The sequence below is a fragment of the Rana temporaria genome, chromosome 13 (genome assembly GCF_905171775.1).
Source record: "Rana temporaria chromosome 13, aRanTem1.1, whole genome shotgun sequence".
Taxonomy (NCBI): domain Eukaryota; kingdom Metazoa; phylum Chordata; class Amphibia; order Anura; family Ranidae; genus Rana; species Rana temporaria.
The window spans coordinates 86570382-86844209 of record NC_053501.1 but is presented as its reverse complement, the minus strand read 5'-3'; the positions used below and the strand labels follow the sequence as shown (position 1 = coordinate 86844209).

The following is a 273828-nucleotide window of genomic DNA, read 5'->3' as shown; positions in this document are numbered from 1 at the left end:
CCATTAACCACTTCCCAGCTACACCTTGGTAGACTGGACTAACAGCCCCTTCAGAACCCATACCACCTCTGGGTAATGGCATCCACTTTAGGATAATTTATTCTCCTGCAAAGTCCAAAACAACCGCCACCAGCAACCAAAGGTAACTCCTTACCTTTGGGCGCACCTCCACACCCTCAATGCTCGCTGGATCCCGTCTTGCAGGCCCAACACCCACATGTCAATCCCCACGTCCGTCAAGTGTACTCCATCTCTCAGCTGATACCTCCACGTATCCACCTCCAACTCAGGATGTCTAACCACCAACCCACCATTCCTGATCACAAACTTAGCCACGTCCCGATTGATCTTTCTCCTGGCCCTGTTCACACCTTCCCACGATCTGGCCATCCGCCATGATGACCTACCCACAATGTCGGACCATATCACTACTGTTTCCGGGTAGGACATGCAAATTCTCAAAAAATCGAACTTGATGTCACGTGCGACATCCAACATAGTACGAACCCCAAGGTCATTACCCCCCGCATGTATCAACAAAACATCCGGCGGTCGATCCAACCGTGCAAACTTGTGCACTTCCGGCACCACCCTGCTCCACAACATCCCCGGGAACCCCAACCACCGCACCATCGCTTCCTGTCTTGGGACCCCCAGCTGGCGACCGTCCGGTCGCATATCCGCTCTCTTAGCCCCCCTATGAACGAAGGAGTGGCCCATTATCCAGACCAGTCCTTGTCCCGCACCTGAAAGACAGTAAGTAAGAAATCCATCACAAACAAGCCCATCGGGAGACGCTCCCATCCCCGACCACCAACATGTTCCCTTAACCAAAAACCCCGGCCCACTCCCCACTAACATTGGAGGTGCCCCTTAACTTTTCCTGGGATGCCTATTTGCCTGCACCACCACTCACCCCTAATTCTACCATGAGCTGAGGTCTAACATATAGTCGAAACCTCCTCAACTCCCATCTGCCAATCCTCTTCACCAATTCATCATCCAAGCCACTACGTGCCGCTTCCGTCGCAGCCCCAATCCGAAAAGAATGCGCCGAGAACTCCTGCGCCACAAGGCCCAATGCCCCCAGACACCTTCTGAACACCGTCACAAACTGATACCGCGACAAAGCTGTCCCATCCTCATGCAGCAAAAATGATCCGCCCAACTTTGGTCGTACTTCCAAAAATTCCTGCACCACCCTAACCGGGCATAATTCCGACCCCTCAATAAGTAAAACTCGCACCACTTTTCCCTTACCTTTCTGATCCGTCTTGGACCGACGTAGCAACAATGCGACCCCCTCTCGTGTCCACACCACATCACCGGCTAACATGCCACCCTGTACTGTCTTCGAGGGGCTAACCAACTCCCCCACTCGAAAAGCTCCAAAAAACGCCAGCGCGAACGCCACCCGAAACAACACCTCAAACCGGGACGAACACAATGTCCCCAACTCCCCCATAATACCCCTCAATATTTCAAACGACACTGGGCGCCGGGAATCCGCCCGACGCCCCTGCTTCCTGTAACCTTTAAGAGCCTGCCGGACACAAATTTCCTTAGTAAAGTCCGGACACCCTTGCCACTTAAACAGGAAGGCCAAACCAGCCAACTTTTTGTCCAACATGGAATGAGACACCCCGGCCTCCATGTTCCTGGCCAAGAAATAAATCACCAATCCCCTGACCTCGGGACCGGCCGGGTCCACCTCGGCCTCCCTCACCAGAGCCTGCCATTCCGACCAGACCTTCTCATACGCTCTCCAAGTGTTCACACTTACCGACTTTCTGATCCAATTGGAGACGATTCCAACGGAATCCTCCAAAGCCACTCCGGACAGGGGACCCCTTGCTCCTCTGCCTCTGGCACCAGCTCCCGGAACCTGTCCCACTGAAAGCGAGACAGAGCGTCAGCCACTACATTTTCCACCCCCGGTAAATGCACCGCATACACAAATATGTTCATCTGCAAACAGCGCAGCACCAGGTGCCGTAATAGCCAAATAACTGGAGGAGAGGACGCCGTAACTCTGTTGATCACCTGGACCACCCCCAGATTATCACCATGGAACCGCACCTTCCGGTCCCGGAAGGCCGAACCCCACAATTCCACTGCCAGCACCACCGGAAACAGTTCCAACAGCACCAAGTTCTTCGTGAACCCCGCCTCCAACCAGGCCTGAGGCCAAGGGCCTGCACTCCACTGCCCCTGAAAATACGCCCCAAAACCTGTGCCTCCGGCTGCATCCGTGAACAACTCCATGTCGAAGTTACTAACCGGACCGGACATCCACAAGGCCCTGCCGTTGAAGGACTCCAAAAAGGAGTGCCACACCAACAAATCCTCCCTATGGTCCTTCCCCAAGCGCACATAGTGCCTAGGTGACCTGACCCCCGCTGTGCTCGCCGAGAGGTGCCTGCAAAAGACCCTCCCCATCGGGAGAATGCGGCACGCAAAATTTAGCTTCCCCAGGAGCGACTGCAGCGCTCGAAGTTGCACCTTCCGCAAACCCACCATCTCTTGAATCTCGGCCTTGAGGCCCTCCAACTTGCGGTAACCTACATTCCATCACCTCCGAATCGATCACGATGCCCAAGAATTGGATGACCGACCTCGGTCCTTCCGTTTTCTCGGGCGCCAGCGGCACACCAAATCGCTCCGCAACGTGCTCCAACGTGGCCAACAACACTGCGCAAATCCGCGACCCCGCCGGGTCAACACAGAGGAAGTCGTCCAGATAGTGGATCACGGAGCTCACTCCGGACACATCCCGAACCACCCACTCTAGGAAAGAACTGAACCGTTCAAACAGCGCGCAGGAAATGGAGCAGCCCATCGGCAGACACTTGTCCACGTAGAACTCCCCACCCCAATGGCAGCCCAAAAGCCGAAAACTATCCGGGTGGACCGGCAGGAGACGAAAAGCCGCCTCGATGTCCGACTTGGCCATCAAGGCCCCCCGGCGATACCGCCTAACCCAGCCCACCGCAGCATCAAAAGAGGTGTAACTCACCGTACACTCCTCCATGCTGATAGCGTCGTTGACCGACCCCCCCCTTGGAAACGACAAATGATGAATAAGCCGGAATTTGTTCGGCTCCTTCTTAGGCACCACCCCCAAGGGGGAAACCGCCAAGTCGTCCAAGGGGGGTGAGACAAATGGGCCCCCCATCCGACCCAAAGCCACTTCCTTCCTCAGTTTCTCCGAAACCACATCCGGGTGTTGTAATGCAGAACGCAAATTCTTAGCCACCAGGGGGGACCACCAACAACTTGCACGGAATGCTAAAACCCACCGAGAAGCCCCTTTTCAATGACAGGGCGGCCGCCCTGTCAGGATATCTACCGAGAAACGGTCGAATCCTTTCCACCATCACCGGAGTCCTCCCTCTTACTTGCAGAATCTCCGGAACGTCCCTTGCCCTGCTTAAAACAACGGGAAGAGGGGTGATTGCCACCACAGCCGGAGCACTCGTGCTTGAACCGGCAAGACCCTCCGAACTTGCAGTTTCCTTCGTTGAACTGCCAGCAGACCCCCTTTTTCTTTCCGGCCGACTGTCCTGGGGAAGAGGTTCCACTGGCCCCCCCCTGAAAAAACGGCGTGGCAGTCCGTGGGGCCGACATAAGCCACATCCAAAGGCCGATGTCTTTAGTGTCCCACCTAATATCCGGCCTAATAGCCCGGCGTTGCGGGACTGCTCATCATACCGGAGCCACCCCATGCCCCCGTAACACCGGTAGGCCTCACTAATCGCCTCCTGATAGCTGAAAAGCGCCTAACAATGTTCTGGGTTTTTCTCACCGATCACGCTTGCCATGATCGAGTACGCCTGCGACCAGTTCGCAAAAGTCCTAGGTATAAGTCTATACCTCCTCTTCTCCTCGTCCTCTTTCTTGGACTCCTCCGGCTTAACCCTATTAAGGTTAAACTTTTCCAGCGGTAACAACACGAATATCTCCACATATTCACTTTTCCAGATCTTTTCCCGCACCTCCGGCTTCAAATGCGAACCCAGCGGTGCCTCATAACACGTATAAACCTCCCCTTTTGCCGCGTCCGCCAACCGGACCAAATCCCTCTTCTTCACGAAATCGACCCCCGCATCCCCCTTTTCCGTAGGCGGCACCGCAGTACCTGCCGCCACCGCCCCTACATTTTGCCCCTTGTCCACGGGCACCACAGCCCCCGACACCGCGACTGCCACTGCAGGTGACGTCACCCCGGATCCCCCCACCGGACCCCATGCTGCCGCCGGGCTAACGGCGGGGCTGACCCCCCCCTTCAGCTGGCTCACCAACGCCTCCAGACCAGCCAGAAACTGGTGCAAACCCGCATCCTCCCCCGACTGTTCCCCCTGGGCACCAGACCTACCCCCACTCACCCCCGCCACGGCGGGCACCACTAACCGACTACGGGGACCCCCCCCCGTCCCCCCACTGACACCCCCACATTTTTTACTGTAGAAGAAAAAGACAAAAGCGACTCACCGGGCTGTCTGGAAGCAATCCCACCAGCCGACCGGCTTGACTCCCACGCTGCGACCTCCGTCCTGGGCACGACTTCCTCCTCCAACAGCTCCCCTTCCGACCGATCTCCAGGCCGACCCTCCTCACCGGATAAAAGCCCACCAGGTGACTCGGGCCTGGCTGCCCCGCGGCTGGACTCGCTCTCGCTGCGCACCCTGGACGCGTGCACCGACTTCCTCGTCGCTTTCCTTGGTGCCTCGTACCCTCTGCCATCTTCCCCTCGCTCCCTCACCACGGGGCTGGATTGGAGGTGGCTAGCCGCGGATGCTGGAGAGCTAGCCACCGCAGGGACAGATGGTTTTTGCCGAGGCTCCCGGCCCTCCGGTGCAAAACCGGGGTTGGAGCCCGCATCCCTCTGATCCTCTCGTCGAGCGGACCTGGCCGCCGCATTGGAGCCCCCTGGCCGCCCCCTCCCTGACCCACGCTGCCGGTCGGTGGCCTTCTCCTGGCGCCCCGCCGCCGCTGACACTGTACGTTTTGCGGGGGGGATCGGATGGGGCTGCCCTCCCTTCTATGGGACCGGGTGGATGGTCCCGGAGATTAGCAGTCGGGAGGCCGCGATAGCCGCGCTCGCGGGGTTCCCCCCCCCCCCCGGACAGGGGAATCCTCCAACGTGTCCCCGGGCTTTAGGAGCGGCCCCAGCATGGACTGCAGCCACCCCTCACCGTGGCGATCGGCCTCCTGCCTAAGCTGGGCAAGCATGGCCTCGACCCCAGACATGATCTGGCAGAGCAAGAAAAGTTTCCCCAGCAGCTCACTAACTGACAAAACCCCCGCAAGACGCACCCCACCGGACGAGCGGACTATGCCCAAGCAGTGTAAAACACTGAAATTCTTCCCCTTCTGACAGAGCCGACAAAACCCCCAGCAGCGTGCCTACCTCAAACTTCGCCCCTCGTGCGTTAACCCGGGAAGCGTGGGGAGGGGGAACTTATAACCTCCCCTCCCTCCGCTCTTCTTCCTTGCTGACCACTCCCCCCGACCATGGCAGGGTTTTTCTTTAACCCCGTCATGGCCGGCCCTGCGCTTATGGCATTCTGTTTTTGCTCCGGGCCTCTCTTTATAGTATCAGTGAGTGCACTGAGTTAACTACATACTATATACACAAGTAGGATTTTTGTTTTGTGGAACATCCTTACTTTTACCTTGGGAGAAACCCTCCTGGAATATTTTTGATCTAGTGGGGGGGTCAGCAGCAGACTGGAGGAAACCCTCTAAGCATGTAAAAGTACATTTTTCCACAAGTCATCAATTTCTAACAAATGAAATGAATGGGTATAGTGATAAAATAGGCCATTATGTTACTTAAAAAGTTTTTATGCATTTCCATAGAGTTGCCTGGTGTAATGGATATTTTGAAAACAACAAGAGCGTAGCTAATAGCACTGAAGAATGATTGTGGAAGTTCATCCTGTGTGGGTGTATCGTGTGCATCACCTTCTGTCCCGTCTGAAGAGTTGGTTTCTTTTTTTTTTTTTTTTTCTTTTAAGTGTATTTTGTGCGTGTACACGAGAGAGGAGCCGGACTGCAGGAGTTGGGAGTAGGCAGGCCTCCCCCAGAGGCAATCTGCCACCTTTCTCCATTCCCCGGGTGGCAATGGCAGGTGTGTGAGGGGGTCCTCCCACACAGCCCGCCCTACCTGCTCCGCTTTGAAGCCCAACGGGGCAGAGGGACTCCCTATAAGGGAGTGAGAGGATTTAGCCCGCTCAACCAGCCCCGTTAGTCCTTCGCCTCTCTTTTTAGAGACCGCGTGGTCAAAGTACCTGATGTTAACCCAATTTCGAGTGCGTGTAAGTGTGGTGGTTTTTGTGGGATGGGGGTGGGCATACTCAGCGCAGGCTTACCTCACATAGCACACCCACCGGGAGTCGGGCTGAGACCACCAAACTCAATTCACATGTAGCCGAGACCAGGATCCGAACCCCTAGCTGCAGAGGTGAATGGCTTGTCAGCACAGTGCCAATCGCGTTGAGCCACCGCAGCTCCCCCGTCTGAAGAGTTGAGCTCATCTCCTTGTCAAGTGTCGTACTCAAGGCCTAAACAGGTAGGTTTTCTTTTGGTATCGAAACATTAAAACGTTGTCTTTTTTTAAATATCAAACATGGCCCAGATTCAGGTAGATCCGCGCAATATTTGCGTGGGCAAAGGGCAACGATTTTTGCTCTGCGCCCACGCAAATATTTCGATTTGCCGCGATTCACGGAGCAGTAGCTCCGTAAATGCTAATTAGCCCGGCGTAAGGGCGCCTAATGTAAATGATCCCGCCGGGGGTGGGAATCATTTAAATTAGGCGCGCTCCCGCGCCGAGCGAACAGCGCATGCTCCGTCGGGAAACTTTCCCGACGTGCATTGCGGCAAATGACGTCGCAAGGACGTCATTTGCTTCTAAGTGAACGTGAATGGCGTCCAGCGCCATTCACGAATCACTTACGTAAACGACGTGAAATTTAAATTTCACGAGCGGGAAGGGCGGCTATACTTTAGCATTGGCTGCTCCTACTATTAGCAGGAGCAGCCTTGCGCTAAAGTCGCCGTACGGAAACTCCGTACCTTGCGTGCGCAGGGCCCGCGCAACTTTTGTGAATCGGTGGTAGTATGCAATTTGCATACTATACGCCGATCACAATGGCCGCGCCCCCTAGCGGCCAACGCAAGAATGCAGCCTGAGATATGAAGGCATAAGGAGGCTTATGTCTGTCATATCCTAGGCTGCAGTCCGTGTAGCGATGTTCCTGAATCAGGGGCATTCGCTACGCGGGAGCAAAACAGCTATTGCGCCGCGCAACCTATGGTTGCGCGGGCGCAATAGCTTCTTGAATCTGGGCCATGTCCTACTCCTATTTACCTGCTCTGTGTATAGGTTTTTGTACAGAGCAGCTCAGATCCTTCTCTTCTCAGGTCCCATGCCGGTGCTCCTGAACCAGAGCTCTGTGTGTCCAATCACACACTGAGCCTTGCCTTGACCCCATCTCCTAATTAGCTCACTGGCTGTGATTGACAGCACCGTGAGCCAATAGCTCCCACCACTACAGAAAGCCAATCAGCAGTGCAAGTCCCTGGAGAGACAAGGCTCTCGTGGACATCGCTGGATTGAGAGGGGGCTCATGTAAGTATAGGGGGGCTGCTGCACACAGAAGTTTTTTTTACATTCATGCATAGAATACATGAAGGTAAAAACCCTTGTACCTTTACAACCACTTCAATAAAAAGTAACCTTTAAGGTGGTGTCTCCAAGCGGCTGGCAGATGGAGAGAAGCAGGTACAGTTAGACCCTATGAAAACATTAGCTTTGACATGTAGACTGTAAGCCAATTTGACTGTTGTGTCAAAATAAGATATCTTGCTCAGTCTGGTAGTAGTCTGAACTAATAAGGCAAGTTGTAGGCAAGATGTTCATTTTTATACAATATTTTGATGTTTTTATACATGCTTAATTTTGTTAGTTTTATTTACTCAGCTGCATCTATTAGACCCCTTTCACACTGAGGCCGTTTTCAGGCGTTTTAGCACTAGAAATAGCCTCTAAAAAGCTCATTTAACTGCATCCCTTTCAGTGCAATGAGTACTTTCACACTGGGGCGATGCGCTTGCGGAACATTAGAAAGAGTCCTGCAAGCAGCATCTGGGGAGGGTTGGGAGCGCTATAAATAGCGCTCCTAAAACGCACCTGCCTATTGAAATTAATGGGCAGCACTTCCAAAGCACTTTAAAAACTGTACTTTTGCCCTTTTCAAAAAAACGCCTAAAAAAAGAGCTTTAGCAGCGCTGCAGTGTGAAAAGGGTCTTATATGGCTTTTGATTCACAGGGAAAATCTAATAAGTCTAATATTTTCCATTTACTTTTTAAAGCTGCCACTTTGGCAAAGTTTCCTGGGACTTCAAAAGGTGTGATCAGTGACGCTGTTACGAGAAAAATTCTGGCGTTGAAATATCACCTGAAGGGAAACATCAGGAACCTCATCAGAATACCACAAATAAACTTTTATGTCATTAGTGTCATTTACCACAGTTAACCCCACTTTCTATTCTCTGTGTTGTAGTTTTTGTATATTTACATGATAATAAAGTTGTGTGTATTGTACTGTGTTATTGTTTTTATTTCCAAACATTTGCTGGTTTTATAGGCCTACAATATATAAAATACAATATATAAATGCACAGCATTTCAAAATGTAATAGGAATGTATTTTTTTTTTATTTTGCATTCAGTACATTTACATTTATATTTAAAATATATTTTAAAAAAACATTCTTAATATATTTTTCCCAAATATATTGCCATATATTTGAAATGCTACAATTTTGGCCATATTCAATATATTTCAAAAATATATTTCAATATATTTGTCAATATATTATTGAATGTATTGGGAAATGCATTGTGATGCATTTAGCATTTAGCATTTAGCAATATATTTTTGCAGCCATAAATATATTACAAAGTGCATTTTGGAATGCATTGTGAATGTATTCAGAAATATATGTTAAATGTACTTCTGAATGCATTTAGCAATATTTTTCTGAATATATTCACAATGCATTCCAAAATGCACCTTGCAATATATTTATGGCTGCATAAATATATTGCTAAATGCATTCAGAAGTACATTTAACATATATGTATAAATATATTTGCAACATATTGCACAATGCATTCCCCAATATATTCAATATTATTGAAATATATTTTTGAAATATATTGAATCTGGCCAAAATTGTAGCATTTCAAATATATGGCAATATGTTTGGGAAAAATATATTAAGAATGTTTTTTTAAAATATATTTAAAATATATTTTTCTTCCACATGGGTATGAATTGCATGGGCTAGTAACATTTATAAAGTAATATGCACAGAGATTGATTGATTCAAGGATTGCCTTTGCCTTCTTCTGGATCAATTGTGGGTATAAAATTCCAGATATGGACAGCTTCTATTTATTTTATTCATTTTTCTATACCTTGAACTCAATGACATGTCACATCTTGAGTGCATTACTCTGCATTATGCCTTCGAACAAGCCTTAGCCTAGGTTCACACTGCTGCGAATTCAAAATCGCGGTAAAATGCGCGATTTTACCGCGATTTCGCGGCTGCGATTTTGCGGCTGCGATTTTGCCGCGATTTTGCCGCGATTTCAGCCGCAATTTAATGTAAATCGCGGCCCGAAATCGCAAAAAGTAGTACAGGAACTACTTTTTGAAATCGCAGATGCGGCGTCGCACTGATTAGGACAGTGCCATTGCCGACATTTGCTGCCGATTTGAGATGCGATTTGACATGTCAAATCGCATCTCAAATCGTTCCAAATCGTACCCAGTGTGAACCAGGGCTGAAAGTGGTTGTAAACCCTCCTGAAAAAAAACACCCTGCAAGATAATGGAATAATGAGCTAGTTTGCATAGCATACTAGCTTATTATGAATTACTTACCCGAGAACAAAGCCCCCACAGCCGTCCTTGTCGCACCCTCCGTCTGGCAACATCTATCCAGGAGGTTATTTCCGGGTATCGCGGCTCCGGCGCTGTGATTGGCCGGAGCCGCAATGACGTCCCTACCGCACATGCGCGGGAGCTGCCGGGAACGGCACAGTACAACTGAAGAAATGGCACGTACGTGCCATTGCTTTAGTTGGCTTAAGTGCGCATGTGCCGCATGACGTTGGCACATTCAAATACAGGGATATCTCCTAAACCATGCAGTGCAGCTGCCATTGCTTTAGTTGGCTTAAGTGCGCATGTGCCGCATGACGTTGGCACATGCAAATACAGGGATATCTCCTAAACCATGCAGTGCAGCTACAGGTAAGCCTAATTATAGGCTTGCCTGTAGTTTAAAGTGGTTGTAAAGGGTTTACAACCACTTTAAAAGATTAGAAATTAGTCCACAGATGGTTGCAAATAAAGCAGACTGTATGCTGTAAGCAGCAGTTTAGTTTGTTTTGTGTGATTACAGCTTTGTAAAATGGTTGCTGACTAAAGGCATAGATACTGCATACAAATACATCATCACTTTTATGTGCTCAGTGCACCATGACTTCTAGAATTGGCCCTGGTGCTATACTGTTATGCTATAAACTTTATTATAAGGTCGTATTACTAGATAAGTTTGTGTACTAGACAAGTTAAAAAAGATGAAACTCATGGCTTGTACAATATTTTACATATATATATATATATATATATATATATATATATATATATACATACATACACTGCTCAAAAAAATTAAACACTTTGAAAACACATTAAATCTCAATGGGGAGGGCGTGGCCTGGAGCGGCATGGGATAGGACGCTATCTTGCTGAGCTCCGCCGGCCGTTTATCCTAATTACCCTATCCTGCATATACACCCGAATCGGTCCAGCGGACATGGCCCCACCTAAGGCGAACAAGTCAGCAGGCCCGAAAATAGACCAATACCTCCGTCAGGAGAAGGCCCCCCCGGCGCAAGATGGCGGCGCCACGAGGGCGGAGGAGACAGCGGTCGGTGCAGATATAGCCAAGGTGCTTCTGGCTATCACCTCCTGCAGAAAAGCAGTGGCAGCTTGCCAAACCACCCTCACAGTGAAGATAGAGGAGGTGAAGGTGGACATATCGCTAGTGCGCCAGGACATGCAGAAATTGAGGGAGCGGGTGTCCGAGGCAGAGGTGAGACTGGGCGCCGTGGAGGACTCCCTCCCCCCTATCCAGCAATCCTCGGAGGCCATGCAGCTTCTGCAGAAGCAAGACGACCTCGAGAATAGAAGCCGCAGGTGTAACTTGCGGTTTGTTGGCCTGCCTGAGGGGGTGGAGGGGAGAGATCCCCAGGACTTTCTGGAAAAGCTGCTCCAGGATACTTATGGCAGAGAGGCCTTCTCCCCCATGTTCGCCGTGGAGCGCACTCACCGCATGTCAGGCAGGCCGCCACCACCCGGGGCACCCCCCCGCACGTTTATAGCCAAATTCCTGAACTACAGGGACAGAGACGCTATCCTTCGGCTGAGCAGAGAGAGGGGTAATATCCCGTATGACAACAAGATGGTGGCCGCCTTTCCAGATTTTTCGGCTGAGGTCCAGCGCAGGAGGAAGACCTTCATGGAGGCCAAGCGGCGTCTCGGGGCAAGCACATAAAGTATGCCATGCTATTCCCGGCCCATTTGCGCGTGGAGGGTGAAGACAGAGCTCACTTCTTTGAGGACCCGGAGGAGGTGCTGGCCTGGTTGGAGCGCCAAGACAGACACAGATAAGTACTATGTCTCCCTCTGCTGTATTACTGTCTCTGGCGCCCTAGGCCTACAGTTTGTTTCGGTTATCCTTGTGGGGGTCCCGGGGCCCCAGCCACCTCCATACCCCGGGGGTCTCCCCTCATCTCTCCCCATGTTGTACTCCTGTGGGGTGCCTGATCCCGACACCCTGTGTCCCCTGGTCTTCCTTGGTCGGGCGCTCACCCCCTCCCTATGCGGTGTAATGGGCTCCGAACTGCATCCTGAACATTGCTCTCTGTCATCCGGAGCCCCAAGACACCCGGGGCACCCCTGCGGGATGTGACCCCCCCCCCACTGGGGGATACGGTTTGCGGGAAGCTGGGAACCTTAACTTCTCACATGGATGGATCCTTCCTGGGGAGATGAGCTGCTCACTGAAATGGCTGGGCAGGATGATTACTTGTTTTATTGGGGGGGTTCTCTTTATTTTTTCCCTTTTCTTTGTGGGGTTTTTTGTTTTTTTAACTCCTATGGATGCTGGACTCTTTCGGTTAAAGGCCTTATTCACCTAAAAACTTTTTCGCCTTTTGCTGAGCTGACAGATATATAGTCATTTCTACACTGCAATCCCTCCTCTCCGGCGGAGGGAGGTACACTACTCAGGGGCTCGCGATGGACAGCGGGCAGAGTCCTACACTGTGCTTGTGTATGCAGCGGACTTCTGCCCCACCTGCAGCAACCCACATCCATGCCTGGGTGGCTGCCGCTGCACGGTCACACTTCGGGACTGTGCTGGTAGTTTACCTATGTGAATTCCTGTTTATCGCATTATTTTCCAATATGCATAGGGTGCTGCTTATGCCACGTTGGCAGTTCAGGGTTCAAGCCCGCACCAGTTGGGGTCAGTGCAGGGCAGGGAGGGGGGAGGGAGGGATACAAGGGTTTTGGGTTATTGTTGTTTTTCATTTATTTTATGTCTTATTTGAGCAAAACATGTGTAGAGGGTATCTCACTAAGCCACTACTGGCGTATGGGGCTATGTACTTGTATAGTCATGGGGGAATGTGGTGTGTAACTGAAAATTGCCTGAATCCTGGGGCTCTGTGTCATTTCTGGTTCATCCCATGGCCACGCTAAAGTTATTGACTTGGAATGTACGCGGGATGAGGGACTCCATTAAGCGCTCTGCAATATTTGCAATACTTAAAAAACTGAGGGCGGATGTTGTAGTCCTGGTGGAGACGCATGCGGAGGGCCTGGCCCAACGGGCGCTCGGGCGACCGTGGGTGGGCTGGGGATTCCACTCGGTCCACACCTCGCACTCCAGAGGGGTCTCTATACTGATCGCCAAAGCGGCGCACTTTGAGCTCCAGGATTCAGTGCTGGATCCGCAAGGCAGGTATGTCTTCTTAAAAGCTAAACTGTATGGGGACCTGGTCCTCCTAATGGCGTTCTACGTCCCACCTCCGTTTCAGTCTACTATTTTAATTTCAGGCTTTGATTTCATGGCCCTACACCCTGACACACCGGCAATTTGGCTGGGTGATTTTAATAACGTGCTAGACCCCTCCCTGGATAGGGATCAGCCTGTATCTGCGGGGTCGCGCCCCACGAGATTCGCGAGACTTCTCGCGGATTTTAACCTTGTAGATACCTGGAGATATGGTCACCCCACAGACAGGGCGTTCTCTTGCTTCTCGGGCTCACACCGCTCGATGTCCCGAATAGACCTAATATTGGTTTCTAAAGTCCTTCTCCCCAGAGTGAGGGACGCGGGTTTCTCCCCCCGGTCCCTCTCTGACCACTGTCCGTGCTGGGTGGAGTTGTCCCTGCCCCGGGCTCGTCCACCCCATTCGTGGCAGTTAAACCCATTCTGGCTGACCCTGCTCCCGGAGGATGCGGATCTGGCAGGAGAGTGGGAGCGATACTTCGCTGATAACTCTGGCTCCGCTTCTCCCTGAGCAGTCGGGGAGGCCTTTAAGCTACATGCCCGCATGACGCTATCGTCCCGCATAAACTCCATCAAGGCCACTTCTGCGGAGGCATTAGAGAGGGCTATGGAACTTACTGCGGCAAAGGAGAGGGAGTACACGGCCAACCCATCGGCTGACCTGGCTGCCGAACTTAAGCTCTGCACTAGGGCAGCCGATCAACTACACTATGAGAAGTCGAGGCGGAAGCTCTTCTTTCTTAGACAACGGACGTTTGAGTATGGGGAGAGAGCGGGGAAGTTACTTGCCTATTTGGTACACTGCGAGGAGAGACCTCCAGTGGTGATATCCCTGCGCTCTCCAACTGGGGACCTAATCACTGACCCGAAGAGGGTGACCGATATGTTCCAAGACTTCTTTTCTTCTTTGTACGACACGGTAGCCCCTGATACTGACTCTCTATCGGAAGACTTCTTAGCAGACCTACTGATCCCCCGACTGACTGAACAGCAGACCCAAACACTCGAGGAACCACTGACGGCGGAGGAAATATCCGCCGCTCTAGCTGGTCTCCCAAAGTCCAAGGCACCAGGGTCGGATGGTTTATCAACCGAGTTCTACTCCACCTATGCCGAAACACTGGTTCCCAGACTTCTCGCCCTCTATAACTCCATCTTCGAGGGCTCAGAGCTCCCGCCCTCGATGAGGGAAGCCACCATAGTTCTAATCCCCAAGCCAGGAAAGGACCCTCACCTACCGGAATCGTATCGCCCCATTTCCCTTTTACAAGTGGACATCAAGATTCTAGCTAAAGTGCTCTCAGCCCGCCTTAACACCGTGATCCTTTCCTTAGTACATGCAGATCAGGCAGGCTTTATGCCCGGCCGGAACACCTCCTTTAACCTCAGGAGGCTGTTCATTAACCTCCAGGCCAACCATGACAACCCAGGGTCTAGAATAATTGTCGCCTTGGACACCGCCAAGGCGTTCGACTCGGTGGAATGGCGGTACCTGTGGACATGTCTGGCTAAATTTGGGATGGGCCCCAGATTCATCCATTGGGTGAAACTCCTCTACCAGGCCCCAGTGGCTAGAGTCCTGGCCAATGGGTGTCTCTCAGATCAATTTCCCCTGCGATGCGGCACGAGGCAGGGCTGCCCCCTGTCGCCGCTGCTGTATGCCCTGGCGGCAGAACCGTTGGCAATTGCCATACGCACGCACCCAGGTATAGCGGGCTTGCGGAGGGGTGACGTTGAGGAGAGAATAAGCACATACGCGGACGACACACTTCTGTACCTGGACGATTCCACTGACTCCCTCTCACTGGCACTGGCCCTGATAGAGCGCTTTGGCGCTTTCTCGGGACTCAGGATCAACTGGGACAAGTCCCGAATACTCCCACTAGATAGCTACCCGGTGACGAGGGCTGGGGCCCTTCTCCCATTGCAGAGAGTGGCTGAGATTAAGTATTTGGGGATTCGGACCACCAGAGACCCGGCCGACTATACCTCACTGAATGTCACGCCACTGTATGATATGCTGAAGTTGAGAACTCAGGCTTGGGCCCGACTCCCATTGGGAGTCACGGGTCGCATAAATTTAATAAAAATGGTCCTGCTGCCTAAGATTCTCTACATGGTGTGGCATTCACGGTGTATCTGGTGCTCAGATGCTTCAGAATTATGGAAACCCTTCTCAAGCCATTTGTGTGGGGCGCCGCGAGACACAAACTCCCCTGGCACGGACTTAAAAACCCGACTGACCTAGCTGGACTGGCGCTACCTGACTTTAATGCATATTACTTGGCTGCCCAGCTATCACAACTGTTTCACGTGGATAAGGTAGACAGGACTAGATTCCTCCGCCTCCTTTGCCCTGCATGGACCCAGTCAATAGGCGACCCTTTGGTGACAATAGCAGGGGGGGTGAGGTTGGTGGAGGGACGTCACTCCCTGCTGTATCATTACAGGAGGATATGGAGAGTAGTTTCGGACAGGCTGGGCATTTCGCCCCTGCACGGCTACACCTCCTTGTGGCATAACCCTGCCCTGCCGGAGCTAGAGCATCGAGGTGTGGAGTACCAGGGGAATATACTACTTGTCCCATGTTACCAGACGCGGAAGACTAAAACCCTTCGATGTGTTACAGACTGAATACGACCTACCTGACCACATGTTATTCCGTTACGCCCAACTACGACACGCCTTTCAGACTCAATTCCCCCAGGATGACCTGGCCCTAGCTGATAACCCTCTCATGGCAGCAGTTAGATACCCCGACCCCAAAAAACTAATCACTCAATTCCACACTATGATCACACTCCCGACTGCAACAATGTCTGCTTACGCCCTAAAGTCCAGGTGGGAGGGAGAGGTGGGCCCACTAGAAGATGACGAGTGGAGTGACGCTCTCGATGCTTGTAAACTTGTATCCCCAAAAATGTCGGACCGCCTTACACAAACCTTCATTATAAATAGAGCATATCTTACGCCCCTCAGGATCTCCAGGTACAGGAGGGACTCCCCGGCCACGTGCCCAATGTGTACTCGAGACACGGGCACCTTCTTCCATTTAATCTGGCAGTGCGCTAGGATTCAGACCTTCTGGGAACAGGTGGTGAAATTCCTCCATGACAAAATGGGGTCCCCTATTGCTCTACAGCCCAAACCGTGTCTGCTGGGTATTTTCCCAGATGTTGGCATCAATAAATTCCTAAAAGTTTTTTTGCACGAGACACTTTTTATGGGCCGAAAGTTGATAGCGCGGGTGTGGATGCGATCGGAGCCCCCAGAGCTGCCCCACTGGCTGGCAGAGGTCAACAGCGTACTACCGTATAAAAAACTGATGTATTCGCATAGGGGCTGTCCGGCCAAATACGAAAAAGTTTGGGGAAAATGGCTGGACTCATCAGCGACCTGTATTTAGGGGGGACAGATGAGCTCAAGGGGTTCACGGTCTCGCGGGTGGGACTGGGAGACGGGAGGGATGCGGGTGGACTGACAACTAACCCTGCTACATTCTGCTCACATTCCGGGGTAACTAGGTTCGAAAGTGGTTGTACTCTAAGTCACCTGTTTTATGCTACCCACTGTTAACACACTTGTACCTACATTCTATCCACGATCAATGGACATGTGCTGTATCTGTACGCTGTATGTATGCCCTCTGGGTTGTTGTTTTGCTCCAATAAAAACTTTTGATTGAAAAAAAAAATCTCAATGGGGAAAAATATCATGCTAGATATCTATACGATATGGACTGGATAATGTGTTGGGAATGAAAGGATGCCACCATGGGGCCCCCTCCAGCCCTATACCTGGTTCCTCAATCGGCCCCACCCTTAGCCCCTTCAAGGCTTTCAGTGGCTGCAGAAGGAAAAATTAGAGAGACCGGTTCCTCTAGATCAAAATTTCTCAACATTGTTCCGGTCATGGCAAAATATATTCCCTTTTCACTGCCTGTCAACTGCCTCTGAAAAGCGATCCGAGTCTGGATTGCTTTTCAGAGGAATGGTATTTTCTTGTTGATATTATGATCATAATTATGACCCGCTCTGATCGTACAGAAAAAGAGCGTCAGGTTTAAAAGTAACGTGTATACACAAACACACATGCATGTAAACACATGTACGCACATATACACATGTAGGCAGCTGTCAGTGATAGGGCAGCCTAGCTAGCTGCAAGAGCAAGTAGTTTAGTAATCATATGCATTAACACTAAAGTCGTGTTGTTATGTTTATGTCTCCAACACTATTTTGGAGGAGCCCTGTGTCCTAATAGGCCGCACGAGATCTCGAGAGATTTGGGCGGCCATTTTGGGGTGGTTTATTTATATAGGAAAGCTCAGGCACGTTTTAGGAGAACACGTGTGGATGCAGATAGGGACAGATACCCTGCTTGTGAGGGAGAGATAGGAGGAGTCAGGGAGAGTGTTCCGGCCTGTGAGGGATAGTTCAGGGGTCCTACGGAGTCCTGCAGTGGTAACCTTGGTCGGATGAAAGACTCCCAGCTGCTACGGGTAACGTGTTTCCAGTAGGGTGACCACGTGTCCCGGATTGCACGGGACAGTCCCGCATTCTGCAGGTCTGTCCCGGGCACCTTCACTCTGGGACAATACAGTGTCCCGGAATTTTTTTTTTTTAGAAAGGGGGGGTGTCCCTGAATGGCAGTTTGGAAATGTGGTCACCCTAACTATAAGGGCCCTTTCACACTTACTGACCGTATGTCCGCATTTTCATCCGTCCGTTGCGGATGAAAACGGGACATACATGGGTCCCTATGTGATTACGGGTGTCAGCGGATGAACATCCACTGACACCCGTAATCGTCCGCCTCCGCAAAGTGTGCGGGGACCGCCCTGTCAGCTGCCAGCTCAGCGGGGATTTTACGTAGGATCCCCGCTGAGCTTTTGCGGACACACGGAGGCGGATCATTACTGATCCGCCCGTGTGAAAGGGCCCTAAGTCATGGGTACAAACATGTGGAAAAGTCCTCTGAAAAACCCATCTACGCTTGCACCGACACCAGACCTTGCTGGCCCTCTGAAAAGTGACCGCTCTTCAGAGGGCAGGTGACAGGCAGATAGGAGACAAAGAAAGGCGATTGTAGAAAAATTACCCCATGGTCCATGGAGTATGCCCCCCCTTATTTTTTTTGTCGACATGTCACCGCCTCTTTTAGGCACTTCCATACCCGCCCATTGTCATATGACGTCCACAGATGGGATCTCCCATCCTGGGCTTCCCGGCCGCCTGGGGAGGGGGGCGGCATAGTTCGGGACCCGGTGTCTGGCGGCCGCGATGTTCGCCGGGCACCCGCGATTGCCCACGATTACGGCAGGACAGTGGATCTGTGTGTGTAAACGGTCCTGTCAGGTGAGGAGACCGATGTGTGTTCCCAGCACAGAGGAACACACATCGGTCTCCTCCCCTTGTGAGTACCCTCCCCCTACAGCTAAAATCAGTCACTAGGGAACATATTTAACCCCCTTGTGTTAACCCCTTCCCTGCCAGTCACATTTACACAGTAATCAGTGCAGTTTTATAGCACTAATCGCTGTACAAATTTGAATGGTCCCAAAAATGTGTCAAAAGTGTCCGATATGTCCGCCGCAATGTCACGGTCACAATAAAAATCGCAGATGGCCGCCATTACTAGTAAAAAAAAACAAATTCAATAAATCTATCCCCTATTTTGTAGACGCTATAACTTTTGCGCAAACCAATCATTATACGCCTATTGCGATTTTTTTTTTACCAAAAGTATGTAGCAGAATACCTATCGGCCTAAACTGTGTAAAAAAAAATATTTTATCGATTTTTTGGGGGGATATTTGTTGTAGCAAAAAGAAAAAAAATTAAATTATTGATAATTTTTTCAAAATTGTGGCTCTATTTTTGTTTATAGCGCAACTAAAGCACTAAAAGAAAGGTCTATTTGGGTGTAAAAAAAGGAGGTGAATTTTGTTTGGGAGCCACGTGGCTCCCAAACACGTGCGTATTTTTGTTGTGAAAATGTGTGATTTTGTCGTATTTTGTGTAATTTTGTGGAACTAGTGTGAATTTGGGCAAAAAGGGTAGGTTTAAAAAAAAAAAGGGAGAGATGGCAACGTCACAAGTGACGCTGACTACATGGACCTTCTGGGGGTTGAACCCAGAGGCTGGTGCATGAAGGGCAGGCACCATACCGCAGAGCCATAACCTCTCCAAAGCTATGACAGTGCTCCGGGTAATTATGACATGTTATTTTAGCGTGAATCTGTTTTATCTATATTTAGCTATATAGATATATCATCTATGTCATCTCTGGCCTTGACTACTGTAACTCGGTCGTCATTGGCCTTCCTCTCGATAGGCTATCCCCTCTTCAGCCAATCATGAAAGCTGCTGCCAGATTCATGTACCTTAGCGTTCAGTGTCTCCCCATTGCTCTCTGCCAATCACTCCACTTGCTTCCCATTGCCCAACAAATACAATTCAAAACCTTAGCAATAACATACAAAGCCCTTTACAACTCTTCCCTGAGCTATATCACCAATCTTGTCTTGAAATATCATCCAAACCTCTTTGCTCCTCCCAAGACCTCCCGCTCTCTAGCTCCCTTGTCTTCTCCCCCCATGCTTGCCTCCAGGACTTCTCCATAGCCTCTCCCATCCTCTGGAACTCCCTACCCCAATCTGTCCAGCCATCTCCTACTCTCTCCACTTTTAGGCGATCCCTGAAAACTCATCTCTTCAGGGAAGCCTATCCTGCCTTCAGCTAATAACAGAATCTTCTATTTCTCCCATCAGTTCATCCCTCAGTTACTACCTTTTGTTCCATCAGTCCCTCCCTATTAGATTGTAAGCTCCCAGGAGCAGGGCCCCCCTAAACCTCTTGTATTGAATTGTATTGTTTCTGTATCGTCTCCCTTTATATTGTAAAGCGATGCGCAAACTGTTGGCGCTATATAAATCCTGTATAATAATAATAATAAGTTGTTATGGGTAAAGTTCTGCTTTAACCACTTGCCGCCCGCCGTATAGCAAAATGACAGCGGCAAAGTGGTTGTATTATCCTGACCGGAAGTCATATGATGTGATCAGGATAACAGAGATGGCGAGGGCGCGATCGGAGGTGCGGTGTGTTACTCCAATCGTGGTATGGAGCCTCTGACAGAGGCTTCTTACCACATGATCAGCTGTGACCAATCACAGCTGATCATCGCGTGAAGTGCCAGTTACCGGCTTTCCTCCGTTTACGCTGACAGGGAGAGCTGATCTGCGGCTCTCCCTGATTATCAGCACAGCACTAGGGTAGGGTGACCACGTGTCTGCAGGTCTGTCCCGGGCACCTTCACTCTGGGACAATACAGTGTCCCGGAATGAAACTGACACAGGTCCCAGCATGAACCTCTCAGAGCTTAAGATGTGACACCCCCCCAAACTAGTGAAGAACTACAGGTCCCAGCATAGATCTGTGAAATCTATGGGGTCACACCCTTAGATCTCATGGGTTCATGCGGGGAGTTTCAAAATGGGGGGGGTCACATCTTTAGATATCATCGGTTCATGCTGGGATTTGTAGTCCTTTACTTTGGGGGGGGGTGACCTCCCCAAAGTTAAGGACTACAGGTCCCAGCATGAACCCCCCCCAACTAGTGAAGAACTACAGTTCCCAGCATGAACCGGTGAAAACCATGGGGGGGGTCACAATTTTTTTTTTATAAAAAGTTATCTTTTTTTAGAAAGGGGGGGTGTCCCTGAATGGCAGTTTGGAAATGTGGTCACCCTAGTTTCCAGCCTCTTTTTCAATACCCATTGTGTGCTGGGGTATATAGTGTGCCATTAAGTGGGAAGTGCCTGTGATACTCAGAAATCCACATCGCTTAGAACAACAGTATCTGTACTGCATATTTGTGCCTCCATGCCTGGAGAGGAACCATTTGCTGTTCGATTGTAAAGACTGTTACTACTACCGCCTCTCGGTAATAAACGTTACCTTGTTCAAAGAACTTTACGTGTGTCTCCCTCTGTGAATCGCCACACCCTCAGCCCGCTTACACACATATATAAATATACACACACAAACATGCAAACAGACACACATCAGTAGCTGTCTGCTAAGGGAGGGACCTGCAGTTACACGTGGCATTACAAGAAAAAAAAAAAGCAGACTGATTGATTAGCCCTAACAAGGGCTGTTTGGGGTGCTGTTCTAACAGCAGAGATCAGATGAGTCTTTCAGGACTGGAGTACAATGCTTACAATACAATGAAGTACTAGCGCTTTCCCTATGAAATCTGCAGCAGCAACACTGTCCATCCTCTCACTAAGAATGCAAGTTCAGAATGAATCTAAAATGGATGCTGCCCGAGAGGTGGGAGGGTCAGGGAGGGAGGGTATGCTGTTGATTGGCTGCAATGTGTCTGCTGACTGTGAGGTAGAGGGTCAAAGTATGCTCAATGTTAATTAATAAGAGGCAGATCGAACATCGCATATGTTCGCCCGCGGCGGCGAACAAGCGAAAATCGCCGTGAACTATTCGCCGGCAAACAGTTCTGTACATCTCTAATGGCCAACTAGGTGCCACTGTGTTCTTGTGTGGCTGATTGTTTGTCACTGAGGTGTGTTTTCAAGTTTAGTTTGTATTCGGGTTTGCATGTGGTGCGTGCTGCAAAGTGTTTTATACTACTGCAGACAATATTGTGTGGTTGCAAGGGTGTCAGTGAGTGTCAGGTTGCTGGGATGATGTTGTGTGGTTGCAGGGGCCTCGAGTATGAAGGTTTGTTTTGAGACGGCATTGCGTGGTTGCAAGGGTCTCAGTCTGGTTTGCTGAGATGATATTGCGTGGTTGCAAAGGTCTAGATGATTATGTTTTGAGATGGCCTTGTGTGGTTGCACGGGTTTTAACAAGTGAGGGGTTGCTGAGACGATGTTGCTTTTTGCAAGTGTCTCAAGTGAGTGTCGGGCTGCTGATATGACTTTGTATGGCTGCAAAGGTCTCAACGGGTGTCAGGTTGCTGAGACGGTATTGCGTTGGCAATGGTCTCAAATGAGTGTCAGGCTGCTCAGACGACTTTGTATGGCTGCAAAGGTCTGAATGGGTGTCAGGTTGCTGAGACGAGATTGTGTGGTTGCAAAGGTCTAGATGAGTGTGAGGTAGCTGAGATGATATTACATTTTGCAAGGGTCTCAAATGATTGTCAAGTTGCTGAGACAATATTCCTTTTTTAAATTTATTTTTTATGAAAACGACTGTGAATGAAACACTGGTAAACATGAGTTACCGCGTATGGCAGTGTTTACAAGCTGTTACAGGCATTGGCGTTTCGAATGCCTCTGAACATCCGTCTGAACCCATTTTTATTTTTTATTTTTTTTATCGGGAAGGTTTCTAGCTCAACTGCCTAGAAACGACTATAAATGATCCTGTGTGGATGTACTGATAAGATAACATAGAGGAGAGATTGGGGATCCTGTGTAGATGTACTGGTAAGATAACATAGAGGAGAGATTGGGGGCGGCTAAAAAATCACCCAACTGTTCCTAAACGTCCGTTTACCAACAGCAGTGTACATGAGGCATAAGACGATTTGTCTGGCTGCAAGGGTCTCTATGAATGGCAGGTTGCTGGGGCGAGACTGCGTGGTCACAAAGGTCTTTAACGAGTGTGAGGTTGCTCGAGACGGTATTGCGTGGTTGCAAGGGTCTTGATGAGTGTGGGGCTGCTGAGACAGTATTGCGTTTGCAAGGGTCTCAACAGGTGTCAGTTTGCTGGGCCGAGATTGTGTGGTGGCAATTTTTTTTGTGTTTTTATAAAAAAAAATATTCTCTTTGCGTTTTTTTACGTTATATATATATATATATATATATATATATATATTTTTAAGGGTCTTAACAAGGGTGTCGGGCTGCTGAGATGATTTTGCGTGGTTGCAAGGGTCTCGATGAGTGTGGGGCTGCTGAGACGTTATTGCATTTGCAAGGGTCTCAACAAGGGTGTCAGGCTGCTGAGACGATTTTGCGTGGTTGCAACGGTCTCGTCAGGTGTCAGGTTGCTGGGCCGAGATTGCGTGGTTGCAAAGTTTTTTTTTTTTTTTGCAGGTTTTTTTTGCGTTATGTATATTTTTTATTTTATTTTTGCGTTTTGTAAAGGTCATGTGTTGCAAGGGTCTTAACAAGGGTGTCAGGCTGCTGAGACGATTTGCATGGTTGCAAGGTCTCAATCAATAAGAATTGGGTTACTGAGAAATGATAGAAACGCCTGGTTTGTTTGTACCTTTAAGCGAGCAGCAAAAGGTAGAAGGACAACGTCCGTTTGATTCGTAGGTTCCATAGGGGCCACTAACGAACCATATGGGAGACAACGAATGGTAGAAAATTGATAGGACATAAAGAATGTAATAACAAATCTTACTTGCGACAGTGGGCCATGTGAGTGAGTTTGTGGCGGACTGTGGCTTGAGTGAAACATATCGGGAAGGTGTAGCGTGATGAGTGAGTGAGTAAAAAACGTATATATCGCAACAAATGCGAACTGAATCGCCTCTGGGCGCTGTAACCATTCCGTGGGTAAAACCCATTGACCTCAGAAGAGATGGGTTTTAATCTTTCTCCTGAAGGCCAAGTGGTCCACCTCCAGACGGATGGCTGTTGGTAGAGCGTTCCACAGTCGTGGTCCCTGGACTGCAAACCTTCGATCTCCTTTGGACTTGTACCTGGCCTTGGGTATCTGGACAAGGTTTTGATTGGTGGATCGCAGAATATGATTGGGTTATGGGCTTTTATTTTTTTGGATAGATTTTGGGGGGCGTTTCCTTGAATACACTTATGCATTAGGCAGAGTGCCTTGAAGGAGATTCTGTCTTTTACAACCAATGAAAGGATCTCAGAGAAGGTGAGATTGATTCCGTGCCGTGCATGGGGCAAAACAACAAGGTTTGGTGTAGAAAATAGAACACGAGAAGTGTGTACGAATGATTTGTAAGCTCCACTGCGGGAACCGAACATATGGTACGGGTGACACCATGAGTGGTCACGAATTTGACATGACAAACAAGCTAACGAATCCTACCTGGGCCAGTGAACGTGCGACTGGGTTTGCTTAGGTCTGGAGTGGGTGTGCAACACTTCCAAAGAGTGTGGTGTGGCGCCATGCATGACGCACAGGCATTAACTTTGGTAAATAAATGACAGAGAATAACTATGTATAAACAATTCATAAGTTCCGCTGCAGGAACTAAAACACACGGCATGGGGGAAACAACGAATGGCAACGGTAGAAAGTATGTAATGTATCTGATACAAAACGGTTGTAAAATGCATGAAACAAATCCGATACGAATCGGTAGTAAGGAGTATTGAACAAATCTGATATGAATTGGTTGTGTATGCTACCCCTTGCTGTGAAACCAAACACCTACCAACCACCCATCCCCCCAGGCTAATTAAGTGCAGACAAGGCACCAGGTGAGTCCAATTACCTCCTCAATCTGAACCCAAAGAACCCATACAAACAATACATGCTAATCTCCAAATGAATGAGACAGCAACCATGTAGAGTGAATTTTATAACCAGTGAAGCCTTGGATTTACAAATGAATCGTACGTTTGGCAGGAGGAAGTTACAAATGTACTACGCCTGTACCGAATGATGTTGGAACATGAGCAACAATGACTCAGAGGCAGGTTTTTTACAAAAGAAATGCAGGATAGGAAGCATAATGAATTGCAAGATTGCACATGATACGAAAAGGTTTGAATCCTACCTGCGACAGTAAGGACCCATACACACGAGAGAATTTATCCGCGGATACGGTCCAGCGGACCGTATCCGCGGATAAATCCTCTCGAGGATTTCAGCAGATTTCTATGCGATGGCGTGTACACACCATCGCATTAAAATCCGTGCGGAAATCCTCTGGCGATGACGTGTCGCGCCGTCGCCGCTATTATGACGCGGCGACGGGCGCGACGCTGTCATATAAGGAATTCCACGCATGCGTCAAATCATTACGACGCGTGCGGGGAATCCCTTTGGACGGATGGATCCGGTGAGTCTGTACAGACAAGCGGATCCATCCGTTGGGATGGACTTCAGCAGATGGATTTGTTGTGCATGTCAGCAAATATCCGATCTGCTGGAATCCATCCCAGGGGAGATTTATCCGCGGAAAAAGATCCGTTGGCGTGTACACACCATAGGATCTATCCGCTGAAACCCATTTGCTGGGATTTATCTGCGGATGGATTCTATGGTGTGTACGGGGCCTTAGAGGGAACCGCCGTCAAAAGACCATGAACGGAGAAGCCGCAATGCGCTTGTGATGTCGAATGCGATTGAATGCGCAGACTCACGGACATGAGGTGAGCTGGGAAGCGTCGGCCCAGTGACGTGTAGTACTGAACCGACAAAGAGCATGTGTGAGTGAACTGCTTAACCACTACCCAACGGCCGTACGACTTTATATGGCCGCGGGGTGGTTGTGAATCTCTAACAGGCCGTAAAAACACGGCCTGCGCGCGCATCCAGCGGCGCGGGCGCGCACGTCAGGCGGCGCGCGTGCTCGCCGCATCGCTGAGATGCCAATGCGAGTGCTTGGCGGCTGTGATGTCCGCCAGGCACTCGGGATCGGCGGCTACAGGGACAAGACGTGGAGCTCTGTGTGTAAACACAGAGATCCATGTCCTGTCAGGGGAGGGAGGAGACCGATCTGTGTCCCTTGTACATAGGGACATAGATCGGTCACCTCCCCCAGTCACCCCCCCTCCACACCCAGTTAGAACACAATTTAGGGAAACACATTTAACCCCTTCCTCACCCCCTAGTGTTAACCCCTTCAATGCCAGTCACATTTATACAGTAATTAGTGCATATTTATAGCACTGATCGCTGTATAAATGTGAATGGCACCAAAAATGTGTCAAAAGTGTCCGATGTGTCCGCCATAATGTCGCAGTCACGAAAAAAATGCTGATCGCCGCCATTAGTAGTAAAAAAAAATAATAAAAAATAATAATAATTCTGTCCCCTATTTTGTAAGCGCAATAACCTTTGCGCAAACCAGACGCTTCTTGCGATTTTTTTTTTTTTTTACCAAAAATATGTAGAAGAATACGTATTGCCTAGACTGAGAAAAAAAAGTTTTTTTAAAAAAATTGGGCTATTTATTACAGCAACAAGTAAAAAATATTGTTTTTTTTTTTTTCAAAATTGTCGCTCTATTTTTGTTTATAGCGCAAAAAATAAAAACCGCAGAGGCAACCAAAAGAAAGCTCTATTTGTGGGGGAAAAAAGGACGTCAATTTTATTTGGGAGCCACATCGCACGACCGCGCAATTGTCAGTTAAAGTGACGCAGTGCCAAAAGCTGAAATTTCACCTGGTCAGGAAGGGGTATATGTGCCCAGTAAGGAAGTGGTTAAATACCCTCCAGGCTCCTCCCATAAACTCAGGCCACCATACTGGCCTTCTTATTTGTAAAAGTTAAAAAATTTGAATCCTGACTTTTACTATTACAATTCTGAGTTTCAAAGTCAATTTTGAGATTAAAAATCAATTATGAGATTAAGCCCTGATTCACGCTGACTGCGAGAATGAAATTTTGTCAGTTCAGCTGAACTCGCACGATTTCATTCCTGCATGTCAGTGCCAACTTCAGGGGCAATTTTAGAGACATCTATGCGGGTTTCTGCACAGATGTCAATGGAAATCGCGCCCTGAAATTCTCAAAAGTAGTACAGAAACTACTTTGGGGAATCTGTGTGGAGTAGCAAATGCGGAGTCTGCCATTGGATTTGGACGCTGCCATTGCCAGGAACCAGGGCTGAAAAAAGTCAGAGTTTTGAGAGAGATAACATGGACAGATTAGGTATAGTAGGGTGCATGGAGATACAGGAGTTGATTTTATAAGGGAAAACAGGCTGTTTATTTTGCAAGGGAACTTTTCCTTAGTTTAGAAGATGTGATGAAACTTCACTTTGCAAGAATAATCAATATGATAGGAAATCTAAAAATAACAGTATTATTGCTGGCATATAATTGGACGATGGAAGTCGACAGAGCTTTACCTCACTAAGCTAAGAGAAAATTCCTTGCAAATAAATAGCCTATATTCCTATAATAAATTAGTGCCACGGAAGGTAAAGTATGTAGGATGAGATCTAAGATGGACAGATGAGATGTACATGTATTAACAAGCTGAAATATACAAAGGGGATGGGAAGAAAGAAGAGAGATAAGATTGACAGATTAGATAAGGTAGGGGTGCTTGGCAATATGGGTAAAGGGTGTATTTAATAATAATAATAATAATAATAATAATAATAATAATAATAACAGCAAATAGGCTGTTAACTTTGCAAGGGAATTTCCACTTTTTAAGGGTATTTTCTCTTAGCTTAGTAAATGTAGTGAAAATTCACTATAACATGTAGAAAACTCACTATAAAACAGTAAAGTAAAAAAAAAAAAAAATACTTTTGCTCGCATCTGATTGGATGATGGAAGTCGTCAGCAGAGCTTCACCTGATTCCATAAGCTAACAAAAATTCCTTTGCAAACTGAACAGCATACTTGCCGTTAGTAATTCAATCCAACTGAGGGTAAAGTAAGTAAGAAAAGATATAGGATGGACAGATTACATGTACATGTAATAACAAGATGAAACATACAGAAAGAATGGGATGTAGAAAGCAAGATAAGGTGGACAGGTTCGGAATGTTTTACCATCACTTGAGCAACTAAAGCATACACGGGCCAAATGTCAGGAGTCAACAGCCGGTTCAAAAATAAAACATGCGACAATCGGCCCGTGTGTATGACTGTCTGTCCGAAAACCAGCATCCAACTGACTCCCGATCAGCACTCTCAGCCAATGGCAGAGAGCGCTGATCGGATCGCTGAACTAACCTTGCATGCAACTTATACTGTGTACCCAGCTTAAACAATCATTTCTTACCTTATAGCAGAGTGAAATCATTCAATAAAAATATGCATGATGTACTTCCAACAAAATTTGAAATAATAAAATGCTGCTAAGGTTTAATACTGTGTGGTCGACAATTTGTTATTGCAAGACAATAAACACGACGGGTAAAACCTTCCTCTTCATACAGCTTATAAAAACATTTGATTTAAAATAATAAAAGATTAAATACAATTTCTTTGATCTATGCTGCAATGCACTGTACCTACTTTTACAGTAAATCCTTGACAGCCTTTTTATATAAGGTATGTTCCAGTGACAGTTTGTGTGCAGATGATTTTACTAAATGATAAGTTTCATTAAAATAATGGGTCTGACCATGTTATTATGCAAAACCATTATAATTATCACTACAGTAGGGTGTAATTTTGGAAAGATCTACAGAGGATGCATGAATTTGATGACGTGGTTGATTTTGGTTGTGGTGTATTCACAGAGCTGAGTAAGCTCTTTGTTTTGCAGGTAATTAGATGTTGCAGGAGGAAGCTTAAAGTATGCTCAAGGGAAGTCCTATCTGATTCCTCAAGGCCACAGTCAATGCAGGAATTAAAGGTAAACTCTTGGTTGTAAAGTTATTTTCCATTGATGCTAAATAAAATAAAATATCTATTCCTTGCCATCACAGCAGCAATATTTTATTTTGAGATTTCCCAGAATCCTCTCTCCTTAGCTTAGCAAATTGGTTCATTGCCTCTTTCAGATTACTGGACAGAGCTTGAAGGAAAGACGTCATGCAAGAGATATAAATAGACTTTCATTGGTCATCTTCATTGTCTTCTAAAATTGCTAGTTGCAAGATTAGTGATCTACAAAATTGTTCTGGATGAGTAACCAAGAATGTTTTATTGGCAGATAAAGCAGACAGCAGGCCACATATTTATTAAACATGTGCACAAGGAAATATTTTGTTTCGGAATTTGTTTTTTTTTTTGTCCGAAAAATTTATTTAGTTACTCCCGAAATTAGTTTTTATTTATTTTGTTTCGTTATAAAATGCATTAGTCCGAAAATCAGAACTAATTAAGGTCAAATCTGTCATTGAAGGCTTATGGTGTCTGTCGAATGTTCTAAGAAGATTTGACGGAGCAGCTAAACTGTACGACACCGCAATTGTAAATTTCCGGTCGAATGTTCAGCCTACAAGCTATAGAAGAATTCTAATGTTGTATGACACTAGTAATAATTATATTTATCAATTATCATTACTAGTCAACCAACATACAAATTCTTCTATAGAATATGGGCCGAGCATTCGTCCGGAAATGTACAAGTGCGGTGTCGTACAGTTCAGCTGCTTGTCTAATCTTTTTAGAACTTTCGACAGACACCATAAGCCTTCAATGACAAAGTCGACATTTGTATGTTTTTCGCTGCTTCATCGAATCTTCTTCGTACATGTCGATTGGTCTACCCCAACACTGTCTCTATAATGTTAAATCTTTTCTCTCTATGTCGAATCTTTCCTCTCTATGTAGAATAATCTTGGACTAATAGAGTTATGGTTAGGCACATTCGACCGCAGGTTCGATAGACACAGATTGCTATTGTCAGCATCATGTCGAATCTTCTATCTATATCGAACTGTTGTAGCAACGAAAACTAAAATAAATCATTTTTTATGTCAGATCTTTCGGATTCTGCACGTTGCTTTTCGTTTGTTAACCGATAACGAAAATACCCGAAATTCGGACAAAAATGCATTCGGACGAAAACGAATGCACATGTCTAATATTTATCTCATAAAAGATCTTCATCAATAGTGATAAGCCAATGATTTGGTCCGAGCCTAGGTTTGAACCCAACTTTAGTTGTTTTTGTGTTTGGAAATTTTTTTGCCTGTTCCGCCCCCTGTTCAGGAGGATCCAAACATCATATATTGAAGCTGCTTCTGGCCTTCATTATTAAGGAAGCAGTGGGTGCTGGCACCTTCTGCATCCCTAGCAAAAGCTGACCATCCCTGGCACCAGTATCTCCCAGCTATGTAAGCAAAGGGGCGGGGATAGCCGTGACATCACTGCCCAGATATAGTCACTGGTCATATTTGGACAATGACACTGATCATTCTCCTAAAGGGCAGTAATGATATGGTCTCTTCTGACATTTGTTCCCCTAAAGCCCTGTACACACGGTTGGAATTTCCCAACAGAAAAAGTCAGGTGGGAGCTTTTGGTCAGGAATTCAGACCATGTGTATGCTCCATCTGACTTTTTCTGTCGGAATTCCTGCCAGCAAAAGATTGAGAGTAGATTCTTAATTTTCCAGATGGGAAAAATTCCTATTGGGAAATCCAATCGTCTGTATGCGCAACAAAACATGCATGCTCGGAAACAATTCAACGCATGCTCGTAAGAACTGAAAATGGGGAGGGTAGTGCTGCGCTAATCAGTGGTGAATGGATAAGTGAATAAACAGGTGGGGGAGGGGAATGAAAGTAGGTGTAATTGAAATGAGGAGCAATATAGCCCAAATGGCATCAGCATAAAAATAAATATAAATGATCAGTGAACAATAACAGTAATGGTGCAAATCATATAACTACACAGGTTCCTCTTAATGTGATGAAATACACTATAAGTAATGGTGCAAAAAAATTTTTTTTTTTTTTTTTTTTTTTTCAGGTAACTGTGCTAAGTGACACTCCTATATTGGTGATAAACAGTCCATCAACAGAGTTTGAAAAATATTAGCAAAAAATATAAGTAAAATTTCAAAAGTCCAAGAAAGCAAAAGTGCAAGTGTAGGTCCGCAATATGGAGTGAGAGGAAAATGGGTATCCAGTGATCCTTTTAGGGTAAGTAAGGATGTCCCCTTACCTTACTGCTGTAAGGTAACAGCATATAGATCCAACCACATTAGATGGTTCACTCGATGGGCTCTGATCCAACAACGGCAGGTCCTCCTTGGAGTTCTCGTCCCAGATTGGTCAGTTTCTCGCCCCAAAGAAATAAAGCATCGATGGTGTGATACCGTTTTAAAAATTTTAATTCTCAAAGAAAATTCTCGTTCTCGTTCTCGTAAGAACTGAACTTCTTTTTCTTGCCTCGTCGTAGTGTTGTATGTCACCGCGTTCTTAACGATCAAAAGTTTAGAAAACTTTTGTGTGACCGTGTGTATGCAAGCCAAGCCTGAGCGGAACTCAGTCGGAAAAACCATCCAACTTTTTTCCGACAGAAATTTTGCTCGTGTGTACAGGGCATACATTGCTTTAAGTGATTGTAAAGTCTATTTTTCCCTATAACCATTATAAACATGTTATACTTATCTACTCTGTGCAGTGGATTTGCACAGAGCAGCCCAGATCCTTCTCTTCTCAGGTCCCTGTTCTGTGACCCTGGCCCCTCCACAGCAAGCAGCTTGTATTGACACCCACAGCGGTTCACAGAAGGCTGGGTGTACTGCCTGCGGGAGAGATGTGATGTGGGAACCGGTGCTGGATTCACGCTGGTTCCCACATCGCTATAGTCTGAACCTAGGGTAAAAGCCATATACCTGTAGAATAAGATATAAATATATAAAAAATATACCTGTAGATGCACAATCTGTCCCTTTGTCAGGGGTTTGTCGGGAGATAATCATACTGTATAAAAGACATCAAATACATTAATAAATAGATCAAATATAAATTACAGTCATTTATTTAAAACATGAAACACATGGCATAGTGTCTGCACAGCAGGAAACATACCTAATTAATCAATAAAACAAACGCTGCTAGAAGAGTGGAAGGATACCCCCTCAGTCCAAAGGACAGAATTGCAACAGGTGGGTTTGCATTGGTCCGATACAATACCACCAAAGGATTTCTTGCTGCAAGATCTTATTGAGATTTTATCTATTGGGGGACATGATTTAGAATTATAATATTATTAGATTACTTTATGTCTAAAGGAAGAACTTCCTCTAACAGACACGGTCACTATATAGATACTGTAAAAACAATCTTATTACATTGGTATATATGGATATACATCATACCTCCATAAGATCCACGTCCCAGGTATATCAAGAAGATTTGGCGGTCAGATCGTACAGGTGCTTAACACCACTCAGATTAACCTTCTTGCTGGTTAAGGCTATGATCTCTGTAAAAGAGGAGAATACACCTAGTTGCCACAAGTCAAAGAAGGAGGTTCTGTCTATCAAATGAGAGTAAAAGAAGCTATGGGTCACGGTTAGATAGTTCTATAGGGGTCCAGGGAGTAACAACATACCCTTGAGGGTTCACCTTCCTGCATGCAGTGTGGAGCAGAAACTGCTCCTATTTGCCGTCTGGTATAGTGACAAATCAACTGCATCTAGTTTTGACTTTAGACCCCATGCACACGAGATGCAAATGCAAACTCATCTAAACACAAGTTTTCAAACGCAAAAAACGGCGTTTAAAACGCCCGTTTTTGCCCGCGAATTTCGCAGCGTTTTACCGCATTTGCATTTATAAGCGTTTGGTTAAGAAACATCATAAGACCCTCCCTTATCTAAAAAAACAGTATTATTTAACCATTTCAGTCATTTTGTGAGACCAGAGCAGCTGAGAGAGCAGCAGTGTACGTGTATTTAGCGTGTCACTTGCCACATCACCTGCCTCAAGTTGTGAATTGTCCACTTGCCACGTCATCTGCCACGTCACCTAGCCACACCACCTGCCACAAGTTGTGGATTGTCCACTGGCCACATCACCTGGCCACGTCACTTGCCATGTCACTTGGCCACAAGTTGTGGATTGTCCACTTGCCATGTCACCTGGCCACTTCATCTGCCACGTCACCTGGCCACATCACCTGCCACGTCACCTGCCACAAGTTGTGGATTGTCCACTGGCCACGTCACCTGCCACGTCAACTGGCCACGTCACCTGCCACAAGTTGCCATGTCACTTGACCACAACACCTGCCACAAGTTGTGGATTGTCCACTTGCCACGTCACCTGCCACAAGTGGATTATGCACTTGCCAAATCACCTGGCCACGTCATCTGCCACAAGTTGTGGATTGTCCACTGGCCAAGTCACCTGGCCACGTCACCTGCCATGTCACCTGGCCACGTTACCTGCCACAAGTTGTGGATTGTCCACTTGCCATGTCACCTGGCCACGTCACCTGCCACGTCACCTGGCCACATCACCTGCCATGTCACCTGGCCACGTCACCTGCCACAAGTTGTGGATTGTACACTGGCCACGTCACCTGCCACGTCAACTGACCACGTCACCTGCCACAAGTTGTGGATTGTCCACTGGCCATGTGACCTGGCCACGTCACCTGCCACATCACCTGGTCACGTCACCTACCACAAGTTGTGGATTGTCCACTTGCCACGTCACCTGCCTCAAGTTGTGTATTGTCCACTTGCCACGTCATCTGCCATTTCACCTGGCCACGCCACCTGCCACAAGTTGTGGATTGTCCACTGGCCAAGTCACCTGGCCACGTCACCTGCCACGTCACCTGGCCACATCACCTGGCACATCACCTGGCCACGTCACCTGCCACAAGTTGTGGATTGTCCACTGGCCACGTCACCTGCGACGTCAACTGGCCACGTCACCTGCCACAAGTTGTGGATTGTCCACTGGCCACGTCACCTGGCCACGTCACCTGCCACAAGTTGTGGATTGTCCACTCGCCATGTCACCTGGCCACGTCACCTGCCACGTCACCTGCCACATCACCTGGCCACGTCACCTGCCACAAGTTGTGGATTGTCCACTGGCCACGTCACCTGCCACGTCAACTGGCCACGTCACCTGCCACAAGTTGTGGATTGTCCACTTGCCACGTCACCTGACCACGACACCTGCCACAAGTTGTGGATTGTCCACTTGTCACATCACCTGCCACAAGTGGATTATCCACTTGCCAAATCACCTGGCCACGTCACCTGCCACAAGTTGTGGATTGTCCACTGGCCACGTCACCTGCCATGTCACCTGGCCACGTCACCTGCCACAAGTTGTGGATTGTCCACTTGCCACATCACCTGGCCATGTCACCTGCCACGTCACCAGGCCACATCACCTACCACATCACTGGCCACAAGTTGTGGATTGTCCACTGGCCACGTCACCTGCCACGTCAACTGGCCACGTCACCTGCCACGTCAACTGGCCATGTCACCTGCCACAAGTTGTGAATTGTCCACTTGCCACGTCACCTGCCACAAGTTGTGGATTGTCCACTTGCCACGTCACCTGGCCACGTCACCTGCTACATCACCTGCCACAAGTTGTGGATTGTCCACTGGCCACGTCACCTGCCACATCAACTGGCCACGTCACTTGCCACGTCACCTGACCACGTCACCTGCCACAAGTTGTGGATTGTCCACAATGCAATGCAAGCAATTAAATTTTTTATGTTTTTTTATGGATTTTCATAATTTTCCATCATTTTTGAGATTTCTAATGAAAAAAAATAGGTCACCTTTAAAAATGGCTATAAACGAAATCGCTGCAAAACGCCGGTACCGCGTTTTGCCGCGTTTAGCGGCGTTTTGCCGCGATTTGCGTCTGAAACGCGAAAACTTTTGTGTCTGAACCCATTTTTTTGCTTCTGAAAAAACGAGCATAAACGTGTGCACGTTTTTCTGTGTTTTTCGGCAGTTGAGTTTATGTTTGTTTTTTCAGAAGCAAAAAAATGGGTTCAGACGCAAACGTTTTCGCGTTTCAGACGCAAATCGCGGCAAAACGACGCTAAACGCAGAAAACGCGGTACTGGCGTTTTGCCGCGAATTCGTTTATAGGCGTTTTTAAAGGTGACCTATTTTTTTACATTAGAAATCTAAAAAATGATCGCAAATTATGAAAAAACATAAAAAAACATAAAAAAATGTAATTGCTTGCATTGCATTGTGGACAATCCATAACTTGTGGCAAGTGACGTGGCCAGGTGACATGGCCAGGTGACATGGCCAGTGGACAATCCACAACTTGTGGCAGGTGACGTGGCCAGGTGATTTGGCAAGTGGATAATCCACTTGTGGCAGGTGACGTGGCAAGTGGACAATCCACAACTTGTGGCAGGTGTCGTGGTTAGGTGACGTGGCAAGTGGACAATCCACAACTTTTGGCAGGTGACGTGGCCAGGTGACGTGGCAAGTGGACAATCTACAACTTGTGGTAGGTGACGTGGCCAGGTGATGTGGCAGGTGACGTGGCCAGTGGACAATCCACAACTTGTGGCAGGTGACATGGCCAGGTAACGTGGCAAGTGTACAATCCACAACTTGTGGTAGGTGACGTGGCCAGGTGATGTGGCAGATGACGTGGTCAGTTCACGTGGCCAATTGGACAATCCACAACTTGTGGCAGGTGACATGGCCAGGTGATGTGGCAGGTGACATGGCCAGGTCACGTGGCAAGTGGACAATCCACAACTTGTGGCAGGTGATGTGGCCAGGTGACATGGCCTGGTGACATGGCAAGTGGACAATCCACAACTTGTGGCAGGTGATGTGGCCAGGTGACATGGCCTGGTGACGTGGCAAGTGGACAATCCACAACTTGTGGCAGGTGACATGGCCAGGTGATGTGGCCAGGTGACATGGCCTGGTGATGTGGCAAGTGGACAATCCACAACTTGTGGCAGGTGACGTGGCAAGTGACATGCCAGGTGATGTGGCAAGTGAACAATCCACAACTTGTGGCAGGTGACGTGCCAGGTGATGTGAACAGGTGATGTGGCAGGTGATGTGGCCAGGTGACATGGCCAGGTAACATGGCAAGTGGACAATCCGCAACTTGTGGCAGGTGACGTGGCAAGTGGACAATCCACAACTTGTGGCAGGTGACGTGGCCAGGTGATTTGGCAAGTGGATAATCCACAACTTGTGGCATGGGTGACGTGGCCAGGTGACATGGCCAGGTAACGTGGCAAGTGGACAATCCACAACTTGTGGCAGGTAAGCAAAAGGGGAGTATAGCCTCAAGTAAGGATTGATAATAAATAATAAAACCGTACCATCATCCCAGTTCTGGTAAAGAAGGGGAGAGTGGGGGTGAGGGAATAGTGGCCGAAGCTAAACCCAAAACTACCCACTCAATTGGTTTGTGGGGACTATCTCGGTACTATTTAAAAAATTATTAAACAAAATAATATAAAAAGTTTATTGTGTATACATTTTACATAAAAGTTGCGAAACAAACAATTAATTGTACAAATCAGTGATTGGTCACGGTCGACTAGTTTCGCGGGAATTGAAATACCGCTTCATCAGGACAGCCAATCTATAGAATAATACAAGAGACATTTTTATACAATAAAAACATATAAAAGGAATCAGCAAAAATTTATATATTTCAAGAGAAATGATAAAATTAATAGTAGTGGCTTACCCGATGAGTCAATTAATGATGTGCGGGGGCCGGACAGCCCAGGGGGTTCCCTCCGCGACAGAAAAGGGGATAATTTGTCGTGGAATTCTAGGTATGAACAAAAAGTATACACGTCGATGTACATATATACATATACGTACATACATATATACAATGATACAATTATTAATTAGAACCCCCCAGGGTTACATAGGCTGATAGTGGTAGCCATAAGGGGGGGAAAAAAGAGGGGAGGGGGTAAAAAGCAACTTACCATGGTCGATGGTTGTGGGGGATAAGGCCAGGTAGTGATGAAGGGAGATAACCTGGTAATGAACCAGCAAGTGGGCACGACAGGGGCTGTAAGCTGGTATAGCAGCCTGGACGTTTGGAAGAGACAGCTTAGTATGCTTAGCCAATTGTACTGGAATAACCAGTATTAAGTCGACCAGAGGAGGTATCCATATTGGTGACCGATTGCATGGTAATGCATGGACTAAGGGATGAAGTAAGCTGTGCCCACAAGGGAGTCCCGACATGGTGCCAGACCACGTCCTGAGGTGTCAGTGCTGAGCCAATACCGCCAGTAGTTGGGTCCACGCTGCTCATCTAAGGGCCGGACGGCCATTAAATAAGCTATCCCAACCCGAGGACGCCATAGACGCCGCTGGACGGCCGCGCCATGACGTCACCGGGTCAGTCTCCCGCACAATAGCAGAGCGCGCATAGCGTCACTCTGCATGTACGCTCAGCCCGAGCCAAGGGGCGGGAAGCCCCGAGCTGAGGAGGAGCAAGGAGGGGTGGAGCATTGCAGCACCCCCACCAGGGGAGACACAAGTCCGCCGCGGATAGGGAAATAGGCAGCCGGAACCGCACAAAGAGACTCAAGGGGGAACCTGGAAACAAAGGAATTAAAACATCAATAATATAAAAATAGAAAATAAATAAAGTAATGATAATGAATGGGAGTGTAAGTCCCATCAGGTTGATTGCTAATGATTGATAACCCAAATTGCTGTCCCTGATTGGCTGACAGATAATAAAACAAGGGAGAGAAGGAAAGGCACCATATAGGGTAGAGCAACGTTAAGGAGAAACACCAAAAGGAAGACACATATAAGTGATGGAGCGATGGTTGGAACGGGAGTGAAAGTGAATGAAAATAATTGATAATTAGAGGGCGACCAAGCTCTCACCAATTGCGGGCACTATATTCCACTCCTGCACCTTCCCGTCCTGACCTGTGGATTAGTTCCACTAGACGTCCTTGTTATGTCCTCACCTCACCCTTCCGGTGACCTTATTAACCTCACCTACTATTATTCCTCACCTCCTTATTTGCCCACCCTTGGCTACATGAACTGCGGCTTCTTTTTTACATAATTAATTACAATTTTTCTTCTTTTATTGCGACCTGAGCTTGGTCGCCCTCTAATTATCAATTATTTTCATTCACTTTCACTCCCGTTCCAACCATCGCTCCATCACTTATATGTGTCTTCCTTTTGGTGTTTCTCCTTAACGTTGCTCTACCCTATATGGTGCCTTTCCTTCTCTCCCTTGTTTTATTATCTGTCAGCCAATCAGGGACAGCAATTTGGGTTATCAATCATTAGCAATCAACCTGATGGGACTTACACTCCCATTCATTATTATTACTTTATTTATTTTCTATTTTTATATTATTGATGTTTTAATTCCTTTGTTTCCAGGTTCCCCCTTGAGTCTCTTTGTGCGGTTCCGGCTGCCTATTTCCCTATCCGCGGCGGACTTGTGTCTCCCCTGGTGGGGGTGCTGCAATGCTCCACCCCTCCTTGCTCCTCCTCAGCTCGGGGCTTCCCGCCCCTTGGCTCGGGCTGAGCGTACATGCAGAGTGACGCTATGCGCGCTCTGCTATTGTGCGGGGAGACTGACCCGGTGACGTCATGGCGCGGCCGTCCAGCGGCGTCTATGGCGTCCTCGGGTTGGGATAGCTTATTTAATGGCCGTCCGGCCCTTAGATGAGCAGCGTGGACCCAACTACTGGCGGTATTGGCTCAGCACTGACACCTCAGGACGTGGTCTGGCACCATGTCGGGACTCCCTTGTGGGCACAGCTTACTTCATCCCTTAGTCCATGCATTACCATGCAATCGGTCACCAATATGGATACCTCCTCTGGTCGACTTAATACTGGTTATTCCAGTACAATTGGCTAAGCATACTAAGCTGTCTCTTCCAAACGTCCAGGCTGCTATACCAGCTTACAGCCCCTGTCGTGCCCACTTGCTGGTTCATTACCAGGTTATCTCCCTTCATCACTACCTGGCCTTATCCCCCACAACCATCGACCATGGTAAGTTGCTTTTTACCCCCTCCCCTCTTTTTTCCCCCCCTTATGGCTACCACTATCAGCCTATGTAACCCTGGGGGGTTCTAATTAATAATTGTATCATTGTATATATGTATGTACGTATATGTATATATGTACATCGACGTGTATACTTTTTGTTCATACCTAGAATTCCACGACAAATTATCCCCTTTTCCGTCGCGGGGGGAACCCCCTGGGCTGTCCGGCCCCCGCACATCATTAATTGACTCATCGGGTAAGCCACTACTATTAATTTTATCATTTCTCTTGAAATATATAAATTTTTGCCGATTCCTTTTATATGTTTTTATTGTATAAAAATGTCTCTTGTATTATTCTATAGATTGGCTGTCCTGATGAAGCGGTATTTCAATTCCCGCGAAACTAGTCGACCGTGACCAATCACTGATTTGTACAATTAATTGTTTGTTTCGCAACTTTTATGTAAAATGTATACACAATAAACTTTTTATATTATTTTGTTTAATAATTTTTTAAATAGTACCGAGATAGTCCCCACAAACCAATTGAGTGGGTAGTTTTGGGTTTAGCTTCGGCCACTATTCCCTCACCCCCACTCTCCCCTTCTTTAACTTGTGGCAGGTGTCGTGGTCAGGTGACATGGTAAGTGGACAATTCACAACTTGTGGCAGGTGATGTGGCCAGTTGACGTGGCAGGTGACATGGCCAGTTGACGTGGCAGGTGACGTGGCCAGTGGACAATCCACAACTTGTGTCAGGTGATGTGGACAGGTGACGTGGCAAGTGGACAATCCACAACTTGTGGCAGGTGACGTGGCCAGGTGACATGGCCAGGTGACGTGGCCAGTGGACAATCCACATTTTGTGGCAGGTGATGTGGTCAGGTGACATGGCAAGTGGACAATCCACAACTTGTGGCAGGTGTCGTGGTCAGGTGACATGGTAAGTGGACAATTCACAACTTGTGGCAGGTGACGTGGCCAGTTGACGTGGCAGGTGACGTGGCCAGTTGACGTGGCAGGTGACGTGGCCAGTGGACAATCCACAACTTGTGGCAGGCGATGTGGCCGGTGATGTGGCCAGGTGACGTGGCAAGTGGACAATCCACAACTTGTGGCAGGTGACGTGGCCAGGTGACATGGCCAGGTGACGTGGCCAGTGGACAATCCACATTTTGTGGCAGGTGATGTGGTCAGGTGATGTGGCAAGTGGACAATCCACAACTTGTGGCAGGTGTCGTGGTCAGGTGACGTGGCAAGTGGACAATCCACAACTTGTGACAGGTGATGTGGCCAGTTGACGTGGCAGGTGACGGGGCCAGTGGACAATCCACAACTTGTGGCAGGTGGTGGGCCAGGTGACGTGGCAGGTGACGTGGCCAGTGGACGTGGCAGGTGATGTGGCCAGGTGACATGGCAAGTGGACAATCCACAACTTGTGGCAGGTGACGTGGCCAGGTGACATGGCAGGTGATGTGGCCAGGTGACATGGCCAGTGGACAATCCACAACTTGTGGCAGGTGGCGTGGCCAGGTGACGTGGCAGATGACATGGCAGGTGGACAATTCACAACTTGTGGCAGGTGACGTGGCCAGTTGACGTGGCAGGTGACGTGGCCAGTTGACGTGGCAGGTGATGTGGCCAGTGGACAATAAACAACTTGTGGCAGGTGACGTGGCCAGGTGATGTGGCCAGGTGATGTGGCAAGTGGACAATCCACAACTTGTGGCAGGTGACATGGCCAGGTGACATGGCCAGTGAACAATCCACAACTTGTGGCAGGTGACGTGGCCAGGTGATTTGGCAAGTGGATAATCCACTTGTGGCAGGTGACGTGGCAAGTGGACAATCCACAACTTGTGGCAGGTGATGTGGCCAGGTGATTTGGCAAGTGGATATTCCACTTGTGGCAGGTGACGTGGCAAGTGGACAATCCACAACTTGTGGCAAGTGTCATGGTCAGGTGACGTGGCAAGTGGACAATCCACAACTTGTGGCAGGTGATGTGGCCAGGTGACGTGGCAGGTGACGTGGCCAGGTGACGTGGCCAGTGGACAATCCACAACTTGTGGCCAGGTGACATGGCAGATGACATGTCAAGTGGACAATTCACAACTTGTGGCAGGTGACGTGGCCAGTTGATGTGGCAGGTGACATGGCCAGTTGACGTGGCAGGTGACGTGGCCAGTGGACAATCCACAACTTGTGGCAGGTGACATGGCAGGTGACGTGGCCAGGTGACATGGCAGGTGACATGGCCAGGTCATGTGGCAAGTGGACAATCCACAACTTGTGGCAGGTGATGTGGCCAGGTGACATGGCCTGGTGACGTGGCAAGTGGACAATCCACAACTTGTGGCAGGTGACATGGCCAGGTGATGTGGCAGGTGACATGGCCAGGTCACGTGGCAAGTGGACAATCCACAACTGGCAGGTGACGTGGCCAGGTGATTTGGCAAGTGGATAATCCACAACTTGTGGCATGGGTGACGTGGCCAGGTGACATGGCCAGGTAACGTGGCAAGTGGACAATCCACAACTTGTGGCAGGTGTCGTGGTCAGGTGACATGGTAAGTGGACAATTCACAACTTGTGGCAGGTGACGTGGCCAGTTGACGTGGCAGGTGACATGGCCAGTTGACGTGGCAGGTGACGTGGCCAGTGGACAATCCACAACTTGTGGCAGGTGATGTGGCCGGTGATGTGGCCAGGTGACGTGGCAAGTGGACAATCCACAACTTGTGGCAGGTGACGTGGCCAGGTGACATGGCCAGGTGACGTGGCCAGTGGACAATCCACATTTTGTGGCAGGTGATGTGGTCAGGTGACGTGGCAAGTTGACAATCCACAACTTGTGGCAGGTGTCGTGGTCAGGTGATGTGGCAAGTGGACAATCCACAACTTGTGACAGGTGATGTGGCCAGTTGACGTGGCAGGTGACGGGGCCAGTGGACAATCCACAACTTGTGGCAGGTGGTGGGCCAGGTGACATGGCAGGTGACGTGGCCAGTGGACATGGCAGGTGACGTGGCCAGGTGACATGGCAAGTGGACAATCCACAACTTGTGGCAGGTGACGTGGCCAGGTGACATGGCAGGTGATGTGGCCAGGTGACGTGGCCAGTGGACAATCCACAACTTGTGGCAGGTGGCGTGGCCAGGTGACGTGGCATATGACATGGCAAGTGGACAATTCACAACTTGTGGCAGGTGACGTGGCCAGTTGACGTGGCAGGTGACGTGGCCAGTTGACGTGGCAGGTGATGTGGCCAGTGGACAATAAACAACTTGTGGCAGGTGACGTGGCCAGGTGATGTGGCCAGGTGACGTGGCAAGTGAACAATCCACATCTTGTGGCAGGTGACGTGGCCAGGTGATTTGGCAAGTGGATAATCCACTTGTGGCAGGTGACGTGGCAAGTGGACAATCCACAACTTGTGGCAAGTGTCATGGTCAGGTGACGTGGCAAGTGGACAATCCACAACTTGTGGCAGGTGATGTGGCCAGGTGACGTGGCAGGTGACGTGGCCAGGTGACGTGGCCAGTGGACAATCCACAACTTGTGGCCAGGTGACATGGCAGATGACGTGGCAAGTGGACAATTCACAACTTGTGGCAGGTGACGTGGCCAGTTGATGAGGCAGGTGACATGGCCAGTTGACGTGGCAGGTGACGTGGCCAGTGGACAATCCACAACTTGTGGCAGGTGACATGGCAGGTGACGTGGCCAGGTGACGTGGCAGGTGATGTGGCCAGGTGACGTGGCAAGTGGACAATCCACAACTTGTGGCAGGTGACATGGCCAGGTGACATGGCCAGGTGACATGGCCAGTGGACAAGCCACAACTTGTGGCAGGTGACATGGCCAGGTGATTTGGCAAGTGGATAATCCACTTGTGGCAGGTGACGTGGCAAGTGGACAATCCACAACTTGTGGCAGGTGACGTGGCCAGTTGACGTGGCAGGTGACGTGGCCAGTGGACAATCCACAACTTGTGTCAGGTGACGTGGCCAGGTGATGTGGCCAGGTGACGTGGCAGGTCACGTGGCCAGGTGACGTGGCCAGGTGACATGGCAAGTGGACAATCCACAACTTGTGGCAGGTGACGTGGCCAGGTGACATGGCCAGGTGACGTTGCCACTGGACAATCCACAACTTGTGGCAGGTGGCGTGGCCAGTGACGTGGCAGATGACGTTGCAAGTGGACAATTCACAACTTGAGTCAGGTGACGTGGCAAGTGACACGCTAAATACACATACACTGCTGCTCTCTCAGCTGCTACTCACTCTGGTCTCACAAAATGGCTGAAATGGTTAAATAATACTGTTTTTTGAGCTTAGGGAGGTCTTATGATGTTTCTTAACCAAACGCTTATAAACGCAAACGCGGTAAAACGCCACGAAATTCGTGGCAAAATGGGCGATTTAAACGCCGTTTTTTGCATTTGAAAACGTGTGTTTAGATGAGTTTGCATCTGCGTCTCGTGTGCATGGGGCCTAAATAGAAATCCGGGATGGGACGTGTCATCTTGACCTCATTACGTCTGACATGTCCGTTGTCACGGACCTCTATTGCGGGTATACCAAGCATGTGCAGAGGTCCGCACACTCCACAGGACCCAACGGTCACTGGGCAACCAAAACATACACAGATCGCAGAGTCCCGAGAGGTCAGAGGTTTGGCGCACTACGTCACCACGGACCTCCCAACAAGTTACAGACACACTGCGCATGTGCAGAAATCCATGTTGCATAAGCTGAATTCATCAGATCCACATAACACAGGAAGAACAGACCGATATCATACCCATATCTAGGAATCCCACCACATATAAGGGTGGTTACCTAGCCATCAAAAAGACATATTGTGCAAAATCCTACAGCAGCTGAGGGGACCCTGAATGCCCTCAGCAAAGCCCACCCATCAGGGAGGGAACATTTGCCAGGGGGCATCCTGCAGAAAGCTCCCACCGACGCAAGTAAGCAGCCACAGCATCAGTGCCGTCACGGGCCCCAAATAAACAGTGCCCAGGCATGCGATAAGGCCGCCCAAACATGAAGGCCCGTGTGCACTGGACGGGACAAAAACAACCCATCAAGTGCATAGGGTGGTAAAGATTCCGTCCACAGACACCACCAGAGCCAGCACATTCACATAGGGAGCTGGATAGGTCAGATAGGAAATAAACAAATAACATTGGTCACAAAATAATAAAGTTAACACATGGCAACAGGCCCCAAGGGCGGGCGTGAGAGGCAGCTAGGGCCTCATTCTCTCTCACAGCCACCCGAGGAGAAACCCTCCAGGAATGGTTGAGAACTCAGTTGTTCTTTGAGTTCGGGGGTGAGGTTGCCCCAAGGTCCGCAATCCAGCGTGTTTCATGCTGCAAGAGGACCTTTTTCCAATCCCCACCCCTCGGGTTGGGATGGAACCTGTCCAGTATTAGGAACTGAATCCTGGGGAATCTGCCCTGATGTTCTTCAGAAACGTGTCTCCCAAGGGGGAGCTCAGGATTCGCCATTTTTATCGAGGTTACATGTCTAGATGCCTTCTTGTAGAACTGGAATTTGGTTTTGCCAACATAAAACCGCTGGCACTGACATGTCAATAGATACACCACCCCCTCGGTTTTGCAATTGAAAAAATTACGAGGCTTGTATAATGTTCCATTTGGGAGTCTGGTGTAGGTGTCGAGTATTCATGTATTGTCATATAGGGCATCCACTGTATGTAAAAGTCCCCATTCTCTTGCATGGGTCTTTGCAGAATTCACCCAAATACTCACTCTGGACCAACTGGTCTTTCAGTGAAGATGCCCTGCGATATATAACCGCTGGGGTCTGTGATACAAATGGACTTAACAATGGATCTATGTATAGGAAATGCCCAAATTTACCAATAATTTTTCTGACTGATTGGTGTTGGTTGTTATACTTGGTGATAATTCTAATTACTTGAGCATCTTATTTTTTTTTTCTTTTTGCCGAATAGAAGCTCTCGTCTCACATGTCCATTGTCATGGCAGCTTACCTGTCTCCATTTGTTCATTAGAGGCCTGAGTCTGTTCTGGTTAGCTTTTTATCACCTCTCCTTTCTGTATGGCCCCACCCAGGCCATCCCAGGAAGTCTATATTAACTGTTGCACTACAGGCCTGCAGTGCTGTTCAACCCTGTTGTTAGTCTGCAGTGTGCTACGATTACCTTCCTGTGTACCATTTTTGGCTCGTCCCTGACTTCTCCTGTTTGCCTGTGACCCTGACCTTTTGCCTGTCCCTCGGTTACCCTTGTCTACCTGTTGCCCTGACCTCGGCTTACCCATCACTTTCGCTTGTCCTGCTTGCTGCTTCCCCTCTCTCCCTGAGGAGCGTGACCTAGGGAATCCCAGGGGTCGCGATCTGGATCCAGCTGCCGTGAAGGCCATCCTCGCCACTAGAGGCTCTGGTGAACACAAAGCTGGGTCTTTGACTCCGCGCCCTGGGGAATCTTGGGTTCACGCTTCCTCTCTGATTGCAGCAGTCGGCTATAGGGTTCACTACCCTGTGGTGCATCCCTAACCCCATCGGGGTACACTTGTCACCTGGCCATAGGTGATCTGACAGTTTGAACAGCCATGAATCCGTCCGTAATCCATTACAGGGCATTGTTCGCAGACTCGAGACGCATTAAGCTAATCAGGCTTAGGTGATGTGTTTCCCTTCAGGATCTGGCTTCCAACTTTGATCAGCTTCAGACCTTGTTGGGAACTCCAAATCTGCAACCCCAAGTACAACCAGCGGCTGCTCCTGTCACACCAGTCGCATTCACTGAAGCCACCACCTCCAATTCGTTATTCTGGAGACTCCAAGGCCTGCAGGGGGTTTCTTAGCCAGTGCACCATCCATTTTGAACTTCAGCCTCAAAACTTCTTGTCTGATTGGACAATATTATTTCCCTCCTTTCCGGTGAAGCTCTAGTCTGGACTGCCCCCATGTGGGAGAAGAATGATCCGGTAGTTTCCAGCCTGTCTAACTTCCTGAAGCTCTTCCATAACATCTTCGAGGAGCCGGCTCGGGCCTTTTCAGCGCCTAGTGCTCTTCTACGTCTCCGCCAAGAATTCCGTTCTGTGGCACAATATGCTCTTCAGTTCCGTATCCTCTCGGTTGAATTGAGCTGGAACAATGAGGCCCTGGTCGCTCCCATTTTACATGGCCTCTCAGACCGAGTGAAGGACGAATTAGCGGGAAGAACCATCCCCGTCGGTCTGGACGATGTCATCTCCCTATGCAACCAGATCGATATTCGTTTTCAGGAGAGGTCCATAGAAAAAAGACACCAACACTCCCTAGATCTTAGCAAGTATGAGCTCCCCTCACTTCATCCCGTGGACCATCCTCTGCCTGCTGAGGAACCTATGCAGCTGGGCTGGACCAGACTAACCCCCGAAGAACGTGCTAGGCGCATAACTCTGGGCTTGTGCCTCTATTGTGGAGGCAAGGGCCACTTTCGTGACTCCTGCTCGCTTCGCCCGGGAAACGCTCAGGTCTAATACATTTAGAAGGTGGAGTATTGGACCCAGAAACATCACTTTCCCGTCTGCTTCTTCCGGTGTCCCTTTATGTAAGCACTTCTCCCCAATCGATCCTTGCATATCTGGATTCCGGGGCTGCCGGCAACTTTATGGACTGGAGAACTGCTTTTTCTGTGAAGCTCACCCTTTCACCCCTCACTACCACGCTGGTAGTCGCGGCAATTGATGGCACTGTTCTCCCAGGGGGCCCTATTCGCTTCCAGACACTACCTATTAGGATGTCGATAGGATATCCACTCCTGGTGGAGAATCCCTTTCTCATCATACCCAAAGCCTCTACCCCCATTGTATTGGGCCTTCCTTGGCTACAGCTCCACTCTCCCCATGTGGACTGGGTCTCTGGGCAGATCCTGGCTTGGGGCCCTTCATGTTTCTCGTCATGTCTTTCCAAGGTGACTCCCAAGGAGAGACTTCCGGTTCCTACTACATCGGTATCTTCTGATCTTCCCACTGCATACAGCTATTACCGGGATGTGTTCTGTAAGAAATCGGCTGAGGTGCTTCCTCCCCACAGGTCCTTTGACTGTGCTATTGACCTTGTTCCTGGAGCAACTCTGCCCAGGGGTCGTACATACCCTTTGTACATCCCGGAGACCCAGGCCATGTCTGATGCCGCTTACACACGATCATTTTTCAGCATGTCCAAAAAACAAAGTTTTTCCAACTTCATCATTAAAAACGACGTTGCCCACACACCATAGTTTTTAAAAAATGATGAACAAAGCGTTGTGACGTACAACACGTACAACGGCACTCTAAAGGGGAAGTTCTATTCGCCCGCCTTTGGGCTGCTTTAGTTGATTCCTTGTTAGTAAAAGACAATTCACGCTTTTCTGTCCGTTACAGCGTGATGAATGTGCTTACTCCATTATGAACGGTACTTTTAACAGAACGAGCTCTGCCGTCTCATAACTTGCTTCTGAGCATGCGCGGGTTTAAAACATAGTTTTAGCCCACACACGATAATTTTTTACAACCCGAAAAACTACATAGTTTAAAACGACGTTAAAAAATGCAGCATGTTCTAATTATTTTTTTGTCGTTTTTCAGAACCTGAAAAATTATGTGTAGCCCACACACAATCATTTTAAATGACGTTTTTCAAAAACGACGTTTTTTTCATGCAGAAAAATGATCGTGTGTACGCGGCATGAGTATGTCCCAGAAAATCTTGAGAGAGGTTTCATCCGGAAATCATCATCGCCTGCAGGAGCAGGGTTCTTTTTTGTTGACAAGAAGGATGGTACCTTGAGACCCTGCATTGATTATCGAGGCTTAAACGCTGTTACTAGGGATGAGCCGAACATACCCAGGTTTGGTTTGCACCAGAACGGTCGAACAGACTGCGGTTTCGCACGAACATTTAGAACCCCATTGAAGTCTATGGGACTCGAACGTTCGAATTCAAAAACGCTAATTTTAAAGACCAATATGCAAGTTATTGATGGAAAACGTCTTTGAGAACCCGGGTCTTGTCCCAGGGAACATGTATCAATGGAAAAAAAAGTTTTAAAAACTGTAGTTTTTTCTTGAGCAGCGATTTTAATGATGCTTAAAGTGAAAAAAAAAATTCCTTTTAAATATGGTACCTGCTGGGTGTCTATAGTAGTGGCACGTGTTTAGAAATGTCCCTGCACAACATGAGATTACTATCAGAAAAAAGTAATTTAATACTGCTTGCGGCTTTAATGTAATGGTTGGTCCCTGCAATATGGATAAAAATCATTGAAAAAAATAGCATGAGTTTCCCCGCCACCACTCCCCCCAGGTCATTACAAGACCCAGTGCCGATCCTGACCTCCCTGGGGCCCTAAGCAAAATTACATGGCACATTAAAAATGAGAAGCGGGGGGCGCTGACGACAGTGACATGTCACATTAAAGAAAGTTGAGAAGCGGGGGGAGGGGCTGTTCTGCTGTCGGAAATGACTAAGCCAGCGAGTTTAGAAGCAGGGTGAGGGGGCGAAAATGACTTCTCACCAGGCGGGGCCTCTAGTAATTTGGGGGGCCCTTTGCAGCTTTGCGGGACCCTAAGCGGCTTGCATAGTGAGCCTATAGCAAGGATCGGCCCTGACAAGACCGTCTGGCCCTATATACTTTGAACAGCAGTATACAGGCATTGCAAACAAGATAAGGACTGTAGGTTTCTTAAGTAGAATCAGAACCATGTCATACTTTGCTCTGGGGCCCCTACAATGGAGACAGTGCATGTAAACAGAAATCAAGTAGGTAGAAGGTAGGGGATATCTAGGGTGTAGAGGGGTCAGAGTGCTGAGGGATAACTGGGATGTAGAGGGGCAGCCTGGGCTGCCCCAATTTCGGGGCAGCCCGGGCTCAAGGACCAGCTGCTTTGGGGAAATGGCAGGGGCCCCCCATGCAGCTGGGGCCCCCGGGCAGTGCCCAGGTGTGCCCTCTCATTAAGACAGCCCTGAGGCCACTGATGTTCCAGTGGTGGTGGCCCGTGAGACTGTCCATACAGGCTTGGCCCCCCAAAGTGCACGTGCTGTGTGGCAACAATATGTCAATTATTTTAGGGGTGGGGGGGCCATTACAATGCCAGATCTTGGCTCAATAAATTATTTTTTTGGGAAAGTAAAATTCTAGAAAAAAGGGGGGTTGCCATCCGGGGCCCCCTTTGAACAAATTCTGTGAAGAACTCCTGTTCTCTGAAGGCCTCCATTATTTCTGCAAGTCAAAATATTGAGAAAAAAAACAAATGTCAGTCAAGCCTTAGCTTTCTCCCCATATCTAACCCACAAACTCATCCACTGATCATAAAGTCCAAAGATCAAGTTTAGTATCGTCGTACTGCACGACCGTTTCCACGACATATTCTACCGACGGCGGACTACGTAACTCACGCAATATCCCTTTATACACTGCGCATGCGTGAAGCTCTGCATGTATCCGCGCCTATGACGATCGTTCGAGTGATTGACATGCCCCTTTTCAGTCGTTCAATGCAAGAATCAGAAGACATGATGGAGGGAAGACAGCAAGCTGCAACCAGGCAGGAGAGAGGACAGGCACACCCCAGGAGGAGCAGGAGTTACAAAGCCACCAACATGAGCTTCGAAGAGATGGTGGAGATGGTGGCTGTCCTTAAAAAGGAGGACTACGACGGCAAAAAAGGGCCTTACAAGAACCCCAATAAAAAGAAGGCACAGATAATGGAGAAGGTGCAGAGGACTCTCCATGCAAAATTCTGGTTGAAGAGGTCCAGGGAGCAGCTGCGGAAGCGATGGTGTGATTTGAAAATCAGAGAGCAGGACCAGATGGGGAGAATTAGAAGAGTTCTCAGAAGACGTAAGTAAATTTCATGTGTACTCTGAATATTTGTTTTAATTCTTTTGCGTCATTTGGTTTTCTTTCAGGTTGTGTATATAGACAGTCCAAGAATAGATGTTTCAAGGTTCCTGTTTGTGGGAATAATACTTGGTTGTTTATTTTTTTTTTTAAATGTGTATTTTGTGCGTGTACTCGAGAGAGGAGCCGGACTGCAGGAGTTGGGAGTAGGCAGGCCTCCCCCAGAGGCAATTTGCCACCTTTCTCTATGCCCCGGGTGGCAATGGTGGGTGTGTGAGGGGGTCCTCCCACACAGCCCGCCCTACCTGCTCCGCTTTGAAGCCCAACGGGGCAGAGGGACTCCCTATAAGGGAGTGAGAGGATCTAGCCCGCTCAACCAGCCCCGTTAGTCCTTCGCCTCTCTTTTTAGAGACCGCGTGGTCAAAGTGCGTGCATGTTAACCCAATTTCGAGTGCGTGTAAGTGTGGTTGTTTTTGTGGGAGGGGGGTGGGCATACTAAGCGCAAGCTTACCTCGCATAGCACACCCACCGGGAGCCGGGCTGAGACCACCAAACTCAATTTACATGTAGCTGAGCACGGGATCCGAACCTCTAGCTGCAAAGGTGAATGGCTTGTCAGCGCAGTGCCAATCGCGTCGAGCCACCGCAGCTCCCCAATACTTGGTTGTTCATTGTATTTAAGATCTTCTTATGTGAGACCAATTTTTTATTGAATGTAGATGTGTTATTAACTAGATTTAAATAATCCGACTTAAGTCATTATACAGTAAAAGGAGAGTATGCTCAGCGCAGAAGTTGATTACACATATGGACTCAGTAGCACAATGGTTGGCATGGCCGATCCGCCCTATAGGCTCGCTATGCAAACCGATTAGGGCCCCGCAAATCTGCGAAGGGCCCCCCAAATAACTAGAGGCCCCGCCTAGTAAGAAGTCATTTTCGCCCCCTCACCCTGCTTCTCAACTTGCTTACTGCATGGGAGAAGAGGCAAGAAGTCAGCACCCCTTGCTTCTCAATGTAATGTAAGATGTCATTTCCGACAGCACAACACCCCCTCCCCCCACTTCTCAACTTTCTTTAATGTGACATGTCACTGTTGTCGGCGCCCCCCGCTTCTCATTTTTAATGTGCCATGTCATTTAGCTTTGAGCCCCAGGGAGGTCATGATCGGCACTGAGTGTTGCTCACAACTACAACCTAGTTAGCGTGTCACACAGAGGTGATCCAGTGTATACTTGTTGTTTTTCCATGTAGGAAACTTGTCCAAAGATAGAGAAATGCAGCAGCTTCGGTAATGGATAACATCCATTGTTAAGCTTAGAAGGATTGTAAAAGCAGACAATTGTACTACACTTTTTGAAAAGGATGATTGATATTCCACTTTCAGGCCTCTAATCTTTTTGATTCATCAATGCCTTTTTTTACAATCTCATAGGCCGCCATCAAGCTGCAGAAAAGGAGCCGACCATCCCCACACAGTACCAAGCCCCACCCTCGCCCGATGTACAGGAAGTGCACAATGCCACCACATCAGGTCAGTGTCATACAGCACAGCTTCAGTTAATACATGTAGGCCTGCATAATTTTAATACATGTTTTTTCACAAATTTCAGGTGGACGAGCTGTTGGTGGTGGCTTAGACACTTCCAGTGCCCAGGTGCTCATTGGGGAGATAATGTCCTGCAGGGCACGAATAGAGGACACGAACATAGCCCTGGAGAAGATCATAAGGGAGAATAAGAAGGTGGACCAAGACCTGAAGAACATTCTTGATGTTCTGGGGAGGGTTTAAATTTTTTTTTTAAATAAATAAATAAATGTAAAAAAAAAAAAAAAAAAAATATATATATATATAAAAATATAAAAAATAAATAAAAAATGACACATTTTTAATTGTGATCCAATAAATATTTTTGGATACTAAAGAATCTCTGGCTTCTTATTATATCAATGCTGCCTAAAAGAACAAATGTAGATTTGTGGTGTTTCCATTGACAATGATGAGTATTTAGTAAAGGAAAATAAACATGACACTATGAGAACGTAGGAGAAAGCTAGAATGAACTCAAATTAGAAAAGAAGCAAACCAAGAAAATGACTAGAACAGGGGCAGAAAAATTGGGCCTTAGTCACTGGTGGCGGTGTCACAACACTGCAAACCCCTCACAGATACTGTAATTGGAGCTCAGCAAAGAGACACATGCTAAGTATTGCATTAAAAATTGTTATTAGACGCCAGTGTTAAACAGGGGAAGAAACATTGGGCCTTAGGCACACCAAAACACTGCAACCCCTCAGATACTGTAATTGGAGCGCAGAAAAGAGACACATGCATAGTATTGCATTAAAAATTCTTGTTAGACGCCCCTGTTCAACAGGGGCAGAAACATTGGGCCTTAGTCACATCACAACACTGCAAACCCTCAGATACTTCATTTGGAGCGCAGAAAAGAGCCACATGCAAAGTATTGCATTAAAAATTGTTATTAGACGTCCCTGTTTAACAGGGGCAGAAACATTGGGCCTTAGGCACTGGTCGCGGAGCCCAGAACCAAAAATGTTCTTAATAGCTATGAGCAAGATCAGTGAGGAGGAAAAGGATATTCAATCAGCAGCATAACAGGACAGTCACTCAGCATCAGTCTTGACCACTGGGCACTTAAACCCCCATCCTAACCATATCAATTTTCAGCTTTCCGTGCTCTCACAATTTGAATGACAATTACTGAGTCATACAACATTGTACCCGTCTGAAATTTTTGTCCTTTTTTTTTCACACAAATAGAGCTTTCTTTTGGTGGTATTTGATCACCTCTGCGGTTTGAATTTTTTGCGCTATAAATGAAAAAAGACTGAAAATTCTGTAAAAATAAAAAAAAATTCTAGTTTAGGTCATATTAGCGGGTTATTTCTCACACACAGCATATGCATACTACAAATGACACCCCAAAACACATTCTGCTATTCCTCCCGAGTATGGCGATACCACACATGTGAGACTTTTACACAGCGTGGCCACATAGAGAGGCCCAACATGCAGGGAACACCATCAGGCGTTCTGGAGCACCCAGGCCAATTCTGAGATTTCTCTCCTACATGTAAAAATCATCATGTACTTGCTAAAAAATTACATTGAACCCCCAACCATTATATATGCTTTTTTTTTTTTTAAAGACCCTAGAGAATACAATGGCGGTTGTTGCAACTTATTATCTTGCACAGTATTTTCTGAACGCGTGTTTTAAAAAAAAAGTTAGCCCAATGTTTTTGCATAGTATGAAAGATGAAGTTACGCTGAGTAAATAGATACCTAACATGTCACCCTTCAAAATTGCACACGCTCGTGGAATTGCGCCAAACTTCGCTACTTGAAAATCTCCATAGGTGACGTATTGCAAGGTATTGGAGTATTGGGGTATTGTGGAGTATTGGGGTATTGTGGAGTATTGAGGTTATTACGGATTAAGGGGGGTATTGCACAATATGGGGGGTATTGCAGACTGTGGGGGGTATTGCAGAGTGTGGGGGGGTATTGCAGAGTGTGGGGGGTATTGCAGAGTGTAGGGGGTATTGCAGACAGTATGGGGGGGGGTATTGCAGAGTGTGGTGGGGTATTGTAGAGTGTAGGGGGTATTGCAGACAGTATGGGGGGGTATTGCAGAAGGTGGGGGGTATTGCAGAGTGTGGGGGGGTATTGCAGAGTGTGGGGGGGTATTGCAGAGAGTAGGGGGTATTGCAGACAGTATGGGGGGTATTGCAGAGTATGGGGGGTAATATTGCAGAGTATGGGGGTAATATTGCAGAGTATTGCGCAGGGAGGGATGGCTGGATATGTGACTGCATTTGTCACAGATCCAGCCCACAGTGCTGGATCATTACACAAGACCCAGTGGTGATCCTTACCTCCCTGGGGCCCCAAGCAAAATGACATGGCACATTAAAAATGAGACGCGGGGGGGGGGGGAAGCTGACGACAGTGACAGGTCACATTAAAGAAAGTTGAGAAGCAGGGGGTGTTCTGCTGTCGGAAATGACTCAGCCAGCGAGTTTAGAAGCGGGGTGAGGGGGCGAAAATTACTTCTTACCAGGCGGGGACTCTAGTACTTTGGGGGCCCTTCACGTCTTTGCGGGGCCCTAAGCGGCTTGCATAGTGAGCCTATAGTGAGGATTGGCCCTGACAAGACCCTTTTTCCCCTATATACTTTGAAGAGCAGTATACAGGCGGTGCAAACAAGATAGGGACTGCAGGTTTCTTAAGTAGAATCAGAACCATGTCATACTTTGCTCCTGCATATTGCACAATTTCCTAAAGAGACCCTGAACAAACTACATGACTCTTGTGCCTGATGAGGCCACTGATGTTCCAGTGGTGGTGGGCCGTGAGAATGTCCATACAGGCTTTGCCCCCCAAAGTGCACGTGCTGTGTGGCAACAATATGTCGATTATTTTAGGGGTGGGGGGGCCATTACAATGCCAGATCTTGGCACAAAAATTATTTTTTGGGGAAGTAAAATTACAGAGAAAAGGGGGGTTGCCATCCGTGGCCTCCTTTTAACAAATACTGTGAAGAACTCCTGTTCTATGAAGGCCTCCATTATTTCTGCAAGTCAAAATTTAGCCAAAAACAATAATGTCAGTCAAGCCTTAGCTTTCTACCCATATCTAACCCACAAACTCATGCACTGATCATAAAGTCCAAAACTCAATTTTCTTATCGTCGTACTGCACGATCGTTTTCACGACATATTCTACCGACGGCGAACTACGTAACTCACGCAATATCCCTTTATACACTGCGAATGCGGGAAGCTCCGAGTGTATCCCCACCTATGACGATCGTTCTAGCAATTGTCACGCCCCTTTTCGGTCGGTCACTGCACTTCACTGAAGGCATGATGGAGGAGACTCAGAGAGAGGAAGTTGCAACCTCAAGTGTGGAGAGAGGCCAGGCACACCCCAGGAGGAGCAGTAAACCAGCCACCAGTCTCAGGTTTGCAGAGCTGGTGGAGATGGTTGCAATTATTGAGGAATGTGACTATGATGGCCAACTAGGGCCTTACCCCAAACCGAATAAGCTAAAGGGGAAGATTATGGACAAGGTGCGGAGGACTCTCCATGAGAAATTTGGGGTGCAGAGGTCAAGGGTTCAGTTAAGTAATAAGTGGTCTGACCTGAAAAGGAGAAATCCAGAGGAGATGGAGAGAATTAAAAAAGTCCTCATAAGACGTAAGTAATTTTCATGTGTACTCTGAGTATTTATTTTTATTATTTTGCGGCATTTGTGGTATTTATTTCAGGTTGTGTATATATACGGTTCAAAAATAGATGTTTCAAGGTTCATGTTTGTGGGCATAATATTTGGTTTATCATTCCATTTAAGTTCTTTTTATGTGACAACAATTTTTTATTGAATGTACAGTAGATGTGTTATTAACTAGATTTAAATAATCCAACTCACGTCAATATACAGTATAAGGAGAGTATGCTGAGCGCAGAAGTTGATTACACATATGGACTCAGTAGCACAATGGTTGGCATGGCCGATCCGGCCTATAGTCTCACTATGCGAGCCGCTTAGGGCCCCTCAAAGCTGTGAAGGGCCCCCCAAATAACTAGAGGCCCAAACTGGTAAGAAGCCATTTTCGCACCCTCACCCGCTTCTCAACTCGCTGGCTGCATGGGAGAAGAGGCAATAAGTCAGCAACCCTTCCTTCGCAATTTCATGTAAGATGTCATTTCCTAAAGCAGAACACCCCCTCCCCCCACTTCTCAACTTTCTTTAATGTGACATGTCACTGTCGTCAGCGGCCCCCGCTTCTCTTTTTTCATGTGTTATGTAATTTTGCTTCTGGCCCCAGGGAGGTAATGATTGGCACTGAGTGTTGGCCACAAGAACAAACCAGTTAGGGTGTCACACAGAGGTGATCCAGGTATACTTGTTGTTTTTCCATGTAGGAAATGGATAAAATCCAGTGTTAAGCTTAGAAGGATTGCAAAAACAGACAATTGTACCACACTTTTTAAAAAGAATGATTGATATTCCTCTTTTAGGCCTCTAATCTTTTTGATTTATGTATCCCTTTTTTTTACAATCTCATAGGGCACAATGAAGCTGCTGAAGTGGACACGCCACAGCCAACACCCAGACAAGACCCACCCTCGACGGTTGTGCAGGAATTGCAGAATCCAAGCACATCAGGTCAGTGTCCTACAGCACAGCTGCAGGTAATACATGTAGGCCTACATAATTTTAATACATGTTTTTTTTCCCTAATTTCAGGAGGTGTCGGAGGTGTTGGGGGCACAGTCGACACCAACAGTGCCAATGTCCTTCTCAGGGAGATAAGGTCATGTATCTCTGAGCTAGAGGAAACAAACCTCATTCTACAAAAAAAATTAAATAAAAAACAACATTTGGAACAAAAAATAAAGAGTCTGGTAGATGAGCTGGGCAGGGATTTAAATAAAACATAAAAAAGAAAAAAAATACAAGTTTAAAAATCTTAAAAAATAAAAATAATATGCCTTGAACACAAAAAAATAAATAAATAATTAGATTACGATATAATTTTGAATAAATATAAATAAACACTTTTTAAGTGTGAGACAATAAATATTTTTGGATACTGAACAATGTCTGGCTTATTATTATATCTGTTATATCCTCGGTGTTGTGAGGGACACAAGACTCTGGTCTGGAACAATGGATGTTTATTTCAGTACAGGCTGTACACTGTAAAATGCATCTCAGGACATTACAGGTTATATGCTTCCTACATGTGGTCTCTCTAAGATGGCTACTATGCCCCTTGACCCTTGTCATCACTGCTGGGTGGAGCCAGCCTTAAAGTGCAAGTACATGTGGAACCCTTCAGGTATAACAATATAAATGCTGTCTAAAATAAGAAATCTATGTTTGTGGTGTTTACATTGACAATGATGAGTATTTAGTAAAGGGAAATAAACATGACACTATGATAACGTAGGAGAAAGCTAGAATGAACTCAAATGATAAAAGAATCCAACCAAGAAAATTACTGGAACAGGGCCATACAATTTTGGCCTTAGGCACTGGTGGCGGTGTCAAAACACTGCAACCCCGCACAGATACTATAATTGGACCGCAGAAAAGAGCCACATGTAAAGTATTTAATTAAAAATTGTTATTAGATGCCCCTGTTACACAGGGGCAGAAAAATTAGGCCTTAGGCACAACACAACACTGCAACCCTTCCCAATATCTTTAATTTGTGCGCAACAAGGAGCCACGTGCAAAGTATTGCATCAAAAATTTGTATCAGACGCCCCTTTTTTCAAAGGGGCAGAAACATTAGGCCTTAGGCACAACACAACACTGCAACCCCTCCCACTATCTTTAATTGGAGCACAACAAGGAGGGACGTGCAAAGTATTGCATCAAAAATTGTTATTAGGCGCCCCTGTTAAACAGGGGCAGAAAAATTAGGCCTTAGGCACTGGTGGCGGAGCCCAGAAATACAACATTTCTTTCTAGATATCAGGAAGAAAAGTGAGGAGGAGAAGGATAGTCCATCAGCAGCATAACAGGACAGTCACTCAGCATCAGCATACGCAGTCTCCAAGGGATCTGACATTTCAACAAAAAATGATTATTCAGTAACATCAGCATCAGGTGCTTGGTAGCTGGTGTTGATCCAAGCCTGATTCATTTTTATGAAGGTCAGTCGATCAACAGAGTCGGTGGAGAGGCGCACCCTGTGATCGGTCACAAAGCCTCCAGCAGCACTGAATGTGCGTTCTGAAAGAACACTGGATGCAGGGCAAGCCAGTAGCTCAATTGCATACTGTGCAAGCACTGGCCAGTGATCCATCCTCAAGACCCAGTAAGCCAGAGGATTTTCGGTGGGGAAGGTGTCCAAGTCGGATCTTGCCCCTAGGTATTCCCGGACCATGTAAACCAGACGCTGGCGATGGTTGCTGGAACCGGTCAGACCTTGGGGCTGCGGACTAAAAAATTGTTTGAACGCATCGGTCAGACGGCCACCTTCTCCACCGCTCTTTCTCTGACTCACCGAAGCCTCAGCAAGACGTTGTCCAGGGCCAGGTTTTGGTAATCCCCCCGGTTCTGGGAACGCATTGCACAGAGCCTTCTGCAAGGCCTCCGGCAGAAGTTTCATTTTCTACTCCCTCTGCGATGGCAACATAAGGTCCGCTACCTTACTTTTGTAACGTGGATCAAGGAGAGTTGCCAGCCAGTAATGATCCCTCTCCTTGATAGCACGTACACGAGGATCCTTACACAGGCTTTGCAGGATCAGGGAGGCCATGCAGCGTAGGTTTGCAGAGGCATTCGGGGCACAGTCCTCTGGGTCACTGAGGATGACAGGATCGGCAGCCACCTCATCCCAGCCACGTAAAAGTCCATGTGTTCCTTGGGACTGTAAATGATCCCTTGAAGACTGCTGCTGTTGATGCTGAGTGCTAGGCTCCACCTCCATGCTGCTGATACAATCCTCCTCCTCCTCCTCCTCCTCCTCCTCCTCTTCCTGTGTGGGCAAGCAGGAACAGTGTCTGGATAAAGGGGGCCTTGAGAGGTAAGGAAGTCCTCCTCTTCCTCCCTCTGTTCTGCCTCAAGGGCCCTGTCCATTATTCCACGTAGGGTGTGCTCCAACATGTGAATAAGCGGGACAGTCTCACTGATGCATGCACTGTCACTGCTCACCATCCTCGTGGCCTCCTCAAATGGTGACAGGACAGTGCATGCATCCCTGATCAAGGCCCACTGGCGTGGTGAAAAAAACCCAAGCTCCCCTGAGCCAGTTCTGCTGCCATATTGGCACAGGTACTCATTGATGGCCCTCTGCTGCGTGTGCAGCCGCTGCAGCATGGCCAACGTAGAGTTCCATCTGGTGGGCATGTCACAGATTAGGCGGTTCTTGGCAGTGGCATTGTATGACCTTCGGAAATGCACACAGACTTTCCTGGCCTGCTTCAGGACATCCTGTAAGCCCGGGTACCTGCCCAAGAACCGCTGCACCACCAAATTGAGAACATGCGCAAAACAGGGAACATGGGTGTGTTTTCCCTGTCGCAGGGCAGAGAGGAGGTTGGTGCCATTATCGATGACCACCATTCCAGGCTTCAGCTGGCGTGGCGTCAACCACCTCTGAGCCTGCCCCTGCAGAGCTGAAAGAACCTCTTCCCCAGTGTGGCTCCTGTCTCCCAAGCACACCAGCTCTAGCACCGCATGGCCGCATCTCTTGGCCTGCATTCCTGCGTAGCCCCTGGTACGCCTACGGAGAACGGCTGGTTCTGAACAAGCATCACCACAGGAAGAGGCCACAGAGGAAGAAGAAGAGGAGGGGGTGGAGAAGAGAGGTGTGTCACAAGCAGTAGTAGTGTTTTGGAGGCGTGGTGGCGGAAACAACCTTCAAAACTACTGTACCTTGCCCTGCGTCCTTCCCAGCTGCCAGCAGAGTCACCCAATGGGCCGTAAAAGACAGGTAACGTCCCTGTCTATGCCTGCTGGACCATGAGTCAGCGGTAAGATGCACCTTACCACTGACCGCCCTGTCCAGCGAGGCATGGACATTGCCTTCCACATGCCGGTAGAGAGCCGGAATCGCCTTCCGGGAGAAAAAGTGGCGCTTGGGTACTTGCCACTGAGGTACTGCACATTCCACAAACTCACGGAAGGGGGCAGAATCTACCAATCTACCAAATGAAAATGTAGCAGTTGAAGTGCTAGCAATTTTGCTAAGCTAGCATTCAACCGCTGGGCATGTGGATGGCTGGGAGCGTACTTCTTTCGGCGCTGCAGCAGCTGGGGCATCATTAGATTGCCCGCATGTACTACCACTACTACGTTGTGACACACCTATTTCTACACCTTCGGTGCAGGCTTCAGAGAGGACTGGGGGTCTAGTGGGGTTGGAGGTCACAGAAGGGCAAGGGGAGGTCCGCTTCGGTCTTTGGTGTGGGTCTTTCTGGTATGCTTGCCATCGAGCTGCATGGCAGCTCGACATATGTCTGGACAAACATGTGGTGCCCAAGCGGGTGATGTTTTAGCCACGCGAGATACGCTTGAGACATATGTTGCAAACAGCAAAGGTACGATCTGATGGACATGTTTCAAAAAAGGCCCACACCAAAGAACTTTTGCTGTACCGTTGAGACACAGCAGCGCCACGTAATGCAGTTGGTGTGCTGCCCTTAAGCTGACCCCTGGAGGGCTTCCTGCCTCTTTGAAGATGTGCCTGTGCCTCGTCCTCCTCCTCCTCTTCCTCCTCCTCTCTCCTATCAGGCACCCAGGTAGAGTCAATGACCTCATCATCCCCTCCCTCCTCATCATCACTGTCGAAAACCTGGCAGTATGCTCCAGCTGGGGGAACATCACTCCCAGATTGTTGTCCCTCTCAGCCACCCCCTCTCCCTGGGCTCACATCAATGCCTTCCTCTATCTGTGTTCCGTCATCGGAGTCTTCAAAATGCTGCGCATCTTCATGTAAGGCCCCGTACACACGATAGAATCCATCCGCTGAAAAATCCCAGCAAATCTGTTTCCGCGGATATATATCCCCTGGGATGGATTCCAGCAGATCGAATATTTGCTGACATGCCAAACAAATCCATCTGCTGGAATCCATCCCAACGGATGGATCCGCTGGTCTGTATAGACTCACCGGATCCATCCGTCCGAAGGGATCCCCCGCATACGTCGTAATGATTAGACGCATGCGTGGAATTCCTTATATGACAGCGTCGCGCACGTCGCCGCGTCATAATCGCGGCGACGGCGCGACACGTCATCGCCAGAGGATTTTAACGCGGATTTCAATGCGATGGTGTGTACACTCCATCGCATGAAAATCCGCCGAAATCCTCGAGAGGATTTATCCGCGGAAACGGTCCGCTGGACCGTATTCGCGGATAAATTCTCTCGTGTGTATGAGGCCTAACATGTACCCAACACTGTGTTGAAACAGTTCGGGGGACTCCTCAGGAGGACACGGTGGGACTAGGGAAGGATTGTGTGATGCCATTGTGCAGAGGGTAGAGGACGCCTTGGCAGCTGCTTTGCCAGACAAACTATGATCAGTCTGTGTGAGAGAGGATGAGGAGGATGAGGACGGCTTGGTCATCCACTCAACTAATTTCTCTGCATGTTGAGGCTCAACACGGCCAGCTCCCGAAAAGAAGGACGAGCGGCCACGGCCACGTGCTGAAGAGGATAAACCACATCCACCACCAGAATTACCTCTAGATGCAGAGCCTGCTTGCCCTCGTGACTCTCTGCCTCTCTTTGTCCTTCCAGTCATATTTATGCCTTCAGGTGCTATGTAACAAAACAGACGTAGTCACAGCAACTGCGTTCAGGTGTTAGTAAACTCCACACAAGCAGTAAGAGCGACTGCGTTCAGCTGCTATGTACCAAAATAGTCGCAGTCACACCAACTGCGTTCAAGTGGTATTAAACAGCAACCGCACAGTAAGAGCGAGTGCGCTCAAGTGCTATGTAACAAAATAGTCGCAGTCACACCAACTGCGTTCAGGTGGTATTAAACAGCAACCGCACAGTAAGAGCAACTGCGCTGAAGTGCTATGTAACTAAATAGTCGCAGTGACACCAACTGCGTTCAGGTGGTATCAAACAGCAACCGCACGGTAAGAGCGAGTGCGCTGAAGTGCTATGTAACACAATAATCGCAGTCACACCAACTGCGTTCAGGTGGTATTAAACAGCAACCGCCCAGTAAGAGCGAGTGCGCTCAAGTGCTATGTAACAAAATAGTCGCAGTCACACCAACTGCGTTCAGGTGGTATTAAACAGCAACCGCACAGTAAGAGCAACTGCGCTGAAGTGCTATGTAACAAAATAGTCGCAGTCACACCAACTGCGTTCAGGTGGTATTAAACAGCAACCGCACAGTAAGAGCAACTGTGCTGAAGTGCTATGTAACAAAATAGTCGCAGTCACACCAACTGCGTTCAGGTGGTATTAAACAGCAACCGCACAGTAAGAGCGAGTGCGCTCAAGTGCTATGTAACAAAATAATCGCAGTCACACCAACTGTGTTCAGGTGGTATTAAACAGCAACCGCCCAGTAAGAGCGAGTGCGCTCAAGTGCTATGTAACTAAATAGTCGCAGTCACACCAACTGCGTTCAGGTGGTATTAAACAGCAACCGCCCAGTAAGAGCGAGTGCGCTCAAGTGCTATGTAACAAAATAGTCGCAGTCACACCAAGTGCGTTCAGGTGGTATTAAACAGCAACCGCACAGTAATAGCGACTGCGCTCAAATGCTATTTAACAGCACACACGAAGTGACACCAACTGCGTTCAGGTGGTATTAAACAGCAACCGCACAGTAATAGCGACTGCGCTCAAATGCTATTTAACAGCACACACGCAGCGACACCAACTGCGTTTAGGTGGTATTAAACAGCAACCACACAGTAATAGCGACTGCGCTCAAATGCTATTTAACAGCACACACGCAGTGACACCAACTGCGTTCAGGTGGTATTAAACAGCAAGCGCACAGTTATAGCGACTGCGCTCAAATGCTATTTAACAGCACACACGCAGTGACACTAACTGCGTTTAGTTGCTATTAAACAGCACACACGCAGTAAGAATGTCTGCGTTTCTGTGCAATTCAATAGCCCAGTTGCATTAACAGCGACTGCGTTTCTGTGCTAATAAATTGCACACGTGCAGTAACAGGTAATGCGTGTGTGTGCAATTAACTAGCACACGTTCAATAACACAGACTAATATTTTAAAGCTAATCCCTAATGCAGGCAATACAACACGTTAGAGCACTGCATTTAGAACAAACTCCTGCCTGACAGATACTAATAGCAGATCTAGCTGAGCTATACAGTTTATAAATATATTGACAACTCCTAGGGATGTGAATATATTCTCTACAAACTGTAGATTTAACTATACTGGGGTAGATTCAGGAACAATTTCCGCCGGTGTAGACTGAGATGCGCGGCGTAAATGCCAATTTGCGCCGGCGTATCTCCGCGCCGTATTCAGCAAACAATATTACTCCGTAACGTAGATTTTTTTTTTTCGTTTGGACCTTTCCACGCCGGTGCGGCGTGGGCGCCCATTTACGCTGGTCTGAACTAGCGCGGCCCTGGTTTTTCTATTTTAAATATGCAAATGAGGGACTTGGTCCGATTCAGCAAATTACGAATTGCCGGCGCAGGCTACTCCCGGTGCGTGTAACTCTGGTTTGCAGCGGAAAGTTACCCTTTATAAAGCAGGGGTAACTTTGCACCAGACTTGCTCAAGTCAGCTGGAGAGGGCCCGGATGGCCCGGATGGGAACCCCCTTAAAGGTCCGGAGGCCACTAGGGCCCCAGATGGCAACCCCCCTTTTTTTTATAAAAATAAATTACCAAATAAAGGGGGCTTTCCATCCGGGACCTCTGGGCCCTTTAATAATAATAATAATAATGATAATAATAATAATTATATATATATTTTTTTGTCCGAAAGGCACTGGCAGTGAACTTGTTCTGCATACAGACGGCAGAACTTTTTCAGCCAACATTCACGAAACTACGTAGTTTTTCTGCTCTTTTGTCCGATGGAGCGTACAGACAGTTTGATTATACGACAAAACACGTCCATCGGAATATTCGATCCCAAAGGTGTTGAGGCCAGGACTCTGTGCAGGCCAGTCCAGTTCCTCCACCCCAAACTCACTCATTTATGTCTTTATGGTCCTTGCTTTGTGGACTGGTCCAAATCATTTGATGAAAGGGGGGATTATGGTGGGGGGTTGTTTTTCAGGGGTTGGGTTGGCCCCTTAGTTCCATTGAAGGGAACTCTTAAGGCGTCAGCATACCAAGACATTTTGGACAATTTCATGCTCCCAACTTTGTGGGAACAGTTTGGGGAGGGCCCCTTCCTGTTCCAACATGACTGCTCACCAGTGCACAAAGCAAGGTCCATAAAGACATGGATGAGCAAGTTTGGGGTGGGGGAACTTGACTGGCCTGCACAGAGTCCTGACCTCAACTCGATAGAACACCTTTGAAATGAATTAGAGCAGAGACTGCAAGCCAGGCCTTCTTGTCCATCAAAAAAATATAATTACAAATATATTAAAAAAAATATATATTTTTTTTTAAAAAAAGGGGGGTTCCTATCTGGGCCCCTGGGGACCCCCGGGCCCCTTACAGGTGTACTGCCTGTACCCCCCTGATGGTGGCCCTGGTCATAAGTCTCCATTGCTGTTATGAGGGCTGACATCTCCTGGGTGTTAAAGTTTTTTTTCCTCCTCTGCCTGTGGGGAACGGGAGTAGCCATCTCACAGCAAATGTACCTTCCCTGGGGGGGGAATAAAACTGGATGTACATTTGCATCGGCTGGGCGTAAGTTGGGCCGGCGTATCTCTGTAAGTTGGGCCGGCATAGTTGTGAGCATGCTCAGAAGGGAACGAACGTACTGAGCATGCTCCGTTCAAGATACGCCGGGCGTAAATCACTGCTCCACGTTCAGAACATCATTTGCATAAGGTCACACCCACTTCCACTTACACCGAGGAAATTAAGTTAGGCCGGTGCAAAGTTAGGCACAAGTGCTTTGTGAATACCCTACCTGCCTCTCCACGCTGGTCCGGCGTAGTGTAAAAAAGATGCACTACGCCGGTCCAAAGATGCGCCATTGTACATGAATCTGGCCCAGTGGGCCAGATTCATGTACAATGGCGCATCTTTGGACCGGCGTAGTGCATCTTTTTTACACTACGCCGGACCAGCGTGGAGAGGCAGGTAGGGTATTCACAAAGCACTTGTGCCTAACTTTGCACCGGCCTAACTTAATTTCCTCGGCGTAAGTGGAAGTGGGTGTGACCTTATGCAAATGATGTTCTGAACGTGGAGCAGTGATTTACGCCCGGCGTATCTTGAACGGAGCATGCTCAGTATGTTCGTTCCCTTCTGAGCATGCTCACAACTATGCCGGCCCAACTTACAGAGATACGCCGGCCCAACTTACGCCCAGCCGATGCAAATGTACATCCAGTTTTATTCCCCCCCCCAGGGAAGGTACATTTGCTGTGAGATGGCTACTCCCGTTCCCCAAAGGCAGAGGAGGAAAAAAAACTTTAACACCCAGGAGATGTCAGCCCTCATAACAGCAATGGAGACTTATGACCAGGGCCGCCATCAGGGGGGTACAGGCAGTACACCTGTAAGGGGCCCGGGGGTCCCCAGGGGCCCAGATGGGAACCCCCCTTTTTTTTTTATATATTTTTTTTTATATATTTGTAATTATATTTTTTTGATGGACAAGAAGGCCTGGTTTGCAGTCTCTGCTCTAATTCATTTCAAAGGTGTTCTATCGAGTTGAGGTCAGGACTCTGTGCAGGCCAGTCAAGTTCCTCCACCCCAAACTTGCTCATCCATGTCTTTATGGACCTTGCTTTGTGCACTGGTGAGCAGTCATGTTGGAACAGGAAGGGGCCCTCCCCAAACTGTTCCCACAAAGTTGGGAGCATGAAATTGTCCAAAATGTCTTGGTATGCTGACGCCTTAAGAGTTCCCTTCAATGGAACTAAGGGGCCAACCCAACCCCTGAAAAACAACCCCCCACCATAATCCCCCTTTCATCAAATGATTTGGACCAGTCCACAAAGCAAGGACCATAAAGACATAAATGAGTGAGTTTGGGGTGGAGGAACTGGACAGGCCTGCACAGAGTCCTGACCTCAACACCTTTGGGATCGAATATTCCGATGGACGTGTTTTGTCGTATAATCAAACCGTCTGTACGCTCCATCGGACAAAAGAGCAGAAAAACTACGTAGTTTCGTGAATGTTGGCTGAAAAAGTTCTGCCGTCTGTATGCAGAACAAGTTCACGGCCAGTGCCTTTCGGACAAAAATATATATATATATAATTATTATTATCATTATTATTATTATTAAAGGGCCCAGAGGTCCCGGATGGAAAGCCCCCTTTATTTGGTAATTTATTTTTATTAAAAAAAATGGGGGTTGCCATCTGGGGCCCTGGTGGCCTCCGGACCTTTAAGGGGGTTCCCATCCAGGCCATCCGGGCACTCTCCAGCTGACTTGAGCAAGTCTGGTGCAAAGTTACCCCTGCTTTTATGAGGGGTAACTTTGCACCGGAATTTCCAGTTACGCTCACCGGGAGTAACCTGCGCCGGTCAAACGTAGTTTTGTGAATCGGCGTATCTCCCTCATTTGCATATTTAAAACCAAAAAACCATGGCCACGCCAGATCCGTCCAGTGTAAAGATGCACCCACGCCGCTCCGGCGTAGAAAAGTTACGCCGGTAGGAAGAAGTCTATTTTGAGGCGTATCTGGTTCTGTGGGTACGGTGCAGAGATACGCCGGTGCAAATCTGCACTTACGCCGCGCATCTACCAAAAAAACAGTGTAAGTGCTTCATGAATCTGGCCCACTGTGTCTCTATCTCTCTATCTCTAACTGTCTGTCTGACTTGCTTTCTTTAACAAAGCCGGAACACACTACACGAGGCCACCGTGCAGGCTGCCTTTTATAGTGTGGGGCTTTGGCCAATTATGGCTCTTTGTTTTTGGCGCGCTGTGATTGGCCAAGCATGCGGGACATACAGCATGCTTGGCCAATTATCAGCGCTCAACGCCGCAGTGAATTATGGGACGTTTTACGTCACTCGAATTTGGCGCGAACGACCCGTTTTGTTCGGGTTTCGTCGAACGATCGAACGACCGATGTTCGAGTCGAACATACGTTCGTATCGAACGCGAAGCTCATCCCTAGCTGTTAATATTAAAAATCGTTACCCCTTACCCTTAATATCTGAGCTGTTCGATAGGTTGAGGGGTGCCTCTATTTTCACTAAGTTGGATCTCAGAGGGGTGATGAATGGAAGACTGCGTTTAACACTCCTTTTTATCACCTCTCCTTCCTGTATGGCCCCACCCAGGCCATCCCAGGAAGTCTATATTAACTGTTGCACTACAGGCCGGCAGTGCTTTTCAACCGTGTTGTTAGCTTAACCTCCTGTCTGCAGTGTGCTACGATTACCTTCCTGTGTACCGTTTTTGGCTCGTCCCTGACTTCTCCTGTTTGCCTGTGACCCTGACCTTTTGCCTGTCCTTCGGTTACCTCTGTCTGCCTGTTGCCCTGACCTCGGCTTACCCATCACTTTTGCTTGTCCTGCTTGCTGCTTCCCTTCTCTCCCTGTGGAGCGTGACCTAGGGAATCCCAGGGGTCGCGACCTGGATCCAGTTGCGGCGAAGGCCATCCTCACCACTAGAGGCTCTGGTGAACACAAAGCTGGGTCTTAGACTCCACGCCCTGGGTAATCTTGGGTTCATGCTTCCTCTCTGATTGCAGCAGTCGGCTATAGGGTTCACTACCCTGTGGTGCATCCCTGACCCATCGGGGTGCACTTGTCACCTGGCCACAGGTGACCTGACATCCATTGGCCCATCTAAAGGCCTTTTTTAAACACGTATGCGAGTAGCCTCTCAACAGGAGCCTCCCCCTTAAGGCATCGGCCTCCTGTATGAAAGAGTCTTGATATGAACAATTCAGTTTCAGCCTATACGGAATTGACATTATGAGGGGTTGAGGGTGTGAGCTGGAGGCATGCAGGATTATATTTTCTGCTGTTGTTTTTCTATAAAGTCCACTTTAAAGACTTCCGGCAGTTATTTTTAGTTATAGTGACGTCCAGAAAGGTAATGCTTGTTTCACTGTAAGTTACAGTGAACTTCAGATTAAACTCATTCTGATTTATTGCAGACATACATTCCTCCAGCTCAGTCACAGAACCCTCCCATAACATCAGGATACCATCTATATCTATAGAATCATGCCGCTACATGATGAATGTGATACTAAGGCTGCTTACACACGATCAGTCCATCCGATGAGAACGGTCCGAAGGACCGTTCTCATTGGTTAACCAATGAAGCTGACTGATGGTCTGATGTGCCTACACACCATTGGTTAATGAACTGATCGTGTCAGAACGCGGTGACGTAAAACACAACGACATGCTGAAAAAAACGACGTTCAATGCATGCGTCGACTTGATTCTGAGCATGCGCGGGTTTTTAACTGATGCTTTTGCATACTAACGATCGGTTTTGAACTATCAGTTAGGCGTCTATCGGTTCAATTTTAAAGCAAGTTCTCTTTTTTTTTGACCGAAGGATCACTGACCGATGGGGCCCACACACGATCGGTTTGGACCGATGAAACAGTGTTTCAGTCCGTTTTCATCGGTTTTGACCGATCGTGTGTATGCGGCCTTAGATGAATTGTCAGCCAGAAATGACTGCTCCCACTCCCCCAGGTACAGGTTCGTGTACGATGGGGCACAGGATGTCCCCATTGCCACTCCCTGCACCTGGAGGAAGTGGGAGCCATCGAACGAAAACACATTATGGTGGAGTATAAACTCCAAAGCCATAATAATGAATTCTAGGGCTGTTACTGATCAACATTTTTGTGTTCGTTTAATTGATATTTTTTTTAATCGACTAATTTTGATTAATTATAACGCACATACAGATCCAACTACTTTTAGCTGATCTCCTCCTTGCAGGCTGATTCCCAGTGCAGCTACCAACCACTGGAAAAATGGATAACAGGATCCAAAAAACACACAAAGGCAGCGCTCGATGGGAATAGCGTTAAAACTTTTATATTCTTCAAGTAGGTAACAAAATAAATTTTGCGCTGGAGATAAAAATCGATGTAGCTACATAAACTGTAAAAATGGTGTGAGTAATACCAAACAGTAACAAAAGCAGTCATAAAAACATGTAGCTAAGTATGATACTGGTATAAAAATGTGTACAACGGTGCCACTGCTGAATCCAGATGAGGAGAAGTTAACATCAGTTCGTCGGCATGTAGATGTCCCGTGATTCACAACTCCCAGTGGATGGTTGTAGAATCCCAGGTTGATATGAAGGCACAGCGAAGGAGCCCTTCAGATGGACATGGCAAGCCCCGCCGGTGGCCGTGACATCACCGGATCTCCGACGGAACTCCCTGAAGCCGGCGGAGAGGTGAGTACAAATCAAAATAATTTTGATCGATCAAAAAAATTAAAGATTAATCGATGAATTAATAGTTCATTTCCACAGCCCTAATGAATTCATTAAGCTTTCGGTCATCTTGTGAAATCACGTGTCTAATGTCCGCTAGTCCCAGATGGTGAGGGATAGAGCTATATAAAGCTTCTATATTAATAGCGATCCAAAGGTGCATGTGGAGACCTTCCAAACTCGGCGGTTCACAAAAGGCAGGGTGAACTGCCTGCGGGAGAGATTTGATGTGGGAACCGGCGCTGGAATCACGCTGGTTCCCGCATCGCTACAGTGTGAACCTAGGGTAAAAGTCATGAGGCCCATCCACACAATCACACTTTTTGACAACAATTGTCCGACGGACGTGTTTTATCTGACAATCCGTGTGTATGCTCCAACAGACAACTGTTTTTTGTTTTTCATCAGACAAATGTTCGCTGTGAATGCTCTCAAACTTTTCAGCATTAAATGTCCGATGGAAGATAATCCGATTGTGTGTACACAAGTCCATTGGACTGAAGTCCAAAGTACAAACACGCATGCTCAGAACCAATGCTAAAGATCAGACAACAATAGCAGAAGTTGCCCAAAGGGTGGCAGTAAAGAGCTGAATAAACACATGATTTGGTGAATGTTGGCTGAAAAAGTTCTGCCGTGTGTATGCATACCAAGTTCACGGCCAACGCCCATTCGGACCAAAATCCACAGAAAAGTCAGAAGTCCAATCGTGTGTGTATGAGGCTATAGTGTGTATGGACACATAACATAGAAATATGTTTTTGAGCTGTAAAAAAAATGCCTAATGCTGCTACAAGTGGCAGGAAAACACCCTGGCCCGGATTCACAAAGCACTTGCGCCGACGTATCTCGAGAAACGCGGCATAAGTGCAAATATTCGCCGTCGTATCTGTGCGCCGTGCCCACAAAACTAAGATACGCCTGAAAATAGGCTTCATCCGACCGACGTAACTTGCCTACGCCAGCGTAGCGTGGGCGCATATTTACGCTGGACGCATGTGTCGCTCCCATTGATTTTCTATTCAAATATGCAAATGAGGGAGATACGGCGATTCACGAACGTAGTTGCGCCCTGCGCAGGCTGCGCGCGGTGCGCGTAAGTTGTACGTCTGGCCTAAAGTTATTCCCCATAAAGGATCTGTAGATACACCGTCGTATCTCTTTGTGAATCTGGCCCTATATGCTAGAATATATGGGCCTGATTCTCAAAAGAGATACGCAGACTTAACTGCTGTTCAGTCTGGGCCATATTCTCAAACAAGTTACACCGGCGTATATGGAGATGCGCGGCGTAAGTGTAAAGATGCGCCGTCCTATCTATGCACCGTAGTCACAGAACCAGATCCGCCAGAAATCAGGCTACTCCTGTCCGTCTTAACTAGTTTAAGTTTACGCAGCGTAGGCGTATATTTCAGCTGATGGCATCCTAGGCTGCCATAGAATTAGTATTCAAATATGCAAATGATGTAGATGCGCTGATTCCCGAACCTACGCGCGATCGGCTTAGGCTACGCGCTATGCGCGTAAGACGATTGTCCGGCTGAAAGTTACCCCTTATAAAGCTCGGTTAACTTTGCTCCAGACCTGAGTAAGTTAGCTTGAAAAAAGCAAATACAGCAGCACCATCCCGGACGAGCTGAGCAACCAAATTTTTTGGACAACACATTCGTATGCCAACATGCCAGGGGCAGGCGTGGTCTTAGCACTGCTAGTGTGTGAGGAGGAAGAGGCACTTAGAAGGAGGAGGGCACGGAGGAGGGCACGTGAGAGGATCTACCCACAGCGCATTAGCCTCTTTGGCATGGCTGATGTGGATGTGTTTCACCGTTATAGATTCAGCCCTGATGCCATCCTTGAAATTACCAGAGCCCTGAAGAATGACATCAGCAGCCCAACACAACGATCCCATGCAGTGCAGCCACTGGTGAAGGTCCTGGCAACATTGCATTTTCTTGCCACAGGCTCTTTTCAAAGAACCAGTGGAGACGTGGTTGGGATATCCCAAACCAGCATGAGTAGATGCGTGCACCAAGTTGTCGCCGCAATACTCCGACGCATGTCGCACCACATAATCAGACCCACCCAGGAGGACATGCGGCTGAAGGCAATGACAGATTTCTGCCTAATTGATGGTTTCCCACGCACTGTGGGTGCAATTGATTGTACCCATGTGGCAATACAGCCCCCCCACGAGACCGAGCACATATACCGCAACAGAAAACATTGGCATTCTATCAATGTCCAAGTGATCGTGGATGCACATGGCCTCATATGGCACGTCCGTGCAAAACACCCCGGATCCAGCCATGACAGCTTTATATTCAGGCAAAGTGACATCCCAAGACAATTTGAGCAGAATGTGTATGGGGATAGTTGGCTGGTTGGTGAGTGACATGGGTGTCAGGTATGACTGTCCCCCCCCATGATGCAGACATCACGAGGGGCACATGCATGACTAACATCCTCCTGTCTTTTCCCTTCCAGATGACTCTGCCTATGCCCTGGGACCTCATCTCATGACTCCATTCCGCAATCCGCAAACACCAGGAGAGAGAAGATATAACGAAGCACACGCACGCACCCGTGCAGTGGTTGAGCGAACATTTGGCCTCCTTAAGTCACGCTTTCGATGCCTGGATAAGACTGGGGGTACCCTGCTGTATTCCCCCAACTTCGTGTGCCAAATCATCGCTGCATGTTGCGTGCTGCACAACTTCGCAGTGAGAAAGGGCCTGCAGATTGACCTACGTGATGACCTGACCCCCCAACCACCATGTCCCCCCCTAACCGAGGCTACCCCGTCTGCTGATGGTACAGCAGTCAGGAGATGTCTCATGGAGCGAATCTTTGAACGTTAAACACAAACATTAAACATGGCACACAGAAAATGCACGCATGCACACCACTGTGGTCCCTAACACACACCCCACATGCACAGAACATTGGATTAGACCGAAGTACACCGCACGGTACTAAGGAGCAGCAACGCCGCGTCAAGGCCCCAATGATGTTGCTGTCCATTCATACGTCATTCATACGGACCTGGGGAGAACTTATCACCAGCGCCCGAGGGTGACCCCCCTTACTGGCAGGAATGTCACCACCCCACATTCACACACCATTCACACTGTACTCTGCAACACTGCCTGTGTGCAGCACCCAAAATTAAAAAAAAAGCTCTTAGCCAGAGCAAATAATAAAATAAGCTCTTAACCAGAGCAAATAATAAAATAAGCTCTTAAACAGAGCAAATAATTAAAAAAGCTCTTAACCAGAGCAAATGAAGAATAAATAATCACTTGCCCCGGCGCGGGCTACGCCTGGTGCCCAGGTTCCTGGCCCTCACTTGCCTGGGGGGAGCTGGGGCATCAGGTGGAGGAACATCTCCAGGTGGAGGAACATCCCCAGGTGCCTCCCTGCCTGCCTGTCTGCCCTCCAAAGCTAGTGCTATGCGGGTGAACAATGACTCCTGGGTAGCTGTCTGGGCCTGAACAGCCCTTCGCAGGCACCTGACCTCCCCCACAAGTTCGGCAGTTGTAGTCTGCAGCTCACCCAGGCTGGTGATTGTGGCTGCGCTGTTTCCAGCCACATCTTGGAGAGCATCTGGTACTGCTCCCGAGGAGGCCAATCTGTCGGACAGGCGCCTCAACTCCACCAAGATTTCCCCCATATGACGGCTTTGCTGGTCCTGCTGCCTGGCCAGATTCTCATGCAGCATTTCTGCCGCACCCCTTGTCCTGTGGGTAGCCCTCCTGGGGACAGGAGTGGCTGGGCCCCTTGCATAGAGTGAGGACCTTGAGGGGCTGGAGATGAGGGGGATGGGACGGGAGGGACTGGAGAGGGTGTTGGAGGACCCTGAGGGGCTGGAGATGCAGGGGCTTTGTGATGGTCCTGCCACCACATGCGACTCCTCCAAAAAAAGGAAGACCTCCTGCTCACTGTGGACCACCTCTTCCTGGACCACCTCTTCCTGGACCACCTCTTCCTGGACCTCCTCCTCAACAACCTCCTGCGCGGAGGACTGACCACTCCCCTCCACCAAGGCCTGTTGGCTTCCCAGGAGGTCAGTCACAGAAGCAGACTGCTCAGTGGATGATGGTCTGTGACGGCCACTGGCAGCATTGGATGGCCCCGCTTCATCCTGCTCACCTGTGGATGACACAAAACATTCACATGTTGGTGGACCCACACATTTGTCACATAACCCACCACCCCCACCACACATGCAACACACCAGATAGAAGATAAAACACACTTACCTGTCCTCATGGGTGGCTCACTTGAGTCATGGCCCTCCAGGCCCTCCACCTGCTCCCTCCGAAGGCAGTGGGCAATCACTTCCTCCTCTTGAGTGAGCCGGGTAGAACAGGGTGGCCCCCCTCCTGTGCCCCTGGCATGCTTTGCAATGATGGCCATCTTGTTCCTGACCACACCATGCAGGTCATTCATTTTTTTAAGAATGTCCTGGGGGGTCCTTGCCTCATGGCCTAAGGCATTGACCTGGGCAGTCACTTTCCTAAGGATCTCCTCCTTTTTTGTTTTACTTGTGCTGCCACTGTCAGCACCATGGAGTCTTGAATCGTATCTCTCCATGGCAGAGACTATGATGGCCCTCTCATCTTGGCTGAATTTTTTTTTTCTCCTTTCCTTCCTGGGTCCAGGCATTGCAAAGCTAAAGAGCAAAATCTCACGGACACCACCAACAGAATAAATGGAGTCACTTTGCACTCGTTGGGCGCATGTGGTGACGCTTTTATGCACTGGGCCGGCCCAACTCAGCTGGGATTTACGACTACTGTTGTTTTGCGCATGCGCAGAGGGCGGGGCATGTCCGGCGCATGCTCCGTTCGGTCTGGACATCATTTGCATGGGGTCACGGTTCATTAGCATTCTTCACGCCCACATCCCTCCTACGGTCACTTGCGCCTACTTACGCCGACACATTTCAGCTCCGCGAGCGCAACGTAGGACGCATGTGGTACGGGAATAAGGGAGAGCTCTCTCCAAGTTAAGCTAGCGTAGCGCAACTATGATGCGCTACACCTGAGTAAATATGCGCCGATCTACGAGAATATGGCCCTCTGTGCCTAACTTTGGAAACGATTCTCAAAAGGCTTTTTCCAAAGTTAGGCAGAAAATCTGACATGTGTAAGACACTTACACGGTCAGATCTTAGGATGCAGTACCGCATCCGCCACTGGGGGCATTTCTCATTGAAATGCAGCTTTGCGTATGCAAATGAGGACTTAAGCAGATTCTCAAAGCATTTCATCATTGTGATTTCTGCGTAAGTTCCGAATTTGCCTGCGCAAAACTAGGGCTGGTTCTACAATGTGGAAAGTTAGTCACACCTTGTAAAGGCCCATTCAAGCGACGGCATTTGGTATGCATTCCTGAGGGAGAACTCCACGGCAATTTTTAAATTCAAAACCGGCATGGGTTCCCCCCCCCAGGAGCATACCAGGCCCTTAGGTCTGGTATGGGTTGTAAGGAGACCCCCCCCACGCCGAAAAATCGACGTAGGGGGTCCCCCTACACTCCATACCAGACCCGTATCCAAAGCACGCTACACGGCAGGTCAGGAAGGGAGTGGGGACGAGCGAGCGCCCCCCCCTCCTGAGCCGTGCCAGACCGCATGCCCTCAACATGGGGGGGTTGGGTGCTCTGGGGCAGGGGGGCGCACTGCGGGCCCCCCCACCCCAGAGCACCCTGTCCCCATGTTGATGAGGACAGGACCTCTTCCCGACAACCCTTGCCGTTGGTTGTCGGGGTCTGCGGGCGGGGGCTTATCGGAATCTGGGAGTCCCCTTTAATAAGGGGGCCCCCAGATACCGGCCCCCCACCCTAAGTGAATGGATATGGGGTACATCGTACCCCTATCCATTCACCTGGAGGCAAAAAGTAAAAGTTATTAAACACACAACACAAGGGTTTTTAAAATAATTTATTATTCTGCTCCGGATGCCCCCCCTGTCTTCTTTATTAGCTCTATTACCAGGGGGGGCTTCTTCTTCCGCTCTCCGGGGGTCTTCTTCCACTCTCCGGGGGTCTTCTTCCACTCTCCAGGGGGGGCTTCTTCTTCCACTCTCCGGGGGTCTTCTTCCACTCTCCGGGGGTCTTCTTCCATCTTCTCCCCTCTTCCGCTGTTGACTCGGCGAACCCCGGTTCTTCTGCAGATGTCCGGTGCCTTCTTCTTCAGCGCTGGCTGCCTGCTATCTTTGTGTGTTAGCTCAATTTCTAACAGGCAGCCGGCGCGGTCTTCTGTGACGTCAGGTTCTTCTTCTTCCCTCTTCCGATGTTGCCTCGTCGCCTGCCGGGTCTGGTATCCCATCATGCTCCGGCAGGTACCCACGTGATGGGTGCCTACCCACGTGCACCCACCACGTGGGTACCTACCAGAGCATGATGGGACGGTGATGCCTATATAAATGGGATGCAAGGCGCGCAAGACGAGGCAACATCGGAAGAGGGGAGAAGAACAGAAGAGAAGAAGGTGACGTCACAGAAGACCGCGCCGGCTGCCTGTTACTAATTGAGCTAACACACAAAGATAGCAGGCAGCCAGCGCTGAAGAAGAAGGCACCGGACATCTGCAGAAGAACCGGGGTTCGCCGAGTCAACAGCGGAAGAGGGGAGAAGATGGAAGAAGACCCCCGGAGAGTGGAAGAAGACCCCCGGAGAGCGGAAGAAGAAGCCCCCCCTGGTAATAGAGCTAATAAAGAAGACAGGGGGGGCATCCGGAGCAGAATAATAAATTATTTTAAAAACCCTTGTGTTGTGTGTTTACTAACTTTTACTTTTTGCCTCCAGGTGAATGGATAGGGGTACGATGTACCCCATATCCATTCACTTAGGGTGGGGGCCGGTATCTCCCTTCCTGACCAGCCGGGTAGCGTGCTTTGGATACGGGTCTGGTATGGATTGTAGGGGGACCCCCTACGTCGATTTTTCGGCGTGGGGGGGTCTCCTTACAACCCATACCAGACCTAAGGGCCTGGTATGCTCCTGGGGGGGGGGAACCCATGCCGGTTTTTTCTTTGAAAATTGGCATGGAGTTCTCCCTCTCAGGAATGCATGCTGAGCGACGCTGTCATTTTTTTTTATAATTATTTGTTTTCCCGGCGCGTCTTTTTTTTTCACCCGTCGCAACTTTAGTGTCCCGTCGAAATTCTCAAAGCCGCCCGGCGTTAATTACGTTCGCGCGCTGCACGTCGGGAAAATGACGTCACACGCATGCGCAGTACGGCCGGCACGGGAGCGCGCCTCATTTAAATTTTAAACGCCCCCAGGAGAGGAGGACCGCCTTGCGACGGCTGCACTTAAGTTACACGGCCTGAAATTTCTAGGTAAGTGCTTTGAAGATCAGGCACTTAGGTAGAGATTTTAAGTCAGTGTAACTTAACTGCTGAAAGTTAAGTTAGGCAGCTTTTTTGAGAATTTGGCCCTATATGTATAGATGGTTCATGGCTTGTTTACATCTATTCCAATAGATCTACATCAAAAAGATATTGGCTTGATCGACTCTATTTGGAAACTGTTCTGTTCGATCATTGAACACCGTCAAGAAAGCTGCCCATTTTTTGTGCAACTTTTTTGTATATATAAAATGTATCTATTATTCATTTATTCGAATATTGGAGTGTTCAAGCTCCCGTTAGAATGCTTTTCCATACACATCCATATATATGTTTCATAGAGATTGCGTGTCGCATGGCACACACTATCTATTCTAATATGTTACGTTTATGTGCTTTCATATGCACATGATTATAATCTTTTTCGTCTCATATATTAAAATATATTATGTATACTTTCTTCCCCCCTCCTTCTCTTTTTTTTTTTTAGTCACACATGAAACTAAAAATTATGGGCCAGATTCACAAAGGGGATACGACGGCGTATCTCCTGATACGCCGTCGTATCTCTGTTTCTATCAATGCGACTGATTCATAGAATCAGTTACGCATAGATATCCCTAAGATCCGACAGGTGTAATTGTTTTACACTGTCGGATCTTAGGATGCAGTACCGCGGCCGCCGCTGGGGGGAGTTTGCGTCGTAAACCAGCGTCGGGTATGCAAATTAGCAGTTACGGCGGATCCAAAACTGATTTTCGCGTTCGCTACGTCGCCGCTAGTCTAGTTTGCCGTCGCAAAGTTAGTCGTCGTTTTAGGTGCCCTAACTTTAGTCAGCAAACGTATTGCTGTCTAAAGTATGGCCGTCGTTCCCGCGTCGAAATTTAAAAATGAACGTCGTTTGCGTAAGACGTCCGGGAATACGGAAGTACGCTACGCGCGTCGCCGTTCGAAAAAATTACGTCACGGCGTACAAAGCACGGCAGGAGTTAAGAAACGGAGCATGCGCAGTAGGTCCGGCGCGGGAGCGCGCCTAATTTAAATGGCACACGCCCATTTGAATTGGCCTGCCTTGCGCCGGAGGCCGCCGGCGTAGTTTTCATCGCAAGTGCTCTGTGAATCAGGCACTTGCGATGAAAACTTGCGGCGGTGTAACGTATCTACGATACGTTACGCCGCCGCAGTTCTATGTGAATCTGGCCCTATATACTTACTTTTATTGCTTCCATCTTGCACATATTGTTTCCTGGCCATTTATCTATACCTCATATATACCTATTGTTCATGCCCCATTATATCTTCTTTTGAATCCACTGACACATATGGATGTATGCACCACTTTTTATGAACAATGCATTTTGCTTTTACATTCAGTCCTTTTTGATATATTGTAGTTAGACACTACATATTATGTATACAGGTGGTTCTCCAAAAATTAGCATATTGTGATAAAGTTCATTATTTTCTGTAATGTACTGATAAACATTAGACTTTCATATATTTTAGATTCATTACACACAACTGAAGTAGTTCAAGCCTTTTTATTGTTTTAATATTGATGATTTTGGCATACAGCTCATGAAAACCCCAAATTCCTATCTCAAAAAATTAGCATATTTCATCCGACTAATAAAAGAAAAGTGTTTTTAATAAAAAAAAAGTCAACCTTCAAATAATTATGTTCAGTTATGCACTCAATACTTGGTCGGGAATCCTTTTGCAGAAAATACTGCTTCAATGCGGCGTGGCATGGAGGCAATCAGCCTGTGGCACTGCTGAGGTGTTATGGAGGCCCAGGATGCTTCGGTAGTGGTCTTAAGCTCATCCAGAGTGTTGGGTCTTGCGTCTCTCAACTTTCTCTTCCCAATATCCCACAGATTCTCTATGGCAGGCCAATTGAGCACAGTAATACCATGGTCAGTAAACCATTTACCAGTGGTCTTGGCACTGTGAGCAGGTGCCAGGTCGTGCTGAAAAATGAAATCTTCATCTCCGTAAAGCTTTTCAGCAGATGGAAGCATGAAGTTCTCCAAAATCTCCTGATAGCTAGCTGCATTCACCCTGCCCTTGATAAAACACAGTGGACCAACACCAACAGCTGACATGGCACCCCAAACCATCACTGACTGTGGGTACTTGACACTGGACTTCAGGCATTTTGGCATTTCCCTCTCCCCAGTCTTCCTCCAGACTCTGGCACCTTGATTACCGAATGACATGCAAAATTTGCTTTCATCCGAAAAAAGTACTTTGGACCACTGAGCAACAGTCCAGTGTTGCTTCTCTGTAGCCCAGGTCAGGCGCTTCTGCCGCTGTTTCTGGTTCAAAAGTGGCTTGACCTGGGGAATGCGGCACCTGTAGCTCATTTCCTGCACACGCCTGTACACGGTGGCTCTGGATGTTTCTACTCCAGACTCAGTCCACTGCTTCTGCAGGTCCCCCAAGGTCTGGAATCGGTCCTTCTCCACAATCTTCCTCAGGGTCCGGTCACCTCTTCTCGTTGTGCAGCGTTTTCTGCCACACTTTTTCCTTCCCACAGACTTCCCACTGAGGTGCCTTGATACAGCACTCTGGGAACAGCCTATTCGTTCAGAAATTTCTTTCTGTGTCTTATCCTCTTGCTTGAGGGTGTCAATGATAGCCTTCTGGACAGCAGTCAGGTCGGCAGTCTTACCCATGATTGCGGTTTGGAGTAATGAACCAGGCTGGGAGTTTTTAAAAGCCTCAGGAATCTTTAGCAGGTGTTTAGAGTTAATTAGTTGATTCAGATGATTAGGTTAAGAGCTCGTTTAGAGAACCTTTTCATGATATGCTAATTTTTTGAGATAGGAATTTTGGGTTTTCATGAGCTTTATGCCAAAATCATCAATATTAAAACAATAAAAAGGCTTGAACTACTTCAGTTGTGTGTAATGAATCTAACATATATGAAAGTCTAATGTTTATCAGTACATTACAGAAAATAATGAACTTTATCACAATATGCTAATTTTTTGAGAACCACCTGTATATTTTGAAGGATTTTAATCATACATCAGCCACGATTAAGCACTAATGTAGTGCGAAACATGTCGGCTGTCCCTTTCTGTGGCTGTGTCTTGCTGTGTATGCCTACTTTTATTGACTAAAGACAACTTTCCGAAGTTTATCTGGAGTGTGGCTGTCCATTTTCTCCCGAATCTTCTTCATTTGCCTTGTGCATTGCCAGCACCTTGGTCTCCTGAGAGGTCCCTAATTGCTCACAAGATCCACCTGGAGCGGTGACTCCTTTTCTCTATCTTAAGAGAGTTAAGGCCAGCCATGGTACTTGCCTACGGCCACATCACCCTGAAAGCGCCTGATCTCGTCTGATCTCGGAGGCTAAGCAGGGTCGGGCCTGGTTAGTACCTGGATTGGAGACCTTCTGGGAATACCCGGTGCTGTAGGATTTTTTTTTTTTTGGGAGTCCTTGTATCCATTTTTCTAGTCTTCTCCCAAGCTATCTTCAAGAGAGTAAAGGCCAGCCATGGTACTCGCCTATGGCCACATCACCCTGAAAGCGCCCAATCTCTTCTGATCTCGGAGGCTAAACAGGGTTGGGCCTGGTTAGTACCTGAATGGGAGACCGCCTGGGAATACCAGGTGCTGTAGGCTTTTTTTTTTTTTGGGGAGTCCTTGTATCGATTTTTCTAGTCTTCTCCCAAGCTATCTTCAAGAGAGTTAAGGCCAGCCATGGTACTTGCCTATGGCCACATCACCCTGAAAGTGTACAATCTCGTCTGATCTCGGAGGCTAAACAGGGTCGGGCCTGGTTAGTACCTGGATGGGAGACCGCCTGGGAATACCAGGTGCTCTAGGCTTTTTTTTTTTTTTTTGGGAGTCCTTGTATCTATTTTTCTAGTCTTCTCCCAAGCTATCTTCAAGAGAGTTAAGGCCAGCCATAGTACTCGCCTAAGGCCACATCACCCTGAAAGCGCCCAATCTCGTCTGATTTCGGAGGCTAAGCAGGGTCGGGCCTGGTTTGTACCTGGATGGGAGAACGCCTGGGAATACCAGGTGCTCTAGGCTTTTTTTTTTTTGGGAGTCCTTGTATCTATTTTTCTAGTCTTCTCCCATGCTATCTTCAAGAGAGTTAAGACCAGCTATGGTACTTGCCTACGGCCACATTACCCTGAAAGCGCCCAATCTCGTCTGATTTCAGAGGCTAAGCAGGGTCGGGCCTGGTTTGTACCTGGATGGGAGAACGCCTGGGAATACCAGGTGCTCTAGGCTTTTTTTTTTTTGGGAGTCATTGTATCTATTTTTCTAGTCTTCTCCCAAGCTATCTTCAAGAGAGTTAAGGCCAGCCATGGTACTCACCTATGGCCACATCACCCTGAGAACGCCCAATCTCGTCTGATCTTGGAGGTTAAGCAGGGTCGGGCCTGGTTAGTACCTGTAAGGGAGACCGCCTGGGAATACCAGGTGCTGTAGGCTTTTTTTTTTGTTGGGAGTCCTTGTATCTCTTTTTCTAGTCTTCTCCCAAGCTATCTTCAAGAGAGTTAAGGCCAGCTATGGTACTCGCCTATGGCCACATCACCCTGAAAGCGCCCAATCTCGGCTGATCTCGGACTTTAGCAGGGTCGGGTCAGGCCTGGTTAGTACCTGGATGGGAGACCCCCTGCGAACACCAGGTGCTGTAGGCTTTTTTTTTTGTTGGGAGTCCTTGTATCTATTTTTCTAGTCTTCTCCCAAGCTATCTTCAAGAGAGTTAAGGCCAGCTATGGTACTTGCCTATGGCCACATCACCCTGAAAGCGCCCAATCTCGTCTGATTTCGGAGGCTAAGCAGGGTCGGGCCTGGTTAGTACCTGGATGGGAGAATGCCTGGGAATACCAGGCGCTGTAGGCTTTTTTTATTTTTTTTGGGAGTCCTTGTATCTATTTTTCTAGTCTTCTCCCAAGCTATCTTCAAAAGAGTTAAGGCCAGCCATGGCACTTGCCTACGGCCACATCACCCTGAAAGCGCCTGATCTCGTCTGATCTCGGAGGCTAAGCAGGGTCGGGCCTGGTTAGTATCTGGATGGGAGACTGCCTGGGAATACCTGGGGATCAACTGAGTTTATGGCCAAAAACACAGCAAACTTGCAGTATGATCGACTGCGTTTATGGGCAAAAACAGCAAACGTATTGTAAGATCGACAGAGTTTATGGCCAAAAACACAGCACACGTGCTTTAACAGCGACTGCGTTTATGTGCAAATAAATAACACAAGTGCAGTAACAGCTAATGCGTGTATGTGCAATTATATAGCACACATGTCATGCAGTAACAGCAACTGCGTGTATGTGTGCAATTAAATAGCACACGTTCACTAACACTGAGTACTATGTTTAAGTTTACACACGTTAGAGCACTGCAGCTAGCACAAAGAAATTGCTTAATTGCTAAATTGCTAAGCTATACAGTGTATAAATATATGTATTACACTAGGATGTATATATATCCTCTACACACTACAAATTTAACTATACTGACTAGCCTTCCTGCTCTATCTATCTATCTATCTATCTATCTATCTATCTATCTATCTATTAGAAAAGACACTGTGGGGTAGATTCAGATACAATGGCGCATCTTTTTTCCGCTACCCTGGACCAGCGCGGAGAGGCATGTACTGTATTCAGAAAGATATTACTCACCAAGATGCACCAGCGGGTTGTATTTTAGACGGCGTAAGGCGGCGTAACTGTAAGTGGGCGTCACCCCATGCAAATGATGCTCCGACCGTGTCGCAGAGAGATACGTCGGGCGTATCTTAAACGGCGCATGCGCTGTGACATCGCCGGGCTGTCTGCCCCCATCTGCGCATGCGCACAACTGCGCCCGGCGTAACCCCTAAGATACGCCGGCCCACTGCCTACGCCCAGTGCATAAATACGCCCAGACATGCGCCCGACAAGTGCAAAAGTACCCAAGCATTTTTTGTTCCTGCTAGGTCTTTTGCATCTTGATTTTTGGGTGAAGTATGGCTGCAGCAGAGTCTTCAGGTGACTGGAGGATGACAAATTTCAGCCCAGAGGAGAAGGCTGTTATTATAGATGGGCTCTCCCAACATGGTGCCCGTCTCTATGGGCCACAGAGTGGCAACACTGGCAGAGCGGACAAAACCTGCATCTATGCGGAGCTAACCACACAGGTTAATGCTCTCAGTGTGGCGGAGAGGGAGCCGAAGCATATCCACAAAAAGATTAATGACCTGCAGAGATAGGTTAAAGAAAAATTAGTGGCGAGGAAGAAGCATGCCAGTGGCACAGGTGAAGTACCAGCCACCAGGATCACCCTGACGCCAGAGGACATGGTCGTGGCCAGGTTCCTGGAGAGGGAGCTTGTGGAGGGCCTGGAGGGCTTCGATTCTGGGGATCAGCCCTTGAGGACAGGTAAGTGTGTTTTATCTTCTTTCTGGTGTGTAGCATGTGTGGGGGGGGGGGAGGGAACATGTGACAAGTGTGTGGGTCCACCAACATGTAAATGTTTTGTGTCATCCACAGATGTGCAGGATGGAGCTGGGCCGTCATCGGCTGCAGAGCGACCCACCCCATCCATGGTGGAGAGTGCCCCTACCTCAGTGCTTGAGGAAGTGGAGGAGGAGCACATCGGGGTAGAGGAGGATGCGGTGTATCTGTTGGAGGAGACCCCCATTCCTGACCCCTCCCAAACCTCCCCCCTTATGAGAGTTACCCCCTCACGGGTCTCAATGCCTATCAGGGATAGCCCCTCACGGGAAACCATCCCCTCCAGCCGGCCTCAAGCCTCTCCAGCCCCTAGGAAGGCTACCAAAAAAACGCGTGGAGTCCCTGAGGAGTTTGAGGACCATCTGGCAAGGGAAAAGACAAGGCAGACCCGCCATATTGGGTGTCTTGCGGGGGATCTGCATCGGGTCGCAGATAGCCTGGCCTCCTCGGCCGAGAGCCAGGCTGCCTGCACTGTGGCTGTGCAGGAGGCCATCACCCAGCAGGCTGGCACGAGTCGGGACATTAACCACTTGACAACTGGGCACTTAAACCCACTTAATAACCAGACCAATTTTCAGCTTTCGGTGCTCTCACATTTTGAATGACAATAACTCAGTCATACAACACTGTAACCAAATGAAATTTTTGTCCTTTTTTTCCCACAAATAGAGCTTTCTTTTGGTGGTATTTGATCACCTCTGCGGTTTTTATTTTTTTCGCTATAAATGAAAAAAGAACGAAAATTTTGTAAAAAAATGAATTTTTCTTCATTTCTATTAATTTTTTTTGCAAAAAATGAATTTTTCTTCATAAATTTGGCCTAAAATGTATAGTGCTACATATCTTTGGTTAAAAAAAAAAAATTTGGATATTATTTAGTCTGGGTGAAAGTTATAGGGTCTACAAGCTATGGTACCAATTACTGAAAATTGATCAATTTGATCACACCTGAAGTACCTCTCTCATTACCCTAACATGCCAGAAAAGTACAAATACCCCCCAAATGACCCCTTATTTAGAAAGAGGCATGGTGAGTTTGAAGTTGTAATTTTTTCCCACAATTCTTTGCAAAATCAAGATTTTTTTTTTTTTCACAAAATGTTCATATTCGCAGGATATTTCTCACACACAGCATATGCATACCACTAATTACACCCCAAAACACATTCTGCTATTCCTCCTGAGTATGCCAATACCAAATGTGTGAGACTTTTACATAGCGTGGCCACATACAGAGGCCCAACATGCAGGGAGCACCATCAGGCGTTCTAAAGCACCCAGACCAATTCTGACATTCCTCTCAAACATGGAAAAATCATCATTTATTTGCTAGAAAATTACATAGAAACCCAAAACATTATATATGCTTTTTTAGCAAAAACCCTAGAGAATACAATGGCGGTCGTTGCAACTTTTTATCGCGCACGTTATTTTCGCAGCAATTGTTCGAATGCGTTTTTTTGAAAATAAAACGGTTTTGTGCTTTTAAAAAAAAAAAACATTAAAGTTAGCCCAATGTTTTTGCATAATATGAAAGATGAAGTTACGCCGAGTCAATAGATACCCAACATGTCACCCTTCAAAATTGCACACGCTTGGTATTGCAGAGTATTGGTGCGGGGGTATTGCAGAGTATTGGTGCGGGGGTATTGCAGAGTATGGTGCGGGGGTATTGCAGAGTATTGGTGCGGGGGGTATTGCAGAGTAATTGCGCGGGGGGTATTGCAGAGTAATTGCGCTGGGGTATTGCAGAGTATTGCCGGGGAGTAATGCAGAGTATTGCCGGGGAGTAATGCAGAGTATTGCACAGGGGGGTATGCAGAGTATTGCGCAGGGGGGTATGCAGAGTATTGCGCAGGGGGGGTATGCAGAGTATTGCGCAGGGGGTGGTATGCAGAGTATTGCGCAGGGGGTGGTATGCAGAGTATTGCGCAGGGGGGGTATGCAGAGTATTGCGCAGGGGGGTATGCAGAGTATTGCGCAGGGGGGGTATGCAGAGTATTGCGCAGGGGGGTATGCAGAGTATTTCGCAGGGGGGTATGCAGAGTATTGCACAGGGGGGTATGCAGAGTATTGCCGGGGGTATGCAGAGTATTGCGCAGGGGGGTATGCAGAGTATTGTTCAGGGGGGGTATTGCAGAGTATTGCAGGGGGTTTCAGGGATGTCTGAGCAGGGATGGATGGATCTGTGACTGCAATAGTCACAGATCCATCCACAGCGCTGCTGACACCCGCGCTCCCCCCTCTCACACTGTTCCGCTCGGTACAGAGAGAGGAGGGAGGAACCGGCGTCTTCAAAAGACGCCGGTTTGTTTACATGTGATCGCTCCGTCATTGGACGGCGCGATCACATGGTAAAAGACCGCTGTAAGTGGTCAATTACCTTGATCTGTGTAGCGCCGGGTCTCATAGACCCGGCGCGCACAGAATTTTCTGTGTGCGCGCCCGAGGCGGCGCGCATTACTGCTTCTGCTGGGCGCCGTTTCAGAACGGCGACCCCCAGTTAAGCAACCACCATGCCGCCGTTTTTGGACAGCGGCTGGTGGTTAACTGGTTAATGAAAGCCTGCCGGACGTGGTGGGGAACGGGGCAACCCTTCTATCCTGTCTGGTTGACCTGCAGGCCACAACATCTGGCCTGGTCTCAGAGGTCCCGAGCCTGGCAGCTGCTGTCCGTGAGGAGGGGAGGCTGACACGGCGCCAGCAGCGCATCAATACAACCCGCCGGCTGCGGATGCAGGCTGCTACAAAATCCTACCTCCAACGGCTAGCCGTGGCAAGGGAGGGCAGCCAGGCAGCCAGGGAGAGACTGGGGGAGGTTCCACCACCAGCAACCCCAAGCCCCCCCACCTGAGGCTCGCCACAGGCAACTGCGCACCAGGAGCCTTGGGACAAGAGGCAGCCCACGACAGGGCCGTTGATTTTTTCTTTAATTTCTTTGATACTCAGGTTATGAGTTTATTTTATTTTTCATACTCAGGTTATGAGTTTATTTTATTTTGATACTCAGGTTATGAGTTTATTTTATTTTTATATCCCTGCACACGGTCAGTAGTGCAGGCTACAGTGTGAATGGTGTGTGAATGTGGGGGGTTGACACTCCTGCCATTAAGGTTTGTCACCCTCAGTCGTTGGGGAGAAGTGATCCCCACGACCCGTGTGAATGGTGTATGAATGTACAGTGACATAATTGGAGCCTTGGCGTGGCGTTGCTGCTCCCAAGTACCGTGAGGTGTACTTTGGTCTAATCCAATTTGATGAGGATGTGGGGTGTGTGTGCTAGGGACCACAGTGGTGTGCATGCGTGCATTCTCCTTGTGACATGATGAATGTGTGTGTTTAACGTGAAAAGAAGCCTACCACGAGGCATCTCCTGACTGCTCTTCCCTCAGCAGACAGGGTACCCTCGGGCAGGGGGGGACTGTGTGGTTCGGGGGTCAGGTCATCACTTAGGTCAATCTGCAGGCCCCTTCTCACTGCAAAGTTGTGCAGAATGGCCCGATGATCTGGCACACAAAGTTTGGGGAATACAACAGGGTACCCCCGGACTTATCCAGGCATCGGAAACGGGACTTCAGGAGGCCAAAGGTGCATTCCACCACTCCACGGGTACGTGCTTGTGCTTCATTGTATCTTTGCTCTCCTGGGGTTTGGGGTTTCCGGAATGGAGTCATGAGATGGGGTCCAAGTGCATATGCCGCGTCACCTGGAAGGGAAAAGACAGGAGGATGTTAGTCGTACATGTGCCCCTCGTGATGTCTGCATCATGGGGGGGACAGTCATGCCTGACACCCATGTCACTCACCAACCAGCCAGCTGTATCCGTACACGTTCTGTTCAAATTCTGTGGGGATGTTGCTTTGACGGTATATGAAGCTGTCATGGCTGGACCCGGGGTGTTTGGCAAGGATGTGCCATATGAGGCATTGGGCATCAGCTATCACCTGTACGTTGATGGAATGCCAATGCTTCCGATTGCAGTATATGTGCTCTGTGTCACGGGGGGGCCGTAGTGCCACATGTGTGCAATCAAGGGCCCCCATGGTGCGTGGGAATCTGGCAATTCTGTAGAAATATGCCATTGCCTTCTGCCGCAGATGCTCCTGGGTGGGTTTGATGAAGTGGTTGGACATGCGTCTGAGGATTGCGGGGATAACCTGGTGCACACATCTGCTCATGGTGGATTGTGACAAACCAGCCACCACTCCACTTGTTCTTTGAAAAGATCCACTGGCGAGGAAATGCAGTGTTGCCAGGACCTTGACCTGGTGATATCATCCTGCAGGGTTGTGGCTAATTCCAGGATGGCTTCAGGGCTGAATCTGAATCTGAAGATGCGATACACCTCCAAATCACCCATGCCAAAGATGTCAATGCGCGTGCGGAATATCCTCTCCCGTGCCCTCCTACGTGCCCGTCGACGCAGTAGTGCTATGACCACGGCTGCCCCTGGCATGTTAGCATACAGATGTGTTGTCCTGCAAGTGTGGTTGCTCAGGTCGTCTGTAACGGTGCTGCTGTAGCTGCTCTCCAGCTGACCTGTGCTTTATGAGGAGTAACTTTGCACCGGAATTTCCAGTTACGCGCACCGGGCGCTGCGCCGGCCAAACGTACTTTTCTAAATCGGCGTATCTCCCTCATTTGCATATTTGAATACAAAATCCATGGGCGCCCCAGATCCGTCCAGCGTAAATATGCACCTAAATATGCGGTCGGCCTGGTTAGTTCCTGGATGGGAGAATGCCTGGGAATACCAGGTGCTGTAGGCTTTTTTTTTTTTTGGAAGTCCTTGTATCTATTTTTCTAGTCTTCTCCCAAGCTATCTTCAAGAGAGTTAAGGCCAGCCATGGTACTTGCCTACGGCCACATCACCCTGCAAGCACCCGATCTCGGCTGATCTCGGAGGCTAGCAGGGTCGGGTTGGGCCTGGTTAGTACCTGGATGGGACACCGCCTGCGAACACCAGATGTTGTAGGCTTTTTTTTTTTCTGGGAGTCCTTGTATCTATTTTTCTAGTCTTCTCCCAAGCTATCTTCAAGAGAGTTAAGGCCAGCTATAGTACTTGCCTACGGCCACATCACCCTGAAAGCGTCCAATCTCGTCTGATTTCGGAGGCTAAGCAGGGTCGGGCCTGGTTAGTACCTGGATTGGAGAACGCCTGGGAATACCAGGTGCTTTAGGCTTTTTTTTTTTTGGGAGTCCTTGTATCTATTTTTCTAGTCTTCTCCCAAGCTATCTTCAAAAGAGTTAAGAAAAAGAAGAAGGGAAATGGGTACCTTGAAACCCTGGGACTATGCAACGGTGCTAATAAAGTGTAGCAAAACACAAATTATAGAAAAATAGAAAAGGTTTTTTTAATTCATTAATACATACATATATAAATAAATAAATAAAGAACCAACTGAAGTCTTAGGATAAACAATATTTCAACAACGTGAAACGACTCGTTGCAGTTGCAGTTCACTCGACATGTTTCGCTCGCATTCGAGCTTCCTCAAGAGTTTAGAACTAACTATAAAGCATCAAAAGAGATAGATGTAAGACAGATGGTCAGAATAAACAATACATGAATATAACAAATAATTTTGTATGGATATAACATTAAATGTTAAATGCTTGTGAATATATCGTGGTTTAGAAAAGGGTAAATTTAACACAATAACAATTTCAGAATTTAAATTTGCTTTGGCAGAAGAAATAGCGCAATACACTCACCACAACACGCATGGTTAAAAATCAATCTCGTCAAAGATGTAAAACTTCCAAATAAGGGAACGCCAATCAAGAGCCGTATATATTATTTCCTGAATGATGTGGCACTCTGTCCCCAAGCCATAATCTATAAAAGCTGATATTGGTATATTTTTAGTGAAATTTAAAGTTTAGAAAGATTATTCAAAAATAAATAAATGGCACTCAAAAAAACTTGAATTGGATAATATTAGTACCTTATGGGGTTAATCAGGGATAGCCAGGTAATTGAACAAGTGCATGAAGTCCTGTTTGATTACAAAGGAACTGCACAGACACAGCCTCAATATTCCCTTGATGAAAGTTTTTTCCAAATAAGAGAAATACAGGGACATCCTGCCAGTAGACAACATTTTTGTTCTATAAAGAAATAGAGAGAAAAACAGGGAGTATTTTAAATCAATTTAAATTTCTTCAAAAATGAAGTAAAAATCAATTCAGAGAGAAATTGTCTCCAGTGGTGGAAGAGGTTAATGCAGTACCTTTGAGCAGATCCAGGGATGGGAGATATCACTGATAGCAGCTGACTGCTGCTGTCCCTGGTTCAGGGGGTTTTGCCTGACAGAGCGGCTTGCAAAGCCGTGCTTATATAGCACACCACGGCGGACGTCAGCAACGCCATTCGCCGTGGCGGGGAGACGTGACTCCCCTCGTCGTTCCAGCGCTCCTCCCGCTGTCAAACTGTCAGCCAATGAATGCGTGCAAAACGACGGACCGCCTATTGCTTCCATGTTGGAAGTGGGAAAGAATCCCACACTAGCAGCTAGTGCAAAGAAAGAGGGCTGCTAAACGATGGTATTTTAACAGCTGCACTGGGGAGGGGACAAAAGAGTTAAGGCCAGCCATAGTCTTCTCCCAAGCTATCTTCAAGAGAGTTAAGGCCAGCCATGGTACTCGCCTACGGCCACATCACCCTGAAAGCGCTCGATCTCGTCTGATCTTGGAGGATAAACAGGGTCGGGCCTGGATAGTACCTGGATGGGAGACCGCCTGGGAATACCAGGTGCTCTAGGCTTTTTTTTTTTTTGGGAGTCATTGTATCTATTTCTCTAGTTTGCTCCCAAGATATCTTCAAGAGTGTTAAGGCCAGCTATGATACTCGCCTACGGCCACATCACCCTGAAAGCGCCCAATCTCGTCTGATCTCTTAGGCTAATCAGGGTCGGGCCTGGTTAGTACCTGGATGGGAGAACGCATGAGAATACCAGGTGCTGTAGGTTTTTATTTTTTTTTGTTTGGGAGTCCTTGTATCTATTTTTCTTGTCTTCTCCCAAGCTAGCTTCAAGAGAGTTAAGGCCAGCCATTGTACTCATCTATGGCCACATCAACCTGAAAACGCCCAATCTCGTCTGATCTCAGAGGTTAAGCAGGGTCGGGGGCCTTGTTAGTACCTCTAAGGGAGACCGCCTGGGAATACCAGGTGCTGTAGGTTTTTTTTTTTTTGGGAGTCCTTGTATCTATTTTTCTAGTCTTCTCCCAAGCTATCTTCATGAGAGTTAAGGCCAGCTAGGGTACTCGCCAACGGCCACATCCAGGGCCGGCGCAACCACCAGGCGGACCAAGCGGCCGCTTGGGGCGGGCAGGTCCGCAGCCTGGGATGGGGCGGAAAGATGACCTTTTTTTTTTTTTTATTGTCCGGAGCAGAGGCGGTGTATGTTGTGTGGGACTCGCAAGCGGCGGGCGCGCTGCACACAGCCGCAGAGTCCGGTCCGCGGCGGCGGACGAGGGACAAGACTTTACGATCTATAGTGGTGGTGGGCACGGCTCAGGCTGCCTGCGTCCAATAGCAGGCTCCACCGCTGCGGCGCCGTCCTCCTAGCCTTTCCCCTAAAGAAGGCGACGGCAGCCCCAGAGCATGGCGGGAGTTGTAGTTCTCCAACAGAGCACAGGCACACAGACTTCACTTGGCCCTCTGGTGCCTGTGCTCTGCAGTTGCTACAACTCCCAGATTGCACTGCAGGGCACTCAGAGAGAGGGAGAACGTCACATGTTGCTTCTCCTGCTGCAAGTAGGGAACCAAGTCACCGAGGCGAGGAGCAGGTAAGTACATTTACTACACACATGCTGTCTGTCTGTACTGTGCCTAATCTCTCTATTGCTCTCATCATCATTGTCTGTACCCTGTCAGTGGCAACTTTTGATGGGCACAGTGGCAACTTTTGATGGGCACAGTGGCTGCAGTTGATAGGCACAGTGGCAGAATTTGATGGGGCACTGTTGCTGCCTTTGGGCACAGTGGGGGCATTTGATGGGCACAGTGGCTGCGTTTGGTCACGGTGGCGGCATTTGATGGGGCACAGTGGTGGCATTTGATGGGGCACTGTGGTGGCATTTGATGGGGCACTGTGGCGGCATTTGATGGGGCACAGTGGCAGTATTTCATTGGCAAAATGACAGCGTTTGATATCATGGCCGCGCAGTCTCTGACCATCGCCTGTATCATTGTCCGCACACATCCTCTGACCGTCTGCTGTATCATTGTCCGCACATAGTCTCTGACCATTTCCTGTATCTTTGTCCGCATACAGTCTCTGACCATCTCCTATATCATGGCCGCACGGTCTCTGACCATCTCCTGTATCATTTTCCGCACAGTCTATGACCGTCTCCTCTTTATGGCATGATTGTCTGTCAGCACCCTGTCTGTGGCTCCAACGTTTGATACCGTGTTAGCCAGGTAAGAGTTTGCTTGTCATTACCATTATAAAACAATCTCCTGTGTAAATGTCTGCACAGTCTCTGACCATCGCCTGTATCATTGTCCGCACACAGTCTCTGACCATTTCCTGTATCATTGTCCGCACACATTCTCTGACCGTCTCCTGTAGCATGGCCAACAGTCTCTGACCATCTCCTGTATCATGGCCGCACAGTCTCTGACCATCTCCTGTATCATGGCCGCACAGTCTCTGACCATCTCCTGTATCATGGCCGCACAGTCTCTGACCATCTCCTGTATCATGGCCGCACAGTCTCTGACCATCTCCTGTATCATGGCCGCACAGTCTCTAACCATCTCATGTATCATGGCCACACAGTCTCTGACCATCTCCTGTATCATGGCCACACAGTCTCTGACCATCTCCTGTATCATGACCACACAGTCTCTGACCATCTCCTGTATCATGACCACACAGTCTCTGACCATCTCTTGTATCATGACCACACAGTCTCTGACCATCTCCTGTATCATGGCCACACAGTCTATGACCGTCTCCTGTATCTTTATGACATGATTGTCTGTCAGCACCCTGTCTGTGGCTCCAAAGTTTGATACCGTGTTAGCCAGGTAAGAGTTTGCTTGTCATTACCATGATAAAACAATCTCCTGTGTCAATGTCTGCACAGTCTCTGGCCATCGCCTGTATCATTGTCCGCACACAGTCTCTGAGTTTATATATATATATATATATATATATATATATATATATATATATATATATATATATATATATATATATATATATATCTACCCACCCTATGTTTAATGATATTTGATTAAAGAATAATTGGTTAGAGAAATTTAGAGAAACTGTGAATTTATAGTTCATAGGATTTAATATATGCATTTATACAGTTAATTTTTATCGCTTATATTATTTTTTCCATTATGGGTGTGAGTGGGGCCTCATCTCTAAGTTTTGCCTAAGGCCTCACAAAGTCTAGAGCCGCCTCTGGTCCGGAGTTGCCGCCGCCCTCCGGCGCCCGGTGTCCCGCTCCAGGGCTCGAGTCCTGCGGGAACGGCGTCCCTGCACTTTTTTGACAGCAGGAGCCAGGAACGCGCGTTCCCTTTGCAGGACTCGAGCAGCGCAGGCAGGCTGCACCACGGCGGTGACGGGAAGAACGGAGAGCCTGTAGTGCGGGCATAGTTGCCGATTTTGTCCCCACTCCCCAGCCTCCTCCGCTATCATGAGTAGAGGAGCGGACGGCGGGGGGCGGGACAATTCTGGACTGCCTGTCACGTTAATCGTTAATCAGGATATGATTGGCTGCTAGGAGGCGGTCCTAGCAGCCAATCACCAGTTCACAGAAAATTCAACCCGGCAGCTCCCGCGCCCCTGTGCCTTCGGTTCACGATTGTCCCGCCTCCTGCTCTCCGCTCTGTGAAATTTATTGTGAGTCCTTGTATCTATTTTTCTAGTCTTCTCCCAAGCTATCTTCAAGAGAGTTAAGGCCAGCCATGGTACTTGCCTATGGCCACATCAACGTGAAAGTGCCCGATCTCGGCTGATCTTGGAGGCTAAGCAGGGTCGGGCCTGGTTAGTACCTGGATGGGAGGCCACCTGGGAAAACCAGGTGCTCCAGGTTTTTTTTTTTTTTGGGAAACCTTGTATCTATTTTTCTTGTCTTCTCCCAAGCTATCTTCAAGAGAGTTAAGGCTAGCTATGGTACTTGCCTACGGCCACATCACCCTGAAAGCGCCAAATCACATCTGATCTCGGAGGCTAAGCAGGGTCGGGCCTGGTTAGTACCTTGATGGGAGAACACCTGGAAATACCAGGTGCCGTAGGCTTTTTTTTTTTTTTTGGGAGTCCTTGTATCTATTTTTCTAGTCTTCTCCCAAGCTATCTTCAAAAGAGTTAAGGCCAGCCTTGGCACTTGCCTAAGGCCACATCACCCTGAAAGCGCCCAATCTCGTCTGATCTCGGAGGCTGAGCAGGGTTGGGCCTGGTTAGTATCTGGATGCGAGACCGCCTGGGAATACCAGGTGCTTTAGGCTTTTTTTTTTTGGGAGTCCTTGGCCCATATTCTCTCTAAAAATCCACGGGCTGCGCTTAAGGCACTTACACTCCGCTGTCCCAACTTACAGGAGCAAGTGTTGTATTCCCCAAACACTTGCTCCGTAAGTTGGGATGGCGGAGTGTAAATGCCCCGGCGTAGCCTGGCGGATCTCCAAGGGGGCGGCTTCTATTCAAATTAAGCGCGCCCCGATTCTAATGAACTGCGCATGCGCGGGGCTTCAAAAAGCCCAGTGCGCATGCTCCAGTTCTCGGCGGAAAACGTCAATGACGCTGACCTGTGCGTCATTGACGTAAAGTCGTATTTAAGAACGACTTACATAAACGACGTACCCGACGAAAAAACACGACGCGGACCCGACGCCATCCATAACATGGCCTACGTGGGACTTGTGGAAACTTACCCCTCATATAGCAGGGGTAAGTTTCCGCTTACGCAAACGACGTTAGCGACGGTTACGCGACGCAAACTCGTTCGGGAATCGGCGTAGAAGGCTCATTTGCATAAGCAAATGAGTCCTTCACGTAAATGCCATCTAGCGGCGGCCGGCGTCATTACATTTAAGATCCGCCAGTGTAAGTGACTTACAGATGGCGGATCTTAAGTGTATCTATGCAAAAATTATTCTAAGAATCAGTCACATAGATACACTGGCCAAAAAAGGGAGTTACGATGGAGTATCCTGAGATACTCCATCGTAACTTCACTGAGAATATGGGCCACTGTATCTATTTTTCTAGTCTTCTCCCAAGCTATCTTCAAGAGAGTTAAGGCCAGCCATGGTACTTGCCTATGGCCACATCACCCTGAAAGCGCCAAATCACATCTGATCTCGGAGGCTAAGCAGGGTCGGGCCTGGTTAGTACCTGGATGGGAGAACGCCTGGGAATACCAGGTGCTGTAGGCTTTTTATTTTTTTTTGGGAGTCCTTGTATCTATATTTCTAGTCTTCTCCCAAGCTATCTTCAAGAGATTTAAGGCCAGCCACGGCCCTTGCCTATGGCCACATCACCCTGCAAGCACCCGATCTCGACTGTTCTCGGAAGCTAAGCAGGGTTGGGCCTGGTTAGTACCTGGATGGGAGATCTCCTGGGAACACCAGGTGCTGTAGGCATTTCTTTTTTTTTGGGAGTCCTTGTATTTATTTTCTAGTCTTCTCCCAAGCTATCTTCAAGAGATTTAAGGCCAGCCATGGTACTCGCCTACAGCCACATCACCCTGAAAGCACCCAATCTCTTCTTATCTCGGAGGCTAAGCAGGGTCGTGCCTGGTTAGTACCTGGATGGGAGACCGCCTGGGAATACCAGCTGCTGTAGGCATTTTTTTTTTTTGTGAGTCCTTGTATCTATTTTTCTAGTCTTCTCCCATGCTATCTTCAAGAGAGTTAAGGCCAGCCATGGTACTTGCCTATGGCCACATCAACGTGAAAGTGCCCGATCTCGGCTGATCTTGGAGGCTAAGCAGGGTCGGGCCTGGTTAGTACCTGCATGGGAGGCCACCTGGGAATACCAGGTGCTCTAGGTTTTTTGTTTTTTTTGGGAATCCTTGTATCTATTTTTCTTGTCTTCTCCCAAGCTATCTTCCAGAGAGTTAAGGCCAGCCATGGTACTTGCCTACGGCCACATCACTCTGCAAGCACCCGATCTCGGCTGATCTCAGAGGCTAGCAGGGTCGGGTCGGGCCTGGTTAGTACCTGGATGGGAGACCGCCTGCGAACACCAGGTGCTGTAGGCTTTTTTTTTTTCTGGGAGTCATTGTATCTATTTTTCTAGTCTTCTCCCAAGCTATCTTCAAGAGAGTTAAGGCCAGCTATGGTACTTGCCTACGGCCACTTCACCCTGAAAGCGCCCAATCTCGTCTGATTTCGGAGGCTAAGCAGAGTCGGGCCTGGTTAGTACCTGGATGCGAGACCGCCTGAGAATACCAGGTGCTGTAGGATTTTTTTTTTTGGGAGTCCTTGTATCTATTTTTCTTGTCTTCTCCCAAGCTATCTTCAAGAGAGTTAAGGCCAGCCATGGTACTCGCCTACGGCCACATCACCCTGAAAGCGCTCGATCTCATCTGATCTCAGAGGCTACACAGGGTCGGGCCTGGTTAGTACCTGGATGGGAGACTGCCTGGGAATACCAGGTGCTCTAGACTTTTTTTTTTTTTTTTGTGAGTCATTGTATCTATTTTTCTTGTCTTCTCCCAAGCTATCTTCAAGAGAGTTAAGGCCAGCCATTGTACTCATCTATGGCCACATCAACGTGGAAGTGCCCGATCTCGACTGATCTTGGAGGCTAAGCAGGTTCGGGCCTGGATGGGAGGCCACCTGGGAATACTAGGTGCTCTAGGCTTTTTTTTTTTTTTAATCCTTGTATCTATTTTTCTTGTCTTCTCCCAAGCTATCTTCAAGAGAGTTAAGGCTAGCTATGGTATGTAAAAAGGTACTACAGCGCTATTACTAAAACCATATAAAATACTAAAGATAAGCTGCAGACACGTGAGGTGCACAAAACCAAAGTGAATAAATAAGAAAATATTGTGTTGCGCTGATAATCAAGTAAAAAATTGCATACATATATATATACCATATACATAAATAAGAACCCCCTACACCTCAAATCAGGGAGGTATATGTGCAAAAGATAAACAAAAACCACTAAAAAACTATAATGTGAAAAAGTTCTAATAGAACCAGCAAAAATAGTTCATGGAAAAAACACAGTTCAGTACATAGGCTAATAGGAGACAGGTGTGAGATCCACAGTCCTCTGGTGTGCAGCTGTCATTATAGCAAAAAAAAAAAAAAACCTTTCCCTTCTGGACGCCCCGATTAAACACAGGATATCAGCCGCTCATAAGGAGAAAAGAAAGATATATGGTGCAAATAACGTAATAAAATGGGAAATGAACCCTGCAATGCAATGATTGGTTCGAATGGTTCGAACCCATGGTTCGAACCCATGAATAAGTCAAGTGGCTATTGACGATACGCGTGGGGGAGAAGCCAAATGACGCGATCGACGGTCGACAGTCGAATCCGTCCTTCTGAGGAGATCGTAGCACTGAGCGGCGTTCAATGACTGATTGCAGTTGAGCCTTTTTACCATCGAGGTTCCGTGAGTGCAATCATTGTATTGCAGGGTTCATTTCCCATTTTATTATGTTATTTGCACCATATATCTTTCTTTTCTCCTTATGAGCGGCTGATATCCTGTGTTTAATCGGGGAGTCCAGAAGGGAAAGGTTTTTTTTTGCTATAATGACAGCTGCACACCAGAGGACTGTGGATCTCACACCTGTCTCCTATTAGCCTATGTACTGAACTGTGTTTTTTCCATGAACTATTTTTGCTGGTTCTATTAGAACTTTTTCACATTATAGTTTTTTAGTGGTTTTTGTTTATCTTTTGCACATATACCTCCCTCATTTGAGGTGTAGGGGGTTCTTATTTATGTATATGGTATATATATATATGTATGCAATTTTTTACTTGATTATCAGCGCAACACAATATTTTCTTATTTATAGGCTAGCTATGGTACTTACCCACGGCCACATCACCCTGAAAGTGCCAAATCACATCTGATCTCAGAGGCTAAGCAGGGTCGGGCCTGGTTAGTACCTGGATGGGAGAACGCCTGGGAATACCAGGTGCTGTTGGCTTTTTTTTTTTTGGGAGTCCTTGTATCTATTTTTCTAGTCTTCTCCCAAGCTATCTTCAAGAGAGTTAAGGCCAGCCATGGTACTTGCCTACGGCCACATCACCCTGCAAGCACCGAATCTCGGCTGATCTCAGAGGCTAGCAGGGTCGGGTCAGGCCTGGTTAGTACCTGGATGGGAGAGCGCCTGCGAACACCAGGTGCTGTAGGCTTTTTTTTTTTCTGGGAGTCATTGTATCTATTTTTCTAGTCTTCTCCCAGGCTATCTTCAAGAGAGTTAAAGGAGTTCTCTGACCTAAAACTTTTAACCCCTGCTGTGCCCAGGCTGTAAAAATATACAAAATAAACTGTCACTTACCTGCCTACGATCCCCCGTTGTTCCGATATCGCCGTCCCGTTCTCCGGTCCCGGGCCCCTTCCGCTTCCTGGGGGTCGGTGACTCATAGTGCGCTCAGCCTATCAGCGGCCACAGCAATGTCCCGTCGCGGCCGCTGATAGGCTGAGCGCACTATGAGTCACCGACACACAGGAAGCGGAAGAGACCGGGACCGGAGAACTGGACGGCGATATCGGAACAACGGGGGATCGTAGGCAGGTAAGTGACAGTTTATTTTGTATATTTTTACAGCCCGGGCACAGCGGGGGTTAAAAGTTTTAGGTCAGAGAACTCCTTTAAGGCCAGCCATGGTACTCGCCTATGGCCACATCACCCTGAAAGTGTACGATCTCGTCTGATCTTGGAGGCTAAGCAGGGTCGGGCCTCGTTAGTACCTGGATGGGAGACCGCCTGGGAATACCAGGTGCTCTAGGCTTTTTTTTTTTTTTGGAGTCCTTGTATCTATTTTTCTAGTCTTCTCCCAAGCTATCTTCAAGAGAGTTAAGGCCAGCCATGGTACTCGCCTATGGCCACATCACCCTGAAAGCGCCTGATCTCATCTGAGCTCGGAGGCTAAGCAGGGTCGGGCCTGGTTAGTACTTGGATGGGAGACCTCCTGGAAATACCAGGTGCTCTAGGCTTTTTTTTTTTGGGAGTCATTGTATCTGTTTTTCTGGTCTTCTCCCAAGCTATCTGTCAGGGACTCACCTTCCAAAATCGTCAGCCCAGCATTGGGCTGAGACAGAGGCGTGCATCAGCGGGACGCTGATGCTTCCTGCAAGTTGCTGTCTGATCTGCAGTCCCTGATTGAACTTGAACCTGAGAACCTGCTTACCTGATTTGAACTTCTGATTGAACTTGTGACCCGGCTTGTTTGACCATCCGTACCTCTCCGATCCTGACCTCGGCTTCCATTGACCACCTCTTCTGATTGACCTACCATTGCCAGACCTTCCTGCTTGTACCCTGATTACTCTTCTGCCTGCTGCATCTGATTACCTGAACCATCTGTTGTGACCCGGCTTACCTGACTCTGCTTCCGTCTGCTATCATTGATCCAATCATCTTTCAGCCTACCCGTCCAGAGGAAGTCAGCACCTGCTTCACCTACCCAGCACGCCGGCACTCCTACCCCGCCAGGCTCCTGAGTCTGCTGTTCCCAATCCGGCAGCTCACGAGCCGGAGCTGTAAGAGAGGCCTTCTCCTACCATCGGGCTCTGGCTACCAGGTACGTGATACATAACAGTATCAGACAGCCATGACAGAGCCTTCAGGAGTGGCCCCGGCCATGGAGGAGATTTGTAAACACCTCGCATCCCTCACACAAGCTGTAAAGAACTTACAGGACGGCTACATGCGACTGGAAGGTCAAGTACAGAACCTATCCGGAGACACAGCTTCTACATCCGCTGCCAGATCATCTCCATCGGCCTCTGCTCCATCCGTAGTAATGCTACCGCCCGAACCCAGAGTTCCGATGCCAGAGCGATTCACCGGGGATCGTTCCAAATTCCGGGATTTCCGTAATGCCTGTCAATTATATTTTGCCCTTCAACCAAGGACTTTTTCCCTAGAAGCCACTAAAGTGGGATTTGTGGTTTCTCTTCTTCAAGGAGAGCCCCTAGCTTGGGCACACCGATTATTGGAAGAAAATGGCACCAACACAGAGACTTTACTAGCCTTTTTTCGGGTCATGGCACAAATGTATGATGATCCTCAGTGGACTACCACTGCCGAGGCCGCCCTGCTCGCACTTCAACAGGGCCGCCGAGCAGTGGAGGAGTATGTCGCGGACTTTCGCCGCTGGAGTGCGGACACTCAGTGGAACAGCGCAGCTCTGCGACACCAGTTCCGCCTGGGACTTTCAGAGGCCTTAAAAGACGAACTGGCTCGCATCGGGGTTCCTGATACCTTAGAAGATTTGATCGACAAGGCTATTCAGATTGATCGACGCCTACGAGAACGACGGGCCGAACGTTCTTCTCATTTAAGTCGTCCAGTTTGGGTCACTACCAAAGCACCCATGCCTGCATCCCGATATCAACCACCTGTCTGCCCAAGTCCTGCCAGCTCTCCTCCAGATACTTCTGAGCCTATGCAACTCGGAGTCATGCGACCCACATTGCCTCCAGAAGAACGAGCACGCCGTCGTCAACTGAATCTATGCCTATACTGCGGTGAGCCCGGTCATTACGTCGCCAACTGCCCCACCAAGATGCGTAAGTGCCATTCCTCTGTTTCTCTCAACGTTTCCGCTCTCCCAGTCAATACAAACCACCTTGCTCTCTCTCTGTCTTTTCAGCTCCAAGGAAGAACGATTCCGGTCAACGCAATTATTGACTCCGGGGCCTGCAGCTGCTTCATTGATGCCGCCTTTGCCAACCTACACAATATTCCTCTTCGAAGGAAGAACTTCAAACTTTCCGTTTTTCTAGCTGATGGATCCCACATTAAATCAGGACAAGTAACACAAGAAACCCTTCCTCTACCCGCTACTACTTTCGCTCATCATAAAGAATTATTAATTTTGGATGTGATCTCCTCTCCTCTTTTTCCTGTGATTCTTGGCATCCCCTGGCTCCGGATTCATAACCCTCAGGTTGATTGGTCCTCTGGAACTTTGCGATTTCCTTCTCGGTACTGTCAAGAATATTGTTTACCTAAAGTACCTAGTTTTTCTCCCACTCTGCTATGCCTGAACACCGATCCCAGTTTACTCCAGTCCGTCCCGGAACATTATCACGAGTTCCTCGATGTGTTCAGCAAAAAGGGGGCCGACTCCCTACCACCTCACCGTCCTTATGACTGCCCGATAGAACTGCTTCCTGGGGCTGAGATCCCTTTTGGGCGCATCTTTCCATTATCCGAGAAAGAACAAGATGCTCTGAAAATTTACATTGACGAAAACCTAAACAAGGGATTCATTCGGCCATCCACCTCACCGGCGGGTGCTGGAATATTTTTTGTTGCCAAGAAGGATCAAACCCTTCGCCCATGCATCGACTATCGGGAGCTCAACAACATCACGGTTAAAAACCGATACCCGTTGCCCCTAATACCTGAATTATTCCAAAAACTAAGATCCGCCACCATTTTCACCAAGCTGGACCTGAGGGGGGCTTATAATTTAATTCGCATCAGAGACGGTGATGAGTGGAAAACTGCCTTTCGCACTCGGTATGGCCACTACGAGTACCTCGTCATGCCTTTTGGGTTATGCAACGCTCCTGCTACCTTTCAGCATTTCGTCAACGACGTGTTTAGAGACTTTTTAGACATCTTCGTCATCGTCTACCTGGATGATATACTGGTTTTCTCTGGCTCGTTAGACAAACATCGGGAGCATGTCTGCAGAGTTTTAAACCGGCTCCGCCTGCATGGCTTATACGCAAAGGCAGAAAAATGCGAATTTGAGTTACACACCATTCAGTTCCTGGGTCTGGTGATCTCCCCGACGGGAATCGAGATGGACCCAAAGAAAGTGTCTGCCATTCTGGACTGGCCAGTACCTCTAGATAAAAAGGGGGTACAAAGATTTATAGGATTTGCAAATTTCTATAGACGCTTTATTAAAGGTTTTTCTTCCATCGTTGCTCCCATTACACAACTCACCAGACAAAATTTCCGTTTCCACTGGAACTCCGAGGCTCAGAAGGCCTTCGACACCTTGAAGGGACTCTTCACTTCTGCTCCGATCCTCAGTCACCCCAACCCGGTTCTACCTTTTCTCCTTGAGGTGGATGCTTCTGAAGTCGCTGTAGGGGCCGTTATATCTCAACGACTTGGGAACAAGGACTTAGTACACCCGGTGGGCTTCTTCTCCCGAAAACTCTCCCCTGCGGAGAGAAATTACGACGTAGGTGATCGTGAATTATTGGCCATCAAGGCCGCATTAGAAGAGTGGAGATACCTGTTGGAAGGTGCTGCACATCCAGTACTAATTTATACGGACCATAAAAACCTGGAATATTTAAGAACTGCTAAACGATTGAAACCTCGACAGGCCCGCTGGGCTCTCTTCTTCTCCCGTTTCTGTTTCCACATCACCTACCGTCCTGGATCAAAGAATGTCAAGCCAGACGCTCTGTCCCGAATGTTTGACAACCCAAAGGACACCTCTACCCCTGACACCATTCTTCCAGAAAACAGCTTTCTGCTATTACATGCCGATCTTATATCATTACTTAGAGGAGCGTCTTCTGAATCTTCAAAACCTCCCAATATTTCTCTAGAGTCCAGAGATGGATTATTTTGGAAAGGAAGCCAAATTTTTGTACCTGAAAAGACCCGAGTCGAAGTTTTAAAACATCTGCACGATCACCCACTGGCAGGACATTTTGGGGTTCGCAAAACCCTGGAACTAGTACGCCGCACCTTCTGGTGGCCCGGCTTGGAGGATTTTTGCAAGTCCTATATCCGATCTTGCCCTATCTGTAACCGGAACAAGACACCCCGAAACCAAGCTTGGGGCCTACTGAAACCACTACCTGTGCCCGATCGACCATGGAAAATGATCGCCATGGATTTTATTGTAGAACTTCCCTGCTCTGAGGGTTGTTCTGTCATTTTTGTGATTGTGGACCGTTTGACCAAAATGGCCCATTTTCTTCCTTTAAAGAATACACCTTCTGCCATTGAGACTGCTCGTGTATTCATTAAAGAAATCGTCAGACTACATGGGGTGCCCTCCAACATCGTGTCAGATAGAGGAGTTCAATTTACCTCTCGGTTCTGGAAAGCTCTCTGCAAGACGCTACAGATTGAACTTGCTCTATCCTCGGCCTATCATCCTCAGACCAATGGGCAAACTGAAAGAACCAATCAGACTTTGGAACAGTACATCAGGTGTTTTACAACGTTCTCCCAAGATGATTGGGTGTCTCTGTTACCCCTAGCAGAATTTGCGTACAATAACGCCAGTCATTCTGCTACGGGGCAATCTCCCTTTTTTGCCAACTATGGTTTCAACTTAACCTTTTTACCAGACTTTCTTTCAGAGTCCTCAGTTCCGGCTGTACAGAGCACTATGGAGTTCCTCAACCGCAATAACCAACTGTTACGGGAGACGGTGACCAAGGCCCAGGCTGACAGTAAGAGGTTCTTTGACAGGAAAAGGAGAGGTGAGCTAGATCTGAGACCGGGAGACCAGGTATGGCTTTCTACAAACAAGACTAGCCTGTCCATCCAAGAAATTGGGACCAAAATTTTTGGGACCCTTTCCGGTCAAGAGAAAGATCAATACAGTTTCATATGAACTATCCTTATCTGATTCTCTTAAAGTGCATCCTGTGTTCCATGTCTCTTTGTTAAAACCCGCAGTTCCGGATCCTTTTCCTAATAGGGGGTCCAAACCTCCCGAACCGATCCATGTCGATGGCAACGAGGAATTCGTGGTAGAGACTATCCTGGATTGTAGGAAAAGACAAGGACAAAACCAATTCCTGATCAAGTGGAAAGGTTATGGACCAGAAGACAATTCCTGGGAACCCGAAGGTAATATCCATGCCAAAAGACTAATACGTGCATTTTTTCTCGCTCACCCTGACAAAATGGCCCGACTGGGCATCCGGAGGTTGCCCCTTGGGGGGGGGCAATGTCAGGGACTCACCTTCCAAAATCGTCAGCCCAGCATTGGGCTGAGACAGCGGCGTGCATCAGCGGGACGCGCGCGTGCGTCAGCGGCGCGCGCGCGCACGTGCGCAGCGGGAGCGCGCGCGTGCACGTGAACCCTCCTTGGCGCCAAAACGCCTTTAAAAGCTCAGTCCTTGCTTCCTGCAAGTTGCTGTCTGATCTGCAGTCCCTGATTGAACTTGAACCTGAGAACCTGCTTACCTGATTTGAACTTCTGATTGAACTTGTGACCCGGCTTGTTTGACCATCCGTACCTCTCCGATCCTGACCTCGGCTTCCATTGACCACCTCTTCTGATTGACCTACCATTGCCAGACCTTCCTGCTTGTACCCTGATTACTCTTCTGCCTGCTGCATCTGATTACCTGAACCATCTGTTGTGACCCGGCTTACCTGACTCTGCTTCCGTCTGCTATCATTGATCCAATCATCTTCCAGCCTACCCGTCCAGAGGAAGTCAGCACCTGCTTCACCTACCCAGCACGCCGGCACTCCTACCCCGCCAGGCTCCTGAGTCTGCTGTTCCCAATCCGGCAGCTCACGAGCCGGAGCTGTAAGAGAGGCCTTCTCCTACCATCGGGCTCTGGCTACCAGGTACGTGATACATAACACTATCTTCAAGAGAGTTAAGGCCAGCTATGGTACTCGCCTACGGCCACATCACCCTGAAAGGGCCAAATCTCGTCTGATCTCCGAAGCTAATCAGGGTCGGGCCTGGTTAGTACATGGATGGGAGAACGCCTGAGAATACCAGGTGCTGTAGGATTTTAATTTTTTTTGGGAGTCCTTGTATCTATTTTTCTTGTCTTCTCCCAAGCTATCTTCAAGAGAGTTAAGGCTAGCAATGGTACTCGCCTACGGCCACATCACCCTGAAAACACCTGATCTCGGAGGTTAAGCAGGGTCAGGCCTGGTTAGTACCTGGATGGGAGACCGCCTGGGAATACCAGGTGCTGTAGGCTTTTTTTTTTGGGAGTCCTTGTATCTATTTTTCTAGTCTTCTCCCAAGCTATCTTCAAAAGAATTAAGGCCAGCCTTGGCACTTGCCTAATTCCACATCACCCTGAAAGCGCCAGATCTCGTCTGATCTCGGAGGCTAAGCAGGGTCGGGCCTGGTTAGTATCTGGATGCGAGACCGCCTGGGAATACCAGGTGCTTTAGGCTTTTTTTTTTTTTTTGGGAGTCCTTGGCCCATATTCTCAAACAAGTTCCGCCGGCGTATATAGAGATGCGCGGCGTAAGTGTAAAAATGCGCCGTACTATCTATGCGCCGCAGTCACAGAACCAGATCCGCCAGAAACAAGGCTGCTCTCGTCCGTCCTAACTCGTTTAAGTGTACGCGGCGTAGGCGCATATTTCCGCTGAAGGCATCCTACGCGGCCATAGAATTAGTATTCAAATATGCAAATGATGTACATAAGCAGATTCCCGAACCTACGCGCGATCGGCGTAGGCTACGCGCTGTGCGCGTAAGACGAATGGCCGGCTGAAAGTTACTCCTCATAAAGCTCGGTTAACTTTGCTCCAGACCTGAGTAAGTCAGCTTGAAAGCAAATACAGCAGCACCATCCCGGACGAGCTGAGCAACCACACTTAGGACAACACATTCGTATGCCAACATGCCAGGGGCAGGCGAGGTCTTAGCACTACTAGTGTGTGCAGAGGCAGAGGAAGAGGCCGAGGCACATAGAAGGAGGAGGGCACGTAGGAGGGCACGTGAGAGGGTATACCCACAGCGCATTAGCCTCTTTGGCATGGCTGATGTGGAGGTGTATCGCCGTTTCAGATTCACCCCTCATGCCATCCTGGAAATTACCAGAGCCCTGCAGGATGACATTACCAGCCCAACACAACGCTCACATGCAGTGCAGCCTCTGGTGAAGGTCCTGGCAACATTGTATTTCCTGGCCACTGGTTCTTTTCAAAGAACAAGTGGAGACGTGGTTGGGATATCACAAACCAGCATGAGCAGATGTGTGCACCAGGTTGTCCCCGCAATCCTAAGACGCATGTCCCACCACATCATCAGACCCACCCAGGAGGTCCAGCGGCTGAAGGTAATGCGTGAGTTCTGCGAAATCGATGGATTCCCACGCACCATCGGGCCATTGATTGCACCCATGTGGCAATACAGGCCCCCCATGAGACACAGCACATTTATGTGAATAGGAAGCACTGGCATTCCATCAATGTCCAGGTGATCGTGGATGCCCAAGGCCTCATATGGCACGTCCGTGCCAAACACCCAGGATCCAGCCATGACAGCTTCATCTACCGTCAAAGCGACATCCCAAGACAATTTGAAGAGAACGTGTATGGGGACAGCTGGCTGGTTGGTGAGTGACATGGGTGCCAGGTATGACTGCCCCCCCCCCCCATGATGCAGACATCACGAGGGGCACATGCATGACTAACATCCTCCTGTCTTTTCCCTTTCAGGTGACTCTGCATATGCCCTGGGACCTCACATGATGACCCCATTCCGGAACCCACAAACCCCAGGAGAGGAAAACTACAATAAAGCACATGCACGTACCCGTGGAGTGGTTGAGCGCACATTTGGCATCCTGAAGTCCCGTTTCCGATGCCTGGATAAGACTGGGGGTACCCTGCTGTATTCCCCAAACTTTGTGTGCCAGATCATCGCTGCATGTTGCGTGCTGCACAACTTTGCAGTGAGAAAGGGCCTAGAGATTGAGCTACGTGATGACCTGACCCCCCAACCAGACATTACCCCCCTAACCGAGGGTACCCCGTCTTCTGAAGGATCAGCAATCAGGAGATGGCTAGTGGAACTAATTTTTGAACGTTAAAAATACACATAAAACATTGAACAATGAGAATGCACGCATGCACACCACTGTGGTCCCTAGCACACACACCCCACATGCACATCCCATTGGATTAGACCGAAGTACACCGCACGGTAATAAGGAGCAGCAACACCGCGTCAAGGCTCCAATGATGTTGCTGTCCATTCATACACCTTTCACACTGACCTGGGGAGAACTTATCCACAGCGACCGAGGGTGACACCCCTTACTGGCAGGAGTGTCACCCCCCCCCCCCCCACATTCACACAGCATTCACACTGTGCTATGCACTACTTTGTGCAGCACACCAAAAAAAAGCTCTTACTTAGAGCATAAATAAAATAAAATAAAAAAGCTCTTACTTAAAGCATAAATAAAATAAAAAAGCTTTTACTTAGAGCATAAATAAAATAAAATAAAAAAGCTCTTACTTAGAGCATAAAGAAGACATAAAAAATCACAGGCCCCGGCGCGGACTGCGCCTGGTGCCCAGGTTCCTGGCCCTCAATTGCCTGGGGGGAGCCTCATTTGGGGGGGTGGGGCACCAGGTGGAGGAGCATCCCCAGGTGCCTCCCTGGCTGGCTGTCTGCCCTCTAGAGCCACTGCTTTACGTGTGAGCAGGGCCTCCTGGCATGCAGTCTGGGCCTGCACAGCCATCCGCAGGCCCCTGACCTCACCCACAAGTTCGGCTGTGGTGGTTTGCAGCTCACCCAGGCTTGTAATGGTGGCTGCCAAGTTTCCTGCCACATCCTGCAGAGCATCGGGCACTGCTCCAGAGGAGGACAGGCTATTATTGAGCCGCCTCAACTCCTCCAAAATGTCCCCCATATGGCGGCTCTGCTGGTCCTGCTGCCTGGCCAGCTTTTCCTGCAGGACTCCTGCCACACCCCTGGTCTTATGGGTGGCCTTCCTGGGGACAGGAATGCCTGGCGCCCTTGAATAGGGGGAGGGCCGTGAGGGGCTGGTGGTGAGGGGCATGGGATGGGAGGGGCTGGAGAGGGTGATGGAAGACCCTGAGGGGCTGGAGATACGGTGGTGGTGTGATGGTCTGGGCACCTCATGTGAGTCCTCAAGAAATAAAATGACATCCTGCTCACTCTGGACCACCTCTTCTTCATTGCCCACCACCTCCTCATGGGCAATATCCTCCTCAACCACCTCCTGTGCGGAGGACTGCCTACTCCCCTCCAACAAAGCCTGTAGGCTTCCCAGGGGGTCAGCCACAGAAGCAGGCTGCTGGGGGGACGGTGTTGGACGGACACTGCCAGCAGAAGACGGCCCAGCTCCCTCCTGCACATCTGTGGATGACACAAAAAATTCACATGTTGGTGGACCCACACAGCCGGATCGGACAGGGTGGCCCACCTCCAGTGCCCCTGGCATGTTTGGCAATGGTGGCCATTTTATTTCTGACCACCCCCCGCAGGTCATTCATTTTTTTAATGATGTCCTGGGGGGTCCTCACCTCATGGCCAAGGGCATTGACCTGTGCCATCACTTTTCATAAAATTTCGTCCTTTTTTACTTTGCTAGTGTTGCCACTCTCAGCACCATGGAGCCTGGCATCAAAGCACTCCATTGCTGCAACAATAACTTCCCTCTCAGCAGGGCTGTAGTTTCTTTTTCGGCGGTCTTTCCTTGGCCCTGGCATAGCAGCAGCAAAGTGTAAACTCCAATAAGGAAATCCAAGGGAGTCACTTTGCACTAGCTGGACGGATGCTTGAAGCTTTTATACACTGGGCCGGCCCAACTCAGCATGGATTTACGCCTATTGTCATTGTGCGCATGAGCAGAGGGCGGGGCACGTCCGGCGCATGCGCCGTTCGGTCTGGACATCATTTGCATGGGGTCACGGATCATTATAATGCTTCACGCCCACATCCCTCCTACCGTCACTTGCGCCTACTTACGCCAACACATTTAAGTTACGCGAGCGAGGCGTAGGAAGCAGGTGGTTCGGGAATATGGTTCGGCTCTCGCCAAGTTAAGCCGGCGGTACGCATCGGAGATCCGCCCCGCCTCACTAAATATGCACCGATCTACGAGAATATGGGCCCTTGGATCTATTTTTCTAGTCTTCTCCCAAGCTATCTTCAAGAGAGTTAAGGCCAGCCATGGTACTCACCTACGGCCACATAACCCTGCAAGCACCCAATCTCGGCTGATCTCAGAGGCTAGCTGGGTCGGATCGGGCCTGGTTAGTACCTGGATGGGAGATCTCCTGGGAACACCAGATGCTGTAGGCATATATTTTTTTGGGAGTCCATGTATCTATTTTCTAGTCTTCTCCCAAGCTATCTTCAAGAGATTTAATGCCAGCCATGGTACTCGCCTACGGCCACATCACCCTGAAAGCGCCCAATCTCTTCTTATCTTGGAGTCTAAGCAGGGTCGTGCCTGGTTAGTACCTGGATGGGAGAACGCCTGGGAATACCAGTTGCTGTAGGCTTTTTTTTTTTTTTGGGAGTCCTTGTATCTATTTTTCTAGTCTTCTCCCAAGCTATCTTCAAATAAGTTAAGGCCAGCTATAGTACGCGCCTACGGCCACATCACCCTGAAAGCGCTCAATCTCGTCTGATCTCGGAGGCTAAACAGGGTCGGGCCTGGTTAGTACCTCGATGGGAGACCGCCTGGGAATACCAGCTGCTGTAGGCATTTTTTTTTTTGGGAGTCCTTGTATCTATTTTTCTAGTCTTCTCCCAAGCTATCTTCAAGAGAGTTAAGGCCAGCCATGGTACTTGCCTATGGCCACATCAACGTGAAAGTGCCCGATCTCGGCTGATCTTGGAGGCTAAGCAGGGTCGGGCCTGGTTAGTACCTGGATGGGAGGCCACCTGGGAATACCAGGTGCTCAAGGTTTTTTGTTTTTTTTGGGAATCCTTGTATCTATTTTTCTTGTCTTCTCCCAAGCTATCTTCAAGAGAGTTAAGGCTAGCTATGGTACTTACCCACGGCCACATCACCCTGAAAGTGCCAAATCACATCTGATCTCAGAGGCTAAGTAGGGTCGGGCCTGGTTAGTACCTGGATGGGAGAACGCCTGGGAATACCAGGTGCTGTAGGCTTTTTTTTTTTGGGGAGTCCTTGTATCTATTTTTCTAGTCTTCTCCCAAGCTATCTTCAAGAGAGTTAAGGCCAGCCATGGTACTTGCCTACGGCCACATCACCCTGCAAGCACCCGATCTCGGCTGATCTCAGAGCCTAGCAGGGTCGGGTCAGGCCTGGTTAGTACCTGGATGGGAGACCGCCTGTGAACACCAGGTGCTGTAGGCTTTTTTTTTTTTCTGGGAGTCATTGTATCTATTTTTCTAGTCTTCTCCCAAGCTATCTTCAAGAGAGTTAAGGCCAGCCATGGTACTTGCCTATGGCCACATCACCCTGAAAGCGCCAAATCACATCTGATCTCGGAAGCTAAGCAGGGTCGGGCCTGGATGGGAGAACGCCTGGGAATACCAGGTGCTGTAGGGTTTTTTTTTTTTTTGGGAGTCCTTGTATCTATATTTCTAGTTTTCTCCCAAGCTATCTTCAAGAGAGTTAAGGCCAGCCACGGCACTTGCCTACGGCCACATCACCCTGCAAGCACCCGATCTCGACTGTTCTCGGAAGCTAAGCAGGGTCGGGCCTGGTTAGTACCTGGATGGGAGATCTCCTGGTAACACCAGGTGCTGTAGGCATTTCTTTTTTTTTGGGAGTCCTTGTATCTATTTTCTAGTCTTCTCCCAAGCTATCTTCAAGAGATTTAAGGCCAGCCATGGTACTCGCCTACGGCCACATCACCCTGAAAGCACCCAATCTCTTCTTATCTCGGAGGCTAAGCAGGGTCGTGCCTGGTTAGTACCTGGATGGGAGACCGCCTGGGAATACCAGCTGCTGTAGGTATTTTTTTTTGTGAGTCCTTGTATCTATTTTTCTAGTCTTCTCCCAAGCTATCTTCAAGAGAGTTAAGGCCAGCCATGGTACTTGCCTATGGCCACATCAACGTGAAAGTGCCCGATCTCGGCTGATCTTGGAGGCTAAGCAGGGTCGGGCCTGGTTAGTACCTGGATGGGAGGCCACCTGGGAATACCAGGTGCTCAAGGTTTTTTGTTTTTTTTGGGAATCCTTGTATCTATTTTTCTTGTCTTTTCCCAAGCTATCTTCCAGAGAGTTAAGGCCAGCCATGGTACTTGCCTACGGCCACATCACTCTGCAAGCACCCGATCTCGGCTGATCTCAGAGGCTAGCGGGGTCGGGTCGGGCCTGGTTAGTACCTGGATGGAAGACCACCTGCGAACACCAGGTGCTGTAGGCTTTTTTTTTTTCTGGGAGTCATTGTATCTATTTTTCTAGTCTTCTCCCAAGCTATCTTCAAGAGAGTTAAGGCCAGCTATGGTACTTGCCTACGGCCACTTCACCCTGAAAGCACCCAATATCGTCTGATTTCGGAGGCTAAGCAGAGTCGGGCCTGGTTAGTACCTGGATGCGAGACCGCCTGAGAATACCAGGTGCTGTAGGATTTTTTTTTTTTGGGAGTCCTTGTATCTATTTTTCTTGTCTTCTCCCAAGCTATCTTCAAGAGAGTTAAGGCCAGCCATGGTACTCGCCTACGGCCACATCACCCTGAAAGCGCTCGATCTCATCTGATCTCAGAGGCTACACAGGGTCGGGCCTGGTTAGTACCTGGATGGGAGACTGCCTGGGAATACCAGGTGCTCTAGACTTTTTTTTTTTTTGTGAGTCCTTGTATCTATTTTTCTAGTCTTCTCCCAAGCTATCTTCAAGAGAGTTAAGGCCAGCCATGGTACTTGCCTATGGCCACATCAACGTAAAAGTGCCCGATCTCGGCTGATCTTGGAAGCTAAGCAGGGTCGGGCCTGGTTAGTACCTGGATGGGAGATCTCCTGGGAACACCAGGTGCTGTAGGCATTTCTTTTTTTTTGGGAGTCCTTGTATCTATTTTCTAGTCTTCTCCCAAGCTATCTTCAAGAGATTTAAGGCCAGCCATGGTACTCGCCTACGGCCACATCAACGTGAAAGTGCCCGATCTCGGCTGATCTTGGAGGCTAAGCAGGGTCGGGCCTGGTTAGTACCTGGATGGGAGGCCACCTGGGAATACCAGGTGCTCAAGGTTTTTTGTTTTTTTTGGGAATCCTTGTATCTATTTTTCTTGTCTTCTCCCAAGCTATCTTCCAGAGAGTTAAGGCCAGCCATGGTACTTGCCAACGGCCACATCACTCTGCAAGCCCCCGATCTCGGCTGATCTCAGAGGCTAGCGGGGTCGGGTCGGGCCTGGTTAGTACCTGGATGGGAGACCGCCTGCGAACACCAGGTGCTGTAGGCTTTTTTTTTTTTCTGGGAGTCATTGTATCTATTTTTCTAGTCTTCTCCCAAGCTATCTTCAAGAGAGTTAAGGCCAGCTATGGTACTTGCCTACGGCCACTTCACCCTGAAAGCACCCAATCTCGTCTGATTTCGGAGGCTAAGCAGAGTCGGGCCTGGTTAGTACCTGGATGCGAGACCGCCTGAGAATACCAGGTGCTGTAGGATTTTTTTTTTTGGGAGTCCTTGTATCTATTTTTCTTGTCTTCTCCCAAGCTATCTTCAAGAGAGTTAAGGCCAGCCATGGTACTCGCCTACGGCCACATCACCCTGAAAGCGCTCGATCTCATCTGATCTCAGAGGCTACACAGGGTCGGGCCTGGTTAGTACCTGGATGGGAGACTGCCTGGGAATACCAGGGGCTCTAGACTTTTTTTTTTTTTGTGAGTCATTGTATCTATTTTTCTTGTCTTCTCCCAAGCTATCTTCAAGAGAGTTAAGGCCAGCCATTGTACTCATCTATGGCCACATCAACGTGGAAGTGCCTCATCTCGACTGATCTTGGAGGCTAAGCAGGTTCGGGCCTGGATGGGAGGCCACCTGGGAATACTAGGTGCTCTAGGCTTTTTTTTTTGGAATCCTTGTATCTATTTTTCTTGTCTTCTCCCAAGCTATCTTCAAGAGAGTTAAGGCTAGCTATGGTACTTACCCACGGCCACATCACCCTGAAAGTGCCAAATCACATCTGATCTCAGAGGCTAAGTAGGGTCGGGCCTGGTTAGTACCTGGATGGGAGAACGCCTGGGAATACCAGGTGCTGTAGGCTTTTTTTTTTTTGGGAGTCCTTGTATCTATTTTTCTAGTCTTCTCCCAAGCTATCTTCAAGAGAGTTAAGGCCAGCCATGGTACTTGCCTACGGCCACATCACCCTGCAAGCACCCGATCTCGGCTGATCTCAGAGGCTAGCAGGGTCGGGTCAGGCCTGGTTAGTACCTGGATGGGAGACCGCCTGCGAACACCAGGTGCTGTAGGCTTTTTTTTTTTCTGGGAGTCATTGTATCTATTTTTCTAGTCTTCTCCCAAGCTATCTTCAAGAGAGTTAAGGCCAGCCATGGTACTTGCCTATGGCCACATCACCCTGAAAGCGCCAAATCACATCTGATCTCGGACGCTAAGCAGGGTCGGGCCTGGATGGGAGAACGCCTGGGAATACCAGGTGCTGTAGGGTTTTTTTTTTTTTTTGGGAGTCCTTGTATCTATATTTCTAGTCTTCTCCCAAGCTATCTTCAAGAGAGTTAAGGCCAGCCACGGCACTTGCCTACGGCCACATCACCCTGCAAGCACCCGATCTCGACTGTTCTCGGAAGCTAAGCAGGGTCGGGCCTGGTTAGTACCTGGATGGGAGATCTCCTGGGAACACCAGGTGCTGTAGGCATTTCTTTTTTTTTGGGAGTCCTTGTATCCATTTTCTAGTCTTCTCCCAAGCTATCTTCAAGAGATTTAAGGCCAGCCATGGTACTCGCCTACGGCCACATCACCCTGAAAGCACCCAATCTCTTCTTATCTCGGAGGCTAAGCAGGGTCGTGCCTGGTTAGTACCTGGATGGGAGACCGCCTGGGAATACCAGCTGCTGTAGGCATTTTTTTTTTGTGAGTCCTTGTATCTATTTTTCGAGTCTTCTCCCAAGCTATCTTCAAGAGAGTTAAGGCCAGCCATGGTACTTGCCTATGGCCACATCAACGTGAAAGTGCCTGATCTCGGCTGATCTTGGAGGCTAAGCAGGGTCGGGCCTGGTTAGTACCTGGATGGGAGGCCACCTGGGAATACCAGGTGCTCAAGGTTTTTTGTTTTTTTTTGGGAATCCTTGTATCTATTTTTCTTGTCTTCTCCCAAGCTATCTTCCAGAGAGTTAAGGCCAGCCATGGTTCTTGCCTACGGCCACATCACTCTGCAAGCACCCGATCTCGACTGTTCTCGGAAGCTAAGCAGGGTCGGGCCTGGTTAGTACCTGGATGGGAGATCTCCTGGGAACACCAGGTGCTGTAGGCATTTCTTTTTTTTTGGGAGTCCTTGTATCCATTTTCTAGTCTTCTCCCAAGCTATCTTCAAGAGATTTAAGGCCAGCCATGGTACTCGCCTACGGCCACATCACCCTGAAAGCACCCAATCTCTTCTTATCCCGGAGGATAAGCAGGGTCGTGCCTGGTTAGTACCTGGATGGGAGACCGCCTGGGAATACCAGCTGCTGTAGGCATTTTTTTTTTTGTGAGTCCTTGTATCTATTTTTCTAGTCTTCTCCCAAGCTATCTTCAAGAGAGTTAAGGCCAGCCATGGTACTTGCCTATGGCCACATCAACGTTAAAGTGCCTGATCTCGGCTGATCTTGGAGGCTAAGCAGGGTCGGGCCTGGTTAGTACCTGGATGGGAGGCCACCTGGGAATACCAGGTGCTCAAGGTTTTTTGTTTTTTTTGGGAATCCTTGTATCTATTTTTCTTGTCTTCTCCCAAGCTATCTTCCAGAGAGTTAAGGCCAGCCATGGTTCTTGCCTACGGCCACATCACTCTGCAAGCACCCGATCTCGGCTGATCTCAGAGGCTAGCAGGGTCGGGTCGGGCCTGGTTAGTACCTGGATGGGAGACCGCCTGCGAACACCAGGTGCTGTAGGCTTTTTTTTTTTTCTGTGAGTCATTGTATCTATTTTTCTAGTCTTCTCCAAAGCTATCTTCAAGAGAGTTAAGGCCAGCCATGGTACTTGCCTATGGCCACATCACCTTGAAAGCGCCAAATCACATCTGATCTCGGAAGCTAAGCAGGGTCGGGCCTGGATGGGAGAATGCCTGGGAATACCAGGTGATGTAGGGTTTTTATTTTTTTTTGGGAGTCCTTGTATCTATATTTCTAGTCTTCTCCCAAGCTATCTTCAAGAGAGTTAAGGCCGGCCACGGCACTTGCCTACGGCCACATCACCCTGCAAGCACCCGATCTCGACTGTTCTCGGAAGCTAAGCAGGGTCGGGCCTGGTTAGTACCTGGATGGGAGATCTCCTGGGAACACCAGGTGCTGTAGGCATTTCTTTTTTTTTGGGAGTCCTTGTATCTATTTTCTAGTCTTCTCCCAAGCTATCTTCAAGAGATTTAAGGCCAGCCATGGTACTCGCCTACGGCCACATCACCCTGAAAGCACCCAATCTCTTCTTATCTCGGAGGCTAAGCAGGGTCGGGCCTGGATGGGAGACCGCCTGGGAATACCAGCTGCTGTAGGCATTTTTTTTTTGTGAGTCATTGTATCTATTTTTCTAGTCTTCTCCCAAGCTATCTTCAAGAGAGTTAAGGCCAGCTATGGTACTTGCCTACGGCCACTTCACCCTGAAAGCACCCAATCTCGTCTGATTTCGGAGGCTAAGCAGAGTCGGGCCTAGTTAGTACCTGGATGCGAGACCGCCTGAGAATACCAGGTGCTGTAGGATTTTTTTTTTTGGGAGTCCTTGTATCTATTTTTCTTGTCTTCTCCCAAGCTATCTTCAAGAGAGTTAAGGCCAGCCATGGTACTCGCCTACGGCCACATCACCCTGAAAGCGCTCGATCTCATCTGATCTCAGAGGCTACACAGGGTCGGGCCTGGTTAGTACCTGGATGGGAGACTGCCTGGGAATACCAGGTGCTCTAGACTTTTTTTTTTTTTTTTTGTGAGTCATTGTATCTATTTTTCTTGTCTTCTCCCAAGCTATCTTCAAGAGAGTTAAGTCCAGCCATTGTACTCATCTATGGCCACATCAACGTGGAAGTGCCTCATCTCGACTGATCTTGGAGGCTAAGCAGGTTCGGGCCTGGATGGGAGGCCACCTGGGAATACTAGGTGCTCTAGGCTTTTTTTTTTGGAATCCTTGTATCTATTTTTCTTGTCTTCTCCCAAGCTATCTTCAAGAGAGTTAAGGCTAGCTATGGTACTTACCCACGGCCACATCACCCTGAAAGTGCCAAATCACATCTGATCTCAGAGGCTAAGTAGGGTTGGGCCTGGTTAGTACCTGGATGGGAGAACGCCTGGGAATACCAGGTGGTGTAGGCTTTTTTTTTTTGGGAGTCCTTGTATCTATTTTTCTAGTCTTCTCCCAAGCTATCTTCAAGAGAGTTAAGGCCAGCCATGGTACTTGCCTACGGCCACATCACCCTGCAAGCACCCGATCTCGGCTGATCTCAGAGGCTAGCAGGGTCGGGTCAGGCCTGGTTAGTACCTGGATGGGAGACCGCCTGCGAACACCAGGTGCTGTAGGCTTTTTTTTTTTTCTGGGAGTCATTGTATCTATTTTTCTAGTCTTCTCCAAAGCTATCTTCAAGAGAGTTAAGGCCAGCCATGGTACTTGCCTATGGCCACATCACCTTGAAAGCGCCAAATCACATCTGATCTCGGAAGCTAAGCAGGGTCGGGCCTGGATGGGAGAACTCCTGGGAATACCAGGTGATGTAGGGTTTTTTGTTTTTTTTTGGGAGTCCTTGTATCTATATTTCTAGTCTTCTCCCAAGCTATCTTCAAGAGAGTTAAGGCCAGCCACAGCACTTGCCTACGGCCACATCACCCTGCAAGCACCCGATCTCGACTGTTCTCAGAAGCTAAGCAGGGTCGGGCCTGGTTAGTACCTGGATGGGAGATCTCCTGGGAACACCAGGTGCTGTAGGCATTTCTTTTTTTTTTGGGAGTCCTTGTATCTATTTTCTAGTCTTCTCCCAAGCTATCTTCAAGAGATTTAAGGCCAGATATGGTACTCGCCTACGGCCACATCACCCTGAAAGCACCCAATCTCTTCTTATCTCGGAGGCTAAGCAGGGTCGGGCCTGGATGGGAGACCGCCTGGGAATACCAGCTGCTGTAGGCATTTTTTTTTTGTGAGTCCTTGTATCTATTTTTCTAGTCTTCTCCCAAGCTATCTTCAAGAGAGTTAAGGCCAGCCATGGTACTCGCCTAAGGCCACATCACCCTGAAAGCGTTTGATCTCATCTGATCTCAGAGGCTACACAGGGTCGGGCCTGGTTAGTACCTGGATGGGAGACTGCCTGGGAATACCAGGTGCTCTAGACTTTTTTTTTTTTTGTGAGTCATTGTATCTATTTTTCTTGTCTTCTCCCAAGCTATCTTCAAGAGAGTTAAGGCCAGCCATTGTACTCATCTATGGCCACATCAACGTGGAAGTGCCTCATCTCGACTGATCTTGGAGGCTAAGCAGGTTCGGGCCTGGATGGGAGGCCACCTGGGAATCCTAGGTGCTCTAGGCTTTTTTTTTTGGAATCCTTGTATCTATTTTTCTTGTCTTCTCCCAAGCTATCTTCAAGAGAGTTAAGGCTAGCTATGGTACTTACCCACTGCCACATCACCCTGAAAGTACCAAATCACATCTGATCTCAGAGGCTAAGTAGGGTCGGGCCTGGTTAGTACCTGGATGGGAGAACGCCTGGGAATACCAGGTGCTGTAGGCATTTCTTTTTTTTTGGGAGTCCTTGTATCAATTTTCTAGTCTTCTCCCAAGCTATCTTCAAGAGATTTAAGGCCAGCCATGGTACTCGCCTACGGCCACATCACCCTGAAAGCACCCAATCTCTTCTTATCTCGGAGGCTAAGCAGGGTCGTGCCTGGTTAGTACATGGATGGGAGACCGCCTGGGAATACCAGCTGCTGTAGGCATTTTTTTTTTTTGTGAATCCTTGTATCTATTTTTCTAGTCTTCTCCCAAGCTATCTTCAAGAGAGTTAAGGCCAGCCATGGTACTTGCCTATGGCCACATCAACGTGAAAGTGCCCGATCTCGGCTGATCTTGGAGGCTAAGCAGGGTGGGGCCTGGTTAGTACCTGGATGGGAGGCCACCTGGGAATACCAGGTGCTCAAGGTTTTTTGTTTCTTTTGGGAATCTTTGTATCTATTTTTCTTGTCTTCTCCCAAGCTATCTTCCAGAGAGTTAAGGCCAGCCATGGTACTTGCCTACGGCCACATCACTCTGCAAGCACCCGATCTCGGCTGATCTCAGAGGCTAGCGGGTACCTGGATGGGAGACCGCCTGCGAACACCAGGTGCTCTAGGATTTTTATTTTTTTTGGGAGTCCTTGTATCTTTTTTTCTTGTCTTCTCCCAAGCTATCTTCAAGAGAGTTAAGGCTAGCAATGGTACTCGCCTACGGCCACATCACCCTGAAAGGGCCAAATCTCGTCTGATCTCCGAAGCTAATCAGGGTCGGGCCTGGTTAGTACATGGATGGGAGAACGCCTGAGAATACCAGGTGCTGTAGGATTTTTATTTTTTTTGGGAGTCCTTGTATCTATTTTTCTTGTCTTCTCCCAAGCTATCTTCAAGAGAGTTAAGGCCAGCTATGGTACTCGCCTATGGCCACATCACCCTGAATGTGCCCAATCTCGTCTGATCTCGGAGGCTAAGCAGGGTCGGGCCTGGTTAATACCTGGATGGGAGAACGTCTGGGAATACCAGGTGCTGTAGGCTTTTTTTTTTTGGGAGTCCTTGTATCTATTTTTCTAGTCTTCTCCCAAGCTATCTTCAAGAGTGTTAAGGCCAGCCATGGTACTCACCTACGGCCACATCACCCTGCAAGCACCCAATCTCGGCTGATCTCGAAGGCTAGCAGGGTCGGATCGGGCCTGGTTAGTACCTGGATGGGAGATCTCCGGGGAACACCAGGTGCTGTAGGCATTTCTTTGTTTTTGGGAGTCCATGTATCTATTTTCTAGTCTTCTCCCAAGCTATCTTCAAGAGATTTAAGGCCAGCCATGGTACTCGCCTATGGCCACATCAACGTGAAAGTGCCCGATCTTGGCTGATCTTGGAGGCTAAGCAGGGTCGGGCCTGGTTAGTACCTGGATGGGAAGCCACCTGGGAATACCAGGTGCTCTAGGTTTTTTTTTTTTTTGGGAATCCTTGTATCTATTTTTCTTGTCTTCTCCCAAGCTATCTTCAAGAGAGTTAAGGCCAGCTATGGTACTTGCCTACGGCCACATCACCCTGAAAGCACCCGATCTCGGGTGATCTCGGACTCTAGCAGGGTCGGGTCGGGCCTGGTTAGTACCTGGATGGGAGACCGCCTGGGAACACCAGGTGCTGTAGGCTTTTTTTTTTTCTGGGAGTCCTTGTATCTATTTTTTTAGTCTTCTCCCAAGCTATCTTTATGAGAGTTAAGGCCAGCTATGGTAATCGCCTACGGCCACATCACCCTGAAAGTGCCCAATCTCGTCTGATCTCAGAGGCTAAGCAGGGTCGGGCCTGGTTAGTACCTGGATGGGAGACCGCCTGCGAACACCAGGTGCTGTAGGCTTTTTTTTTTTGGGAGTCCTTGTATCTATTTTTCTACTCTGCTCCCAAGCTATCTTCAAGAGATTTAAGGCCAGCCATGGTACTCACCTACGGCCACATCTCCCTGAAAGCGCCCAATCTCTTCTTATCTCGGAGGCTGTGAAGGATGCTTCAGTGTAATTCTCCCTGCTAGTAATATTGTGTGTGTGTTAGAGGATTTCAGGTGTGACTCACTCCTCGGCTAACAGGCTGTTGATATGGTAATGACCCTTCCACAGCCAGTCCTATTTCAAAGGGTAAATGGTCTATTGTGTGTGTGAAGGAGCCCTGTGTTTACTGTTTACTGTGATTAGAAGTGGCTCATGTTAATTATTCTGATTGCTTCATTGTGGTAATTATTTCTTCTATATGCGGGGCCAAGCTGTCTAGATGTATTGTGTTACAACTAGTAATTACCTTCACTGATGTCATTATCTAAAGAAAATGTGTTTTCATGGTCGGCTCCGAAATGTCTGCCTATCATCTGTATGGGAGCCCCACTGTGTGAGGGGGCGGAGATTTTTCATTGTAACAGTTTGTAAATTACATATAAACTGTGTGTTATACCATTAAAACTGTCTTGTTCCAGCAGTAAGCATTGAATCATGTGTGGCTTACTGGGCGATTCCAGGAATATTCCCCCTCGTGGAATATTGGGTGATTTTCTTTATGGGAAGATGGGAAGACTTTGACGGGGATATCATTCTAATACCGTCACAGAGGCTAAACAGGGTTGTGCCTGGTTAGTACCTGGATGGGAGACCGCCTGGGAATACCAGGTGCTGTAGGCATTTTTTTTTTTGTGAGTCCTTGTATCTTTTTTTCTAGTCTTCTCCCAAGCTATTTTCAAGAGAGTTAAGGCCAGCCATGGTATTCGCCTTTGGCCACATCAACGTGGAAGCGCCCGATCTCGACTGATCTTGGAGGCTAAGCAGGGTCGGGCCTGGTTAGTACCTGGATGGGAGAAAGCCTGGGAATACCAGGTGCTGTAGGCTTTTTTTTTTTTTTTGGGAGTCCTTGTATCTATTTTTCTAGTCTTCTCCCAAGCTATCTTCAAGAGAGTTAAGGCCAGCCATGGTACTTGCCTACGGACACATCACCCTGCAAGCACCGGATCTCGGCTGATCTCAGAGGCTAGCAGGGTCGGGTCAGGCCTGGTTAGTACCTGGATGGGAGAACGCCTGGGAATACCAGGTGCTGTAGGCTTTTTTTTTTTTTGGGAGTCCTTGTATCTATTTTTCTAGTCTTCTCCCAAGCTATCTTCAAGAGAGTTAAGGACAGCTATGGTACTTGCCTATGGCCACATCACCCTGAAAGTGCCCAATCTCGTCTGATCTCGGAGGCTAAGCAGGGTCGGGCCTGGTTAATACCTGGATGGGAGAACATCTGGGAATACCAGGTGCTGTAGCCTTTTTTTTTTTGGGAGTCCTTGTATCAGTGGCGGAACTTTCAGGGTCGCTGCAGTCGCCGTTGCGACTGGGCCCTGCCGCTGTGGGGGGCCCTAGTTGCCGGGTGTCTTCATTGCGGGACAATGAAACGCTGGGTACAGTCATGTAATGTGGATTTTTTCAGTCACAGTGGAGTCTGAGCCGCGGTAGCGCTTGCTCCGGCACACAGAACCACCTCCACCTTCTGTCCACTGGTTGCTAGAGCCGCTTGGCGTGTAGCAACCAGTGACATCACGGCTGCAGTGCACGCCCCCCGTGTTCAGAGCTGAAAGCGCGGGAGGATTTCCTCTTCCTCCTGCGACCTCCGCGCTACAGCTCTGTCTCCTGGGAGACACAGCTGAGATCCGAGGCCGCCCCTTAACAGTTTCACAGCATCTGAGAGGGAGAGCAGCAGCATGACATCTGAGAACAACAACAGAGAGTGGGGGCCCCGGTGAGCAGCAGGAGGCTGGCTGGAAGGAACAGCGCGGGAGTGAGAGAAGACCTGACCTGAGCAGCAGTGACATCCTCCCAGTCCCAGAGCCTGCACTGCACACCTTCTGCCAACGTCTGCTCCAGCTGTGCCTGTCAGCAAGAAGAAACAGGCTGACCGAGGACAGAGGACAAGGATGGTCCGGAGGTAGGTGCATCACACACACACCTACCCACAGACAGGGGCTGGGACAGGGTGTACAGGAAGGACTGCAGGCCAGCTTAGGGGGTCAATTTCACTCTCTCTTCCACCCCCCCTCTCTCTCCTATCCCCCTCTCTCATCCACCTCTCTCTCTCTCTCTCTCTCTCTCTCTCTCTCTCTCTCCCACTCTCTCTCTCTCTCCCACCCTCTCTCTCTCTCCCACCCTCTCTCTCTCCCACCCTCTCTCTCTCTCCCACCCTCTCTCTCTCTCTCCCACTCTCTCTCTCTCTCCCACCCCCTCTCTCTCTCTCTCTCTCTCTCTCTCTCCCACCCTCTCTCTCTCTCCCACCCTCTCTCTCTCTCTCTCTCTCTCTCCCACCCTCTCTCTCTCTCTCTCTCTCTCCCACCCTCTCTCTCTCTCTCTCTCTCTCTCCCACCCTCTCTCTCTCTCTCTCACACCCTCTCTCTCTCTCTCTCTCCCACTCTCTCTCTCTCTCTCTCTCTCTCTCTCTCCCACACTCTCTCTCTCTCTCTCCCACCCTCTCTCTCTCTCCCACCCTCTCTCTCTCTCTCTCTCCCACCCTCTCTCTCTCTCCCACCCTCTCTCTCTCTCCCACCCTCTCTCTCTCTCCCACACTCTCTCTCCCACCCCCTCTCTCTCTCTCTCCCACCCTCTCTCTCTCTCCCACCCTCTCTCTCTCTCTCTCTCTCCCACCCTCTCTCTCTCTCTCTCCCACCCTCTCTCTCCCACCCCCTCTCTCTCTCCCACCCTCTCTCTCTCACCCTCTCTCCCCCACCCTCTCTCGCTCTCTCTCACCCTCTCTCCCCCACCCTCTCTCTCTCTCTCTCTTCCACCCTCTCTCTCTTCCACCCTCTCTCTCTCTTCCACCCTCTCTCTCTTCCACCCTCTCTCTCTCTCTTCCACACCCTCTCTCTCTTCCACCCTCTCTCTCTCTCTCATCCACCCCCCCTCTCTCTCATCCACCCGCTCTCTCATCCGCCCCCCCCTTCTCTCTCATCCGCCCCCCCTCTCTCACTCATCCACCCTCTCTCTCTCTCCCACCCTCTCTCTCTCCCACTCTCTCTCTCTCTCCCACCCTCTCTCTCTCCCACCCTCTCTCTCTCTCCCACCCTCTCTCTCTCCCACCCTCTCTCTCTCCCTCCCACCCTCTCTCTCTCTCTCTCCCACCCTCTCTCTCTCCCACCCTCTCTCTCTCTCTCTCTCTCTCCCTCTCTCCCACCCTCTCTCTCTCCCACACTCTCTCTCCCACCCCCTCTCTCTCTCTCTCTCTCTCCCACCCCCTCTCTCTCTCTCCCACCCTCTCTCTCTCTCTCTCTCTCTCCCACCCTCTCTCTCTCTCCCACCCTCTCTCTCCCACCCCCTCTCTCTCTCTCCCACCCTCTCTCTCTCACCCTCTCTCCCCCACCCTCTCTCGCTCTCTCTCCCCCACCCTCTCTCCCCCACCCTCTCTCTCTCTCTCTCTTCCACCCTCTCTCTCTTCCACCCTCTCTCTCTCTTCCACCCTCTCTCTCTCTTCCACCCCCTCTCTCTCTTCCACCCTCTCTCTCTCTCATCCACCCCCCCTCTCTCTCATCCACCCGCTCTCTCATCCGCCCCCCCCCTTCTCTCTCATCCGCCCCCCTCTCTCTCTCATCCACCCTCTCTCTCTCTCCCACCCTCTCTCTCCCACTCTCTCTCTCTCTCTCCCACCCTCTCTCTCTCTCCCACCCTCTCTCTCTCCCCCCCTCTCTCTCTCCCCCCCACCCTCTCTCTCTCGCTCTCTCTCTCTCCCACCCTCTCTCTCTCTCTCCCACCCTCTCTCTCTCTCTCTCTCTCTCTCTCTCCCACCCTCTCTCTCTCCCACACTCTCTCTCCCACCCCCTCTCTCTCTCTCTCTCTCTCCCACCCCCCTCTCTCTCTCTCCCACCCTCTCTCTCTCTCCCACCTTCTCTCTCTCTCTCTCCCACCCTCTCTCTCCCACCCCCTCTCTCTTTCTCCCACCCTCTCTCTCTCACCCTCTCTCCCCCACCCTCTCTCGCTCTCTCTCCCCCACCCTCTCTCCCCCACCCTCTCTCTCTCTCTCTTCCACCCTCTCTGTCTTCCACCCTCTCTCTCTCTTCCACCCTCTCTCTCTCTTCCACCCTCTCTCTCTCTTCCACCCTCTCTCTCTCCCTCCCACCCTCTCTCTCTCTCTCTCCCACCCTCTCTCTCTCTCTCCCATCCTCTCTCTCTCTCTCTCTCCCACCCTCTCTCTCTCTCTCTCTCTCTCCCACCCTCTCTCTCTCTCTCCCACCCTCTCTCTCTCTCTCTCTCCCACCCTCTCTCTCTCTCTCTCTCTCTCTCTCTCTCACCCTCTCTCTCTCTCTCTCCCACCCTCTCTCTCTCTCAATTCAATTCAATTCAATTCAAATAAGCTTTATTGGCAGGACCAAATACAAGTTAGCATTGCCAAAGCAAGGAAAAGGGGAAGGGGGATAATATATAGGGGAAAGGACATAAGTCTGTGAAAGTCCTCAGTTTTTCATGTCCCTCTCAGTCTGTGACACGCTGTCACATATTGGGCAGCTATCTTCGCCATTGGCTCCTCTTCTCCCAGTAGAATTTGGAATTTCCTATTCTCTTCTGTAGAATTGAAGTCCGGGATGAGAGCGGAGAGTCTCTGGAAGTGAGTGTCCCTCACTGATGAGTACTTAGGGCAATGTAACAGGAAGTGTTCCTCATCCTCAGGGACCCCCTGGTCACATTGCTGGCACAGTCTTCTCTCCCTGGGCTTGTAGGTCTGTCTGTGCCGTCCTAATTCCATTTCCAGGCTGTGGGCGCTCAGTCTGTACAGGCTCATTGTCTGTCTCTCTTTGTGGTCTTGTAGCACCTCCAGGTACGGGGCCAGTTTGTATTCTCTCTGCAGTGACTGGTAAGTTTTTAGTTTTTTGGAGTTTTTTATTTCGTGTCTCCATTCTCCAACATGTTTTTCTTTGGAGTTATAAATTATGATTTTTATTTGAGATTTTGACAGGCCGCATTGCTGAGAGTTTTGGGGAAACAAGGTGTTGATAAGTTGTTGCAGGCCACACGGCTTGGACTGGTTCTTACTGTCCAGTAAGGCTTGATGGTGGTAGGAGTTGGGACTGCTGTTTTGTAGGTGGTCCCAGTATGATAGCGCCCTCTTCTGTACTGCAAGAAGTAAGGGAAATCTGCCCAACTCGGACCGGCAAGCACTGTTGGAGGTGCTCCGATGGACTTGGAGGAGGTGCTTGCAAAATTCCAGATGGAATATTTCTGTTGGGCTGGGGTCCCATTTGGATTGGTCTGGGTAGGTGACAGGACCCCAAACTTCACTGCCATAAAGAAGGATTGGGGCGATGACGCTATCAAATATTCTGAGCCAGACTCTCATGGGTGGTTTTAGGTGGTACAGCCGTCTCCTGATGGCATAGTAGGCTCTGCATGCCTTGTCTTTTAGTGCCTCTATGGCTGGCTTGAAGCTTCCTGATTGGGTAATGTCTAGGCCACGGTATGTGTAGCTGTTAGTTTCATCCACAGTGCAGTTGTTTATTGTGAAGGAAGGGCTCTTTGTTTGATTTGTATTTTTCTTTTGGAACACCATGGTTTTTGTTTTGCTGGAGTTGATTGGTAGTGCCCATGTGGCGCTGTATTTCTCCAGAACTCTCTCTCTCTCTCTCTCTCTCTCCCACACCCTCTCTCTCTCTCTCTCCCACCCTCTCTCTCTCTCTCTCACCCACCCCCCCTCTCTCTCTCACCTACCCCCCTCTCTCTCTCTCTCTCTCTCTCACCCTCTCTCTCCCACCCTCTCTCTCCCACCCCCTCTCTCTCTCTCCCACCCTCTCTCTCTCACCCTCTCTCCCCCACCCTCTCTCGCTCTCTCTCCCCCACCCTCTCTCTCTCTCTCTTCCACCCTCTCTCTCTTCCACCCTCTCTCTCTCTTCCACCCTCTCTCTCTCTTCCACCATCTCTCTCTCTTCCACCCTGTCTCTCTCCCTCCCACCCTCTCTCTCTCTCTGTCCCACCCTCTCTCTCTTTCTCCCATCCTCTCTCTCTCTCTCTCTCTCTCTCCCACCCTCTCTCTCTCTCTCTCTCCCACCCTCTCTCTCTCTCTCCCACCCTCTCTCTCTCTCTCTCCCACCCTCTCTCTCTCTCTCTCTCACCCTCTCTCTCTCTCTCTCTCTCCCACCCTCTCTCTCTCTCAATTCAATTCAATTCAAATAAGCTTTATTGGCAGGACCAAATACAAGTTAGCATTGCCAAAGCAAGGAAAAGGGGAATGGGGATAATATATAGGGGAAAGGACATAAGTCTGTGAAAGTCCTCAGTTTTTCATGTCCCTCTCAGTCTGTGACACGCTGTCACATATTGGGCAGCTATCTTCGCCATTGGCTCCTCTTCTCCCAGTAGAATTTGGAATTTCCTATTCTCTTCTGTAGAATTGAAGTCCGGGATGAGAGTGGAGAGTCTCTGGAAGTGAGTGTCCCTCACTGATGAGTACTTAGGGCAATGTAACAGGAAGTGTTCCTCATCCTCAGGGACCCCCTGGTCACATTGCTGGCACAGTCTTCTCTCCCTGGGCTTGTAGGTCTGTCTGTGCCGTCCTAATTCCATTTCCAGGCTGTGGGCGCTCAGTCTGTACAGGCTCATTGTCTGTCTCTCTTTGGGGTCTTGTAGCACCTCCATGTACGGGGCCAGTTTGTATTCTCTCTGCAGTGACTGGTAAGTTTTTAGTTTTTTGGAGTTTTTTATTTCGTGTCTCCATTCTCCAACATGTTTTTCTTTGGAGTTATAAATTATGATTTTTATTTGAGATTTTGACAGGCCGCATTGCTGAGAGTTTTGGGGAAACAAGGTGTTGATAAGTTGTTGCAGGCCACACGGCTTGGACTGGTTCTTACTGTCCAGTAAGGCTTGATGGTGGTAGGAGTTGGGACTGCTGTTTTGTAGGTGGTCCCAGTATGATAGCGCCCTCTTCTGTACTGCAAGAAGTAAGGGAAATCTGCCCAACTCGGACCGGCAAGCACTGTTGGAGGTGCTCCGATGGACTTGGAGGAGGTGCTTGCAAAATTCCAGATGGAATATTTCTGTTGGGCTGGGGTCCCATTTGGATTGGTCTGGGTAGGTGACAGGACCCCAAACTTCACTGCCATAAAGAAGGATTGGGGCGATGACGCTATCAAATATTCTGAGCCAGACTCTCATGGGTGGTTTTAGGTGGTACAGCCGTCTCCTGATGGCATAGTAGGCTCTGCATGCCTTGTCTCTTAGTGCCTCTATGGCTGGCTTAAAGCTTCCTGATTGGGTAATGTCTAGGCCAAGGTATGTGTAGCTGTTAGTTTCATCCACAGTGCAGTTGTTTATTGTGAAGGAAGGGCTCTTTGTTTGATTTGTATTTTTCTTTTGGAACACCATGGTTTTTGTTTTGCTGGAGTTGATTGGTAGTGCCCATGTGGCGCTGTATTTCTCCAGAACTCTCTCTCTCTCTCTCTCTCTCCCACCCTCTCTCTCTCTCTCCCACCCTCTCTCTCTCCCTCTCTCTCTCTCACCCACCCCCCCTCTCTCTCTCACCTACCCCCCTCTCTCTCTCTCTCTCTCATCCACCCACCCCTTTCTCTCTCACCCACCCCCCTCTCTCTCTCACCCACCCCCTCTCTCTCTCACCCACCCCCCTCTCTCTCACCCACCCCCCTTTCTCTCTCTCTCACCACCTCTCTCTCTTTCATTCATTCACCCCCCCTCTCTCTCTCACCACCCGATCTCTCAACCACCTCTCTCATCCACCCCCCTCTCTCTCCCACCCCCTCTTTCTCTCTCCCACCCCCCTCTCACTCCCCTCTTTCTCTCCTCCACCCCTCTCTTTACCACATCATATCTCTCTCTCTCACCCCCTTCTCTCTCTCCCCCCAACTCCTCTCTCCTCTCCCACTCCCCCGCTCTCTCACCTACCTGATCTCTCACCCACTCTCTCCCAACCACCTCTCTCATCCACCCCCTCTCTCTCCCAACCCCTATTTTCTATCTCCCCCACCCCCTCTGTCTAAAAACTCATATCTCTCTCTCACCCCCTCTCTCTCTCTCTCTCTCAACCACCTCTCTCTCTCTCTCTCAACCACCTCTCTCTCTCATCCACCCCCCTCTCTTTCTCTCTCTCTCTCTCATCCACCCCCCCCTCTCTCTCTCATCCACCCCCCGTCTCTCTCTCTCATCCACCCCCCTTCTCTCTCTCTCTCTCTCATCCACCCCCCCTCTCTCTCTCTCATACACCCCCTCTCTCTCTCTCACCCCCCCCTCTCTCTCTCTCTCACCCACCCCCCTCTCTCTCTCTCACCCACCCCCCCTCTCTCACTCACCCACCCCCCCTTTCTCTCTCTCTCATCCACCCCCTCTCTCTCACCACCTCTCTCTCTTTCATTCATTAACCCCCCCTCTCTCTCTCACCACCCGATCTCTCAACCACCTCTCTCATCCACCCCCTCTCTCTCCCACCCCCTCTTTCTCTCTCCCACCCCCTCTCACTCCCCTCTTTCTCTCCTCCACCCCTCTCTTTACCACATCATATCTCTCTCTCTCTCTCACCCCCTTCTCTCTCTCCCCCCAACTCCTCTCTCCTCTCCCACTCCCCCGCTCTCTCACCTACCTGATCTCTCACCCACTCTCTCCCAACCACCTCTCTCATCCACCCCCTCTCTCTCCCAACCCCTATTTTCTCTCTCCCCCACCCCCTCTGTCTAAAAACTCATATCTCTCTCTCACCCTCTCTCTCTCTCTCTCTCTCAACCATCTCTCTCTCTCTCTCAACCACCTCTCTCTCTCTCTCAACCACCTCTCTCTCTCTCAACCACCTCTCTCTCTCTCTCTCAACCACCTCTCTCTCTCTCTCTCTCTCTCTCTCAACCACCTCTCTCTCTCTCTACCACCTCTCTCTCTCAACCACCCCTCTCTCTCTCAACCACCTCTCTCTCTCTCTCTCTCAACCACCTCTCTCTCTCTCTCAACCACCTCTCTCTCTCAACCACCTCTCTCTCTCTCTCTCTCTCTCAACCACCTCTCTCTCTACCACCTATCTCTCTCTTTCTCTCTCTCTCTCTCTCTACCACCTCTCTCTCTCTCTACCACCTCTCTCTCTCTCTACCACCTCTCTCTCTCTACCACCTCTCTCTCTCTATCTCTCTACCACCTCTCTCTCTCTACCACCTCTCTCTCTCTACCACCGCTCTCTCTCTACCACCTCTCTCTCTCTCTACCACCTCTCTCTCTACCACCTCTCTATCTCTCTCTACCACCTCTATCTCTCTCTCTACCACCTCTATCTCTCTCTCTACCACCTCTCTCTCTCTCTACCACCTCTCTCTCTCTCTCTACCTCTCTACCACCTCTCTCTCTCTACCACCTCTCTATCTCTCTCTCTCTCTACCACCTCTCTCTCTCTCTCTCTCTCTATCACCTCTCTCTCTCTCTATACCACCTCTCTCTCTACCACCTCTCTCTCTACCACCTCTCTCTCTACCACCTCTCTCTACCATCTCTCTCTCTCTCTCAACCATCTCTCTCTCTCTCAACCATCTCTCTCTCTCTCTCTCTACCATCTCTCTCTCTCTCTCTCTCTACCATCTCTCTCTCTCTCTCTCTCTACCATCTCTCTCTCTAGTAGCTATGGTACTCGCCTACGGCCACATCACCCTGAAAGGGCCCAATCTCGTCTGATCTCGGAGGCTAATCAGGGTCGGGCCTGGTTAGTACCTGGATGGGAGAACGCCTGAGAATACCAGGTGCGGTAGGATTTTTTTTTTTTTGGGAGTCCTTGTATCTATTTTTCTTGTCTTCTCCCAAGCTATCTTCAAGAGAGTTAAGGCTAGCTATGGTACTCGCCTACTGCCACATCACCCTGAAAGCGCCAAATCACGTCTGATCTCGGAGGCTAAGCAGGGTCGGGCCTGGTTAGTACCTCGATGGGAGAACGCCTGGGAATACCAGGTGCTGTAGGCTTTTTTTTTTTTTTGGGAGTCCTTGTATCTATTTTTCTAGTCTTCTCCCAAGCTATCTTCAAGAGAGTTAAGGCCAGCCATGGTACTTGCCTACGGCCACATCACCCTGCAAGCACCCGATCTCGGCTGTTCTCGGAGGCTAGCAGGGTCGGGTCGGCCCTGGTTAGTACCTGGATGGGAGACCGCCTGCGAACACCAGGTGCTGTAGGCTTTTTTTTTTCTGGGAGTCATTGCATCTATTTTTCTAGTCTTCTCCCAAGATATCTTCAAGAGAGTTAAGGCCAGCTATGATACTTGCCTACGGCCACATCACCCTCAAAGCGCCCAATCTCGTCTGATCTCGGAGGCTAAGCAGGGTTGGGCCTGGTTAGTATCTGGATGCGAGACCGCCTGGGAATACCAGGTGCTTTAGGCTTTTTTTTTTTTTTTGGGAGTCCTTGTATCTATTTTTCTAGTCTTCTCCCAAGCTATCTTCAAAAGAGTTAAGGCCAGCCTTGGCACTTGCCTACGGCCACATCACCCTGAAAGCGCCCGATCCCGTCTGATCTCGGAGGCTAAGCAGGGTTGGGCCTGGTTAGTATCTGGATGCGAGACCGCCTGGGAATACCAGGTGCTGTAGCCTTTTTTTTTTTTTGGGAGTCCTTGTATCTATTTTTCTTGTCTTCTCCCAAGCTATCTTCAAGAGAGTTAAGGCCAGCTATGGTACTCGCCTACGACCACATCACCCTGAAATGGCCCAATCTCGTCTGATCTCGGAGGCTAATCAGGGTCGGGCCTGGTTAGTACCTGGATGGGAGAACGCCTGGGAATACCAAGTGCCGTTGGCCTTTTTTTTTTTTTTTGGGAGTCCTTGTATCTATTTTTCTAGTCTTCTCCCAAGCTATCTTCAAGAGAGTTAAGGCCAGCCATGCTATTGCCTACAGCCACATCACCCTGCAAGCACCCGATCTTGGCTGATCTCAGAGGCTAGCAGGGTCGGGTCGGGCCAGGTTAGTACCTGGATGGGAGACCGCCTACGAACACCAGGTGCTGTAGGCTTTTTTTTTTTTCTGGGAGTCATTATATCTATTTTTCTAGTCTTCTCCCAAGCTATCTTCAAGAGAGTTAAGGCCAGCTATGGTACTCGCCTACGACCACATCACCCTGAAATGGCCCAATCTCGTCTGATCTCGGAGGCTAATCAGGGTCGGGCCTGCTTAGTACCTGGATGGGAGAACGCCTGGGAATACCAAGTGCCGTTGGCCTTTTTTTTTTTTTTTGGGAGTCCTTGTATCTATTTTTCTAGTCTTCTCCCAAGCTATCTTCAAGAGAGTTAAGGCCAGCCATGCTATTGCCTACGGCCACATCACCCTGCAAGCACCCGATTTCGGCTGATCTCAGAGGCTAGCAGGGTCGGGTCGGGCCAGGTTAGTACCTGGATGGGAGACCGCCTGCGAACACCAGGTGCTGTAGGCTTTTTTTTTTTTTTTGGGAGTCCTTGTATCTATTTTTCTAGTCTTCTCCCAAGCTATCTTCAAAAGAGTTAAGGCCAGCCTTGGCACTTGCCTACGGCCACATCACCCTGAAAGCGCCCGATCCCGTCTGATCTCGGAGGCTAAGCAGGGTCGGGCCTGGTTAGTATCTGGATGTGAGACCGCCTGGGAATACCAGGTGCTGTAGCCTTTTTTTTTTTTGGGAGTCCTTGTATCTATTTTTCTTGTCTTCTCCCAAGCTATCTTCAAGAGAGTTAAGGCCAGCCATGGTACTCGCCTTTGGCCACATCACCCTGAAAGCACCTGATCTCGTCTGATTTCGGAGGCTAAGCAGGGTCGGGCCTGGTTAGTACCTGGATGGGAGAACGCCTGGGAATACCAAGTGCCGTTGGCCTTTTTTTTTTTTTTGGGAGTCCTTGTATCTATTTTTCTAGTCTTCTCCCAAGCTATCTTCAAGAGAGTTAAGGCCAGCCATGCTATTGCCTACAGCCACATCACCCTGCAAGCACCCGATCTTGGCTGATCTCAGAGGCTAGCAGGGTCGGGTCGGGCCAGGTTAGTACCTGGATGGGAGACCGCCTGCGAACACCAGGTGCTGTAGGCTTTTTTTTTTTTCTGGGAGTCATTGTATCTATTTTTCTAGTCTTCTCCCAAGCTATCTTCAAGAGAGTTAAGGCCAGCTATGGTACTCGCCTACGGCCACATCACCCTGAAATGGCCCAATCTCGTCTGATCTCGGAGGCTAATCAGGGTCGGGCCTGGTTAGTACCTGGATGGGAGAACGCCTGAGAATACCAGGTGCTGTAGGATTTTTTTTTTTTTGGGAGTCCTTGTATCTATTTTTCTTGTCTTCTCCCAAGCTATCTTCAAGAGAGTTAAGGCTAGCTATGGTACTCGCCTACGGCCACCAGAGGCGTCCCTAGGGGGGGGGCCAGAGGGGGCCCTGACCCCCCCAACATCATGCTGTGCCCCACCATGTGCCCCCCCAAAAAAAAAAAAAATTATTTTCTTTTTAGAATTTTTGTATTTTGCTCCCTGAGAGGGAGAGCGTCCCCAGTCAGCTCTGCGGGGGATTCCTCCCCCTCCCTGTGCTCGCCGACACTGCATAATGCGAGCGCTCACACAACCAGATATTCTAGCCTGGGCCGTGTTTAAGTGTGTGCACTGCAGACTGCAGTACACTGTAATCACTGAACTACATTATCTCCATCCCTTCTCTCCCCCCCATCTGTCTCCCTCCCCCTCTCCTGTTCTTTCAAAACATTCACAATTTACTTTCACTTTCAGTTAGGCAGATAATATATGGTGCAAATTTCTTTCCTGCATCCACAGATTGCAGGAAAGAAACTTGCATGATTGCCCCATCAACAGACAGTGGTGACAGGGGAATATCCCTCCTGCCCAGCAATTATATCTCCCGACAAACAGTGATTATCACTAGTGGCTATACAGCAACCACTAGTGATAATTATAAGAGAATCTGCTCATTAATGGTTCAAATCTCAGCCAGTTTCTGCTGAACCAGCTGAGATTTAAACTGTCTATGGCTGGTCTTAAATCTTAGGCAGCCCATACATTGATTAGCACTGTGGAGTGTCGGCTTCCTGGCGTGATCGGGCATGTGGGATTTCAAACACACCCGAGCCCATCTCTATTGGTTGTAGACAGTTGAGCTCCCTGCAGGTTGCTTAGCAGGAGTGGACCCTTCTCTGACATGCTGATCGGGATGCAATCCAGGTGATGCTCTTAGTCAAATCCTAGTCATAAATATCAGTGATTTTATTGATCAAAGCCCACACTTTACAGACATAGAGCCCACTTGGCTGCTGATTATACGGTTGATTATATTTATGTGGTTGTACTCTTGATGCTAATAAATACTGTGTTTATTAGATCTGACTGGGAGCATCACCTGGATCACATGCCGATCAGCATGTCAACAGAGAAGGTTATACAGCATTACTGCTGCTAGGTGACCAGCTGGGGGCTCGGCTCTCTATAACCAATGGTGCCAGCCTTCCCCTGCATGCACCCATAATGTCAACAGCACTAGGTCCTAATAGACTGCCGCCGCTGCCGAAGGAGACAGACGCCAGACCAGCGCTGTCAATAGCAGGGACAGGACAGCTGGGGATCCCCACTGTGGCAGAACACCAGGGCCCGGTGGCAAGACAACCTTTGAAACCCTGATAGTTCTCCCACTGCTTTGGACCCTTATATTTTCTTGGTGTGCTGGTGACATATATCTCTTGTTTTCTGCCACCCTGGGGGGCCCCAATACAGTAGGAAGGGAGCTCACTGCAGAACATGTGAAAGGGCCCATAGTGGAATCGTAGTAAAGGGCCCCAGGATATATATATATATAATATAATTGCATTTTATAGTTGGCCCCCCTACTTTTGTCCCTGTCCCCCCATGTGCCCCCCCTAAATATGAAAGCTGGAGACGCCACTGACGGCCACATCACCCTGAAAGCGCCAAATCACGTCTGATCTCAGAGGCTAAGCAGGGTCGGGCCTGGTTAGTACCTCGATGGGAGAACGCCTGGGAATACCAGGTGCTGTAGGCTTTTTTTTTTTTTTTTTGGGAGTCCTTGTATCTATTTTTCTAGTCTTCTCCCAAGCTATCTTCAAGAGAGTTAAGGCCAGCCATGGTACTTGCCTACGGCCACATCACCCTGCAAGCACCCGATCTCGGCTGTTCTCGGAGGCTAGCAGGGTCGGGTCGGCCCTGGTTAGTACCTGGATGGGAGACCGCCTGCGAACACCAGGTGCTGTAGGCTTTTTTTTTTCTGGGAGTCATTGCATCTATTTTTCTAGTCTTCTCCCAAGCTATCTTCAAGAGAGTTAAGGCTAGCTATGGTACTCGCCTACGGCCACATCACCCTGAAAGCGCCAAATCACGTCTGATCTCGGAGGCTAAGCAGGGTCGGGCCTAGTTAGTACCTCGATGGGAGAACGCCTGGGAATACCAGGTGCTGTAGGCTTTTTTTTGTATCTATTTTTTTACTCTTCTCCCAAGCTATCTTCAAGAGAGTTAAGGCCAGCTATGGTACTCGCCTATGGCCACATCACCCTGAAAGGGCCCAATCTCGTCTTATCTCGGAGGCTAATCAGGGTCGGGCCTGGTTAGTACCTGGATGGGAGAACACCTGAGAATACAAGGTGCTGTAGGATTTTTTTTTTGGGAGTCCTTGTATCTATTTTTCTTGTCTTCTCCCAAGCTATCTTCAAGAGAGTTAAGGCTAGCTATGGTACTCGCCTATGGCCACATCACCGTGAAAACGCCAAATCACGTCTGATCTTTTTGGGAGTCCTTGTATCTATCTGTAGGCTTTTTTTTTCTTCTGGGAGGCTTTTTTTTTTTTGGGAGTCCTTGTATCTATTTTTCTAGTCTTCTCCCAAGCTATCTTCAAGAGAGTTAAGGCCAGCCATGCTATTGCCTACGGCCACATCACCCTGCAAGCACCCGATCTCGGCTGATCTCAGAGGCTAGCAGGGTCGGGTCGGGCCAGGTTAGTACCTGGATGGGAGACCGCCTGCGAACACCAGGTGCTGTAGGCTTTTTTTTTTTTTTTTTTTGGGAGTCCTTGTATCTATTTTTCTAGTCTTCTCCCAAGCTATCTTCAAGAGAGTTAAGGCCAGCCATGCTATTGCCTATGGCCACATCACCCTGCAAGCACCCGATCTCGGCTGATCTCAGAGGCTAGCAGGGTCGGGTCGGGCCAGGTTAGTACCTGGATGGGAGACCGCCTGCGAACACCAGGTGCTGTAGGCTTTTTTTTTTTTTTTTTTTTGGGAGTCCTTGTATCTATTTTTCTAGTCTTCTCCCAAGCTATCTTCAAAAGAGTTAAGGCCAGCCTTGGCACTTGCCTACGGCCACATCACCCTGAAAGTGCCCGATCTCGTCTGATCTCGGAGGCTAAGCAGGGTCGGGCCTGGTTAGTATCTGGATGCGAGACCGCCTGGGAATACCAGGTGCTGTAGCCTTTTTTTTTTTTGTGAGTCCTTGTATCTATTTTTCTTGTCTTCTCCCAAGCTATCTTCAAGAGAATTAAGGCCAGCCATGGTACTCGCCTTTGGCCACATCACCCTGAAAGCACCTGATCTCGTCTGATTTCGGAGGCTAAGCAGGGTCGGGCCTGGTTAGTACCTGGATGGGAGAACGCCTGGGAATACCAAGTGCCGTTGGCCTTTTTTTTTTTTTTGGGAGTCCTTGTATCTATTTTTCTAGTCTTCTCCCAAGCTATCTTCAAGAGAGTTAAGGCCAGCTATGGTACTCGCCTATGGCCACATCACCCTGAAAGGGCCCAATCTCGTCTTATCTCGGAGGCTAATCAGGGTCGGGCCTGGTTAGTACCTGGATGGGAGAACACCTGAGAATACCAGGTGCTGAAGGATTTTTTTTTTTTTGGGAATCCTTGTATCTATTTTTCTTGTCTTCTCCCAAGCTATCTTCAAGAGAGTTAAGGCTAGCTATGGTACTCGCCTACGGCCACATCACCCTGAAAGCGCCAAATCACGTCTGATCTCGGAGGCTAAGCAGGGTCGGGCCTGGTTAGTACCTCGATGGGAGAACGCCTGGGAATACCAGGTGCTGTAGGCTTTTTTTTTTTTTTGGGGAGTCCTTGTATCTATTTTTCTAGTCTTCTCCCAAGCTATCTTCAAGAGAGTTAAGGCCAGCCATGGTATTTGCCTACGGCCACATCACCCTGCAAGCACCCGATCTCGGCTGTTCTCGGAGGCTAGCAGGGTCGGGTCGGCCCTGGTTAGTACCTGGATGGGAGACCGCCTGCGAACACCAGGTGCTGTAGGCTTTTTTTTTTCTGGGAGTCATTGTATCCATTTTTCTAGTCTTCTCCCAAGATATCTTCAAGAGAGTTAAGGCCAGCTATGATACTTGACTACGACCACATGACCCTCAACGCGCCCAATCTCGTCTGATTTCGGAGGCTAAGCAAGGTCGGGCCTGGTTAGTACCTGGATTGGAGAACGCCTGGGAATACCAGGTGCCGTTGGCTTTTTTTGTTTGTTTTTTGGGAGTCCTTGTATCTATTTTTCTAGTCTTCTCCCAAGCTATCTTCAAAAGAGTTAAGGCCAGCCTTGGCACTTGCCTAAGGCCACATCACCCTAATAGCGCCCGATCTCGTCTGATCTTGGAGGCTAAGCAGGGTTGGGCCTGGTTAGTATCTGGATGCGAGACCGCCTGGAAATACCAGGTGCTTTAGGCTTTTTTTTTTTTTGGGAGTCCTTGTATCTATTTTTTTAGTCTTCTTCCAAGCTATCTTCAAGAGAGTTAAGGCCAGCCATGCTATTGCCTACGGCCACATCACCCTGCAAGCACCCGATCTTGGCTGATCTCAGAGGCTAGCAGGGTCGGGTCGGGCCAGGTTAGTACCTGGATGGGAGACCGCCTGCGAACACCAGGTGCTGTAGGCTTTTTTTTCTGGGAGTCATTGTATCTATTTTTCTAGTCTTCTCCCAAGCTATCTTCAAGAGAGTTAAGGCCAGCTATGGTACTTGCCTACGGCCACATCACCCTGAAAGCACCCAATCTCGTCTGATTTTGGAGGCTATGCAGGGTCGGGCCTGGTTAGCACCTGGGTGGGAGAACGCCCGGGAATACCAGGTGCCGTAGTCTTTTTTTTTTTTGGGAGTCCTTGTATCTATTTTTCTAGTCTTCTGCCAAGCTATCTTCAAAAGAGTTAAGGCCAGCCTTGGCACTTGCCTACGACCACATCACCCTGAAAGCACCTGATCTCGTCTGATTTCGGAGGCTAAGCAGGGTCGGGCCTGGTTAGTACCTGGATGAGAGAACGCCTGGGAATACCAAGTGCTGTAGGCTTTTTTTTTTTGGGAGTCCTTGTATCTATTTTTCTAGTCTTCTCCCAAGCTCTCTTCAAGAGAGTTAAGGCTAGCTATGGTACTCGCCTACGGCCACATCACCCTGAAAGAGCCAAATCACGTCTGATCTCGGAGGCTAAGCAGGGTCGGGCCTGGTTAGTACCTCGATGGGAGAACGCCTGGGAATACCAGGTGCTGTAGGCTTTTTTTTTTTTTTGGGAGTCCTTGTATCTATTTTTCTAGTCTTCTCCCAAGCTATCTTCAAGAGAGTTAAGGCCAGCCATGGTACTTGCCTACGGCCACATCACCCTGCAAGCACCCGATCTCGGCTGTTCTCAGAGGCTAGCAGGGTCGGGTCGGCCCTGGTTAGTATCTGGATGGGAGACCGCCTGCGAACACCAGGTGCTGTCGGCTTTTTTTTTCTGGGAGTCATTGTATCTATTTTTCTAGTCTTCTCCCAAGATATCTTCAAGAGGGTTAAGGCCAGCTATGATACTTGCCTACGGCCACATGACCCTCAAAGCGCCCAATCTCGTCTGATCTCGGAGGCTAAGCAGGGTTGGGCCTGGTTAGTATCTGGATGTGAGACCGCCTGGGAATACCAGGTGCTTTAGGCTTTTTTTTTTTTTTGGGAGTCCTTGTATCTATTTTTCTAGTCTTCTCCCAAGCTATCTTCAAGAGAGTTAAGGCCAGCCATGCTATTGCAAGCACCCGATCTCGGCTGATCTCAGAGGCTAGCAGGGTCGGGTCGGGCCAGGTTAGTACCTGGATGGGAGACCGCCTGCGAACACCAGGTGCTGTAGGCTTTTTTTTTTTTTTTTTGGGAGTCCTTGTATCTATTTTTCTAGTCTTCTCCCAAGCTATCTTCAAGAGAGTTAAGGCCAGCTATGGTACTCGCCTACGGCCACATCACCCTGAAAGGGCCCAATCTCGTCTGATCTCGGAGGCTAATCAGGGTCGGGCCTGGTTAGTACCTGGATGGGAGAACGCCTGAGAATACCAGGTGCTGTAGGATTTTTTTTTTGGGAGTCCTTGCATCTATTTTTCTTGTCTTCTCCCTGAAAGGATGTGAGCCACTGTGACTTCATCTTAGGAATAAGTATCCATCTTAGATTCATCTCGTCAAGACATTATTATTCTCTCTGTTTCAGTCTGTTCTAAAGTAACCGTTTGTTTATAGAACATAGCTTGTTATTGACCTTTAACGCTTATCTTATGTTTTGGAGTTTATAGACAGAGTTCTGTGTTAAAGACGCATTTCAATGTATTGTTATGAGAACATGTCTGCTGATAAAACTTGTTGTTGTACCATAAGATGCTAAGACCATATTAGTACTTCCACCGGATGTATGAACAGGTAAATTTCTTGTGTTATCTTATTGCTTGTAGAATATTATAAAAGCCATGAATAAAGATGTGTCATTAGATCATTTTCCCTGAACTCGACTCACTGTAGTATTTTATGGGTTCAGAAGTGATCTCCGGCGCTGACTAAGTTATGAGGAACAATGGGGACCGGTCGTGATAGTACTTAACCCTTTCAACTGGCGTAGTATCGGCAGCATGATGGCGGCAATATTCAAGGTATGTGTTTAAATTTATTTTTACCTTACCGTGACATATTGCTCGCGATCATGTGAAGTTTTTAAATCTGTGTGGGAAAGGGAGTACGGTGTGTTTTGGAAACACACAAATAGACTTTTAGAAAGTCTTTGCATAGTCCTAGGGGACTAAGAAAGTGTTTTGGAAACCCAAAGCGTTTTTGGAAAACGCATGAAGTTTTTTGGAAACACATAGAGCGTTCCTCGAAACGCATCTTATAAGTCCGGGGTGACTATAAATTTTAAGGTGTATACACGAAATAGATTGGCACGTTGTTCCGATAACTCAGGTTACTTTGCTTATCTTTCTATCGCATAGAGTAATAAGATAATTTTGTTTGTGATACAAAACGTAGATGTCGTTTCATAATATACTTTGTGAATATTGTAGGTGTGGAATATTACTGAAACATACAGGTCTTAATCAGTACTTCCACATTGTTATATTTATTAGTGAAACACCATATAACTTACACCACCATGTATCTGCTACAGCAGCCTGCCCAAAACGCTATTGCAAAAGCCAGTTATGGTATAAACTTAATTGCCATTTCCCTGTACCACAAGAGTTCATGGGGCAAACTCTGGGCCATTTGCAGGAGTTCATTCTCTGTTTTGACGGTTTATATTAAAACTCCCGCAAACAGGAGCCGCCCGAACAAACACGCTGGGACTGTCTAAAGTCAGTCAGCGCCAGTCTGCACCCCTACATTTTTGAGGTCTTGTATAAGTATAATCCTGTATAGAAGTAATAAGAATATTGTTTAGTGCCTGTTAAGTGCCCAGGATAATGTAAGTAGACTATTGGTTTGATATTACAGTAAATCAGACATATTTTAGAGTATAAGAACATTATTAATGTCTCACAGATGTTCTGAATGTGTTGTGGGTGTATTGTTTTGTTATTGTGACAGCCACACATACTTATTAGCAAGCATGCCAGGTGGCTATCGGTCAAGGATGGGAAAGGGTCAGTTATTTCGCAATGGTAAACCCAGAGTCCAGGTGCTGAGGTTAAACCTACATGTGCCAATTGTTTGAGGAAGGATTAACAGTTAAGGGCCTCAGAGGTCAGGTACGCAGGCAGGGGAACAACTTTTTAGTTTGCCCCCAGTCATGGTATTATTTAAATCCCTCTGACATTTACAAATAATGGGAACCCCATTTACCAAGGTTTACCTTCCCCGGACCCGGGTGAGACGTGCAAGTTGTATGTTGCACGGGTCTCGGGAGGTTATACCTACATTAACCCATGGCTAGATAACTTAGCGGGATGGACGGAAGCTATGGGAAGCAGTAATCCCTTCTCGAGATAGGGGGATAACGACACTTTTTATAGGGATATGATCAAGGGGCTTTTGCTTAGGAGATAAGGAAGATTTCCCTTACTTCACAGGGGACCCTATGTGGGATATGGGATATATGATAGGACAGGTAGGAGGGTAAAGAGGGATCAGCCAAACCCTCGGAACAGGGAGTCCCCGAGTCTGCACTTTGCAGAGAAACGGAGATTCTTGTGTTCCCCAAGCACCCCCTGCCCCTTAGTGGAAATTCCAAACCCACCCCCCTATGTTCCCCAGAAGTGCATACAAAGTTTATATCCCATACTTACGCCGACCATCTCCCAGCCCTCACCCTATTACCCCACATTAACGGTACCAGCTCAGCCCCCATATCAACAAGGTTTCTCTAAGGCCGGGTACACACGAACAAACATGTATGGTGAAAGCGGTCCGTCGGACCGTTTTCACCATACATGTCTGCCAGAGGGCTTCTGTACGATGGTTGTACACACCATCGTACAGAAGTCCGCGCGTAAACAATACGCGGGGCGTGTCCGCGGTGTCGCCGCGTCGATGACGCGGTGTCGCCGCGACAATGACGCAGCGACGTGGGCGGCCCGCCTTTAAAATGCTTCCACGCATGCGTCGAAGTCATTCGACGCATGCGAGGGACGGCGGGCGCCTGGACATGTACGGTAGGTCTGTACTGACGACCGTACATGTCCGAGCGGGCAGGATTCCAGCGGACTGTTTTAAAACAAGTCCAGGAATATTTGTCTGCTGGGAAAAGGCCCGGCGGGCAAATGTTTGCTGGAATTCGGCCCGCTCGCGCCCACACACGACCGAACATGTCTGCTGAAACTGGCCCGCGGACCAGTTTCAGCAGACATGTTTGGTCGTGAGTATGGGGCCTAAGGAGGATATAGATTTTTTGGCTGCAGCAGTATACCAAGCAAAGCCCGTAACAAAAAATTTGGCACAGAAGCCCGCTGCGCAGTTATCAGCTGTAAAGCAAGATAGTGTCCAGAATAACGCTATGGGGGCTCTAATAAAAAACTTACCCCCTCGTAGCAAGAAGGATTATTCCTAAAGTAGCCATGGACACTGACAAGGGACCAGTAAGGGGGGCAGAAGGGGAATCAGACTTACAAGTTACACCCCCTACTGCATTTTTAAGGTAAAACTGTCTAGTAAAGGGTGATCTACAGGTCAAACCCAGCAAAAAGACGAGTCTTTGCGACCATCTGTGTAATTTAGACAGAGGTCAGATAGACTGTCACATAGTAAAATAAAGTGTTTTGGAAACACAAAGCGTTTTTGGAAAACGCATAACTCTGGGAGTTTACAGTTTTTACTGGGAAAACATTAAACAAAGACAGTTTTGACCTCGTAGCTCTGTTACTAAGATATTGTAAATAACACTAAACGCCCTGGTTGTATATAGTTTGCGGATGACAGAAGGGAGCTGTTTACGGTTCAAAGGAAATGCTATTTCTTTTGTTAGGCCTAAAGCAGTTTGGAAGAACTGAGGAAAAAATCAGACCTCTGTCACTTTTCTTTTCTGTCATGTGACAAATATAAAATAATCGGTATTTTGTGTATTTGTGTAAAATTTATATTGTATATAAAGTGATTGTTTGTAATTATGTGAGGGTACATGAGAGTCTTGTACCTCTACGAACAAAGGTGTTCTATGAGTAAATGTGTAAAATTGCAAATGCTGATGTTAAGGGTCAATGGACCCCCAGACCAAAAAGACGGGTGAAACCCTCTGTTTACAGAAAAGCGGCCGCGGTGGCAAACGGTTAATTGCCATTCTATTTTTGTTGACAGCGGTTAAGTAGTCAATCAGTGTCTGGGGTCCGTTGGCTGACAGAAACAAAGCATTTGAAAAATGTCAGGTATGAGTATGAGGTATGAGGTATGAGTGAGGTTCCGCAGTGAATCACCTCCTCACCCCTCCTTCCGTACTTGTGAAGGGAAGGAGGAGTTTGGAATGAATTAAGAAATTGGGTTGAGCGTGCCAGAATATTAAAGGGAATTTGTGCATTTATTATTTGTATTGTTTATGGCACATAAGGTACTATGATACATTGTATATATGTATATAGAGTTGTTTGCCTTTTTGTTTTTTGTGGAAGAAGATGGGTTGAAAATAGCAAAGCACTGGTTTTAACATGAGTTCAGGGTTGGAGCAGAAGAAATTCTGTCTTCGGACCCAACCTAAAAGGATGCCAAGTTTCTGGCAAAATTCCTCCAGTTCCCCTAGCCCTCAGGTGCAAGCCACAACCCATATAGAGCCCCCGGAGCAAAACACGCAGATATATCACGCAGATATATCTCCCCACAACCTGCTTTTTATACATAAACTTAATAGGTTTTTGAAAGAGGGGAAGATAGTCCCCGCAGCTGGTCCATGCATCCCCGCAGCCAGTGCACCTACCATGGGGTAGGTCATAGAGGTTGGCTATATCGCAAACCTGTTCGTTAAATATATATTTATATGTGTCACAGTACATCGCATATATCGGGAATAATCCAAACATACCACACAGGATGAAATATGAACACCTCCCCTGTATCCCGTACTACACCTTTCATTCGTTTGTGAATGAATTTCACCCACATGCCATCCCACGTGTTCGTGTGTATAGGCTATCGGTCTGTTTTCCTTCGGTCCAAAACCGATGGTTAGTACGGAAAAGCGTCGGTTCAAAACCCGCGCAGGCTCAGACGGGAGCACTCGTTTTTTGTAAACCTTGCATTCCATTTTTGAGATGGCACACTTTTCAAAGTAATGTTCCATTTCTTGCTAAGCATTTGTTTCTTCACTCTATTGCCCGGATGAACACATTGTTTAGCCAGTAGCCAGGTGGATACTATTTAGCCAGTATTCTCCCATACAGAATTCTTTTGGTTTTTGCTTCTAAATCTCCTTTCTTTGGAATCATTTTTACCCACATGCCAAAGAAAGGGACAGAGCAAGAATACATTTTAGTCATCGTGGATATATTCTCACGATGAGTGGAAACATTCGAATCCACAAGAGATATACTCACGCAGGAAATCATTCCTGGGTAAGGGTGTCCATTGCAAATATTCCATAAATGTAATAAAATGTTGCTAGTAGTTCTTTCCGAGATCAGAATGTCCTGGTAAAGCCACATTCCATTTGAGATTCTTATGGGAAGGGCCAGGACACCCCTTATCTTAGAAGATCTTGATCAGATAAGGGAGGGAAAAATGTCAGAAAGATAATTGAGTCCAAGTTGAAGGAAATGTTGCTCGCACATCTCTTCTTTCTGTTCACAGAAACCAACACATCCCTTTGGATCTCCTACCACTAGACGTCCCGGTGATCCGGACAGCCATCCTAGTGGTGAAATCCTAACCTTTGTTTTTGTTTGTTGGAGAATTCCCAAGCCTGGATCCATGCCAGTCGAGTAAAAAAAGGTCAAAGTGGATTGTGCGAAGCAAGGCAAGACACAGCTAAAGCTTCAGTTGCGGACATAAGAGGTGAAGCAAATGTTAATAGAGTTTTAGACAGGAGGTGAAGCAGGTGTTATAAATCCTCGAAAAGCGAATACAGCAAAAAGACTTTGTTTTCTGCTCCAGGTCATGAGAAACCTTGGACACTCTTGGGGGTGACCATGCTTCCAGTGTTTCCCCAACGTGGATTATAACTAACTGTAAATATCACCCAGAAGATTTAGGTGTCATGAAAGACATCTGTGGGTAAAGAACTAACTCTAGCCATGCTGAAAGCCATGCTAGAATGAAGACAGAAAATCGGTGAAGGTTTTACCGACAAAATGTTATTTTTAAAGTTTAAGTTTAAATATGCTTATGGTAGGAAATCATCATATTACAAATGTTGGATAGGTAGTAAAATCCAAGGGTACCACTAGAATTCCTTTTTAAGGCTACTCCTCTAAAATGGTACCCCACTTATTTGTCTTACTGATGTCACAAGAAAGCTTCCAGCTTGCTGGATATGTAGCAAGCTGCACCCTGGGTCCAGTAGAATTCCCCTGATAGCCGTACCTTTGAATTTCACTCCTCTCTTAAAAGGTACACCCCACGTACACCTTACAAGTTTTACTAGGAAATACTCTGATAATACTCTTATTTTCCAGATCACAGGTAGGAGTCATGCACCAGATTGGTGTTTTAAGTTAGGGAACTCCACAAGAGGGGTCCAAGCCTGTCAACACACTGCCCTTAACTTCTCAATGACAGACACCTTCACAAGTTATCTTAAACTTCTCCAACAGCACCTCTTTCTATCACACCCCTGAACTTAACTCCACGTTACTGACATTTCAGTCGCCTGTAGACAAAAGACAGGGGAGGGTGTGTTAGATGGCACAGTCTGATGATCCAAACTTTTATGAACAATCTCAGACCAACATACATGTTAGTGGTTAAACAGCAATGCTTTGAGTAGATAACCCAGGCCATTGATGGATTTAAAGGTTTGTGCTTTAAGTTAGGTAGTTCCACAAGAAGTCTACGACTTGCCAATATGCTGCACTTCCAGTAGCATCGCGGTATAGCTCCTTCTTCTGTACCCCAGACCCTTTATTCCTAGGCGCCAACCCACCTCTATAGTAGGCCAATTGTTGTGAGGTATGACATTCTCCGGTCTCTCTTATGAGCTAAGGAGAATTTTTCAAAGGTTGCCTTTAAACCATTGATTATACATACATCTGTTGCAAGGATATTATCTATATTATCCTTATTTAAAATCCCAGGGATGGTGTTAGTCAGCGGCCATGGTCCCAGTAAAGAGGGATATTAGGTGATAGTAAGAGAGGACACCTTCTTAAAGCTAGTTTGTACCCCAGGTATCCTCTCAAAATATATTAATAATATGGCCTGGGCCTGGTTCCCTTCTAGTACAGATTGGGAAATAGGTTGAATGAAGAGGCTCAATGATTACATGAGTATTATTGATGATGTACTGGGAGGAAAATCCTGATGATATTTCCAAATGAAATATAGAAACTAGAGCAATCAGGAGCAATTAGAATTCCTGGCCGTTGAAAGCATAAGTACTGCACTCACGGGCCTAGGTACTAGGGGCTATGAGTGTTGCACTTGGGTTCATAATACATCCGTTGAGATTCCGGATTATTGTGAAATTATCACCCAACATAAATGAGATAGGTAGACAAAGAAATGAGGCAGAAGGAACTGATTGTATATGGGTCCAATAAATTAGTTGGCATTATGCCAAGCAAGGTATTTTTACTTGACTAGAGGTTTATTTTTGAAAAACTGATTTTTGCACATTAACAGCCACATATCAGGGTATCTCTGTGCAAAATATTGTCATTTGGCATTTGGCCAAAAATCACGAAGGTTTTTTTGTAAACACAGCCGTTGAGGAGCATAACATTTTAAATGCTTATTGAGTTTAAATCTGTGTATTAGCTGAGTAAATGTAGTGATGCTGTACATAGCCCTGTTCTGTGGCATAATAATAATAAAAAAAAAAAAGGGATAACTGAATATCCCAGAACAGAACACCTCTATAAACCCTGTAGCTGCAGGACTTGAGGGAAATTAATAGTTTAATTGTACTTGGAGCACCAGTCTTATCTGATGTGCCATACCACTGCCATATACCATTTCACTTCATAGTGATGGGTTCAGCAAATATGTTTTAGCGTCCTGGTGGACGAGAAGAGGGCATTCCCTTGTGGGCTAGCCAATTTTCTGGAAATGTATCCTTCACGGCTGATGACTAACCTGGTGGATAATATCCTCCGGGTTATGTACCTTTGGGGTCTATGCAATTATGCTCCAGACCACATTTGCAAGCCCACCTGAGAGACACACCTACACATAGATCAGCCCTGCTACAGTATATAGTTACTTTTTGGAGGCCGGTTGTAAGGACGGGTGGAGTTTACACCCAGAAGGACACTCTGTATTCAGAGTCATTGGATCCTTTACTTAAGGTCAGTGGATATGTTTGTATATATACAGAGAGAGAGAGGGTTTCTTTTGGTCTCACCAAAAGGGCCAGAAGTTGTTTTACTTCGGCAGGTAAATCAATCAAGCAATAAGTTAGATTGATTGGCTGTTTTCAGCTTTAGGTTCTTGCTGAGGTAGCCATCCTAGCTTTTGAGGCTCACATGTGGAAGCGCAGGCCCTAGCCTCTAGCCCCTAGCCTCTACGGAAGAGCAGACCAGGCCCCAAGGTGGTGGCAGCGGTGGGAGCAGACCGGGCCCAGCTTTCAGTAGCCATGCCAGGCGGAACAGCCCCGGACACTTGATGGTTCTGTGCAAACTTACAGATTCCACCTAGTTCTGGCCCAGTATAGCTGGGAAAAATAAACGACTTTTAAAGGACCCCAGGACAAGAAGAACAAGTGGTCCGCAGGGGGCATCTTCAGAATATCTCTTATGTCTGTCAGCTACTCTGGCCCCTCCATGTCACCCCTGATGCTGCCACAACCCCCACTAGGCTGGCCCCTCCACAACCCTGAAGCCTGACACACGGAATGTGTCTTTAGTCACAGGCAGTTATGGCTGCCCTGGTGAATGAACATAGTCTAAGAGGGTAAAATTCACCACAGTTGGTTTTATAATATATCACTTCTTGTTTTACCTGCTACCAAAGGTGTCACCAGGGGCTGAACCTCCCTTCCGGAAGTATCAGAAATGTATCCGGGTGCCCGAGTGAAGGTATCTGAATAGTACTGTGGTTGTAGCACCCAGATTTGGCCTCCTCGTTATGTTTGTAATGCAGGGGGCAATTGTAGGACTATGGCAGGTGTCCTCACCAAAAAGAACGTGGTGGAAAGCTTTGCCCTGAGGAGTTCCTTTTCCAGAAGTGTTTCAGGTCCCAGGTGTACCTCCTGAGCGAAGGTGGTAGGGGATGGGAACATCATTTACCCTGGGCGGACCAACTATAAATATTACCTAAATTATCAACACCTGTCTGCTCAAAGTTTGGGCAGATACAGAGTTATTCCAAAGGCTAGGACTGATAATGCCTTTTTGGGATTGAGCAGGAGAACAGGGTAAGGTAGTGTCACAGCATGACTATATATACATTGCTCAGCGGGACATTTGTCCCAGGTCATTTATGACTTCCACTGTTTTTTTCCTGATATACACAAGGTTTTTTTTGTAGTTTTTTCTGTTTTTAGAGTACATTGTACATTGCAAAATCAGCTATTAGAGCAGCCAGCACATATCCAAATGCCAGTACTAGTACTATGGGTACAGTGGCACTGCTAGATGGTTATTGAATCTCCAGACACATGCCACAGAGAGAGATTTGAAGATTTGGGCGGATGGGTTTGGAGTTGGTGGTATTTTTCTCCTAGTTTAAGGATATCGTGCTCATATAGAAATAGTGATCCTAATCTTTGCAGTAATACTTTACTTATGTTTTTAATGTTGTATAAGCTCAGTCGGTAGAGCATGAGACTCTTAATCTCAGGGCCATAATTGTATAAATGGAAAGGGGGCCTAGCGCCCCCCAAGGATCTAGTGCCTTATGCAATGTATCTGTAAGCTTATAAACATGCTCAAGTGGGTTTCTAAACACTCCAAGTGAGTAACTTGTACAGCGCTTTGAATGTATACTGAAACACCTCGAGACGCTGTATCAAATATCATCGTCTAGCCGTGTTTCACAGTAGATGTATCTTAGGTTTTTTTCTGAAGGCCCGATGGTTTACGTCCATCCAAATATCTGTGAGTAAAGCGTCCCATAGCCGCGGTCCTTGGACTGCGAGTCATCGCTCCCCTTCAGAGGTATAGCGGGACTTGGGATTTGTAGTTATTAGAAATCATGTATAAGTTGTAATTCTCTGTATTACTAGGTGTGCAGCGCTACCCCCGCAGAAGCCGATCCCCCACCGTGCAGCTCTCAGCTTAGGATCCTCTTTGGAGAGGTTCAGGCCCCAGCTAGTCACTGGGACCCCTCTCTATGTCAGGATGGAGCTCTGCATGATGCGCAACTTTGGCTGGGTAGGCCACAGCGGCGAGGTCCAGGGATACGCACACCCTGAATGTGGGTACCGTACCTGGAACTCGAACCCCGCGGAAGAAGAAGGCCTCAAGCCAAGGCTGCTGCCCCGGATATGACCTCCTCCAGCATACCTAGTGAGGGGAACCACTCCTCTGGCTGCTGGGGAGGGTGAGTCCGCCAGAACCCCTCTAGCGCCAACTGCCGCCCAGGAGTGGTAACACACCCCTGGAACACAGACTGACCTACAGGACAGTTCTGAGATGACAGCGGCCCAAAATTTAGCAAATTGTGAATGAGAGCTGAATAAGCTCTCCCATTTTCCCACTAATTTAGCGTAGTGCCCATACTGAAAGTAAGGGGGCACTACAGGTGTATCACCCTATATGTGTATATAAGATGGGTCACCATGTATATTTATAATTCATTTCATGAATCAAAGAGGCGATTGAAAGGATGTGAGCCACTGTGACTCCATCTTAGGAATAAGTATCCATCTTAGATTCATCTCGTCAAGACATTATTATTCTCTCTGTTTCAGTCTGTTCTAAAGTAACCGTTTGTTTATAGAACATAGCTTGTTATTGACCTTTAACGCTTATCTTATGTTTTGGAGTTTATAGACAGAGTTCTGTGTTAAAGACGCATTTCAATGTATTGTTATGAGAACATGTCTGCTGATAAAACTTGTTGTTGTACCATAAGATGCTAAGACCATATTAGTACTTCCACCGGATGTATGAACAGGTTAATTTCTTGTGTTATCTTATTGCTTGTAGAATATTATAAAAGCCATGAATAAAGATGTGTCATTAGATCATTTTCCCTGAACTCGACTCACTGTAGTATTTTATGGGTTCAGAAGTGATCTCCGGCGCTGACTAAGTTATGAGGAACAATGGGGACCGGTCGTGATAGTACTTAACCCTTTCACTCCCAAGCTATATTCAAGAGAGTTAAGGCTAGCTATGGTACTCGCCTACGGCCACATCACCCTGAAAGCGCCAAATCACGTCTGATCTCGGAGGCTAAGCAGGGTCGGGCCTGGTTAGTACCTCGATGGGAGAACGCCTGGGAATACCAGGTGCTGTAGGCTTTTTTTTTTTTTTTTGGGAGTCCTTGTATCTATTTTTCTAGTCTTCTCCAAAGCTATCTTCAAGAGAGTTAAGGCCAGCCATGGTACTTGCCTACGGCCACATCACCCTGCAAGCACCCGATCTCGGCTGTTCTCGGAGGCTAGCAGGGTCGGGTCGGCCCTGGTTAGTACCTGGATGGGAGACCGCCTGCGAACACCAGGTGCTGTCGGCTTTTTTTTTTTCTGGGAGTCATTGTATCTATTTTTCTAGTCTTCTCCCAAGATATCGTCAAGAGAGTTAAGGCCAGCTATGATACTTGCCTACGGCCACATGACCCTCAAAGCGCCCAATCTCGTCTGATCTCGGAGGCTAAGCAGGGTTGGGCCTGGTTAGTATCTGGATGCGAGACCGCCTGGGAATACCAGGTGCTTTAGGCTTTTTTTTTTTTTTGGGAGTCCTTGTATCTATTTTTCTAGTCTTCTCCCAAGCTATCTTCAAGAGAGTTAAGGCCAGCCATGCTATTGCCTACGGCCACATCACCCTGCAAGCACCCGATCTCGGCTGATCTAAGAGGCTAGCAGGGTTGGGTCGGGCCTGGTTAGTACCTGGATGGGAGACCGCCTGGGAATACCAGGTGCTGTAGGCTTTTTTGTTTTGGTGGAGTCTTGAATCTCTTTTTTCCCCCAGTCTTTCTTCCATGCTATCTTCAAGAGAGTTAAGGACAGCCATGGTTATCGCCTACGGCCACATCACCTTGAAAGCGCCCGATCTCGTCTGATCTCGGAGGCTAAGCAGGGTCGGGCCTGGTTAGTACCTGGATGGGAGACCGCCTGGGAATACCAGGTGCTGTAGGCTTTTTTGTTTTGGTGGAGTCTTGAATCTCTTTTTTCCCCCAGTCTTTCTTCCATGCTATCTTCAAGAGAGTTAAGGACAGCCATGGTTATCGCCTACGGCCACATCACCTTGAAAGCGCCCGATCTCGTCTGATCTCGGAGGCTAAGCAGGGTCGGGCCTGGTTAGTACCTGGATGGGAGACCGCCTGGGAATACCAGGTGCTGTAGGCTTTTTTGTTTTGGTGGGGTCTTGAATCTATTTTTCTAGTCTTCTCCCAAGCTATCTTCAAGAGAGTTAAGGCCAGCTATGGTACTCGCCTATGGCCACATCACCCTGAAAGGGCCCAATCTCGTCTTATCTCGGAGGCTAATCAGGGTCGGGCCTGGTTAGTACCTGGATGGGAGAACACCTGAGAATACCAGGTGCTGTAGGATTTTTTTTTTTTTTTTTGGGAGTCCTTGTATCTATTTTTCTTGTCTTCTCCCAAGCTATCTTCAAGAGAGTTAAGGCTAGCTATGGTACTCGCCTATGGCCACATCAACCTGAAAGCGCCAAATCACGTCTGATCTCAGAGGCTAAGCAGGGTCGGGCCTGGTTAGTACCTCGATGGGAGAACGCCTGGGAATACCAGGTGCTGTAGGCTTTTTTTTTTTTTTGGGAGTCCTTGTATCTATTTTTCTAGTCTTCTCCCAAGCTATCTTCAAGAGAGTTAAGGCCAGCCATGGTACTTGCCTACGGCCACATCACCCTGCAAGCACCCGATCTCGGCTGTTCTCGGAGGCTATGCAGGGTCGGGTCGGCCCTGGTTAGTACCTGGATGGGAGACCGCCTGCGAACACCAGGTGCTGTAGGCTTTTTTTTTTTCTGGGAGTCATTGTATCCATTTTTCTAGTCTTCTCCCAAGATATCTTCAAGAGAGTTAAGGCCAGCTATGATACTTGCCTACGGCCACATGACCCTCAAAGCGCCCAATCTCGTCTGATTTCGGAGGCTAAGCAGGGTCGGGCCTGGTTAGTACCTGGATTGGAGAACGCCTGGGAATACCAGGTGCCGTTGGCTTTTTTTGTTTGTTTTTTGGGAGTCCTTGTATCTATTTTTCTTGTCTTCTCCCAAGCTATCTTCAAGAGAGTTAAGGCTAGCTATGGTACTCGCCTACGGCCACATCACCCTGAAAGCGCCAAATCACGTCTGATTTTGGAGGCTAAGCAGGGTCGGGCCTGGTTAGTACCTCGATGGGAGAACGCCTGGGAATACCAGGTGCAGTAGGCTTTTTTTTTTTTTTGGGAGTCCTTGTATCTATTTTTCTAGTCTTCTCCCAAGCTATCTTCAAGAGAGTTAAGGCCAGCCATGCTATTGCCTACGGCCACATCACCCTGCAAGCACCCGATCTCGGCTGATCTAAGAGGCTAGCAGGGTTGGGTCGGGCCAGGTTAGTACCTGGATGGGAGACCGCCTGCGAACACCAGGTGCTGTAGGCTTTTTTTTTTTTTTTTTGGGAGTCCTTGTATCTATCTTTCTAGTCTTCTCCCAAGCTATCTTCAAAAGAGTTAAGGCCAGCCTTGGCACTTGCCTACGGCCACATCACCCTGAAAGCGCCCGATCTCGTCTGATCTTGGAGGCTAAGCAGGGTCGGGCCTGGTTAGTATCTGGATGCGAGACCGCCTGGGAATGCCAGGTGCTGTAGCCTTTTTTTTTTTTTGGGAGTCCTTGTATCTATTTTTCTTGTCTTCTCCCAAGCTATCTTCAAGAGAGTTAAGGCCAGCCATGGTACTCGCCTTTGGCCACATCACCCTGAAAGCACCTGATCTCGTCTGATTTCGGAGGCTAAGCAGGGTCGGGCCTGGTTAGTACCTGGATGGGAGAATGCCTGGGAATACCAAGTGCCGTTGGCCTTTTTTTTTTTTTTTTTGGTAGTCCTTGTATCTATTTTTCTAGTCTTCTCCCAAGCTATCTTCAAGAGAGTTAAGGCCAGCTATGGTACTCGCCTATGGCCACATCACCCTGAAAGGGCCCAATCTCGTCTTATCTCGGAGGCTAATCAGGGTCGGGCCTGGTTAGTACCTGGATGGGAGAACACCTGAGAATACCAGGTGCTGTAGGATTTTTTTTTTTTTTTTTGGGAGTCCTTGTATCTATTTTTCTTGTCTTCTCCCAAGCTATCTTCAAGAGAGTTAAGGCTAGCTATGGTACTCGCCTACGGCCACATCAACCTGAAAGCGCCAAATCACGTCTGATCTCAGAGGCTAAGCAGGGTCGGGCCTGGTTAGTACCTCGATGGGAGAACGCCTGGGAATACCAGGTGCTGTAGGCTTTTTTTTTTTTTTTGGGAGTCCTTGTATCTATTTTTCTAGTCTTCTCCCAAGCTATCTTCAAGAGAGTTAAGGCCAGCCATGGTACTTGCCTACGGCCACATCACCCTGCAAGCACCCGATCTCGGCTGTTCTCGGAGGCTATGCAGGGTCGGGTCGGCCCTGGTTAGTACCTGGATGGGAGACCGCCTGCGAACACCAGGTGCTGTAGGCTTTTTTTTTTTCTGGGAGTCATTGTATCCATTTTTCTAGTCTTCTCCCAAGATATCTTCAAGAGAGTTAAGGCCAGCTATGATACTTGCCTACGGCCACATGACCCTCAAAGCGCCCAATCTCGTCTGATTTCGGAGGCTAAGCAGGGTCGGGCCTGGTTAGTACCTGGATTGGAGAACGCCTGGGAATACCAGGTGCCGTTGGCTTTTTTTGTTTGTTTTTTGGGAGTCCTTGTATCTATTTTTCTAGTCTTCTCCCAAGCTATCTTCAAGAGAGTTAAGGCTAGCTATGGTACTCGCCTACGGCCACATCACCCTGAAAGCGCCAAATCACGTCTGATCTCGGAGGCTAAGCAGGGTCGGGCCTGGTTAGTACCTCGATGGGAGAACGCCTGGGAATACCAGGTGCAGTAGGCTTTTTTTTTTTTTTGGGAGTCCTTGTATCTATTTTTCTAGTCTTCTCCCAAGCTATCTTCAAGAGAGTTAAGGCCAGCCATGCTATTGCCTACGGCCACATCACCCTGCAAGCACCCGATCTCGGCTGATCTAAGAGGCTAGCAGGGTTGGGTTGGGCCAGGTTAGTACCTGGATGGGAGACCGCCTGCGAACACCAGGTGCTGTAGGCTTTTTTTTTTTTTTTTTGGGAGTCCTTGTATCTATCTTTCTAGTCTTCTCCCAAGCTATCTTCAAAAGAGTTAAGGCCAGCCTTGGCACTTGCCTACGGCCACATCACCCTGAAAGCGCCCGATCTCGTCTGATCTTGGAGGCTAAGCAGGGTCGGGCCTGGTTAGTATCTGGATGCGAGACCGCCTGGGAATGCCAGGTGCTGTAGCCTTTTTTTTTTTTGGGAGTCCTTGTATCTATTTTTCTTGTCTTCTCCCAAGCTATCTTCAAGAGAGTTAAGGCCAGCCATGGTACTCGCCTTTGGCCACATCACCCTGAAAGCACCTGATCTCGTCTGATTTCGGAGGCTAAGCAGGGTCGGGCCTGGTTAGTACCTGGATGGGAGAATGCCTGGGAATACCAAGTGCCGTTGGCCTTTTTTTTTTTTTTTTTGGTAGTCCTTGTATCTATTTTTCTAGTCTTCTCCCAAGCTATCTTCAAGAGAGTTAAGGCCAGCTATGGTACTCGCCTATGGCCACATCACCCTGAAAGGGCCCAATCTCGTCTTATCTCGGAGGCTAATCAGGGTCGGGCCTGGTTAGTACCTGGATGGGAGAACACCTGAGAATACCAGGTGCTGTAGGCTTTTTTGTTTTGGTGGAGTCTTGAATCTCTTTTTTCCCCCAGTCTTTCTTCCATGCTATCTTCAAGAGAGTTAAGGACAGCCATGGTTATCGCCTACGGCCACATCACCTTGAAAGCGCCCGATCTCGTCTGATCTCGGAGGCTAAGCAGGGTCGGGCCTGGTTAGTACCTGGATGGGAGACCGCCTGGGAATACCAGGTGCTGTAGGCTTTTTTGTTTTGGTGGAGTCTTGAATCTCTTTTTTCCCCCAGTCTTTCTTCCATGCTATCTTCAAGAGAGTTAAGGACAGCCATGGTTATCGCCTACGGCCACATCACCTTGAAAGCGCCCGATCTCGTCTGATCTCGGAGGCTAAGCAGGGTCGGGCCTGGTTAGTACCTGGATGGGAGACCGCCTGGGAATACCAGGTGCTGTAGGCTTTTTTGTTTTGGTGGAGTCTTGAATCTCTTTTTTCCCCCAGTCTTTCTTCCATGCTATCTTCAAGAGAGTTAAGGACAGCCATGGTTATCGCCTACGGCCACATCACCTTGAAAGCGCCCGATCTCGTCTGATCTCGGAGGCTAAGCAGGGTCGGGCCTGGTTAGTACCTGGATGGGAGACCGCCTGGGAATACCAGGTGCTGTAGGCTTTTTTGTTTTGGTGGAGTCTTGAATCTCTTTTTTCCCCCAGTCTTTCTTCCATGCTATCTTCAAGAGAGTTAAGGACAGCCATGGTTATCGCCTACGGCCACATCACCTTGAAAGCGCCCGATCTCGTCTGATCTCGGAGGCTAAGCAGGGTCGGGCCTGGTTAGTACCTGGATGGGAGACCGCCTGGGAATACCAGGTGCTGTAGGCTTTTTTGTTTTGGTGGAGTCTTGAATCTCTTTTTTCCCCCAGTCTTTCTTCCATGCTATCTTCAAGAGAGTTAAGGACAGCCATGGTTATCGCCTACGGCCACATCACCTTGAAAGCGCCCGATCTCGTCTGATCTCGGAGGCTAAGCAGGGTCGGGCGTGGTTAGTACCTGGATGGGAGACCGCCTGGGAATACCAGGTGCTGTAGGCTTTTTTGTTTTGGTGGAGTCTTGAATCTCTTTTTTCCCCAGTCTTTCTTCCATGCTATCTTCAAGAGAGTTAAGGACAGCCATGGTTATCGCCTACGGCCACATCACCTTGAAAGCGCCCGATCTCGTCTGATCTCGGAGGCTAAGCAGGGTCGGGCCTGGTTAGTACCTGGATGGGAGACCGCCTGGGAATACCAGGTGCTGTAGGCTTTTTTGTTTTGGTGGAGTCTTGAATCTCTTTTTTCCCCCAGTCTTTCTTCCATGCTATCTTCAAGAGAGTTAAGGACAGCCATGGTTATCGCCTACGGCCACATCACCTTGAAAGCGCCCGATCTCGTCTGATCTCGGAGGCTAAGCAGGGTCGGGCCTGGTTAGTACCTGGATGGGAGACCGCCTGGGAATACCAGGTGCTGTAGGCTTTTTTGTTTTGGTGGAGTCTTGAATCTCTTTTTTCCCCCAGTCTTTCTTCCATGCTATCTTCAAGAGAGTTAAGGACAGCCATGGTTATCGCCTACGGCCACATCACCTTGAAAGCGCCCGATCTCGTCTGATCTCGGAGGCTAAGCAGGGTCGGGCCTGGTTAGTACCTGGATGGGAGACCGCCTGGGAATACCAGGTGCTGTAGGCTTTTTTGTTTTGGTGGAGTCTTGAATCTCTTTTTTCCCCCAGTCTTTCTTCCATGCTATCTTCAAGAGAGTTAAGGACAGCCATGGTTATCGCCTACGGCCACATCACCTTGAAAGCGCCCGATCTCGTCTGATCTCGGAGGCTAAGCAGGGTCGGGCCTGGTTAGTACCTGGATGGGAGACCGCCTGGGAATACCAGGTGCTGTAGGCTTTTTTGTTTTGGTGGAGTCTTGAATCTCTTTTTTCCCCCAGTCTTTCTTCCATGCTATCTTCAAGAGAGTTAAGGACAGCCATGGTTATCGCCTACGGCCACATCACCTTGAAAGCGCCCGATCACGTCTGATTTTGGAGGCTATGCAGGGTCGGGCCTGGTTAGTACCTCGATGGGAGAACGCCTGGGAATACCAGGTGCAGTAGGCTTTTTTTTTTTTTTGGGAGTCCTTGTATCTATTTTTCTAGTCTTCTCCCAAGCTATCTTCAAGAGAGTTAAGGCCAGCCATGCTATTGCCTACGGCCACATCACCCTGCAAGCACCCGATCTCGGCTGATCTAAGAGGCTAGCAGGGTTGGGTCGGGCCAGGTTAGTACCTGGATGGGAGACCGCCTGCGAACACCAGGTGCTGTAGGCTTTTTTTTTTTTTTTTTGGGAGTCCTTGTATCTATCTTTCTAGTCTTCTCCCAAGCTATCTTCAAAAGAGTTAAGGCCAGCCTTGGCACTTGCCTACGGCCACATCACCCTGAAAGCGCCCGATCTCGTCTGATCTTGGAGGCTAAGCAGGGTCGGGCCTGGTTAGTATCTGGATGCGAGACCGCCTGGGAATGCCAGGTGCTGTAGCCTTTTTTTTTTTTTGGGAGTCCTTGTATCTATTTTTCTTGTCTTCTCCCAAGCTATCTTCAAGAGAGTTAAGGCCAGCCATGGTACTCGCCTTTGGCCACATCACCCTGAAAGCACCTGATCTCGTCTGATTTCGGAGGCTAAGCAGGGTCGGGCCTGGTTAGTACCTGGATGGGAGAATGCCTGGGAATACCAAGTGCCGTTGGCCTTTTTTTTTTTTTTTTTGGTAGTCCTTGTATCTATTTTTCTAGTCTTCTCCCAAGCTATCTTCAAGAGAGTTAAGGCCAGCTATGGTACTCGCCTATGGCCACATCACCCTGAAAGGGCCCAATCTCGTCTTATCTCGGAGGCTAATCAGGGTCGGGCCTGGTTAGTACCTGGATGGGAGAACACCTGAGAATACCAGGTGCTGTAGGATTTTTTTTTTTTTTTTTGGGAGTCCTTGTATCTATTTTTCTTGTCTTCTCCCAAGCTATCTTCAAGAGAGTTAAGGCTAGCTATGGTTATCGCCTACGGCCACATCACCTTGAAAGCGCCCGATCTCGTCTGATCTCGGAGGCTAAGCAGGGTCGGGCCTGGTTAGTACCTGGATGGGAGACCGCCTGGGAATACCAGGTGCTGTAGGCTTTTTTGTTTTGGTGGAGTCTTGAATCTCTTTTTTCCCCCAGTCTTTCTTCCATGCTATCTTCAAGAGAGTTAAGGACAGCCATGGTTATCGCCTACGGCCACATCACCTTGAAAGCGCCCGATCTCGTCTGATCTCGGAGGCTAAGCAGGGTCAGGCCTGGTTAGTACCTGGATGGGAGACCGCCTGGGAATACCAGGTGCTGTAGGCTTTTTTGTTTTGGTGGAGTCTTGAATCTCTTTTTTCCCCCAGTCTTTCTTCCATGCTATCTTCAAGAGAGTTAAGGACAGCCATGGTTATCGCCTACGGCCACATCACCTTGAAAGCGCCCGATCTCGTCTGATCTCGGAGGCTAAGCAGGGTCGGGCCTGGTTAGTACCTGGATGGGAGACCGCCTGGGAATACCAGGTGCTGTAGGCTTTTTTGTTTTGGTGGAGTCTTGAATCTCTTTTTTCCCCCAGTCTTTCTTCCATGCTATCTTCAAGAGAGTTAAGGACAGCCATGGTTATCGCCTACGGCCACATCACCTTGAAAGCGCCCGATCTCGTCTGATCTCGGAGGCTAAGCAGGGTCGGGCCTGGTTAGTACCTGGATGGGAGACCGCCTGGGAATACCAGGTGCTGTAGGCTTTTTTGTTTTGGTGGAGTCTTGAATCTCTTTTTTCCCCCAGTCTTTCTTCCATGCTATCTTCAAGAGAGTTAAGGACAGCCATGGTTATCGCCTACGGCCACATCACCTTGAAAGCGCCCGATCTCGTCTGATCTCGGAGGCTAAGCAGGGTCGGGCCTGGTTAGTACCTGGATGGGAGACCGCCTGGGAATACCAGGTGCTGTAGGCTTTTTTGTTTTGGTGGAGTCTTGAATCTCTTTTTTCCCCCAGTCTTTCTTCCATGCTATCTTCAAGAGAGTTAAGGACAGCCATGGTTATCGCCTACGGCCACATCACCTTGAAAGCGCCCGATCTCGTCTGATCTCGGAGGCTAAGCAGGGTCGGGCCTGGTTAGTACCTGGATGGGAGACCGCCTGGGAATACCAGGTGCTGTAGGCTTTTTTGTTTTGGTGGAGTCTTGAATCTCTTTTTTCCCCCAGTCTTTCTTCCATGCTATCTTCAAGAGAGTTAAGGACAGCCATGGTTATCGCCTACGGCCACATCACCTTGAAAGCGCCCGATCTCGTCTGATCTCGGAGGCTAAGCAGGGTCGGGCCTGGTTAGTACCTGGATGGGAGACCGCCTGGGAATACCAGGTGCTGTAGGCTTTTTTGTTTTGGTGGAGTCTTGAATCTCTTTTTTCCCCCAGTCTTTCTTCCATGCTATCTTCAAGAGAGTTAAGGACAGCCATGGTTATCGCCTACGGCCACATCACCTTGAAAGCGCCCGATCTCGTCTGATCTCGGAGGCTAAGCAGGGTAGGGCCTGGTTAGTACCTGGATGGGAGACCGCCTGGGAATACCAGGTGCTGTAGGCTTTTTTGTTTTGGTGGAGTCTTGAATCTCTTTTTTCCCCCAGTCTTTCTTCCATGCTATCTTCAAGAGAGTTAAGGACAGCCATGGTTATCGCCTACGGCCACATCACCTTGAAAGCGCCCGATCTCGTCTGATCTCGGAGGCTAAGCAGGGTCGGGCCTGGTTAGTACCTGGATGGGAGACCGCCTGGGAATACCAGGTGCTGTAGGCTTTTTTGTTTTGGTGGAGTCTTGAATCTCTTTTTTCCCCCAGTCTTTCTTCCATGCTATCTTCAAGAGAGTTAAGGACAGCCATGGTTATCGCCTACGGCCACATCACCTTGAAAGCGCCCGATCTCGTCTGATCTCGGAGGCTAAGCAGGGTCGGGCCTGGTTAGTACCTGGATGGGAGACCGCCTGGGAATACCAGGTGCTGTAGGCTTTTTTGTTTTGGTGGAGTCTTGAATCTCTTTTTTCCCCCAGTCTTTCTTCCATGCTATCTTCAAGAGAGTTAAGGACACCCATGGTTATCGCCTACGGCCACATCACCTTGAAAGCGCCCGATCTCGTCTGATCTCGGAGGCTAAGCAGGGTCGGGCCTGGTTAGTACCTGGATGGGAGACCGCCTGGGAATACCAGGTGCTGTAGGCTTTTTTGTTTTGGTGGAGTCTTGAATCTCTTTTTTCCCCCAGTCTTTCTTCCATGCTATCTTCAAGAGAGTTAAGGACAGCCATGGTTATCGCCTACGGCCACATCACCTTGAAAGCGCCCGATCTCGTCTGATCTCGGAGGCTAAGCAGGGTCGGGCCTGGTTAGTACCTGGATGGGAGACCGCCTGGGAATACCAGGTGCTGTAGGCTTTTTTGTTTTGGTGGAGTCTTGAATCTCTTTTTTCCCCCAGTCTTTCTTCCATGCTATCTTCAAGAGAGTTAAGGACAGCCATGGTACTTGCCTACGGCCACATCACCCTGCAAGCACCCGATCTCGGCTGTTCTCGGAGGCTAGCAGGGTTGGGTCGGCCCTGGTTAGTACCTGGATGGGAGACCGCCTGCGAACACCAGGTGCTGTAGGCTTTTTTTTTTCTGGGAGTCATTGTATCCATTTTTCTAGTCTTCTCCCAAGATATCTTCAAGAGAGTTAAGGCCAGCTATGATACTTGCCTACGGCCACATGACCCTCAAAGCGCCCAATCTCGTCTGATTTCGGAGGCTAAGCAAGGTCGGGCCTGGTTAGTACCTGGATTGGAGAACGCCTGGGAATACCAGGTGCCGTTGGCTTTTTTTGTTTGTTTTTTGGGAGTCCTTGTATCTATTTTTCTAGTCTTCTCCCAAGCTATCTTCAAAAGAGTTAAGGCCAGCCTTGGCACTTGCCTACGGCCACATCACCCTGAAAGCGCCCGATCTCGTCTGATCTCGGAGGCTAAGCAGGGTCGGGCCTGGTTAGTATCTGGATGCGAGACCGCCTGGGAATACCAGGTGCTGTAGCCTTTTTTTTTTTTTGGGAGTCCTAGTATCTATTTTTCTTGTCTTCTCCCAAGCTATCTTCAAGAGAGTTAAGGCCAGCCATGGAACTCGCCTTTGGCCACATCACCCTGAAAGCACCTGATCTCGTCTGATTTCGGAGGCTAAGCAGGGTCGGGCCTGGTTAGTACCTGTATAGGAGAACGCCTGGGAATACCAAGTGCCGTTGGCCATTTTTTTTTTTTTTGGGAGTCCTTGTATCTATTTTTCTAGTCTTCTCCCAAGCTATCTTCAAGAGAGTTAAGGCCAGCTATGGTACTCGCCTATGGCCACATCACCCTGAAAGGGCCCAATCTCGTCTTATCTCGGAGGCTAATCAGGGTCGGGCCTGGTTAGTACCTGGATGGGAGAACACCTGAGAATACCAGGTGCTGTAGGATTTTTTTTTTTGGGAGTCCTTGTATCTATTTTTCTTGTCTTCTCCCATGCTATCTTCAAGAGAGTTAAGGACAGCCATGGTTATCGCCTACGGCCACATCACCTTGAAAGCGCCCGATCTCGTCTGATCTCGGAGGCTAAGCAGGGTCGGGCCTGGTTAGTACCTGGATGGGAGACCGCCTGGGAATACCAGGTGCTGTAGGCTTTTTTGTTTTGGTGGAGTCTTGAATCTCTTTTTTCCCCCAGTCTTTCTTCCATGCTATCTTCAAGAGAGTTAAGGACAGCCATGGTTATCGCCTACGGCCACATCACCTTGAAAGCGCCCGATCTCGTCTGATCTCGGAGGCTAAGCAGGGTCGGGCCTGGTTAGTACCTGGATGGGAGACCGCCTGGGAATACCAGGTGCTGTAGGCTTTTTTGTTTTGGTGGAGTCTTGAATCTCTTTTTTCCCCCAGTCTTTCTTCCATGCTATCTTCAAGAGAGTTAAGGACAGCCATGGTTATCGCCTACGGCCACATCACCTTGAAAGCGCCCGATCTCGTCTGATCTCGGAGGCTAAGCAGGGTCGGGCCTGGTTAGTACCTGGATGGGAGACCGCCTGGGAATACCAGGTGCTGTAGGCTTTTTTGTTTTGGTGGAGTCTTGAATCTCTTTTTTCCCCCAGTCTTTCTTCCATGCTATCTTCAAGAGAGTTAAGGACAGCCATGGTTATCGCCTACGGCCACATCACCTTGAAAGCGCCCGATCTCGTCTGATCTCGGAGGCTAAGCAGGGTCGGGCCTGGTTAGTACCTGGATGGGAGACCGCCTGGGAATACCAGGTGCTGTAGGCTTTTTTGTTTTGGTGGAGTCTTGAATCTCTTTTTTCCCCCAGTCTTTCTTCCATGCTATCTTCAAGAGAGTTAAGGACAGCCATGGTTATCGCCTACGGCCACATCACCTTGAAAGCGCCCGATCTCGTCTGATCTCGGAGGCTAAGCAGGGTCGGGCCTGGTTAGTACCTGGATGGGAGACCGCCTGGGAATACCAGGTGCTGTAGGCTTTTTTGTTTTTTTTTTGGGAGTCCTTGTATCTATTTTTCTTGTCTTCTCCCAAGCTATCTTCAAGAGAGTTAAGGCTAGCTATGGTACTCGCCTACGGCCACATCAACCTGAAAGCGCCAAATCACGTCTGATCTCAGAGGCTAAGCAGGGTCGGGCCTGGTTAGTACCTTGATGGGAGAACGCCTGGGAATACCAGGTGCTGTAGGCTTTTTTTTTTTTTTTGGGAGTCCTTGTATCTATTTTTCTAGTCTTCTCCCAAGCTATCTTCAAGAGAGTTAAGGCCAGCCATGGTACTTGCCTACGGCCACATCACCCTGCAAGCACCCGATCTCGGCTGTTCTCGGAGGCTATGCAGGGTCGGGTCGGCCCTGGTTAGTACCTGGATGGGAGACCGCCTGCGAACACCAGGTGCTGTAGGCTTTTTTTTTTTCTGGGAGTCATTGTATCCATTTTTCTAGTCTTCTCCCAAGATATCTTCAAGAGAGTTAAGGCCAGCTATGATACTTGCCTACGGCCACATCACCTTGAAAGCGCCCGATCTCGTCTGATCTCGGAGGCTAAGCAGGGTCGGGCCTGGTTAGTACCTGTAGGCTTTTTTTGTTTTGGTGGAGTCTTGAATCTCTTTTTTCCCCCAGTCTTTCTTCCATGCTATCTTCAAGAGAGTTAAGGACAGCCATGGTTATCGCCTACGGCCACATCACCTTGAAAGCGCCCGATCTCGTCTGATCTCGGAGGCTAAGCAGGGTCGGGCCTGGTTAGTACCTGGATGGGAGACCGCCTGGGAATACCAGGTGCTGTAGGCTTTTTTGTTTTGGTGGAGTCTTGAATCTCTTTTTTCCCCAGTCTTTCTTCCATGCTATCTTCAAGAGAGTTAAGGACAGCCATGGTTATCGCCTACGGCCACATCACCTTGAAAGCGCCCGATCTCGTCTGATCTCGGAGGCTAAGCAGGGTCGGGCCTGGTTAGTACCTGGATGGGAGACCGCCTGCGAACACCAGGTGCTGTAGGCTTTTTTTTTTCTGGGAGTCATTGTATCCATTTTTCTAGTCTTCTCCCAAGATATCTTCAAGAGAGTTAAGGCCAGCTATGATACTTGCCTACGGCCACATGACCCTCAAAGCGCCCAATCTCGTCTGATTTCGGAGGCTAAGCAAGGTCGGGCCTGGTTAGTACCTGGATTGGAGAACGCCTGGGAATACCAGGTGCCGTTGGCTTTTTTTGTTTGTTTTTTGGGAGTCCTTGTATCTATTTTTCTAGTCTTCTCCCAAGCTATCTTCAAAAGAGTTAAGGCCAGCCTTGGCACTTGCCTACGGCCACATCACCCTGAAAGCGCCCGATCTCGTCTGATCTCGGAGGCTAAGCAGGGTCGGGCCTGGTTAGTATCTGGATGCGAGACCGCCTGGGAATACCAGGTGCTGTAGCCTTTTTTTTTTTTTGGGAGTCCTAGTATCTATTTTTCTTGTCTTCTCCCAAGCTATCTTCAAGAGAGTTAAGGCCAGCCATGGAACTCGCCTTTGGCCACATCACCCTGAAAGCACCTGATCTCGTCTGATTTCGGAGGCTAAGCAGGGTCGGGCCTGGTTAGTACCTGTATAGGAGAACGCCTGGGAATACCAAGTGCCGTTGGCCATTTTTTTTTTTTTTGGGAGTCCTTGTATCTATTTTTCTAGTCTTCTCCCAAGCTATCTTCAAGAGAGTTAAGGCCAGCTATGGTACTCGCCTATGGCCACATCACCCTGAAAGGGCCCAATCTCGTCTTATCTCGGAGGCTAATCAGGGTCGGGCCTGGTTAGTACCTGGATGGGAGAACACCTGAGAATACCAGGTGCTGTAGGATTTTTTTTTTTGGGAGTCCTTGTATCTATTTTTCTTGTCTTCTCCCAAGCTATCTTCAAGAGAGTTAAGGCTAGCTATGGTACTCGCCTACGGCCACATCACCCTGAAAGCGCCAAATCACGTCTGATCTCGGAGGCTAAGCAGGGTCGGGCCTGGTTAGTACCTCGATGGGAGAACGCCTGGGAATACCAGGTGCTGTAGGCTTTTTTTTTTTTTTGGGAGTCCTTGTATCTATTTTCTTGTCTTCTCCCAAGCTATCTTCAAGAGAGTTAAGGCTAGCTATGGTACTCGCCTACGGCCACATCACCCTGAAAGCGCCAAATCACGTCTGATCTCGGAGGCTAAGCAGGGTCGGGCCTGGTTAGTAGATATGTGCATTCCCGTTCGTACGAATGTTATTTTCATACGAAAATGTTCATTTTCGTACCCGCAGAATAATGTGTACATATGAAAAAAATAAAGCACCAAAATACGAAAACGACAGGATTACGAATGAGCCGCATAACGAACAACCGCAAATACGAACAAACGATCTGACGAAAATACGACAAAACGAAAACGGCAAAAGAACAAAAATTACATCTATAACAAAAGATTTGCATTCTGTATCCTGTTTGAATCCCTTCTCTGTTCGTATCCTCAGCCGTATGTTCACACGACATCCACAACAAAAGACCCGCACTCTGTATCTTGAATTCCTTTTTTCTGTTTGTATTTTGGATTCAACAGAATGCAAATCTTTTGCCACAGATGTCACACGAACACACGACCGAAAACACCAAAAGAAAAAGGACCCAAAATACAGAATATAAATCTTTTATTATAAATGTAATTTTCGTTTTTTTGAATGGGCAGTGAGTGTAGTTAGTAAAGCAGCTTCTCTTTTGTGCTGAGTAGTACAGTAAAGCCAAATAAACTTTTCTGTGGATTTTCATCTGAAGGGAGATCAGTTGGCCAGACTTTTGAACCCAAAAATGGTTTTCTGATGGAGTTTAAAAACGAACAAATTTTCTGAGAAAGAACGGAAAACGATCGTTTTTATGTTTGTTGTTAAAAAAGTCTGACCAAGTGTATGGGGCTTAACAATCGTTAATATGGATGAGCCGCGTGTTGAAAGTGCCGCGAATCCCGCCATATATTTACGAAAGTACAAAATGACGAAAATCCTTTTTCTGTTTGTATCTTCAGTCGCATGCCCACATGACATCCACAACAAATTGTCATAGATGTCACACGAACACACGACCGAAAACACGAACAGAAAAAGGAATCCAAAACACAGAATGCAAATCATTGACGAAAATTCACGAAAATTATTGTCTAACAAGTAACGAACATGAATTAAACAGAATAACGAACCATCCCGCATGTACGAAAATAAAACGGTAATGAAAATACAAAACGATCGGAATATGAAAAAATTTCGTAGTACGAAAAACTAACGGGAACGAACAGGAAAACAGGCGTCTTACGAAAAACGAACGGAAACGAACCTACGGAACGATACGAAACAGAACAAAAAAAAACGAAAATTTCTGTGCACATGTCTACTGGTTAGTACCTCGATGGGAGAACGCCTGGGAATACCAGGTGCTGTAGGCTTTTTTTTTTTTTGGGAGTCCTTGTATCTATTTTTCTAGTCTTCTCCCAAGCTATCCTCAAGAGAGTTAAGGCCAGCCATGGTACTTGCCTACGGCCACATCACCCTGCAAGCACCCGATCTCGGCTGTTCTCGGAGGCTAGCAGGGTCGGGTCGGCCCTGGTTAGTACCTGGATGGGAGACCGCCTGTGAACACCAGGTGCTGTAGGCTTTTTTTTTTCTGAGAGTCATTGTATCCATTTTTCTAGTCTTCTCCCAAGAATCTTCAAGAGAGTTAAGGCCAGCTATGATACTTGCCTACGGCCACATGACCCTCAAGCGCCCAATCTCGTCTGATTTCGGAGGCTAAGCAAGGTCGGGCCTGGTTAGTACCTGGATTGGAGAACGCCTGGGAATACCAGGTGCCGTTGGCTTTTTTTGTTTGTTTTTTGGGAGTCCTTGTATCTATTTTTCTAGTCCTCTCCCAAGCTATCTTCAAAAGAGTTAAGGCCAGCCTTGGCACTTGCCTAAGGCCACATCACCCTAAAAGCGCCCGATCTCATCTGATCTCGGAGGCTAAGCAGGGTTGGGCCTGGTTAGTATCTGGATGCGAGACCGCCTGGAAATACCAGGTGCTTTAGGCTTTTTTTTTTTTTTGGGAGTCCTTGTATCTATTTTTCTAGTCTTCTTCCAAGCTATCTTCAAGAGAGTTAAGGCCAGCCATGCTATTGCCTACGGCCACATCACTCTGCAAGCACCCGATCTCGGCTGATCTCAGAGGCTAGCAGGGTCGGGTCGGGCCAGGTTAGTACCTGGATGGGAGAACGCCTGCGAACACCAGGTGCTGTAGGCTTTTTTTTTTTCTGGGAGTCATTGTATCTATTTTTCTAGTCTTCTCCCAAGCTATCTTCAAGAGAGTTAAGGCCAGCTATGGTACTTGCCTACGGCCACATCACCCTGAAAGCACCCAATCTCGTCTGATTTTGGAGGCTATGCAGGGTCGGGTCTGGTTAGCACCTGGGTGGGAGAACGCCTGGGAATACCAGGTGCCGTAGTCTTTTTTTTTTTTTTTTGGGAGTCCTTGTATCTATTTTTCTAGTCTTCTGCCAAGCTATCTTCAAAAGAGTTAAGGCCAGCCTTGGCACTTGCCTACGACCACATCACCCTGAAAGCACCTGATCTCGTCTGATTTCGGAGGCTAAGCAGGGTCTGGCCTGGTTAGTACCTGGATGAGAGAACGCCTGGGAATACCAAGTGCCGTAGGCTTTTTTTTTTTTGGGAGTCCTTGTATCTCTTTTTCTAGTCTTCTCCCAAGCTATCTTCAAGAGAGTTAAGGCCAGCTATGGTACTCGCCTACGGCCACATCACCCTGAAAGGGCCCAATCTCGTCTGATCTCGGAGGCTAATCAGGGTTGGGCCTGGTTAGTACCTGGATGGGAGAACGCCTGAGAATACCAGGTGCTATAGGATTTTTTTTTTTTGGCAGTCCTTGTATCTATTTTTCTTGTCTTCTCCCAAGCTATCTTCAAGAGAGTTAAGGCTAGCTATGGTACTCGCCTACGGCCACATCACCCTGAAAGCGCCAAATCACATCTGATCTCGGAGGCTAAGCAGGGTCGCGCCTGGTTAGTACCTCGATGGGAGAACGCCTGGGAATACCAGGTGCTGTAGGCTTTTTTTTTTGGGAGTCCTTGTATCTATTTTTCTAGTCTTCTCCCAAGCTATCTTCAAGAGAGTTAAGGCCAGCCATGCTATTGCCTACGGCCACATCACCCTGCAAGCACCCGATCTCGGCTGATCTCAGAGGCTAGCAGGGTCGGGTCGGGCCAGGTTAGTACCTGGATGGGAGACCGCCTGCGAACACCAGGTGCTGTAGGCTTTTTTTTTTTTTCTGGGAGTCATTGTATCTATTTTTCTAGTCTTCTCCCAAGCTATCTTCAAGAGAGTTAAGGCCAGCTATGGTACTTGCCTACGGCCACATCACCCTGAAAGCACCCAATCTCGTCTGATTTTGGAGGCTATGCAGGGTCGGGCCTGGTTAGTACCTGGGTGGGAGAACGCCTGGGAATACCAGGTGCCGTAGTCTTTTTTTTTTTTTTGGGAGTCCTTGTATCTATTTTTCTAGTCTTCTGCCAAGCTATCTTAAAAAGAGTTAAGGCCAGCCTTGGCACTTGCCTACGGCCACATCACCCTGAAAGCACCTGATCTCGTCTGATTTCGGAGGCTAAGCAGGGTCGGGCCTGGTTAGTACCTGGATGGGAGACCGCCTGGGAATACCAAGTGCCGTAGGCTTTTTTTTTTTGGGAGTCCTTGTATCTATTTTTCTAGTCTTCTCCCAAGCTATCTTCAAGAGAGTTAAGGCTAGCTATGGTACTCGCCTACGGCCACATCACCCTGAAAGCGCCAAATCACGTCTGATCTCGGAGGCTAAGCAGGGTCGGGCCTGGTTAGTACCTCGATGGGAGAACGCCTGGGAATACCAGGTGCTGTAGGCTTTTTTTTTTTTTTGGGAGTCCTTGTATCTATTTTTCTAGTCTTCTCCCAAACTATCTTCAAGAGAGTTAAGGCGAGCTATGGTACTCGCCTATGGCCACATCACCCTGAAAGGGCCAAATCTCGTCTTATCTCGGAGGCTAATCAGGGTCGGGCCTGGTTAGTACCTGGATGGGAGAACACCTGAGAATACCAGGTGCTGCAGGATTTTTTTTTTTTGGGAGTCCTTGTATCTATTTTTCTTGTCTTCTCCCAAGCTATCTTCAAGAGAGTTAAGGCTAGCTATGGTACTCGCCTACGGCCACATCACCCTGAAAGCGCCAAATCACGTCTGATCTCGGAGGCTAAGCAGGGTCGGGCCTGGTTAGTACCTCGATGGGAGAACGCCTGGGAATACCAGGTGCTGTAGGCTTTTTTTTTTTTTGGGGAGTCCTTGTATCTATTTTTCTAGTCTCCTCCCAAGCTATCTTCAAGAGAGTTAAGGCCAGCCATGGTACTTGCCTACGGCCACATCACCCTGCAAGCACCCGATCTCGGCTGTTCTCGGATACTAGCAGGGTCGGGTCGGCCCTGGTTAGTACCTGGATGGGAGACCGCCTGCGAACACCAGGTGCTGTAGGCTTTTTTTTTTTTCTGGGAGTCATTGTATCCATTTTTCTAGTCTTCTCCCAAGATATCTTCAAGAGAGTTAAGGCCAGCTATGATACTTGCCTACGGCCACATGACCCTCAAAGCGCCCAATCTCATCTGATTTCGGAGGCTAAGCAGGGTCGGGCCTGGTTAGTACCTGGATTGGAGAACGCCTGGGAATACCAGGTGCCGTTGGCTTTTTTTGTTTGTTTTTTGGGAGTCCTTGTATCTATTTTTCTAGTCTTCTCCCAAGCTATCTTCAAAAGAGTTAAGGCCAGCCTTGGCACTTGCCTAAGGCCACATCACCCTGAAAGCGCCCGATCTCGTCTGATCTCGGAGGCTAAGCAGGGTTGGGCCTGGTTAGTATCTGGATGCGAGACCGCCTGGGAATACCAGGTGCTGTAGGCTTTTTTTTTTTTCTGGGAGTCATTGTATCTATTTTTCTAGTCTTCTCCCAAGCTATCTTCAAGAGAGTTAAGGCCAGCTATGGTACTTGCCTACGGCCACATCACCCTGAAAGCACCCAATCTCGTCTGATTTTGGAGGCTATGCAGGGTCGGGCCTGGTTAGTACCTGGGTGGGAGAACGCCTGGGAATACCAGGTGCCGTAGTCTTTTTTTTTTTTTGGGAGTCCTTGTATCTATTTTTCTAGTCTTCTGCCAAGCTATCTTCAAAAGAGTTAAGGCCAGCCTTGGCACTTGCCTACGGCCACATCACCCTGAAAGCACCTGATCTCGTCTGATTTTGGAGGCTAAGCAGGGTCGGGCCTGGTTAGTACCTGGATGGGAGAACGCCTGGGAATACCAAATGCCGTAGGCTTTTTTTTTTTTGGGAGTCCTTGTATCTATTTTTCTAGTCTTCTCCCAAGCTATCTTCAAGAGAGTTAAGGCCAGCTATGGTACTCGCCTACGGCCACATCACCCTGAAAGCGCCAAATCACGTCTGATCTCGGAGGCTAAACAGGGTCGGGCCTGGTTAGTACCTGAATGGGAGACCGCCTGGGAATACCAGGTGCTGTAGGCTTTTTTTTTTTTTTGGGAGTCCTTGTATCTATTTTTCTAGTCTTCTCCCAAGCTATCTTCAAGAGAGTTAAGGCCAGCCATGGTACTTGCCCACGGCCACATCACCCTGCAAGCACCTGATCTTGGCTGTTCTCGGAGGCTAGCAGGGTCGGGTCGGCCCTGGTTAGTACCTGGATGGGAGACCGCCTGCGAACACCAGGTGCTGTAGGCTTTTTTTTTTTCTGGGAGTCATTGTATCCAGGGCCGGTGCAAGGATTTCTGCCTACACAAGCGAAGCTCCATTTTGGCGCCCCCCCCCCCCAACGGCCACCCACCTCCCTTGCAAAAATGTTTCTTTCAATAATTACCCCCCTTCACATATCCCCCCACACTGTAATGCCCCCCCTTCACATATCCCCCCACACAGTAATGCCCCCCTTCACATATCCCCCCCACACAGTATTGCCCCCCCTTCACATATCCCCCCCACACAGTATTCCCTCCCCTTCACATATCCCCCCACACAGTAATGCCCCCTTTCACATATCCCCCCACACAGTAATGCACCCCCCTTCACATATCCCCCCACACATTATTGCCCCCCATCACATACCCCCCCACACAGTATTTCCCCATCACACATCCCCCCCCCCACACACACACACACACAGCACTACCCCCCCCCCCACACACACACACATAGCACTGCCCCCCACACACAGCACTGTCCCCCCACAGCGCTACCCCCCACCCCCACACACAGCACTGCCCCCACACACACACAGCACTGCCCCCCACACACACAGCACTGTCCCCCCACAGCGCTACCCCCCCCCACAGCGCTGCCCCCCCACACACAGCACTGCCCCCCCCCACACACAGCACTGTCCCCCACACACACACAGCACTGTCCCCCACACACACACAGCAATGTTCCCCACAGCGCTACCCCCCCCACACACACAGCACTACCCCCCCACACACACACAGCACTGCCCCCCCACATAGCTAACCCGCCACACACAGCACTGCCCCCCAAACACACAGCACTGTCCCCCCACAGCACTGCCCCCCCCCACACACAGCACTGCCCCCACACAGACAGCACTGTCCCCCCACAGCACTGCCCCCCCACACACAGCACTACCCCCCCCCCCACACACACACACACAGCACTACCCCCCACATACACAGCACTGCCCCCCCACACACAGCACAGCCCCCCCCACACACACAGCACTGTCCCCCCACAGCACTGCCCCTCCCACACACACAGCACTGCCCCCCCCCACACACACAGCACTGCCCCCCACACCCCATCCATCACATTTCCATATATTTTCCTCCCTTCCCTCTCCACTCCTACCTTTCACAGAGCGGAGAGCAGGAGGCGGGACAATCGTGAACCGAAGGCACAGGGGCGCGGGAGCTGCCGGGTTGAATTTTCTGTGAACTGGTGATTGGCTGCTAGGACCGCCTCCTAGCAGCCAATCATATCCTGATTAACGATTAACGTGACAGGCAGTCCAGAATTGTCCCGCCCCCCGCCGTCCGCTCCTCTACTCATGATAGCGGAGGAGGCTGGGGAGTGGGGACAAAAGCGGCAACTATGCCCGCACTACAGGCTCTCCGTTCTTCCCGTCACCGCCGTGGTGCAGCGGCTTAAACCCGCAGGCAACCCACACTTGGATCTCTCTTGCCGCGGAGGGGGCGTGCCTGCCTGCCTGCCTGCCTGCCTGCGCCCTACAAAGGGAACGCGCGTTCCTGGCTCCTGCTGTCAAAAAAGTGCAGGGACGCCGTTCCCGCAGGACTCGAGCCCTGGAGCGGGACACCGGGCGCCGGAGGGCGGCGGCAACTCCGGACCAGAGGCGGCTCTAGACTTTGTGAGGCCTTAAGCAAAACTTAGAGATGAGGCCCCACTCACACCCATAATGGAAAAAATAATATAAGCGATAAAAATTAACTGTATAAATGCATATATTAAACAGCCTTAAATCCTATGAACTATAAATTCACAGTTTCTCTAAATTTCTCTAACCAATTATTCTTTAATCAAATATCATTAAACATAGGGTGGGTAGATATATATATATATATATAAATATATATATATATATATAAAAACTCAGAGACTGTGTGCGGACAATGATACAGACGATGGCCAGAGACTGTGCAGACATTGACACAGGAGATTGTTTTATCATGGTAATGACAAGCAAACTCTTACCTGGCTAACACGGTATCAAACTTTGGAGCCACAGACAGGGTGCTGACAGACAATCATGTCATAAAGATACAGGAGACGGTCATAGACTGTGCGGCCATGATACAGGAGATGGTCAGAGACTGTGTGGTCATGATACAAGAGATGGTCAGAGACTGTGTGGTCATGATACAGGAGATGGTCAGAGACTGTGTGGTCATGATACAGGAGATGGTCAGAGACTGTGCGGCCATGATACAGGAGATGGTCAGAGACTGTGTGGCCATGATACATGAGATGGTTAGAGACTGTGCGGCCATGATACAGGAGATGGTCAGAGACTGTGCGGCCATGATACAGGAGATGGTCAGAGACTGTGCGGCCATGATACAGGAGATGGTCAGAGACTGTGCGGCCATGATACAGGAGATGGTCAGAGACTGTGCGGCCATGATACAGGAGATGGTCAGAGACTGTTGGCCATGCTACAGGAGACGGTCAGAGAATGTGTGCGGACAATGATACAGGAAATGGTCAGAGACTGTGTGCGGACAATGATACAGGCGATGGTCAGAGACTGTGCAGACATTTACACAGGAGATTGTTTTATAATGGTAATGACAAGCAAACTCTTACCTGGCTAACACGGTATCAAACGTTGGAGCCACAGACAGGGTGCTGACAGACAATCATGCCATAAAGAGGAGACGGTCATAGACTGTGCGGAAAATGATACAGGAGATGGTCAGAGACTGTGCGGCCATGATATAGGAGATGGTCAGAGACTGTATGCGGACAAAGATACAGGAAATGGTCAGAGACTATGTGCGGACAATGATACAGCAGACGGTCAGAGAATGTGTGCGGACAATGATACAGGCGATGGTCAGAGACTGCGCGGCCATGATATCAAACGCTGTCATTTTGCCAATCAAATACTGCCACTGTGCCCCATCAAATGCCGCCACAGTGCCCCATCAAATGCCACCACAGTGCCCCATCAAATGCCACCACTGTGCCCCATCAAATGCCGCCACCGTGACCAAACGCAGCCACTGTGCCCATCAAATGCCCCCACTGTGCCCAAAGGCAGCAACAGTGCCCCATCAAATTCTGCCACTGTGCCTATCAACTGCAGCCACTGTGCCCATCAAAAGTTGCCACTGTGCCCATCAAAAGTTGCCACTGACAGGGTACAGACAATGATGATGAGAGCAATAGAGAGATTAGGCACAGTACAGACAGACAGCATGTGTGTAGTAAATGTACTTACCTGCTCCTCGCCTCGGTGACTTGGTTCCCTACTTGCAGCAGGAGAAGCAACATGTGACGTTCTCCCTCTCTCTGAGTGCCCTGCAGTGCAATCTGGGAGTTGTAGCAACTGCAGAGCACAGGCACCAGAGGGCCAAGTGAAGTCTGTGTGCCTGTGCTCTGTTGGAGAACTACAACTCCCGCCATGCTCTGGGGTGCCGTCGCCTTCTTTAGGGGAAAGGCTAGGAGGACGGCGCCGCAGCGGTGGAGCCTGCTATTGGACGCAGGCAGCCTGAGCCGTGCCCACCACCACTATAGATCGTAAAGTCTTGTCCCTCGTCCGCCGCCGCGGACCGGACTCTGCGGCTGTGTGCAGCGCGCCCGCCGCTTGCGAGTCCCACACAACATACACCGCCTCTGCTCCGGACAATAAAAAAAAATAAAAAAAAAGGTCATCTTTCCGCCCCATCCCAGGCTGCGGACCTGCCCGCCCCAAGCGGCCGCTTGGTCCGCCTGGTGGTTGCGCCGGCCCTGATTGTATCTATTTTTCTAGTCTTCTCCCAAGATATCTTCAAGAGAGTTAAGGCCAGCTATGATACTTGCCTACGGCCACATGACCCTCAAAGCGCCCAATCTCGTCTGATTTCGGAGGCTAAGCAGGGTCGGGCCTGGTTAGTACCTGGATTGGAGAATGCCTGGGAATACCAGGTGCCGTTGGCTTTTTTTTTTTTTTTTGGGAGTCCTTGTATCTATTTTTCTAGTCTTCTCCCAAGCTATCTTCAAAAGAGTTAAGGCCAGCCAGCCACAAGTAGTGCAGCGCAAATAAATTAATAAATCAATAAATTAAATTCGCATGTGCTGCGCTATATAAGTTTTCATTCATTCATTCATTCAATAAACAATCAAAAAGAAGTCCATAAAGTGCACAAGTGAAATAGGTCCAAAAAGTGCTCCAATATATAAAAGTGACTGAGTGCAGTAAATTGAAGATCAGTGATCCATAGGTAAAGATCCTCCACCAATGTATATAGTTGGCCTCTCACCTCAGCCATTCGACCATGGCTAGGTCACATAGCATGTTATACCTCCAGGGTATGAGCAAGGCACTTCCTGATTCCAACAGACACACAGCAAGCAGCAGCAGAGCAGCTCAGCCAGTTTCCGAATCCACAAGGAGACAAGGAGATATATGCAAACAAGAGAGGGGACAGACTAGTGCTCTCTGTATAACAAACTCGATTTTAATAAAAGCAATCATAAAATAAACTCACAATATGTGGCACTCATAGCCGAGTGTGAAGCATCTAAACATGTCATGGAGCTCCAGGCTTCCAGATCCACAATTAGTCCACAAATCAGCGTGTGAGGCGGCGAGCGCGGGTGACGTCACGAGACTCCTCCCCCTTCGTACATTACGTCCCAGTAGGCGGGACTTCATCAGCATAGGGCGGAGAGATCAACGTGTACATCCCGCAGTGTTTAAATAGTGTGTTATTGCCATAGCAACACAACAACAATAGAGACCTGCCCACCTGCGCCATCTAGTGTCTCTTACATAAAAGACAAATGGCCACACTTAGCAAAATTGCCAAGCCAATAGGAAAAAAACAAAGGGTCAACATTAAAGAAGACGGGCAAGTACAACATCTATTGTAAAAATTTAATAAATGATATTACATTATATGACGTCAGCCACAGTCGCCTCCTCATTATGTTACAGATAATAAAAATTATGAATGACACATTCAATCACTATTTAGCAAAGCAAAAAATATTTTCGCCATCATGCAGCATAGTACATAAATATTAATATTAATTGATCATACTATATTCATCAAATTCCAATCTATAACATTAATAATATACAGTATATAAAACTATATGAATAATATATAAAAAATTCATATAAAAATATATAAAAATATATACAAATATATAAAATTCCCCAATATACAGAATTAAATTAAAAATACAAAAATCATCATTACTAGCGATTGGAAATAAAACAATTGAGATCAAACTCAACGTTAAGGCCAGCCGGGGGGCTAACTTTTGTTTTGTATATCCAGAAAGACTCCCGGCGGCTAAGGTGCCTAATATAATGCCCACCTCTCCAGTGCTTGGTGACTTTTTCGATGCCCCAAAATTTGAGACCTTTTGGGTCCCTATTGTGGCATTCCCTAAAATGCTTAGATACACTATGATTTCGAATACCACGCCGAATATTGCTAATATGTTCTCCCACCCTCACATGTAATTCACGTGAGGTGCGCCCAACATATTGCAATCCGCATTGGCACTCGAGCATATACACCACGCCCACAGTCGAGCAGGTGATCAGCTCTTTAATTGGATATTCGGTTCCAGTAACACTAGAAACAAAGGACTTGCGTTTTTTGATGTTAAATTTAGCATGTTTGCAAGTCGCACATCTGCCGCAAGCATAAAAACCTGACAAAAAGTTAAAAAGTTTCGGTCGAGGAATAACTGGCGGGTCGATCACTCCTGGTGCCAATCGATCCCTGAGAGAGGGGGCCTTCCTGTACACAAACTAAGGGGGGTTAGGAAGAACAGGGCCAAGCACCGCATCCCCCTTCAGGACAGGCCAGTGTTTGGTTACTATTTTCTCAAAATTTTTGTGTTGTATGTTATAATCTAATAACATTTTGTAATTGACTACTTTTGAATCAATATTAGGAGGTCTATCTTTTATGATCAAACTCCGATCAGTAATCAGCAATCCTGACTTTTTCAATCTCCTCCTTGATCACAGGCATAGAGTAGCCTTTAGCTGCAAATCGAGCGGCTAATTCCTGAGACTGCACTGTGTAGTCAGATTCTAATGCACAATTCCTCTGCAGCCTTACAAACTGGCCACGAGGAATATTACACAGCCACAATCGATGGTGGCAACTTGTTAAAGGGATATACCCATTTCTATCCACAGTCTTAAAATGATTTCTAGTGACTAATCTGGACCCAGATTTAAAAATTTCCAAATCCAAGAAGGTCACCTGCTCCGAGGAGACCGTCCAAGTAAGGACAATACCCTTATCATTGGAGTTCAGTCTATTCATAAACAACTCCAATGAGTGAGGCGGCGTGTCCTGGAAAACCACATCTCACTCCCAGCGGGCCATAAAAAGATTGGCCACACTGGGAGCGAAACGGGCTCCCATCGCAACACCGCACTGCTGGAGAAAAAATTCCTTATTGAACCAAAAGTAATTGCTCTTCAAGCAAAATCTCAAACTGGTCAAAAGGAAAGATATATGTTCTGGTTTCAAATCAGTGGCCTCCAAAGCCCATGCAACTGATGCCAAAGCTGCATCATGTCCAATTATGGTATACAAGGATCCCACATCAGCGGTCACCAGTATAGTATTGTCTGTGCAGGGAATGGAATTCAAGATTTGAATAATCTGCTTAGTATCCCGCAAATAAGCGGGAACCTTACAGACCAATGGCTGCAAAAAAACATCTAAGTACTGTCCCAGCCGGGATGTAACGGAATCAATTCCATTTACTATTGGACGACCCGGGGGTTTTTCAGCGTCTTTGTGCAACTTTGGCAAAAAATAAATTATCGGGGTCCGACAGTAGTAAGGGTCTAAATATGCAGCCTCCTTTTTATTGAGGACACCTGAATCTTTACCCTCTTTGATCAACAAATGAAGTTCATTCTTGTACTTCACCATGGGGTCACCCCGCAACAAGAGGTAGGTACTGTGGTCACCCAGCAACCTACACATCTCCTCATAATAGTAGGTCTTGCTGAGGACCACTAGGCCCCCCCCTTGTCAGCCGGGCGAATTACAATATCATTGTGTTGTTCCAACGAGACAATACCTCGCTGGACACACTGTGAATCCCTCACTTTCTTAATCCGGCTGTCAAGATCCTTGCATACCAAATTCCGAAAAACTTCCAAATGCTTGGTATCAGTATATTGGGGGTTAAAAACAGACTTATTTCTAAGTTTGGAATGATTAGAAGTAACACTAGAAAGATTCCTCTCAATTGGGTTAGAAAGGAAATTTTTTTTTTAGATTTAAATTCCTTACATATTTCTGAACATTCACATAAGTCTCAAACTTGTTTAAATTACGTATAGGTGCGAATTTTAGACCTTTGTCCAGTACCCGCATCTCATCCCCAGTGAGAGTAACCCCACTGAGGTTGAAAATCCCGGCACCAATCACGACCTTGGTCTTTTGGATTCGTCTCCCCCCTCTGACTCCTCTTGATTTTTTCTTTTTGACCTGGGTTGTCCAACAAATGGGGGGGCCTGGGCCAAAGGAGGGGGGTAGGGGGGGAGAGAGGGTTCCCTCCATTCGCCGGTCCATGCCGGTGGAAAGGGCGGAGGTCCCCTCCAGGTGGTCCTCCCCTGTCCTAAAAAATGTTGTTGAATAGTGGGGGTCCCTCCCAATAATTCTGTAACGGAGCGTAATAGTTGTAAGTGGGTAATGGAGGTGGTACCCCTGTTGGAAGGTTACCTCCCCCTCTATTTTTACCCCTCCCCCTATTCGACACAGTTCTCCAAGGTGGGGTTTCCTGGGACGCAGAAGCATGCGCAGACCTCCCCATAGGGTGGTTTCCCCTGCCTCTACCATTCCTATTCTTACCCCTTCCCCTAACATGACCAGTCCCTCTCCCTGTCGGTGTGGCCACTCCTGTGGGGGCTCTATCACGGGTAGTGTTAACAGCCCAAAAACCTTGTGCATCCTGTGATGCTGGAGTAGGCAATGGCTCTAAGGTATCCATAGGTAAAGGCTGCACCTGTGTTGAACAAAGAGGGTTCAGAGACTGCCATTTGTATACATTAGGTACCCCAAAGTCTTCTACGTCTCGTAGAAATTTTTTCCGTTTTTTCTTGTGGGTTTCCTTGTCCCATTTGACAAGTTTAATTTTTAATTCCCCGGAGAGATGTAAGAACTCTGGGGTATCCTTATGCTGTTCAATAAGATCAGAGATGTTTTTATTTGACTATCTAGCCATAACTTTTTCCGCTGCTTGCGGGACAAAAGAAGTCTGATTAACTCAAAACCTTTAGCTGTGAAAAAATTAAACCACTCCTTGTTAGACTCATCATCCACCAGCCCATCATTAGGCGGTAGATCCCACCTTAATCGTCTGGGGATGATCTGAGCTAACAAATATTGTTCAAACGTAACAATGTCCCACCAGGTCCTGATTTTCTTTTCAAATAGGTGTCCTAATTTTTTAAAAGAAACAATCAAGTCCCCTGAATCGGAGATAGTGGTGGTTTTAGAGAATACATCGGTAAGAGTGATTCTCTAAATATAAAAACACTAGGCATGTGCATTTCGTTTCGTTCCGAATCGAAATTCGGACGAATTTTTCAATATTCGGACATTCGGATGCATACGAATTCCTGAATTGCAATATTAATGAATTTACCGAATCCGAACGAACGTTTTCGATTCCGAATCGAAAACCCGCGGACGAAATTCGATCGGAATTCGATTTATTTATTTTCGAATTGCGATCGAATTTCGTCCGCGGGTTTTCGATTTGGAATTCGAAAAAAAAAAAAAAAAATTTAATTCCGATCGAATTTCGTCCGCGGGCTTTCGATTTGGTAATTCGAATTTTTTTTTTTTTTTTCGAATTCCGATCGAATTTCGTCCGCGGGTTTTCGATTTGGAATTCGATTTTTTTTTTTTTTTTTTTAATTCCGATCGAATTTCGTCCGCGGGTTTTCGATTTGGAATTCAAAATAGTTTTTTTTTTTTTCGAATTCCGATCGAATTTCGAAATTATATTCGAAAAGAGACTATTTGTTGTCGAATCCGGTCGAAATATTTTCGAATTCGACCGGATTTTTCGAAATTCGGTCGAAAACGAACGAGTTCCGAAAACGAATTTAACACATGTAACGAACCTAACTTAACGAAATTAATTAAATAACGAATTAAAACGAAACAAAACGAAATTTTCCCTTTTGCACATGCCTAAAAAACACATCCATTCCTGCGACGTGAATATAAATGAATTTATAAGTGAAAATATATTAAGGAAAAATTCAGCGCTGGAATAATAATACAACAAACCAAAAATTGCAAGCCAGCACTAAAGGATCAATTCAAATAAAAAGTCCCAAAAGCATAAAGTGTAACAAGTAGTGCAGCGCAAATAAATTAATAAATCAATAAACAATCAAAAAGAAGTCCATAAAGTGCACAAGTGAAATAGGTCCAAAAAGTGCTCCAATATATAAAAGTGACTGAGTGCAGTAAATTGAAGATCAGTGATCCATAGGTAAAGATCCTCCACCAATGTATATAGATGGCCTCTCACCTCAGCCATTCGACCATGGCTAGGTCACATAGCATGTTATACCTCCAGGGTATGAGCAAGGCACTTCCTGATTCCAACAGACACACAGCAAGCAGCAGCAGAGCAGCTCAGCCAGTTTCCGAATCCACAAGGAGACAAGGAGATGGAGACAAGGAGATATATGCAAACAAGAGAGGGGACAGACTAGTGCTCTCTGTATAACAAACTCGATTTTAATAAAAGCAATCATAAAATAAACTCACAATATGTGGCACTCATAGCCGAGTGTGAAGCATCTAAACATGTCATGGAGCTCCAGGCTTCCAGATCCACAATTAGTCCACAAATCAGCGTGTGAGGTGGCGAGCGCGGGTGACGTCACGAGACTCCTCCCCCTTCGTACGTTACGTCCCAGTAGGCGGGACTTCATCAGCATAGGGCGGAGAGATCAACGTGTACGTCCCGCAGTGTTTAAATAGTGTGTTATTGCCATAGCAACACAACAACATGGGATCGATTGGCACCAGGAGTGATCGACCTGCCAGTTATTCCTCGACCAAAACTTTTAAACTTTTTGTCAGGTTTTTATGCTTGCGGCAGATGTGCGACTTGCAAACATGCTAAATTTAACATAAAAAAACGCAAGTCCTTTGTTTCTAGTGTTACTGGAACCGAATATCCAATTAAAGAGCTGATCACCTGCTCGACTGTGGGCGTGGTGTATATGCTCGAGTGCCAATGCGGATTGCAATATGTTGGGCGCACCTCACGTGAATTACATGTGAGGGTGGGAGAACATATTAGCAATATTCGGCGTGGTATTCGAAATCATAGTGTATCTAAGCATTTTAGGGAATGCCACAATAGGGACCCAAAAGGTCTCAAATTTTGGGGCATCGAAAAAGTCACCAAGCACTGGAGAGGTGGGCATTATATTAGGCACCTTAGCCGCCGGGAGTCTTTCTGGATATACGAAACAAAAGGCTGGCCTTAACGTTGAGTTTGATCTTAATTGTTTTATTTCCAATCGCTAGTAATGATGATTTTTGTATTTTTAATTTAATTCTGTATATTGGGGAATTTTATATATTTTTATATATTTTTATATATTTGTATATGAATTTTTTATATATTATTCATATAGTTTATATACTGTATATTATTAATGTTATAGATTGGAATTTGATGAATATCGTATGATCAATTAATATTAATATTTATGTACTATGCTGCATGATGGCGAAAATATTTTTTGCTTTGCTAAATAGTGATTGAATGTGTCATTCATAATTTTTATTATCTGTATATGTTAATGAGGAGGCGACCGTGGCTGACGTCATATAATGTAATATAATTTATTAAATTTTTATAATAGATATTGTACTTGCCGGTCTTCTTTAATGTTGACCCTTTGTTTTTTTCCTGTTGGCTTGGCAATTTTGCTAAGTGTGGCCATTTGTCTTTTATGTAAGAGACACTAGATGGCACAGGTGGGCAGGTCTCTATTGTTGTTGTGTTGCTATGGCAATAACACACTATTTAAACACTGCGGGACGTACACGTTGATCTCTCCGCCCTATACTGATGAAGTCCCGCCTACTGGGACGTAACGTAGGAAGGGGAGGAGTCTCGTGACGTCACCCGCGCTCGCCGCCTCACACGCTGATTTGTGGACTAATTGTGGATCTGGAAGCCTGGAGCTTCATGACATGTTTAGATGCTTCACACTCGGCTATGAGTGCCACATATTGTGAGTTTATTTTATGATTGCTTTTATTAAAATCGAGTTTGTTATACAGAGAGCACTAGTCTGTCCCCTCTCTTGTTTGCATATATCTCCTTCCCTCCTTGTGGATTCGGAAACTGGCTGAGCTGCTCTGCTGCTGCTTGCTGTGTGTCTGTTGGAATCAAGAAGTGCCTTGCTCATACCCTGGAGGTATAACATGCTATGTGACCTAGCCATGGTCGAATGGCTGAGGTGAGAGGCCATCTATATACATTGGTGGAGGATCTTTACCTATGGATCACTGATCTTCAATTTACTGCACTCAGTCACTTTTATATATTGGAGCACTTTTTGGACCTATGTCACTTGTGCACTTTATGGACTTCTTTTTGATTGTTTATTGATTTATTAATTTATTTGCGCTGCACTACTTGTTACACTTTATGCTTTTGGGACTTTTTATTTGAATTGATCCTTTAGTGCTGGCTTGCAATTTTTGGTTTGTTGTATTATTATTCCAGCGCTGAATTTTTCCTTAATATATTTTCAGCCTTGGCACTTGCCTAAGGCCACATCACCCTGAAAGCGCCCGATCTCGTCTGATCTCGGAGGCTAAGCAGGGTTGGGCCTGGTTAGTATCTGGATGCGAGACCGCCTGGGAATACCAGGTGCTTTAGGCTTTTTTTTTTTTTTGGGAGTCCTTCTATCTATTTTTCTAGTCTTCTCCCAAGCTATCTTCAAGAGAGTTAAGACCAGCCATGCTATTGCCTACGGCCACATCACCCTGCAAGCACCCGATCTCGGCTGATCTCAGAGGCTAGCAGGGTCGGGCCAGGTTAGTACCTGGATGGGAGACCGCCTGCGAACACCAGGTGCTGTAGGCTTTTTTTTTTTTCTGGGAGTCATTGTATCTATTTTTCTAGTCTTCTCCCAAGCTATCTTCAAGAGAGTTAAGGCCAGCTATGGTACTTGCCTATGGCCACATCACCCTGAAAGCGCCCAATCTCGTCTGATTTTGGAGGCTATGCAGGGTCGGGCCTGGTTAGTACCTGGGTGGGAGAACGCCTGGGAATACCAGGTGCCGTAGGCTTTTTTTTTTTTTTGGGAGTCCTTGTATCTATTTTTCTAGTCTTCTCCCAAGCTATCTTCAAAAGAGTTAAGGCCAGCCTTGGCACTTGCCTAAGGCCACATCACCCTGAAAGCGCCCGATCTCGTCTGATCTCGGAGGCTAAGCAGGGTTGGGCCTGGTTAGTATCTGGATGCGAGACCGCCTGGGAATACCAGGTGCTTTAGGAATTTTTTTTTTTTTTGTGAGTCCTTGTATCTATTTTTCTAGTCTTCTCCCAAGCTATCTTCAAGAGAGTTAAGGCCAGCCATGCTATTGCCTACGGCCACATCACCCTGCAAGCACCCGATCTTGGCTGATTTCAGAGGCTAGCAGGGTCGCGTCGGGCCAGGTTAGTACCTGGATGGGAGACCGCCTGCGAACACCAGGTGCTGTAGGCTTTTTTTTTTTTTTCTGGGAGTCATTGTATCTATTTTTCTAGTCTTCTCCCAAGCTATCTTCAAGAGAGTTAAGGCCAGCTATGGTACTTGCCTACGGCCACATCACCCTGAAAGCGCCCAATCTCGTCTGATTTTGGAGGCTATGCAGGGTCGGGCCTGGTTAGTACCTGGGTGGAAGAACGCCCGGGAATACCAGGTGCCGTAGGCTTTTTTTTTTTGGGAGTCCTTGTATCTATTTTTCTAGTCTTCTCCCAAGCTATCTTCAAAAGAGTTAAAGCCAGCCTTGGCACTTGCCTATGGCCACATCACCCTGAAAGCGCCCGATCGCGTCTGATCTCGGAGGCTAAGCAGGGTCGGGCCAGGATGGTATCTGGATGCGAGACCACCTGGGAATACCAGGTGCTTTAGGCTTTTTTTTTTTGGGAGTCCTTGTATCTATTTTTCTACTCTTCTCCCAAGCTATCTTCAAGAGAGTTAAGGCCAGCCATGGTACTCGCCTATGGCCACATCACCCTGAAAGTGTACGATCTCGTTTGGGCTTGGATACTAAGCAGGGTTGGGCATGGTTAGTACCTGGATGGGAGAACGCCTGGGATTACCAGGTGCTGTAGGCTTTTTTTTTTTTTTGGGAGTCCTTGTATCTATTTTTCTAGTCTTCTCCCAAGCTATCTTTAAAAGAGTTAAGGCCAGCCACAGTACTCGCCTATGGCTACATCACCCTGAAAGTGTACAATCTCGTCTGATCTTGGAGGCTAAGCAGGGTGGGGCCTGGTTAGTACCTAGATGGGAGACCGCCTGGGAATACCAGGTGCTACAGCCTTTTTTTTTTTTTTTGGGGAGTCATTGTATCTATTTTTCTAGTCTTCTCCCAAGCTATCTTCAAGAGAGTTAAGGCCAGCTATGGTACTCGCCTACGTCCACATCACCCTGAAAGGGCCCAATCTCGTCTGATCTCGGAGGCTAATCAGGGTCGGGCCTGGTTAGCACCTGGATGGGAGAACGCCTGAGAATACCAGGTATATAGAAATAGGGGTTCTGCGCAAACCCACACTATAAAGTGAAGATAAGCAGTGATGAATCGCTAATATGTGTACTAATACATAACAAATAACATCTAAATAATAACAATAATAGAAAAAGAACAAATATGTTCAACAGAGCAAAGCTCAATGTAGTGAAATCGGTAGCAAGTGAAAAAATCTAAAAGTGAAAAAAATGTCCAAATAGTGATGTGCCAAGCTGCCAGATGAGAATAAAGTGTGGCTGAGCTTCCACTAGGCAAATGGCTGACAGATATGTGATCGGATCCCTCACCAGGCTCCCAAAACTCTTACCTCAATAACAGAGATATAGGGCAAAAACGAGATCCTTATTGTCACTCCTCCGTAAGCGTCTTCCCTCTAAGAAATCACTGCTGCAGCGTATCCTCAGTCAATCTCTAATGGTACTCCAAACAGGGGGAGGGAGAGAGAGAACAAAAAGGCTCCAATAGTGACGTACAGTAATCTCAGGGGGAAGTTTAATAGAAAAAACCTGTGCTTACATGAAAACAAATAAATCGTGCAGTATAAAAAACGTCCTCGGCGCCGGCTTACGTCACTCCAGGTGTACGTCCGTCCAATCCCTACGCGTTACGACACGGGGTCACGTGTCTTCGTCTGGGGAACCTGATTGGCGGTGTTTATACAGTATAAAAAATACCAGGTGCTGTATGATTTTTTTTTTTTTTGGGAGTCCTTGTATCTATTTTTCTTGTCTTCTCCCAAGCTATCTTCAAGAGTGTTAAGGCTAGCTATGGTACTCGCCTACGGCAACATCACCCTGAAAGCGCCAAATCACATCTGATCTCGGAGGCTAAGCAGGGTCGGGCCTGGTTAATACCTGGATGGGAGAACGCCTGGGAATACCAGGTGCTGTAGTCTTTTTTTTTTGGGAGTCCTTGTATCTATTTTTCTAGTCTTCTCCCAAGCTATCTTCAAAAGAGTTAAGGCCAGCCATGGCACTTGCCTAAAGCCACATCACCCTGAAAGCGCCCGATCTCGTCTGATTTTGGAGGCTAAGCAGGGTCAGGCCTGGTTAGTAACTGGATGGGAGACCGCATGGGAATACCAGCCGCTTTAGGCTTTTTTTTTTTTTTTTTTGGGAGTCCTTGTATCTATTTTTCTTGTCTTCTCCCAAGCTATCTTCAAGAGAGTTAAGGCCAGCCATGGTATTTCCCTATGGCCACATCACCCTGAATGTGCCCAATTTCGTCTGATCTCGGCGGCTAAGCAGGGTCGGGCCTGGTTAGTACCTGGATGGGAGACCGCCTGGGAATACCATGTGCTCTAGGCTTTTTTTTTTGGGAGTCCTTGTATCTATTTTTCTAGTCTTCTCCCAAGCTATTTCAAGAGAGTTAAGGCCAGCCATGGTATTCGCCTATGGCCACATAACCCTGAAAGTGCCCTATCTCATCTGATCTCGGCGGCTAAGCAGGGTCGGGCCTGGTTAGTACCTGGATGGGAGATAGCCTGGGAATACTTGGTGCTGTAGGCTTTTTTTTTTTTGGGAGTCCTGGTATCTATTTTTCTAGTCTTCTCCCAAGCTATCTTCAAGAGAGTTAAGGCCAGCCAAGGTACTTGCCTACGCCCACATCACCCTGAAAGCGCCCGATCTCGTCTGAGCTCGGAAGCTAAGCAGGTTCGGGCCTGGTTAGTACCTGGATGGGAGACCGCCTGGGAATACCAGGTGCTCTAGGCTTTTTTTTTTTGGGAGTCATTGTATCTATTTTTCTAGTCTTCTCCCAAGCTATCTTCAAGAGAGTTAAGGCCAGCTTGGTACTCGCCTACGGCCACATCACCCTGAAAGCGCCCGATCTCGGCTGATCTCAGACTCTAGCAGGGTCGGGTCGGGCCTGGCTAGTACCTGGATGGGAGAACGCCTGGGAACACCAGGTGCTATAGGCTTTTTTTTTTTCTGGGAGTCCTTGTATCTTTTTTTCTAGTCTTCTCCCAAGCTATCTTCAAAAGAGTTAAGGCCAGCCATGGTACTCGACTGCGGCCACATCACACTAAAAGAGCCCGATCTCGTCTGATCTCGGAGGCTAATCAGGGTCGGGCCTGGTTAGCACCTGGATGGGAGAACGCCTGGGAACACCAGGTGCTATAGGCTTTTTTTTTTTTTCTGTGAGTCCTTGTATCTTTTTTTCTAGTCTTCTCCCAAGCTATCTTCAAAAGAGTTAAGGCCAGCCATGGTACTCGACTGCGGCCACATCACACTAAAAGAGCCCGATCTCGTCTCATTTCGAAGGCTAAACAGGATCCGGCCTGGTTAGTACCTGGATGGGAGACCGCCTGGGAATACCAGGTGCTATATGCTTTTTTTTTTTTGGGAGTCCTTGTATCTATTATTCTTGTCTTCTCCCAAGCTATCTTCAAGAGAGTTAAGGCCAGCTATGGTACTCGCCTACGGCCACATCACCCTGAAAGCGCCCAATCTTGTCTGATCTCGGAGGCTAAGCAGAGTCGGGCCTGGTTAGTACCTGGATGGGAGAACGCCTGAGAATACCAGGTGCTGTAGGATTTTTTTTTTTTTTTTTTTTGGGAGTCCGTGTATCTATTTTTCTTGTCTTTTCCCAAGCTATCTTCAAGAGAGTTAAGGCTATCTATGGTACTTGCCTACGGCCACATCACCCTGAAAGCGCCAAATCACATCTGATCTCGGAGGCTAAGCAGAGTCGGGCCTGGTTAGTACCTGGATGGGAGAACGCCTGGGAATACCAGCTGCTGTAGGCTTTTTTTTTTTTCTGGGAGTCATTGTATCTATTGTTCTAGTCTTCTCCCAAGCTATCTTCAAGAGAGTTAAGGCCAGCTATTGTACTCGCCTACGGCCACATCACCCTGAAAGTGCCCAATCTCGTCTGATTTCGGAGGCTAAGCAGGGTCGGGCCTGGTTAGTACCTGGATGGGAGAACACCTTGGAATACCAGGTGTTGTAGGCTTTTTTTTTTTGGGAGTCCTTGTATCTATTTTCCTAGTCTTCTCCCAAGCTATCTTCAAAAGAGTTAAGGCCAGCCATAGCACTTGCCTACGGCCACATCAACCTGCAAGCACCCGATCTCGGCTGATCTCAGAGGCTAGCAGGGTCGGGTCGGGCCTGGTTAGTACCTGGATGGGAGACCGCCTGCGAACACCAGGTGCTGTAGGCTTTTTTTTTTTCCTGGGAGTCATTGTATCTATTTTTCTAGTCTTCTCCCAAGCTATCTTCAAGAGAGTTAAGGCCAGCCATGGCACTCGCCTATAGCCACATCACCCTAAAAGCGCACGATCTCGTCTGAGCTCGGAGGCTAAGCAGGGTCGGGCCTGGTTAGTACCTGGATGGGAGACGGCCTGGATATACCAGGTGCTCTAGGCTTTTTTTTTTTTGGGAGTCCTTGTATCTTTTTTTCTTGTCTTCTCCCAAGCTATCTTCAAGAGAGTTAAGGCCAGCCATTGTACTCACCTATGGCCACATCACCCTAAAAACACCCAATCTCATCTGATCTCAGAGGTTAAGCAGGGTTGGGCCTGGTTAGTACCTGTAAGGGAGACCGCCTGGGAATACCAGGTGCTGTAGGCTTTTTTTGGGGGGGAGTCCTTGTATCTATTTTTCTAGTCTTCTCCCAAGCTATCTTCAAGAGAGTTAAGGCCAGCTATGGTACTCGTCTACGGTCACATCACCCTGAAAGCGCCTGATCTCGGCTGATCTCGAACTCTAGCAGGGTCTGGTCGGGCCTGGTTAGTACCTGGATGGGAGACCGCCTGGGAACACCGGGTGCTGTAGGCTTTTTTTTTTTTTTTACTGGGAGTCCTTGTATTTATTTTTCTGGTCTTCTCCCAAGCTATCTTCATGAGAGTTAAGGCCAGCTATGGTAATCGCCTACGGCTACATCACCCTGAAAGTGCCCAATCTCGTCTGATCTCAGAGACTAAACAGGGTCGGGCCTGGTTAGTACCTGGATGGGAGACCGCCTGCGAACACCAGGTGCGGTAGGCTTTTTTTTTTTTTTGGGAGTCCTTGTATCTATTTTTCTTGTCTTCTTCCAAGCTATCTTCAAGAGAGTTAAGGCCAGCCATGGTACTCGACTGCGGCCACATCACACTGAAAGCGCCCGATCTCGTATGATTTCATATTCTAAACAGGGTCGGGCCTGGTTAGTACCTGGATGGGAGACCGCCATGGAATACCAGGTGCTCTATGCTTTTTTTTTTTGGGAATCCTTGTATCTATTTTTCTAGTCTTCTCCCAAGCTATCTTCAAGAGAGTTAAGGCCAGCCATGGTACTCACCTATGGTCACATCACCCTGAAAGTGTACGATCTCATCTGATCTTGGAGGCTAAACAGGGTCGGGCCTGGTTAGTACCTGGATGGAAGACCGCCTGGGAATACCAGGTGCTGTAGCCTTTTTTTTTGGGGGGAGTCCTTGTATCTCTTTTTCTAGTCTTCTCCCAAGCTATCTTCAAGACAGTTAAGGCCAGCTATGATACTTGCCTACGGCCACATCACCCTGAAATCGACCAATCTCGTCTGATTTCGGAGGCTAATCAGGGTTGGACCTGGTTAGTACCTGGATGGGAGAATGCCTGAGAGTACCAGGTGCTGTAGTATTTTTTTTTTTTTTTTGGGAGTCCTTGTATCTATTTTTCTTGTCTTCTTCCAAGCTATCTTCATGAGAGTTAAAGCCAGCTATGGTACTCGCCTACGGCCACATCACCCTGAAAGCGCCCGATCTCATCTGATCTCAGAGGCTAAGCAGGGTCGGGCCTGGTTAGTACCTGGATGGGAGACCGCCTGGAAATACCAGGTGCTCTAGGCTTTTTTTTTTTTTGTGAGTCATTGTATCTATTTTTCTAGTCTTCTCCCAAGCTATCTTCAAGAGAGTTAAGGCCAGCTATGGTACTCGCCTACGGCCACATCACCCTGAAAGCACCCAATCTCGTCTGATCTCGGAGGCTAATCAGGGTCGGGCCTGGTTAGTACCTGGATGGGAGAACGCTTGAGAATACCAGGTGCTGTAGGACTGTTTTTTTATTTTTTTTTGGGAGTCCTTGTATCTATTTTTCTTGTCTTCTCCCAAGCTATCTTCAAGAGAGTTAAGGCTAGCTATGGTACTTGCCTACGGCCACATCACCCTGAAAGCGCCAAATCACATCTGATCTCGGAGGCTAAGCAGGGTCGGGCCTGGTTAGTACCTGGATGGGAGAACGCCTAGGAATACCAGCTGCTGTAGACTTTTTTTTTTTGGGAGTCCTTGTATCTATTTTTCTAGTCTTCTCCCAAGCTATCTTCAAAATAGTTAAGGCCAGCCATGGTACTCGCCTACGGCCACATCACCCTGAAAGCGCTCGATCTCATCTGATCTTGGAGGCTAAACAGGGTCGGGCCTGGTTAGTACCTGGATGGAAGACCGCCTGGGAATAGCAGGTGCTGTAGCCTTTTTTTTTTTGGGGAGTCCTTGTATCTCGAAGAAGGGCAAGTATAGCCTCATTTAGAATATAATAATGAACTTAACCACTTGACCACTGGGCACGAAAACCCCCTTAATCACCAGACCAATTTTCAGCTTTCGGTGCTCTCACAATTTGAATGAAAATTACTCAGTCATACAACATTGTACCCATCTGAAATTTTTGTCCTTTTTTTCCCACAAATAGAGCTTTCTTTTGGTGGTATTTGATCACCTCTGCGGTTTTTATTTTTTGCGCTATAAAAGAAAAAAGACTGAAAATTCTGTAAAAAAAAAAAAAAAAATCTAGTTTCTGTCATATTAGCAGGTTATTTCTCACACACAGCATATGCATACTACAAATTACACCCCAAAACACATTCTGCTATTCCTCCCGAGTATAGCGATACCACATGTGTGCGACTTTTACACAGCGTGGCCACATAGAGAGGCCCAACATGCAGGGAGCACCATCAGGCGTTCTGGAGCACCCAGGCCAATTCTGACATTTCTCTCCTACATGTAAAAATCATCATTTATTTGCTAAAAAAATTACATAGAAACCCAAAACATTATATATGCTTTTTTTTCAAAGACCCTAGAGAATACAATGGCGGTTGTTGCAACTTTTTATCTTGCACGGTATTTTCGCAGCAATTTTTTGAACGCGTGTTTTTAAAAAAAAAACAGTTTTGTGCTTAAAAAAAAAAAAAAAACAGTAAAGTTAGCCCAATGTTTTTGCATAATATGAAAGATGAAGTTACGCCGAGTAAATAGATACCCAACATGTCACCCTTCAAAATTGCCCACGCTCGTGAAATTGCGCCAAACGTTGCTACTTAAAAATCCCCATAGGCGACGTATTGCAAGGTATTGGAGTATTGAGGGTATTGCGGAGTATTGGGGGGGTATTGCAGAGTATGGGGGGGTATTGCAGAGTATGGGGGGGGTATTGCAGAGTATGGGGGGGGGTATTGCAGAGTATGGGGGGGTATTGCAGAGTATGGGGGGGGTATTGCAGAGTATGGGGGGGGGGTATTGCAGAGTATGGGGGGGGTATTGCAGAGTATGGGGGGGGTATTGCAGAGTATGGGGGGGGGTATTGCAGAGTATGGGGGGGGGTATTGCAGAGTATGGGGGGGGTATTGCAGAGTATGGGGGGGTATTGCAGAGTATGGGTGGGTATTGCAGAGTATGGGGGGGTATTGCAGAGTATGGGGGGGGGTATTGCAGAGTATGGGGGGGTATTGCAGAGTATGGGGGGGTGGGTATTGCAGAGTATGGGGGGGTGGGTATTGCAGAGTATGGGGTGGGGTATTGCAGAGTATGGGGTGGGGTATTGCAGAGTATGGGGTGGGGTATTGCAGAGTATTGCACTCATCATTATTTTTATTTTGCAGAGTATTGCGCAGGGATGGCTGGATCTGTGACTGCAATTGTCACAGATCCAGCCCACAGTGCGGCGGCTGCTGCTGCCGCCCGATCCCCCCCCCCCTCCCTCTCCTCTCACACTGTACCGAACGGTACAGAGAGGAGAGGGAGGAACCGGCGTCATTACATGACGCCGGTTTGTTTACAAGTGATCGCGCCGTCATTGGACGGCGCGATCACGTGGTAAGGAGCTGCTTCCATTGGCTCCTTACCGCGATCCGTGTTGCTGCGGGTCCCGTGGACCCGCCGAGCGCCGGTGATCGCGTGTGCGCGCCCGCTCGGGCGCGCAATTGTGACTCTCTGGGAGGACGTATATTGACGCCCTCCTAGAGTTAGGTAACCGCCTTGTAGCCGTATTTCGGCTATAGGGCGGTTACCAAGTAGTTAAAAGTGTACCATCATCCCAGTTGCAATAGAAAAAAGGGGAGAGTGGGGAAGGGGGGATAGTTGCTGAAGCTAGACCCGATATAGCCCACTCAGTGTGTTGAAGGGGACTGTCTTGGTACTGATAGAATTACAATAAACAATAATAATGTAAAAAATATTTATTTAATTATAAAATTGCAAAACAATTGTACAAATCCAGTATTGGTTGGGGTCTACTAGTTTTGCGGGTTTTCCGCTTCATCAGGACAGCCAACAATAAATAATACAGTAAGAGCATACATCAGCAAGGCACTATGCGATAAAAGAAGATTAAAAATACATATAAACTTACCCGGTGGGTCAATTGTTAATGTGCGGGACCAGGTAAACGGGGGGGGGGGGATTCCCCCAGTGGCGAACAGGGGGATAATAAACCGTGGAAATCTAAGTGTAAACAAAGATATGTGTGTGGTACTAACAATGTGTTAAATATATGATATACATCATATAACAATTGCATTTAGCTCGGAATCAACACGTAATGGCAGGGTAAGGGAGAGAGAGGCTGGAGGAGGGGGAAGGGAAAGGATGGGGAAGGGAAGGGGAAGGCAGGGAGGGAAAGAAATGGAAAGAGGGGGAGGGAAGAGAAGAAGAAAAAGGGGAGAAAAGAAAGGAGAGAAGTGAGAGAAGTGAGGGGGGGGGGATAGGAGAGAGGAAGAAGGGGACAAAAGAAAGAGGGAGGAAGGCAAAGGGGGGGGGGAGATTAAGAGGGTTGTGGAAGGAGTGGGTGAGCTTACCATGATAACGGTTGTTAGGAGGTTTAACCAGGTCATAATGGAAGAAGATCCTGGTGGCATAGGCAGGTGAGGAGGAGGGGACCATGGAATGGAGCATCCGGATGGGGAATGACATGGGTGCATGCTATGGTACATGCTATGGTACTCGCCTACGGCCACATCACCCTGAAAGCGACCAATCTCGTCTGATCTCGGAGGCTAATCAGGTTCGGGCCTGGTTAGTACCTGGATGGGAGAACGCCTGAGAATACCAGGTGCTGTAGGACTTTTTTTTTTTTTGGGAGTCCTTGTATCTATTTTTCTAGTCTTCTCCCAAGCTATCTTCAAGAGAGTTAAGGCCAGCCATGGTACTTGCCTACGGCCACATCACCCTGCAAGCACCCGATGTCGGCTGATCTCAGAGGCTAGCAGGGTCGGGTCGGGCCTGGTTAGTACCTGTATGGGAGACCGCCTGCGAACACCAGGTGCTGTAGGCTTTTTTTTTTTCTGGGAGTCATTGTATCTATTTTTCTAGTCATCTCTCAAGCTATCTTCAAGAGAGTTAAGGCCAGCTATGGTACTTGCCTACGGCCACATCACCCTGAAAGCGCCCAATCTCATCTGATTTAGGAGGCTAAGCATGGTCGGGCCTGGTTAGTACTTGGATGGGAGACCGCCTGGGAATACCAGGTGCTCTAGGCTTTTTTTTTTTTGGGAGTCCTTGTATCTATTTGTCTACTTTTCTCCCAAGCTATCTTCAAGAGAGTTAAGGCCAGCTATGGTACTTGCCTACGGCCACATCACCCTGAAAGTGCCCAATCTCATCTGATTTCGGAGGCTAAGCAGGGTCGGGCCTAGTTAGTACCTCGATGGGAGAACGCCTGGGAATACCAGGTGCCGTAGCCTTTTTTTTTTTTTTTTTTGGGAGTCCTTGTATCTATTTTTCTAGTCTTCTCCCAAGCTATCTTCAAAAGAGTTAAGGCCAGCCTTGGCACTTGCCTACGGCCACATCACCCTGAAAGCACCCAATCTCGTCTGATCTCGGAGGCTAAGCAGGGTCGGGATGGTTAGTATCTGTATGCGAGACCGCCTGGGAATACCAGATGCTTTAGGCTTTTTTTTTTTTTGGGAGTCCTTGTATCTATTTTTCTAGTCTTCTCCCAAGCTATCTTCAAAATAGTTAAGGCCAGCCATGGTACTCGCCTACGGCCACATCACCCTGAAAGCGCTCGATCTCGTCTGATCTCGGAGGCTAAAGAGTGTCGGGCCTGGTTAGTACCTGGATGGGAGACCGCCTCGGAATACCAGGTGCTCTAGGCTTTTTTTTTTGGGAGTATTTGTATCTTTTTTTCTAGTCTTCTCCCAAGCTATCTTCAAGAGAGTTAAGGCCAGCCAAGGTACTCGCCTATGGCCACATCACATTGAAAGTGTACGATCTCGTCTGATCTTGGAGGCTAAGCAGGGTCGGGCCTGGTTAGTACCTGGATTGGAGACCGCCTGGGAATACCAGGTGCTGTAGCCTTTTTTTTTTGGGAGTCCTTGTATCTATTTTTCTAGTCTTCTCCCAAGCTATCTTTAAGAGAGTTAAGGCCAGCTATGGTACTTGCCTACGGCCACATCACCCTGAAAGCGCCCAATCTCGTCTGATTTCGGTGGCTAAGCAGGGTCGGACCTGGTTAGTACATTAGTACCTGCATGGGAGAATGCCTCGGAATACCAAGTGCCGTAGGATTTTTTTTTTTGGGGGAGTCCTTGTATCTATTTTTCTCGTCTTCTCCGAAGCTATCTTCAAAAGAGTTAAGGCCAGCCTTGGCACATGCCTACGGCCACATCACCCTGAAAGCGCCCGATCTCGTCTGATCTCGGAGGCTAAGCAGGGTCGGGCCTGGTTAGTTTCTGGATGCGAGACCGCCTGGGAATACCAGTTACTCTAGGCTTTTTTTTTTTTTTGGGAGTCCTTGTATCTATTTTTCTAGTCTTCTCCCAAGCTATCTTCAAGAGAGTTAGGGCCAGCCATGGTCCTCACCTATGGCCACATCACCCTGAACGTGGACGATCTCGTTTGATCTTGGAGGCTAAGCAGGGTCGGGCCTGGTTAGTACCTGGATGGGAGACCGCCTGGGAAAACCAGGTGCTGAAGCCTTTTTTTTTTTGGGAGTCCTTGTATCTATTTTTCTAGTCTTCTCCCAAGCTATCTTCAAGAGAGTTAAGGCCAGCCGTGGTACTCGCCTATGGCCACATCACCCTGAAAGTGCCCGATCTCGTCTGAGCTCGGAGGCTAAGCAGGGTCGGGCCTGGTTAGTACCTGGATGGGAGACCGCCTGGGAATACCAGGTGCTGTAGGCTTTTTTTGGGGGGAGTCCTTGTATCTATTTTTCTAGTCTTCTCCCAAGCTATATTCAAGAGAGTTAAGGCCAGCTATGGTACTCGTCTACGGTCACATCACCCTGAAAGCGCCCGATCTCGGCTGATCTCGAACTCTAGCAGGGTCGGGTCGGGCCTGGTTAGTACCTGGATGGGAGACCGCCTGGGAACACCAGGTGCTGTAGGCTTTTTTTTTTTTTTCTGGGAGTCCTTGTATCTATTTTTCTAGTCTTCTTCCAAGCTATCTTCATGAGAGTTAAGGCTAGCTATGGTACTTACCTACGGCCACATCACCCTGAAAGCGCCAAATCACATCTGATCTCTGAGGCTAAGCAAAGTTGGGCCTGGTTAGTACCTGGATGGGAGAACGCCTTGGAATACCAGGTGCTGTAGGCTTTTTTTTTCTTTTTTGGGAGTCCTTGTATCTATTTTTCTAGTCTTCTCCCAAGCTATCTTCAAGAGAGTTAAGGCCAGCCATGGTACTTGCCTACGGCCACATCACCCTGCAAGCCCCCGATCTCGGCTGATCTCAGAGGCTAGCAGGGTCGGGTCGGGCCTGGTTAGTACTTGGATGGGAGACCGCCTGCGAACACCAGGTGCTGTAGGCTTTTTTTTTTTCCTGGGAGTCATTGTATCTATTTTTCTAGTCATCTCCCAAGCTATCTTCAAGAGAGTTAAGGCCAGCTATGGAACTTGCCTATGGCCACATCACCCTGAACGTGGACGATCTCGTCTGATCTTGGAGGCTAAGCAGGGTCGGGCCTGGTTAGTACCTGGATGGGAGACCGCCTGGGAATACCAGGTGCTGTAGCCTTTTTTTTTTTTGGGAGTCCTTGTATCTATTTTTCTAGTCTTCTCCCAAGCTATCTTCAAGAGAGTTAAGGCCAGCCATGGCACTCGCCTATGGCCACATCACCCTGAAAGCGCCCGATCTCGTCTGAGCTTGGAGGCTAAGCAGGGTCGGGCCTGGTTAGTACCTGGATGGGAGACTGCCTGGAAATACCAGGTGCTCTAGGCTTTTTTATTTTTTTGGGAGTCCTTGTATCTATTTTTCTTGTCTTCTCCCAAGCTATCTTCAAGAGAGTTAAGGCCAGCCATTGTACTCACCTATGGCCACATCACCCTGAAAACGCCCAATCTTGTCTGATCTCGGAGGTTAAGCAGGGTTGGGCCTGGTTAGTACCTGTAAGGGAGACCGCCTGGGAATACCAGGTGCTGTAGGCTTTTTTTGGGGGGGAGTCCTTGTATCTATTTTTCTAGTCTTCTCCCAAGCTATCTTCATGAGAGTTAAGGCCAGCTATGGTAATCGCCTACGGCTACATCACCCTGAAAGTGCCCAATCTCGTCTCATCTCGAACTCTAGCAGGGTCGGGTCGGTCCTGGTTAGTACCTGGATGGGAGACCGCCTGGGAATACCAGGTGCTGTAAGCTTTTTTTTTTTTTTCTGGCAGTCCTTGTATCTATTTTTCTAGTCTTCTCCTAAGCTATCTTCAAGAGAGCTAAGGCCAGCTATGGTACTTGCCTACGGCCACATAACCCTGAAAGCGCCCAATCTCGTCTGATTTCGGAGGCTCAGCAGGTTCAGGCCTGGTTAGTACCTGGATGGGAGAACGCCTGGGAATACCAGGTGCTGTAGGCTTTTTTTTTTTGGAAGTCCTTGTATCTATTTTCCTAGTCTTCTCCCAAGCTATCTTCAAAAGAGTTAAGGCCAGCCATGGTACTCGACTGCGGCCACATCACACTGAAAGCGCCCGATCTCGTCTGATTTCGGATTCTAAACAGGGTCGGGCCTGCTTAGTACCTGGATGGGAGACCGCCTGGGAATACCAGGTGCTGTAAGCTTTTTTTTTTTTTTCTGGCAGTCCTTGTATCTATTTTTCTAGTCTTCTCCCAAGCTATCTTCAAGAGAGCTAAGGCCAGCTATGGTACTTGCCTACGGCCACATAACCCTGAAAGCGCCCAATCTCGTCTGATTTCGGAGGCTCAGCAGGTTCAGGCCTGGTTAGTACCTGGATGGGAGAACGCCTGGGAATACCAGGTGCTGTAGGCTTTTTTTTTTTGGAAGTCCTTGTATCTATTTTCCTAGTCTTCTCCCAAGCTATCTTCAAAAGAGTTAAGGCCAGCCATGGTACTCGACTGCGGCCACATCACACTGAAAGCGCCCGATCTCGTCTGATTTCGGATTCTAAACAGGGTCGGGCCTGCTTAGTACCTGGATGGGAGACCGCCTGGGAATACCAGGTGCTCTATGCTTTTTTTTTTTGGGAGTCCTTGTATCTATTTTTCTAGTCTTCTCCCAAGCTATCTTCAAGAGAGTTAAGGCCAGCCATGGTACTCACCTATGGTCACATCACCCTGAAAGTGTACGATCTCATCTGATCTTGGAGGCTAAACAGGGTTGGGCCTGGTTAGTAGTGTTGCTCACGAATATTCGCATTGCGAATATTCGACTCGAATATAGCATATTCGAGTAATCGCGCTATATTTCGAATTTCGCGGTGAATATTCGCAATTCCGAATATTCGATTTTTTCCAATTTTATTTTTAGAACAGATCACATCCTAGATATCTCCATCGACGTCTAAAAGCATTGCTGGTATGATTAGAGACCCTGGGCCGAGTAGCTGAAGCGTTCATTGAATTTTGCCGAAAAATCGCAATGCGATTATTCGGCAATCGCAATATCGCGCGATTATTTTCTTCGCCCCTATCTTCCGCATCAGAGCGATTTTTACAGTTTCATTTTTAAAACAGATCACATCCTAGTGATCTCCATAGACGTCTAAAAGCATTGCTGGTATGATTAGAGACCTTGGGCCGAGTAGCTGAAGCGATCATTTTATATTGCCGAATATTCGCAATGCGAATATTCGGCAATAGGAATATTGCGCGATTATTTTCTCCACCCTTCTTTTGCATCAGAGCCAATCAGAGTTCTCCTACCATAGTTGTCATAGGTTTGCAACCAATAGGAACCTGCCTGCACGGACATTATATAAGGTCACTTCCAGCACCATTTCATTGCAGATTCAGAAGGTGGCTAGAGAGTGTGGAGACTGTTTCTGTGTTCCTGTGTCTGTGTTCCTGATTGATTGATCTAGCATCATCAGCATTGTGCTGCATTGCTACTTAGTGATTCCAGTGCATATTTTCCAGTTTATCAACTGCTTTTTTCAAAGCAATAGACCCAAGAGCTTTTTTCAAAGCTAAGTTTTGTGCTGTGTTGTTCATCTTGTGTTACTGTTTGATCTTGCAGCTTCGCTTTTCAGTGATATTTGCTAGTGATTTCAGTGCACATTTTGCTGAGCTTTCTAAAAGAGCTTTTCTAAAAGCTAAGTTTTGTGCTGTGTTGTTCATCTTGTGTTAGGCCCCATACACACGATAGAATCCATCCGCAGATAAATCCCAGCAAATGGGTTTCTGCGGATAGATCCTATGGTGTGTACACGCCAGCGGATCTTTTTCCGCGGAGAAATCTCCTCTGGGATGGATTCCAGCAGATCGGATATTTGCTGACATGCACAACAAATCCATCTGCTGGAATCCATCCCAACGGATGGATCCGCTCGTCTGTACAGACTCACCGGATCCATCCGTCCAAAGGGATTCCCCGCACGCGTCGTAATGATTTGACGCATGCGTGGAATTCCTTATATGACAGCGTCGCGACCGTCGCCGCGTCATAATCGCGGCGACGGCGCGACACGTCATCGCCAGAGGATTTCCGCGCGGATTTCAATGCGATGGTGTGTACACTCCATCGCATAGAAATCTGCGGAAATCTTTGAGAGGATTTATCCGTGGAAACGGTCCGCTGGACCGTATCCGCGGATAAATTCTCTCGTGTGTATGGGGCCTTACTGTTTGATCTTGCAGCTTCGCTTTTCAGTGATATTTGCTAGTGATTTCAGTGCACATTTTGCTTAGCTTTTCTAAAAGAGCTTTTCTAAAAGCTAAGTTTTGTGTTGTTCAGGTTAGTTAGATTTCTGTGTAGTAAGTGTACATACTGTTAGTGTACATTTATTTCAGCTAGCTTAGCTAAGTGTGTGTTTAGTGTCTGTGTTTTGTGTTAAAAAAAAAAAAAAAAAAAAAAATTATTAGTTAGTGTTTGTTTAGTGCATTTTTATTTTTTATTTTGTAGTCCTTGTCTTTGGTGTACTAGTTTTATTATAGTTTAGTAGCTGTCTGTGTACGTCTTTGTCTGCGTGCCTGTCTTTTAAAAAAACACATAAAAAAACATTTTCCTCACATTCCCCCCCCCCAATAAAGTTTACCCCCCCCACACACATCAGCAATCATGAGCGGCATCCGTGGCCGTGGCAGCAGGGGTAGGGGAGTTACTCCCAGTGCTGGGTCGCTGCCAGCACGGGGTACCTCTCGTGCCCCTACTAGTGGTAGAGGATCGGGTGCAAGGGGAGTCCGCCTGATCCGGGAGTTCTTTCCATCGGGCAGCCGCCCGATATTGCCATCTCAGGCTCAAGTAGTGGTGGACTACATGGGGCACAGCAGTGCCACTGAGTCGTCGGTCCCGACTCCCAGTAGTACCACCATTACACCGGTGCCTATAGTACCCCCCCCCCAGCCCCCAAGAGTCCAGCATCTTACTGTTCGACAGCGACAGTGAGAGGGATCTCTTGGGGGAGGCCATGCATCAGGCAGACCTCCAGCTCTGTCCTGATGGTCAGGACCTTTTTGAAGGGATGGATGAGGAGGATGGGATACCTGCTGGCAGTATCCCAGAGACATCCCTTTAAACTGGTGCTGCTGTTTTGGTGCAGGAAACAGCAGCACCTAGTCAGACCCAGGCGTGGGTGAGGGGACAGCAGAGCCAGGCTAGAGGCTCCATGTCAGTTGGTTCCCTCAGACCAACACATCTCAGCCCTTGGTCTGACATCTCTGGGGGCGAAGAGGGTGACCCATCATGGTTTCCATCTGACGCGTCGGCTCACTGCGTCAGTGACGACGGGGAAGGTAGGCACCCTGGGGAAACGGTGCGCCAGGTCACCACCAGGGAGACCATCGTCAGGGTCTCCACTGGTGATGGCAGTAGGAGGTGTCAGCAGCAGCAGCAGCAGCAGCAGGCAGCTCCACCTGTGCGCACGAGTCCCAGCAGGTGCAAGTCAGCGTCACCCCATCTGACAGGAGGGCGGCGCTGAAGTCACCTGTCTGGAACTACTTCACCCTGGTGGCAGACAACCCTACCGTGGCCCTCTGCCGGATCTGTAAAGTGAGGGTGAAGAGAGGGAAGTGTTTGGCTCGGGTGGGTACCACAGCCCTGAACCAGCACCTGAGGATAAACCACTGGGGGGTGTTTGACGACATGAAGCGTGGTGGTGGTAGCAGCGCCACCACCACAAGTGAGCAGGGTACAGCAGCCCCTGCCACAGCTTCATCTCTTTCCAGCAGGTCATGCCCCCCCCCGCTCCCTCTAGTAGAGGTACTGGTACCGGCAGCCAGACCTCTACTTTGACAGCACCCTCCGCATCTGTGTCCCGCACTGCCGTCCGGCGCCAGGCGTCGATTTCAGACGCCTTTGACCGCACCACTCCCTTCCCCCCTGGAGACCGACGTGTGCGTTCCCTCAATGGGCTCCTGGCAAGGGTTATTGCCCAACATCTGCTGCCCTTCAACATAGTTGACAGCAACCCCTTCAGGCAGATGTTGGAGCAGGCCCAACCCCAATGGCGTGTCCCCAGCCGCCATTTTTTTGCCAGGAGTGGTGTCCCTGCCCTACACCAGCACATTGTGCAGAATGTAACCCTGTCGCTGGATCACGCTGTCAGCGACAGGGTTCATCTGACAATGGATGGCTGGACCAGCAGGCATGGGCAGGGGCGCTACATCAGCTTCACGGCCCATTGGGTTTCCCTCCGAGGCGTCGGTGAGGGATCGGCGGCAACCGATCTTGTGGTGCCGCCCCGGGGTGTCCAGGGGAGAACTGCTGGTCTCCCTCAAGCCACTGTCTCCGCAGCTGCTGAGCCTCCCAGCAAGCGCCCCCGTAGCTACTCAAGTGTGGGGCACGTGCGCTGTCAGGCCGTGCTCCAGCTTGTTAGTTTAGGGGACCGGAGACACACTGGACAAGAAGTGCTGAAAGCACTTCAGGCTCAGGTCCAGAAGTGGCTGACACCCCGAAGGCTCCAGGCAGGTATGGTTGTCTGCGATAACGGCAGCAACCTACTCGCCGCCCTCAGTGCTGGCAGTCTGACCCACGTGCCCTGTCTGGCACATGTCCTCAACCTGGTGGTGCAGAAGTTCCTGCGCACTTATCCCGGGTTGAGTGACATTGTGCCAAAGGCGCGTAGGATTGCCAGCCACTTTAGGCGCTCCCCAACCGCTACCGCGTCCCTGTCCGAGTTGCAGCGGATCAACAGGCTGCCCCTTCACAGGCTGATTGTGGACAGTGTGACGCGGTGGAACTCCACCCTCCACATGCTGAAGAGGTTGTGGGAGCAGCAAAGGGCGGTGAAGGAGTACCTGATGGACCTAGGCACTGAGAGGGCTTCACTACAACTCCCTTTCATCGCCTGTGCGGAGTGGGGGCAGATACAGCAGGTCTGCCAAGTGTTGTCCTCCTTCGAGCAGGCGACCAAGATGGTCAGCAGTGAGCATGTCGGCCTCAATAACGTGCTGCCAATAGTGTTCATGCTGGAGAGGACACTAGATTGCCTGCTCGAAGCTGGGGAGAGTGCCTTGGTGGAGCAGGAGGAGTCAGCAATGCTCCACCGAGACCAGGGCCAGGACGAGGAGGAGGAGGAGGATGATGATGATGAGGAGGTGGTTGCTGGTGTCGTCCCGGAGTCAGGGCCTGGTCAGGAGGGAGAGCCGGTGTTGGGGGCACCGATAGTCCGGGGGTTTTGCATCTCTGAGCGTGACCAGGAGCGCCTCAGGGATGAAGAGTCGGACCTCATGGTGAAAACGCAATTTACGTTTGGCGAATTTTTTATGAAAATGCAATCGGTTATAATGTAATCCTATGGAGGGGATTTAGAGTGTGTCATGTGACCTTAACATTGGAGATCTTTGTAAAAAAAAATATCTTTAAAAAAAGGGGAAACAAATTGCTCTCACGCCCACAAGATCTACTTTTCATACGCAATTTATATATCAAAACATAGCTATGCTTGTCTGGTTTCAGGCAATGTGATCAGTTTTGCGATACGTATTTTAGTTTTAGTTCTTGGAGCTTCTAAAGGACAACAGCCTGAAATTATCTCTCATAGACTCTCATGTTAAATTATCTAAAAAATGTTGCTGCAAAACACACAAAGACGCTCTTTTCTAAATCACAGACATGGCCACATTTTTAAGTTTATCAACATAAATTTCATATCGATGTGTTCACAAGGGCCGTGTCTTTCAAACGGTGTAGTTGTTGTATTGATCGCATGTACGGTTGAGGATTTATTAAGCTTTGTTTGGAGGCTTAAATCATGTATTTGATCTGTGAATTAAAAGCGTTTGTAATGTTATTTCTTTCCATAAATAGTTTTCCTTACCTCAGTGCAATATTCCTCCTCACTGACCTGGGGGGGAGGGGAAACCTCTTGAGGGGGGAGTGGCGACCAGGAAGTCAGCATACTCTATACTTTGCAGATAGAGAAAGAAGCTGTGTGTCCTAAAGATAGTGTAGTGGTTATGGTGAATGTCTTTGGCAAGGGGCTCAGCAATTAAGCTAATCAGCATTCCCACTCACATTTTCCTCAGGAAATGCATTGTCTAGTTACATTATATTTTAATACTACTGCTGCTGCCTCCATGCTGAGTAAAGCTTCATGACCTCTCTGGCACAGCGGATCCACCAACAGCCTCCGCTACAAGCTACCAGACCGGATCTAAACAGCAAGTGTAACTAAAACAATGAACCTTATGTTAAACCCTGGTTTGCGGCCTTTATACTGCAACCATTAGGCTGTCTGCAAGAGAAAATCTGCATTCTCTCTCTCTTTCTTGCTCTCTCTCTCTCTCTCTCTCTCTCTCTCTCTCTCTCTCTCTCTGTATATATGTATATATTGTTGCTTTTGTTATGTTCATTTTTCAACAGTTTATTTTGTGTTCGTCGTGTCTGTGTCCGTGTGCTTTAGTTTGTCCTAGGTTTGTGTTAAATAAAATAATAGTATAAAATGTTTTTGCTTATTATGAAGTTAGATGTGTTGATGTTGATTTGTTCGATGTGAAGTTAGATGTGTTGAAAAACCTACAAATCTATCTCAAAAAGAAATGAAACATTTCCAAAAAATAAGATTTTTTAATAAAGAAATAAATTCAGACATAACTGAGATTGAGCTTCTGAAGCCTTTCCATCTCAGCAATATTTTCTGATTGCTGCTGCTCTAGCAGCGTATTTTGCTGGACCAGGTAGCGGATTTGGCGGTGATTTCCCTGGATCCTCTTGTGTGTCTTTTTTATGAGCGCGTTCTGCCTCATCATCTTTCTTGCTACTGTTAGGATATAATAAAAAAACATTTGGATTTCAAAGAACGTTACCAAATAAATAAAATATTTTTTTTGCTTATTAATCAATCATTATCATGTCTATACACTTGTTATGTGTCTAACACATACCGGGAGTGCAGAATTATTAGGCAAATGAGTATTTGGACCACATCATCCTCTTTATGCATGTTGTCTTACTCCAAGCTGTATAGGCTCGAAAGCCTACTACCGATTAGGCATATTAGGTAATGTACATCTCTGTAATGAGAAGGTGTGTGGTCTAATGACATCAACACTCTATATCAGGTGTGCATAATTATTAGTCAATTTCCTTTCCTTTGGCAAAATGGGCCAAAAGAAGGACTTGACAGAATCTGAAAAGTCCAAAATACAGAGATATCTAGCAGAGGGATGCAGCACTCTTAAAATTGCAAAGCTTCTGAAGCGTGATCATCGAACAATCAAGCGTTTCTTTCAAAATAGTCAACAGGGTCAAAAGAAGCGTGTGGAAAAACAAAGGCGCAAAATAACTGCCCATGAACTGAGAAAAGTCAAGCGTGCAGCTGCCAAGATGCCACTTGCCACCAGTTTGGCCATATTTAAGAGCTGCAACATCACTGTGGTGCCCAAAAGCACAAGGTGTGCAATACTCAGAGACATGGCCAAGGTAAGAAAGGCTGAAAGACGACGACCACTGCACAAGACACACAAGCTGAAACGTCAAGACTGTGCCAAGAAATATCTCAAGAATGATTTTTCTAAGGTTTTATGGACTGCTGAAATGACAGTGAGTCTTGATGGGCCAGATGGATGGGCCCGTGGCTGGATTGGTAAAGGGCAGAGAGCTCCAGTCCGACTCAGACGCCAGCAAGGTGGTGGCGGAGTACTGGTTTGGGCTGGTATAATCAAAGATGAGCTTGTGGGGCCTTTTCGGATTGAGGATGGAGTCAAGCTCAACTCCCAGTCCTACTGCCAGTTTCTGGAAGACACCTTCTTCGAGCAGTGGTACAGGAAGAAGTCTGCATCCTTCAAGAAAAACATGATTTTCATGCAGGACAATGCTCCATCACACGCGTCCAAGTACTCCACAGCGTGGCTGGCAATAAAGGGTATAAAAGATGAAAAACTAATGACATGGCCTCCTTGTTCACCTGATCTGAACCCCATTTAGAACCTGTGGTCCATCATCAAATGTGAGATTTACAAGGATGGAAAACAGTACACCTCTCTGAACAGTGTCTGTGAGGCTGCGGTTGCTTCTGCACGCAATGTTGATGGTGAACAGATCAAAACACTGACAGAATCCATGGATGTCAGGCTTTTGAGTGTCCTTGCAAAGAAAGGTGGCTATATTGGTCACTGATTTGTTTTTGTTTTGTTTTTGAATGTCAGAAATGTGTATTTGTGAATGTTGAGATGTTATATTGGTTTCACTGTTAAAAATAAATCATTGAAATGGGTATATATTTATTTTTTTGTTAAGTTGCCTAATAATTCTGCACAGTAATAGTAGTCACCTGCACACACAGATATCCCCCTAAAATAGCTAACACTAAAAACAAACTAAAAACTACTTCCAAAAATATTCAGCTTTGATATTAATGAGTTTTTGGGGTTCATTGAGAACATGGTTGTTGTTCAATAATAAAATGAATCCTCAAAAATACAACTTGCCTAATAATTCTGCACTACCTGTATACTTCTATCATAAATACCATATTATGGTTCTGCAATCTGACGGGTGCGCTTTATATGTTGTCCATTTTTATATCTACATTTTATTGTTGAAATGTTATTAATCATTGTGCACATATTTACCTTCCTGAGCGAGGGTCACAGGGACGCTGTCTTCCTCCTGCTCGTCTCCTTGAGAAGTTGGGGTTGGGGGGGTGGAGCTCCTCAGCTTGCACCTCAACAGGAGCTGGGGTTGGCGAGTGGGAGGGCCCTGGCTGCTCCTCCTCATCCATCTCCTCCTCTGCCGCATCCTCCTCTGCCGCATCCTCCTCTGCCGCATCCTCCTCCTCCTCATCGGCCTGGCGCCTTCTGCGCTTGGCGCGCACAACTGGTAGCGGAGCTCCTATAATAACACAATGTTCATATATTATAAAAATGTTTTCTAATGACGTATGCAAATTCTGTGTACTCTGCTGTATTGTATATGAATACAAATTGATTTATATAGACAGTTAACCAATTGGACAATGTTATATTAAAGGGTCTTGTGGGCACTACAGGGGACTGAGCGTGAGCTGGGCTGCCACCATGGTAAAATTAGCTGTTTTTGTCTCCTTTGTTTTGTTCAGACGATCTCATGTTAAAAAAAGGGCCTGATGGAGTACACGGGATTACTATAACAACCCCACGCCTAACACAGGAATTTAGTGGGAATCTATATATATAAAACTCAACGTGTGTGTGCATGTATGTATGTATGTTCCAGCATCACGTCCAAACGGCTAAAGATATTTACATGAAACTTGGCACACAGGTTACTTATATGTCAGCCACAAACATAGGATAGGTGGTTTAACCCTTACCCACCCCCATTTGCCATGGTCGGGGTTTTTCTTTAAAGTCCCATTCAACTCTATGGGAAATACATGTTACTTCATAACAGCTGTAGATATTTCGATAACACTTGGTCACATGTTACCTATACGTCCACTTAAAGTATAGGATCGTTAATTTATCCCTTAACTACCCACATTGGTGAGGGTCGGGGTTTTTGTTTAAAGTCCCATGCAAAGCAATGGGAAAAGTATGTTCCCACATAACTTCTGTGTTCCTGTCTGCTGTCCCATGTCTTTTTTCAACAGTACTATGAATACCTTGGCTGGTGGTGATATATGTTACCACAACATGGCGTCTTGGTTAACAACATCTGACCTTACATGAATTACATATGACCTTACATAACTGTCACCAAAGGAGCTGCGGTTGCTCAACGCGATTGCCACTGCGCTGACAAGTGATTCACCTCTGCAGCTAGGGGTTCGGATCCCGCTCTCGGCTACATGTGAATTGAGTTTGGTGGTCTCAGCCCGGCCCCCGGTGGGTGTGCTATGCGAGGTAAGCCTGCGCTTAGTACACCCACCTCCCTCCCACAAAAACCACCACACTTACACACGCACTCGCAATTGGGTTAACATGCACACCCTCTGACCACGCGGTCTCTAAAAAGAGAGGCGAAGGACTAACATTGGCTGGTTGAGCGGGCAAATCCTCTCACTCCCTTATAGGGAGTCCCTCTGCCCCGTTGGGCTTTGAAGCGGAGCAGGTAGGACGGTCTGTGTGGGAGGACCCCCTCACACCCGCCATTGCCCCCCGGGGCATGGAGAAAGGTGGCAGATTACCTCTGGGGGAGGCCTGCCTACTCCCAACTCCTGCAGTCTGGCTCCTCTCTCGAGTACACGCACAAAATACACTTTAGAAAAAAAAACAATAACTGTGACCAATAACTTACCTGGATGATATTGATCCCGGATACGCCTGACCCGGTTCATCTGGCGCCTCTTCAGGTCGGACCATTTCTTGAGGATCGCCATGTGACTTGGTGCTTCGCCCTCAATTAGGGAGCTGACAACAGCCTTTTTTTCGTGCTGCCTCCGCAGCTGATCATACCCTGTTTCCAGGAACTTCTGCAAGATGAAGAACAAAGTATATTGTAATACTTTTGTTTAAAGCCTTATGGATATATGACGTAAATGTATGGTATTCAACAATTGGAAGCATTCTCGCCTTATTAATCAATGACAGGGGTAACATGACAGATTTTATATCCTGCCATTTCGGTCGCCACCTTTTTTGCATAAATATAGCAGCCATTATCATTTGCATAATTATGTATATATGATTAACAACACAGGATACACGTATAGGGGAGATATGCGTTGCTATTCATCTGACCGCTATAATTATTTTTGGACACTGATAATGGGCCTGTACAATAGATTATTTTTTTTCATCCCTATCTTTAATTTTGAATAAATAATGGAGTTGATGTTATTTAACAACTACAACTACCAGCATGCTCTGATACACCATGTAGCTCACCGTCACCAGCTGTACAACAATTATACTTTAACTCCCAGCATGCCTGGACAGTTAATGGCTGTCCGGTAATAACGGGGAGGCATGGGGTTCACAGTAGTTTCCCGCTGAGGGTTTGAGCTGCAGCGCCAAATTTGCTTCAGCTAGAAGCACACTGTAAGCCACAGCCACAGCCCATGTGAATGTACCCTGTACATTCACATTGGGGGAGAGGGGGGGTAATTGCAGCCAGTTGCATGCAGGGAGTTGTAGTTTTGCAACAGCTGGAGGCAGAATTATTTCACATTGGTCACTTTCCTCACTCTCCCATCTTCCTTTTCCCCACTTTCTTTTAGTATTTTTCCCCGTGTTCTGTTTTGTTTGTCACTCTTTTTGTTTTGGTGCTTGCACTTTATGTGTGGCGAGTAGGGTGCTGGTCCTCGGGCCGGTCTCTGAAAGTCTTGGGAGTTGGTAGACTCGGCCTTCTGGTTAGGTTCACCGGCTCTCATGGGGTCTCCCTTCGGGGGAGCCTCACCGAGGAGGGTTCTGTTTCGGCAGTCCCTCCGAGGATGTTGGGTCCTTGTGGCTTCGGCTGCTTGGACCGAGATGGGTCCATATGGCTTCGGCTGTATGGACCACAGTAACTCTTTTCCCTGTCAGGAGCCTAACGCCCCGGGGGATCAGAGACGGGACCTTTTCGGAGGACCATTGACGTATGCACCCGTCGCAGTTTTTTGTGATGTCACTGTTTAGGTGTGTGCACATTTTTCCCTGCACCGGGTGGAGTTTTTGGGTTGTGTTTTGCACGCCACAGGCTTTTCAACAGAAAAAAAACAGCTGGAGGCAGAATGGTTGCAAAACACTACGGGTTTGTTACCTAACTCAGGGTTTCAAGACCAGTCCACCTCCAGCTGTTGCAAAACTACTACTCCCATCAGCCACGGTCTGTCAGTGCATGCTAAGAATTTTACTTTTGCTGCATCTAGGGTGCCACAGTTTAGAGACCCGTGCATAAAGGCCTGAAAAATGTGGGCCTGCAGAACTTACAATACTAGAAGTGCCAGCATTCCCAGGCATGCTGGAAGTTGTAGTTCTGCAACATCTAAAGGGAAATATGTATTCGAACGTCCTTGGGCCTTGAGGACCCTGAAGTCAGGACGTTCGCATACGTCCTATGTCCAAAAACATGTTAAATTCATTATGCTAAATAACAAGGAAAAGTGCCTAAATACACATTTACCAACCAGGGTGTCTGCAGCTGTCCAGGCATGCTGGGAGTTGTAGTTTTGTAAAAGCAGGAGACACATTGTTTGTAAAATACTAATATCTGATCATATATACTAACTTTTAAACTAGACTAAAATGCAGTTAAAGATAATGAAATAACAGTGGTCAAAATACTTACACAAATCAGCATCTTTTCCTCAGATAGAGTGAAATTACTTCCAACCATTCTGCTCTGCGATTGCGATGCGATCATAAAGTTGGAAACTGGCAAGGGTCCAGGAAATGGTCGCGTGTTGGGCGCGTGTTGTTCGCACGATTGCGCATGCGCGATCGAAAAATCGCAATCGCAATATTTTTTTGCTAAAATATCACAAATATTCGATTTCAGAGTGCTCCTACAGCAGTTTTCGAAATATCTGCAAACAATTTCGCATTCGCATTTTGTGAAATTGCGCTAAAATATCTCGAATATTCGATTTCAGAATGAGCCAATCAGAGCGCTCCTACAGCATTTGGGGAAATTCCGCAATAATCACCGCATTCGCAATATTGCGAAATTTCGATAAAATATAACGAATATTCTGAGCCAATCAGAGTGCTCCTACAGCATTTGTCGAAATTGCGCAATAAATATCGCATTCGCATTTTGCGAAATTTCGATAAAATATCACAAATATTCTGAGCCAATCAGAGCGCTCCTCCAGCATTTGTCGAAATTGCGCAATAAATATCGCATTCGCATTTTGCGAAATTTCGATAAAATATCACGAATATTCTGAGCCAATCAGAGTGCTCCTCCAGTATTTGTCGAAATTGCGCAATAAATATCACATTCGCATTTTGCGAAATTTCGAAAAAATATCAAGAATATTCTGAGCCAATCAGAGTGCTCCTTCCGCATTTGCCGAAAATTTCGCCATCAATATCGCATTCGCATTTTGCGAAATTTCAGAAAAATATCAAGAATATTCTGAGCCAATCAGAGTGCTCCTACCGCAGTTATCGAAAATTCGCAATTATTTTCGCATTCGCAATAGCGAAAAATCGCAATCATTTAATTTCGATAAAATATCACGAATATTCGAATTTAGCGAATATATCTCGAATATTCGAATATATATTCGAGATATATCGCGAAATCGAATATGGCATATTCTGCTCAACACTACTGGTTAGTACCTGGATGGGAGACCGCCTGGGAATACCAGGTGCTGTAGCCTTTTTTTTTGTTGGGGAGTCCTTGTATCTATTTTTCTAGTCTTCTCCCAAGCTATCTTCAAGAGAGCTAAGGCCAGCTATGGTACTTGCCTACGGCCACATAACCCTGAAAGCGCCCAATCTCGTCTGATTTCGGAGGCTCAGCAGGTTCAGGCCTGGTTAGTACCTGGATGGGAGAACGCCTGGGAATACCAGGTGCTGTAGGCTTTTTTTTTTTTGGAAGTCCTTGTATCTATTTTCCTAGTCTTCTCCCAAGCTATCTTCAAAAGAGTTAAGGCCAGCCATGGTACTCGACTGCGGCCACATCACACTGAAAGCGCCCGATCTCGTCTGATTTCGGATTCTAAACAGGGTCAGGCCTGCTTAGTACCTGGATGGGAGACCGCCTGGGAATACCAGGTGCTCTATGCTTTTTTTTTTTTGGGAGTCCTTGTATCTATTTTTCTAGTCTTCTCCCAAGCTATCTTCAAGAGAGTTAAGGCCAGTCATGGTACTCACCTATGGTCACATCACCCTGAAAGTGTACGATCTCATCTGATCTTGGAGGCTAAACAGGGTTGGGCCTGGTTAGTACCTGGATGGGAGACCGCCTGGGAATACCAGGTGCTGTAGCCTTTTTTGTTGTTGGGGAGTCTTTGTATCTATTTTTCTAGTCTTCTCCCAAGCTATCTTCAAGACAGTTAAGGCCAGCTATGATACTTGCCTACGGCCTCATCACCCTGAAAGCGACCAATCTCGTCTGATTTCGGAGGCTAATCAGGGTCGGGCCTGGTTAGTACCTGGATGGGAGAATGCCTGAGAGTACCAGGTGCTGTAGTATTTTTTTATTTATTTTTGGGAGTCCTTGTATCTATTTTTCTTGTCTTCTCCCAAGCTATCTTCAAGAGAGTTAATGCCAGCTATCGTACTTGCCTACGGCCACATCACCCTGAAAGCGCCCGATCTCGTCTGATCTCAGAGGCTAAGCAGGGTCGGGCCTGGTTAGTACCTGGATGGGAGACCGCCTGGAAATACCAGATGCTCTAGGCTTTTTTTTTTTTTGGGAGTCATTGTATCTATTTTTCTAGTCTTCTCCCAAGCTATCTTCAAGAGAGTTAAGGCCAGCTATGGTACTCGCCTACGGCCACATCACCCTGAAAGCGCCCAATCTCGTCTGATCTCGGAGGCTAATCAGGGTCGGGCCTGGTTAGTACCTGGAAGGGAGAACGCCTGAGAATACCAGGTGCTGTAGGACTTTTTTTAAATTTTTTTTTGGGAGTCCTTGTATCTATTTTTCTTGTCTTCTCCCAAGCTATCTTCAAGAGAGTTAAGGCTAGCTATTGTACTTGCCTACGGCCACATCACCCTGAAAGCGCCAAATCACATCTGATCTCGAAGGCTAAGCAGGGTCGGGCCTGTTTAGTACCTGGATGGGAGAACGCCTGGGAATACTAGCTTCTGTAGGCTTTTTTTTTTTGGGAGTGCTTGTATCTATTTTTCTAGTCTTCTCCCAAGCTACCTTCAAGAGAGTTAAGGCCAGCTATGGTACTCGCCTACGGCCACATCACCCTGAAAGCGCCCAATCTCGTCTGATCTCGGAGGCTAATCAGGGTCGGGCCTGGTTAGTACCTGGAAGGGAGAACGCCTGAGAATACCAGGTGCTGTAGGACTTTTTTTTTATTTTTTTTTGGGAGTCCTTGTATCTATTTTTCTTGTCTTCTCCCAAGCTATCTTCAAGAGAGTTAAGGCTAGCTATTGTACTTGCCTACGGCCACATCACCCTGAAAGCGCCAAATCACATCTGATCTCGGAGGCTAAGCAGGGTCGGGCCTGTTTAGTACCTGGATGGGAGAACGCCTGGGAAAACCAGCTGCTGTAGGCTTTTTTTTTTGGGAGTGCTTGTATCTATTTTTCTAGTCTTCTCCCAAGCTATCTTCAAGAGAGTTAAGGCCAGCCAAGGTACTTGCCTATGGCCACATCACCCTGAAAGCGCCCGATCTCGTCTGAGCTCGGAGGCTAAGCAGGTTTGGGCCTGGTTAGTACCTGGATGGGAGACCACCTGGGAATACCAGGTGCTCTAGGCATTTTTTTTTCTGGGAGTCCTTGTATCTATTTTTCTAGTCTTCTCCCAAGCTATCTTCAAGAGAGTTAAGGCCAGCTATGGTACTCGCCTACGGCCACATCACCCTGAAAGTGCCCAATCTCGTCTGATCTCGGAGGCTAAGTAGGGTCGTACCTGGATGGGAGAACGCCTTGGAATACCAGGTGTTGTAGCCTTTTTTTTTTTGGGAGTCCTTGTATCTATTTTTCTAGTCTTCTCCCAAGCTATCTTCAAAAGAGTTAAGGCCAGCCATGGTACTCGACTGCGGCCACATCACACTGAAAGCGTCCGATCTCGTTTGATTTTGGAGGCTAAACAGGGTAGGGCCTGGTTAGTACCTGGATGGGAGACCGCCTGGGAATACCAGGTGCTGTAGCCTTTTTTTTTTTTGGGAGTCCTTGTATCTATTTTCCTAGCCTTCTCCCAAGCTATCTTCAAGAGAGTTAAGGCCAGCCAAGGTACCTGCCTACATCCACATCACCCTGAAAACGCCCAATCTCGTCTGCGTTCAGAGGCTAAGCAGGGTCGGGCTTGGTTAGTATCTGGATGGGAGACCGCCTGGGAATACCAGGTGCTCTAGGTTTTTTCTTTTTTTGGGAGTCATTGTATTTATTTTTCTAGTCTTCTCCCAAGCTATCTTCAAGAGAGTTAAGGCCAGCCAAGGTACTTACCTACGTCCACATCACCCTGAAAGCGCCCAATCTCATATGATCTCGGAGGCTAAGCAGGGTTGGGCCTGGTTAGTATCTGGATGGGCGACCGCCTGGGAATACCAGGTGCTCTAGGCTTTTCTTTTTTTGGGAGTCATTGTATCTATTTTTCTAGTCTTCTCCCAAGCTATCTTCAAGAGAGTTAAGGTCAGCCAAGGTACCTGCCTACATCCACATCACCCTGAAAACGCCCAATCTCGTCTGCGTTCAGAGGCTAAGCAGGGTCGGGCTTGGTTAGTATCTGGATGGGAGACCGCCTGGGAATACCAGGTGCTCTAGGTTTTTTCTTTTTTTGGGAGTCATTGTATTTATTTTTCTAGTCTTCTCCCAAGCTATCTTCAAGAGAGTTAAGGCCAGCCAAGGTACTTACCTACGTCCACATCACCCTGAAAGCGCCCGATCTCGTCTGAGCTCAGAGGCTAAGCAGGGTCGGGCCTGGTTAGTACCTGGATGGGAGACTGCCTGGGAAAACCAGGTGCTCTATGCTTTTTTTTTTTTTAAGTTCTTGTATCTATTTTGCTAGTCTTCTCCCAAGCTATCTTCAAGAGAGTTAAGGCCAGCCATGGTACTCGCCTATGGCCACATCACCCTGAAAGTGTACGATCTTGTCTGATTTCGGAGGCTAATCAGGGTCGGGCCTGGTTAGTACCTGGATGGGAGAACGCCTGAGAATACCAGGTGCTGTAGTATTTTTTTATTTTTTTTTGGGAGTCCTTGTATCTATTTTTCTTGTCTTCTCCCAAGCTATCTTCAAGAGAGTTAAGGCCAGCTATGGTACAGGTCTATGGCCACATCACCCTGAAAGCGCCCGATCTCGGCTGATCTCGGACTCTAGCAGGGTCGGGTCGGGCCTGGTTAGAACCTGGATGGGAGACCGCCTGGTGCACCAGCACCAGGTGCTGTAGACTTTTTTTTTCTGGGAGTCCTTGTATCTATTTTTCTAGTCTTCTCCCAAGCTATCTGTAACGGTCACCACCGTTTTCGACCTTCCATCCCATCCACGACAGCTCATCTGACACTCCAACCGTCCAACAGACATCAGACATCCCAGAATAACGAGACTTGCTCCATTACTGGTTTCAAAATGAAGACATCTTTAATGGTTTCTTCTCAGCTTATATACTACTGTATGGCATGGAAGTATTCAAAGGGACAATGAAATCTCAACCCCCCTAATCACACACTAAGGCTAATTACTAAACATTCATTCATTAACAGCATAACAAACAAAACACCATCACACAATGATCTCCTTCCAATCCACATCCCCAGACAGACGCTCTGTCTCCTACAAGTACATTACACACATAAACAGTATTTCGCATACATAATTAGAGGTCTGGGAGCAGACCTGGATTAACACCTTTACACAAGGACAATGGAATGTCTTCCAGGCCCTGGCTCAATTAGCATGTCACTAGTCAGGGCTAAGCATAGAAATGAGTCATAGAATATTCTTTGCAGGCATTAAGGAATATACTGTAAATCACTGTCCACGCCAAAACAATCCAACATGTGTACCCCATCTCCTGGCTCAATCTGTGCCCAAAAGTGACTCCTGTTACGCTATCTTCATGAGAGTTAAGGCCAGCTATGGTACTTGCCTACGGCCACATCACCCTGAAAGTGCCCAATCTCGTCTGATCTCGGAGGCTAAGCAGGGTCGGGCCTGGTTAGTACCTGGATGGGAGAACGCCTGGGAATACCAGGTGCTATAGGCTTTTTTTTTTTTTGGGAGTCCTTGTATCTATTTTTCTAGTCTTCTTCCAAGCTATCTTCAAAAGAGTTAAGGCCAGCCATGGTACTCGCCTACGGCCACATCACCCTGAAAGCACCCGATCTCGTCTGATCTCGGAGGCTAAACAGGGTTGGGCATGGTTAGTACCTGGATTGGAGACCGCCTGGGAATACCAGGTGCTCTATTTTTTTTTTTTGTGAGTCATTGTATCTATTTTTCTAGTCTTCTCCTAAGCTATTTTCAAGAGAGTTAAGGCCAGCTGTGATACTCGCCTACAACCACATCACCCTGCAAGCACCCGATCTCGGCTGATCTCGGAGGCTAGCAGGGTCGGGTCGGGCCTGGTTAGTACCTGGATGGGAGACCGCCTGGGAACACCAGGTTGCTATGGAGGGTTGCTATGGACTGGTTGCTATGGACGGTTGCTATGGATGGTTGCTATGGACTGGTTGCTATGGACTGGTTGCTATGGAGGGTTGCTATGGACTGCTTGCTATGGACTAGATGCTATGGACTGGATGCTATGGACTGGATGCTATGGACTGGTTGCTATGGACTGGATGCTATGGACCGTTTCTATGGACTGGTTGCCAATGACTGGTTGCTATGGAGGGTTGCTATTAACTTGTTTTTTATGGAGGGTTGCTATGGAGGGTTGCTATGGACTGGTTGCTATGGAGGGTTATGGACTAGTTGATATGGAGGTTTGCTATGGACTGGTTGCTATGGACTGGTTGCTATGGAGGGTTGCTATGGACTGGTTGCCATGGAGGGTTGCTATGGACTGGTTTCTATGGACTGGTTGCTATGGACTGGTTGCTATGGAGGGTTGCTATGGACTGGTTTCTATGGACGGTTGCTATGGACTGGTTTCTATGGACTGGTTGCTATGGACTGGTTGCTATGGAGGGTTGCTATGGACTGGTTGCTATGGACGGTTGTTATGGACTGGTTGCTATGGACTGTTGCTATGGAGGGTTGCTTCATTGCTTTATTGTTTCACTTTAAGCATTATTAATTTCACTGCTCCCGAAAAAACGGCCGTTTAAAAAAAAAAAAAAAAACATTGATACATGTTTCCTGGGGCAGGACTGGGGTCCCCAAACACTTTTTAGGACAAAACTTGCAGATTATCCTTTAAAATGAACACTTTTGATTTCTCCCATAGACTTCTATAGGGAGTTCGGCGCGGCTTTACATATTACTTTCAATGCGCCGGCTGCTACGCTGGTTCATGCGCCTAATTAAGGCTTCACCCGGACTACTAATTAAGGCATGAACCAGCGCAGCGCACTGACAATAGTAAATCAGCCCCACAGTGTCGCCGTGGCCAGATACTGACACTTCTTGCACCTCACAGCTGCTCCCAGTAACCGGCACTATGGTCCCACATGTCGAGACTCTGGATGAGAATTTTTAATAAAATGACTGCTAGATTAAAAAAAAACAAAAAAAAAACGGACTTGATTGCGGGCCATTTTTAACCAGTCCGCGGGCCGCAAATGGCCCGCGGGCCGGTACTTTGAGACCCCTGCTATAGAGGGTTGATTTGGACTGGTTGCTATGGAAGGTTGCTTATGGACGGTTGCTATGGATGGTTTCTATGGAGTGGTTGCTATGGAGTGGTTGCTATGGACTGGTTGCTATGGACGGTTGCTATGGACTGGTTGCTGAGGAGGGTTGCTATGGTCTGGATTCGTATGGACTGGTTGCTATGGACGGTTGCTATGGACTGGTTGAAATGGACGGGTTGCTATGGACTGGTTGCTATGGACTGGCTGCTATGGACTGGTTGCTTTGGATGGTTGCTATGGACTGGTTGCTATGGAATGGTTGCTATGAAGGGTTGCTATGGACTGGTTGCTATGGAGGGTTGCTATGGACTCGTTGATATGGAGGGTTGCTATGGACTGGTTTCTATGGACTGGTTGCTATGGACAGTTGCTATGGACTGGTTGCTATGGACTGGTTGTTTTGGATGGTTGCTATGGACGGTTGCTATTGATTGGTTACTATGGAGGGTTGCTATGGACTGGTTGCTATGGAGGGTTGCTATGTGCAGGTTGCTATGGAGGGTTGTTATGGACTGGTTGATTTTAAGGTTTGTTATGGACTGGTTGGTATGGACTGGTTGGTATGGAGGGTTGCTATGGACTGGTTGCTATGGACTGTTGCTATGGACTGGTTGCTACGGACTGGTTGCTTTGGATGGTTGCTATGGACTGGTTGCTATGGACTGGTTGCTATGGACTGGTTGCTATGGAGGGTTTCTATGGACTGTTTGCTATGGACTGTTGCTATGGACTGGTTGCTATAGACTGGTTGCTTTGAATGGTTGCCATGGACTGGTTGCTATGGAGCATTGGTATGGACTGGTTGCTATGGACGGTTTCTATGGACTGGTTGCTATGGACTGGTTGCTATGGACTGGTTGCTATGGAGGGTTGCTATGGACTGGTTGCTATGGAGGGTTATGGACTGGTTGATATGGAGGTTTGCTATGGACTGGTTGCTATGGACTGGTTGCTATGGAGGGTTGCTATGGACTGTTGCCATGGAGGGTTGCTATGGACTGGTTTCTATGAACTGGTTGCTATGGAGGGTTGCTATGGACTGGTTGCTATGGAGGGTTGCTATGGACTGGTTGCTATGGAGGGTTGTTATAGACTGGTTGATTTGGAGGTTTACTATGGACTGGTTGCTATGGACTGGTTGCTATGGACTGGTTGCTATGGATGGTTGTTATGGACTGGTTGCTATGGACTGGTTGCTATGTAGGGTTGCTATGGACCGTTTTCTATGGGCGGGTAGCTATGGACAGGTTGCTATGGACTGGTTGCTATGGATGGTTGCTATGGACTGGTTGCTATGTACTGGTTGCTATGAACTGGTTGCTATGGACTGGTTGCTATGGACGGTTGCTATGGACTGGTTGCTATGGAGGGTTGCTATGTGCTGGTTGCTATGGAGGGTTGTTATGGACTGTTTGATTTTGAGGTTTGTTATGGACTGGTTGCTATGGACTGGTTGCTATGGAGGGTTGTTACGGACTGGTTGCTATGGACTGTTGCTATGGAGGGTTGCTATGGACCGGTTGTTATGGACTGGTTGCTATGGACTGGCTACTATGGAGGGATGCTATAGACTGGTTGCTATGGACTGGTTGCTACGGAGGGTTAATTTGGACTGGTTGCTATGGACGGTTACTATGGACTGGTTGCTATGGACTGGTTGCTATGGAGGGTTGCTACGGACCGGTTGCTATGGACTGGTTGCTATGGATGGTTGCAACCGTCCATAGCAACCAGTCCTTAGCAACCCTCCATAGCAACCAGTCCATAGCAACGAGTCCATAGAAACCAGTTCATAGCAACACTCCATAGCAACCAGTCCATAGCAACCCTCCATAGCAAGCAGTCCATGGCAACCATCCAAAGCAACCAATCCATAGGAACCAATCCATAGCAACTGCAAAAATGTCAATTTCGATCCATTGCCCCATCAAAAACTGGTCCATCAAAAAGTACCCAAACAAAACTGCACCATCATATTTGTCCCATCAAAAACGGGTTGCTATGGACTGTTTGCCTATGGACGGTTGCTATGGACTGGTTGCTATGGACTGGGTGCTATGGACTGGGTGCTATGGACTGGTTGCTATGGTCGGTTGCTATGGACGGTTGCTATGGACTGGTTGCTATAGAGGGTTGATTTGGACTGGTTGCTATGGAAGGTTGCTTATGGACGGTTGCTGTGGACAGTTTCTATGGAGTGGTTGCTATGGAGTGGTTGCTATGGAGTGGTTGCTATGGACTGGTTGCTATGGACTGGTTGCTGAGGAGGGTTGCTATTGTCTGGATTGGTATGGACTGGTTGCTATGGACGGTTGCTATGGACTGGTTGATATGGACAGGTTGCTATGGACTGGTTGCTATGGACTGGTTGCTTTGGATGGTTGCTATGGACTGGTTGCTATGGAGTGGTTGCTATGAAGGGTTGCTATGGACTGGTTGCTATGGAGGGTTGCTATGGACTGGTTGATATGGAGGGTTGCTATGGACTGGTTTCTATGGACTGGTTGCTATGGAGGGTTGCTATGGACTGGTTGCTATGGAGGGTTGTTATGGACTGGAAGATATGGAGGTTTGCTATGGACTGGTTGCTATGGACTGGTTGCTATGGTCGGTTGCTATGGACTGGTTGCTATGGACTGGTTGCTATGGAGGGTTGCTATGGACTGGTTGCTATGGACTGGTTGCTATGGATGGTTGCTATGGACTGGTTGCTATTGATGGTTGCTATGGACTGGTTGCTATGGATGATTGCTATGGACTGGTTGCTATGGACTGGTTGCTTTGGATGGTTTCTATGGACTGGTTGCTATGGACTGGTTGCTATGGAGGGTTGCAATGTACTGGTTTCTATGGACTTGTTGCTATGGAGGGTTGCTATGGACCGTTTGCTTTGGACTGGTTGCTATGGACGGTTGCTATGGACTGGTTGCTATGGACTGGTTGCTATGGACGGTTGCTATGGATGGTTGCTATGGACTGGTTGCTATAGAGGGTTGATTTAGACTGGTTGCTATGGAAGGTTGCTTATGGACGGTTGCAATGGACGGTTTCTATGGAGTGGTTGCTATGGAGTCGTTGCTATGGACTGGTTGCTACGGACTGGTTGATATGGACTGGTTTCTATGGACTGGTTGCTATGGAGGGTTAATTTGGACTGGTTGCTATGGACGGTTGCTATGGACTGGTTGCTATGGACTGGTTGCTATGGATGGTTGCTATGGAGGGTTGCTACGGACCGGTTGCTATGGACTGGTTGCTATGGATGGTTGCAACCGTCCATAGCAACCAGTCCTTAGCAACCCTCCATAGCAACCAGTCCATAGCAACGAGTCCATAGAAACCAGTTCATAGCAACACTCCATAGCAACCAGTCCATAGCAACCCTCCATAGCAAGCAGTCCATGGCAACCATCCAAAGCAACCAATCCATAGGAACCAATCCATAGCAACTGTCCATTGCAAAAATGTCAATTTCGATCCATTGCCCCATCAAAAACTGGTCCATCAAAAAGTACCCAAACAAAACTGCACCATCATATTTGTCCCATCAAAAACGGGTTGCTATGGACTGTTTGCCTATGGACGGTTGCTATGGACTGGTTGCTATGGACTGGGTGCTATGGACTGGGTGCTATGGACTGGTTGCTATGGTCGGTTGCTATGGACGGTTGCTATGGACTGGTTGCTATAGAGGGTTGATTTGGACTGGTTGCTATGGAAGGTTGCTTATGGACGGTTGCTGTGGACGGTTTCTATGGAGTGGTTGCTATGGAGTGGTTGCTATGGACTGGTTGCTATGGACTGGTTGCTATGGACTGGTTGCTGAGGAGGGTTGCTATGGTCTGGATTGGTATGGACTGGTTGCTATGGACGGTTGCTATGGACTGGTTGATATGGACAGGTTGCTATGGACTGGTTGCTATGGACTGGTTGCTTTGGATGGTTGCTATGGACTGGTTGCTATGGAGTGGTTGCTATGAAGGGTTGCTATGGACTGGTTGCTATGGAGGGTTGCTATGGACTGGTTGATATGGAGGGTTGCTATGGACTGGTTTCTATGGACTGGTTGCTATGGAGGGTTGCTATGGACTGGTTGCTATGGAGGGTTGTTATGGACTGGTTGATATGGAGGTTTGCTATGGACTGGTTGCTATGGACTGGTTGCTATGGTCGGTTGCTATGGACTGGTTGCTATGGACTGGTTGCTATGGAGGGTTGCTATGGACTGGTTGCTATGGACTGGTTGCTATGGATGGTTGCTATGGACTGGTTGCTATTGATGGTTGCTATGGACTAGTTGCTATGGATGATTGCTATGGACTGGTTGCTATGGACTGGTTGCTTTGGATGGTTTCTATGGACTGGTTGCTATGGACTGGTTGCTATGGAGGGTTGCAATGTACTGGTTTCTATGGACTTGTTGCTATGGAGGGTTGCTATGGACCGTTTGCTTTGGACTGGTTGCTATGGACGGTTGCTATGGACTGGTTGCTATGGACTGGTTGCTATGGACGGTTGCTATGGATGGTTGCTATGGACTGGTTGCTATAGAGGGTTGATTTAGACTGGTTGCTATGGAAGGTTGCTTATGGACGGTTGCTATGGACGGTTTCTATGGAGTGGTTGCTATGGAGTCGTTGCTATGGACTGGTTGCTACGGACTGGTTGATATGGACGGTTGCTATGGACTGGTTGCTGAGGAGGGTTGCTATGGACTGGTTGAAATGGACGGGTTCCTATGGACTGGTTGCTATGGACTGGCTGCTATGGACTGGTTGCTTTGGATGGTTGCTATAGACTGGTTGCTATGGAGTGGTTGCTATGAAGGGTTGCTATGGACTGGTTGCTATGGAGGGTTGCTATGGACTCGTTGATATGGAGGGTTGCTATGGACTGGTTTCTATGGACTGGTTGCTATGGACAGTTGCTATGGACTGGTTGCTATGGACTGGTTGCTTTGGATGGTTGCTATGGACGGTTGCTTTTGACTGGTTACTAAGGACGGTTGCTATGGACTGGTTGCTATAGAGGGTTGCTATGTGCAGGTTGCTATGGAGGGTTGTTATGGACTGGTTGATTTTGAGGTTTGTTATGGACTGGTAGCTATGGACTGGTTGCTATGGACTGGTTGCTATGGACTGGTTGCTATGGACTGGTTGCTATGGAGGGTTGCTATGGACTGGTTGCTATGGACTGTTGCTATGGACTGGTTGCTATGGACTGGTTGCTTTGGATGGTTGCTATGGACTGGTTGCTATGGACTGGTTGCTATGGAGGGTTGCTATGGACTGGTTGCTATGGACTGTTTCTATGAACTGGTTGCTATGGACTGGTTGCTTTGGATGGGTACCAAGGACTGGTTGCTATGGAGGATTGGTATGGACTGGTTGCTATGGAATGGTTGCTATGGACTGGTTGCTATGGACTGGTTGCTATGGAGGGTTATGGACTGGTTGATATGGAGGTTTGCTATGGACTGGTTGCTATGGAATGGTTGCTATGGAGGGTTGCTATGGACTGGTTGCCATGGAGGGTTGCTATGAACTGGTTTCTATGGACTGGTTGCTATGGAGGTTGCTATGGACTGGTTGCTATGGACGGTTGTTATGGACTGGTTGCTATGGACTGTTGCTATGGAGGGTTGCTATGGACCGGTTGCTATGGGCAGGTAGCTATGGACTGATTGCTATGGACTGGTTGCTATGGACTGGTTGCTATGGATGGTTGCTATGGACTGGTTGCTATGGAGGGTTGCTATGGACTGATTGATATGGAGGGTTATTATAGACTGGTTGATTTGGAGGTTTGCTATGGACTGGTTGCTATGGACTGTTTGCTATGGACTGGTTGCTATGGATGGACTGGTTGGGGGCCATTTTTAACCAGTCCGCGGGCCGCAAATGGCCCACGGGCCGGTACTTTGAGACCCCTGCTTTAGAGGGTTGATTTGGACTGGTTGCTATGGAAGGTTGCTTATGGACGGTTGCTATGGAAGGTTTCTATGGAGTGGTTGCTATGGAGTCGTTGCTATGGACTGGTTGCTATGGACTGGTTGCTATGGACGGTTGCTATGGACTGGTTGCTGAGGAGGGTTGCTATGGTCTGGATTGGTATAGACTGGTTGCTATGGACGGTTGCTATGGACTGGTTGAAATGGACGGGTTGCTATGGACTGGTTGCTATGGACTGGCTGCTATGGACTGGTTGCTTTGGATGGTTGCTATGGACTGGTTGCTATGGAATGGTTGCTATGGACAGGTTGCTATGGAGGGTTGCTATGGACTCGTTGATATGGAGGGTTGCTATGGACTGGTTTCTATGCACTGGTTGCTATGGACAGTTGCTATGGACTGGTTGCTATGGACTGGTTGTTTTGGATGGTTGCTATGGACGGTTATTATTGATTGGTTACTATGGACGGTTGCTATGGACTGGTTGCTATGGAGGGTTGCTATGTGAAGGTTGCTATGGAGGGTTGTTATGGACTGGTTGATTTTAAGGTTTGTTATGGACTGGTTGCTATGGACTGGTTGCTATGGACTGTTGCTATGGACTGGTTGCTACGGACTGGTTGCTTTGGATGGTTGCTATGGACTGGTTGCTATGGACTGGTTGCTATGGACTGGTTGCTATGGAGGGTTGCTATGGACTGTTTGCTATGGACTGTTGCTATGGACTGGTTGCTATGGACAGGTTGCTTTGAATGGTTGCCATGGACTGGTTGCTATGGAGCATTGGTATGGACTGGTTGCTATGGACGGTTGCTATGGACTGGTTGCTATGGACTGGTTGCTATGGACTGGTTGCTATGGAGGGTTGCTATGGACTGGTTGCTATGGAGGGTTATGGACTGGTTGATATGGAGGTTTGCTATGGACTGGTTGCTATGGACTGGTTGCTATGGAGGGTTGCTATGGACTGGTTGCCATGGAGGGTTGCTATGGACTGGTTTCTATGGACTGGTTGCTATGGAGGGTTGCTATGGACTTGTTGCTATGGATGGTTGTTATGGACTGGTTGCTATGGACTGGTTGCTATGTAGGGTTGCTATGGACCGTTTGCTATGGGCGGGTAGCTATGGACCGTTTGCTATGGACTGGTTGCTATGGACTGGTTGCTATGGACTGGTTGCTATGGAGGGTTGCTATGGACTGGTTGCTATGGGCGGGTAGCTATGGACTGATTGCTATGGACTGGTTGCTAAGGACTGGTTGCCATGGATGGTTGCTATGGACTGGTTGCTATGGAGGGTTGCTATGGACTGGTTGCTATGGAGGGTTGTTATAGACTGGTTGATTTGGAGGTTTACTATGGACTGGTTGCTATGAACTGGTTGCTATGGACTGGTTGCTATGGACGGGTTGCTATGGATGGTTGTTATGGACTGGTTGCTATGGACTGGTTGCTATGTAGGGTTGCTATGGACCGTTTGCTATGGGCGGGTAGCTATGGATGGGTTGCTATGGACTGGTTGCTATGGATGATTGCTATGGACTGGTTTCTATGGACTGGTTGCTATGGACAGTTGCTATGAACTGGTTGCTATGGACTGGTAGCTATGGACTGGTTGCTATGGACTGGTTGCTATGGAGGGTTGCTATGTGCTGGTTGCTATGGAGGGTTGTTATGGACTGGTTGATTTTGAGGTTTGTTATGGACTGGTTGCTATGGACTAGTTGCTATGGAGGGTTGTTACGGACTGGTTGCTATGGACTGTTGCTATGAAGGGTTGCTATGGAGGGTTGTTATGGACTGGTTGCTATGGACTGGCTGCTATGGAGGGATGCTATAGACAGGTTGCTAAGGACTGGTTGCTACGGAGGGTTAATTTGGACTGGTTGCTATGGACGGTTGCTATGGATGGTTGCTATGGAGGGTTTGCTATGGACCGGTTGCTATGGACTGGTTGCTATAGATGGTTGCAACCGTCCATAGCAACCAGTCCTTAGCAAACCCTCCATAGCAACCAGTCCATAGCAACGAGTCCATAGAAACCATCCAAAGCAACCAGTCCATAGCAGCCAGTCCATAGCAACCGTCCATAGCAACCAGTCTATAGCAACCAGTCCATAGCAACCAGTTCATAGCAACCCTCCATAGCAACCAGTCCATAGCAACCCTCCATAGCAACCAGTCCATGGCAACCATCCAAAGCAACCAATCCATAGCAACCAGTCCATAGCAACTGTCCATTGCAAAAATGTCAATTTCGATCCATTGCCCCATCACAAACTGCTCCATCAAAAAGTACCCAATCAAAACTGCACCATCATATTTGCCCCATCAAAAACTGGTTGCTATGGACTGTTTGCCTATGGACGGTTGCTATGGACTGGTTGCTATGGACCGTTTCTATGGACAGGGTGCTATGGACTGGTTGCTATGGACTGGTTGCTATGGACCGTTTCTATGGACAGGGTGCTATGGACTGGTTGCTATGGTCGCTTGCTATGGACGGTTGCTATGGACTGGTTGCTATAGAGGGTTGATTTGGACTGGTTGCTATGGAAGGTTGCTTATGGACGGTTGATATGAACGGTTTCTATGGAGTGGTTGCTATGGACTGGTTGCTATGGACTGGTTGCTATGGACGGTTGCTATAGACTAGTTGCTGAGGAGGGTTGCTATGGTCTGGATTGGTATGGACTGGTTGCTATGGACGGTTGCTATGGACTATGCACCAACACCAGAGGAAGGGGTGGTTCCCTATACCAATCTCCTAGAAGGACTCCAAATGTCCCAAGAGGTAGTATTGCTCAACAGCATCAAAGCATCAAAGCCGCCCTATGATGCCTCCTGGCCCACCCCACAATCAGGGACCGGGTCCGGTTTATCAGGGCCCCCAGTTTAGACCAAGAGGGCATAACTCTCGTGGTAGAGGGTGGAGTCACAATCCTCTAAGAGGTAGAGGGTCCTATACTGGCCATATAGATAATTGGAGATCAAACCAACGGCTGATTGGGGTCCACACTCCCCGTCTACTTACCAATCATTTGGCGCATCAGGATGGGACTATAATGTCCCAATCCAAAATTCCTTTTTTCCACTTAGGGATGGAGAGGTCCTGACGAGTATTGGGGTTACGAACCCAACCCTCTCCCGATGCAACATTCTAATACCAACTATTATAATAGTTCAGCAACCCCCGATACCTCGACCTTCTAATGATCAAGGAAGTTGGGGTTTTCACAAACCCCAACAAGGCAAAAAAAGACAGGGAGAAAGAGGAGAGGAACCAGAGGGGGGAGGCGAACTAGAGCCGCCAAAGCGGTCAAAAATTTAAGAAAGGGCAGGGGATTTTTAATTTAAGTTCGAAGGTCTTGAGCGAATCAGAACAGCTCATTTTAGACCAAGGGCTTAAATTTGCACCCCCAAAGGGTCTGGACAAATTCCATACGTATATGGATATCCACAAGTTTGTTCGAAAATTAAGCATTAAGAGGTACATGGCTACTAATACCTTTTCCAATCCAGTTGTGTCTAACATCTATACCCACTCAGGTCTGTCCAATGCATCCCTATTCAACCCCCCAGGGAATTTGGCACCCTCTTAAAGTCTTTCGTGACGTTTTATTGAGAGACTTAGACTTGATGGAAATTAAAAAAGCACGCCTGAGTAAATCAATGCAAGAGGGTTTAGATCTACTCTGCCATAATAAGGAATTGGTAATTAGACCTGCGGATAAGGGTGGGGGGATTGTAGTTTTGGACAGATCTGATTATTTGAGGGAGATGAACAACATTTTGGGTGATTCCAACACTTACTCAATAATACAGTCTGATCCTAAAAATAAATACAAAAAGGAATTGGAAGCTTTAGTGGCCAAGGGGTTTTATGAAGGTATTTTATCTCCTAAAGAGAGGTTATACATGATCCCATTGGCCCACGGACGCCAACAATTTATTATCTGCCCAAACTTCATAAGGATCCTGTCTGCCCCCCGGGGCGTCCCATTGTCAGTGGCATCGACTCTGTGACGTCCCGGGTAGGTAGATATGTGGATTTCTTTTTACAGCCATTAGTCAAGAGGACACCATCATATGTAAAAGACTCCAGGCACATTATTAATCTTTTGGCTGGTCTCACTCCTCGAAATGGTATGTGGTTAGTCACGATTGATGTGACATCTCTGTACAGCATCATTCCCCATGCCTTGGGTTTTGATGCTGTCTGTTTTTATTTAATACGTGATTCGGGCCTCCCTGCCAAACAGGTAGAGTTCATTATGTCACTCTTAAAGTTCGCCACCTCCTCGAACTATTTCTGGTTCGAGGGGAAGTTCTATAAACAAGAAACGGGCGTGGCCATGGGGGCCAAATATGCCCCCAGCTTGGCCAATTTGTTTATGGCCAAGTGGGAGGAGGATGTCATCTATAGTAATAATATACCGGAGCTCATGTTATGGGCTAGGTATATTGATGACATCCTCCTCCTATGGGATGGTACCCTGGACAGGTTGGAGAGATTCATGTCAGATCTGAATCTCAACCAGAGGGGGGTCCAACTAAAATTTGAAGCTAGCCAATTTGAGGTCCATTATTTGGACCTCAAAGTTAGCATTAAGAACAACGAGTTTGGCACTTCAACATTCTTTAAAGCGACGGATCGCAACTCTTTTATCCCTTAAATAGTTGCCATCATAGTCAGTGGCTCAAATCGGTTCCAAAGAGCCAGTACCTTAGGCTCCGTAGGAACTGCTCTGACCCTTTGGAGTTTCTGAGCAGGCCAAGGTACTGACTGTCGCTTTTTAGAGAAGGGTTACAACTTGGAGTCCTTACATGAGACCTTAGAGACCGTTCGCCGTATCCCCAGAGAGGATCTTTTGGTAGAACGACCCCAAGTTGTAGGAGACCAATTTCAGGGTTGTGCTCCCTTTATTACTAATTATTCTATCCAGCACGGGAGCATTAAACAACTTTTGAATAAACATTGGCATTTGGCAAGGAATGACCCCATTCTTAAGGGCTTTTGCCTGAAACCAAAGGTCGTTTTTAGAGGTGCACCAAGCTTACGCAATCAGGTTGCACCAAATATTTTAAATCCCCCTCAGAATGGTTTTAATACATTTTTTAACCAATTAACGGGTTTTTATCAATGAAGGTGTAGAGTTTGTTCCCTGAATTCATGTAGGAGTAGGCGTACGATTAGGTTTGAATCAACTGTTACAAGGAAGGAGCACCCAATAAAGCCCTTTATTACTTGCGAAACCACAGGAGTTGTGTATTTGATCCAGTGTCCATGCGGCCTACAATATGTGGGCCGTACCAAGCGACCTTTGCGTGTTCGGTTAAACGAACACATTACCAACATCCTCAATGGTTTGATAAACATTCGGTGTCAAAGCACTATCTCCTTAAACATAACAGAGATCCATCAAATACACTCTTTTTAGGCATCGACAAATTTAAACCTAATTGGAGGGGGAGTGCTCTAGTTAGAGAAATTTCCAAGCTAGAAATGGCTTGGATACACCGGCTCAAGTGCTATACGCCTCATGGCCTAAATATAGACACAGACATAAATGCGTTTATAAATAATGCTTGATGTCTATGCAATTTTATGTCTATATTGTTTTGTATAAAATGATTCTGTATAGTGGTTTTATTTATTGTAAAAAATAATTTTTAGCCTCATTTTGACTTCACCAGGATGGGACCAATTTTCTATTTTCTATATTTATATTTTTATTTTATTTTATATATTTTTATATATTTTTATATATTTTTATTTTTTTTTATTTTTACACCAATGATTGGTTCACTATTTATATTTACTTATATTTACACTATTAATATATGCCAATTTGGATATGGGGGTTGGTTTAATCATGATCCAAATTTTGATATATATTTTTTTATGAATATTAATTTATTCATATAATTTTTAATCCCTTTTGGGGTTTCCTATTTACGTTTAATTTTTTTAGAATCACTATTTTTGTTTGTAGCATCCTGATTATATATGTGTGAGGTATTGCTCACTCTGACATAAGTATTATAGGTTGGCATTCCAGTCCTGGCCACGAGAGGGACCGACTGTATTTATTCAGGATGGACTTTCTAATTTATGCACGTTTTGTATTATATTCACTTATATGCACAAAACACTAATTATTTATATCTTTAATACTGTCTCCTTTTTAATAAAGGGATAGCTCCCTGTCTTTAGCCTTATTTATACACATAAATATTTATATTATTTATATTTTTATTTTATCTGTAAGGGCACTCAAGGTCCCGCACACACTAAAATATCCAGTTTTCCCATTTTCAAAATGGTGATTTGGCTATTTCCGGTTCCTGGCAGTCAAAGTGAGGCCTGGGTATATTAAGCGGTGGTTCACTGCAGAGCCCATTCCCATTGAGAACGTCATATTGTGACGAAACGCATCTGGGACGGAGTGCAGTGACGTCACCGCGTACAGGAAGGGCTCCTGTTAGATGCCGGCCGGCAAATGTTTATTCGCTCTCTATTTACCTTCGTTTGTAAGTAGTTTTAAATCTTTTTCAATTAAACCTGTTAGTGCATACTACCCTATGTGCGGTCTCCTTCCTTTTATGTTGACACTGACTGGGCTGTGACATGCTATGAGGACGTAAATCGCTATTACATGCTGCTGCACCCCATCGTGGATTTCTTAAAGGGACCGTGACCTGGTGTATTTCTGGCCATTATCCGGTGTTTTGGAAGTATCCTGCAGTAATTTGAATAACGCTGTTATCAAATTACCCTGTGGTAAGCCTCAGTCCATATGGTGGCGGGTCACAACTGTCAATCATCTTCACACTGGGTGCTGTCCGGGTCGGAATTCCCGTTTATGGACTTTGTTATTGGATTCTTTTAATAATTTGTTCACAATTTGTCCACGATTTATGCATTTTTATGGTGCACATTTTTTCTGTGTCTCACCTATAGAAGACACATAGGACTTCACTGTTTATATATATTATTGGTTGGCGCAATTTTTCTTCCTTTTTATTACTATGGAGGGTTGTTATGGACTGGTTGATTTTGAGGTTTGTTATGGACTGGTTGCTATGGACTGGTTGCTATGGACTGGTTGCTATGGACTGTTTGCTATGGATGGTTGCTATGGACTGGTTGCTATGGAGTGTTGCTATGGACTGCTTGCTATGGACTGCTTGCTTTGGATGGTTGCTATGGACTGGTTGCTATAGAGGGTTGTTACGGACTGGTTGGTATGGACTGTTGCTATGGAGGGTTGCTATGGACCAGTTATTATAGACTGGTTGCTATGGACTGGTTGCTACGGAGGGTTGATTTGGACTGGTTGCTATGGACGGTTGCTATGGACTGGTTGCTATAGAGGGTTGATTTGGACTGGTTGCTATGGAAGGTTGCTTATGGACGGTTGCTATGGACGGTTTCTATGGAGTGGTTGCTATGGAGTCGTTGCTATGGACGGTTGCTATGGACTGGTTGCTGAGGAGGGTTGCTATGGTCTGGATTGGTATGGACTGGTTGCTATGGACGGTTGCTATGGACTGGTTGAAATGGACGGGCTGCTATGGACTGGTTGCTATGGACTGGCTGCTATGGACTGGTTGCTTTGGATGGTTGCTATGGATTGGTTGCTATGGAATGGTTGCTATGAAGGGTTGCTATGGACTGGTTGCTATGGAGGGTTGCTATGGACTCGTTGATATGGAGGGTTGCTATGGACTGGGTTCTATGGACTGGTTGCTATGGACTGGTTGCTTTGGATGGTTACTATGGACGGTTGCTATGGACTGGTTGCTATGGAGGGTTGCTATGTGCAGGTTGCTATGGAGGGTTGTTATGGACTGGTTGATTTTGAGGTTTGTTATGGACTGGTTGCTATGGACTGGTTGCTATGGAGGGTTGCTATGGACTGGTTGCTATGGACTGTTGCTATGGACTGGTTGCTATGGACTGGTTGCTTTGGATGTTGCTATGGACTGGTTGCTATGGACTGGTTGCTATGGATGGTTGCTATGGAGGGTTGCTATGGACTGGTTGCTATGGACTGTTTCTATGGAGTGGTTGCTATGGAGTCGTTGCTATGGACTGGTTGCTATGGACTGGTTGCTATGTAGGGTTGCTATGGACCGGTTGCTATGGGCGGGTAGCTATGGACGGGTTGCTATGGACTGGTTGCTATAGATGGTTGCTATGGACTGGTTGCTATGGAGTGGTTGCTATGGACTGGCTGCTATGGATGGTTGCTATGGAGGGTTGCTATGGACTGGTTCATATGGAGGGTTGCTATGGACTGGTTCATATGGAGGGTTGCTATGGACTGGTTTCTATGGACTGGTTGCTATGGACAGTTGCTATGGACTGGTTGCTATGGACTGGTTGCTATGGAGGGTTGCTATGTGCTGGTTGCTATGGAGGGTTGTTATGGACTGGTTGGTATGGACTGGTTGCTATGGGCTGGTTGCTATGGACTGGTTGCTATGGACTGTTGCTATGGACTGCTTGCTATAGAGGGTTGTTACGGACTGGTTGCTATGGACTGTTGCTATGGAGGGTTGCTATGGACCGTTGTTATGGACTGGTTGCTATGGACTGGCTGCTATGGAGGGTTGCTATAGACTGGTTGCTATGAACTGGTTGCTACGGAGGGTTGATTTGGACTGGTTGCTATGGACGGTTGCTATGGACTGGTTGCTATAGAGGGTTGATTTGGACTGGTTGCTATGGACGGTTTCTATGGAGTGGTTGCTATGGAGTCGTTGCTATGGACTGGTTGCTATGGACGGTTGCTATGGACTGGTTGAAATGGATGGGTTGCTATGGACTGGTTGCTATGGACTAGCTGCTATGGACTGGTTGCTTTGGATGGTTGCTATGGACTGGGTGCTATGGAATGGTTGCTTTGAAGGGTTGCTATGGACTGGTTGCTATGGACGGTTGCTATGGACTGGTTGAAATGAATGGGTTGCTATGGACTGGTTGCTATGGACTAGCTGCTATGGACTGGTTGCTTTGGATGGTTGCTATGGACTGGGTGCTATGGATTGGTTGCTATGAAGGGTTGCTATGGACTGGTTGCTATGGAGGGTTGCTATGGACTGGTTGATATGGAGGGTTGCTATGGACTGGTTTCTATGGACTGGTTGCTATGGACAGTTGCTATGGACTGGTTGCTATGGACTGGTTGTTTTGGATGGTTGCTATTGACTGGTTACTATGGACGGTTGCTATGGACTGGTTGCTATGAAGGGTTGTTATGGACTCGTTGATTTTAAGGTTTGTTATGGACTGGTTGCTATGGACTGGTTGCTATGGAGGGTTGCTATGGACTGGTTGCTATGGACTGTTGCTATGGACTGGTTGCTACGGACTGGTTGCTTTGGATGGTTGCTATGGACTGGTTGCTATGGACTGGTTGCTATGGAGGGTTGCTATGGACTGTTTGCTATGGACTGGTTGCTATGGAGGGTTATGGACTGGTTGATATGGAGGTTTGCTATGGACTGGTTGCTATGGACTGGTTGCTATGGAGGGTTGCTATGGACTGGTTGCCATGGAGGGTTGCTATGGACTGGTTTCTATGGACTGGTTGCTATGGACTGGTTGCTATGGAGGGTTGCTATGGACTGGTTGCTATGGACGGTTGTTATGGACTGGTTGCTATGGACTGTTGCTATGGAGGGTTGCTATGGACTGGTTGCTACGGGCGGATAGCTATGGACTGATTGCTATGGACTGGTTGCTATGGATGGTTGCTATGGACTGGTTGCTATGGACTGGTTGCTCTGGAGGGTTGCTATGGACTGGTTGCTATGGAGGGTTGTTATAGACTGGTTGATTTGGAGTTTTGCTATGGACTGGTTGCTATGGACTGGTTGCTATGGACGGTTGTTATGGACTGGTTGCTATGGACTGGTTGCTATGTAGGGTTGCTATGGACCGTTTGCTATGGGTGGGTAGCTATGGACGGGTTGCTATGGACTGGTTGCTATGGATGGTTGCTATGAACTGGTTGCTATGGACTGGTTGCTATGGACTGGTTCCTATGGATGGTTGCTATGGAGGGTTTCTATGGACTGGTTTCTATGGACTGGTTGCTATGGACAGTTGCTATGAACTGGTTGCTATGGACTGGTTGCTATGGAGGGTTGTTATGGACTGGTTGATTTTGAGATTTGTTATGGACTGGTTGCTATGGACTGGTTGCTATAGACCAGGGGTCTCAAAGTACCGGCCCGCGGGCCATTTGCGGCCCGCGGACCGGTTTTAAATGGCCCGCAGGCAGGGCGGGTGCCGCGGAAGTGTAGATCGAGGTGCATGAAGAGTAGCGCAGGAAGCGTCTGTCATAAGTTCACTTGTCTCTCATGTCACACTGCTACTCCCGTGCGGCCCCTCCTCTCTTCTCGTCCATCCCCATTTGCTTGTGACATCATCTGAGATGGACGAGAAGAGAGGGGGGGGCTGCCGGGGAGTAGCAGTGTGACATGAGAGACAAGTGAATTTATGACAGACGCTTCCTGCGCTACTCTGCCTTTGAAGAAAACAACAAGTAAATGCTGACCTGTGCCCTGGTGTGCTCTCATGCGCTCTGATTGTGCCTTAATGTGCTCTCATGTGCCCTGATGTGCTTTCATGTGCCCTGATTGTGCTCTCATGTGCCCTGATGTGCCCTCATGTGCTCTCATGTGCCCTGATTGTGCCCTAATGTGCTCTCATGTGCCCTGATGCGCTTTCATGTGCCCTGATTGTGCTCTTATGTGCCCTGATGTGCCCTGATGTGCCCTGATGTGCTCTGATGTGCTCTGATGTGCTCTCATGTGCCCTGATGTGCCCTCATGTGCCCTGATGTGCCCTGATGTGCTCTCATGTGCTCTGATGTGCTCTCATGTGCCCTGATGTGCCCTCATGTGCTCTCATGTGCTCTCATGTGCCCTGATGTGCTCTCATGTGCTCTCATGTGCCCTGATGTGCTCTCATGTGCCCTCATGTGCCCTCATGTGCCCTCATGTGCTCTCATGTGCCCTGATGTGCCCTCATGTGCCCTGATGTGCTCTCATGTGCCCCATGTTCCCTGATTGTGCCCTGATGTGCCCTGATTGTGCCCTGGTGTGCTCGTATGTGCCCCATGTGCCCTGATATACCCCATGTGCTCTGATTGTGCTCAGGGCACAATCAGGGAACATGGGGCACACCAGGGAACATGGGGCACACCAGGGAACATGGGGCACATGAGAGCACATCAGGGCACATGGGGCACAGCACATCAGGACAGGGCACATGGCACATCAGGGCACAGCACATCAGGACAGGGCACATGGCACATCAGGGTACAGGGCTCATGAAACAGCACATCAGGGTACAAAGCCCAGCACATCAGGGCACATGGCACATCAGGGTACAGGGCACATGAAACAGCACATCAGGGTACAAAGCCCAGCACATCAGGGTACATGGGGTACCCTGATGTGCTGGGCTTTGTACCCTGATGTGCTGTTTCATGTGCCCTGTACCCTGATGTGCCATGTGCCCTGTCCTGATGTGCTGTGCCCTGATGTGCCATGTCCTGTACCCTGATGTGCCATGTGCCCTGTCCTGATGTGCTGTGCCCTGATGTGCTCTCATGTGCCCCATGTTCTCTGGTGTGCCCCATGTTCCCTGGTGTGCCCCATGTTCCCTGATTGTGCCCTGATATGCTCTCATGTGCCCCATGTGCCCTGGTGTGCTCGTATGTGCCCCATGTGCCCTGATGTGCTCTGATTGTGCCCCATGTACCCTGATGTGGCCCATGTACCCTGATGTGCCATGTGCCCCATGTACCCTGATGTGCCCCATGTACCCTGAAGTGCTGGGCTTTGTACCCTGATGTGCTGTTTCATGTGCCCTGTACCCTGATGTGCCATGTGCCCTGTCCTGATGTGCTGTTTCCTGATGTGCCATGTCCTGCACTGTGCCATGTGCCCTGTCCTGATATGCCCTGCCCTGATGTGCCATGCACCCTGATGTGGCCTGTTGTGCTGTACCCCTATGTGCTGTGCTCTGATGTGCCCTGTACCCTGATGTGCTGGGCTTTGTACCCTGATGTGCTGGGCTTTGTACCCTGATGTGCGCTGTGCACTCATGTGTGCTGTGCCCTGTGCCCTGATGTGCTGTACCCTGATGTGCTGTACCCTGATGGTGAGTGGTCAGTGTGTAGTGTAGTGGTCAGTGTGCAGTGTAGTGGTCAGGGTTAATAATGCATTCGCTGAACCCAGTACTGTTTTTGAAGTTTGAAAGTTTGCATGCGGCCCCCCATGGTATATGGAAACTTGTCTTGTGGCCCTCAGGTAATTTGAGTTTGAGACCCCTGCTATAGACTGTTGCTATGGACTGGTTGCTATGGACTGCTTGCTTTGGATGGTTGCTATGGACTGGTTGCTGTAGAGGGTTGATTTGGACTGGTTGCTATGGAAGGTTGCTTATGGACGGTTGCTATGGACGGTTTCTATGGAGTGGTTGCTATGGAGTGGTTGCTATGGAGTCGTTGCTATGGACTGGTTGCTATGGACGGTTGCTATGGACTGGTTGCTGAGGAGGGTTGCTATGGACTGGTTGAAATGGACGGGTTCCTATGGACTGGTTGCTATGGATTGGCTGCTATGGACTGTTTGCTTTGGATGGTTGCTATGGACTGGTTGCTATGGAGTGGTTGCTATGAAGGGTTGCTATGGACTGGTTGCTATGGAGGGTTGCTATGGATTCGTTGATATGGAGGGTTGCTATGGACTGGTTTCTATGGACTGGTTGCTATGGAGTCGTTGCTATGGACTGGTTGCTATGGACTGGTTGCTATGGACGGTTGCTATGGACTGGTTGCTGAGGAGGGTTGCTATGGACTGGTTGAAATGGACGGGTTCCTATGGACTGGTTGCTATGGATTGGCTGCTATGGACTGTTTGCTTTGGATGGTTGCTATGGACTGGTTGCTATGGAGTGGTTGCTATGAAGGGTTGCTATGGACTGGTTGCTATGGAGGGTTGCTATGGATTCGTTGATATGGAGGGTTGCTATGGACTGGTTTCTATGGACTGGTTGCTATGGAGTCGTTGCTATGGACTGGTTGCTATGGAATGGTTGCTATGGACGGTTGCTATGGACTGGTTGCTGAGGAGGGTTGCTATGGACTGGTTGAAATGGACGGGTTCCTATGGACTGGTTGCTATGGATTGGCTGCTATGGACTGTTTGCTTTGGACGGTTGCTATGGACTGGTTGCTATGGAGTGGTTGCTATGGAGTGGTTGCTATGAAGGGTTGCTATGGACTCGTTGATATGGAGGGTTGCTATGGACTGGTTTCTATGGACTGGTTGCTATGGACAGTTGCTATGGACTGGTTGCTATGGACTGGTTGCTTTGGATGGTTGCTATGGACGGTTGCTATGGACTGGTTGCTATGGAGGGTTGCTATGTGCAGGTTGCTATGGAGGGTTGTTTTGGACTGGTTGATTTTGAGGTTTGTTATGGACTGGTTGCTATGGACTGGTTGCTATGGACTGGTTGCTATGGAGGGTTGCTATGGACTGGTTGCTATGGACTGGTTGCTATGGACTGGTTGCTATGGACTGGTTGCTTTGGATGGTTGCTATGGACTGGTTGCTATGGACTGGTTGCTATGGAGGGTTGCTATGGACTGGTTGCTATGGACTGTTTCTATGGACTGGTTGCTATGGACTGGTTGCTATGGACTGGTTGCTATGGAGGGTTGCTATGGACTGGTTGCTATGGAGGGTTATGGACTGGTTGATATGGAGGTTTGCTATGGACTGGTTGCTATGGACTGGTTGCTATTGATTGGTTGCTATGGATGGTTGCTATGGACCGGTTGCTATGGGCGGGTAGCTATGGACGGGTTGCTATGGACTGGTTGCCATGGAGGGTTGCTATGAACTGGTTTCTATGGACTGGTTGCTATGGAGGGTTGCTATGGACTGGTTGCTATGGACGGTTGTTATGGACTGGTTGCTATGGACTGTTGTTATGGAGGGTTGCTATGGACCGGTTGCTATGGGCAGGTAGCTATGGACTGATTGCTATGGACTGGATGCTATGGACTGGTTGCTATGGATGGTTGCTATTGACTGATTGCTATGGACTGGTTGCTATGGACTGGTTGCTATGGAGGGTTGCTATGGACTGGTTGCTATGGATGGTTGTTATGGACTGGTTGCTATGGACTGGTTGCTATGGAGGGTTGCTATGGACCGGTTGCTATGGGCGGGTAGCTATGGACGGGTTGCTATGGACTGGTTGCTATGCATGGTTGCTATGAAGGGTTGCTATGGACTGGTTCATATGGAGGGTTGCTATGGACTGGTTGATATGGAGGGTTGCTATGGACTGGTTTATATGGACTGGTTGCTATGGACAGTTGCTATGGACTGGTTGCTATGGACTGGTTGCTATGGACAGTTACTATGGACTGGTTGCTGAGGAGGGTTGCTATGGTCTGGATTGGTATGGACTGGTTGCTATGGACGGTTGCTATGGACTGGTTGAAATGGACGGGTTGCTATGGACTGGTTGCTATGGACTGGCTGCTATGGACTGGTTGCTTTGGATGGTTGCTATGGACTGGTTGCTATGGACTGGTTGCTATGGAGGGTTGCTATGGACTCGTTGATATGGAGGGTTGCTATGGACAGGTTTCTATGGACTGGTTGCTATGGACAGTTGCTATGGACTGGTTGCTATGGACTGGTTGTTTTGGATGGTTGCTATGGACGGTTGCTATTGACTGGTTGCTATGTAGGGTTGCTATGGACCGGTTGCTACGGACGGGTAGCTATGGACGGGTTGCTATGGACTGGTTGCCATGGAGGGTTGCTATGAACTGGTTTCTATGGACTGGTTGCTATGGAAGGTTGCTATGAACTGGTTGCTATGGACGGTTGTTATGGACTGGTTGCTATGAACTGTTGCTATGGAGAGTTGCTATGGACTGGTTGCTATGGGGGGGTAGCTATGGACTGATTGCTATGGACTGGTTGCTATGGACTGGTTGCTATGGATGGTTGCTATTGACTGGTTGCTATGGACTGGTTGCTATGGAGGGTTGCTATGGACTCGTTGATATGGAGGGTTGCTATGGACTGGTTGCTATGGATGGTTGCTATGAAGGGTTGCTATGGACTGGTTCATATGGAGGGTTGCTATGGACTGGTTCATATGGAGGGTTGCTATGGACTGGTTTCTATGGACTGGTTGCTATGGACAGTTGCTATGGACTGGTTGCTATGGACTGGTTGCTATGGACGGTTGCTATGGACTGGTTGCTGAGGAGGGTTGCTATGGTCTGGATTGGTATGGACTGGTTGCTATGGACGGTTGCTATGGACTGGTTGAAATGGACGGGTTGCTATGGACTGGTTGCTATGGACTGGCTGCTATGGACTGGTTGCTTTGGATGGTTGCTATGGACTGGTTGCTATGGACTGGTTGCTATGGAGGGTTGCTAAGGACTCGTTGATATGGAGGGTTGCTATGGACTGGTTTCTATGGACTGGTTGCTATGGACAGTTGCTATGGACTGGTTGCTATGGACTGGTTGTTTTGGATGGTTGCTATGGACTGGTTGCTGTAGAGGGTTGATTTGGACTGGTTGCTATGGAAGGTTGCTTATGGACGGTTGCTATGGACGGTTTCTTTGGAGTGGTTGCTATGGAGTGGTTGCTATGGAGTCGTTGCTATGGACTGGTTGCTATGGACTGGTTGCTATGGACGGTTGCTATGGACTGGTTGCTGAGGAGGGTTGCTATGGACTGGTTGAAATGGACAGGTTCCTATGGACTGGTTGCTATGGATTGGCTGCTATGGACTGTTTGCTTTGGATGGTTGCTATGGACTGGTTGCTATGGAGTGGTTGCTATGAAGGGTTGCTATGGACTGGTTGCTATGGGGGGGTTGCTATGAATTCGTTGATATGGAGGGTTGCTATGGACTGGTTTCTATGGACTGGTTGCTATGGAGTCGTTGCTATGGACTGGTTGCTATGGACTGGTTGCTATGGACGGTTGCTATGGACTGGTTGCTGAGGAGGGTTGCTATGGACTGGTCGAAATGGACGGGTTCCGATGGACTGGTTGCTATGGATTGGCTGCTATGGACTGTTTGCTTTGGATGGTTGCTATGGACTGGTTGCTATGGAGGGTTGCTATGGACTCGTTGATATGGAGGGTTGCTATGGACTGGTTTCTATGGACTGGTTGCTATGGACAGTTGCTATGGACTGGTTGCTATGGACTGGTTGCTTTGGATGGTTGCTATGGACAGTTGCTATGGACTGGTTGCTATGGACTGGTTGTTTTGGATGGTTGCTATGGACGGTTTCTATGGAGTGGTTGCTATGGAGTGGTTGCTATGGAGTCGTTGCTATGGACTGGTTGCTATGGACTGGTTGCTATGGACGGTTGCTATGGACTTGTTGCTGAGGAGGGTTGCTATGGACTGGTTGAAATGGACGGGTTCCTATGGACTGGTTGCTATGGATTGGCTGCTATGGACTGTTTGCTTTGGATGGTTGCTATGGACTGGTTGCTATGGAGTGGTTGCTATGAAGGGTTGCTATGGACTGGTTGCTATGGAGGGTTGCTATGGATTCGTTGATATGGAGGGTTGCTATGGACTGGTTTCTATGGACTGGTTGCTATGGAGTCGTTGCTATGGACTGGTTGCTATGGACTGGTTGCTATGGACGGTTGCTATGGACTGGTTGCTGAGGAGGGTTGCTATGGACTGGTTGAAATGGACGGGTTCCTATGGACTGGTTGCTATGGATTGGCTGCTATGGACTGTTTGCTTTGGATGGTTGCTATGGACTGGTTGCTATGGAGTGGTTGCTATGAAGGGTTGCTATGGACTGGTTGCTATGGAGGGTTGCTATGGATTCGTTGATATGGAGGGTTGCTATGGACTGGTTTCTATGGACTGGTTGCTATGGAGTCGTTGCTATGGACTGGTTGCTATGGAATGGTTGCTATGGACGGTTGCTATGGACTGGTTGCTGAGGAGGGTTGCTATGGACTGGTTGAAATGGACGGGTTCCTATGGACTGGTTGCTATGGATTGGCTGCTATGGACTGTTTGCTTTGGACGGTTGCTATGGACTGGTTGCTATGGAGTGGTTGCTATGGAGTGGTTGCTATGAAGGGTTGCTATGGACTCGTTGATATGGAGGGTTGCTATGGACTGGTTTCTATGGACTGGTTGCTATGGACAGTTGCTATGGACTGGTTGCTATGGACTGGTTGCTTTGGATGGTTGCTATGGACGGTTGCTATGGACTGGTTGCTATGGAGGGTTGCTATGGGCTGGTTGCTATGGAGGGTTGTTTTGGACTGGTTGATTTTGAGGTTTGTTATGGACTGGTTGCTATGGACTGGTTGCTATGGACTGGTTGCTATGGAGGGTTGCTATGGACTGGTTGCTATGGACTGGTTGCTATGGACTGGTTGCTATGGACTGGTTGCTTTGGATGGTTGCTATGGACTGGTTGCTATGGACTGGTTGCTATGGAGGGTTGCTATGGACTGGTTGCTATGGACTGTTTCTATGGACTGGTTGCTATGGACTGGTTGCTATGGACTGGTTGCTATGGAGGGTTGCTATGGACTGGTTGCTATGGAGGGTTATGGACTGGTTGATATGGAGGTTTGCTATGGACTGGTTGCTATGGACTGGTTGCTATTGATTGGTTGCTATGGATGGTTGCTATGGACCGGTTGCTATGGGCGGGTAGCTATGGACGGGTTGCTATGGACTGGTTGCCATGGAGGGTTGCTATGAACTGGTTTCTATGGACTGGTTGCTATGGAGGGTTGCTATGGACTGGTTGCTATGGACGGTTGTTATGGACTGGTTGCTATGGACTGTTGCTATGGAGGGTTGCTATGGACCGGTTGCTATGGGCAGGTAGCTATGGACTGATTGCTATGGACTGGATGCTATGGACTGGTTGCTATGGATGGTTGCTATTGACTGATTGCTATGGACTGGTTGCTATGGACTGGTTGCTATGGAGGGTTGCTATGGACTGGTTGCTATGGATGGTTGTTATGGACTGGTTGCTATGGACTGGTTGCTATGTAGGGTTGCTATGGACCGGTTGCTATGGGCGGGTAGCTATGGACGGGTTGCTATGGACTGGTTGCTATGCATGGTTGCTATGAAGGGTTGCTATGGACTGGTTCATATGGAGGGTTGCTATGGACTGGTTCATATGGAGGGTTGCTATGGACTGGTTTATATGGACTGGTTGCTATGGACAGTTGCTATGGACTGGTTGCTATGGACTGGTTGCTATGGACAGTTACTATGGACTGGTTGCTGAGGAGGGTTGCTATGGTCTGGATTGGTATGGACTGGTTGCTATGGACGGTTGCTATGGACTGGTTGAAATGGACGGGTTGCTATGGACTGGTTGCTATGGACTGGCTGCTATGGACTGGTTGCTTTGGATGGTTGCTATGGACTGGTTGCTATGGACTGGTTGCTATGGAGGGTTGCTATGGACTCGTTGATATGGAGGGTTGCTATGGACAGGTTTCTATGGACTGGTTGCTATGGACAGTTGCTATGGACTGGTTGCTATGGACTGGTTGTTTTGGATGGTTGCTATGGACGGTTGCTATTGACTGGTTGCTATGTAGGGTTGCTATGGACCGGTTGCTACGGACGGGTAGCTATGGACGGGTTGCTATGGACTGGTTGCCATGGAGGGTTGCTATGAACTGGTTTCTATGGACTGGTTGCTATGGAAGGTTGCTATGAACTGGTTGCTATGGACGGTTGTTATGGACTGGTTGCTATGAACTGTTGCTATGGAGAGTTGCTATGGACTGGTTGCTATGGGGGGGGTAGCTATGGACTGATTGCTATGGACTGGTTGCTATGGACTGGTTGCTATGGATGGTTGCTATTGACTGGTTGCTATGGACTGGTTGCTATGGAGGGTTGCTATGGACTCGTTGATATGGAGGGTTGCTATGGACTGGTTGCTATGGATGGTTGCTATGAAGGGTTGCTATGGACTGGTTCATATGGAGGGTTGCTATGGACTGGTTCATATGGAGGGTTGCTATGGACTGGTTTCTATGGACTGGTTGCTATGGACAGTTGCTATGGACTGGTTGCTATGGACTGGTTGCTATGGACGGTTGCTATGGACTGGTTGCTGAGGAGGGTTGCTATGGTCTGGATTGGTATGGACTGGTTGCTATGGACGGTTGCTATGGACTGGTTGAAATGGACGGGTTGCTATGGACTGGTTGCTATGGACTGGCTGCTATGGACTGGTTGCTTTGGATGGTTGCTATGGACTGGTTGCTATGGACTGGTTGCTATGGAGGGTTGCTAAGGACTCGTTGATATGGAGGGTTGCTATGGACTGGTTTCTATGGACTGGTTGCTATGGACAGTTGCTATGGACTGGTTGCTATGGACTGGTTGTTTTGGATGGTTGCTATGGACTGGTTGCTGTAGAGGGTTGATTTGGACTGGTTGCTATGGAAGGTTGCTTATGGACGGTTGCTATGGACGGTTTCTTTGGAGTGGTTGCTATGGAGTGGTTGCTATGGAGTCGTTGCTATGGACTGGTTGCTATGGACTGGTTGCTATGGACGGTTGCTATGGACTGGTTGCTGAGGAGGGTTGCTATGGACTGGTTGAAATGGACGGGTTCCTATGGACTGGTTGCTATGGATTGGCTGCTATGGACTGTTTGCTTTGGATGGTTGCTATGGACTGGTTGCTATGGAGTGGTTGCTATGAAGGGTTGCTATGGACTGGTTGCTATGGGGGGGTTGCTATGAATTCGTTGATATGGAGGGTTGCTATGGACTGGTTTCTATGGACTGGTTGCTATGGAGTCGTTGCTATGGACTGGTTGCTATGGACTGGTTGCTATGGACGGTTGCTATGGACTGGTTGCTGAGGAGGGTTGCTATGGACTGGTCGAAATGGACGGGTTCCGATGGACTGGTTGCTATGGATTGGCTGCTATGGACTGTTTGCTTTGGATGGTTGCTATGGACTGGTTGCTATGAAGGGTTGCTATGGACTCGTTGATATGGAGGGTTGCTATGGACTGGTTTCTATGGACTGGTTGCTATGGACAGTTGCTATGGACTGGTTGCTATGGACTGGTTGCTTTGGATGGTTGCTATGGACAGTTGCTATGGACTGGTTGCTATGGACTGGTTGTTTTGGATGGTTGCTATGGACGGTTTCTATGGAGTGGTTGCTATGGAGTGGTTGCTATGGAGTCGTTGCTATGGACTGGTTGCTATGGACTGGTTGCTATGGACGGTTGCTATGGACTTGTTGCTGAGGAGGGTTGCTATGGACTGGTTGAAATGGACGGGTTCCTATGGACTGGTTGCTATGGATTGGCTGCTATGGACTGTTTGCTTTGGATGGTTGCTATGGACTGGTTGCTATGGAGTGGTTGCTATGAAGGGTTGCTATGGACTGGTTGCTATGGAGGGTTGCTATGGATTCGTTGATATGGAGGGTTGCTATGGACTGGTTTCTATGGACTGGTTGCTATGGAGTCGTTGCTATGGACTGGTTGCTATGGACTGGTTGCTATGGACGGTTGCTATGGACTGGTTGCTGAGGAGGGTTGCTATGGACTGGTTGAAATGGACAGGTTCCTATGGACTGGTTGCTATGGATTGGCTGCTATGGACTGTTTGCTTTGGATGGTTGCTATGGACTGGTTGCTATGAAGGGTTGCTATGGACTCGTTGATATGGAGGGTTGCTATGGACTGGTTTCTATGGACTGGTTGCTATGGACAGTTGCTATGGACTGGTTGCTATGGACTGGTTGCTTTGGATGGTTGCTATGGATGGTTGCTATGGACTGGTTGCTATGGAGGGTTGCTATGTGCAGGTTGCTATGGAGGGTTGTTTTGGACTGGTTGATTTTGAGGTTTGTTATGGACTGGTTGCTATGGACTGGTTGCTATGGACTGGTTGATATGGACTGGTTGCTATGGAGGGTTGCTATGGACTGGTTGCTATGGACTGGTTGCTATGGACTGGTTGTTTTGGATGGTTGCTATGGACTGGTTGCTATGGACTGGTTGCTTTGGATGGTTGCTATGGACTGGTTGCTATGGAGGGTTGCTATGGACTGGTTGCTATGGACTGTTGCTATGGAGGGTTGCTATGGACCGGTTGTTATGGACTGGTTGCTATGGACTGGCGGCTATGGAGGGTTGCTATAGACTGGTTGCTATGGACTGGTTGCTATGGAGGGATGGACTGGTTGCTATGGAGGGTTGGTATGGACTGGTTGCTATGGATGGTTGCTATGAATGGTTGCTAAGGACTGGTTGCTTTGGATGGTTTCTATGGACTGGTTGCTATGGACTATGCTGTTCCTGTAAATGCAGTTAGTAAAACACTGGGCATGGATATGTCTGCTTCCTCACTAGTGTTGCTCAAGAATATTCGTATTGCGAATATTCGGCTTGAATATTGCATATTCGAGTATTCGCGAATAACTCGAATTTCGCGGCCAATATTCGCTATTCCGAATATTCATATTTTTTCAATTTTATTTTTAAAACAGATCACATCCTAGTGATCTCCATCGACGTCTAAAAGCATTGCTGGTATGATTAGAGACCCTGGGCCGAGTAGCTGAAGCGATCAATGCGAATATTCGGCAAAAGGAATATTGCGCGATTATTTTCTCCGCCCTTCTTTTGCATCAGAGCCAATCAGAGTTCTCCTGCCACAGTTGTCAGAGGTTAGCAACCTCCATAGCAACCAATAGGAACCTGCCTGCATGACCATTATATAAGATCACTCCCAGCAGTATTTCAGTGCAGATTCACAAGGTGGCTAGAGAGAGTGGAGCGTTTCTGTGTGATCTTACAGCTTACAGCATCAGCATTGTGCTTCCTTGCTATAGTGATTTCAGTTCAGATTTTCCTGATTCTAAATTGCTCTTTTCAAAGCAAAAGACACAACAGCTTTTTTAAAAGCTCAGATTTGTGTTGTTTTGTCCAGGTTAGTGTAGCTTAGTGTTAGATAGATTTCTGTGTAGTTAGTGTAAGTGTACATAGTGTAAGTGTACATTTCTTTAAGGTAGCTTAGTTTAGTATGTGTTTAGTGTCTGTGTTTTGTTTAAAAAAAAATAAAAAGTTTAGCTTTAGTTTATAGTCATATAACTTTGTGTAAGTAGTTGGTGTTTGTTTAGTGCATATTTTTTTTTTTTTTTTTGTAGTCCTTGTCAGTCAGTGTAAAAAAAAAAAAAAAAAAAAAAAAATTAGCTTTAGTTTATAGTCATATAACTTTGTGTAAATAGTTAGTGTTTGTTTAGTGCATTTATTTTTTATTTTTTGTAGTCCTCGTCTTTGTCCTTGTCAGTCAGTGTAAAAAAAAAAAAAAAACTTTTAGGTGTACTAGTTTTATTATAGTTTAGTAGCTGTCTACATCTTTGTCTGCGTCTTTGTCTGCGTCTTTGTCTGCGTGCCTGTCTTGTTAAAAAAAAAACACTCCTTCCTCACATTTCCCCCCCAATAAAGTTTACCCCCCCCCCCCCCCACATCAGCAAGTATGAGCAGCATACGTGGCCGTGGCCGTGGCAGCAGGAGTAGGGGAGTTACTCCCAGTGCTGGGTCGCTGCCAGCACGGGGTACCTCTCGCGCCCCTACTAGTGGTAGAGGATCAGGTGGAAGGGGAGTCCACCTCATCCGCGAGTTTTTTCCATCGGGCAGCCGCCCGATATTGCCTTCTCAGGCTCCAGTAGTGGTGGAGTATATGGGGCACAGCAGTGCCACTGAGTCGTCAGTCCCGACTCCCAGTAGCACCACCAGTACACCGGTGCCTTTAGTACCCACCCCCAGCCCCCAAGAGTCCAGCCTCTTACTGTTTGACAGCGACAGTGAGAGGGATATCTTGGGGGAGGCCATGCATCAGTCAGACATCCAGTTCTGTCCTGATGGTCAGGACCTTTTTGAAGGGATGATGGAGGAGGAGGATGGGGTACCTGCTGTCAGTATCCCAGAGACCTCCCTTCCAAGTGGGGCTGCTGTTTTTGTGCAGGAAACAACCGCACCTAGTCAGACCCAGGTGTCGGTGAGGGGACAGCGGAGCCAGGCTAGCGGCTCCATGTCAGCTGGTTCCCTCAGACCACCACATTTCAGCCCTGGGTCTGACAAATCTGGGGGCGAAGATGATGGTGACACAACATGGGTGCCACCTGCCAGTGCCTTGTCGGTTCACAGCAGCAGTGACGTTGAGGAAGTTAGGCACCCTGGGGAAACGGTGCGCCAGGTCACCAGGGAGACCAGCGTCAGGGTCTCCACTGGTGATGGCAGCAGGAGGTGTCAGCAGCAGCAGCAGCAGCAGCAGGCAGCTCCACCTGTGCGCACCGAGTCCCAGCAGGTGCAAGTCAGCGTCACCCCATCTGACAGGAGGGCGGCGCTGAAGTCACCTGTCTGGGCCTACTTCACCCTGGTAGCAGATAACCATACCGTGGCCATCTGCCAGATCTGTCGTGCCAGGGTGAAGAGAGGGAAGTGCTTGGCTCGGGTGGGTACCACAGCCCTGAACCAGCACCTGAGAATTAATCACTGGCGGGAGTATGACCAGATGAAGCGTGGTGGTGGTAGCAGCGCCACCACCACAAGTGAGCAGGGTACAGCAGCCCCTGCCACAGCTTCATCTGTTCCCAGCAGGTCATGCCCCCCCGCTCCCTCTAGTAGAGGTACTGGTACCGGCAGCCAGACCTCTACTTCCACAGCACCCTCCTCGTCTGTGTCCTGCACTGCCGTCCGGCGCCAGGCGTCGCTTTCCGACGCCTTCGAACGCACCACTCCCTTCCCCCCTGGAGACCGACGTGTGCGTTCCCTCAATGGGCTCCTGGCAAGGGTTATTGCCCAACATCTGCTTCCCTTCAACATCGTTGACTGCAACCCCTTCAGGCAGATGTTGGAGCAGGCCCAACCCCAATGGCGTGTTCCCAGCCGCCATTTCTTTGCCAGGACTGGTGTCCCTGCCCTACACCAGCACATTGTGCGGAATGTAACCCTGTCGCTGGATCACGCTGTCAGCGACAGGGTGCATCTCACAATGGATGGCTGGACCAGCAGGCATGGGCAGGGCCGGTACATCAGTTTCACGGCCCATTGGGTTTCCCTCCGAGGCGCCGGGAGGGATCGGCGGCATCAGATTTTGTGGTGCCGCCCCGGGGTGTCTCCGTCTCCGTCAAGCCACTGTCTCCGCAGCTGCTGAGCCTCCCAGCAAGCGCCCCCGTAGCTACTCAAGTGTGGGGCACATGCGCTGTCAGGCCGTGCTCCAGCTTGTTAGTTTAGGGGACCGGAGACACACTGGACAAGAAGTGCTGACCGCACTTCAGGCTCAGGTCCAGAAGTGGCTGACACCCCGAAGGCTCCAGGCAGGTATGGTTGTCTGTGACAACGGCAGCAACCAACTCTCCGCCCTCCAGGCTGGCAGTCTGACCCACGTGCCCTGTCTGGCACATGTCCTCAACCTTGTGGTGCAGAAGTTCCTGCGCATCTATGCCGGGTTGAGTGACATTGTGCTAAGGGTGCGTAGGATTGCCAGCCACTTCAGGCGCTCCCCAACCACTACCGCGTCCCCGTCCAAGTTGCAGCGGGTCACAGGCTGATTGTGGACAGTGTGACGCGGTGGAACTCCACCCTCCACATGCTGGAGAGGTTGTGGGAGCAGCGAAGGGCGGTGAAGGAATACCTGCTGGAGCAAGGCACTGCCGGGCCATCACAAACACTCCCGTACATCACCAGTGCGGAGTGGGGGCAGATACACCAGATCTGCCATGTGTTGGCCCCTTTCGAGCAGGCGGCCAAGATGGTGAGCAGGGAGCATGTCGGCCTCAATGACGTGCTCCCTATAGTGTTCCTGCTGGACAGGGCACTAGATCGCCTGCTTGAAGCTGGGGAAAGTGCCTTGGTGGAGCAGGAGGAGGCAAGACTGCTCCACCAAGACCAGGCCCAGGACGAGGAGGATGATGATGATGAGGAGGTTAACTGGTGTCGTCCTGGAGTCAGGGCCTGGTCAGGAGGGAGAGCCGGTGTTGGGGGCACCGATAGTCCGGGGGTTGGGCATCTCTGAGCGCGAGCAGCAGCGCCTCCAGCTTGAAGAGTCGGACGTCATGGACCCGGGCAGCCATGAGGAGTCACAGCGGGCTGTGCTCTTCCCCATGGCTGCCCACATGCTGAGATGCCTCAGGAGGGACCCCCGGGTTCAGACTATCAAGGAGAGGGATGCATTTTGGATGGCCACCCTTTTAGATCCAAGGTGCAAGGGGAAACTGGAGCAGTTCCTCCCAGCCAGTCAGAGGCAGCGCCGGATGGAGGAACTGCAGGCACGCATAGTCAGCCGGTTGGAGCAGGCAACTCCCCGGCCTTCAGTTGTCCCCCCTCATCTCACCCAGCAGGTGGCTGCACCCAGCAGCAGCAGCAGCAGCCGAGCAGGGGACCTAATGGGTGAGATGAGGATGTTCTTCCAATCTGAGCGACCCAGTACCAGCAGCAGCAGTCACCACCAGCGGCTGGCCCACATGGTGGCAGACTACATGGCGTCCGTCGGTGCTTCTGACAGTATGAGCACCGACGACCCCATGGAGTACTGGGTTGCCAGATTGGACAGCCTGCCAGCGAGCTCGCTCAGTATGCGCGAGTTATTGTATGCGGAGTATTGTCTTGCCCCCCCCTCCAGCGTACTATCTGAGCGGACATTCTAGCCGGTGGTAGGGGTGGTCTACGGACAAGAGGACCGTCTGTCCACAGACTCCGTGGACTAGACACTAACATTCATAAAGATGAATGAGTCCTGGATCGGCGGTGACTTTCTGGCACCCCGCGTCGGTTCAGGGCGCTGAAGGGTCCCTTGTTATTCATTCCCTGATGTATTTACTGTATACTCTTTGAAACTCATAGTGGGCAGGTAGTGTTAAGGGCATAAATATTTCCATGCTGTGTACATTAAGCCACTATAAGGAGTCCTGATGCTGCTGCCACATTAATTTTGAAAAGTAATTGCTCATCATGAATTTAAACAGTCACGTATAGCATAGAAATAACGTTAATCAAACTTTTAAATTATGAGGCACTATGGTATAGTCAGGCTACAGCTACTTAAGGCCTGTGTCATTCTGCTTTTCAAATGTAATCACCATGCTACTGCAACTTCAAGCTTTTGTAATTTTGCCACCATATGGGCTCCTACTGCTAATGCCAAAAGGCTGAGTGATTATGTACCGATATATTACTCATACTGCTGCTGTCACCTTTTGTCCGAGAGATTTGCCACTTTCTATTACTACTGCTGCTGCTGATGGCACCTCTTGCCCGAGCTATTTGCCATTTTTATTACTCTTACCGCTGCCGCTGCTGCTGCTGCTGATGATGGCACCTCTTGCCCGAGTGATTTGCCATTTTTATCACTCTTACCACTGCTGCTGTTCATGGCACCTCTTGCCCGAGTGATTTGACACTATATTGTCTACTATTACTATTACTGCTGCTGCTCAGTCACGACACCTATGTCACGAGTTATTTGCCACTCTATACTACTTACCTTTACCACTGCTGTTGCTGCTCAGTGCATGGCACCTTTGCTTCCGTAGTGATTTGACACTATATTGTCTACTACTACTACTGCTGCTGCTCAGTCACGACACCTATGTCACAAGTTATTTGACTGACTCGATACTACTATTACCACTGCGTGCTGCTACTGTTCATCATGGGTCACCTCTTGCCCGAGTGATTTGACACTATATTGGTCTATAGGGATGAGCCGAACATTCGGGTTCGGTTCGCATCAGAACGGTTTCGAACAGACCGCGGGCTTCGCCGCGAATTCATTTAGAACCCATTGAAATCTATGGGACTCGAAACGTTCGAATTCAAAATGATAATTTTAAAGACATATATTCAATTTAATGTTGGTAAACGTTCTTTCAGAACCCGGGTCTTGCCCCAGGGAACATGTAATCAATCGAAAAAAAATATTTGAAGAAACGGCCGTTTTTGCGGAGCAGCGGATTTCTAATGAGTTTAAAGTGGGAAAAAAAAAGAAAAATTCCTTCAAATATCACACCTGCCTGTGCTGTCTCTAGTAGTGGCACGTGTTTAGAAATGTCCCTGCACAACATTAAATTATTATAAGATCACAAAGTAATTTAATACTGCTTGCGCACGTGCTGTGTGGGAACAAATATCTCAGTTATTTTAGGGGTGGGTGGGAGGGGTGGCATTATCTTTTTGGGAAAGCAAAATTGTAGAAAAAAGGGCACCCCCTCAAACATACTGTAATTGTAGCGCAACAAAGAGCACGTGCAAAGTATTGCATCCAAATTTTTTATTAGGCTCCCTTGATACACAGGGGCATAAAAATGTGTCCGTAGGCGCAACATAACACTGCAACCCCTCCCAATATCTGTAATTGGAGCGCAACAAGGAGCCACGTGCAAAGTATTGCATCAAAATTGTTATTAGGCGCCCCTGTTACACAGGGGCTAAAATGTGTCCGTAGGCGCAACATAACACTGCAACCCCTCCCAATATCTGTAATTGGAGCGCAACACGGAGCCCACGTGCAAAGTATTGCATCAAAAATTGTTATTAGGCGCCCCTGTTACACAGGGCATAAAAATGTGTCCGTAGGCGCAACAATAACACTGCAACCCCTCCCAAACATCTGCAATTGGAGCGCAACAAGGAGCCAAGTGCAAAAGTATTGCATCAAAAATTGTTATTAGGCGCCCCTGTTACACAGGGGACAAAAATTGTGCCTTAGGCCACATGCAAAGTATTGCATCAAAATTGTTATTAGACGCCCCTGTTACACAAGGGCAGAAAAATTATGCCTTAGGCCACGTGTAAAGTATTGCATCAAAAAATTGTTATTAGACGCCCCTGTTACACAGGGGGCACAAAAATTGTGCCTTAGGCCCACATGCAAAGTATTGCATCAAAAATTGTTATTAGAGCCCCTGTTACACAGGGGCACAAAAATTGTGCCTTAGGCCACATGCAAAGTATTGCATCAAAAATTTTTATTAGACACCCTGTTACACAGGGGCACAAAAATTGTGCCTTAGGCCCACATGCAAAGTATTGCATCAAAAATTGTTATTAGGCGCCCCTGTTACACAGGGGCACAACAATTGTGCCTTAGGCACATGCAAAGTATTGCATCAAAAATTGTTATTAGACGCCCCTGTTACACAGGGGCACAAAAATTAGGCCTTAGGCCACGTGCAAAGTATTGCATCAAAAATTGTTATTAGGCGCCCCTGTTAAACAGGGGCAGAAAAATTAGGCCTTAGGCACTGGTGGCGGAGCACAAAAAAACAAAATTTCTTACTAGCTAACAGCATGAAAAGTGAGGAGGAGAAGGATATTCCATCAGCAGCACAACAGGACAGTCCACTCAGCGGCAGCAGTCTCAAAGGATCTGATATTGCAACACAAAATTCTTATTCAGTAACATCAGCATCAGGTGCTTGGTAGCCGGTGTTGATCCAAGCCTGATTCATTTTGATGAAGGTCAGTCGATCAACAGAGTCAGTGGAGAGGCGTACCCTGTGATCGGTCACAAAGCCTCCAGCAGCACTGAATGTGCGTTCTGAAAGAACACTGGCCTGCAGGGCCACAGCCAGTAGCTCAATTGCGTACTGTGCAAGCTCTGGCCAGTGATCCATCCTCAAGACCCAGTATGCCAGAGGATTTTTCATGGGGAAGGTGTCCAAGTCGGATCTTGCCGCTAGGTATTCCCGGACCATGTAAACCAGACGCTGGCGATGGTTGCTGGAAACCGGTCAGACCTTGGGGCAGCGGACTAAAAATTGTCTGAAACGCATCGGTCAGACGGCCACCTTCTCCACCGCTCCCCTTCTCTGACTCACCGAGCCTCAGCAAGACGTTGTCCAGGGCCAGGTTTTGGTAATCCCCCCGGTTCGGGAACGCATTGCACAGACCCTTCTGCAAGGCCTCCCGCAGTAGTTTCATCTTCTTGCTCCCTCTGCGAATGGCAACTAAGATCCGTTACCTTACTCTTGTAACGTGGATCAAGGAGAGTTGCCAGCCAGTAATGATCCCTCTCCTTGATAGCACGTACACGAGGATCCTTACGCAGGCTTTGCAGGATCAGGGAGGCCATGCAGCGTAGGTTTGCAGAGGCATTCGGGGCACAGTCCTCTGGGTCACTGAGGACGACAGGATCCTCAGCCACCTCATCCCAGCCACGTAAAAGTCCACGTGTTCCTTGGGACTGTAAATGATCCCTTGAAGACTGCTGCTGTTGATGCTGAGTGCTAGGCTCCACCTCCATGCTGCTGATACAATCCTCCTCCTCTTCCTCATCCTCCTCCTCCTCTTCCTGTGTTCCAGGTGGGCAAGCAGGAACAGTGTCTGGATAAAGGGGGGCCTTGAGAGGTAAGGAAGTCCTCCTCTTCCTCCCTCTGTTCTGCCTCAAGGGCCCTGTCCATTATTCCACATAGGGGTGTGCTCCAACATGTGAATAAGCGGGACAGTCTCACTGATGCATGCACTGTCACTGCTCACCATCCTCGTGGCCTCCACAAATGGTGACAGGACAGTGCATGCATCCCTGATCAAGGCCCACTGGCGTGGTGAAAAAAAACCAAGCTCCCCTGAGCCAGTTCTGCTGCCATATTGGCACAGGTACTCATTGATGGCCCTCTGCTGCGTGTGCAGCCGCTGCAGCATGGCCAACGTAGAGTTCCATCTGGTGGGCATGTCACAGATTAGGCAGTTCTTGGGCAGGTTGTATTCCCTCTGGAGGTCTGTCAGCCGAGCAGTGGCATTATATGACCTCCGGAAATGCACACAGACTTTCCTGGCCTGCCTCAGGACATCCTGTAAGCCAGGGTACCTGCCCAAGAACCGCTGCACCACCAAATTGAGAACATGCGCAAAACAGGGCACATGGGTGAGTTTTCCACGTCGCAGGGCAGAGAGGAGGTTGGTGCCCATTATCGCTGACCACCATTCCAGGCCTTCAGCTGGCGTGGCGTCAACCACCCTCTGAGCCTGCCCCTGCAGAGCTGAAAGAACCTCTTCCCCAGTGTGGCTCCTGTCTCCCAAGCACACCAGCTCTAGGACCGCATGGCATCTCTTGGCCTGCATTCCTGCGTAGCCCGTCGTACGCCTACGGAGCACGGCTGGTTCTGAGCCAACATCATCACAGGAAGAGGCCACGGAGGAAGAAGAAGAGGAGGGGGTGGAGGAGAGAGGTGTGTCACAAGCAGTTGTAGTGTTTTGGAGGCGTGGTAGTGGAACAACCTCCAAAACTACTGTACCTTGACCTGCGTCCTTCCCAGCTGCCAGCAGAGTCACCCAATGGGCCGTAAAAGACAGGTAACGTCCCTGTCCATGCCTGCTGGACCATGAGTCAGCGGTAAGATGCACCTTACCACTGACCGCCCTGTCCAACGAGGTATGGACATTGCCTTCCACATGCCGGTAGAGAGCCGGAATCGCCTTCTGTGAAAAAAAGTGGCGTTTGGGTACTTGCCACTGAGGTACTGCACATTCCACAAACTCACGGAAGGGGGCAGAATCTACCAACTGAAAAGGTAGCAGTTGAAGTGCTAGCAATTTTGCTAAGCTAGCATTCAACCGCTGGGCATGTGGATGGCTGGGGAGCGTACTTCTTTCGGCGCTGCAGCAGCTGGGGCAGGGAAATTTGTCTGGTAATATCAGTAGATTGGCCGGATGTACTACCACTACTACGTTGTGACACACCTATTTCTACACCTTCGGTGCAGGCTGCAGAGAGGACTGGGGGTCTAGTGGGGTTTGAGGTCACAGAAGGGCAAAGGGAGGACCGCTTTGGTCTTTGGTGTGGGTCTTTCTGGTATGCCTGCCAACGAGCTGCATGGCAGGTCGACATATGTCTGGACAAGCATGTGGTGCCCAAGCGGGTGATGTTTTGGCCACGCGAGATACGCTTGAGACATATGTTGCAAAACAGCAAAGGTAGGATCTGATGGACAGGTTTCAAAAAGGGCCACACCAAAGAACTTTTGCTGTACCGTTGAGACACAGCAGCGCCACGTAATGCAGTTGGTGTACTGCCCTTAAGCTGACCCCTGGAGGGCTTCCTGCCTCTTTGAAGATGTGCCTGTGCCTCGTCCTCTTCCTCCTCCTCCTCTCTCCTACCAGGCACCCAGGTAGAGTCAATGACCTCATAACCCCTCCCTCCTCATCATCACTGGCGACAACCTGGCAGTATGCTCCAGCTGGGGGAACATCACTCCCAGATTTTTGTCCCTCTCGGCCACCCCCTCTCCCTGGGCTCACATCAATGCATTCCTCTATCAGTGTTCCGTCATCGGAGTCTTCAAAACGCTGCGCATCTTCAGCTAGCATGTACCCAACACTGTGTTGAAACAGTTCGGGGGAAACTCCTCAGGAGGACACGGTGGGACTAGGGAAGGATTGTGTGATCCCATTGTGCAGAGGGTAGAGGACGCCTTGGCAGCTGCTTTGCCAGACAAACTATAATCAGTCTGTGTGAGAGAGGATGAGGAGGATGAGGACGGCTTGGTCATCCACTCAACTAATTTCTCAGCATGTTGAGGCTCAACACGACCAGCTCCCGAAAAGAAGGACGAGCGGCCACGGCCACTTGCTGAAGAGGATGCACCACATCCATCACCAGCAATACCTCTAGATGCAGAGCCTGCTTGCCCTCGTGACTCTCTGCCTCTCTTTGTCCTTCCAGCCATAGTTATGCGTTCAGGTGTTATGTAACAAAATAGTCGCTGTCACACCAACTGCGTTCAGATGGTATTAAACAGCAACCACACAGTAAGAGCGACTTGGCTCAAGTGTAAAGTAACAAAATAGTCGCAGTCACACCAACTGCGTTCAGATGGTATTAAACAGCAACCACACAGTAAGAGCGACTTGGCTCAAGTGTTATGTAACAAAATAGTCGCTGTCACACCAACTGCTTTCAGATGGTATTAAACAGCAACCACACAGTAAGAGCAACTTGGCTCAAGTGTAAAGTAACAAAATAGTCGCAGTCACACCAACTGCGTTCAGATGGTATTAAACAGCAACCACACAGTAAGAGCGACTTGGCTCAAGTGTTATGTAACAAAATAGTCGCTGTTACACCAACTGCGTTCAGATGGTATTAAACAGCAACCACACAGTAAGAGCGACTTGGCTCAAGTGTAAAGTAACAAAATAGTCGCTGTCACACCAACTGCGTTCAGATGGTATTAAACAGCAACCACACAGTAAGAGCGACTTGGCTCAAGTGTAAAGTAACAAAATAGTCGCAGTCACACCAACTGCGTTCAGATGGTATTAAACAGCAACCACACAGTAAGAGCGACTTGGCTCAAGTGTTATGTAACAAAATAGTCGCTGTCACACCAACTGCTTTCAGATGGTATTAAACAGCAACCACACAGTAAGAGCGACTTGGCTCAAGTGTAAAGTAACAAAATAGTCGCAGTCACACCAACTGCGTTCAGATGGTATTAAACAGCAACCACACAGTAAGAGCGACTTGGCTCAAGTGTTATGTAACAAAATAGTCGCTGTTACACCAACTGCGTTCAGATGGTATTAAACAGCAACCACACAGTAAGAGCGACTTGGCTCAAGTGTAAAGTAACAAAATAGTCGCTGTCACACCAACTGCGTTCAGATGGTATTAAACAGCAACCACACAGTAAGAGCGACTTGGCTCAAGTGTAAAGTAACAAAATAGTCGCAGTCACACCAACTGCGTTTAGATGGTATTAAACAGCAACCACACAGTAAGAGCGACTTGGCTCAAGTGTTATGTAACAAAATAGTCGCTGTCACACCAACTGCTTTCAGATGGTATTAAACAGCAACCACACAGTAAGAGCGACTTGGCTCAAGTGTAAAGTAACAAAATAGTCGCAGTCACACCAACTGCCTTTAGTTGCTATTAAGCAGCACACACGCAGTAATAGCGACTGCGGTCAAATGCGATTTAACAGCACGCACGCAGTGACACCAACTGCCTTTAGTTGCTATTAAACAGCACGCACGCAGTAATAGCGACTGCGGTCAAATGCGATTTAACAGCACGCACGCAGTGACACCAACTGCCTTTAGTTGCTATTAAGCAGCACGCACGCAGTAATAGCGACTGCGGTCAAATGCGATTTAACAGCACGCACGCAGTGACACCAACTGCCTTTAGTTGCTATTAAACAGCACGCACGCAGTAATAGCGACTGCGGTCAAATGCGATTTAACAGCACGCAGTGACACCAACTGCCTTTAGTTGCTATTAAACAGCACGCACGCAGTAATAGCGACTGCGGTCAAATGCGATTTAACAGCACGCACGCAGTGACACCAACTGCCTTTAGTTGCTATTAAACAGCACGCACGCAGTAATAGCGACTGCGTTTCTGTGCAATTCAATAGCCCAGTTGCATTAACAGCGACTGAGCTTCTGTGCAAATAAATTGCACACGTGCAGTAACAGGTAATGCGTCTGTGTGTGCAATTAACTAGCACACGTTAAATAACACAGAATAATTATATTTAAAGTAAATCCCTAATGCAGGCAATAAAAAACGTTAGAGCACTGCATGTAGAACAATCTCCTGCCTGACAGATACTAATAGATAAACTAGCTGAGCTGTACAGTTTATAAATATATTGACAACGCCTAAGGATGTGAATATATTCTCTACAAACTGTACTTTTAACTATACTGACTACACTTCCTACTCTATCTATCTATCTATCTATCTATCTGGTTAAGACACTGTGTCTCTATCTCTCTATCTCTCTCTGTCTGACTGACTGATCTTCTCTAGAACCGCCAACACACTACACTAGGCAGCCGTGCAGGCTGCCTTTTATAGTGGGGGGCGTGTACTAATCCCCCTGAGCCATAATTGGCCAAAGCCACCCTGGCTTTGGCCAATTATGGCTCTTCGTTTTTTGAGCGCTGTGATTGGCCAAGCATGCGGGACATACAGCATGCTTGGCCAATCATCAGCGCTCAATGCCCCAGTGAATTATGGGACGTTTTGTGTCATTCGAATTTGGCGCGAACGACCCGTTTTGTTCGATTTTCGACGAACAATCGAACGACCGATGTTCGATTCGAACATACGTTCGAATCGAACGCAGAGCTCATCCCTATTGTCTAATACTACTACTACTGCTGCTGCTCAGTCACGACACCTATGTCACAAGTTATTTGCCACTCGATACTACTATTACCACTGCCGCTGCTGCTACTGTTCATCATGGTACCTCTTGCCCGAGTGATTTGACACTATATTGTCTAATAGGGATGAGCCGAACATACCCGGGTTCGGTTCGCATCAGAACGTTCGAACAGACCGCGGGTTCGCGCGAACATTTAGAACCCCATTGAAATCTATGGGACTCGAACGTTCGAATTCAAAATGATAATTTTAAAGACCAATATTCAATTTAATGTTGGTAAACGTCTTTCAGAACCCGGGTCTTGCCCCAGGGAACATGTATCAATCGAAAAAAATATTTGAAAAACGGCCGTTTTTGCGGAGCAGCGATTTTAATGATGTTTAAAGTGGGAAAAAAAAAAGAAAAATTCCTTCAAATATCACACCTGCTGTGTGTCTCTAGTAGTGGCACGTGTTTAGAAATGTCCCTGCACAACATTAAATTATTATAAGAACAAAGTAATTTAATACTGCTTGCGCACGTGCTGTGTGGGAACAATATCTCAGTTATTTTAGGGGTGGTGGGGGGGTGGCATTATCTTTTTGGGAAAGCAAAATTGTAGAAAAAAGGGCACCCCTCAAACATACTGTAATTGTAGCGCAACAAAGAGCCACGTGCAAAGTATTGCATCAAAATTTTTTATTAGGCTCCCTTGTTACACAGGGGCATAAAAATGTGTCCGTAGGCGCAACATAACACTGCAACCCCTCCCAATATCTGTAATTGGAGCGCAACAAGGAGCCACGTGCAAAGTATTGCATCAAAAATTGTTATTAGGCGCCCCTGTTACACAGGGGCATAAAAATGTGTCCGTAGGCGCAACATAACACTGCAACCCCTCCCAATATCTGTAATTGGAGCGCAACACGGAGCCACGTGCAAAGTATTGCATCAAAAATTGTTATTAGGCGCCCCTGTTACACAGGGGCATAAAAATGTGTCCGTAGGCGCAACATAACACTGCAACCCCTCCCAACATCTGTAATTGGAGCGCAACAAGGAGCCACGTGCAAAGTATTGCATCAAAAATTGTTATTAGGCGCCCCTGTTACACAGGGGCACAAAAATTGTGCCTTAGGCCACATGCAAAGTATTGCATCAAAAATTGTTATTAGACGCCCCTGTTACACAAGGGCAGAAAAATTATGCCTTAGGCCACGTGTAAAGTATTGCATCAAAAATTGTTATTAGACGCCCCTGTTACACAGGGGCACAAAAATTGTGCCTTAGGCCACATGCAAAGTATTGCATCAAAAATTGTTATTAGACGCCCCTGTTACACAGGGGCAGAAAAATTATGCCTTAGGCCACGTGTAAAGTATTGCATCAAAAATTGTTATTAGACGCCCCTGTTACACAGGGGCACAAAAATTGTGCCTTAGGCCACATGCAAAGTATTGCATCAAAAATTGTTATTAGACGCCCCTGTTACACAGGGGCACAAAAATTGTGCCTTAGGCCACATGCAAAGTATTGCATCAAAAATTTTGATTAGACACCCCTGTTACACAGGGGCACAAAAATTGTGCCTTAGGCCACATGCAAAGTATTGCATCAAAAATTGTTATTAGGCGCCCCTGTTACACAGGGGCACAACAATTGTGCCTTAGGCCACATGCAAAGTATTGCATCAAAAATTGTTATTAGACGCCCCTGTTACACAGGGGCACAAAAATTAGGCCTTAGGCCACGTGCAAAGTATTGCATCAAAAATTGTTATTAGGCGCCCCTGTTAAACAGGGGCAGAAAAATGAGGCCTTAGGCACTGGTGGCGGAGCACAAAAAAACAAAATTTCTTACTAGCTAACAGCATGAAAAGTGAGGAGGAGAAGGATATTCCATCAGCAGCACAACAGGACAGTCACTCAGCGGCAGCAGTCTCAAAGGGATCTGATATTTCAACACAAAATTCTTATTCAGTAACATCAGCATCAGGTGCTTGGTAGCCGGTGTTGATCCAAGCCTGATTCATTTTGATGAAGGTCAGTCGATCAACAGAGTCAGTGGAGAGGCGTACCCTGTGATCGGTCACAAAGCCTCCAGCAGCACTGAATGTGCGTTCTGAAAGAACACTGGATGCAGGGCAAGCCAGTAGCTCAATTGCGTACTGTGCAAGCTCTGGCCAGTGATCCATCCTCAAGACCCAGTAAGCCAGAGGATTTTTCATGGGGAAGGTGTCCAAGTCGGATCTTGCCGCTAGGTATTCCCGGACCATGTAAACCAGACGCTGGCGATGGTTGCTGGAACCGGTCAGACCTTGGGGCTGCGGACTAAAAAATTGTCTGAACGCATCGGTCAGACGGCCACCTTCTCCACCGCTCCTTCTCTGACTCACCGAAGCCTCAGCAAGACGTTGTCCAGGGCCAGGTTTTGGTAATCCCCCCGGTTCTGGGAACGCATTGCACAGACCCTTCTGCAAGGCCTCCCGCAGTAGTTTCATCTTCTGCTCCCTCTGCGATGGCAACATAAGATCCGTTACCTTACTCTTGTAACGTGGATCAAGGAGAGTTGCCAGCCAGTAATGATCCCTCTCCTTGATAGCACGTACACGAGGATCCTTACGCAGGCTTTGCAGGATCAGGGAGGCCATGCAGCGTAGGTTTGCAGAGGCATTCGGGGCACAGTCCTCTGGGTCACTGAGGACGACAGGATCCTCAGCCACCTCATCCCAGCCACGTAAAAGTCCACGTGTTCCTTGGGACTGTAAATGATCCCTTGAAGACTGCTGCTGTTGATGCTGAGTGCTAGGCTCCACCTCCATGCTGCTGATACAATCCTCCTCCTCTTCCTCATCCTCCTCCTCCTCTTCCTGTGTTCCAGGTGGGCAAGCAGGAACAGTGTCTGGATAAAGGGGGCCTTGAGAGGTAAGGAAGTCCTCCTCTTCCTCCCTCTGTTCTGCCTCAAGGGCCCTGTCCATTATTCCACATAGGGTGTGCTCCAACATGTGAATAAGCGGGACAGTCTCACTGATGCATGCACTGTCACTGCTCACCATCCTCGTGGCCTCCACAAATGGTGACAGGACAGTGCATGCATCCCTGATCAAGGCCCACTGGCGTGGTGAAAAAAAACCAAGCTCCCCTGAGCCAGTTCTGCTGCCATATTGGCACAGGTACTCATTGATGGCCCTCTGCTGCGTGTGCAGCCGCTGCAGCATGGCCAACGTAGAGTTCCATCTGGTGGGCATGTCACAGATTAGGCGGTTCTTGGGCAGGTTGTATTCCCTCTGGAGGTCTGTCAGCCGAGCAGTGGCATTATATGACCTCCGGAAATGCACACAGACTTTCCTGGCCTGCCTCAGGACATCCTGTAAGCCAGGGTACCTGCCCAAGAACCGCTGCACCACCAAATTGAGAACATGCGCAAAACAGGGCACATGGGTGAGTTTTCCACGTCGCAGGGCAGAGAGGAGGTTGGTGCCATTATCGCTGACCACCATTCCAGGCTTCAGCTGGTGTGGCGTCAACCACCTCTGAGCCTGCCCCTGCAGAGCTGAAAGAACCTCTTCCCCAGTGTGGCTCCTGTCTCCCAAGCACACCAGCTCTAGGACCGCATGGCATCTCTTGGCCTGCATTCCTGCGTAGCCCGTCGTACGCCTACGGAGCACGGCTGGTTCTGAGCCAACATCATCACAGGAAGAGGCCACGGAGGAAGAAGAAGAGGAGGGGGTGGAGGAGAGAGGTGTGTCACAAGCAGTTGTAGTGTTTTGGAGGCGTGGTAGTGGAACAACCTCCAAAACTACTGTACCTTGACCTGCGTCCTTCCCAGCTGCCAGCAGAGTCACCCAATGGGCCGTAAAAGACAGGTAACGTCCCTGTCCATGCCTGCTGGACCATGAGTCAGCGGTAAGATGCACCTTACCACTGACCGCCCTGTCCAGCGAGGTATGGACATTGCCTTCCACATGCCGGTAGAGAGCCGGAATCGCCTTCTGTGAAAAAAAGTGGCGTTTGGGTACTTGCCACTGAGGTACTGCACATTCCACAAACTCACGGAAGGGGGCAGAATCTACCAACTGAAAAGGTAGCAGTTGAAGTGCTAGCAATTTTGCTAAGCTAGCATTCAACCGCTGGGCATGTGGATGGCTGGGAGCGTACTTCTTTCGGCGCTGCAGCAGCTGGGGCAGGGAAACTTGTCTGGTAATATCAGTAGATTGGCCGGATGTACTACCACTACTACGTTGTGACACACCTATTTCTACACCTTCGGTGCAGGCTGCAGAGAGGACTGGGGGTCTAGTGGGGTTTGAGGTCACAGAAGGGCAAAGGGAGGACCGCTTTGGTCTTTGGTGTGGGTCTTTCTGGTATGCCTGCCAACGAGCTGCATGGCAGGTCGACATATGTCTGGACAAGCATGTGGTGCCCAAGCGGGTGATGTTTTGGCCACGCGAGATACGCTTGAGACATATGTTGCAAACAGCAAAGGTAGGATCTGATGGACAGGTTTCAAAAAAGGCCCACACCAAAGAACTTTTGCTGTACCGTTGAGACACAGCAGCGCCACGTAATGCAGTTGGTGTACTGCCCTTAAGCTGACCCCTGGAGGGCTTCCTGCCTCTTTGAAGATGTGCCTGTGCCTCGTCCTCTTCCTCCTCCTCCTCTCTCCTACCAGGCACCCAGGTAGAGTCAATGACCTCATAACCCCTCCCTCCTCATCATCACTGGCGACAACCTGGCAGTATGCTCCAGCTGGGGGAACATCACTCCCAGATTGTTGTCCCTCTCGGCCACCCCCTCTCCCTGGGCTCACATCAATGCCTTCCTCTATCAGTGTTCCGTCATCGGAGTCTTCAAAACGCTGCGCATCTTCAGCTAGCATGTACCCAACACTGTGTTGAAACAGTTCGGGGGAAACTCCTCAGGAGGACACGGTGGGACTAGGGAAGGATTGTGTGATCCCATTGTGCAGAGGGTAGAGGACGCCTTGGCAGCTGCTTTGCCAGACAAACTATAATCAGTCTGTGTGAGAGAGGATGAGGAGGATGAGGACGGCTTGGTCATCCACTCAACTAATTTCTCAGCATGTTGAGGCTCAACACGACCAGCTCCCGAAAAGAAGGACGAGCGGCCACGGCCACTTGCTGAAGAGGATGCACCACATCCATCACCAGCGTTACCTCTAGATGCAGAGCCTGCTTGCCCTCGTGACTCTCTGCCTCTCTTTGTCCTTCCAGCCATAGTTATGCGTTCAGGTGTTATGTAACAAAATAGTCGCTGTCACACCAACTGCGTTCAGATGGTATTAAACAGCAACCACACAGTAAGAGCGACTTGGCTCAAGTGTAAAGTAACAAAATAGTCGCAGTCACACCAACTGCGTTCAGATGGTATTAAACAGCAACCACACAGTAAGAGCGACTTGGCTCAAGTGTTATGTAACAAAATAGTCGCTGTTACACCAACTGCGTTCAGATGGTATTAAACAGCAACCACACAGTAAGAGCGACTTGGCTCAAGTGTAAAGTAACAAAATAGTCGCTGTCACACCAACTGCGTTCAGATGGTATTAAACAGCAACCACACAGTAAGAGCGACTTGGCTCAAGTGTAAAGTAACAAAATAGTCGCAGTCACACCAACTGCGTTCAGATGGTATTAAACAGCAACCACACAGTAAGAGCGACTTGGCTCAAGTGTTATGTAACAAAATAGTCGCTGTTACACCAACTGCGTTCAGATGGTATTAAACAGCAACCACACAGTAAGAGCGACTTGGCTCAAGTGTAAAGTAACAAAATAGTCGCTGTCACACCAACTGCGTTCAGATGGTATTAAACAGCAACCACACAGTAAGAGCGACTTGGCTCAAGTGTAAAGTAACAAAATAGTCGCAGTCACACCAACTGCGTTTAGATGGTATTAAACAGCAACCACACAGTAAGAGCGACTTGGCTCAAGTGTTATGTAACAAAATAGTCGCTGTCACACCAACTGCTTTCAGATGGTATTAAACAGCAACCACACAGTAAGAGCGACTTGGCTCAAGTGTAAAGTAACAAAATAGTCGCAGTCACACCAACTGCCTTTAGTTGCTATTAAGCAGCACACACGCAGTAATAGCGACTGCGGTCAAATGCGATTTAACAGCACGCACGCAGTGACACCAACTGCCTTTAGTTGCTATTAAACAGCACGCACGCAGTAATAGCGACTGCGGTCAAATGCGATTTAACAGCACGCACGCAGTGACACCAACTGCCTTTAGTTGCTATTAAGCAGCACGCACGCAGTAATAGCGACTGCGGTCAAATGCGATTTAACAGCACGCACGCAGTGACACCAACTGCCTTTAGTTGCTATTAAACAGCACGCACGCAGTAATAGCGACTGCGGTCAAATGCGATTTAACAGCACGCAGTGACACCAACTGCCTTTAGTTGCTATTAAACAGCACGCACGCAGTAATAGCGACTGCGGTCAAATGCGATTTAACAGCACGCACGCAGTGACACCAACTGCCTTTAGTTGCTATTAAACAGCACGCACGCAGTAATAGCGACTGCGTTTCTGTGCAATTCAATAGCCCAGTTGCATTAACAGCGACTGAGCTTCTGTGCAAATAAATTGCACACGTGCAGTAACAGGTAATGCGTCTGTGTGTGCAATTAACTAGCACACGTTAAATAACACAGAATAATTATATTTAAAGTAAATCCCTAATGCAGGCAATAAAAAACGTTAGAGCACTGCATGTAGAACAATCTCCTGCCTGACAGATACTAATAGATAAACTAGCTGAGCTGTACAGTTTATAAATATATTGACAACGCCTAAGGATGTGAATATATTCTCTACAAACTGTACTTTTAACTATACTGACTACACTTCCTACTCTATCTATCTATCTATCTGGTTAAGACACTGTGTCTCTATCTCTCTATCTCTCTCTGTCTGACTGACTGATCTTCTCTAGAACCGCCAACACACTACACTAGGCAGCCGTGCAGGCTGCCTTTTATAGTGGGGGGCGTGTACTAATCCCCCTGAGCCATAATTGGCCAAAGCCACCCTGGCTTTGGCCAATTATGGCTCTTCGTTTTTTGAGCGCTGTGATTGGCCAAGCATGCGGGACATACAGCATGCTTGGCCAATCATCAGCGCTCAATGCCCCAGTGAATTATGGGACGTTTTGTGTCATTCGAATTTGGCACGAACGACCCGTTTTGTTCGATTTTCGACGAACAATCGAACGACCGATGTTCGATTCGAACATACGTTCGAATCGAACGCAGAGCTCATCCCTATTGTCTAATATTAATACTACTGCTGCTGCTCACGACACCTATGTCACAAGTTATTTGCCACTCTATACTACTATTACCACTGCTGCTGCTGCTACTGTTCATCATGGTACCTCTTGCCCGAGTGATTTGACACTATATTGTCCAATATTAATACTACTGCTGCTGCTCACGACACCTATGTCACAAGTTATTTGCCACTCTATACTACTATTACCACTGCTGGTGCTGCTGTTCATAATGGCACCTCTTGCCCGAGTGATTTGACACTATATTGTCTACTACTACTACTGCTGCTGCTCAGTCACGACACCTATGTCACAAGTTATTTGCCACTCGATACTACTATTACCACTGCTGCTGCTGCTGTTCATCATGGCACCTCTTGCCCGAGTGATTTGACACTATATTGTCTACTACTACTACTGCTGCTGCTCAGTCACGACACCTAGGTCACAAGTTATTTGCCACTCGATACTACTATTACCACTGCTGCTGCTGCTACTGTTCATCATGGTACCTCTTGCCCGAGTGATTTGACACTATATTGTCTAATATTAATACTACTGCTGCTGCTCACGACACCTATGTCACGAGTTATTTGCCACTCTATACTACTATTACCACTGCTGCTGCTGCTACTGTTCATCATGGTACCTCTTGCCGAGTGATTTGACACTATATTGTCCAATATTAATACTACTGCTGCTGCTCACGACACCTATGTCACAAGTTATTTGCCACTCTATACTACTATTACCACTGCTGCTGCTGCTGTTCATCATGGCACCTCTTGCCCGAGTGATTTGACACTATATTGTCTAATATTACTACTACTGCTGCTGCTCACGACACCTATGTCACAAGTTATTTGCCACTCTATACTACTATTACCACTGCTGCTGCTGCTGTTCATCATGGCACCTCTTGCCCGAGTGATTTGACACTATTTTGTCTACTACTACTACTGCTGCTGCTCAGTCACGACACCTATGTCACAAGTTATTTGCCACTCGATACTACTATTACCACTGCTGCTGCTGCTACTGTTCATCATGGTACCTCTTGCCCGAGTGATTTGACACTATATTGTCTAATATTAATACTACTGCTGCTGCTCACGACACCTATGTCACAAGTTATTTGCCACTCTATACTACTATTACCACTGCTGCTGCTGCTGTTCATCATGGCACCTCTTGCACGAGTGATTTGACACTATATTGTCTAATATTACTACTACTGCTGCTGCTCACGACACCTATGTCACAAGTTATTTGCCACTCTATACTACTATTACCACTGCTGCTGTTCATCATGGCACCTCTTGCCCGAGTGATTTGACACTATATTGTCTAATATTACTACTACTGCTGCTGCTCACGACACCTATGTCACAAGTTATTTGCCACTCTATACTACTATTACCACTGCTGCTGCTGCTGCTGTTCATCATGGCACCTCTTGCCCGAGTGATTTGACACTATATTGTCTACTATTACTACTACTACTACTACTGCTGCTGCTCACGACACCTATGTCACAAGTTATTTGGCACTATATACTACTATTACCACTACTGCTGCTGTAAAGTCTTGCCCAAGTGTTTAGATGCTATCTAGTACTATTACCACTACTGCTTGTAAATGTTGCTTGTGTGATAATTACATTATATTTTAATACTACTGCTGCTGCCTTCATGCTGAGTAATGCTTCATGACCTCTCTGGCACAGCGGATCCACCAACAGCCTCCGCTACAAGCTACCAGACCGGATCGTAACAGCTAACACACTGAACTTTATGTTAAACCCTGGTTTGCGGCCTTTATACTGCAACCATTAGCCTGTCTGCAAGAGCAAATCTGCACTCTCTCTCTCTTTCTTTCTCGCTCTCTCTCTCTATATCTATATATATATTGTTGCTTTTGTTATATTCATTTTTCAATAGTTTAGTTTGTGTTAGTCGTGTCTGTGTCCGTGTTTTTTAGTTTGTCTTAGGTTTGTGTTAAATAAAATAATATTATAAAATGTTTTTGGTTATTATGAAGTTAGATGTGTTGATGTTGATGTTGATGTGTTAGATGTGAAGTTAGATGTGTTGAAAAAACTAACAATCTCAATAAGAGAGGAAACATTTTAAAAAAATAACATTTTTTTATTAAAAGAAAAAAAAAATCAAATGTAATTATGCATGAGCTTCTGAAGCTCTGCCATCTCAGCAAAATTCTTTCTCAGCTGTTGATTTTGGAGGTCTAGAAACCGAATTTTCCGCTGATTTGAGAGGATTTTGTCATTGATCCTCTGCATGACAGTTTGTTTTTTCTCCATCTTTTTTAAAACTGTTAGGATATAAGAAAAAAAAATGTGGATTTCAAAGACCGTTACTAAATAAATAAAATATTTATGTTGCTTATTAAACAATCATTATCATGTCTATACAATTGTTATGTGTCTAGTTCTACATCTTATTGTTGAAAAGTTATTAATCTTTGTGCACATATTTACCCTCCTGACTGAGGCTCACAGGAACCATCTCATCCTCTTGCTCCTCTTCTCCATCATCCGATCCACCACCAGAAGTTTGGGGGGGGTTGCAGCTCCTCCTCTTGCTCCTCAACAGGAGCTGGGGGTGGCGACTGGGAGGGCCCTGGCTGCTCCTCATCCCTCTCCTCCTCTGCATCCTCCTCCTGCTCCTCTTCATCCTCCTCCTCTGCGGCCTGTCGCCTTGTGCGCTTTGGTTCACACAGATGGTAGAGGAGCTCCTATAATAACACAATGTTCAGATATGTAAAAAAAAATTCTAATAACGTATGCAAATTCTGTGTACTCTGCTGTATTGTATATGAATACAAATTTATTTATATAGACAGTTAACCAATGGGATAATGTTATATTAAAGGGTCTTGCGGGCACTACAGGGGACTGAGTGTGAGCTGGGCTGCCACCATGGTAAAATGAGCTGTTTTTGTTTCCTTTGTTTTGTTCAGACAATCTCATGTTAAAAAAAGGGCCTGATGGGGTACACGGGATTACTATGATAACCCCACGCCTACCACAGGAATTTAGTGGTAATCTATATATATAAAACTCAACGTGTGTGTGTATGTATGTATGTATGTATGTTCCAGCATCACGTCCAAACGGCTAAAGATATTAACATGAAACTTGGCACACATGTTACTTATATGTCAGCAACAAACATAGGATAGGTGGTTTAACCCTTACCCACCCCCATTTGCCATGGTCTGGGTTTTTCTTTAAAGTCCCATTCAACTCTATGGGAAATACATGTTACTTCATAACGGCTGTAGATATTTCGATAACACTTGGTCACATGTTACTTATATGTCCACTTAAACTATAGGATAGTTAATTTATCCCTTAACTACCCCCATTTGTGAGGGTCAGGGTTTTTGTTTAACCACTTCCATACCAGGTACTTACGCAGCTTCCCGCCCAAGCCAATTTTCAGCTTTCAGCACTGTCACACTTTGAATGGCAATTGCGCGGTCATGCTACACTGTACCCAAACAAAATTGGCGTCCTTTTTTCCCCACAAATAGAGCTTTCTTTTGGTGGTATTCGATCACCTCTGCGATTTTTTTTTTTTGCGCAACAACTAAAAAAAGGCTGAAAATTTGGAAAAAAAATTACGTTTTTATTTTTTTCTGTTAATTTTTTTGTAAATAAGTTTTCTCTTTCAATTACGGGCACTGATATGGCGGCACTAATGGGCACCGATGAGATGGCACTGATGGACATCGATGAGGTAGTACTGACGGGCACAGATGAGGTGGCACTGATTGGCGGCGCTGGTATGCGACACTGATGGGCACACATAGGCGGCACTGATGGGCACACATAGGCGGCACTGATGGGCACACATAGGCGGCACTGATGGGCACACATAGGCGGCACTGATGGGCACACATAGGCGGCACTGATGGGCACTCATGGGCGGCACTGGGCACTCATAGGCGGCACAGATGGGCACTCATGGGCGGCACTGATGGATACTTATGGGTGGCACAGATGGGCACTGATAGGTGGGCACTGGGCATGGATGGGCACTGTGGGGTGGCACTGATGGACACTGGGGTGGCACTGATGGACACTGGGGTGGCGCTGATGGACACTGGGGTGGCGCTGATGGACACTTGGGTGGCAGCACTGATTTTTGCCAGGTTGCCAGTCAGTGCCCATTTGTGGGCACTGACTGGCATCTTTTTTTTTTCTTTATGCTTTTTTTTTTTTTTTTTTTTAGACTTTTTTTTTTTCTGTAATTTTTTTTTTTTTGCCCACCCTGGTGCTCCAGGGTGGGCATCCCTGGTGGTCCAGTGTGGCGATCCGAGGGGGGGCTGCGCTGATAAACAATCAGCGCTAACCCCCCCTGTCAGGAGAGCCGCCGATCGGCTATCCTCTACTCGCGTCTGTCAGACGCGAGTGAGGAAGAGCCATCGACGGCTCTTCCTGTTTACATCGTGATCAGCCGTGGTTGGACACGCCTGATCACGTGGTAAAGAGTCTCCGCCGGAGGCTCTTTACCGAGATCGGAGATGCAGGGTGTCAGACTGACACCCCGCATCACCGATCGCCGCGATGCGCGCCCCCACGGGCGCGCGCGGCATGAAATCCTGCAGGACGTTCTAGAACGTCCTGTCAGGATTTCATAACCACTTCCCGGACGTAAATCGGCCATAGGCCGGGCGGGAAGTGGTTAAAGTCCCATGCAAATCAATGGGAAATGTATGTCCCCACATAACTTCTGTACGCCTGGAGATATTTCAATAATACCTGGTACACATACTTATATGCCAAATAAAAATATATGAGTTAAATTAACCCTTACCTACACCCTTATATAAAAGATGGGTTTTTGTTTCAAGTCCCATGCAAGTATATGGGACTGTGGTCTCTTCATTTTCCTCCCCAAAAGGTTAAGATAGGAAGACCGGGCAACGCCGGGTATTCAGCTAGTTGAGTAATAAAATACCACCCCTTCCCCTTTAACCCACCACACCACCACTTTAATTCCATGGTTTAACTTGATGGAATAATGATAGAAAAGGGGGAGAAGGTTTCAATTCCCCCTTTTCTCATGAAAAAGTGGCAGGACTTAATAAAATTAGTAGTGACGGTTTCAAGTTCCCCTTTTGGGAACCTAATAGGGCTCTTTAGGTGTAAGCTGGTCCTCACGTGGCCTAGTTAGCTGGAAAACGTGTTTTTCCCGTTTTTTTGGTGAACACGAGGTGATCACGTGGCCTACATGTGCTTTTCCCGCACTTTTTAGGCCTGTGGGCCTGCTACCAGTTGGTTCAGGAAAAATCCAGTGTTAGTTAGGGGTATATAAGTAGGGTTTCCGTCAGCCTTGCTCTCAGTCGCCTCAGTAGACGGGACTGTGGTGTTCCCCTCCCCCACCTTTTTTATTTTCTTTTTGTCGCAGCTGCTAATTATGTGGGATGGTCACCTTTGTTTAAAAAAATAATAAAAAAAATGAAATTATACAAAGGGTGACAAATCTGTTTAGTTTAGTTGTTGTTGGATAAATTTTAAAGTTGGAATATATTTAGGTACAGCCTGAGCCATAGTGACTAGTCTGTTTTTTAAGTTATTAAAGTATTTATTTAAAATATATGTCTGAAATCCAATAATAAAGCAGCCTCGGCCAGTATTAGTACATTAATGGGGTGTCTTGTTTATTTAGTTTAATTATAGTTAATAAGTGTTCCTGTCTGCTGTCCCATGTCTTTTTTCAACAGTACTATGAATACCTTGGGTGGTGATATATGTTACCACAACATGGCGTCTGGGTTAACAACATCTGCCCTAAGGTTAATTACATATGACCTTACATAACTGTCACCAATAACTTACCTGGATAGAATTCATCCCGGATCTGTGGCGCCTCTTTAGGTCTTTAGGTCCGACCACTTTTTTAAGATGGCCATGCGGTCATGTGTGCGGCCATGCACATTGCCTAACTCCCGCAATAGGGAGCTGACAATTTTTTTTCCGGATCTGATCGTATCCCTGTTGCAGGAACCTCTGCAAGATGAAGAACAAAGTATATTATAATACTTTTGTTTAAACCCTTATGGATATATGACGTAAATGTATGGTATTCAACAATTGGAAGCATTCTCGCCTTATTAATCAATGACAGGGTGTCAGGGCTCCATTCCCGGCTCCATTGAGTTCCCGCGCATGCGCGGGGCGACTGGGCACGGGCGCACGTCCGGGCGCAATATGTGCGCGCGCATGCGCAGTACAGCGGCGCGCCGTGTGCGTGGACGCGCGCACAGCCGTGCACGTGACAGCTCTGTGGCCAATCAGAGGACTGGCTCTCCTATTTAAACTGGCCTCATCCCCTGAACAAGTTGCTGGCTTGTCTTCAGCTCCTATGTGTTTACCTGTTGCCGTACCTGCCTGTTTTGACCCGGAATTCCTGACGACTCTCCTCTCACCTGGAACCTCTGACCCTTTGGCTAACGTTACCTGGATTGCTGTTGTCTCCTGCCCCTTGACCTTGGCTTGCTCTCATGGACTCCCTCTGAACTCTCCTGCCCTTGACCCTTGGCCTGTGACTCAGATTTACCTTCATCTCCTGTGGACCCTACCAGACTCACCTACCAGTTCCTGCCTGACCAACGCTTGTCTCCAGTCTTCTGCACCTGCCCTGCTTCTGTCAGCTGCACTAAGTCTTCCTGCCAGCTCCCGGCACCGGTGCCTCCTTGTGCCGTCCCTCCTCTGTCCCAACTCCAGGGAGTGGTCTGCACAGGGTCGCAAAGGTGAGCCGCCCTCAGCATCTCGGTCTCGGTGAGTACAGGTTCTGACAGTACAAGCCAGCCAGATGTCTGAGACTGACAGGGCGCGCTCACCCTTTGAGACGCTGTGCCAACAGGTCTCCGCCTTAACAGAGGCAGTCCAGAAGCTTCAGGAAGGCTACCTCCAGATTGATGGCCGCCTCCAACAACTGGCCGGTTCCCCAGGTCCATCCACTGCAGCCCTAGCCTCTTCACCCGGACCTTCTGCTGCCCAAGCTCCTGCAAGCCCTGCCATGATGGGGAGTAATCCCGAACCCCGGGTCTCCATGCCCGAGCGATTCTCAGGCGACCGCCGGAAATACCGGGCTTTCAAGAATGCCTGTTCCCTTTACCTGGCCTTGCAACCTAGAACTTTTGCGACCGAAGCTGTTAAGGTTGGATTCGCAATCTCTCTCCTTTCTGAGGAGCCTCAAGCATGGGCACACTCCTTAATGGAACAACGCAGTCCAATACTTGACTCTATGGACACCTTTTTCACCCACATGGGGAAATTATACGACGATCCTCTACGTGCAGCCACCGCAGAGGGTACTCTGCACAGCTTAAATCAAGGGAGACGGCCGGTGGAAGACTACACCGCCGAATTTAGAAAGTGGTCTGCTGACACAGGCTGGAATGAGTTGGCCCTCAGGTACCAATACCGCCAGGGCCTCTCTGAGAACCTAAAGGATGAGCTTGCAAGGTCGGCACCCCCTGCCTCTCTGGAGGATTTAATCCAAACCGCCACTCAGCTGGATAGGCGCCTTCGAGAACGTCGTTCGGAGAGGTTCCAGTCCAACCGGCCTAACTGGGTTCCACCAAGATATGCTCCAGTACCTCCGCCTCACCCAGCTCCACCAAACACCTCATTACCCGACCCAGAGCCGATGCAGCTTGGTATAGTACGGGCCCCTCTGACTCCAGAAGAGAGACTCCGGAGGCGTCAATCTAACCTCTGTCTGTACTGCGGAGCCGCCGGACACTTTTTGCGCACTTGCCCAGTAAGGCCTTGTAAGTCGAAACCTCCATCTGCTATCAATTTCCCTGTTACCAGTTTGCCTCAGACTTATGTTATCCTCTTTCTTTCCCTACAGCTCCCGGAAGGGGCAACACGCCTGCCGGCGATAATTGATTCCGGGGCCTGCAGCTGCTTCTTGGACTCATCCTTGGCCCAAAAGCTGCGTATCCCCTGCCGTACCACGGATTTTCAGCTGCAAGTTCATCTGGCTGATGGCTCTCTTCCCCGTTCCGGATTGATTACCCAGGAAACCCTTCCTCTTTGTGCCATCTCAGATTCTGGGCACCGGGAGTTCCTCTGTTTGGACTTGATCCCGTCCCCTATGTTCCCTATCATTCTGGGTCTCCCTTGGCTACAAGTTCATCTGCCCTGCATTGATTGGCTCAAGAAAGAAGTCAGCTTCCCTTCCATCTACTGTTCCCAGCACTGTCTCGCACCCGCTCCAGTCGCCTGCTCCACGCTAGCTACTCCACCTGAAGACCTACAGCATGTTCCTCCAGCCTACCTAGACTTCAAGGATGTCTTTGACAAAAAACAAGCCGATTGTCTCCCACCACATCGGTCATATGACTGCCCCATTGACCTCTTGCCCGGATCTGAAATTCCCTTTGGGCGCATATTCCCCTTGTCAGAGACTGAGTTGAAGACCCTCAAGGCCTATATTGAAGAAAATTTAAGTAAGAAGTTCATCCGTCCCTCCTCCTCGCCAGCGGGGGCGGGGATCTTCTTTGTCGAGAAAAAAGATGGATCGCTTAGACCCTGCATTGATTATAGGGAGTTAAACAAAATTACCATCAAGAACCGGTACCCGCTGCCTCTAATCCCCGAGCTCTTTCAAAGGTTCCGATCAGCTCAGGTTTTTTCTAAATTGGACCTCCGGGGCGCCTACAATTTGGTCCGAATAAGGGCAGGAGATGAGTGGAAAACTGCGTTCAGGTCCAGATTCGGGCACTTCGAGTATCTGGTCATGCCCTTTGGGCTTTGTAATGCGCCCGCCACCTTCCAGCATCTAGTCAATGACATTTTTCGACAATTTTTAGATGACTTCCTCGTAGTCTACTTGGACGATATTCTCATCTTTTCAGCCACAAAAGAATTACATCGGCAACATGTCAGGCAGGTTCTCACCATCTTGAGACAACACCGGCTTTATCTCAAATCAGAAAAATGCGAGTTCGAAAAGACATCAGTGCAATTTTTAGGATTCATCATTTCTGTGCATGGGGTAGCCATGGATCCCCAGAAAATCAGTGCTATTCAGGAGTGGGCACCTCCAACAGACAAAAAGGGCGTTCAGCGCTTCATTGGCTTCGCCAATTTTTATAGACGATTCATCATCGGTTTTTCATCAATTGTTTCTCCCATCACCAAGTTGACCCGCCAGGGGCACCGCTTCCAGTGGCCACAAGAGGCTCAGGAGGCCTTTATCAAACTCAAAGCGGCCTTTACCTCGGCACCTGTACTTTGTCATCCGGATTCTACGTTGCCTTTTGTTCTAGAAGTGGACGCCTCGGAATCTGCTACAGGCGCTATTCTTTCCCAGAGACAGGGACCGAAGTCGCTTCTTCACCCAGTAGCCTACGCCTCTCGGAAACTAAGTCCTCCTGAGCGCAATTACGACGTAGGCGATAGAGAACTACTGGCCATAAAATTTGCACTGGAGGAGTGGAGGTACCTGCTGGAGGGGGCAGCGCATCCCATTATCATTTTCACTGACCACAGGAACCTGGAATACTTACGGTCTGCAAAACGCCTTAGGCCCAGACAAGCCCGTTGGGCTCTTTTTTTTTGCTCGCTTCAATTTCCATATTACCTATCGTCCTGGCGCAAAAAATGGAAAAGCTGATGCCCTCTCCAGGATGTTTCCAGAGACGCCCGATACTTCCGAGCCCAGCACGATCCTGTCACCTCAAAATTTTTTGCTTCTCCCTCAAACAGATTTGTTGACTGCTCTAAAGACCGCATGCCAACGGTGCCCTGATCATGAGGTTTCCTCCTTGGAGAAAAAGGACGACCTGCTGTGGTCTCGTGGGAAGATTTTTGTTCCAACAGAGGCAAGACAGTTAATCCTCAGCACCTTCCATGATCGTAAATTGGCTGGCCATTTTGGTACCCGTAAAACTTCCGAACTGATCTCTCGCTCCTTCTGGTGGCCTAAATGGAGGTCCGACTGCAAGGATTATGTCTCTTCCTGCATTCGCTGCCAGCGGAGTAAGGGGCCAAACACGAAGACCTGGGGGCTGCTGAAACCCCTTCCTATCCCAGAACGGCCCTGGATTGACATCTCCATGGACTTTATTGTCGATTTGCCTCCTTCAGCCGGGTTTACCACGATCCTAGTCGTGGTGGACCGTCTGTCCAAGATGGCGCATTTCTTGCCCATGGTGGGTACGCCCTCCGCGGCAGACACAGCCAAGATCTTTTTTAAAGAGATTATCAAGCTCCATGGAGTGCCCAAAAGCATAGTATCTGACAGAGGTACTCAATTCACGTCCAAATTTTGGAAGGAACTTTGCAGAGCTTTGGAAGTGAAGATCTGTCTGTCCTCGGCCTATCACCCTCAAAGTAATGGCCAGACAGAGCGCACTAATCAAACGCTAGAACAGTATCTACGATGCTTTTGCTCAGTCTCCCAAGACGATTGGTCCTCCTTGTTATCTACAGCCGAGTTCGCTTACAATAATTCCATACATTCTTCCACAAACCAAACCCCGTTCTGGGCTAACTTCGGTTTCCACCCTTCCTTTTTGCCGGACCCCATCCCGGAAACATCTGTACCAGCGGTCCAGGAACGTGTGACCTGCATCCAGCAAAACTTTCAGAAGTTACAGGAAAGCATGCAGCAAGCTCAGCAGGACTATAAGAGGTTCCATGACAAGGAGAGGAAGGATTGCCCTGTCTTCAAAGTGGGTGAGAAGGTCTGGCTATCCGCCATCAACCTCAAGTTACCTATTCCCTCTCGGAAGCTGGGTCCAAGGTTCATCGGGCCATTTGAGATCAGGCGAGAAATCAACCCAGTAGCTTTTGAGTTGGCTTTACCCAGGTCCTACAAGATCCACCCTGTGTTTCACGCCTCCCTGCTTAAGCCCGTTGTGTCTGACCCCTTCAACGGTAGAGAAGAACTGCCGCCACCACCAGTGGAGATTGAGGGGGAAAAGGAATTTGAGGTGGAGGCCATCTTGAATTGTAGGAAGAGAGGAAGACAATTACAATACCTCATCAAATGGAAGGGGTATCCCCCTGAAGACAACTCCTGGGAGCCTTCCCGAAATCTCCATGCCCCTCGTCTGATTAGGGCCTTTCATGCGGAGCACCCTGAGGTGATGGACAGTTTGGGCGTCCGGAGTCCGCCCCTTGGGAGGGGGCACTGTCAGGGCTCCATTCCCGGCTCCATTGAGTTCCCGCGCATGCGCGGGGCGACTGGGCACGGGCGCACGTCCGGGCGCAATATGTGCGCGCGCATGCGCGGTACAGCGGCGCGCCGTGTGCGTGGACGCGCGCACGGCCATGCACGTGACAGCTCTGTGGCCAATCAGAGGACTGGCTCTCCTATTTAAACTGGCCTCATCCCCTGAACAAGTTGCTGGCTTGTCTTCAGCTCCTATGTGTTTACCTGTTGCCGTACCTGCCTGTTTTGACCCGGAATTCCTGACGACTCTCCTCTCACCTGGAACCTCTGACCCTTTGGCTAACGTTACCTGGATTGCTGTTGTCTCCTGCCCCTTGACCTTGGCTTGCTCTCATGGACTCCCTCTGAACTCTCCTGCCCTTGACCCTTGGCCTGTGACTCGGATTTACCTTCATCTCCTGTGGACCCTACCAGACTCACCTACCAGTTCCTGCCTGACCAACGCTTGTCTCCAGTCTTCTGCACCTGCCCTGCTTCTGTCAGCTGCACTAAGTCTTCCTGCCAGCTCCCGGCACCGGTGCCTCCTTGTGCCGTCCCTCCTCTGTCCCAACTCCAGGGAGTGGTCTGCACAGGGTCGCAAAGGTGAGCCGCCCTCAGCATCTCGGTCTCGGTGAGTACAGGTTCTGACACAGGGGTAACATGACAGATTTTATATCTTGCCATTTTGGTCGCCACCTTTTTTGCATAAATATAGCAGCCATTATCATTTGCATAATTATGTATATATGAGTAACAACAACACAGGATACACGTATAGGGGAGAAATGAGTTGCTATTCATCTGACCGCTATAATTATTTTTTGACCCTTATACTGGGCCTGTACAATAGATTATTTTTTTTATCCCTATCTTTATATAGGAACAATAATATGTTTGTTTCTTTTGACTTTTTGATGAATTAATTTTGAATAAATAATGGAGTTGATGTTATTTAAAAACTACAACTACCAGCATGCTCTGATACACCATGTAGCTCACCGCGAGCTGTACAACAATTATACTTTAACTCCCAGCATGCCTGGACAGTTAATGGCTGTCCGGTAATACTGGGGAGTTGTTTTGCAACAGTTGTAGGCTCCGTTTAGGAAACAGTGCCGTACCAGACGTTTTTTTTTTATTGTGGAGGGGAGGGTGGCTATGTAGGGGTATGTGTATATGTTGTGTTTTTTAATTTTTATTTAGTGTGGTGTAGTGTTTTTATGGTACAGTCAGAGGGGCGTGGGGTACACAGTAGTTTCCCGCTGAGGGTTTGAGCTGCAGCGCCAAATTTGCTTCAGCTAGAAGCACACTAAGCCCCAGCCCATGTGAATGTACCCTGTACATTCACATTGGGGGAGAGGGGGGGGGGTTTGCAGCCAGTTGCATGCAGGGAGTTGTAGTTTTGCAACAGCTGGAGGCACAATGGTTGCAAAACACTGCGAGTTTGTTACCTAACTCAGGGTTTCAAGACCAGTGCGCCTCCAGCTGTTGCAAAACTACTACTCCCATCAGGCATGGTCTGTCAGTGCATGCTAAGAATTTTACTTTTGCTGCATCTAGAGTGCCACAGTTTAGAGACCCGTGTATAGTGAAAAACTGAGCTTTTGCTGATCGGCCCACAGGCCAACTCTACCTTTTTACCTGCCTGGCCATCCTCGTTTGGCCCTGCCCCAACTCCAACTAAGCAGGTAAAAAATCTGGGTATAATTTTTGATGCTGAACTAAGCTTCGTACCATAAAATCAGCCAACTATCATCTGCAATTATTACGTAAAATTAAGAATCTTTTCACTCAGCACAACCGTATGATCTTAGTTCATGGACTTATCCACTCTAGGTTAGATTGTTCTAATGTTTTCTTTCTAGGGCTCCCACAGAAGTGGATAAAACGATTGCAGATTACACAGAATCATGCTGCAAGACTAGTCAAACTGCCCAAGGCGGAATCACATCTCCCCGGTGCTTAAGAATCTACACTGGCTCCCGATAACAAAACGGGTTGAGTTCAAGACACTCTGTCTGGTGTTTCGGGCCTATTGGCAACTAGGTCCGATGTACTTGTCGAATATGACACAACACTACTGTCCACCCAGAGAGCTTCGCTCGACTGACGCCCTGTTAGCAATTATTCAATCTAGTCGATCAGCTTCAAAAGGTGGCCGCCGGCTCCAAACAATGGGGAACTCTCTTTGGAACCAGCTCCCTCATCAGCTCCGAGCATCCTCCTCCTTGATGGCCTTCCGTAAGGGCTTGAAAACACTTATTTTTTCACAAGCCTACAGATAGAGACTTGGCCTTCCAAGCCCTTAGCAGGACGCTGCCTTAATCCTAGGCTGCGGTCCATAGTCAGGGAGTAGGGATAGGCTTTTTGTGCCCTGACACCCCCCCCCCCTTCTTTTTATATTTCTGTTTATTTCTTGTCTGTTCCCCTCTTTTACTTAGATGTCCTAGTTTCTTCTTTTTGCTCTTGGGAACTGGATACCCCCAGCTTGTTGGTAACTGGTAAGCGCTTAGACGCGAGTTTTACAACTCGCATTCGGCGCTCTATAAGTATTTATTTCAATCCAATCCAATCCAATAGTGGTCTGAAAAATGTGGGCCTGCAGAACTTGCAAAACTAGAAGTCCCAGCATGCCCAGGCATGCTGGA

The 273828-nt window shown here is 48.2% G+C and overlaps 43 non-coding genes and 177 pseudogenes across 43 annotated transcripts; all 220 read left to right on the top strand.

The window, feature by feature from the left end:
- Positions 1 to 79373: 79373 nt before the first annotated feature.
- On the top strand, positions 79374 to 79492 carry LOC120921496 (annotated as a pseudogene).
- An 86-nt stretch (positions 79493 to 79578) lies between these two features.
- On the top strand, positions 79579 to 79697 carry LOC120921485. Its single transcript, XR_005744903.1, has one exon. It is a non-coding gene; the product is annotated as a 5S ribosomal RNA (ribosomal RNA).
- Positions 79698 to 79784: 87 nt separating this feature from the next.
- On the top strand, positions 79785 to 79903 carry LOC120921294 (annotated as a pseudogene).
- Positions 79904 to 79992: 89 nt separating this feature from the next.
- Positions 79993 to 80111, top strand: LOC120921301 (annotated as a pseudogene).
- Positions 80112 to 80196: 85 nt separating this feature from the next.
- LOC120921379 lies at positions 80197 to 80315 on the top strand (annotated as a pseudogene).
- An 85-nt stretch (positions 80316 to 80400) lies between these two features.
- Positions 80401 to 80519, top strand: LOC120921498 (annotated as a pseudogene).
- Positions 80520 to 80814: 295 nt separating this feature from the next.
- Positions 80815 to 80933, top strand: LOC120921284 (annotated as a pseudogene).
- A 6667-nt stretch (positions 80934 to 87600) lies between these two features.
- LOC120921369 lies at positions 87601 to 87719 on the top strand (annotated as a pseudogene).
- A 1464-nt stretch (positions 87720 to 89183) lies between these two features.
- Positions 89184 to 89302, top strand: LOC120921237 (annotated as a pseudogene).
- An 86-nt stretch (positions 89303 to 89388) lies between these two features.
- On the top strand, positions 89389 to 89507 carry LOC120921371 (annotated as a pseudogene).
- Positions 89508 to 92476: 2969 nt separating this feature from the next.
- LOC120921400 lies at positions 92477 to 92595 on the top strand (annotated as a pseudogene).
- Positions 92596 to 92681: 86 nt separating this feature from the next.
- Positions 92682 to 92800, top strand: LOC120921267 (annotated as a pseudogene).
- Positions 92801 to 92888: 88 nt separating this feature from the next.
- Positions 92889 to 93007, top strand: LOC120921278 (annotated as a pseudogene).
- An 808-nt stretch (positions 93008 to 93815) lies between these two features.
- On the top strand, positions 93816 to 93934 carry LOC120921242 (annotated as a pseudogene).
- Positions 93935 to 94022: 88 nt separating this feature from the next.
- Positions 94023 to 94141, top strand: LOC120921469. Its single transcript, XR_005744888.1, has one exon. It is a non-coding gene; the product is annotated as a 5S ribosomal RNA (ribosomal RNA).
- Positions 94142 to 94227: 86 nt separating this feature from the next.
- LOC120921288 lies at positions 94228 to 94346 on the top strand (annotated as a pseudogene).
- An 86-nt stretch (positions 94347 to 94432) lies between these two features.
- On the top strand, positions 94433 to 94551 carry LOC120921390 (annotated as a pseudogene).
- Positions 94552 to 94847: 296 nt separating this feature from the next.
- Positions 94848 to 94966, top strand: LOC120921358 (annotated as a pseudogene).
- Positions 94967 to 95050: 84 nt separating this feature from the next.
- On the top strand, positions 95051 to 95169 carry LOC120921326 (annotated as a pseudogene).
- A 1390-nt stretch (positions 95170 to 96559) lies between these two features.
- On the top strand, positions 96560 to 96678 carry LOC120921327 (annotated as a pseudogene).
- Positions 96679 to 97367: 689 nt separating this feature from the next.
- On the top strand, positions 97368 to 97486 carry LOC120921333 (annotated as a pseudogene).
- An 86-nt stretch (positions 97487 to 97572) lies between these two features.
- LOC120921488 lies at positions 97573 to 97691 on the top strand. The gene has a single exon (XR_005744906.1). It is a non-coding gene; the product is annotated as a 5S ribosomal RNA (ribosomal RNA).
- Positions 97692 to 103328: 5637 nt separating this feature from the next.
- Positions 103329 to 103447, top strand: LOC120921332 (annotated as a pseudogene).
- Positions 103448 to 103534: 87 nt separating this feature from the next.
- LOC120921272 lies at positions 103535 to 103643 on the top strand (annotated as a pseudogene).
- An 83-nt stretch (positions 103644 to 103726) lies between these two features.
- Positions 103727 to 103845, top strand: LOC120921316 (annotated as a pseudogene).
- Positions 103846 to 107824: 3979 nt separating this feature from the next.
- On the top strand, positions 107825 to 107943 carry LOC120921372 (annotated as a pseudogene).
- An 87-nt stretch (positions 107944 to 108030) lies between these two features.
- Positions 108031 to 108149, top strand: LOC120921247 (annotated as a pseudogene).
- An 85-nt stretch (positions 108150 to 108234) lies between these two features.
- LOC120921404 lies at positions 108235 to 108353 on the top strand (annotated as a pseudogene).
- An 87-nt stretch (positions 108354 to 108440) lies between these two features.
- Positions 108441 to 108559, top strand: LOC120921348 (annotated as a pseudogene).
- A 490-nt stretch (positions 108560 to 109049) lies between these two features.
- Positions 109050 to 109168, top strand: LOC120921494 (annotated as a pseudogene).
- An 86-nt stretch (positions 109169 to 109254) lies between these two features.
- On the top strand, positions 109255 to 109373 carry LOC120921310 (annotated as a pseudogene).
- Positions 109374 to 109456: 83 nt separating this feature from the next.
- LOC120921403 lies at positions 109457 to 109575 on the top strand (annotated as a pseudogene).
- Positions 109576 to 109871: 296 nt separating this feature from the next.
- LOC120921405 lies at positions 109872 to 109990 on the top strand (annotated as a pseudogene).
- Positions 109991 to 110075: 85 nt separating this feature from the next.
- Positions 110076 to 110194, top strand: LOC120921325 (annotated as a pseudogene).
- An 86-nt stretch (positions 110195 to 110280) lies between these two features.
- On the top strand, positions 110281 to 110399 carry LOC120921314 (annotated as a pseudogene).
- Positions 110400 to 110485: 86 nt separating this feature from the next.
- Positions 110486 to 110604, top strand: LOC120921406 (annotated as a pseudogene).
- Positions 110605 to 110901: 297 nt separating this feature from the next.
- LOC120921346 lies at positions 110902 to 111020 on the top strand (annotated as a pseudogene).
- Positions 111021 to 111104: 84 nt separating this feature from the next.
- LOC120921352 lies at positions 111105 to 111223 on the top strand (annotated as a pseudogene).
- A 276-nt stretch (positions 111224 to 111499) lies between these two features.
- On the top strand, positions 111500 to 111618 carry LOC120921347 (annotated as a pseudogene).
- Positions 111619 to 111703: 85 nt separating this feature from the next.
- Positions 111704 to 111826, top strand: LOC120921429 (annotated as a pseudogene).
- A 282-nt stretch (positions 111827 to 112108) lies between these two features.
- Positions 112109 to 112227, top strand: LOC120921458. Its single transcript, XR_005744881.1, has one exon. It is a non-coding gene; the product is annotated as a 5S ribosomal RNA (ribosomal RNA).
- Positions 112228 to 112313: 86 nt separating this feature from the next.
- LOC120921283 lies at positions 112314 to 112432 on the top strand (annotated as a pseudogene).
- A 291-nt stretch (positions 112433 to 112723) lies between these two features.
- LOC120921484 lies at positions 112724 to 112842 on the top strand. The gene has a single exon (XR_005744902.1). It is a non-coding gene; the product is annotated as a 5S ribosomal RNA (ribosomal RNA).
- Positions 112843 to 112928: 86 nt separating this feature from the next.
- On the top strand, positions 112929 to 113047 carry LOC120921360 (annotated as a pseudogene).
- Positions 113048 to 113744: 697 nt separating this feature from the next.
- LOC120921446 lies at positions 113745 to 113863 on the top strand. Its single transcript, XR_005744879.1, has one exon. It is a non-coding gene; the product is annotated as a 5S ribosomal RNA (ribosomal RNA).
- A 278-nt stretch (positions 113864 to 114141) lies between these two features.
- LOC120921384 lies at positions 114142 to 114260 on the top strand (annotated as a pseudogene).
- Positions 114261 to 114344: 84 nt separating this feature from the next.
- LOC120921324 lies at positions 114345 to 114463 on the top strand (annotated as a pseudogene).
- Positions 114464 to 114743: 280 nt separating this feature from the next.
- LOC120921386 lies at positions 114744 to 114862 on the top strand (annotated as a pseudogene).
- Positions 114863 to 114946: 84 nt separating this feature from the next.
- LOC120921428 lies at positions 114947 to 115069 on the top strand (annotated as a pseudogene).
- A 284-nt stretch (positions 115070 to 115353) lies between these two features.
- On the top strand, positions 115354 to 115472 carry LOC120921491. Its single transcript, XR_005744909.1, has one exon. It is a non-coding gene; the product is annotated as a 5S ribosomal RNA (ribosomal RNA).
- Positions 115473 to 115751: 279 nt separating this feature from the next.
- On the top strand, positions 115752 to 115870 carry LOC120921303 (annotated as a pseudogene).
- Positions 115871 to 116146: 276 nt separating this feature from the next.
- On the top strand, positions 116147 to 116265 carry LOC120921365 (annotated as a pseudogene).
- An 86-nt stretch (positions 116266 to 116351) lies between these two features.
- Positions 116352 to 116470, top strand: LOC120921329 (annotated as a pseudogene).
- Positions 116471 to 116556: 86 nt separating this feature from the next.
- On the top strand, positions 116557 to 116675 carry LOC120921410 (annotated as a pseudogene).
- Positions 116676 to 116952: 277 nt separating this feature from the next.
- Positions 116953 to 117071, top strand: LOC120921331 (annotated as a pseudogene).
- Positions 117072 to 117158: 87 nt separating this feature from the next.
- Positions 117159 to 117277, top strand: LOC120921273 (annotated as a pseudogene).
- Positions 117278 to 117570: 293 nt separating this feature from the next.
- LOC120921415 lies at positions 117571 to 117689 on the top strand (annotated as a pseudogene).
- Positions 117690 to 117775: 86 nt separating this feature from the next.
- On the top strand, positions 117776 to 117898 carry LOC120921377 (annotated as a pseudogene).
- An 86-nt stretch (positions 117899 to 117984) lies between these two features.
- Positions 117985 to 118103, top strand: LOC120921239 (annotated as a pseudogene).
- Positions 118104 to 118996: 893 nt separating this feature from the next.
- LOC120921399 lies at positions 118997 to 119115 on the top strand (annotated as a pseudogene).
- Positions 119116 to 119412: 297 nt separating this feature from the next.
- LOC120921313 lies at positions 119413 to 119531 on the top strand (annotated as a pseudogene).
- An 8317-nt stretch (positions 119532 to 127848) lies between these two features.
- Positions 127849 to 127967, top strand: LOC120921383 (annotated as a pseudogene).
- An 86-nt stretch (positions 127968 to 128053) lies between these two features.
- On the top strand, positions 128054 to 128172 carry LOC120921277 (annotated as a pseudogene).
- Positions 128173 to 128259: 87 nt separating this feature from the next.
- On the top strand, positions 128260 to 128382 carry LOC120921418 (annotated as a pseudogene).
- An 85-nt stretch (positions 128383 to 128467) lies between these two features.
- Positions 128468 to 128586, top strand: LOC120921306 (annotated as a pseudogene).
- An 88-nt stretch (positions 128587 to 128674) lies between these two features.
- Positions 128675 to 128793, top strand: LOC120921487. The gene has a single exon (XR_005744905.1). It is a non-coding gene; the product is annotated as a 5S ribosomal RNA (ribosomal RNA).
- An 86-nt stretch (positions 128794 to 128879) lies between these two features.
- Positions 128880 to 128998, top strand: LOC120921392 (annotated as a pseudogene).
- A 716-nt stretch (positions 128999 to 129714) lies between these two features.
- On the top strand, positions 129715 to 129833 carry LOC120921490. Its single transcript, XR_005744908.1, has one exon. It is a non-coding gene; the product is annotated as a 5S ribosomal RNA (ribosomal RNA).
- An 85-nt stretch (positions 129834 to 129918) lies between these two features.
- LOC120921275 lies at positions 129919 to 130037 on the top strand (annotated as a pseudogene).
- Positions 130038 to 130334: 297 nt separating this feature from the next.
- LOC120921363 lies at positions 130335 to 130453 on the top strand (annotated as a pseudogene).
- A 1640-nt stretch (positions 130454 to 132093) lies between these two features.
- LOC120921335 lies at positions 132094 to 132212 on the top strand (annotated as a pseudogene).
- A 90-nt stretch (positions 132213 to 132302) lies between these two features.
- Positions 132303 to 132425, top strand: LOC120921417 (annotated as a pseudogene).
- An 85-nt stretch (positions 132426 to 132510) lies between these two features.
- On the top strand, positions 132511 to 132629 carry LOC120921286 (annotated as a pseudogene).
- Positions 132630 to 133083: 454 nt separating this feature from the next.
- On the top strand, positions 133084 to 133206 carry LOC120921402 (annotated as a pseudogene).
- A 91-nt stretch (positions 133207 to 133297) lies between these two features.
- Positions 133298 to 133420, top strand: LOC120921414 (annotated as a pseudogene).
- Positions 133421 to 133513: 93 nt separating this feature from the next.
- On the top strand, positions 133514 to 133632 carry LOC120921238 (annotated as a pseudogene).
- Positions 133633 to 133717: 85 nt separating this feature from the next.
- LOC120921274 lies at positions 133718 to 133836 on the top strand (annotated as a pseudogene).
- Positions 133837 to 134129: 293 nt separating this feature from the next.
- On the top strand, positions 134130 to 134248 carry LOC120921253 (annotated as a pseudogene).
- Positions 134249 to 134336: 88 nt separating this feature from the next.
- On the top strand, positions 134337 to 134459 carry LOC120921416 (annotated as a pseudogene).
- Positions 134460 to 134754: 295 nt separating this feature from the next.
- LOC120921256 lies at positions 134755 to 134873 on the top strand (annotated as a pseudogene).
- A 291-nt stretch (positions 134874 to 135164) lies between these two features.
- On the top strand, positions 135165 to 135283 carry LOC120921330 (annotated as a pseudogene).
- Positions 135284 to 135368: 85 nt separating this feature from the next.
- On the top strand, positions 135369 to 135487 carry LOC120921257 (annotated as a pseudogene).
- Positions 135488 to 135571: 84 nt separating this feature from the next.
- On the top strand, positions 135572 to 135690 carry LOC120921290 (annotated as a pseudogene).
- Positions 135691 to 135984: 294 nt separating this feature from the next.
- On the top strand, positions 135985 to 136103 carry LOC120921356 (annotated as a pseudogene).
- Positions 136104 to 136382: 279 nt separating this feature from the next.
- On the top strand, positions 136383 to 136501 carry LOC120921343 (annotated as a pseudogene).
- A 10835-nt stretch (positions 136502 to 147336) lies between these two features.
- Positions 147337 to 147455, top strand: LOC120921251 (annotated as a pseudogene).
- A 298-nt stretch (positions 147456 to 147753) lies between these two features.
- LOC120921359 lies at positions 147754 to 147872 on the top strand (annotated as a pseudogene).
- An 86-nt stretch (positions 147873 to 147958) lies between these two features.
- On the top strand, positions 147959 to 148081 carry LOC120921413 (annotated as a pseudogene).
- Positions 148082 to 148171: 90 nt separating this feature from the next.
- On the top strand, positions 148172 to 148290 carry LOC120921436. Its single transcript, XR_005744871.1, has one exon. It is a non-coding gene; the product is annotated as a 5S ribosomal RNA (ribosomal RNA).
- Positions 148291 to 148380: 90 nt separating this feature from the next.
- On the top strand, positions 148381 to 148499 carry LOC120921435. Its single transcript, XR_005744870.1, has one exon. It is a non-coding gene; the product is annotated as a 5S ribosomal RNA (ribosomal RNA).
- Positions 148500 to 148584: 85 nt separating this feature from the next.
- LOC120921425 lies at positions 148585 to 148703 on the top strand (annotated as a pseudogene).
- Positions 148704 to 148793: 90 nt separating this feature from the next.
- LOC120921312 lies at positions 148794 to 148912 on the top strand (annotated as a pseudogene).
- An 87-nt stretch (positions 148913 to 148999) lies between these two features.
- Positions 149000 to 149123, top strand: LOC120921382 (annotated as a pseudogene).
- Positions 149124 to 149209: 86 nt separating this feature from the next.
- On the top strand, positions 149210 to 149328 carry LOC120921396 (annotated as a pseudogene).
- Positions 149329 to 149419: 91 nt separating this feature from the next.
- On the top strand, positions 149420 to 149538 carry LOC120921298 (annotated as a pseudogene).
- Positions 149539 to 149837: 299 nt separating this feature from the next.
- LOC120921266 lies at positions 149838 to 149956 on the top strand (annotated as a pseudogene).
- Positions 149957 to 150042: 86 nt separating this feature from the next.
- LOC120921320 lies at positions 150043 to 150161 on the top strand (annotated as a pseudogene).
- A 91-nt stretch (positions 150162 to 150252) lies between these two features.
- LOC120921424 lies at positions 150253 to 150371 on the top strand (annotated as a pseudogene).
- Positions 150372 to 150461: 90 nt separating this feature from the next.
- Positions 150462 to 150580, top strand: LOC120921292 (annotated as a pseudogene).
- An 88-nt stretch (positions 150581 to 150668) lies between these two features.
- Positions 150669 to 150792, top strand: LOC120921381 (annotated as a pseudogene).
- Positions 150793 to 150878: 86 nt separating this feature from the next.
- Positions 150879 to 150997, top strand: LOC120921395 (annotated as a pseudogene).
- Positions 150998 to 151088: 91 nt separating this feature from the next.
- On the top strand, positions 151089 to 151207 carry LOC120921289 (annotated as a pseudogene).
- A 299-nt stretch (positions 151208 to 151506) lies between these two features.
- On the top strand, positions 151507 to 151625 carry LOC120921265 (annotated as a pseudogene).
- An 85-nt stretch (positions 151626 to 151710) lies between these two features.
- LOC120921319 lies at positions 151711 to 151829 on the top strand (annotated as a pseudogene).
- A 91-nt stretch (positions 151830 to 151920) lies between these two features.
- LOC120921389 lies at positions 151921 to 152039 on the top strand (annotated as a pseudogene).
- Positions 152040 to 152129: 90 nt separating this feature from the next.
- LOC120921434 lies at positions 152130 to 152248 on the top strand. Its single transcript, XR_005744869.1, has one exon. It is a non-coding gene; the product is annotated as a 5S ribosomal RNA (ribosomal RNA).
- A 90-nt stretch (positions 152249 to 152338) lies between these two features.
- Positions 152339 to 152457, top strand: LOC120921432. Its single transcript, XR_005744867.1, has one exon. It is a non-coding gene; the product is annotated as a 5S ribosomal RNA (ribosomal RNA).
- A 90-nt stretch (positions 152458 to 152547) lies between these two features.
- Positions 152548 to 152666, top strand: LOC120921431. Its single transcript, XR_005744866.1, has one exon. It is a non-coding gene; the product is annotated as a 5S ribosomal RNA (ribosomal RNA).
- Positions 152667 to 152756: 90 nt separating this feature from the next.
- On the top strand, positions 152757 to 152875 carry LOC120921430. The gene has a single exon (XR_005744865.1). It is a non-coding gene; the product is annotated as a 5S ribosomal RNA (ribosomal RNA).
- A 90-nt stretch (positions 152876 to 152965) lies between these two features.
- On the top strand, positions 152966 to 153084 carry LOC120921440. The gene has a single exon (XR_005744875.1). It is a non-coding gene; the product is annotated as a 5S ribosomal RNA (ribosomal RNA).
- Positions 153085 to 153173: 89 nt separating this feature from the next.
- On the top strand, positions 153174 to 153292 carry LOC120921420. Its single transcript, XR_005744864.1, has one exon. It is a non-coding gene; the product is annotated as a 5S ribosomal RNA (ribosomal RNA).
- Positions 153293 to 153382: 90 nt separating this feature from the next.
- Positions 153383 to 153501, top strand: LOC120921408. The gene has a single exon (XR_005744863.1). It is a non-coding gene; the product is annotated as a 5S ribosomal RNA (ribosomal RNA).
- Positions 153502 to 153591: 90 nt separating this feature from the next.
- On the top strand, positions 153592 to 153710 carry LOC120921397. The gene has a single exon (XR_005744862.1). It is a non-coding gene; the product is annotated as a 5S ribosomal RNA (ribosomal RNA).
- A 90-nt stretch (positions 153711 to 153800) lies between these two features.
- Positions 153801 to 153919, top strand: LOC120921385. Its single transcript, XR_005744861.1, has one exon. It is a non-coding gene; the product is annotated as a 5S ribosomal RNA (ribosomal RNA).
- A 90-nt stretch (positions 153920 to 154009) lies between these two features.
- On the top strand, positions 154010 to 154128 carry LOC120921338 (annotated as a pseudogene).
- Positions 154129 to 154427: 299 nt separating this feature from the next.
- On the top strand, positions 154428 to 154546 carry LOC120921264 (annotated as a pseudogene).
- An 86-nt stretch (positions 154547 to 154632) lies between these two features.
- LOC120921318 lies at positions 154633 to 154751 on the top strand (annotated as a pseudogene).
- Positions 154752 to 154842: 91 nt separating this feature from the next.
- On the top strand, positions 154843 to 154961 carry LOC120921423 (annotated as a pseudogene).
- Positions 154962 to 155051: 90 nt separating this feature from the next.
- Positions 155052 to 155170, top strand: LOC120921374. Its single transcript, XR_005744860.1, has one exon. It is a non-coding gene; the product is annotated as a 5S ribosomal RNA (ribosomal RNA).
- A 90-nt stretch (positions 155171 to 155260) lies between these two features.
- LOC120921438 lies at positions 155261 to 155379 on the top strand. The gene has a single exon (XR_005744873.1). It is a non-coding gene; the product is annotated as a 5S ribosomal RNA (ribosomal RNA).
- A 90-nt stretch (positions 155380 to 155469) lies between these two features.
- LOC120921362 lies at positions 155470 to 155588 on the top strand. Its single transcript, XR_005744859.1, has one exon. It is a non-coding gene; the product is annotated as a 5S ribosomal RNA (ribosomal RNA).
- A 90-nt stretch (positions 155589 to 155678) lies between these two features.
- Positions 155679 to 155797, top strand: LOC120921351. Its single transcript, XR_005744858.1, has one exon. It is a non-coding gene; the product is annotated as a 5S ribosomal RNA (ribosomal RNA).
- A 90-nt stretch (positions 155798 to 155887) lies between these two features.
- Positions 155888 to 156006, top strand: LOC120921339. Its single transcript, XR_005744856.1, has one exon. It is a non-coding gene; the product is annotated as a 5S ribosomal RNA (ribosomal RNA).
- Positions 156007 to 156096: 90 nt separating this feature from the next.
- Positions 156097 to 156215, top strand: LOC120921328. Its single transcript, XR_005744855.1, has one exon. It is a non-coding gene; the product is annotated as a 5S ribosomal RNA (ribosomal RNA).
- A 90-nt stretch (positions 156216 to 156305) lies between these two features.
- On the top strand, positions 156306 to 156424 carry LOC120921317. The gene has a single exon (XR_005744854.1). It is a non-coding gene; the product is annotated as a 5S ribosomal RNA (ribosomal RNA).
- A 90-nt stretch (positions 156425 to 156514) lies between these two features.
- Positions 156515 to 156633, top strand: LOC120921228. The gene has a single exon (XR_005744846.1). It is a non-coding gene; the product is annotated as a 5S ribosomal RNA (ribosomal RNA).
- Positions 156634 to 156723: 90 nt separating this feature from the next.
- LOC120921305 lies at positions 156724 to 156842 on the top strand. Its single transcript, XR_005744853.1, has one exon. It is a non-coding gene; the product is annotated as a 5S ribosomal RNA (ribosomal RNA).
- A 90-nt stretch (positions 156843 to 156932) lies between these two features.
- LOC120921293 lies at positions 156933 to 157051 on the top strand. Its single transcript, XR_005744852.1, has one exon. It is a non-coding gene; the product is annotated as a 5S ribosomal RNA (ribosomal RNA).
- Positions 157052 to 157141: 90 nt separating this feature from the next.
- On the top strand, positions 157142 to 157260 carry LOC120921282. The gene has a single exon (XR_005744851.1). It is a non-coding gene; the product is annotated as a 5S ribosomal RNA (ribosomal RNA).
- Positions 157261 to 157350: 90 nt separating this feature from the next.
- LOC120921270 lies at positions 157351 to 157469 on the top strand. Its single transcript, XR_005744850.1, has one exon. It is a non-coding gene; the product is annotated as a 5S ribosomal RNA (ribosomal RNA).
- A 90-nt stretch (positions 157470 to 157559) lies between these two features.
- On the top strand, positions 157560 to 157682 carry LOC120921407 (annotated as a pseudogene).
- Positions 157683 to 157977: 295 nt separating this feature from the next.
- Positions 157978 to 158096, top strand: LOC120921230 (annotated as a pseudogene).
- An 86-nt stretch (positions 158097 to 158182) lies between these two features.
- Positions 158183 to 158301, top strand: LOC120921355 (annotated as a pseudogene).
- Positions 158302 to 158390: 89 nt separating this feature from the next.
- LOC120921422 lies at positions 158391 to 158509 on the top strand (annotated as a pseudogene).
- Positions 158510 to 158593: 84 nt separating this feature from the next.
- On the top strand, positions 158594 to 158712 carry LOC120921258. Its single transcript, XR_005744849.1, has one exon. It is a non-coding gene; the product is annotated as a 5S ribosomal RNA (ribosomal RNA).
- A 90-nt stretch (positions 158713 to 158802) lies between these two features.
- Positions 158803 to 158921, top strand: LOC120921246. The gene has a single exon (XR_005744848.1). It is a non-coding gene; the product is annotated as a 5S ribosomal RNA (ribosomal RNA).
- Positions 158922 to 159011: 90 nt separating this feature from the next.
- On the top strand, positions 159012 to 159130 carry LOC120921234. Its single transcript, XR_005744847.1, has one exon. It is a non-coding gene; the product is annotated as a 5S ribosomal RNA (ribosomal RNA).
- A 90-nt stretch (positions 159131 to 159220) lies between these two features.
- On the top strand, positions 159221 to 159339 carry LOC120921493. Its single transcript, XR_005744910.1, has one exon. It is a non-coding gene; the product is annotated as a 5S ribosomal RNA (ribosomal RNA).
- A 90-nt stretch (positions 159340 to 159429) lies between these two features.
- On the top strand, positions 159430 to 159548 carry LOC120921475. Its single transcript, XR_005744894.1, has one exon. It is a non-coding gene; the product is annotated as a 5S ribosomal RNA (ribosomal RNA).
- A 90-nt stretch (positions 159549 to 159638) lies between these two features.
- LOC120921287 lies at positions 159639 to 159757 on the top strand (annotated as a pseudogene).
- An 88-nt stretch (positions 159758 to 159845) lies between these two features.
- On the top strand, positions 159846 to 159969 carry LOC120921380 (annotated as a pseudogene).
- Positions 159970 to 160233: 264 nt separating this feature from the next.
- Positions 160234 to 160352, top strand: LOC120921433. Its single transcript, XR_005744868.1, has one exon. It is a non-coding gene; the product is annotated as a 5S ribosomal RNA (ribosomal RNA).
- An 89-nt stretch (positions 160353 to 160441) lies between these two features.
- Positions 160442 to 160560, top strand: LOC120921439. Its single transcript, XR_005744874.1, has one exon. It is a non-coding gene; the product is annotated as a 5S ribosomal RNA (ribosomal RNA).
- A 295-nt stretch (positions 160561 to 160855) lies between these two features.
- LOC120921229 lies at positions 160856 to 160974 on the top strand (annotated as a pseudogene).
- Positions 160975 to 161060: 86 nt separating this feature from the next.
- On the top strand, positions 161061 to 161179 carry LOC120921354 (annotated as a pseudogene).
- Positions 161180 to 161268: 89 nt separating this feature from the next.
- LOC120921421 lies at positions 161269 to 161387 on the top strand (annotated as a pseudogene).
- Positions 161388 to 161471: 84 nt separating this feature from the next.
- LOC120921250 lies at positions 161472 to 161590 on the top strand (annotated as a pseudogene).
- Positions 161591 to 163074: 1484 nt separating this feature from the next.
- Positions 163075 to 163197, top strand: LOC120921411 (annotated as a pseudogene).
- A 293-nt stretch (positions 163198 to 163490) lies between these two features.
- On the top strand, positions 163491 to 163609 carry LOC120921492 (annotated as a pseudogene).
- A 295-nt stretch (positions 163610 to 163904) lies between these two features.
- LOC120921344 lies at positions 163905 to 164023 on the top strand (annotated as a pseudogene).
- An 89-nt stretch (positions 164024 to 164112) lies between these two features.
- LOC120921302 lies at positions 164113 to 164231 on the top strand (annotated as a pseudogene).
- An 85-nt stretch (positions 164232 to 164316) lies between these two features.
- LOC120921366 lies at positions 164317 to 164435 on the top strand (annotated as a pseudogene).
- Positions 164436 to 164520: 85 nt separating this feature from the next.
- On the top strand, positions 164521 to 164639 carry LOC120921263 (annotated as a pseudogene).
- An 82-nt stretch (positions 164640 to 164721) lies between these two features.
- LOC120921401 lies at positions 164722 to 164844 on the top strand (annotated as a pseudogene).
- An 88-nt stretch (positions 164845 to 164932) lies between these two features.
- LOC120921245 lies at positions 164933 to 165051 on the top strand (annotated as a pseudogene).
- Positions 165052 to 165138: 87 nt separating this feature from the next.
- Positions 165139 to 165257, top strand: LOC120921482. The gene has a single exon (XR_005744900.1). It is a non-coding gene; the product is annotated as a 5S ribosomal RNA (ribosomal RNA).
- An 84-nt stretch (positions 165258 to 165341) lies between these two features.
- Positions 165342 to 165460, top strand: LOC120921249 (annotated as a pseudogene).
- A 291-nt stretch (positions 165461 to 165751) lies between these two features.
- LOC120921248 lies at positions 165752 to 165870 on the top strand (annotated as a pseudogene).
- A 297-nt stretch (positions 165871 to 166167) lies between these two features.
- LOC120921387 lies at positions 166168 to 166286 on the top strand (annotated as a pseudogene).
- A 91-nt stretch (positions 166287 to 166377) lies between these two features.
- LOC120921232 lies at positions 166378 to 166496 on the top strand (annotated as a pseudogene).
- An 87-nt stretch (positions 166497 to 166583) lies between these two features.
- Positions 166584 to 166702, top strand: LOC120921244 (annotated as a pseudogene).
- An 86-nt stretch (positions 166703 to 166788) lies between these two features.
- On the top strand, positions 166789 to 166907 carry LOC120921299 (annotated as a pseudogene).
- Positions 166908 to 166992: 85 nt separating this feature from the next.
- Positions 166993 to 167111, top strand: LOC120921231 (annotated as a pseudogene).
- Positions 167112 to 171144: 4033 nt separating this feature from the next.
- Positions 171145 to 171263, top strand: LOC120921391 (annotated as a pseudogene).
- Positions 171264 to 179130: 7867 nt separating this feature from the next.
- On the top strand, positions 179131 to 179249 carry LOC120921486. The gene has a single exon (XR_005744904.1). It is a non-coding gene; the product is annotated as a 5S ribosomal RNA (ribosomal RNA).
- Positions 179250 to 179335: 86 nt separating this feature from the next.
- Positions 179336 to 179453, top strand: LOC120921297 (annotated as a pseudogene).
- Positions 179454 to 179540: 87 nt separating this feature from the next.
- On the top strand, positions 179541 to 179659 carry LOC120921259 (annotated as a pseudogene).
- An 87-nt stretch (positions 179660 to 179746) lies between these two features.
- LOC120921233 lies at positions 179747 to 179865 on the top strand (annotated as a pseudogene).
- A 299-nt stretch (positions 179866 to 180164) lies between these two features.
- On the top strand, positions 180165 to 180283 carry LOC120921276 (annotated as a pseudogene).
- Positions 180284 to 180367: 84 nt separating this feature from the next.
- On the top strand, positions 180368 to 180486 carry LOC120921261 (annotated as a pseudogene).
- An 84-nt stretch (positions 180487 to 180570) lies between these two features.
- Positions 180571 to 180689, top strand: LOC120921426 (annotated as a pseudogene).
- An 87-nt stretch (positions 180690 to 180776) lies between these two features.
- Positions 180777 to 180895, top strand: LOC120921334 (annotated as a pseudogene).
- A 983-nt stretch (positions 180896 to 181878) lies between these two features.
- LOC120921315 lies at positions 181879 to 181997 on the top strand (annotated as a pseudogene).
- An 83-nt stretch (positions 181998 to 182080) lies between these two features.
- LOC120921357 lies at positions 182081 to 182199 on the top strand (annotated as a pseudogene).
- Positions 182200 to 182290: 91 nt separating this feature from the next.
- Positions 182291 to 182409, top strand: LOC120921349 (annotated as a pseudogene).
- Positions 182410 to 182491: 82 nt separating this feature from the next.
- LOC120921364 lies at positions 182492 to 182610 on the top strand (annotated as a pseudogene).
- Positions 182611 to 182695: 85 nt separating this feature from the next.
- Positions 182696 to 182814, top strand: LOC120921497 (annotated as a pseudogene).
- Positions 182815 to 183517: 703 nt separating this feature from the next.
- Positions 183518 to 183636, top strand: LOC120921336 (annotated as a pseudogene).
- Positions 183637 to 183729: 93 nt separating this feature from the next.
- LOC120921337 lies at positions 183730 to 183848 on the top strand (annotated as a pseudogene).
- An 87-nt stretch (positions 183849 to 183935) lies between these two features.
- Positions 183936 to 184054, top strand: LOC120921285 (annotated as a pseudogene).
- Positions 184055 to 184348: 294 nt separating this feature from the next.
- Positions 184349 to 184467, top strand: LOC120921370 (annotated as a pseudogene).
- An 85-nt stretch (positions 184468 to 184552) lies between these two features.
- LOC120921262 lies at positions 184553 to 184671 on the top strand (annotated as a pseudogene).
- A 298-nt stretch (positions 184672 to 184969) lies between these two features.
- LOC120921304 lies at positions 184970 to 185088 on the top strand (annotated as a pseudogene).
- A 290-nt stretch (positions 185089 to 185378) lies between these two features.
- On the top strand, positions 185379 to 185497 carry LOC120921342 (annotated as a pseudogene).
- A 293-nt stretch (positions 185498 to 185790) lies between these two features.
- LOC120921495 lies at positions 185791 to 185909 on the top strand (annotated as a pseudogene).
- An 86-nt stretch (positions 185910 to 185995) lies between these two features.
- Positions 185996 to 186114, top strand: LOC120921271 (annotated as a pseudogene).
- A 93-nt stretch (positions 186115 to 186207) lies between these two features.
- On the top strand, positions 186208 to 186326 carry LOC120921353 (annotated as a pseudogene).
- An 84-nt stretch (positions 186327 to 186410) lies between these two features.
- Positions 186411 to 186529, top strand: LOC120921241 (annotated as a pseudogene).
- Positions 186530 to 189280: 2751 nt separating this feature from the next.
- Positions 189281 to 189399, top strand: LOC120921368 (annotated as a pseudogene).
- Positions 189400 to 189695: 296 nt separating this feature from the next.
- Positions 189696 to 189814, top strand: LOC120921260 (annotated as a pseudogene).
- Positions 189815 to 189899: 85 nt separating this feature from the next.
- On the top strand, positions 189900 to 190018 carry LOC120921321 (annotated as a pseudogene).
- Positions 190019 to 190109: 91 nt separating this feature from the next.
- LOC120921427 lies at positions 190110 to 190227 on the top strand (annotated as a pseudogene).
- Positions 190228 to 190313: 86 nt separating this feature from the next.
- LOC120921300 lies at positions 190314 to 190432 on the top strand (annotated as a pseudogene).
- An 83-nt stretch (positions 190433 to 190515) lies between these two features.
- LOC120921388 lies at positions 190516 to 190634 on the top strand (annotated as a pseudogene).
- A 296-nt stretch (positions 190635 to 190930) lies between these two features.
- On the top strand, positions 190931 to 191049 carry LOC120921361 (annotated as a pseudogene).
- An 87-nt stretch (positions 191050 to 191136) lies between these two features.
- Positions 191137 to 191255, top strand: LOC120921378 (annotated as a pseudogene).
- Positions 191256 to 191339: 84 nt separating this feature from the next.
- LOC120921437 lies at positions 191340 to 191458 on the top strand. The gene has a single exon (XR_005744872.1). It is a non-coding gene; the product is annotated as a 5S ribosomal RNA (ribosomal RNA).
- Positions 191459 to 191541: 83 nt separating this feature from the next.
- On the top strand, positions 191542 to 191664 carry LOC120921419 (annotated as a pseudogene).
- An 89-nt stretch (positions 191665 to 191753) lies between these two features.
- LOC120921323 lies at positions 191754 to 191872 on the top strand (annotated as a pseudogene).
- Positions 191873 to 191961: 89 nt separating this feature from the next.
- LOC120921412 lies at positions 191962 to 192084 on the top strand (annotated as a pseudogene).
- Positions 192085 to 192171: 87 nt separating this feature from the next.
- On the top strand, positions 192172 to 192290 carry LOC120921280 (annotated as a pseudogene).
- An 85-nt stretch (positions 192291 to 192375) lies between these two features.
- On the top strand, positions 192376 to 192494 carry LOC120921254 (annotated as a pseudogene).
- Positions 192495 to 192581: 87 nt separating this feature from the next.
- Positions 192582 to 192700, top strand: LOC120921255 (annotated as a pseudogene).
- A 296-nt stretch (positions 192701 to 192996) lies between these two features.
- On the top strand, positions 192997 to 193115 carry LOC120921376 (annotated as a pseudogene).
- Positions 193116 to 193199: 84 nt separating this feature from the next.
- On the top strand, positions 193200 to 193318 carry LOC120921341 (annotated as a pseudogene).
- Positions 193319 to 193407: 89 nt separating this feature from the next.
- LOC120921375 lies at positions 193408 to 193526 on the top strand (annotated as a pseudogene).
- Positions 193527 to 193610: 84 nt separating this feature from the next.
- LOC120921394 lies at positions 193611 to 193729 on the top strand (annotated as a pseudogene).
- Positions 193730 to 206471: 12742 nt separating this feature from the next.
- LOC120921373 lies at positions 206472 to 206590 on the top strand (annotated as a pseudogene).
- Positions 206591 to 206879: 289 nt separating this feature from the next.
- LOC120921296 lies at positions 206880 to 206998 on the top strand (annotated as a pseudogene).
- Positions 206999 to 207293: 295 nt separating this feature from the next.
- LOC120921269 lies at positions 207294 to 207412 on the top strand (annotated as a pseudogene).
- An 86-nt stretch (positions 207413 to 207498) lies between these two features.
- LOC120921309 lies at positions 207499 to 207617 on the top strand (annotated as a pseudogene).
- Positions 207618 to 207710: 93 nt separating this feature from the next.
- Positions 207711 to 207829, top strand: LOC120921398 (annotated as a pseudogene).
- Positions 207830 to 207913: 84 nt separating this feature from the next.
- LOC120921308 lies at positions 207914 to 208032 on the top strand (annotated as a pseudogene).
- A 93-nt stretch (positions 208033 to 208125) lies between these two features.
- Positions 208126 to 208244, top strand: LOC120921322 (annotated as a pseudogene).
- Positions 208245 to 208327: 83 nt separating this feature from the next.
- Positions 208328 to 208446, top strand: LOC120921489. The gene has a single exon (XR_005744907.1). It is a non-coding gene; the product is annotated as a 5S ribosomal RNA (ribosomal RNA).
- A 277-nt stretch (positions 208447 to 208723) lies between these two features.
- Positions 208724 to 208842, top strand: LOC120921281 (annotated as a pseudogene).
- Positions 208843 to 209132: 290 nt separating this feature from the next.
- Positions 209133 to 209251, top strand: LOC120921291 (annotated as a pseudogene).
- Positions 209252 to 209541: 290 nt separating this feature from the next.
- Positions 209542 to 209660, top strand: LOC120921340 (annotated as a pseudogene).
- A 1115-nt stretch (positions 209661 to 210775) lies between these two features.
- On the top strand, positions 210776 to 210894 carry LOC120921243 (annotated as a pseudogene).
- An 86-nt stretch (positions 210895 to 210980) lies between these two features.
- LOC120921307 lies at positions 210981 to 211099 on the top strand (annotated as a pseudogene).
- The last annotated feature ends 62729 nt before the right edge of the window (positions 211100 to 273828 follow it).